At 43.8% G+C, this 259,007-nt stretch overlaps 2 protein-coding genes and 1 pseudogene across 3 annotated transcripts; all 3 read left to right on the top strand.

Annotated features, from left to right (window-relative positions):
* The first annotated feature begins 74,868 nt into the window (after positions 1 to 74,868).
* Positions 74,869 to 206,388, top strand: cux1a (cut-like homeobox 1a). Its single transcript, XM_070434296.1, has 24 exons — positions 74,869 to 75,095; positions 88,334 to 88,394; positions 91,719 to 91,817; positions 103,081 to 103,159; positions 108,850 to 108,987; positions 110,436 to 110,577; positions 112,712 to 112,788; positions 114,080 to 114,146; positions 142,348 to 142,396; positions 147,216 to 147,509; positions 148,862 to 148,920; positions 150,574 to 150,622; positions 150,721 to 150,811; positions 153,737 to 154,516; positions 160,426 to 160,506; positions 162,044 to 162,145; positions 162,603 to 162,692; positions 163,018 to 163,541; positions 168,500 to 168,895; positions 169,791 to 169,950; positions 183,687 to 183,989; positions 187,107 to 187,295; positions 196,090 to 196,393; positions 196,555 to 206,388. Exons 1-24 carry the CDS (start codon positions 74,869 to 74,871, stop codon positions 197,009 to 197,011), a joined length of 4,818 nt encoding a protein of 1,605 aa, XP_070290397.1. The 3' UTR covers positions 197,012 to 206,388.
* Positions 206,389 to 228,225: 21,837 nt separating this feature from the next.
* On the top strand, positions 228,226 to 243,960 carry LOC111950086 (exonuclease V-like). Of its 2 annotated transcripts, none has more exons than XM_023967436.2 (6): positions 228,226 to 228,322; positions 240,116 to 240,215; positions 240,322 to 240,554; positions 240,815 to 240,922; positions 241,206 to 241,378; positions 241,663 to 243,960. In XM_023967436.2, the coding sequence occupies exons 3-6, from the start codon at positions 240,395 to 240,397 to the stop codon at positions 242,254 to 242,256; spliced, it is 1,035 nt and encodes a 344-aa protein (XP_023823204.1). In that variant the 5' UTR covers positions 228,226 to 228,322; positions 240,116 to 240,215; positions 240,322 to 240,394; the 3' UTR covers positions 242,257 to 243,960. The 2 variants fall into 2 exon arrangements, with proteins under 2 accessions (XP_023823204.1, XP_023823203.1); XM_023967435.2 differs by lacking the exon at positions 228,226 to 228,322 and adding an exon at positions 228,382 to 229,149.
* Positions 243,961 to 244,227: 267 nt separating this feature from the next.
* Positions 244,228 to 257,235, top strand: LOC111950107 (syntaxin-1A-like; annotated as a pseudogene).
* Positions 257,236 to 259,007: the final 1,772 nt, after the last annotated feature.

Below are 259,007 nucleotides of genomic sequence, written 5' to 3'. Positions count from 1 at the left end.
AGTTCACACTATCCTCTACATTACCTCACTATGTCTTCCCCATCCCTCGCTCCACTGTATCTCTCTCTCTCGCTCTCTCTCGCTCTCTCTCACTCTCTCTCGCGCTCTCTCTCTCTCTCTCTCTCTGGTTTCATGGGGGCCCCCTTTGCCTCACACAGTTTTATAGAAACCCTGACGCCAAGTACATAATTTGCCTGGAATGTGCTGTCCATTTCAGCCGGGAAGGGTGGGTGGGTTAGATGGAGGGATCCAGGGAATTGGCCCCTCCTCACTCGCTTCCCTCTGCCCACTGGCTCTAACGTAAAGGCTACGCTGCAGAGCATGCCACGCACTGTGACTGCATCCTGCCTCCATTCACTATTCAGTCTAACTTTTTCATTTACTATGGACTTTTGTTTGACACGTTTTTTCCCCAGCTTCACAAACTATTGTCTGGCAGCCACAGTCTCTCTTTTACTGTTTGAGAACTCTGGCAGAAAAATAGATCAATACTGAGAGTAAGTGGAGGAACATTATCACAGGAAGTAGTGGAGCTTGAATAAAGCATTTTAAGCTGCTTGTTGACATGTGTATCCATTATGAGTCTCGCATACAGGCACATCACGGAAGAGACACTTGTGTGTAAAAGCTTGAAGACAAACTCATACAGTTTGCCCCATTTGATAATTTTTATCTAGTCTACTCAGCGGAATTTCAGATTGTGGATAGTGTTTGTTTCATTGTGTTCACCCTGAATGTGAGTGTGTACTCCAGGGGCTGAGCTATGATGTCTGTGCGATGCTACAGCTAGCAGACTTCTRTCACCAAGGCCATGTTGTCCCCATTTAACGCAGGTACATTTAGGCCTAGACTATACAAGAATGACGTGAGTCCGCAAATGCTTTGACAACCTCTTGTATTATATCACACCATGAAAGAGATGTTTCTATCGCCAGGGTTAAACATATTCCACAGTAAAACTTCTGAGGAGATGTTAATATCGACCTTTTGACAGGTCTTTTTGTTTCCAGTTTAGACGGCTTTGAAGCGACAGCACTTCAAGACCAGGATATGATATAAGTCCCTTTCTGATCTGTTCCCATATTAGCATTTTTTGCTACAATCTGATCCACTGAATTCACACGCAGAGAGAAAATAAAAAGGACGACTGAGACTTTGGCTCGCTCTCTCTCTGGTCAAGATTGTAAATGTAAGGCAACGTAAAATGGCTCGTAAGAGAGTCTGAAAAGCATCAATGCCTAAATTTGAAACAGTAAGCATACAGTGAAAACAAGGGGGGGTCGTCGCTGTGAAAGGAAGTGAAAAAAAGTAGAGCAGCAATTTATCTGCTTCTGTGCAGAAACATCTGGAAACAGTTTGGAGAAAATGAGGGAATCTGAAGTACTTGGGAATTAAGAGCTATGGGAAAGAAATCGTCCCCCCCTGTTTTCCAGAGCGAGATAGGACAGGAGGTTGCAATCTGGCTTTGCAGGTCGTTGATGATAAAACGGGTAGCCTACTTCAATGTGAGATATTCTTCCTCTTTGAAAACAAGGTCATTTTCAGACCTGTGTCATTCTGTCGGACACAATTGCATTTCTATCATATTTTTACTCTGAAATAAGCAACTTAAAGATAAGTAGACAACTGTGTAAATCACTGTAGGCTTATTTGTGCCATTTCCATTTCTGTTCTCTCTATATAACATGGTGACCTATTTATTTACTCAGGGATTTGTTGCAGTCATTCTGCAACCATTCTTATTGTACTTAGGCAAAGTGTAACTGTTGCTATAATGTAAACATTTATTTGCTCACAGGAAACTTGCTGGTTGAACAGACATGCTTTTATGGTGGTGGTGTTGGAGTTGTGCTTGGTCATGCAGTCATTGGGGAACATGGAGTACAAGAGGGGACTGAGCACCCCCGTGTTGAGGATCAGCGTGGCAGATGTTTTGTTACCTGCTAGCATATCAAGCTAGCAGGGTTTTCTTGAGGGCTTGAATGCAGCCCGCGACACAGTTAGCCATTGTGGCTGGGACCGCGGATTGTCCCGGGATTGTGGCTGTCTAGATCCCTGGTGTTTGTTATTTTCAATCTTCCCTGTGACCTGCCCTGTCTGGAACTGCAAGGAGTAACAGCGTAACCTACGATTCTAGCTACCATGACAAATACCAAAGCCGGTGGGAGTACCGTTGAGGACAGTGGTGCCTCTCTATCACATGTGAAGGATATTTTTAAATTAACAAAAAGAGTTCTACATGCAGTTGTTACAACAACAAGAAAGAAAATGTTGTCCAAATACTGGTAGATTCAACTAATAAAATAATGGACGACCTGACCAGAGAGGTCCAGGACCTGAAGAACAGTTTGCAGTTCTCCAGGGTMAGCTCKATAAGTTGAAACAGGAGAACGGCAAGATGACAGCAATCTGTAAGTCATTGAGAGAGGACATCAGTTCTGTATGTGAATCTATGATTACAATGACGGATAAATCTCGAGGGACAATCAAAGCGGAACAACATGGTTGTGGACAGATTTGCAGAATCTCCACATGAGACCTGGACGGAGTCTGAGGACAAAGTGAGGGAAATTATCAGAGAAATTGAAGATGGATCACAGGAAGATTGAGGTGGAGCGTGCCCACAGGACTGGAAAACCCACCACCGGCCCAGGTGACAGGCCCAGGCCGATAGTGGTCAAGTTCCTGAGGTTCAAGGACAAGGTAGCTGTTCTGGGAAGAGCCAAGAACTTGAGAGGAACGCATATCTTCCTCAACGAGKACTTTCCTGAAGCTATGCACCAGAAGAGGAAAGAACTAATCCCAGCCATGAAAGCTGCCAGAGAGAGGTCATTGCTTACATCCACTATGACAGGCTCATTGTCCACCCTCCCTCCCAGTAGCCTGGAAGGCATGAGAGCCAAGCCTATGGGTTCATAGCTTCAACCCTGCAGCACACACACCAATTGATTAATGGACTGCTGAAAGTATCTTTTTTTCTCTTGCTTTGTTTGCTCTTTTCAGTATTATGTCTATCTCTGATAAGCTACCCAGGAAAGGGCTGAAAATAGCCCATATTAATATTTGTAGCCTTAGAAATAAGGTTCATGAAATCAATAACTTGCTAACATCAGATAACAACATTAATATTAGCCATTTCTGAGACTCACTTAGATAATTAATTTGATACAGCAGTAGCAATACAGGGATATAACATCTATTGAATAGACAGGAATGCTTATGAGGAAGGTATTGCTGTTTATATTCAGAGCCATATCCCTGTAATGCTTAGAGAAGATTTTATGTCAAGTGTTATAAAAGTGTTGTGGTTGCAAGTTCACTTGGCACATCTAAAGCCTGTATCCGTACCCATTGGATGCAGTGATCACAATATAGTGGCTGTATCCAGGAAAACCGAAGTCCCAACAGCTTGGCCTAAAATAGTGTATAAGAGATCATACAAAATATTTTGCTGTGACTCTTATGTGGATGATGTTAAAAGTATTTGTTGGTCTGAAATTGCTTCTTACAATTATTGATAAACATACACCTGTTAAGAAACTGGCTGTTAGAACTGTTCAGGCTCCATGGATTGATTGACGAATTGAAAAACTGTATGGTTGAAAGAGATGGGGCAAAAGGAGTGGCTAATAAGTCTGGCTGCACATCTGACTGGCTGACTTACGGGAAATTGAGAAATTATGTGACTAAACTCAACAAAAAGAAGAAGAAACTGTATTATGAAGTCAAAATCAATGATATAAAGAAGGAGGTAAAAACCTTTGGAGTACTTTAAATGAAATTATGGGCAGAAAGACAGGTTCAACTCCATCTTTCATCGAATCAGATGGCTTATGCAATTTTTTAAAGATGACTTTATTGGCAAAGTGGGCAAACTTAGGCAGGAAATGTCAACAACAAACAGTGAGCCATCGTATTCATGCATAAAAAAAACAATAATGATTGAAAAGCATTGCAATTTGTACATTTTGTGTAGTTAGTGTGGGAGAGGTGGAAAAATTATTGTTATCGATCAATAATGACAAACCTGGCATTGACAACTTAGATGGAAAGCTGCTGAGGATGGTAGCTGACTATAGCCATTCCTATCTGTCACATTTTTTTAAATCTGAGCCTAGAGGAAAGTCTTTGTTCTCAGGCCTGAAGGGAAGCCAAACTAATTGCGCTACCCAAGAGTGGTAAAGCGGCCTTTACTGGTTCTAATAGTAGACCTATAAGCTTGCTGCCAGCTCTTAGCAAACTGTTGGAAAAAATTGTATGACCAAATACAATATTATTTCTCTGTAAACAAATTAGCAACATACTTTCAGCATGCTTCTAGAGAAGGGCACTCAACATGTACTGCACTTACACAAATGACTGATGATTGGTTGAAAGAAATTKATAAGAAGAAGATTGTGGGAGCTGTACTGTTAGATTTCAGTGCAGCCTTTGATATTATTGACCATAACCTGTTGTTATGGTCAATATGTTATGTGTTATGGCTTTTCAACCTCAGCTCTGAATCCACAATATGGCAATCTATTTAATAGAACTCAATGGGTTTTCTTTAATGGAAGCTTCTCTAATGTCAAACATGTAAAGTGTGGTGTACCGCAGGCCAGCTCTCTAGGCCCTCTACTCTTTGCTATTTTTACCAATGACCTGCCAATGGAATTAAACAAAGCATGTGTGTCCATGTATGCTAATGATTTAACCATATACACATCAGCAACCACAGCTAATGAATTCACTGAAACCCTTAACAAAGAGTTGCAGTCTGTTTTGGAATGGGTGGCCAGTAATAAACTGGTCCTGAACATCTCTAAAACTAAGAGCATTGTATTTGGTACAAATCATTTGCTAAGCTCTAGACCTCAGCTGAATCTGGCAATGAATGGTGTGGCTGTTGAACAAGTTGAGACTAAATTACTGTCATGGTCAAAACGTATAGATTCAATGGTTGTAAAGATGGGACGAGGTCTGTCCATAATAAAGAGATGCKCTGCTTTTTTAATACCACACTCCAAAAAGCAAATTCTGCAGGCTCTAGTTTTGTCTAATCTTGATTATTGTCCAGTCGTGTAGTCCTGGGCTGCAAGGAAAGACATAGTTAAGCTGCAGCTGGCCCAGAACAGAGCGGCACATCTTGCTCTTCATTGTAATCAGAGGACTGATATAAATACTATGCATGCCAGTCTCTCTTGGCTAAGAGTTGAGTGTGCATCACTTCTTATTTTTAAAAGAAACATGATTGTTTGCATAGTAAACTTACACACAGCTCTGACACACACACACTTACCCCACCAGACATGCCACCATGGGTCTTTTCACAGTCCACAAATCCAGAACAAATTCAAGTAAGCGTACAATATTATATAGAGACATTATTGCATGGAACTCCATTCCATGTCATATTGCTCAAATAAACAGCAATCTGGTTGGGGAAAAAACAGATAAAGCAACACAGCACACCTCTCCCCTATTTGACCAAGATAGTTTGTGTTTATGTATTGATATGTAGGCTACTTGTGCCTTTTTAAAAATGTTTTTATGTAGTTCTGTCCTTGAGCTGTTCTTGTCTATTAATGTTCTGTATTATGTCATGTTTCATGTTTTGTGTTGACCCCAGGAAGAGTAGCTGCTGCTTTTGGGGATCCTAATAAAGTACCAAATACCAAATAGCAAAGCCTCCAGTAGACGGCCTGCTCAGTAAACCTAGCTTTACCACAGAAATTTAGAGCAGATATTTTCAAGAAGCACAAACACAGATCAAAGCCAGCTACGAAGCCAGTAACTTTGCCGCTCATGAAACTAATGAGCTGCAACATTCTGAATTTCACATCGCTTTCTCATCTTGTCCAATAACCCTGTACCTCCATGGATAAGTGATCTTGTCAGTGGCCAAAATGCAGTCTTAAAGGACAATCCCACCACTTTATAACCCCCCCAAAAAATGTCAACGTTTATTTTATACGCAAGTACACCGATTTGCAGGCGTTCTCGCAGATGCAGCGAAATGCTTATGTTTCTAGCTCCAACATTGCAGTATTATCTAGAAACAATACAATAACCACAACATATCTTTTAACAAGAAAATGAGCAATCAGAACGTGCAGTGGTTAAACTGACACAAAAACACACCATAGCATACTACAGGTTGCGGAGGGACCTACCATTTTTTGGGGTGAGAATGACTGTGAGAACATCACTCTACTCCAAAATGAATGAAAATAAAATTATGCTGACATATAAAATATAATTTTGCCCTCCGGAAATTAGCCCAATAACATATTGGACCATATTATCAGGCAGGTGTGTTACTTAGCAATAATCATTAGCACCTGATGTAGCCCACCGGATGCAGCATAGTGGCTATAAATAAATAGGCTGAGGGTTGCCCATCTGCATTTACCCCATTGGAGTAATCATTGTGGCTCTCGAGTGGCGCAGCGGTCTAAGGCGCTGCATCTCAGTGCAAGAGGYGTCACTACAGTCCCTGGTTTCTATCCAAGCTGTATCACATCCGGCCGTGATTGGGAGTCCCATAGGGCAGTGTACAATTGACGCAGGGTTCGATTTGAGATGTCAGCTACCCTTGTATAACTAAATAGCTAGCTACTAGCTAGTTAAATTTCTCTCACAATTATAAAGCCAACAAAATGTTAACAAAAACAAAATATTATTAACCTAAAAGATTAGCTGTGTTAACCCAGTTGCTAGCTTATCCAGGTTTAGTGATACATAGTACTGTCTATCTATGGGAACAACTTTGCAAGCAACATTGCTAAATTGATTTTAAATCACATAAAATGTATCTCATAAAATGTAACTTGTAATGCTTATCTCCTGTAGCCTAATTGTCGTCCTTATATTCATACTGAACCTAAATTACAAGGGTCATATTTGCACTAATCTATTTTATGTCAGCAATTAAAAGGCATGTACAACATCTGGTATATGGTTTGCCTCATATACATTGTCTACTGGTATCATTTTAAATTGAGAACATATTGCTTAACATGTAAACAATGTGTGAGTTTAGCTAATCTCTGCTTCAGATGACAGATGCCCATAATGCCAGTAATGCCTTAATACTGTAGGCCTATGGGTGCATTGGCTCTGCATGCAATATGATAAGCTGCTAAATGTAGTCACATTGTTTTTTAACATTGTTAAAATGTGTTTACTTACTTGAATAGGTTCTCCCACTGCCTAAGTTTTTTTGGTTCCTTACAAAAACAAAGAAATGGGCAATCTTAAAAAGAAATTGGTGGTAGCAAAGCGCAGCCATGTGGATGAATGGAGACAAGATAAACAGTATGTTTGTCACCAGAGTGGTTTCGAATGTGTTGTGACGTTTGACTTTACCAGCGTAATCCACTTTCAATTTCAATAAATCGCAAACTGTCGGCCACACTTGATAACTTGAAAACTAGCACTTGACAGTAGCATAGGCAACAACAACCCGGACGGAAAACAGTGACACACATAACATACAGCATGTAGAGGGAGGGTTCTTAAAATGTAACATCCAATCAAAAGACTACTAGTGCTGAGCGATTTTAACCGAAACTAATTGACTGATGTCGGTCAAGTGTATTTGAATTCCATTGCGCTACAGTTTCTCTGGAGATAAATCTGATCATATGCCCGAACTGTGAGATGTAGTAGGGAGTTGTAGTTTTCAATTGGCCAATGTTCTACATAGTTTAGCGCAGAAAACGTGATAATTAACTACAATGAYCATAATCCGCGACTAAACTTGTCAGGTCTGTGTTTCTTTTACACCTCATATGAGAGAAGAATGCACGATCAAGAGGGGATACATAGAAGTTTTCTTTGTGACGTATCTACCTGAAAATACATGATCTAAGTGATAGATAGTTGGTATTCAGCTGTAATAAAAGTATGTCTTATTTACTTTTAAGAACTACTAAAATAGTGATTTTGTCAGACAGCATTGGCAGCAGCTCTATAGAGATGATGACTTGGAATGAAATTATAAAGTCATCAAATGTAATTTACACAACAACTGAAATATTTAATTAAAGTAATGTGAATAACTGATGGTTAATAAGTGATCAGCTGTCACTACCATCATGGGACTTTTATTAATAGTTGTATTCTGTGTTGCAGTATTCAACCCACATAATGCATAGTGCAAAAAATCATGATGTTTTTATGATCTAACCGAAACCGGACCGACCTCAAAAAGCACTAATTAGGGATGGGCATGAGTACTCGGACTGACGTCCAGAGATCAATTATTTTTCAAATACTGTAAAACTTTTTTGGTCTAAACGCCAATAAAACGTATCTAACTGATGGGATACACAAGCCACATTCCTTGCCAAATGACAAGTTTCATCACAAACTGGTTGACTGAAGTAGGGAAATATGTGTTCCAACAATGAGCGTCAGTTTTGGAATAATTGCGTACATTATTCCAAATGTACGCAATTACATTGCCTACTCACCAAACAGATGTCCTGGCCATAATTCATCCCCATGCATTGATTAATGTGGAATTTTTCATCCATTTAGAAAATTCCAAGGCACAGGCAGAATAAACTAAATCAAACATCTGTATATCAAAGAAGAAGATTTTTGGTTTGTCTTTCAACTTGCCAAATTGAGCCCCATTTCAAATGATCACTCTTTAACTGTTCCAGATGTGAGATGCGAATCACTTTACACTATTCTGTTATTTTATTCTGTTATATTACATCCAGTTTTTACTATAAAATAGGTGTCTTGACTGTGAGAAGGGCTCGGGAAATAAGAGCATCTTGTCTGCTAAATTAACAAAACAAGGCTATGCCACAGCCATAGGCTTCTACAAACAAGCTCCACTGCTGAGGTTACTACCTTTTTTGAAGACTGTGTTCCACGATATAATATAACCAGTTGATATTACAGGTTCAATAAATGAATCTTAAATGGCACTTGTTCTTTTTATTGACTGAATATATGGCAATTTAGCAATTAGGATCTGTAATGGTTATAACAAATGTGGCATTGTTGCTCACTGTTGGCATATAGATAAATGCGCAATATTTTTYTGTTCTAAAAATAGCTTCCTTTTTTTGTTCTAAAAATAGCTTCCTTTTTTTCATTCCAGTACTCTAAAGAAAATCATGCCAGTACTCGAAGAGTCAAAAAAGGTCAAATGCCCATCCCTATCACTAATCTCTCAGCACCTAGAGACTACTAAACAGTCAATAGACATTAAATTATAAAATTACACAAAAACTATGTAGGACATCACTAAATACCCAAATGTTAAAAGTGGCGGAGTTGCCCTTTAACACAGTAATATTATTATGCTGCTTAAAGTCGGAGTCATTGGTGTTTTCCCCCCAGCTTAGGTAATGGTCAGATTATATACACACAGCTGCTGCCTGAATTTCGATACAATTTAAAGAACCTGTTGTCTTTTATTGATCTACAAATGTCTGCACACTTGTTACACTTTTTCCTTTTATTTCTTGTACAAATCAATCACCATAAAGTGGAATTAGAATTTCAAAGAACTTCATCCACAGCTACGCTTCACTGACTAATGCTCTCCAAAAACCTCTTTGCCTCCAGGTATGTTTCTTGAGAGAATATTTCTCAATATGTGGGTTGAGTTTTTGCAGGGTTGACCATATTGATTTTTTTGGTGGTGCGTTGCAGTAACCCCAGGCCCTCCCCCACGTGGGGCTGTAAATGTTTTAGGAGCAGGCTGACTCTTTTGGGGTGAGTATTTCACTCACATGCCATGTTTAATCAGAGGGGGGCAGCTCAGGGGGCCATTAAAGCACACTCCATTTAGGCTCAGAAACTGCCCTCTCAGCTCCCACGGAGGAATGATTGAAAAGTCTGACTATCCCGTCAGAACACAGCAGATAGCAAATGTGCACGCAATTATAACACCAGAGCACGTTCTCGGCAGCCAACCGCAGAGACTGTCAGGAAACGCCAGGCGGTGGAAAGTTCAGATGGGCGACTTGTGAATAAATAGGCAAGATGTAGCCAACCTTATTCCATCCATTGTTTTATCCATGGGATGTTGTTCATGTGTTTTGTTGGTGCATGTGTCCTCTCTGTGTGTGCCGGTCTCTGGATTTTTATTTAAGAGGATAGGCAGGCAACCAGGGAGGAGGACCCATGTTCTGTTCTTGCTTCCACTCAGCTCTGGTGTCCACATTAGCCATGAATCAAGGTTGCGTTAGGTTACACAAAATGTCAACTGCCTGGGAGTACAACCGGCTCTCTTTTTCTCTGGCTGGCAGGGTTACCTCACTCTGATTGCCAAGTTAGACAGTGCCTGAGCAGCCCCTGTCTCTGTATCAGTCAGCCTTCTAAATATAATACAGCACAGAATGTTTTGTTCAGCACAGCGATTCTGTGTTTAGTTTCTCATTACGTAGGGCTGCATTGGAAATAGATAATCTGTCGAACCTGTATAATCTTCTGTCACATTATACTCCATGACCTCGATATTATGACCGTGAGACAAGGCTGTTAATCACAAGCAGTGAAAAGATAAGCCATCACAGTTACGTTTACCAATGAGTAGATATGATACCTACATATTTTCGGCCTAATTCTTTATAAAGATTTAACTATTGTACGCATACAGTGTTCCAAGTTCAGACTAATGCCCAGAGACTGATATCATTATTGCTTCTCCCAGACTTGTACCCTTGAATAATGCAGTCAGTTACCTGAAGAGGGATGAACATAGGCTACTCAATGATGAGGGGGAAAAGAGAAGTGCCTGAACAACCACATCAGTCATTTCTTAAACTTTAGAAAAGTGCTCTATTATGCCACACAATTTAATTGAATGGATGCCTCTCCCATGGCCCTGTCCACATCCATAAGTATAGTTCAGTATCTTCCTTGATCTTGATTTTTCTAGTCAGAAAATATGTTAGTAGTCTGAAATTGTAAGTGAATTTTCAGTAGTTTTCAGCATTCTGAATATGGACAAAATTCTTCAATGTTCCATTCAGCACCTGCCAGCCCGACAGTATCAATTGCCATTTGAATATGGCAGACTAGCTGTAGGCTAGCTGTCAATAAGATTCACCCATGTTAACTTCAGTTGATTTTGTCAGGCTGACAGATTGGACATTACATTTGGAAGTGCAGAGAGTGCTGTGGTGTGCTATTCAGTATAGTTGACTGCCCCAGTGCTGTGTCCCTGACTGCCGCCGCCTCCTTTCTCCCCTCCTCTCTTCCCTCCCTCTGCTGTTCCCTGCCCCCAGCCTGAACTGCCACCGATGTCCAGCTATAACATTATACATTTTTCTCCTCCCTGCTTCATGAATTATTAACCTGCCTGAATTGATGAGCGTCCTGTGATGGAGTGCTGGCATGTCTATACTGAATGTGTTACATGACAGGCTCACTGACATGCACCTTTACTGTCTATGCTACAGATACAGGGGCCTTTTGTTATATACTTTTTCTCATATAGTAGCCTACTGGCCTACACCAATGCTGATCACTACAAGGAAGCAGCACATATCTTTCTGATGGGCCGCCCCCAGGTGGTAAGGGTAGGCAACAACACGTCTCCTACGCTGTTCTTCAACACTGGGGCCCCTCAGGCATGTGTGCTTAGTCCCCTCCTGTACTCCCTGTTCACCCACGACATCGTGGCCAAACATGACTCCAACACCATCATTAAGTTTGCTGACAACAATGAGATGACGTCAGAGGAGGTCAGAGACCTGGCAGTGTGGTGCCAGGACAATAACCTCTCCCTCAATGTCAGCAAGACAACGGAGCTGATCGTGGACCACAGGAAAAGGCGGGCCGAACAGGCCCCCATTAACATTGACGGGGCTGTAGTGGAACGGGCCGAGAGTTTCAAGTTCCTTGGTGTCCACATCACCAACAAACTATCATGGTCCAAACACACCAAGACAGTCGTGAAGAGGGCACGACAACACCCTTTCCTCCTCAGGAGACTGAAAAGATTTGGCATGGGTCCTCAGATCCTCAAAAAGTTCTACAGCTGCACCAACAAGAGCATCCTGACCAGTTGCATCACCGCCTGGTATGGTAACTGCTCAGCATCTGACCGTAAGGCGCTACAGAGGGTAGTGCGTACGGCCCAGTACATCACTGGGGCCAAGCCTCCTGCCATTCAGGACCTATATAATAGACAGTGTCAGAGGAAAGCCCAATATCTTTTCAAGCGGTTCCGGAGCACCTAGGACCAAAAGGCTCCTTAACAGCTTCTACCCTCAAGCCATAAGACTGCTGAACAATTAATCAAATTGCCACCTGGACTATTTACATGGACCCCTCCATTTGTTTTTATTTGTTTACATTGCTGCTACTCTCTGTTTATTATCTATGCATAGTTACTTTACCACTACCTACATGTACAAATGACCTCGACTAACCTGTACCCCCGCACATTGACTCGGTACCGGAACCCCCTGTATATAGCCTCGTTATTGTTATTTTGTGTTAGTTTTTTCTTATTTTTTACTTTAGTTTATTTGCTAAATATTTTCTTAACTCTTCCTTGAACTGCACTGTTGGTTTAGGGCTTGTAAGTAAGTATTTCACAGTAAGGTCTACACATGTTGTATTTGGTGCAGGTGACAAATAAAGTTTGTCTTGATATCATGACTGTGATGGATGGTCATACTATCCATATGGTCTGGCTACCGGTATGTCATTTTTGCCTTTTTTACTCAATCAAATAAGTTAAGTAAAATGCACAACCTTAACTGATTGGATCATTTTATAGACTTGGTCATAAATGTGTTGGAAGTGAAGCTAGTTCCCAATGACGTAGCCTAGTTGAAAATKTCTCCTTTGGTGAAGTGAAACAGTGTTGTTTATCCCTCAGAGTTGATTTATCAGCACAACTGTACGCTCTCACACAGATGCTCACGTCTTGTCTGACGCACTTTCTGAGGTAATGCAGTTTATGTACTGTCAGCAACCCAGACTGTCAAAGTGAGAGATTGTTTAAGCTCTCACTTTAGAAGCGCATTAATGGCCCACATTAATGGCCCATTTTACAGTTGATTGGCCATTCTACAGTTAATGGAAGTGGATTTTGTGCTTGAAAGTACAGCTGATTTGAATTCTAATAGACTGTCCTGTTGTGCCACTGATGAGTTATCATCTGCTGATGTGGCTCATTGTGTTTTTTTCTGTTTCGTATCAACTCGTAGACCTTACCCATGGCTGACAGTTCAACGCATCCTTAGCGGTAACCTGAGAGCGGAGGATAAAGGGGATTTAGCCTGGTTTCTGCTTGTCACTAAGACAAACTAGGATAAAACTGATCCAAATGGGGGCTGAGAAATTAGAAGTGTGTGTGTGTGTGNGTGTGTGTGTGTGTGTGTGTGTGTGTGTGTGTGTGTGTGTGTGTGTGTGTGTGTGTGTGTGTGTGTGTGTGATTTATGCCACTACATATTCAACTAGGCTATGTCAGTTGTTTAATTGGGAACTACACTGAACAAAAATATAAATGCAACATGTAAAGTGTTGGTCCTATGTTTCATGAGCTGAAATAAAAGATCCCAGAAATGTTCACGCACAGACAACGTATTTCTCTCAAATTTTGTGCACAAATTTGTTAACATCCCTGCCAAAATAATCTATCCACTTGATAGGTGTGGCATAGCAGCTGGCTGCGACACTGCCTGGTTTCGAACCCCGGTCTGTAGTGTTGCCTCAGACCACTGTGCCGCTCGGGAGGCCCCACTACAGCATTATTCTATCACACATTCAATAGTCAGTCCTCTGGATACGATAACAGACAGATTTACATTTTGCCGATCAGAGGGGGAAGGGCTGTATAGTCCTTGGGCATTGTCCTTTGTGCTTTTCTTGTGTTCCTGGACCATTTGCCATGCAGCTCCAGGTGACATAGAGCACATAAATTAGGGCCGAGCTTACAAACATTTATCTTTTGGTGAAGTGAAACACTGTGTTGTTTATCCCTCAGAGTTGATTTATTAGTACAACTGTACGCTCTCACACAGATGCTCACTTCTTGTCCGACACATTCTGAGGTAATGCAGTTTATGTGCTGTCAGCAACCCAGACTGTCAAGGTGAGAGATTGTCTAAGCTCTCACTTTAGAAGCGCACTAATGGCCCATTTTACAGTTAATTGGCTGTTCTACACTTAATGGAAGTGGATTTTGTGCTTGAAAGTACAGCTGATTTGAATTCTAATTGACTGCCCTGTTCCACTGATGAGTTATCTGCTGATGTGGCAATTCTTAGCTGTTTCTTATCGATCCGTAGGCCATACCTATGGCTGACAGTTACGCACATCCTTAGCAGTAACCTGAGAATGGCGGATAAAGGGGTCTTAGCCTGGTTTCTGCTTGTCATTAAGACATACTAGGATAAAACTGAGGATGGGATCCAAATGGGGGTTGAGAAATTAGAAGAGCTGTGGGAGATAGCCTTGTGTCCTCTGGAAAAACCTCCTGGTTTTCTGTGTTCACGGCTCAGAATAGTCTGGCTGACGAGAGAAAACTGGCCTTGAAGAATGGAAAGTGGTCTTGTGTGTGTGAAATTCCGTTTCCATTTTTTGACATGACCAAGTACAGGCCCAGATGTTTAGTACATTAAAATGGGGCGCAATTGCAACAGTGTTAAATTTAGAGCTCTGTAATCATACACTTGTGTGAGTAATGGGGTCCTGTATCTCCGAGGCACATAACTACTTTTCCCATGCACTGGATCAAGGTGTTATAATAACAAGTGGCAGCTGCGACAATTCAGCACACCAGTTTCTTTATGGACACAGACTGAAAAAGTAGAGTCCAATTAGGTTGAAATGCTACACAGTCCCTTAGGCCCGATTCCTAACTTGAGATAAGAGCACCTAACTTGGACTCGATGCAAGCCTAAATCATGCACTGATGAGAGTATGGTGTATTCTCATATTTGGATTTGACCCCAAGTACTTCAAACTTTAACTCCCTCCATTGCCCGGTTAGGTGGCAGTCATAGGAGACATGACTTGTCTCAGTGGCCATTGACAGACATTGCCTTGAGTTGACCACCTCCTCTATTCGGGTTAGCCCAGTGACTCCCGACCCTCTAAACCTGTCACATTAGTCTGAGGGGAAGGTAGAGACTGCCACATAAGCCTCTGCTAAACCTGAAGTTTAACTGCAGCACAGAGCATTAAGACCCGGGCCATGCTCTCCCCTCATTTCCAGCCTTCTGTGTGTGTCTGAGAGAGAAAGAGGGATGGAAAGAGAGAGAGAAAGAAAGAAGTAGGTTTCATCAGCATTACTAAGTGTTGTCAGAGGGGACCTCCAGAGCCCCAGTCCTCTCCCCCAGCGCTGGAAGTAACTGTTCCCACAGGGCTGCTGGCGGACTGGGAGAGGAACCTTCGACTCCCCGCTGGCCCTCTGAGCTTTCCCTCCCCCCTCCCCCTCAGTCCCCAGACAGACATCCATCAGGCAGGCTCTGCTGTTACATACCAAAACAAAACCAGCTCCCTGAGGGGGGCCTCTGGGGGCACAGGGGAGTCGGCTCATCCCCTTCTTCATTGGCCCCGTCAATGGTGTAACTCACATCTCTCTGGCACGGAGGTAGACTCTGGCTGAACTCTTGCCTTTGCCTGAAATAGTTATTATTAGTGACCTGAAAACCTCCAGGAGTCCTGTAAATGTAAGCCAGATGCCGTTAGTGACTAGAAAATGATATTATGCCTTTTTGAATGGGGAGAAAGAAAGAGCGAGAGAGAGGGCCTGGTGTTTTCCGTCTCAGGGATGGAAGCGCAGCCCTGGCTAGAGGGGGACCGGGGTCTCTTGGCCAGGGGCACGTTTCCTCTCCCTGCGGTTTTTACATCAGCGGCCACAGCCTGGGGCCGCCTTGCGGCTACTGGAAGGCCACCTCTCCTGTGGTACTACACTGCCTTATGTACTCCACTGATGAAGACTTCTATTCTCCTTCTGAAACTTTGCGAGTTCGCTACTGTTAGAGACAGAGCGTGTGTTGAGGAATCTGTAGGTTTTGAGTTCAAGCCTTTCGACCTATTCTTCTGAGTTAGCATCTCTGTAAATATTTGCCCTTGCCTTGACCTCAGCAGGTAAACCACAGTTCTTTGTCCTTGCGTAGCCTCATTGTTCTTTGTATTAGTCACCTCTTTGGATATATTTGTGGTCACTCTGCCTGTGCTGGTATTTTCTTCAGTTATTTCTAATGCTAGTCAACCCAGGACTCCAGACAGTCACTCTGCCACTTAGTGTTCACCACAAGCGCCCCAATGGCGGAGGAGAGCAAGCCAAACCGTTGGGAAAATAGGCCGTCCCTGTCACCACTTTCTCCCAGGTTAAGTCTAATAAACCGGGCTCTCCCTCCTAACGAGGACCCCTTTGTTTTGAGTGTCTTTCGCCCTCCTCCCTTTGTTGATGTCCAAGGTCTCTTTTAACAGTGCACCTCTAAAAAGGGGCAATTATTTTGAGAAGCCTCTGCCTGTGCAGGTTGGGGGTCTGTGTGTGTGCAGGCAGGGAAGCCTGGGGGGCTGCTGGGAAGTAACCAGCCCTGTGCAATGCCTCTATACCCTTGTGTCCTCATTAGCCTACCAGGCAGGCAGGCTGGGGAACACGCAGACAGGGAGGCCTTTCTCCACACAAAGCATTGGCCGAGCCTAGCGCTGGGAGGATCATTGTGCACAACCATATACCCCTCACCCCCTTAAAATGGCCACCCCTTCATAGGATATTGTTTATGTCTACAACAGTGATGAACAACTCTTGACAAAGGCTGCATAGTTCATGATTGAAACCCTTGAACTAAAGTGCCATGTCAGCAAAGGAAGGTGGTTGTGCCACTGCAAATGTGACCCTATGGTAGTGGGTTTTTCAGGTTCTCTCGCTATCCCTGGTTTCCACCGCACTCCATCTCAAATGCTCCTGTGAATAGACCATTGTCTTTGTTACCCCTCAACAAATTACAGCTGTAAGTAACCTTCTTCATTAGTCTTTTTCAGAAGCAGAAATCTGATCACCACACAAGTATTAGTCATTGGCAGCCAGGTTGGAGTTTATGTACAGTAGAGGTCTTACCATATCCTCCCGACTGTCAATATGACTGAGATTACACTGGATCCTTGTCTCTTAGCCTTTCATTTATCAGGGGCCATGAAGGAGAAGAGACAAGGAAAGGAGGCCCTCTCAGAGTATTGGGACACATCCACTGTAACACTTTCAGTCTGTGTAAAAGTCACCTCTGACTCTGTGGTAGACTACAGTAGGACTGGTACTGTTACTGTTTGACTCCTCTTCTGACTGGATCTCTTGGCAGGCTTATATCTGGAGCTGGCGGCTAATTGGCTGGTGGCCAATGCATATTTTAAACACTGCCCTTTTTAAGAGCCTACTCCTCAGTCAGAGCCTCTACCTGCAGCATTAGAGTTGTAGATAAGAGACGTATATTGTTTCTTCAGCGGTGCCGTGTAGTCCTATTCAAAGGGCTCACTCTCCATTTGCACTGTGATAGGTTGTCCTCTGATATGGATGCATGAAAGGAGACGGTTGGAAAAGAGATCCATTGATCTAAATTTGATTTTGTTCTTTGACCTTATCCAGGGTGACTTAAATGGCTTTGTTTTGAGACCACGTTCAGAATCCACGTAAAATAGTATTAATAAAGTCCTACCAGCCAGACAAAACACTGGTCTTGTGCTAATCTTAACCTGTGCAAAACTGTAAATGCAGTTTCTCTTGTAGATGAACCCCCATTCTAAAGCGCGTAAACCCCCATTTTCTCTCACCAATGCATGTCTCTCACCCCGTTACATAAAAACCACAGAATAATGCCAACGCAAACCAAAAGTGAGTATTATGCGATTTTAAAATCAGCTCATCTAAACCATTGCAATCCCTCATTAAAGCATTTTTGGGGGATAATCAGACGTTTCAGATTAAGTTTTAATCCAGAGCGTTACTTACACAGCACAGGTCTATGTGCTCTCTCTGTGTGTTCACTTAGTTAGGCCCCCTAGTCAGACTCAGTTAGGCCCCCTAGTCAGACTCAGTTAGGCCCCCTAGTCAGACTCAGGAACCAGATTATTATGGTGTAAATGCATCCAGGAACATCCATTATGTTTAGATCCCTGATGCATTATATTGGAATGTAATGTTAAATTTCTCCCCATCGCACCCGCTTTTTCGGGGCCAGGGAGTTCAGCTCATTGATGATGCAGAAAATTTGCTACATTTTAATTATATATATTTTTAACGTATTTGAGAGAATCCCCTATGAACCTTTTTAGCGTTGGTTTAGCTCAGTTTTAAAGCCAATGTGTTAGGGTTTTTATTACAACCTCTGTTTTTATCTGATTGATTTTGCTATGTAACTTGATTAAAATAGTAAATTTCCCCTACCAGAATGGCTGAGGCCAGTGGAAACTGGCCTGGCCTCCTGGGGAGCCAGCCATGAGAGAAAGCCCTAGTGTATTCTGCCCAGGTCACTGCTACCTTGCATCCCCTTAAAGAAACCCATTTGAACCTCATTCAACTGCCTAGTAGTCCTTTATCACTGGCATCATGAAGACTCCACCCCAGCGATAAGGAGTCTGGCCAGAGGCCTGTAATTGCTCCCCCTCCCTGCCCTGGATTATTGAATAAAAAACCAGTGGTTACGAGGTAAGGGCTGTAATACACACACGGCAGTACCAAAGGCATCCTCAGGCTGTAGTCTTCTCTCCCTGGTTGTTAGGAAGGCCTGTTCTCCCCCACACTAGGATTTATCAAGCCCTCTCATAGAGACCCCAGATAAAGAGCTCAAACAGCCACGCTGTACTCTACGACCGTGGATGGGATTCACCTAGCAATGACTACTACTGTATCCAACCTGCCTCTGTAATCCTGACTGTATCTGGGTCAGTTTTAAATCAAGCTACTCTGTTATTGAGTGAGACATGGCATCGAGACAAGCTGTATATTAGGCATTCTATTTCCGTCTTGATGATTTACAGTGCTCTCACAGAAAAAACGTTAGTTTACATTCCTATTCCACTCGAAAACATGTGATGTGCTAGCTCCGCCTATTATGGGGTTCTTTGAAGGTTCAGCCAATCGCTACCACCAGCTACAGGAAATAGGTTTGATGAGAGCAAGTGTGTGTTTTTGCTGAGTAATCTGACTGCCATTGTGGCAGAGTAGGCTTTGGAAGTGCGGTTGGAGCCAGCATGTGAGAATGTGTGCGTGTATGTGTTTGTTGGATGTGTGTATTTGTGTGTGGGTTTGGCAGCGGCGCGGTGCCCTGGGGGGCATTGTAGTGAAAGGGGAGCCCTGGAACGGGCGGCGAGAGCACTGTCACGACGGAACGTGCTCGGGGGAAACCGCAAGCCAGACGTGCTCTTTCTTCTCCTCTGGTCTGACAACATGTTTCCCATGTTCCAACCAGTTTTCACTGGAGCCCTTCCAAGGCGAAGGGGAAACCCCCCTCTCCACTGCTCTCCCTCCCTTCCCATTCTACTGGCTGGGCCGCGTCTGCCTTTATTAAGACCGACGGCTGGTGAAACGGCAACCTGCATGTTAAGGGAAATACAAATTCTTGAAAATAAACCCCATGTTTCTCCCCTTGTTCCCCCCGGGAACAAGGAGTGAGTGAGTTAGAGTGAGGTCTGCTGACAGGCAGGTTCCCCAGCTGTTCTCTCTTTTTAGTCAGAACCGCTAAGAGGTTCTACCTCAGAATGTCACTACATCAGAGGTTTGACTGTACTGCCTGCTCTGCACTGTGGTGCCATATAAGTGTAGTTTAGTTTTACAGCTTTAAGTTGTTCTTAAGCGCAGATCTTAAGTCAGTTTTGCTGTGAAGCCTACCTCTTTATGGTGCAGGTTGGGTTAGCCGATCCAAGATCTGTGCTTAGGCTAAGCGTAAAGTGGAGTCTATCCAGAGAAAGACTGGATAGGTTCTTCTTCCCAACACTCAACTCTGCCAACATGGTGTCCGTCGCCATCTGGCCTCACTTTTCACCCGTTTCAAACAACGGACAGCCATTTCAGGCAGCTTATTTAGGCCTACTGTTCTAAAACCTCTTCTACAGGTTGTGTCTCACGGAGGTTGCCCAAGCCCAAGTGGGATGACCATATATCCCCTCGGCTGATGTCCCGAAAATGTCTCACGTGGAGAAAGAAGGACAGAGGGGGTGAGGTGGGAATAGTTATTTAGTCAGTCAGTTATTGCTCCAAAGATCGGCATGTCATTTGAATAATTAACTAACCCAAATGAAAAGGGCTGGGTCGAGGGGGGATAGGCTTGGTTAAAATGGCCGCACTAGCATTCTGTTCAATGATAAATAGTTAAAACACTTGCGCTGGAGCCTCCAGACTGCGCTTGCACATTTCATGCATTATTAAGCCAATGAGAGCTGTGTTTCTGGGCTCTTCTCTCTTTCTTTTCCTATCTCTATCTCCACCGCTAAAAGCACAAGACAAAAGATCTCCCTGCTTTGATATTTCAAATGAGGCTCCTGGCTCTTCTCTGACRCAAGGCCATGAATTAATATGTGCGTCTGTGAACATGTATCTCTATTTAATATTATAGAATCCATTTTTTACTGTTGTAGGCACACACCTCCACACTTAATCAAAAACTGCAAAGTGCCTATAGATTTCCTGGACCAGCTCAAGTTTCTCTCCCTCCATTTTCTCTCCCTGTTATTCTGTGTAAGACTTTGGTAAGCATCTGAGATAGAACCCGCACATCGTTTCATATTTCAATGGGGCACCTTATGTTTGCGTTTTTTCTCTCTCAAACGGGTCTGGCTGTGGGATTCTAACCGTTTGATCGTGTGAAAACTCACGTCAGCATGTTTAAAGGGACTTCACTAATCTGCTCTGGGGGAGAGAGAATTCCGAACGCAAAAAACAGCCAAATCACATGAGTGTGCAGAGTGAGTGTGGGTACGGATGGGGGTTTGTGGACCTAAAATTAGAAGCGTGCACAAGGCCTGAATCAGCATGCCGACGTTTTCCACACTGGATCGGGAATGCATTTTGCTGACATGCTTTTTCTTTTTTTCTTATTTTCTTCTGCCCCTCGTCTGTACTTTTCCCTTTTTAGTGTGAATTTGGCCTTTGGTTGAGAATGTGGTGGTGGTAAATTGGTGTCCCAGATTATTATGATTAGCGATTGAGGTAATTTCAGGGAGGGCTGGAAATTTGCTGACAAGTGGATTGGAAGATTGGGTCTGGGAAAGAAGGCCCTAACCAGGGGTTTAGAGTGAGGGGTCAGAGGAAGGCAGAGAGACAGACATGTAGCATCACACACACACACACACACACACACACACACCACACACACACACACACACACACACACACACACACACAAAGGCATGTCCACACACACACACGATTAATTTTCTTTCTCCATTAAGTCCATGACACTGTGAATGAAAGATTAAAGAAATATATGAAAATCCATTCAAGACTGTGTGAGACTCAGTTTCTGTGATGTGGGTTGTAGCGTGCCATACAGTTGCTGCTAGCATAAGTTCAGGATAGAAAACTAGTGTTAATAGCAAGTATAGGCCTAATTTAGATAAAGCCTGTGTGTGTGTACTTGCATACTATGTGCTAGGCATACAGCTACAGCCCGGTCTCTTCTGGATCCCCCAGATGAATTCCAGAGTTTGTCCCGCCGCCCCCACCCTTGCCTATGAGWGGGCTAAGAGGAGGCAGCACATTGGCTGATTGATTACTTGTTGGTTTCGATTTCCGTGGCAACTGGAGATGTGCGCCGTAGCTAACAGTTCCCCTATCCACCCTATCTGCTCCCGCCTCCAGGGCACTTCCAAATCCATTTGCTACTGCTAGACAGCTCTCCACTCCTTACACGCACCACAGTAGCCCCATAACTGAACCCAATCCCAGGCAAACAAACAGACAACCCAAACAAATCAGGAATCACACCTGCACTATTGGGTTTAGATTTGGTTGAGTGCACGCTTGGAATTGCAGGGTTGATAGTAGTTGGAACTCGATTGTATAGCCTTTTAAAATGGCTGCCTGTTCTTAGATGAACTGAAATGTGAAGATTTCACTCTGTCGAGTCTAATCCCAAATTGCGATCTGTTTGACCGTTCGTACCGTAGCAAGTATGGCCATTCATAAAACAGTCTGCATTTTGAGTGACAGTCTGAGCCTCCAGTAAAAGTTTTCTTTCATCATTGACTACTGGAGTACCGCGTTATTATTGGCTGCTGGTCTCTTAAGATGAAGGCTGCTCAGGGCTGTTGTGTAACCCTCCCAGTGCTGCCTTTCCAACACAACAAATCTACAGCCAGGATGCATGGTCCTTATGTTCTCCCCTCATTCTTTTCTTACTCTCTCTCTCTCTCCCCCTCGTCTTCCCATCTCTTGGTTATGAATCACAGCAGCAGGCAGCGCCAGGCGACTGTGGAGAGAAGGAGAGAGGAAGGAACGGCGAGGAGAGGTGTTCAGTCAAGACCTGAAAGGTGTTCAGGCAACAATGTACGGCTGGAGAGGAGCTGAGGGTGGGTGGTTGGAAGGTGGCTTGGGGGAAGCTATTGCTGTTGGTAGTGGGAGGGGGGGCATTTGTGGCTATCCTAGGGCTGAACGATTTTAATCAAAATTATATCCATATCGCAAGAGGCTGCAATATTTCTTAACACCACTTAGCCGTCTGTAACACACATTTTTAAAAAACGTTTTATTTATTGTGATAATTTAGTTTTCTCTCCGTCTGTTCTCTTCTGGCAGTTTCCCAATCCCGCACACACCAATCCCCGTCCCCTTTCTCTCTAGCAGGCAGTTCCTCGTGCTTGAGATTCACTCTGCATGCATTGACTAAACAACAACATGCAGTCAACAGATTTTTCCAAACAAGAATGAAGCAGCTTTCCACTTTTGTTTCTTAATAAAAATCCAAGTTTTCTATATTATACAATTTGTTTGTGTAACTTTCTCTCTGTGCAAAACACTAATTAGTTGGTATTAGAAAGCTGAAAATGTGCCCAAATAATTTGTTAGCCTCTGATACTAATTGCTAGTAGCTGGCTAGCTAGATAAATCCACTGAGGTATGGCAAATCTTGCTAGTAAACTTTTGCTCCAATAAAGGCCGGTACCAGTAGTGGAGTATATCAGAATTGTTTTTGCAACAGCTTGTTCTTAATCAGAGAGGAAAATGTAGTGTTGTCACGATACCAGAATTTTGACTTTGATACTGATACCAGGTTTAGTATCGCAATWATCAATACCAAAACGATACTCGATACTGAAATGATACCACGGCAAAAAAGTGGCTAATGCCTAGAATTGCTAGTCCCGGATGTTGCGTATCGCATTCAGCCAATCAGGTTGCAGCAGTCTGTTTTTTACCCCTGGCTGAACGAGGGGCGCAACATCAAAAAGTAGCATTAGCCACTCTAGCATGGTGGTGGAAAATGGTGTTTCATAAAGAAAGCACACATATTTTCCCCGTTTCTTTCCGCCTTCCCACCATTAAAGCTAGTTAAGGAGGAAAATAATCTCTTTGCAGCCTGAATGAAGAATTCTTTACATATGAGCCGTTCCATGGTGGACAAGTATATTACCTGAAATGCACCTCAAACCTAGCCTATTGTGCAGATCTAGCACCCATGCACTGTTGGCTGCATAGGCTACCTCATCATCTGCTGTGTAAGCAGAGTATTCCCATAGTTTACTTCTGGAGCTTGCTTCTCAAAAGTGGCTTGCGCTGTGTCAAGTAGCCTGGATAAATTACTATAGCCCCCTTGAGAAGATTCAGACAAATTACTAGACAGACTTGATCCTCTCAATATGTATATGATGTGAGACACATTTGACAGAAGTACCGAAAGTAACAAAAATGTCAGTATACAGTGCAACACTGGGAAAAGCAAAGAATATTCAAAAAACTTTGAATGTACCCATCTTAGATCTAATTAGGTTCCAGTTGGAAACACTAACCAACACGTTTTCATTCATTGTCATGCCAAACAAACTGCATTCAACAAAAAACAAAAGTGCCCACTGTATTCCAAGCATAAAATCAGAACGATCATTCTATTTCTATGAATCTAACAGTTTACCCAAGTGTTTTGATGTATAATCGCATGTATAATATTTGGTCAAAAAAAATGTGCAATTACATTGTTTGCCCATATCGTGCAGCCCTAGGTTATTATCAGGTGTTATCTGATGGTGCTGGTCCTGGCCCCTAATTCATCTCTTAGTGCAGCGACCCAGCTCCTCGGTCTCTCAGGGAGCTCCACACAGCGATAAGGGCTCATCTCAGCCAGTCAGCCGGAATAACACTTCAACTTCTGGTGGACAGAGCAGAGAGAGAGGTTTAAGCCCACTAATCTGGTCCAGGCCCCGAATGATAATTAGCCAGCTGAATGCTCGTCTCCAGCCCCACAAATTAATGTTTTTTTCTAAAATGGATGTCGTGAGAAGAGAAGCCCCAGTCGAAAGTTAATGCATTTTCCATTTTGTTTTGCCATTTTAATTCTCAAATTTTTTATTCTCTTAGTCTAAATCAGGGTGAGATGAACTTGACAATGACTGGTTGAGCAGTTTTGTTGACTTCGGAATTACTTGACCACTTGGCGTTTTTTTCCCCCCTAGGCGTTATCTGGATGCAATTAATCTTGACTGCTTCAGTGCTTTCTAGAATCTTATGTTTCTTTTCTCTCCCTTTGCTTTTTAATTGATCTTTTTTGACTGGAGTTTAATGACGGAACATTCAGATGAGCTTAGTGGAACCATTTATTGTTGTATTATACTCCTTAGTAGTGTCTTCATTCTGTTGTTGCTCATTTAGAAAGTTGAGCTCTTATCGTTCCTGAAACAGTTTGCTAGTCACAGATCCTATCTCCCGTTCTCAATATCCCCACCACCCCCGGTAAGTAACGTTAAATCCTCATAGGGGTCCTTTGTTGTGCAGACCTCCCTCCCTCTCATCCTCTCAATGTCTAATTAAATTAAAATCAAATGTTTGGAAGGCCAATATTGCTACTGTCATTTACTAGCCTAGTACCTCTTGTAGTAGCTGCAATCTCCACTCCACTGAATTGGTTTATTTGTCTATCCTCCTTATAGTGTCTCTCCCATGCTGGGTTCTAGGGAGATGTCTGCCTCACTCAGAGTTTCGCTTCAGAGAAGAGAGAGGCCCAAGCAAGGGTTCATTCAGGAAGGTCAGACGCTAACGTTGGATCAAGGAACCCAAATCAAAACATCCTAGGCAGATTCCAGCAGTTTACTGAAAATACCTGAGCTGTGTCGATAAATAAAACAACTCGATGAGCAACTGGCCTACCGAGCGATAMGTTTGTTCCTTATAAACTTAAACCTCAGAGGTGAAGCGTTTGTCATGATTATTTGCTTAGTGTGTAAGCCTATGTGCTAATTTACATAATGTAGGTCTATATTCTCAGTTGAGGGAAGCCAGATGATCTCTGGGAATTATCTGCATAGCCTACCTCTGAATCTATACCTCAGATGTTGTAGATAGGCTAGTTACGCTGAACATTCCTGTTCCCCTGATGTGTCCCATTACTCCCCAGTGCCAGGTGAGGAACCCTAATAAGAATACTAATAAGTCCAAGCAGGACTTATAGTGGAGTGAGTGACAGTGGTGTCTGAGAATTGTGCTTGTGAGAACCAACAAAAACCCAAACAAAGGCTGCGTTTCAYGGGCCCTGTTGTAACGCGGAAAAGGAAACCTTACTCTGACTCCGACCGCAGACCACAGCTCACGGCACGCTTGTCTCGCCTCTCAGAGCAGCCGAGCAGGAAGCGCCGTCTCCAGGAAAGAGAACGACGAGCCACCTCTACTACTTGTAGTACTTTTTACTACTTCTCCACATTTCACTACTGTAGCGGTGATAGTTTCCGGCACAATAGTTTTTTCGTATGTGTCTGTTTGCCAGAGCGCTTCCTGTTTACAGTACACAACTGTGAGAAAGCGGAGGCTGTGTCTCTGAGGGTGCTGTGCCAAGGTTAAAGGCCAAGGCCTTTACTACCCAGTGCCCCGACTGCCACTACTACGGCACACACATCACAATCAAGGTCACAGCCAACCCACTGCATCCCGTCTGCTTCTCGTCTGCGTCTCCTCCGCTCTGGCAACAATCACCCACTTGTTGTCTCCTCTGCTCCGCCGTAAACAAGCCAGCCCAGCTCTCTCCTTCTCTGTTCATTCATTGTGCGCCGTGGCTATGCTAATATTAAATTATAATTCTGCATCATAATTAATGCAGCTCGTAGCCCCAGCCATCAGAGTAAACACATTCCCCTCTACCCAGTGTTAAAATGCTAATATATGGAAGGGGCAGAGCAGCAAAGCCTGTGAATGAGATACCATCGGAATATTCCTTGATATAAAGCAGGACTTGTTCGCTTGTGTACTGTACCTCACTCTGAATCCAGGCTTTTGTGGAGACCTTGATCCCCACGAGGCAGTGGCAAAACTTGTAGCCAGAATGTAGGCTCTTAACTGCTAATAAAGTTGTTTTGTTTCAGTCACTTTTTATTTTATAATTTGACGGTCTTATAGTGGTCCTGTGTAATTTTGTCACCATGCATGATGAGAATACATGGGTCTTTCTGTTGGCCAAGTACCGTTATGGAGGGAAATAAGGCCTTATGGCCACCAGCCAACACTACCAAGGCAAAGGATTAGGGGCAAACACTGTTTACAGTYAAACACCAGTATTAAAAAAAAATCAACTGTATTTTCCCCTTCTGAATACAGTAACTACAACTAGATAAAATTACTTCAAAGTAATTTATTCTGCCGTAAAACAAAAACTATATTGGCAAGATCAGCACACAGATGAGATTGACAGATCATTGCAGGCAGAGGTTTTCAGAAGTTACAGGCTTGCATTCAAATATATTAGTATAATCTCTAATCAATGTACTTGTGTAGTGCTGAATTGAAATAAGCCTTTGGGAGTGGCATTAAACACAGCCACCTCAGTATAAGTAACTATAACACTACATCAACTCAGTGTAACCATGCTCCCTTTATTTATTTAGATTTTTTTAGGCTATGAGAGGCTGTATTTCACAGGCTCCATCTGAAGGGTTCCTCTTCCCTGCACAAGGACCCGGCTCTTCCAATGTGTTGCTATTGATTTTGTAATCGGCTTCAGTTAGCTTCCTGACAGGAATTTAAGGCTGTCTAGCCGCGATCACATGCTCCAAGAAAACACTACTGACAGGGGATGGGACTTTTAACCCTGAGCATTAGTCATAAAAATATACACTGAATAAAAATATATATGCAACATGTAAAGTGGTCCCATCTTTCATGAGCTGAAATAAAAAATCCCAGAAATGTTCCATACGCACAAAAAGCTTATTTCGCTCAAATGTCATGCTCAGATTTGTTTACATCCATATTAGTGAGCGTTTCTCTGACAATATAATCCATCCACTGACATGTGTGGCATATCAAGAAGCTGATTAAACAGCATGATCATTACACAGGTGCACATTGTGCTGGGGACAAAAGGCCACTTTAAAATGTGCAGTTTTGTCACACAAAGCCACAGATGTCTCAAGTTTTGAGGGAGTGTCGTTTTAGAGAATTTGGCAGTACGTCCAACTGCCCTCACATCCGCAGACCACATGTAACCACGCCAGCCCAGGACCTCCACACCCGGCTTCTTCACCTGCGGGATCGTCTGGGGAGGGGTTGGTGCTGAGGAGTATTTCTGTCTGTGTTAAAGCCCTTCTGTGGGGAAAAACTCATTCTGATTGGCTGGGCCTGGCTGCCAAGTGGGTGGGCCTATGCCCTCCCAGGCCCATGCATGGCTGCACCCCTGCCCAGTCATGTGAAATCCATAGATTAGGGCCTAATGAATTTATTTCAATTGACTGATTTTCCTTATATGAACTGTAACTGAGTCAAATCTTAGAAACTGTGTTTCAGCAACACTGGGTCTAGGAGAGATCCGTCACATCAGCCCTAGTCCGACTCTCATACCATGACTGCGGGTGTCATAGAACAGCAAGGCCTCTGTGATAAAGAAGCTACATTACGCAAAAGACCCGTCTCTTAATAATGGCATCACATGACGGTACAGTCGTCTTTTTTCTCTTCTCCCCCTCCCTCTCAATAGAGAAGTGTTGTCTGTCTCTCACAGTGAAGGGCTTCATTCTCTTTGCAGGGTAATAGATGGAAAGATGGCGGGAGCGTGCGGGCTCTTATCAGGCGTTGTGAGGCGTACACAGCACTGTGGGGCTTGGTGTGACAGTGAGATGTTTTGTCTTGGAGCAGAGCGATGCGGTAGCAGTCTGGCCTGGGTTGTGTATGTGGCACTCAGGTGTGAGTAAACAATGGTAGAGATGGAGGGAGGCAGAGACGGTGCACTCAATCCACTGTACACGTTTTCTATAGTTCTCCTGTAGCCCAGCTTATTCCCACTGAGAGGAAATGAAGGACAGGCAATTGTTATTCTCCTTCCTGCTTTCTTTGTTCCATTGTGCTGTCTTATGCCGTTTGAAATCTGCACTCTTTCTTTTAGGAGTTAAACATGATGTATGCAATCAAACAGTTACCTGGAGTGACTATTTGTCTTAGAACACTGTGTGCTTGTTGCTTGGCTTGGTGGTTATTTGTTTCTCCAACTTTACCCCAAGGTCAATGCTATCCTGGTAGTCACTAAACTACCTCAAGGACTTGGTCAATGCTATCCTGGTAGTCACTAAACTACCTCAAGGACTTGGTCAATGCTATCCTGGTAGTCACTAAACTACCTCAAGGACTTGGTCAATGCTATCCCTCTGTGTAGTCACTAAACTACCTCAAGGACTTGGTCAATGTTAGTCCTGGTAGTCACTAAACTACCTCAAGGACTTGGTCAATGTTAGCCTGGTAGTCACTAAAACTGAACTCCCCCCTTTCTCAAAGAGGTCCAGTTAAACTCTCCTCTTAGCAAGCTGTATAATTGATCTAATTAGTCGCTGTATAAGCTTGGAAGTATTTGAGGAATGTGGATTGATGTGGGTGGAGGCTACCACTAGCTCCCTATACCAGTGTGTGTGTGTGTGTGTGTGTGGTGTGTTGTGTGTGTGTGTGTGTGTGTGTGTGTGTGTGTGTGTGTTGTGTGTGTGTGTTTATGTGCGTGGGGGGGTGCGTGTGCGAGGCCTACGTGTGTGTGCGCACCATTACACCCAATTGTAAATATAGATGAGTTTAAAACGTCTGCCCCCCCTCCCCTCCCCTCCCCCCACCACATCCTGTCTTTTAGCAGCATTGGCTTATCTCTGCATTGTAATTGAGGGAGACGTTAAAACTTGGATGGTTTTCTTCCTCCTCAGTCTCCTCTCTCACTGTTAACCCTTTATAGTATTCAACCAACCAACCAGCCAGTCAAACACTTAATCACCCACTCCCCCCTCACAGCATGTCTGTCATTGGCCTTCTCTTCTCCTCCGTGCCACAAGTGTCAAGTCCAGGAATCTTAATTGGTTTACCATGTTCATTGTCTGGTCAGCGGATACATTGTGGGGATGGTAAAGGTCTTGAGAGAACGGCCGTGTTTCTCCAGTCGGATGACTTCATTATGCCCACTCTCACTGCGTCACCAGAGCTCTGGTATTTGCGCCATTACATGCTGTCTAGACCGGCACGCGCGTGCATCCGCATTCGCATGCAGGTTGATTTTGTACGTCCACGCCAAATGCGATCCAGACACACAGGTTGAAATAACAGAAGGAACTCTGAACCAACTATATTAATTTGGGGACAGGGCGAAACACGTGAAACATTCATGGACATTTAGCTAGCTAGCTTGCTGTTGCTGGCTAATTTGTACTGGGATATTAACATTGGGTTGTTATTTTACCTGAAATGCACAAGGTCCTTTTTTTCTGGATCTTTGTAGAATTTTGACCCATTTTAAGTCACACAAAATCGTGTGGTCTCTACTCCGACATTTAATCCACAGATTAAAGGGGAAACCTAGTTAGTTTCTAGTAATCTCTCCTCCAATTCTCTTCTTCTGTGGAGTTTTTATGTCAGTTGGCTACCAACTTTAAGGTGCATTACCACCACCAACTGGACTGGAGTGTGGAACTTCATCTTTCAATCACCCATGTGGGTATATGCTCCTATAAACCAATGAGAAAATGGGGGAGGTGGTACTTGCAACGCATCAAGTGTCAAAACCAACTTGGAGAGAAAAAAATTGCGCCTGTCTACGCAGACGATCACTGATGTGCGCGAGCAGTTTAGATGAAATGATTGAATAACATGTATTTGCACATTTATTTTGCAATGCGAGTGGTGTGATTAGCATGTTAGAAGCAGCCTAAACATCAGCTGGCAGATCTTGAACCTAGATGACTGTGCCATATCCACCACTTTTCTGTGGACCTCAGCTCTCTCTGGGCCTCCTTATGAAGCTGAATGGGGGCCTTTTGAAGCGAATCACAGCCCTCTTGTTACATAATAAATCAGAGGGTGAAGAGAGATTGGGAGAATTGTCAGAGCGAGCGAATCAGTCCCCAATCATTACAGGGCTGGAGCGCGTTTCATATCGCTGAGAACCCTCCAGGATTGATCCGCCCATAGACCCGGGCAGAGCAGAGCGCCACAATCTGCGCAGCAGCACTGTGTTTAATTCACACTAATAAAGGTTCTGTCCTAATAAAGCCCCCCCCCTCTTCTACCTCTCCCGGTTCATTCTCATAATCACCAAATCCTTCAACTGAAGAGCTCTCCATAATGCTTCTGATTATAGACTGATTTATAGTGAATACATAATGCTTGCATGTAAACAAGCCTCACGTAAGGCAGATGTTACAACATCAGTAGCACCAGCAGAAGGCAACCCCGCCCCCGGGGGGGGGGGGGGTTGGTGTTGGTCTGCTGTCAAGCATTAAATCAAATCAAATCAAATTTTATTAGTCACATGTGCCGAATACAACAGGTGTAGACCTTACAGTGAAATGCTTACTTACGAGCCCCTAAGCATGTGGTCTTTGATTGGCTATCAGTTTGAAATGGAGAGAACATCAAACCATAGATTTATCTAACCCTAACCATAGATTTATCTAACCCATCTAACCCTGATTTATAGAGCAGTTAGATTGTGAGATCAAACAATGTTTGCAAATTGGTCACGTTGAATGGGGACGACCCATTTTTCTGTTTCCACTAGCCTAAATCACAGCGGTGTAGGCTGTGTCCATTAACTAAAACCTGTTCTGATGGAAAGTGTGCTGTGTTGCCCCAACCCGAAACAAATGAAAAGAGTACTTGATAGAGTGGATTGTCAGTGGGCCGTAACATAATAATAATAATTTGTGTACTGCAAATTGACCACAACTAAGCCCAAAAAGAGATTGTATTTAATAACAAAAAAATAACAATCATTTCTAATTTCATACCTTGATTACATTGAGACACAATCCTGTCTTTTTTATTTATTTGCAGGAATACAGATTTCCTGGTGATTTGAGTTTTTTTTGTTTAATTAATTTTTTACTTTGGGGGGGAAAAACATTTCTTGCACGCCTGTTGACAACCCCTGCTATAGGCTGATATATGGGTCAGCTGATGCGTTCCCATTCTCAATGAATTGGAGTTTTATGACTGTAGCCCTCAGCACCATTGAGTTATTAAGATGCAGAATGTAGTACTATAAACCCCTGTACCTCTATCCAGAGTGAAGGAGTGTTTTTCATTGGTCAACAACCACCTTATTGTTCTTACCATGAAGCTACATGCTGGGAATTAGCATACAAATGTATGATAATAGCCAGCATTTCGCTTAATTGGATGGAGTAGTTAAGTTTTTTTTCTTCTCAGAGGTAGTCCACTCCCTGTGAGAACCAGCACCAATTCTGAGAAACTGTGTAGGAGTTGTTGTTTCCAAAGAGGCCAATGACATTTCAATGACCACTGCAGTTTTTCAAAGTACAGTCCTCTTGGTTATGAGGCATGGCTACTACTACTCTCAGATAATATATTCTCCTCCCCTTCTCTTACATGAGCACCATGCCCTCCAGAGGCCCCCTCCCAGTGAATTGGTTGGTTTTGATTGGTTGATCTGGCAGTCAATCAGGCAGGAGGAAGGTCATAGCGAAGGTGAGAACTGTACAGGCACAATGATTCCATTGTGGGTAAGCTCGGGTAGGTGAGGTCCTCATGGTGGGGGAATTCAATTAAAACACAAGCTCCTAGGTCACTGTGCTAATAAAAAAGATAAAACCCCTAGATAAGAATACATACATATGAGTTTATTATGGAGTAAATAAAGTTATGGAGTAAATAAAAATAACTTTAAAGATGCTGTTAAGGACGGTCTCCAGAAGGACTGTGAATTATGAGGACAGTGTGTTCCTTCCTTGTGGGGACGTTTGTTCCATACTACGTCCCGACCACCACAGCACACTGTCAGTCTCCTCCTGCTGATATACAGTTGAAGTCGGAAGTTTACATACACCTTAGCCAAATACATTTAAACTCAGTTTTTCACAATTCCTGACATTTAATCCTAGTAAAAATTCCCTGTCTTAGGTCCGTTAGGATCTCCACTTTATTTGAAGAATGTGAAGTGTCAGAATAATAGTAGAGAGAATGATTTATTTCAGCTTTTATTTCTTTCATCTCATTCCCAGTGGGTCAGAAGTTTACATACACTCAAATAGTATTTGATAGCGTTGCCTTTAAATGGTTTAACTTGAGTCAAACGTTTCGGGTAGCCTTCCACAACCTTCCCACAATAAGTTGGGTGAATTGTGTCCCATTCCTTTGTTGTCCTTATGCCATTTTGCCACAACTTCGGAAGTATGCTTGTTGCTTCAATATATCCACATAATTTTCCTGCCTCATGATGCCATCCATTTTGTGAAGTGCACCAGTCCCTCCTGCAGCAAAGTACCCCCACAACATGATGCTGCCACCCCCGTGCTTTACGGTTGGGATGGTGTTCTTCGGCTTGCAAGCTTCCCCCTTTTTCCTCCAAACATAACGATGATGAGTATAGCTAAACAGTTCTATTTCTGTTTCATCAGACCAGAGGGTATTTCTCCAAAAAGTATGATCTTTGTCCCCATTTGCAGTTGCAAACTGTAGTCTGGCTTTTTTTATGGCGGTTTTGGAGCAGTGGCTTCTTCCTTGCTGAGCGGCCTTTCAGGTTATGTCGATATAGGACTCGTTTTACTGTGGATATAGATACCTTTGTACCTGTTTCCTCCAGCATCTTCACAAGGTCCGTTGCTGTTCTGGGATTGATTTGCACTTTTCGCACCAAAGTACGTTCATCTCTAGGAGACAGAACGCCTCTCCTTCCTGAGCGGTATGACGGCTGCGTGGTCCCATGGTGTTTATACTTGCGTACTATTGTTTGTACAAATGAACGTGGTACCTTCAGGCGTTTGGAAATTGCTCCCAAGGATGAACCAAGACTTGTGGAGGTCTACCATTTTTTTATGAGGTCTTGGCTGATTTATTTTGGTTTTCCCATGATGTCAAGCAAAGAGGCACTGAGTTTAAAGGTAGGCCTTGATATACATCCACAGGTATCCACAGCCTATCGAAGCTTCTAAAGCCATGACATCATTTTCTGGAATTTTCCAAGCTGTTTAAAGGCACAGTCAACTTAATGTATGTAAACTTCTGACCCACTGGAATTGTGATACAGTGAATTATAAGTAGAATAATCTGTCTGTAAACAATTGTTGGAAAAATGACTGGTGTCATGCCAGACTATAGTTTGTGAACAAGAAATTTGTGGAGTGGTTGAAAAACAAGTTTTAATGACTTCCGACTAAACTGTATGTTCCATATTACGTCCCGACCACCACATCACACTGTCAGTCTCCTCCCGCAGATATATGATTCACAGCCTATTAAAACATCCGTCACAAATCTGTCACCAGGGCTCAATTTGAACACTGGGACGTTTATTAGAAACCAATGTTAATGTGATTCCCCTTCTCCATGTAGGTTAAACTGACACTCCAATTTATGGCTCCAGTTTATTCGGCTTAAGGCACACTTCACTCTGACCAGACCATTAGGAGTGCTTTAGTATGCATTACCCCTCGCTTCAAGTCAAAGGATTAGAACTGAAGGTTGAGTTATCTCTTAGACACATACATACACATACATACACACGTCAAGGTGACATTTTCACCAGCATTGCCAAATCCGTATTGTCGATGGGTTCTAATCGGACCTCCTTGTTCCAAGACCTGTTCTGAGATCTTGTGTAAACGACCGCCTAGCTTTTGAGACTGTGTCAACGAGTATGAATAGCCTAGCGTGGCCACAAAAGCCTGGTGTGTTTTAACTGGTAGTGTTAGAGAAAACAAAACATGAGGCTTTGATAAAGGTTTTAGTGTGCCGCCTCACTACAATGCAAATAGATTAGCCCTCCTCTTAATGTTAACAGCAGCTGTTGGAGCAGCCAGGACAGAGCAGACTCTTGTATTTGCTATTTGTCTAAAGCTCCTTTGAAGTGGTACCGAGAGCTAGACAGCTCCCTCTTACAGCCCTCCCTCCCTCCCTCCCTCCCTCCCATGTGTTTTGATAATAGCCCAATGCTCTAGTCAAGTTAGCATCGGCTGTCTTTCTAGTAAAGCTGTCAATGTACTGTGAAGGCCTTGTATGCTGATTTATTAACGGAAACCCTCAATACTATACAGTACACACACAATCATACAGCGTTGCAATCTCTGACTCATATCTGTGAACATGGATGGAGAAAAGAATAGAATGCCTGTCCACATATATTAAAATAAAATGGATATTATCAGGCCGACCACTTTCATAAGTGTAATTCTGGAAATGAGTTGCACCTCATTAACCTTGGTTTTGCTTAGTGCTGTTTTTCTGGCCTTTACAGTAGTACTGTACATTCCCAGACTGTAGTGTAGTGTGTGAGGCACAGAGGTGAGGTCAGATTGCAGACGGGTAGTCATTGGTGGTGTTGTCACTCAGTAAGTGCACCTGAACAGAAGAGTTGTTTCATTCGTGGCAGTGTGGCGTGTTCCAACCTTCATTATACAGATGTCCTAGTAGATAAAAGACACAGAGAGACTCTGGGAAGAAAACGGCTCCAGCAGTGTAGCGGCAATATCTGTTCGACCTTTGTTTTGTTCCACATACAGAAGGGTTAGATGATGCCTTTTTCTGCACTGTGCCTATTTAAAGGACGATAAATTGATGCCCGTTTTTAAACCCGTCGCCAGCGGTTGATGAAGTTAACTTTAAAAAAACCTGCACCTGCTTATACTCAAGAAATGGGGTCAGCTGATGCGTAGATCAACTTTGTTTTGTCTGCTGTTACCCAATTCACTTTTATGACTGTCAGCCTATCATGATAATCTATTTGGAAAGATTCAAAGCTGCATCTTGAAAAGCTTTTTGCATGAATCTGAAGTTGGTCAGCAGTTCTCCACAACAATACCATCTTTGGAAAATGCCCTCTGCCTTTTATTGGTTTCAATCAGAGTAAATTGTTCCATTGCCCCTATCCAACCCCCCTCCCTCAACTACCCTTAATGATCTTGAGATTGAATTTGTGATCTGGTCTGTTTTGAGGGGAGCTTGGTTGGAGTAGGCAGGGAGTGAGACACGGACGCAGAGAGGGAGTGAGACAGGGATGCAGAGAGGGAGTGAGACAGGGACGCAGAGAGGGAGTGAGACAGGGACGCAGAGAGGGAGTGAGACAGGGAGCAGAGAGGGAGTGAGACAGGGACGCAGAGAGGGAGTGAGACGGGACGCAGAGGGGAGTGAGAGACAGGAGGCAGAGAGGGAGTGAGACAGGGACGGCAGAGAGGTGAGATGAGAACAGGGACGCGTAGAGGCAGGAGAGTGAGACAGGGACGCAGAGACAGGATGATAGAGGGAGTGAGACAGGGACGCGAGAGGGAGTGAGACAGGGACGCGAGAGAGGGAGTGAGACAGGGACGCAGAGAGGGAGTGAGACAGTGGGACGCAGAGAGGGTGTGGAGACCGGGACGGCAGAGAGGGAGGGACAAGGACGCAGAGAGGGAGGCACGGGACGCAGAGAGGGAGGGGACGCAGGGAGGAGGGAGACAGGAGAGCAGGAACACAGAGAGGAAGCAGGGAGAACAGGAGAGGAACAGGGAGACACACAGAGAGGAACAGGGAGACACAGCAGAGGAAACAGGGAGACACACGCAGAGGAACAGGGAGACCACAGAGGAACAGTGGAGAGAGCGCACGAGCCACACATGGGAGAACGCACAAGGGAGGACGACAATCACACACAGCGACAGCATCACATCACAGACACAACACACATCACACAGAGCGACCACACACAACACACAACACACCACAGGGACACACACGCACAACACACACAACACACACACACACACACACACACACACACACACACACACAACACACCGAGAGCACACACACACACCGACACAACACACAACACACACACACATGGAAAGAGAGAGAGCACACACTACAACAGGCACACACATCACACACACACACACACAACACCACAAGAAACACATCACACAGAGAGAGGACACATCACACACAGTGCACGGACAGAGACGCACAACAGAGAGAGAGAGAGAGAGACAACACACCACACAGAGAGAGGGAGCCCAGCAGAGGGAGAGAGACACACAGAGGGAGAGAGAACACAAACAGGGAGGGAAGAGACACACAGAGGGACGGAGAACAGAGGGAGGGAGACACACAGAGGGAGGGAGACACAGAGGGAGGGAGACACACAGAGGGAGGAGCACACAGAGGGAGAGAGACACACAGAGGGAGAAGAGACACACAGAGGAGGGAGACACACAGAGGGAGGGAGACACACAGAGGGGAGAGAGAGAGAGGGAGGCCACAGAGAGAGAGACACAGAAGAGAGAAGGTTATTCCCTTCAGCTCATGCAGCTGATGGCATCTGGCACAGTCAAGCTCTCGAGGGAGCGCGGGTAATCTGTTCATCAGCGTTTACTACTGACAAATTTAACTAAGACAAGCACCACTGGCCTGAGCCAGCAAAATTCTTGCATTACAAAAATTATAACGCATTATAGAGCACAATTTGGTCCTTTATTTAAGCATGGGTTGCTGTGAGAGGCGGCAGGGCCCGATTTAGGCAGAAAGGCTGAGAGGGCCGACGGCTATGGAGCCTGGAGATAGGGTAGGGTGGGACACACTTGAGGGGGGTGGGGTAGGACGTGTGGGAGGGGTTTGGGCACATTGTCCTAGTGTTGGTGAAGTTGATCAGAGCCCCCCTATGATGGGATAGTCAGCATTTTGTGACGGTTCATTTTGTAGTAGTATAAGCAGTGACTGTGTGTTACTATCATTCTCATAGCCTATGCCATAGCTCCTACAGCTATGCCATACAGTAAATTAATCATTATAGCGCTAGGCTATTCTTACACAGATTCGAACTAAAATGCCAGTTTCTATACACCAAGGCCTCATATAGCCTGGACAACATTTCACTTTTCTGGGAGAGCCCACTGAGGGCCAGGGCAGCTTCTTCCCCCTGCGTGCTGCATAGAGTTACATTGGCAGTGCCCGTCCAACAAGGTTCAAGGTCATTGGACACGATAAGTCAACTTTGATTGGACTGATATTGTGTTTAACTTATGTGTCTAACCAGTCTTTAGCTAGCTGAAAAGTTATATAGAATCATGTTGACTCTCCTAGCAAACAATTTGGTCAGGTGACCCAAAAAGTGACATATTGCAGCTTTAATGTTTGCTGTGGTCCAGTTCCCTGGGTATAACAGTAACTAGGCAATAGATGAAGAGAGGGAGTTGCTTTATTCTTAACTGCACAATCTTGGTAACAGGCAGGCAGACGCACTCAGAGTGGTGTTTTGCCTGCGTCCCAATACTCGAACAATGTAGCAATATTGTAGACTCATGCTGAATTTGACTATGGGAAGTAAACTGATCAGAATTATAGCGTTTGTGTGTTTAGTTGTTTCATATTAGCTTTTTTAATTGAGTTTGCTCCACCAGTATTTTCATGTTCTAATCACCACTGGTGAGCTACGTGGGTGGATAAAGACAGGGGGCTGGGGTTGGGCTGACTCGTCCTGTTGATAAAAACATAATTACTCCMCCCCCACCTCCCTGGGCCCAACCCCACCCCATTCCCCCTTTCCCGCGGACGGGCTCAGAGGGGTCCCAGAGACGCGCCGGCGCATTAGGACATGGGTTAGGAAGCCTAGCGCTAATCAATTTGAGTTGATTAGCCAACTCGTTTGCATAATGGGCTTAACAGCAGCATCTGCTAATCAGTCTCAAGAGTGTTAACTTGACTGTAGCTTTTGGGGGAACGTGGCGTTCCTCCTTTCCACTTCTCCAAACCACCCCCCTTCTTCCCTTGCTCACTTATCCATTCCTCTCTAGTCTAGATACAGCAGGAGAGTGAGTGAGGGAATACAGTTGCTGAGAGCTACAGTACAGCTAGCCAGTGCTAATGCGTTAGCTCCCAGGGCTAGCTAACTCTATATCCTTTCTATTAGCTTGTCTTCCACTCTGCTCAGTGTCCCTGTGGCAAACCCTGCTTTCTGCAGCCTTTCTGTCATGGGCCCCCCGGCGCTGATGGCCAGAGACAGCGGGGTGGAGGTAATGTGCTGCGGGCCTCTCCTTGACTCTGGGTCAGTGTTGCCAGCAGGGTAGAGTGGCAGTGCCAGGCCCACCAACCCCTCTACTATGACCTTGGAACAGTTCCCCCCAGCGCCCACTCCACAGAGCTGTAATTAGCATGCCCACCACGGCAGAGGTGGCGCCACGGGGGTTGTGGGCGAAGGTTGACATCTTGAAATATGATGCACACACATGGCATTAAAAAGACACCAACATTTTTTATTGTACCCAAATCATTTTAGGGTTGGGGCCGAAGTAGGAGGTGCGTCGAGGGTGACCCATCTGCTGACGTTCCTAAAAGGAACACAGGCTTTATTTCCTAGATTGTCCTCCTCAGTGAAACATCTCTTATAGCAGACTTGAGGAGGATCTGGGAGCAGATAAAAGTGGGAGAGCGAGACTTAGAGAGTTGTACTGTGCGCTCTAGCTGGCCCCTCCAGACGTAGTGGTGGTGGTGGTGGTGGTTGGTGGTGGTGGTGGTGGTGGTGGTTGGTAGTGGTGGTTGGTGGTTGGTGTTGGAGTGGTGTTGGGTAGTAGTGGTGGTGTGGTTGGGTGGTTGGTGGGTGGTTGGTAAATGGTGGTGGTGGTTGCTAGTGGTGGTGGTTGGGTTGGTAAGTGGTTATGGGTTGGGTGGGGGGTAGTTGTGTAGTTTTGGGTGGGTGGTGGGTAGTGGGGGGTTGTGGGGTGAATGGGTTCTTTGGTCGGTTGGTGAGGTGTTTTTTGTCGTGGTGGTGGGATGGTGGGTCCGTGGTTAGTAGTGGTGGTGGGTTGGGTGGTTGGGGTTGGGTAGTGTTGGTGGTGGTGGGTGGTGGGGGTTATGTTGGTGGTGGGTGGTGGTTTTGGGGTTGTGGGTTTGTGGTGGGGGATTGTGGTGGTGGTGGTGGTGTATGGGTGGTGGTGTGTGGTTGGGGTTTTTGGTTAGTTTGGTGTGGGGTCCGGGTGGCGTGGTGGGGTGTATTAGTCGTGGTGGGGTTGGTAAGTGGGTGGGTGGGTGGGGTTTGTGGGGTGAGTGGGGTTTGTTTGGTAAGTGGTGGGTGGGTAAGTTTGGGGTGGGTAGTGGTGGTTTGGTTAAGTTTTTTGGGTTTGGTAGTTGGGTGGTGGGTGGTAGTGGTGGTGGTTGGAGTGGTGGTGGTTTTGGTAGTTAGTGGTGGTGGGTTGGGTGGTTAGTGGTTTGGTAGTGGGTGGTGGTGGGTGGTAGTGGTAGTGGTGGTGGTGGTGGTGGGTGGTAGTGGTTGGTAGTGGTTGGTGGGTGGTGGTTTGGTTAGTGGTAGTGGTTAGTTGGTTATTGGTAGTGGTGGTGGTGGTTTGGTTAGTGGTGGTGGGTTAGTGGGTAGTGGTGGTGGTGGTAAGTGGTGGTGGTGGTGGTTAGTGGTGGTGGTGGTTTGGGTAGTGGTGGTGGTGTAGTGGTGGTGGTTGGTAGTAGTGGTGGTGGTGGTGGGTAGTGGTAGTGGTTGGTAGTGGTGGTAGTAGTGGTTGGTTGTGGGTGGTGGGTGGTGGGTAGTGGTAGTGGTGTGGTGGTGGTGGGTGGTTGGTAGTGGTGGTGGGTAGTGGTAGTGGTTGGTAGTGGTGGTGGTTTGTGGGAGTTGGTGGTGGTGGTTTTGGGTATGGTGGTGGTGGTGGTTGGTTTGTGGTAGTGGTGATGGTGGGATTGGTACTGGTGGATGGTATGGTGGTGGTGGTGGCTGTGTGGATTAAAGTCAAAGGCTGCATCTGGCTTGCTCAGTTCCCACTAATTAACGTGATTTGTTCCCTGGCATTCTGGCTCCCAGATGTTCAGCTCATCCTGGACTGCCTCTCCCCTCTCTCTCTCTCTGGGTCTCTTCTCTGCTGGCCTCTCTCATCCCTCTGCTCTCCTCTCGTCTCTCTCCCTGCTCTCTCTCTCTCTGCTCTTCTCTCCTCCTGCCTCTATTTCTCTCTCTTGCTCCTCTCTCTCTCAAGAGCAGAGACGACCACACGCAAACACCATACACAGCGTCGGCACGAAGGCCCATCTGTGAACACTGCTTGTCCAGTAGTCACTTCAAACACGTCGCAAAGTCCAATGGGGAATTATGTCTTCAGACTACTATAAACTTGTGGGATTTACAATTATGACAGTGTAGACCTATATAGGTTCCAGAGTCCAGACATAACATTGCTGTAGGGGCTTCATCCTCTGGTGTGGATAATTTCCTAAAGCTTAGGCCTAGTAAGCCTGGCTGCCGGATAAGGCCTCTGAATAGTTAGTACTTATTAAGCCTACAGTATAGTCCCTCCTACCTGACTTGTCCATACTTGAGATCTTAGTCAGTTGTTTATATTTTCTCCTCTGGGTCCTCGTCATCTCCAATATTAAGATGATTGGGATCTGCCCCCTAATGACATTATTCACTGCCTAGAGACCCATATAAAGGTTGCTTGTGAATTTCTGCCTGTGAGAAAGCGCTATATTTTCCTTCTCTCTTGAAATACATTTTTTTAGAAGGTGTGGAAATGCTGCCCTGGATCCAAAGTAGTTGTTGTCCTTTTTCCTACACATTCTGTCGTGTAGTTAAAGGCGGAAGATGTGCCTGAGAGAAAGGGGGGGGGGGGGGGGGGGAAGAAGTTGTGGTGTATGTGTCATTGGGTGGATGTTGCGTTCACTGTACCAGTGGTGTGTAGCAGTTTGGTGGTGTTCCTGCAACTGTGTGCTGTGTGTTTGTTTTTCCCATAATGGGGTGTGGTTGATCCCAGCCAGTAAGGTAGTCATGGTGCGCCTTGTCCTAGTGTCCAAATATCTAGGTCTGTCCTTCTGTCCTGGAGGGGAGGAGAGAAGACCGAGGGCTGATTCGGTCCTCTCTTTCTTCCTCTCTCACAACGCTCCCCCTCCCCAGTGCAAGGGCCAAGTGGTGCCAGAATAACAGGGGGGGAAAAGAAAGAGTAAAAAGAAGAGGGTTTTTGTTTATCTGCTCTGCCTGATGTAAATGACGGTCACCCCAGCACAGAGCCCTGTGTAATCATTTTGTGTTTTCCTCCTCCCACTCTTGGTCCTCACAGAGAGAACCTGAATACCCCCACAAGCCACAGCCCCTGGCACAGAAGACAAGGATGAAGAAGCCCGAGCAGTCCAGGAAAAAGCTTCATTGACCAGAAAGGCCCGAGTTCAACGAAAACACAGGCCCGAAGGTGGGAAGGGTGTCCTGCTCCTGTTTTCCTGCCTTTCCCCACAACACACAGTCACCCATCACACACCACCACACACACACACACACACCACACACACCACACCACACACCCACCAACCCAACACACACACACACACACACACACACACACACACACACCACATTAGTAGAGGCACGACAGACAGGATGTGTGTGTCTGTGTTGGTGTAACGGACAGGCAGCATCATAGCCGAACAGACGTGTGTGTAGACCCTCGTCATCAATGCCTCTATTGTCATCCGACGGGGACGCATCACCCGTCCTCTTTGTCGGGGACAGGGTCAGGGGCGGGGTCAGGGAAATGGTGCCCAGTCAAGCGGAGGAGACAATGTCCTTTCATTGTTCACTGGCCCTCCGCCCCCCACCCTTCTTTCAGCTGCTTCCACTGGCGTTTTGTGTGTTTTTATTTACCTTTTGGACAGTGTCTCTTCCTCTCGAGCTCCTCATTTGTTCCTTCTCATTGGATTCCACTTCCCATGCGATCCAGTTAGCCCATCCTTACATTAGCCCATGCTAGCATAGTTTATTAAAGCACCATTCATTACATGTCATTACATAGGCTACTCAATGCTCCTCCCTCTTGTAAGCTCCAACTCAAACCAGGTTTGTCAGTACAATCTGAAACCCTCYKGGAATCCCATCAAAGGATGACCGTAGTAGTCAGTAGTCCCAACCCCCCAGCCCACAGCCACCCCCTCAAACTGAACTCTATTACTCCACTACGACCACCTTTTAAGGAATATTCCTTGTCACATGGTTGGTCAAGGCTGTTCTGGACRGTTTTGATCGTCCCTGCTGCTTTTCTGTGAAGTCATGTCTTGAGTTGGTAAAAACTAGCGACGCGTGTGAAGAGTTTTAAGGGGTGAGCGGTTCTTTATTTAAAGAAAACTCTGCTGTGGATCTGATTAAGCTGCCAGGGCTTAGGTATGCTGGCAATGCCTTGGAAATGACGGAACAACGTCCAACAGAGGCTTCAATTACCGATACGTCAACATATTTCGGCACAAGAAAAAGTGGCGCTTTTGATTCTGGTCTTTGATGACGACACTGTGATTCTCAAAATGGCAACCGAATTGGAGGCCCAGAATTGAAGATTGTAGAACAGATGTTAGATKTTTGAAATATTATTTTAAATGACAACAAATGACCCTAAGAAATGCAGAAGTAGACTCTTGTCCGTCCTACCCTTAGCTCCGTCGACTGTTCCCAATGAAGAGTGACCACTATCTAGCCTATTCTCCTCTGCCTTGTCAGTTATTCTACCGTTCTAGCACCACCACCATCATTTTCACAGGTTGCCATTTTCTCATGATCCTAAAATGCATCGATGCTGATGACATAAACCCTCTATTCAGACAGAAAATGGGCCCATTTTGCACCGCAGAGTTCCTCGGGGGGGTGGATTTGTTTTCCACCTAAATCTTGTAAACACCAGGAATGCGTGACACTCCAGCTGTGCGGAGTGGTGCGGCCATTGTGTCCACCCGCCCGCCTCGGCTCCACGTCATGTGACCCTTTTGTGTGGTTCCTCCGTCGCCATGGCTCTCCTCTCCACAAACAAAAGAGAGCGCAGGAGAGAGCAATGCGAAATATAAAGAGAACGAAAGAGCGAGAAGAACAAACAGACTGCAGGTGGGAGGACAGACGAGAAGCTTAATTTACTTACTGTAGTTGAAACAGAAATTCATCCGTTCAAACAATATTGAATGTAAAATGGATAACAAAAAATACTCATCAGATAATATGTACTGAATGCACTATTGCACCCACACACAGTCTTAGACGACGGCTTGGTGTTTTAGGTCTGGGCCCACCTGAGTCAGCTCATCCTCAGGGCCCATTAGTCTGTTTGGTGATGTTACAGTAAGCCCCTCTGCCGGCCAGGTCATTGTCATTGCTCAGGGCAGTGCTGCCCCCCCCCCCACACACACACACACACACAGAGCAACGCAGCACAGCAGTGCTATGTGCTGTGTCAGCAGCAGCCGTACCATGCTTCATTCTGTGCCCTGATGACCCATGGTGCTCTGGCACACAGAGGCAGACCTAATGCACAGAAGACACAGAGGTCAGGATTCGGGTGACTTTTAGAACAGGAGGACAACACCTCAACAGGATAGAGGGGAGGACTGAGATCCAGCTTCTGTTCCATTCATTCATATCCCTTCTATGCAGAGGTCTGCACACCATTATGAGATATAATAACCTATTGGTGTGTTGTGTGTTTGATTTTGTATAAGTCTGTTTGTATGACGTCTCTGGAATGGACAGGTTGTGATCCATGGTATAAGATGGTATACAGCTGAGTTGTGAGCCCATTGGCAGGTGGTTTCTCTGGTGACTAGCGGCAGTCCTTATACAGCAGACATATTGAGGGTACACTGTCCATGTTTGGCACAATCGTTGGCTCACTACCCCAGAGGCCCCTTTCTTAGTCAGAGGAGTACGCCCCCAAAGTCATAAACCGCTCAGTCTACTAAGGAAGGGAGGGGACAAAGTGGCTTAGTCACTTTCAACATAATGGTCAAGTTTATGTAACCGTGAACTCCTTAGTTTCAGTTTGTCAGAAATTCGGTAAAAAATAAAAAGAATCCATTGAACCTCAAAGGAGTGATGGATCACTATGTAGACCTGGGCCTCCACGAGGAGATCACACTGATGTGATGGATCACTATGTAGACCTGCGGCCTCCACGAGGAGATCACACTGATGTGATGGAGTCACTATGTAGACCTGGGCCTCCACGAGGAGGCACAAAGGATGTGATGGATCACTATGTAGACCTGGGCCTCCACGAGGAGATCACACTGATGTGATGGATCACTATGTAGACCTGGGCCTCCACGAGGAGATCACACTGAGTGATGGATCACTATGTAGACCTGGGCCTCCACGAGGAGGATCACAAACTGGAATGTGATGAACTATGTAGACCTGGGCCTCCACGAGGAGATCACACTGATGTGATGGATCACTATGTAGACCTGGGCCTCCACGAGGAGATCACAAAGGAGTGATGGATCACTATGTAGACCTGGGCCTCCACGAGAGATCACAAAGGAGTGATGGATCACTATGTAGACCTGGGCCTCCACGAGGAGATCACAAAGGAGTGATGGATCACTATGTAGACCTGGGCCTCCACGAGGAGATCACACTGATGTGAGTTGAAATGACTGATGACATAATGAAAATGTCTCTTTCATTAAGAGTGACATTGTGTCAGTTCTGTCAGTCTTCCCAGCCTCAGATATGGCTTGAGAACTTTATTTTTGGACTTTAGACGAACCCAGGACTTATTCCGATTGCTCAGAGGAGGCCGTTAGCCAGCCTTGATGAAATATCTACTGAAAGTCAAGAACAGATACAAGGATACAGTGCGATAGCAAACACTATTGATATATGTGTTCAGCTGATGCAGTGCTCCGCCAAACAAATAKAGTGTTGTCCAGGGAAGAGCTTGGATAAGAATGTCATGGCCATTGTGCTCCACTCCCCAGCAATTTGATCACGGCAGCCATTGTTGCTGCCCCACCCCCTCCCCACTTCCTCCCTTTTCTCCTCTCCTTTTTTTGTCTGAAAATTCCTTCCGAGTTACCACTCCCAACGAGTGTTGATGAATAAATGGAAAATAAAAACCTATTTTGTCTCTGCGTCTCTAATAAATCAGGCTTCTTTTCCATATAAACCGTCCAGGGCTGCAATTTATGTTTGAGCTTAATAACCCGTTACTAAATTAATCGTGCTGGGGTTTTGGCTGGGAGGCTGTGTTCTCGGGGATTCTGTGAACTCTGTAAGAGAGGGAAAAAAGGAAAAGGGAAAAAATAACTGCTCTAGTTGCCAGAATGGGCCCAGAACCCAAGGTACAAAACATCAAGGGGTTCCGGCAGAAGGGTGGAAATTTCATCCCTCTGTCGCTTGGAGCTGGAAAGCTACCTTAATTACTGCTCTGTTCAGAGGGGCTCAGGGTTGCTAACTCAATGTAGTGTTTCATCTCGTCTCTCTGAGAAGGGGAGTTATGGACACCCTTTCAAAGTGTTTCATCTCGTCTCTCTGAGAAGGGGAGTTATGGACACCCTTTCAGAAGGTTCATCTCGTCTCTCTCTGAGAAGGGGAGTTTATGGACACCTTTCAAAGTGTTTCATCTCGTCTCTCTGAGAAGGGGAGTTATGGACACCCTTTCAAAAGTGTTTCATCTCGTCTCTAAGAGGGGAGTTATGGACACCCTTTCAAAGTGTTTCATCTCGTCTCTCTGAGAAGGGGAGTTATGGACACACCTTTCAAAGTGTTTCATCTCGTCTCTCTGAGAAGGGGAGTTATGGACACCCTTTCAAAGTGTTTCATCTCGTCTCTAAGAAGGGGAGTTATGGACACCTTTCAAAGTGTTTCATCTCGTCTCTTGAAGGGGAGTTATGGACACCCTTCAAAGTGTTTCATCTCGTCTCTCTAGAAGGGGAGTTATGGACACCCTTTCAAAGTGTTTCATCTCGTCTCTCTGAGAAGGGAGTTATGGACACCCTTTCAAAGTGGTTTCATCTCGTCTCTCTGAGAAGGGGAGTTATGGACACCCTTTCAAAGTGTTTAATCTCGTCTCTCTGAGAAGGGGAGTTATGGACACCCTTTCAAAGTGCTGAGTGTCTCTTCCTCTCTGCACTCCTGGTGAGGATATTTTTGGGTTGTTCAGTTCACCTCCATTTTGGCTCAGAGTGCAGACCATGCTAGTGTTGCATGTGACTTCTCTCTCAAACTTATTTTTGTCTGAAGACAGTAAAAGAGGGTATTGATTACTTTAGTTTTTAGTTACAGATTCCACCCGATAACTTCTCAAGGAGTTGTCTGGTATTAAATTGAAAATAGGGGGATTTCTACACCTCTTTATATACTACTGTTCTTTGTAATGAATGAGCGTTCCCGGTCCTTTATTTTGTCAAGTGGAATGATAAGACGGAACAGGTAGTTTAATGAACAATGGGATTTCTAGCAGTGTTATCACTGCTTGACCTCACGGCTGTACGGTGTTGCAATTGACCTCTGCCTGATAGAGGCCTGATATGTCCACCTTACGCTCCYCTCTTAAAGAGACATCCTTCCTTTCTGCTGTGAGTTGTTTGTTTTCCAAGAATGAAATTATACGGCCTGTTTCTTCTCTTGTTCAATACAGCTTTGTTGCCATCGGAGAGAAAAGGACTGAATTCTGGGACACACTTTGTGAATAAGATACGAGGGCATTCAGTAGGTTAATTCATTCCAGACATGTCTGCGTGGAAGAGGTTCATCTGATTCTGACAGAATTCAGGGATTCTGTCTCGGCCCTTTCCCACTTTGTCAGATGATATTTGAGTTTGATATTTACCTTGTGACATAAGATGCCCTTTTTTTATCGGAGTAGGAGTCTAACTGTGTGGCATCACCAGAATCATGAGAAGACGTCATAAGTACTCGTCAGGTTGACCTACTGTTTTCCATATGAAAGTTGGTAAGAAGTGACCTCCAGAGAGGGTGAGGACTGAGCTGAGTGTCTGACTTGAGTCAAAAGAGGGCTTAATTTAATCACTGTCATCTCTGTTTGTTTTGTATCCTGAAATAGTCTAACCGAACGAGGGCGCATGTTTGAATCCAAATTGTATTGCATTGGAGTTGTACACTCCATATTCTAATGAATGTCACTCAGTATGTCTTTACCTCAAATGAAGTTTTTGTTATTTTCAGTCTCTCAGTCAGACCACTTGTCCAGTGCCCGTAGTACTCAGATATAAAGCTCATCAGAATGAATGCCCTGCATTTGGCAAGAGGGCTGTCGATGACTCTGCTTGCGCATACTGTACGTAATTATATCTCTACTACCAAGCTTCTCTCAGTGGTGCCCCATGAAGGCGCCCACGTATGCTAGTGATCCTTATCCCTCTCTGGCTGTGGCTGTGTTGAAACAGGCTTTAGAGTGTGATTTGCCCGTATGTGGACAGTTTGGGCCGGGAGTGTGAAAGAGGCTTTAGTGTGATAAACTGCCCTGAAATGGTTGTCTGAGCTGCTTCCACAGTCAAACTATTTAAATAAAGCCATATTCATCCCCCGCCTGTCGAGCTCACATATTTCCAGTTCAGTAATGTATTAGAAGCATTGATAGCAGGCCACGTCTAAAAAAATATATATAAAAAAAATAATGTAAATACCTCCACCAGCCTAAGTTGGCCTTTTGATAGCAACTCAATTCTGAGCATTTMATCTTAACCAAATCCCATGCATATTAAAAGGGTGTTTATAAACCGTGTTAAAAATACGACTTCTCTTCTCAACAACATCAATAAATTGAGCATGTTGGACATCACAAAATAGCACTGAAGCTGTTCATGGAGACACTGCAGGAGGCAGACATGTCTGTTTTTAAACTGGTGTTTATCTTAATCTGAAATCAGAGTTGACTAAACATGGAGCCTCAGATCAGGTTTAAGGCACAGTCTTATGCTACCTGTAAAAAGAACATATGTACAAGATCCAATCAATGTGAAAATCAGTCAGGGCGGCTGGGAGCAGCATTACTGTGTACAGGATTATTTTTGCTCAGTCTGGTGTTTGTTTGGGCCCTGAGTTTAGCGGGGGCCATTGGGTGGTGTCTTCTGCTGCAGTCGCTCAGCCCTACACCCACCCAGCCTTCCATCACCCTGCAACTGCTAGCCTGCCCGGCCCTCCTGCCTGCCAGTCGGCCCCGTCTGCCTCCCTGAGAATGTGCTGTGCAGTGCCGGGGGATTTCTGAGGCTGCCAGGGCCTATCAGAGGGAGCAGCAAAGTGAGCGTTCCTGACAAAGTGAATATAGTAATTAGGGCTGATCCGTTGGCATGGCGCCCAACCCTGACTGACTGGCGTCTCCCACAGTTAATTATAGCCCTCCTGTTTAACACGACGCAGGGATATTTACCAGCCAGACAGCCAGCGAACCAACCAACGACAGAAGAGCGAGAACTTCAGCCACCGACGCCTCCCCTTTTTTGCCCTCAAACCCGCCTATTGAGTTCAGAGGCGGGCCTGGTAATCCAGCCTGACTGAGGAATTTGGTGGGAGGATGGAAGGAGGACGGGAGGGGGAGGTCTGACTGACTGGCTCTCCCAGTCTACCACACAGCTCGGCAGGGGTGGGGGGTGATGATGTACGCCAAGGGGACTTCTCCTTGATGATTTTTAGCCGGACGTACTGTACTCTGTAGGGCAACAGTCTGCCTACATAATGTACTGTACTCTGTAGGGCAGCAGTCTGCCTACATAATGTACTGTACTCTGTAGGGCAGCAGTCTGCCTACATCATGTACTGTACTCTGTAGGGCAGCCGTCTGCCTGCATCATGGACTGTACTCTGTAGGGCAGCCGTCTGCCTGCATCATGGACTGTACTCTGTAGGGCAGCCGTCTGCCTGCATCATGGACTGTATCTGTAGGGCAGCCGTCTGCTGCATCATGGACTGTACTCCGTAGGGCAGCCGTCTGCCTGCATCATGAACTGTACTCTGTAGGGCAGCCGTCTGCCTGCATCATGGACTGTAATCTGTAGGGCAGCTGTCTGCCTGCATCATGGACTGTACTCCGTAGGGCAGCCGTCTGCCTGCATCATGTACTGTACTCTGTAGGGCAGCCATCTACCTAGATCAACCCACTCCTCCTACAAAGGTCAACCAACTCCCCCTAAATTATTTGCATTTTAGATGCATGCTAAATGAATGGGCGAGTGGGTGAGCAAACACTAACTGCGTAGTACAGAGATATATTCATTGAGGGAACATTATCCCTTGCCTGTGCGTAAATGTGTGTGAGGGTCGTTTGTTAATGTGTGAGGGGTTCATCAGAGAGCCAAGGCATCAGTGACATACACCATCACACCAGCGAATGACCCATTTCTCTGACCCTTTCTCTCACCATGAGCCCCTGTCTCTGGGAGACTCTGTGAAAAGAGGGGCCTGCTCCACCCATTCTACACCCGGCTGTAAATCTGAATTCCAGCTTTTCTCAAAGACCCCAAATGGAATGAAATGGTCCCAATAATATAACTAATCCCTATGGAACTTTCCCACGCAAAGACTCTGCTTACCCTCATTAAGCCCCATTCACTTTTAATTAATCATTAATTATTACAATTACTCTGAGCACTGTGCTCACAGAATACAGTGTACTGTTTGAAAGTCACTTAATGTAACTATATACCTAAATTCATTTCACAATATGCCGTGATGCATTGAAAAATTATGCAAGATGATCTAATCTCGGTTATTGATTCTGTGCAGGCGAGTTGTACCTTATTTCCCATAGTCCAATGATGGGAAGCGACTCTTAGCAGTGATGGGCTTAGAGCCCTTTGCCCCCAAAGGTGTGGAGCACAGGCAACTGGGGGAGTCAGTCGCAGGTGAGTCTATGGTGTTTCCCACAGCACTCCCTTCATCTGTCTATCAGGAGTGGCCATTTTGTGCCAAATGCACCAAGCGCATGCCCCAATGTGCCTCCATACCTGATGGTGCCTCACAGGTGGATCGCTGAGCCTAAAAACCCTCTGAAAAAATACAATAAAACACTGGAACTTGTGGACAGATGATGCATTTGCCATCAAATGCCCAAACTCATTTTAAGTCTCTCCCTTTTTTTTAAGCTCACTTGTTTAATGCATTGGTCCATTGCATATCTGCCTCAAGGATTTGGTCCATCTGGTCAGCTAATGCTGGGGTTGATGGAAGAGTGGAACTGACAGGAGTTGAGCACATGCCATCTCATCACCTCTGGGGATCTGTGATTAGCTAGCTGCTTTCCACAGGCTCTCTGGGACAGAAAGAGGATTGCTTGTTGGGTTTGGAGGACCTTGGGGAGACAGATGGGCATGGGGCATCCCTCACTGCATCCTCACTCTCTGACAGCATTCAGTACAATACCCTGGACGCCAGCCTAGTCATCATGCCATCCTACTGCAGGATGAGGCTAAATAAAGGTTCTCTCCATTTTGGTCCATATGAAAGCACCTATTTTGGCTCCAGTTTCCCTTGGTGGTTTTGCCCATTGTATCATGTACTCTGATGGCAGTAAATCAACAATGGTAGGAATCATTGTTCCATATGAGGGTGGTCTCCGAGTGCTTACATTACAAACTAAGGTGTGAGGCCTCTTTATGCTAGCAGCTACATGTACATATGTGGCATTACTGGCATCTCAAATGAGATCATTTAACTCCCATTCAACATATCTTGGTTTAATTGCTTTCCCTCTACATAAAACAGATAGTTAGTTATTATGGTATTCCAAAGCCAGACACATGGCATTTACCCCCACTCGTATGCTAGGAAGGTTGGTATTACATGAAAACCTTGTGGTAACCTCTCCATGCCCCTGCGCAAATGAAAAATCCACCCACTGACAGACAATAACAACGTGGCACCCACTTTAAATTAAAGCACCCCATCACCACACTAGATAGAGGGGGGCGACCGGGGAGCTTTGAGTCCAAATGAAGAGGAGGGGGCCTGAGTAGATCAGGCGATTAGAGTAGGGGGAAATTGGATATGGTCCCGCTAGGCTCCGGCTAGCCCCCCAGTGCGGGGGGGGGAATGATTGCAGAGCACAAGGCCATTAGACAGACAGCAACTGGGAATAGGCCTTTCCCTCTGGAATTAAGCCACTCTCCCCGGCCCCCTATCCCAGCATGCAGAGGGAGCCTGGCCATCCGTCTTCCTATGACAGCAGATCTGTCACTACTACTACCCCCCCCCCATTCCAGCAGGTAAGACCCTGGATATCCACTAATTCAGCAGGATGCTGTTCAGTATTAGATGAAGGAGCTCATAATATACTCAAGCACACATGCTACATGGGCATATAAGGGCTGCACAATATGGGCAAAAAATCTAATTGCAATATAGATCAAAACACTTGGGTGAACTGTTGGAATCATTGAAATAGAATGATTTATATTTAGAAGCAAAGTGGAAAGCAGCATAGTTTTTGTTTGGAACAATCTGGTGACTTCATTTGACCAAACAGAACAGCCTGCAAACTTATAGTAAAACTAACAGTGGGGAGGAGGAACTGAACTGTTTGAGTGATGAATATCGCACATGTCAATATTATGATTTCGATGTGAATTTGATTAACTGTGCAGCCCTAGCGCGTATGCACACGCAGTTTGCGCCCATACACGCACACACAATTACTTTCCTCAAGATTTGTGATCAAATTTGACCATCATTTGAGGTGAGATTTGTTTGTTTTGTCGTCTTAGGAGAGACATGATTTTGTGTGCCTTCATGTTTGTTTGTTTACCTTGAATTCTTAACACTTCACATACATAGCAACCAAGACGTTTATCCATATTTGTGGGTGTGAAAAAGAAGGCACTATTCGAAACCCCTTGGGAGTGTGTCTTAGAGTCTGTGCTTGTCTTTTCTAAATATGCCATTTCAAGTTACCAAGGCTATCATTTATCTTTTTAATGAATAGTTTGTATGTTTTGCATTTGTATGTCTTTATACGTGACTGGTAGTGTCTGTTTCTTTGTACATCTGCTTTTTGAAGTGTGTGTGTGTGTGTGTGTGTGTGTGTGTGTGTGTGTGTGTGTGTGTGTGTGTGTGTGTGTGGTTGTGTGTGTGTGTGTGTGTGTGTGTGTGTGTGTGTGGTCACATCCCACCCCCCCTTCCTCTTTGCTTCGTCGCGCGGCTTTTCCCTCTGTGGGTGGTCGACGGGCGCGAGGCGCAGGCTTGCCCGGAGATCGAGTTTCAAGGCGGGTGGGAGGAAGGCTGGCTTCTGTCGCTCAGAGGAAGCTCAGAGCTCTGTCAGGGCCGTCCCTCCCTCAACTCATACGCTACAGACACGCACACAGGCACACGCACTACACACACCCCGCGTCACCACTGCACTCCCCCGGCCCGGGTTCTATTTACATAGGCTCCTCTTACAGCCAGTCAACGGTGTGCTTGCCTTTCCTGTGCTTTTCATCACCAGTCCACCGCAGGCCCACACTGGCCCCCGTATGTCCCCACTCACTGACAGTTGTCCCCCACCTCTCTGTCTGTGTCTCTATCCTTTTTCTTTCTGTCCTTTTTCTTTAATTCTGTCTTTGTTGTTCCTTCTCCCTCTCTCTCACACACAACAGCAACCCCCTTTCTTTTTGTCTCTCCCTGTGTCTCTTCCTTATATCTACGCTGAACTAAAATAGAAACGCAACATGTAAAGTGTTGGTCCCATGTTTCATGAGCTKAARTAAAACATCMCAGAAATGTTCCATACGCATAAAAGCTTATTTCTCTCAGATTTTGTGCACAAATTTGTTTACATCCCTGTTAGTGAGCATTTCTCCTTTGCCTCTCAGGTGGATGGATTATCTTGGCAATGTCAAGTAGCTTATTAAACAGCATGATCACTACAGGTGCACGTTGTGCTGGGGAAAATAAAGGCCATTCTAAAATGTGCAGTTTTGTCACACAACACAATGCCACAGATGTCTCAAGTTTTGAGGGAGTGTGCAATTACCATGCTGACTGCAGGAATGTCCACCAGAGCTGTTGCCAGAGAATTTAATGTTCATTTGTACTACCATAAGCCGCCTCAACGTCATTTTAGAGAATTCGTCCAACCGGCCTCACGACCGCAGTCGTGTGTCGTGTGGGCTAGTGGTTTGCTGATGTCAACATTGTGAACAGCGTGCCCCATGGTGGCTGTGGGGTTATGGTATGGGAAGGCATAAGCTATGGACAATGAACACAATTGCATTTTATCTATGGCAATTTGAATGCACGCACTAACTCCATGTCTCTCATTAAACACTTTAAGATTGGCCTCAGAAAAGTAGGCTATATGAGAGGATGGTTGGTACTGCCCGTATACACCATTTGGTTCCTGTGACAGGATCCTGAGGCCCATTGTCGTGCCGTTCATCCGCCACCATCCCCTCATGTTTCAGCATGATAATGTCTGACCCCATGGCACAAGGATCTGTACACAATTCCTGGAAGCTGAAAATGTCCCAGTTCTTCAATGGCCTGCATACTCACCAGACATGTCACCCATTGAACATGTTTGGGATGCTCTGGATCGATATGTATAACAGCATCCCGCCAGTATCCAGCAACCTCGCACAGCCACTGAAGAGGACTGGGACAACATTCCACAGGCCACAATCAACAGCCTGATCAACTCTATGCGAAGGAGATGTCGGGCTGCATGAGTGGTCACACCATATACTGACTAATTTTCACATCCACGCCCCTACCTTTTCTTTTTAAAGGTATGTGAAATCCATAGATTAGGGCCTACTGAATTGATTTCAATAGACTGTTCTTTGAAATTGTTGCATGTATCTTTTTGTTCAGTATGTTTCTATCAGTTATTTGTTTCTCTTCTCGCTCCCTTCCATGATCCAGTCAGTCACTCAGTGGTCAGGATTAGGTGTCTGGCCCTAATGCTCCCTGGCCTTGTGTTACAGGGTGCTGCTGCGACTGCAGTGCACCCACTAACCCCATGTCTCTCATTAAACACTTTAAGGTTGGCCTCAGAAAAGTAGGCTATATGAGAGGATGGTTGGTACTGCCCATATACACCATTTGGTTTCCTTTCATGGTGTGATGTATGTTTTTCACAGGCTAGCTAAAGAAAAAACTCTATATTATTTCAAACCTAAAGATATATACAGAAATCAATCATATTTTCAATCAAATGTATTTCCAAAGCCCTTTTTACATCAGCCGATGTCACAAAGTGCTATACAGAAACCCAGTCTAAAACCCCAAACAGCAAGCAATGCAGATGTAGAAGCATGGTGGCTAGGAACAACTCCCTAGAAAGGCAGGAACCTAGAGAGGAACCAGGCTCTGAGGGGTGGCCAGTCCTCCTTTGGCTGTGCCGGGTGGAGATTATAAGAGTACATGGCCATTAAGGCCAGATTGTTCTTCAAGATGTTCAAACGTTCATAGATGACCAACAGGTTCAAATAATAATCACAGTGGTTGTAGAGGGTGCAACAGGTCAGTACCTCAGGAGTAAATGTCAGTTGGCTTTTCATAGCCAAGCATTCGTTGATCGAGACAGCAGGTGAGAGACAGAGAGAGACAGAGAGAGACAGAGAGAGACAGAGAGAGACAGAGAGAGACAGAGAGAGAGACAGAGACACAGCAGATCCGGGACAAGGTAGCACATCCGGTGAAATCGCCTTTGGAAGAGGTTTGATGTCCAATGCCCATTAATTATTTTTCCATTCCATTATTTATCCATTCCTTTTTCTCGGGCTGTATGGCTGAGCTCTGTTTGGTACATTTTCTATACAGTACCAGTCAAAAGTTTGGACACACCTTTTCATTCCAGGGTTTTTCTTTATTTTTACTATTTTCTACATTGTAGAATAATAGTGAAGACATCAAAGCTATGAAATAACACATATGGAATCATGTAGTAACCAAAAAAGTGTTAAACAAATCAAAATGTATTTTATATTTGAGATTCTTCGAAGTAGCCACCGTTTGCCCTGATGACCGCTTTGCACACTCTTGGTATTCTCTCAACTATTTCATAAAGAAAAACCCTTACATGAGTAGGTGTGTCCAAACTTTTGACTGGTACTCTGTGTGCGTGTGTATGTGTATATATATCATAATATATATATTATATATATATACATATATGTATATGTATGTATGTGTATGTGTATATATCTATAGTTGGGCCTTCGGGGGAGGAGTCCTTTGCTAGACGCGGAGTAGATATATATATATATATATATATATATATATATATATATATAATATATATACAGTGGGGCAAAAAAGCATTTAGTCAGCCACCAATTGTGCAAGTTCTCCCACTTAAAAAGATGAGAGAGTCCTGTAATTTTCATCATAGGTACACTTCAACTATGACAGACAAAATGAGAAAAAAAATCCAGAAAATCACATTGTAGGATTTTTTATGAATTTATTTGCAAATTATGGTGGAAAATAAGTATTTGGTCAATAACAAAAGTATCTCCAATACTTTGTATATACCCTTGTGGCAATGACAGAGGTCAAACGTTTTCTGTAAGTCTTCACAAGGTTTTCACACACTGTTGCTGGTATTTTGGTCCATTCCTCCATGCAGATCTCCCTCAGAGCAGTGATGTTTTGGAGGCTGTTGCTGGGCAACACGGACTTTCAACTCCCTCCAAAGATTTTCTATGGGGTTGAGTTCTGGAGACTGGCTAGGCCACTCCAGGACCTTGAAATGCTTCTTACGAAACCACTCCTTCGTTGCCCGGGCGGTGTGTTTGGGATCATTGTCATGCTGAAAGACCCAGCCACGTTTCATCTTCAATGCCCTTGCTGATGGAAGGAGGTTTTCACTCAATCTCATGATACATGGCCCCATTCATTCTTTCCTTTACACGGATCAGTCGTCCTGGTCCCTTTGCAGAAAAGTTTGACGTCCAAAAATGTATGACTACGACATCAAAGAATGTAAGAGTACGACATCAGCGAATCAGAGGTGCACGTGATTCAAAGATGGAGCGCTGTGTGTGTGTGTGTGTTTCACTCCGCCGCCTCCAGGAGCGAACAGAGTTTATTGATAGGTCTCTGTAAGATATTGGTCTTGTTCTTAACCATGACGTTCCAGACAAGACCATTGGCCCCTTGCAAAGCCTCCACCACACGCCCCATTAGCCAAGAATTCCTTGGGGCGGTGTTATCGACGATGACAACAAGGTCACCAGGACTGAAGTTTCTCTTAGTTTTGTTCCACTTGTTCTGCTGCTGCTTAAGTGGAAGATACTCCCTGATCCATCTCTTCCAGAAGAGGTCAGTGATATATTTTACTTGCTTCCATCTCCTTCGTGAGTATAGGTCGCTTCTCTGGAATAGTCCTGGTGGCAGAACTGGCTTTGCTTTCAGATGAAGCAGATGGTTTGGAGTCAGGGGCTCTAGATCATTAGGGTCATTTGTTACAGTTGTGATTGGTCTGTCGTTCATAATCGCCTCAACTTCACACAAGGCTGTCTACAAAGCCTCATCATCCAGTACTTGCTCTTTAAGGACTGAATAGAGGATATTTTTCCCCAGTCGGATCAACTTCTCCCATACCCCTCCCATGGTGGGATCCAGAGGGATGGTTGAATGACCATGTCACTCCTTCCTTCAGTAATTCGTTTTGAATCTTGTTGTGATCCAGCTCTTTCAGAGCTTCTCCTAGCTCTCTGTGTGTTCCAACAAAGTTGGTGCCATTGTTTGTGCTGATACTTGTTCCTGGGCCCCTTCGACAGATGAACCTGCGCAGGGCATTGATGCAGGAATCAGTATCCAGATAACAAGCAACTTCTAGATGGACAGCTCGACTCACAAGGCAAGTAAAGATCACACCATACCGCTTCACATGAACGCGGCCTCGCTTAACCTCTATGGGGCCGAAGTAATCTATGCCCACATGGGTGAAATGAGACAAATCAGTTGACACCTGATCTTGTGGAAGGTCGGCCATCTTCTGTTCTCCAGCTCTAGCTTGCATCCGCCTGCAGAAGACACAGCTCTTAAGGATCTTCCTTGCTAAGGAGTTGGCACAGGGTATCCAATATCGCTGGCGAAGTCTAGAAAGCATGTGACCTCTCCCAGAGTTGCCAACCTGCTCATGGATGTGGAGTAAGATCAGTCTGGAGATGTAGGAGGCTTTGGGCAGGATCATAGGATTCTTTAGATCCGGGAGGCATAGCAGCTTTGCTTAACCTTCCTCGCACTCTCAGAATGCCATTGTCAACAATTGGATCATGCTTACAGATTGAGCCGCTTCTCTTGGCACATTGTTTTCCCTTTCACAACTAGTGCAATTTCTTGTTGAAAGTGCTGTCGTTGCTCAATTTGAATGAGGACCTTTTCTGCTTCATCTAGGTCATCCACATACAGACTTTCTTTTCCAAACGTCAGTTTGAACTTGTCAATTTGTTCCTTCAGTGAGTTTGTTAGACTCTGATCTGATCCTGGATCAGTTTTTGTGAGAACTTTCCTTTTCTGGCTTAACTGTAGAAAAAGTCTCTTCAGTTTCAGCATCCAGGCAACTGCTTTCTTCAAGCTGTTCCATGTCGAATAGTACTCAATCAGTTTGCTGGTTGGACTCTTTTCTTACACACTTGTACTGTTTACGATGACGTCTTTTCTCACCTCTGGATCATCTGGAGGGAGGGAGCCAAGCTCCTCGGCGACTTTCGGCCATTGTGTTTCTGTTTTCTCCAGGAATTCCGGTCCTTTGCGCCATCTCTTTGAGTTCAGGAAAGTTTCAACATGTACTCCTCTTGAGGCATCATCGGCTGGGTTGTGTTTGGAGTTCAAATGCCTCCACTGTTTTGCTTTCGATAGGTCACGGATCATAGCAACCCTATTAGCCACAAAGGTATGGAATCTCTTGGTATCGTTGCGGATGTATTTTAGCACAGACTGGCTGTCTGTCCAGAAAGTTGACCCCTCAAGTTCAATCTGGAGCTCCCACCTTAACATCCTGTCCACTCGCACTGCCAATGTTGCTGTGGAAAGTTCCAGTCTGGGGATCGTCATCTGCTTGAGTGGAGTCACCCTTGATTTCCCCAGTATGAATGCGATGTAGACCTTTTCCATACCGTTTGTGAACCTAAGGTAGCTTGCCGTGCCATAACCTTGTTCACTTGCGTCACCGAAGTGATGCAGCTGTGCGGTCTTGACCTGACCAAAGTTCTCAGGCATCATACACCTGTCAATCTGGAATCTGGACAGCTGGTCCAGCTCTGAGAGCCATCTCTTCCATGAAATAGTGTTCTTCAGGGATGACTTCATCCTATCCACACTTTAGCTTGCAGAGCGCTTGAAGAATTTGCTTTGCCTTTAATAAGAATGGGGCGAGGAAACCTAATGGATCATAAATGGAGCTGAATGTTGAGAGAATACCTCTTCTTGTAAGGGGTCTGTTCTTGACAGTGACTCGGGAAGGTAAACACATCACTTTCAATGTTCCATCGGATTCCAAGTGCTCTTTCAACAGGCAGCTTTTCTCTGTCCAGGTCCAGTTCTTTTATCTGCTTGGCTTTGTGTTCATCAGGGATAGAAGCCAGCACAGCGCGGCTGTTGCTGTTGCTGATCCACTTGGTCAATTTGAACCCACCCTGAAAGCACACATCCCTGAGAATTTTTTGAGAGCTATGGCTTGTTCTTCTGTGGCCACTGACTTGAGGCAGTCATCAACATAGAAGTTGGACTGGACTGTTTGAATCACCTCTTCATCGTACCTCTCACAGTTGTCTTCTGCAGTCTTTTGCAGTGCAAAGTTTGCACAACTTGGAGAGGATATTGCACCGAAAAGATGTACCGTCATTCTGTACTCCTCCAATCTTTTGTTAGTGTCACCGTCCGGCCACCATAGGAATCTCATCTTCATGGACACGTACTTGATGGAACATTCCTTCGATGTTTGCCATCATGGCAATGTGCTCTTGCCGCAATCTTAGCAAGACGCCTATAAGCGTGTTTGCCAGGTCAGGGCCTTGAAGGAGTTCACTGTTGAGAGATGTGCCTTTATAGGATGATGAACAGTCAAACACCACTCGTATTGTTCCTTTGCGCTTATGGTGAACGCCATGGTGTGGTATGTACCATACCTTGCCTTTCTCTCTGAGGTGCTGTTCTTGTGGTACCTTCTCAGCGTAACCTTTTGTTATCATCTCTTCCATGAAGCCTTTTTACTCTGCAGCGTAACCTTTGTCCTTCTTGAACTTCCTGAGAGCCCGCTGCTTTGCCATTTAGAGCCCGCTGCTTTGCCATGTCACGATTGTTTGGCAGGACTACATCTTTGTTGCGAAAGGGCAACGGTATGTAGTAGTGACAGTCTTTGAGGGTTATGGAGCTTGATATTATCTCCATAAACTTATGATCCTCAGCTGACATCTCACTTTTCTCTTCATACTCTCTCTCAGGGAAGTCATGGTTGTACTGATTTACCAGAAGAACCCCCAGGTCGGCCATTGAGATACGATTGGCCATCACCGTAGGACGCCCAGATTCTTCTGCCATGGTACAATTGTTAAGAGGACCGTTCATCACCCATCCAAAGAGGGTTTTCACTGCATACAGTCCGTTGCCTTGGCTATTTATGATTTGCCAGGGTTCCATTGCCTTTGGAGCATTTACGCCAATCAGGAGTTCGACGTCGGCATCGATCTCCTTCAACTGAACTTCTTTCAGGTATGGCCACCTTTTGAGATCTTTCTGAGTGGGAATGTTCTCTCTTGTCACTGGGATTTTATTCTGGGTGTAGACCTTTGGTAATGAAAGAAATGTGTCGCCTTCCACGTTGCCAATCTCTAATCCAGATATCTCAAAGCTCTTGGTAGGACTCTCCTGCCCCATTGTGCATAGCAGAATTTCAGTCTCACTGCCTTTAGCTTTCAGCTGCCTCATGAGTCTCCGTACAAAATGTTGCTGGGCTACCAGAATCGAGAAACGCATAGGTTAACACAGACTTGCTTCCATTTGCCACCTTTACTTGAACTGGCACAATTGCAAGTGCACAATCTGTACCGGCCCCGGTATCTTCACCAGCTGCCAGTGAAACAAGAGCACTGCTGACAGTCTCCTCCCGCTTTACTGCTACACCACTCGTATCTCCCTTTTGAGATCTAAATCTTTCTTCCTTCAATGTGCAGGATAGTGGGGTGCTTTCTTTGACAGCTCTGACAGGTCATCCTTCTTTTACATTCTCTGCTTAAGTGTCCTCTCATCAAACAGCCAAAACAAAGGCCTTTTGATCGCAGAAACTCAACCTTGGATTCGTGTGGCTGTGCCTTCACTTGTTGGCAGTCGACCAATAAATGCTCACCAGCACAAAATACACATGAGATACTGGAAGCATCAGAAGGGTAGATGCCTGGTCTCTTTACTTTGAATGTTTGTTCTTTTAGAGGTTTTTCAGAGTCACAATCTGCCACTACAGCTACTGCAGTGGCAAAGCTGCTTCCCCTACTCTTGGACTTGAACTGCTGTTTAAAGTCGGCTTCTGTTTTTTTTTTTTTTTTTTACTTTTTGTTGGCCATACAACGGATCCTGCAGTATTTTGGACTGTTTTCCCATGATCATCACAAGGTCACTGAACTGGGCCCTCAGGTGGCTTCTCTCTAAAATATCACATGCTGTAGACCTCCATTTTTCCCTTAGTTTGTAGGGAAGTTTTGACATGATCAACTTTATGTTGGAGGGAAGATTAAACTCTTCCACTCCTCCATGACATCACGGAGTCCTTGCACTCCTCCACCTTCCGTTTGAGGATGCCCCACAGATGCTCAATAGGGTTTAGGTCTGGAGACATGCTTGGCCAGTCCATCACCTTTACCCTCAGCTTCTTTAGCAAGGCARTGGTCGKCTTGGAGGTGTGTTTGGGGTCGTTATCATGTTGGAATACTGCCCTGCGGCCCAGTCTCCGAAGGSAGGGRATCATGCTCTGCTTCAGTATGTCACAGTACATGTTGGCATTCATGGTTCCTTCAATGAACTGTAGCTCCCCAGTGCCGGCAGCACTCATGCAGCCCCAGACCATGACACTCCCACCACCATGCTTGACTGTAGGCAAGACACACTTGTCTTTGTACTCCTCACCTGGTTGCCGCCACACACGCTTGACACCATCTGAACCAAATAAGTTTATCTTGGTCTCATCAGACCACAGGACATAGTTCCAGTAATCCATGTCCTTATTCTGCTTGTCTTCAGCAAACTGTTTGCGGGCTTTCTTGTGCATCATCTTTAGAAGAGGCTTCCTTCTGGGACGACAGCCATGCAGACCAATTTGATGCAGTGTACGGCGTATGGTCTGAGCACTGACAGGCTGACCCCCCACCCCGTAAACCTCTGCAGCAATGCTGGCAGCACTCATACGTCTATTTCCCAAAGACAACCTCTGGATATGACGCTGAGCACGTGCACTCAACTTCTTTGGTCGACCATGGCGAGGCCTGTTCTGAGTGGAACCTGTCCAGTTAAACCGCTGTATGGTCTTGGCCACCGTGCTGCAGCTCAGTTTCAGGGTCTTGGCAATCTTCTTATAGCCCAGGCCATCTTTATGTAGAGCAACAATTATTTTTTTCAGATCCTCAGAGAGTTCTTTGCCATGAGGTGCCATGTTGAACTTCCAGTGACCAGTCAGTATGAGGGAGTTTGAGAGCGATGACACCAAATTTAACACACCTGCTCCCCATTCACACCTGAGACCTTGTAACGCTAACGAGTCACATGATACTGGGGAGGGAAAATGGCTAATTGGGCCCAATTTGGACATTTTCACTTAGGGTTGTACTCACTTTTGTTGCCAGCGGTTTAGACATTAACTTCTTGAGAATACAGGGGGTGCTATTTTCCCATTAGCATAATTTGCTCTACAGATTAAACTGCCTCTTATTCAATTATTGCTCTTACTATATGCATATAAATAATACCATTGGAAAGAAAACAATCTCTAGTTTCTAAAACCGTTTCAATTTTGTCTCTGAGATACAGAAGCATTTGACAGCACTTTCCATGACCAAGAAGAAAAAAGCAGATGTGTATGCCAGCTTCAACTCTCTGCCTATATATGGTCGTGCCCCCTATGACCCGAAACACACCTCATTGGCCTTCCTCTGGGTGTCAAGAGGACGTCAGAGGAAAAATATCTTGTTTATCTGGGACTGACGTGAAATGAGAGCTAATTCTTTGGCGTGACCGACAACTTCCGGTTCTGTAAATCGTGCGACTTGTAGCTGCGATTGTCTTCTGTTGTGCGGCCATTATGGATGAAAACTATCTCCGTCTCGAAGTTGTTTGATACATGTGACAGAGATCATCGTAATGTATGTTTTTTCAATATAGTTTAATCAAGATTATTGATTTTTTCGGGAGTTTGTGGTGTCCGTTGTCTGATTTTATTTACGTTTGAGAGATCCGTGCCACTCGACCAGTACCTGTGCTAAATGGAGTGGAAAGGAACAATTCTGACGGAACCAACGACTCATCTTGACAAAGGACACTTTGATCAACATTCTGATGAAAGATCAGCCATAGTAAGACCCATTTACGATGTTATATCAATATCTGTTTGTGCATGTGAACTGGCCGTGGGCGCCTAGCCGAATCTGCCTGGTATAGCTATGCTAATTTAGCGCTACATTTGTTTTCGTTATAAAACATTTAATAAATCTGAAATATTGTTTGGATTCACCAAATGTTGGGCTTTCAAATATCTGTACGCTGTGTATTTTTCTGAATGTTTTAAGATGAGTAATTCGTTATATGACGTTGGTCTCTGTAATTGTTCTGGCTGGGTCAGCACTATTTCAGATGCAGCTGCAATGTAGAACTGTGATTTATACCTGAAAATGCACATTTGTCCCAAAAAAAACTATGCTATACATAAATATGTTATCAGACTTGTCATCTTATGAAGTTGTTTCTTGGTTAGTGGCTATATATATTTTTATTTAGTCGAATTAGTGATAGCTACTGACGCAGAAAAAACTATGGGAGTAAAAAAATCGTGTCCTTTGCTAACGTGGTTAGCTAATAGATTTACATATTGTGCTTCCCTGTAAACATTTAAAAATCTGAAATGGTGGCTTATTCACAAGACCTGTATCTTCATCTGGTGTCTTGGCTTGTGATTTAATGATATTTAGATGCTACAGTTTACTTGTGACGCTATGCTAGCTATGCTACTCATGGGGGGGGGGGGGGGGGGGGGGTGCTACCGGATCAGGGTTGGTGACTCGTGAAAGTTAATGGCTGTGTGTTGAGTTATTTTGAGGGGACAGCAAATTTACACTGTTATACAAGCTGTACACTCACTACTTTACATTGTAGCAAAGTGTCATTTCTTCAGTGTTGTCACATGAAAAGATATACTCAAATATTTTAAAAGAAATGTGAGGGGTGTACTCACTTTTGTGATATACTGTATATAAGTGTGTATATATATATATATGTATATATATATATGTATGTATGTGTATATATTATTTATGTATATGTTTATTATATATATGTATGTATGTGTATATATTATTTATGTATATGTTTATTATATATATGTATGTATGTATGTATGTATATGTGTATTATATATGTATGTATGTGTATATATATGTGTATTATGTATGTATATGTGTATGTATGTATATATATATATATATGTATATGTATGTATGTGTGTGTGTATGTATATATATATATATTTATTTATATGTATTTATTTATAAATGTATTTTTATTTATTTATTTATATATATACAGAGGAGGTGCATAAATCCTTCTGGCTCCCCTGAATGAAATCTGTGCGTCACAGAGTTCAAGGTCGCAGGGATTATTACAGTGCTAAATGCAGTGTCTCTTTTGGGAAGACTCTTCAGAATCCATTAGCATGAAACACAGGCAGTTAAACGGCCCCTCGGGTGGGCCGCCCGAAAAGTCACAAGCGCTCTACCTCGGAGGAGAGAATGTGTAAAAACCTGCCGGTACTTTGTCAAAGTCACTGTGAACTTCAGACTGTTGGACTTTTCGAAGGACACATGGTTAGCAGTTCAAATTAAACGCTTCACATAGGTTTTTTAAAGGTGTAATTCTCCATTTTGTTTGGATAGAGATTGTGTTTCTAAAATAGCACTAGCTAGCTATCTAGGTCCACATTTGGAAACCACTTCAAGGCAGCTGGCTGCTTTGAGGTGGTTTAAGATCCCGACCAAACCCTTTACCTCAGCAAGAACTCCACAGTTCACAGAAGACTGGGTCAGTTTAGACTACAGGGATGTTGTGGTACGTGTGTGTGTCCGTGCATCTTGTGCGAGTAGGAGGTTTAGGTGGATGTGTGTTTCATTCTTCCCACATTGTCGATGACTGGTCATGCCTACTGGACCATCCAGCTATACACGTCTAGACCCCCCCAGCCACCAATCAAGCCCCAACCCACCACCCTCTCTATCCAAAAACCATAGTGCCATCTGCCATCCCCCATTCCTCTGAGGTGGCATGGCCACAGGCTTTTAACAAGGTACAGCGCAGTATTTTCTTGTCAGCCCGAAACGCATGACTCATCCTTGTTTGTTTGTGGATGTAATGTAATTTTGCTTTTTGCCGAATACAGTAACTCCATTATTATGAGTGATAATATTGTTTCTCGATATGGGAAAAAGTGCATTTACATTTTCCACAGAACCGCAGCTATGATTATCCACCTGCTGCGGGTTTGTTTGGGTAGGGGTGTGAGGCGTTTCACACAAACACTAATATAAAGGCAAAAATTGAGAGGTAGCACTTTTGCAAACAAAATGGCCGCTGATCATTGATGTGGCTTTAGTTCTACTGTTGTATCACCCCACGTTGTTTTTATATACGCCTAGTGTTGTTTCAGCTTTATTTTACTGACGCAGCTCAACAGAAAGAACAACGTTGTACAGTATGTGTGTGGTATTAGCCACCCAAATGTAACCCACTCTGTTATATTCTGTAAGGTTGGTCATAAAACAAACTAGGTTTCTATTCTAAACCCTCAGTGAACCAGGTTCCTAAGTAGGTTAGGGAAATTCTTTCTGCTATTATGGTGTGCGTTAATGTCTTTACATGTGTGTGCGTGTGTATGATGCACATAGTGTTGTGTGAAGACTGCATCTGCTTTAGTTTGTGTGTTTATGTGGGTGGTATTTGTGTAGGTACAGAGACATTAAAGTGTGACAATGTGTACGTCTGTGTTAACGCACATGTGTTTGTGTGCAAGGCAAACGTGTAATACTCTTGAGTACAGTATTAGTGCTCATGCATGAACACAAGGCAAACGTGATCGTATTAATGTGTGTGTGAGTGAGCACTGTACTGTGTGTGTGTGGCGGGGTTGCCAGCCCGGCTCGGCCCAGCCTCCTCCTCCTCCTCCGTTTCTCATTACTGTGCTGATGAGTCAGTGTCTGTGAATGCAGCCATCCATGGAGGCGAAGAGTGACGTTAATGTGTTTACTCTGTGTTTGTTCTGTGTCTTTACAGCATGCCGCCGTGACCCTCTAATGGAGTCCAGGGCTCCAGTCCCGGCCTTGGCCCCTTCCCTCTTATTAAGTCTCTCTCCCCCTCACAGCGATGACATTGGGGAGAGGGAAGTGTGAGAGGAACCTCTCTCCTTTTCCTCTCTCTCTCTCTCTCTCTGGCCGTGTCCGAAATCTGGTTTGCCTACTACTTACTTAAACTGCACACTGTGGTACTAATCATACTACATACTATTTAGAACGTACTGTAAAAAATGAATGCAGTAAGCAACAAATATCAACACACTAGGCTCCCCCTACTGAGAATGCACCATTTCGTTGATTCCCGCCATTTGTTCATTTTGGTACAGCACGTCCCCTAAGGTGATTATCACCTGTTGTCAGCCACACGTAGGTCTCAAAATAATATTCTATTCCTCAGTAGTGTGCAGCGAATTCTACGAGATGAAAAGCCGAAATGAGTATGCCATCCTGGTATCTYTCCTCTCTTCTCTCTCTTTGGACTTTGCCCAATTTAGAGGAATCCTCTGACATTTTTTGAGATGTCTCTTGGTTTTCAAGACACACCTCTGACCACTTACTTTGTCGACAAATAAAGAAAAGACTTTGCAGGGGGAAAGTGCAGCCGGTGCAGAAACGGCGCTTAGCGGTTCTCACTAGCTCACCTATTAGGCAGGTGTCAAGGTGCAGCAACGCTCCAGAGTTACTGGTAAACTTGGGAAGGGAGGGAGGAGTGGGGGGGTTGAAACACATACTCTTTCTCTCCAAAGATACACACAAGGTCAGACCCCTGTGCCAAGAATAAGCCCTGACTGCTGCTGGCCCCCCTCCTGACCTCAAGAGTGCATAAATTTATCCTTGGTTGAAAGAGCTTGGCAACAAATGGTTTAACTTCTGGTTGCCCAGGGACACATAGGAAGCCCTCTAAGTCAAACCCCACAAAGATGTGAGTCAGGAGCTATCTGAGGTGGAGGTGAAAGATTTACTGAAAAGTGTTCCACTAGCAATAGGCCTTTTTATGGCTTTGATGGTTTGAAAACCCCAGAAGTGAACATCTTGTTACCATGGGGGGAAAACCAATTGCTTGACTATTACTTCACTATTTACTTACCGACTGAAGCGAGAGACTTTCTTACCAAGCAGTCAATTTTCACAGCCAATTGTCTTTCCTCGATTAACATTTGACATCCATACACGCTCTCCCTTTGTAATTGCCCCCAGAGAAGCCTGTACATTTTTTTTAAATAAACATTGATTGAAACAATTATACACTGCTGACATCATCGGAGGCTTATTACAATAATTGTATAGGAATTTGGGCGGTTGTGGTTTTCGCCGCACAACAACTGCCGCTGTCAATTAAACATTAAACAGGTTGTGTGTTTATTTCCCTCCCTTCTGTCCCCCCGGTCGCTAGGACGTCTGTTGCGCTGCCTGCCGGCAATGCTCATTACTGATTTGAAGTTATGAATACCTGATAGCTCAAATTGATGTTTTATGTTGAACTCTGCCCGTAATTCGCCCTCTGAGAATGGCGGTACGAAGATGTGTATACACACACATATATATATAGTCTGCATTGGTGTGACTGGTGTTTGCGGACAGATGGAGGCTCACTGTTCAGCCTGTTGAGGAAGTCAGGATTTCCAATTCAATAAGGGGGGTGTCTCTTATCTGGTATGGGCATTTGGTGCTCCCCTCATTTGGACGCCGCTCTGGTGACAATCCCCTGATGACTCTAGAGGGGTGTCCGGGGGACAAATGAGGATATCTGTTATTGTGTCTTGGTTATGTTAGCCGTGTGTATTGTGTTTTCAGTCATCAGGTTACACCCTTCCTGCTAATTATACATTACCCCACTAGCTGTCTCCCTGCTGTACAGTAGTATATACCCTAAAAGGCCTCCTCTCCTAGAGTAAAATTTCAGCCCACAAAAAGACTCATCACACTTTTTTGTTGGTTTTCTGAATTTACGAGTTTCAAGCAACAAACAAACTTTTGGGAGAGAGCGATGGTGCTCTTAGATTAGCCCACAAAAAGCTGGCACCTCTTGTTAAGCCATGCCTCAGGGCGAATGCCCCACTCTCTTAGGTGTAACCCTCTCTTTTTTTATCCGTCTCTCTCGATCTCTCTTTCTGTGTGTGTGTGTGTGTGTGTGTGTGTGTGTGTGTGTGTGTGTGTGTGTGTGTGTGTGTGTGTGTGTGTGTGTGTGTGTGCTGCTCCTGAGTCATAGCGCTCTCTGTCCCTAAATATTTCAGAGGTGTTCCATGTTAGTTTCCTCTGTAAAATGTTTCTCCCGCATCCTCTCTTCACTGTCTGCTCGGAGCATTTACTCAGCGCATCCCAAAGAGAATAAACCCTCCTACTCCTCTCGATGTAATCAAATCAAATAAATCAAATTTTATTAGTCACATACACATGGTTAGCAGATGTTAATGCGAGTGTAGCGAAATGCTTGTGCTTCTAGTTCCGACAATGCAGTAATACCAACAGTAATCTAACCTAACAATTCCACACTACTACCTTACACACACACACACAAGTGTAAAGGGATAAAGAATATGTACATAAAGATATATGAATGAGTGGTGGTACAGAACGGCATGGCAGATGCAGTAGATGGTATAGAGTACGGTATATACGTATGAGATGAGTACTGTAGGGTATGTAAACATAAAGTGGCATAGTTAAAGTGGCTAGTGGTACATGTATTGCATAAAGATGGCAAGATGCAGTAGATGATATAGAGTACAGTATATACATATGAGATGGGTAATGTAGGGTATGTAAACATTGTATTAAGTGGCATTGCTTAAAGTGGTCTAGTGGTACATTTTTACATAATTTCCATCAATTCCCATTTTTAAAGTGGCTGGAGTTGAGTCAGTATGTTGGCAGCGGCCGCTAAATGTTAGTGGTGGCTGTTTAACAGTCTGATGGCCTTGAGATAGAAGCTGTTTTTCAGTCTCTCGGTCCCTGCTTTGATGCACCTGTACTGACCTCGCCTTCTGGATGATAGCGGGGTGAACAGGCAGTGGCTTGGGTGGTAGCCACTCTCTCTCCCGGTCTTTCTATACCAGGAGAGTAGAATGGCTATCCTCAGTGTGAGGACTATTGGCGGTTATTTTTGCTTAGGCTGAGGTAATGTTGGTTTCTGCCATCGTGTAATGGCCGCCTGAGCTGCCGCTTCCTGATGGAATTACAGGGCAGCCGATGATCATCTTGCAAAATTAAATAGTGTTTGAAGGTTTCAAGAGAACTGGGGCTTGTTTCCACTGGGTAACCTTTTTGAAGTGACTGCTAACAATTATGCATCCCCCCTTCATTGTGAAGACCCCCCTCTCTGTTATCTCAGTATGTTGTAGTAGGTACCTCACACAGATCGTTCCCACATGTTCCCCTTTCTGACACTTGGTCCTTCGAACTCTCCAGCTGTTGATAGGTATATAAATGTGTGCGTGTGCGCGTATGCGTGTGCGCGTATGCGTGTGCGCGTATGCGTGTGCGCGTATGCGTGTGCGCGTATGCGTGTGCGCGTATGCGTGTGCGCGTGTCGAAGAAAGCGACCGAACATTTCGGCCTGATCTGTTAATGACATTGGGAAGTTGAGGCACTTCAATCACCCTGCGATCTCAGCATGACCAGCTGCTGCCTAGAACAGGGGAAAGAGAGAGATGGAAGGAAAGAGGCAGACATTTACAGAGGAATAGAGTGGGAGATGTATGCGTGAGGGAGAGAGGCTAAAGGTTAGAGGTGGGACGATAAACCAAAATGTATCGACACCTACGAAACCAACCATTTATCGAGGACGTTTTACTGATAACGATAATAACGATAAGTAGCCTTTATTCGAGGAATGTGAAGTTTGCAATGAAATARGCCTGTCTGCTAATAACATTCAAAGTAGTAGGAGTAGTTTAAAGGGTCAAATAAGAAAGCAAATGTTGCTTATTCATTTCATAAACGTATCGTTTAGTTTATCGTGGTATGGATTTTTGCTCTACTGCATGGTGCATAGAGGTGGTGCCTGCCCCTTTTGTTACGTGAGCGCCCTCCATGTAGCAAGGTGCCACGCAGCAGCAGAGGGGCATGGTTTCTCCTACTCTTCCCCTCATTCTGATTTGCATGGCTGCATCACAGGTTTTTCTCCTGAAGCTATGGCTAAAAATAGGCTCTCAATAGCGGGCTGCCAAGCAGACCTGCTCATCAGAACTAATTGCAACAGAAAAGTTCCCCCCCACCCCTTTTTCCCTTTTGCCATCCTTAGCTTTTGTTTACTCTGTATAGAATATCCTCTCTTTATTCACTGCAGACCAAACACAAATGGTCAGACCTATATTTTCCCCCACTAGTGTCTGTAATTGTAATTGCCAGGCTACCCATCCACATCGCTCAAGCCAAACACCACGTCCACTGACGTTTCTTCTCCACGAGTCTGTATTTTATCTCCTCCCTAACGACTTCTCGAATGCGAACACTAGAGCAAGGCAATATTTTTATTTTTTATTTCACCTTTATTTAACCAGGTAGGCTAGTTGAGAACAAGTTCTCATTTGCAACTGCGACCTGGCCAAGATAAAGCATAGCAGTGTGAACAGACAACACAGAGTTACACATGGAGTAAACAATAAACAAGTCAATAACATGGTAGGGGAAAAAAAGGAAGAAAATCTATATACAATGTGTGCAAAAGCATGAGGTAGGCACATAAATCGAATAATTACCAATTTAGCAGAATTAACACTGGAGTGATAAATCAACAGATGATCATGTGCAGAAGAGATACTGTGTTGCAAAAGAGCAGAAAAGTAAATAAATAAAAGCAGTATGGGGGTGAGGTAGGTAAATTGGGTGGTAGTTTACAATGGACTAGTACAGCTGCACATCGGAGCTGCTCGGATAGCAGATTTTTAAAGTTTGAGGAGAATAAAAGTTCCAACTTCAAGATTTTGCAATTCGTTCCAGTCGCAGGCAGCAGAGAACTGGAAGAAAGCGTCCAAATGAGTTTTGGCTTTAGGATGATCAGTGAGATACACCGCTGGAGCGCGTTGTGCGGGTGGGGTAGCCATCTACCAGTGAACTTGAGATATAAGCGGCACTTTACTAGCATAGCCTTGTAGATGACCTGGAGCAAGTGGGTCTGACGACGAACATGTAGCGAGGGCCAGCCGACTAGGCATACAGGCGCAGTGTGGGTCGTATAAGTGCTTTAGTAACAAAACAATGCACTGTGATAAACTGCATCCAGTTTGCTGAGTAGAGTATTGAAGCTATTTTGTAGATGACATCGCGAAGTCGAGGATCGGTATAGGATAGTCAGTTTATACTAGGTAAGTTGGCGGCGTGAGTGAAGGAGGCTTTTTGCGAATAGAAAGCCGATTCTTGATTTTTTTGGATTGGAGATGTTTGATATGAGTCTGGAAGGAGAGTTTGCAGTCTAGCCAGACACCTAGGTACTTATAGATGTCCACATATTCTAGGTCGGAACCGTCCAGGTGGTGATGCTAGACGGGCGTGCGGGTGCAGGCAGCGAACGGTTGAAAAGCATGCATTTGGTTTTACTAGCGTTTAAGAGCAGTTGGAGGCCACGGAAGGATGTTGTATGGCATTGAAGCTCGTTTGGAGGTTAGATAGCACAGTGTCCAAGGAAGGGCCGGAAGTATATAGAATGGTGTCGTCTGCGTAGAGGTGATCAGGGAATGCCCGCAGCAAGAGCAACATCATTGATGATACAGAGAAAAGAGTCGGCCGAGAATTGAACCCTGTGGTACCCCCATAGAGACTGCCAGAGGACCGGACAACATGCCCTCCGATTTGACACACTGAACTCTGTCTGCAAAAGTAGTTGGTAACCAGGCAAGGCAGTCATTAGAAAAACCGAGGCTACTGAGTCTGCCGATAAGAATATGGTGATTGACAGAGTCGAAAGCCTTGCCAGGTCGATGAACGGCTGCACAGTAATGTCTTTTATCGATGGCGGTTATGATATCGTTTAGTACCTTGAGCGTGGCTAGGTGCACCCATGACCGGCTCGGAAACCGGATTGCACAGCGGAGAAGGTACGGTGGGATTCGAGATGTCAGTGATCTGTTTGTTGACTTGGCTTTCGAAGACCTTAGATAGGCAGGGCAGGATGGATATAGGTCTGTAACAGTTTGGGCCAGGGTGTCTCCCCCTTTGAAGAGGGGATGACCGCGGCAGCTTTCCAATCCTTGGATCTCAGATGATACGAAGGAGACAGGCTGGTGATAGGGGGCGACAATGGCGGCGGAACGTTCAGAAATAGGGGGTCCAGATTGTCAAGCCCAGCTGATGTATGGTCCAGGTTTTCCAGCTCTTTCAGAACATCTGCTATCTGGATTTGGGTAAAGGAGAAGCTGGGAGGCTTGGCGAGTAGCAGCGGGGGGGCGGGCTGTTGGCCAAGGTTGGAGTCGCCAGGAGGAAGGCATGGACAAAAACCCGCATCTCAATAAATTGCCTGAATTGATACGATAATGATCGAATCAAATTCTATTGTATTGGTCGCATACACATACAGTGGGCAAAAAAGTATTTAGTCAGCCACCAATTGTGCAAATTCTCCCACTTAAAAAGATGAAGGCCTGTAATTTTCATCATAGTACACTTCAACTATGACAGACAAAATGAGGGAAAAATCCAGAAAATCACATTGTAGGATTTTTAATGAATTTATTTGCAAATTATGGTGGAAAATAATTATTTGGTCAATAACAAAAGTTTCTCAATACTTGTTATATACCCTTGTTGGCAATGACAGAGGTCAAACGTTTTCTGTAAGTCTTCACAAGGTTTTCACACACTTGTGCTGGTATTTTGGCCCATTCCTCCATGCAGATCTCCTCTAGAGCAGTGATGTTTTGGGGCTGTTGCTGGGCAACACGGACTTTCAACTCCCTCCAAAGATTTTCTATGGGGTTGAGATCTGGAGGGACTGGCTAGGCCACTCCAGGACCTTGAAATGCTTCTTACGAAGCCACTCCTTCGTTGCCGCGCGTGTGTTTGGGATCATTGTCATGCTGAAAGACCCAGCCACGTTTCATTCAATGCCCTTGCTGATGGAAGGAGGTTTTCACTCAAAATCTCACATACATGGCCCCATTCATTCTTTCCTTTACACGGATCAGTCGTCCTGGTCCCTTTGCAGAAAAACAGCCCAAAGCATGATGTTTCCACCCCATGCTTCACAGTAGATATGGTGTCTTTGGATGCAACTCAGCATTCTTTGTCCTCCAAACACGACGAGTTGAGTTTTTACCATAAAGTTCTATTTTGGTTTCATCTGACCATATGACATTCTCCCAATCTTCTTCTGGATCATCCAAATGCTCTCTAGCAAACTTCAGACGGGCCTGGACATGTACTGGCTTAAGCAGGGGGACACGTCTGGCACTGCAGGATTTGAGTCCCTGGCGGCTAGTGTGTTACTGATGGTAGGCTTTGTTCTTTGGTCCCAGCTCTCGCAGGTCATTTACTAGGTCCCCCCGTGTGGTTCTGGGATTTTTGCTCACCGTTCTGTGATCATTTTGACCCCACGGGGTGAGATCTTGCGTGGGGCCCCAGATCGAGGGAGATTATCAGTGGTTCTTGATGTCTTCCATTTCCTAATAATTGCTCCCACAGTTGATTCCTTCAAACCAAGCTGCTTACCTATTGCAGATTCAGTCTTCCCAGCCTGGTGCAGGTCTACAATTTTGTTCGGTGTCCTTTGATAGCTCTTTGGTCTTGGCCATAGTGGAGTTTGAGTGTGACTGTTTGAGGTAGTGGACAGGTGCTTTTATACTGATAACAAGTTCAAACAGGTGCCATTAATACAGGTAACGAGTGGAGGACAGAGAGCCTCTTAAAGAAGACGTTACAGGTGTGTGAGAGCCAGAAATCTTGCTTGTTTGTAGGTGACCAAATACTTATTTTCCACCATAAATTTGCAAATAAATTCATTAAAAATCCTACATGTGATTTTCTGATTTTTTTTCTCATTTTGTCTGTCATAGTTGAAGTGTACCTATGATGAAAATTACAGGGCTCTCTCATATTTTTAAGTGGGAGAACTTGCACAATTGGTGGCTGCCTAAATACTTTTTTGCCCCACTGTATTTAGCAGATGTTATTGCGGGTGTAGCGAAATGCTTGTGTTCCTAGCTCCAACAGTGCACTAATATCTAACAATTCACAACAATACACACATCTAAAAGTAGAATAATGGAATTAAGAAATATATCAATATTAGCACGAGCAATGTCGGTGTGGCATTGACTAGAATATAGTAGAATAGAACACAGGATATACATATGAAATGAGTAAAGCAGTATGTAAACATTATTAATATGACTAGTGTTCCATTATTAAAGTGATCAGTGATTCCATGTCTATGTTATATAGGGCATCAGCCTCTACGGTACAGGTTTGAGTAACCGGGTGTTAGCCGGCTATTGATGGCCATTTAACAGTCTGATGGCCTTGAGATAGAAGCTGTTTTTCAGTATCTCGGTCCCAGGTTTGATGTATTTGTACTGACCTCGCTTTCTGGATGATAGTGGGGTGAACAGGCCGTGGCTCGGGTGGTTGATGTCCTTGATGATCTTTTTGGCCTTCCTGTGACATCGGGTGCTGTAGGTGTCCTGGAGGGCAGGCAGTGTGCCCCTGGTGATGTGTTGGGCAGACCGCATCAACCTGCGGTTGAGGTTGGTGCAGTTGCCATACCAGGCGGTGATACAGCCCGACAGGATGCTCGCAATTGTGCATCTGTCAAAGTTTGTGAGGGTCTTAGGGGCCGAGACAAATTTCTTCAGCCTCCTGAGGTTGAAGAGGCGCTGTTGTGCCTTCTTCACCACACTGCCTGTGTGGGTGGACCATTTCAGATCGTCAGTTATGTGTACACAGAGGAACTTAAAGCTTTCTACCTTCTCCACTGCTGTCCCGTAAATGTGGATAGGGGCGTGCTCCCTCTGCTTTTTCCTGAAGTCGACGATCAGCTCCTTTGTTTTGTTGATGTTAAAGGAGAGGTTATATTCCTGGCACTCACCTCCTCCCTGTAGGCTGTCTCATCATTATTGGTAATCAGGCCTACTATGGTTGTGTTGTCTGCAAACTTGATGATTGAGTTGGAGGCGTGYGTGGCCACGCAGTCATGGGTCAACAGGGAGTACAGGAGGGGGCTGAGCACGCACCCTTGTGGGGCCCCTATGTTAAGGATCAATGAAGTGGAGGTGTTGTTTCTTACCTTCACCACCTGGGGGGCGGGCCATCAGGAAGTCCAGGACTCAGTTGCACAGGGCGKGGTTCAGACCCAGGGCCCTGAGCTTGATGATGAGCTTGGAGGGTACTATGGTGTTGAATGCTGAGCTATAGTCAATGAACAGCATTCTTACATATGTATTCCTCTTGTCCAGATGGGATAGGGCAGTTTGCAGTGCATCGTCTGTGGATCTATTGGGGCAGTAAGCAAATTGAAGTGGGTCTAGGGTGTCAGTTAAGGTACAGGTGATATGATCCTTAAATAGCCTCTCAAAGCACTTCATGATGACAGAAGTGAGTGCTACGGTGCAATAGTCGTTTAGTTCAGTTACCTCTGCTTTCTTGGGTACAGGAACAATGGTGGACATCTTGAAGCAAGTGGGGACAGCAGACTGGATTAGGGAGCGATTGAATATGTTCGTAAACACTCCAGCCAGATGGTCTGCGCATGCTCTGAGGACACGGCTAGGGATTGGTCAGACCAGTGTCACGAACCGGCTCAAAGCCCGTAACAAAAGGGAGACAACGTGGAGATAAGGAGTAACAATATATATATTTATTAAGTAAAATAACTAGGTATAATATACAATGGTGTGTGTAATCAGTAGTGTAAGTGAGTGTTTTGCATGCATGAATGTGATAATGCAGTGTGTTGAAAGATGCTAAAGCAACAACCAAAAAACCACCAAGAAACACAAAAAAATCTATAAAGGTGTCTGCATGGAGAGATTCTCCTCCATGAATGGAGAAGTGGTGTATTTATCCTGGGAGACACCGGGCCCAGGTGCCTTGTAGGCATCCCGGAAGAGAGAATAGCAGTGGTCGAGTGTTTTCCCAGCACTAGTACTACAGTCAATGTGTTGATAGAACTTCGGTAGCGTTTTCGTCAAATTTGGTTTGTTAACCTCTCTGGGATATGTGGAACGCTWGCGTCCCATCTCGTCAACAGCCAGTGAAATTGCAGAGCGCCAAATTCAAAACAACAGAAATCCCATAAATTAAAATTCCTCAAACATACAAGTATTATACACCATTTTAAAGATAAACTTTTGTAAATCCACCCACAGTGTCCGATTTCAAATAGGCTTTACGGCGAAAGCACACCAAATGATTATGTTAGGTCAGCACCTAGCCACAGAAAAACATACAGACATTTTCCAAAGAAGGAGAGGTGTCACAAAAGTCAGAAATAGCGTTATAAATATTCACTTACCTTTGATGATCTTCATCGGAATGCACTCCCAGGAAACCCAGTTCCACAATAAATGTTTGTTTTGTTTGATAAAGTCCATAATTTATGTCCAAATACCTCCCCTTTGTTCGCGTGTTTAGCCCAGTAATCCAAATGCTCAATGCGCAATCGCTTAGTTCAGACGAAAAGTCAAAAAAGTTATATTACAGTTCGTAGAAACATGTCAAACGATGTATAGAATCAATCTTTAGGATGTTTTTATCATAAATCTTCAATAATGTTTCAACCGGASAATTCCTTTGTCTTTAGAAAGGAAAAGGAACGCAGCTGCCTCTCACGGGCGTGTGCCTGACTGAGCTCATGGCATTCTGCCAGACACCTGACTCAAACAGCTCTTATTCTCTCCCCCTTCACAGTAGAAGCTTGAAACAAGGTTCTAAAGACTGTTGACATCTAGTGGAAGCCTTGGGAAGTGCAATATGTCCCCATAGACACTGTATATTCGATAGGCAATGACTTGAAAAACTACAAACCTCAGATTTCCCACTTCCTGGTTGGATTTTTTTCATGTTTTTGCCAGCCGTATGAGTTATGTTATACTCACAGACATCATTCAAACAGTTTTAGAAACTTCAGAGTGTTTTCTATCCAAATCTACTAATTATTTAGTAGGCCCAAAAGCATATTCTAGCTTTTGGGCCTGAGTAGCAGGCAGTTTACTCTGGGCACCTTATTATCCAAGCTACTCAATACTGCCCCCCAGTCCCAAATAAGTTAAAATCCCCAGCTACAATAAATGCAGCCTCATGTGGTTTCCAGTTTTCATAAAGTCCAGTGTAGTTCCTTGAGGGCCGTCGTGTTATCGGCTCTTTTGGGAGGTAATACGGTCGGCATTTGATTGTAAGGTATTCTAGGTCGGCTGGCACCGACAGACATGATAAATTGAACGATACGTTTTTAACATTGATTTGCACCACTATTTTTTATTATCCTTTAACCTCTCTTGGGTATGTGGGACGTTAGCGTCCCACCTCTTCAACAGCCAGTGAAACTGCTGGGCGCCAAATTCAAATACAGAAATACTCATTATAAAAATTCAGAAAACAAAACATATTTTACATAGGTGAACGTCTTGTGAATCCAACCACGGTGTCAGACAAAAAAATAATAATCCTTTACGGCGAAAGCATACCGTACGATTATTTGAGAACATAGCCCACTAGACAATTCATTACAAACAGTAACCAGCCAAGTAGAACAGAGTCAGAGTGATAAAATGAATCCCTTACCTTTGATGATCTTCATATGGTTGACTCAGCAGACATTCATTTACTCAATAAATGTTTATTTTGTTCGATAGTCTCTTTATATACAAAACCTCCGTTTTGTTCGCGTGTTTTCTTCAGTAATCCACAGGCTCAAACGCAGTCAAAACAGGAAGACAAAAAAATCCAAATTGTATCCGTAAAGTTCATAGAAACATGTCAAACGATGTTTATATTCAATCCTCAGGTTGTTTTAGCCTAAATAATCGATAATATTTCAACCGGACAATAACGTCGTCAATTTAAAAGGTAAACAATAATTGATCTCTCTCTGTCGAGCACATAAAAAAAGCTCTGCGACACTTTAGCGTCCAGTCATTCCGAATGCTCTTATTCCCTCATTTTTCAGAATACAAGCCTGAAACTATTTCTAAAGACTGTTGACATCTAGTGGAAGGCATAGAAACTGCAGTTTGAGTCCTAAGTCAATGGATGCTGTTATGGCATTGAATAGAAAACTACAAAAAAAAGAAAAAACTACTTCCTGAATGGATTTTTCTCAGGTTTTCGCCTGCCAAATCAGTTCTGTTATACTCACAGACACTATTTTAACAGTTTTGGAAACTTTAGAGTGTTTTCTATCCAAATCTACCAGTTATATGCATATCATATCTTCTGGGCCCGAGAAGCAGGCAGTTTAAATTGGGCATGCATTTCATCCAGAATTCCGAATGCTGTCCCCTACCCTAGTGAAGTTAATCTACTACTTCTAGTTTGATGGTTGTAGCCATCAATTGTCCCATTGCCAATAACCCATATTAGCTAACTTATTTCAAACTTCACATTTCTCTAGTAAAGGATACTTATCGGTATGGTCGGTGTTGATAATTTTTGGTTCATCTTCCCAGCTCTAGCGAACACATTCAAACCATTCTGATTGGTCCCAGAAACTGATGGGTTGGACCAGAGCCTGAACATACGTGGGTGAAGTGGCGTTTCGGAAATAGTTATTGGCTTTGGTTAGAGACGATTCAATTGGTTAGAGACGATTCAATCGCTGATTACTTGTTTTGTACAATGCCCTCACTTTGACGTCAGCATATACTACTTTTACAATGGCAGTCTCAGATTGAATGTATTTAGCTATATATGGCAGCGGAATTCTATTCAGTATGAGTCGTCAGGTGATGTCTGTAAAATGGTGGATCCACTATAATTTGTCTTTAGAGCACTTCTGTCATTTTACTTTATTTGACTCTTTTTTTATCAAGGCAGCTGATTGTAACCAGGGTTTGCATAAGCTGCTGGTGCAGTGTCCTTCTCTAGCAATAGAACCCATGTTAAGTCAAATTATTTCAGTGGCTATCATGCTCAGTCATCCAAGAAGGGCAAGCCAAGGGCCCACAATAGAACCTGGTAAAGGTGTGAAAAGCACAGTTGTCCCTCCCTGGTCTGGTTTCAGTTGGAATTCCACTCCAATCCCAGAGGACAATGAAACCCTATACTCCTATATCATTGAAACCCAGATGGCGTAGCAGTCAGACGTCTTTGTCCTGCCGTGTCCCTTGTATATATATTTTTTACATCTTTTTCTTCGCATATCTTTTAAAATATTTTCCGTTACCTCAACTTCTAAATACTCTCCTGGAACCTGCCTCACCCAATGTGGCGTGGATCTGCATTTTTCTAAAGTATTTCTATTTACTTCAGATCTGGAATCCCTCAACTGAAGCTAGCCAGCTAACTACCTACCAGCTATCAGGCAGCAAACCATTGCTAACGGTCATCAGCTAACCTTTAGCTCGGAAAGCTCTCGCCAGTTCGAACAACGTGACTCAAACCAGAGCATAATGGACCTATTTCTCTCCATATCCCCGGATTCCTACCGCAACTCTGAACATTTTCATCTGGATCTTCGCAACTAGCTAACCGCAATCCCGGGTGACCACTCCTGGCTAGTGTTTCCATCCCGGAGCAAGTAACAATTAGCCTGAAGCTAGCCCGGGCTCCTGTTAGGGCTCCTGTGCTACCACCAAAGCCCACTCCTGGGCTACAATATCCGGACCCCTTCTACTGCCGGTACGGGGCACGGAACCCCGCCGATCCTCTACGACTGGAATACCGGCCTAATCTGCCTGAGGATTCCAACAGGCCCCTCAGGCGCGACGCCCGCTGAAGGCCCATTCTGCTAACCGGCTAGGCCTGCTAGCTACCTAGAGCTACTTGGAACCCTACTAATTCCACGACTGGTCTATCGACGTCACCGCACAAAGAGGCAAAAACAGGCTTACCCCCATCTGCTAACTGCTAGCTTGCTTGCCCCGGTCTGCTAACTGCTAACGTTAGCTTGCCTGCCCCGGTCTGCTAACTGCTAGCCCCTGCTAACTGCTTGCTTGCTAACCCGGTCTGCTAGCTTGCCAGCCCCGGTCTGCTAACTGCTAGCTTGTTTAGCCCCGGCCTACTACCTGTTAGCTTGTTAGCATCGGCCTGCTAACTGTCTGAATCGCCGTGTCCCCAGTCAGCCCAACCACTCACTGGACCCATATGTTCACTTGGCTACGCATGCCTCTCTCTAATATCAATATGCCTCGTCCATTACTGTCCTGGTTAGTGATTACTGTCTTATTTCACTGTAGAGCCTCTAGGCCTGCTCAATATGCCTTAACCAACCATGTTGTTCCGCCTCCTACATATGCGATGACATCACCTGGTTTAAACGTCTCTAGAGACTATATCTCTCTCATCATTACTCAATGCCTAGGTTTACCTCCAATGTACTCACATCCTACCTTACCTTTGTCTGTACACTATGCCTTGAATCTATGCTATCGTGCCCAGAAACCTGCTCCTTTTACTCTCTGTTCCGAACRTGTTAGACGGCCAGTTCGTATAGCATTTAGCCGTACCCTTATCCTACTTCTCCTCTGTTCCTCTGGTGATGTAGAGGGTAATCCAGGTCCTGCAGTGCCTAGCCCCACTCCTACTCTCCAGGTGCTCTCATTTGTTGACTTCTGTAACTGTAAAAGCCTTGGTTTCATGCATGTTAACATTGGAAGCCTACTCCCTAAGTTTGTTTTAATCACTGCTTTAGCACACTCTGCCAACCCGGATGTCTTAGCCGTGTCTGAATCCTGGCTTAGGAAAACCACCAAAAACCCTGAGATCTCCATCGCTAACTATAACATTTTCCGCCAAGATAGAACTGCCAAAGRGGGCGGTGTTGCAATCTACTGCAAAGATAGCCTGCAGAGTTCTGTATTATTATCCAAGTCTGTACCCAAACAATTCGAGCTTCTACTTCTAAAAATTCACCTTTCCAGAAACAAGTCTCTCACTGTTGCCGCTTGCTATAGATCTCCCTCTGCCCACAACTGTGCCCTCCATACCATATGTGAATTGATTGCCCCCCATCTATCTTCTGAGCTCGTGCTACTAGGTGACCTAAACTGGGACATGCTTAACACCCCGGCCATCCTACAATCTAAGCTTGATGCCCTCAATCTCACACAAATTATCAATGAACTTACCAGGTACAACTCCAAATCCGTAAACACGGGCACCCTCATAGATGTCATCCAAACTAACTCGCCCTCCAAATACACCTCTGCTGTTTCAATCAAGATCTCAGCGATCACTGCCTCATTGCCTGCATCCATAATGGGTCTGGGACCAAACGACCACCCCTCATCACTGTCAAACACTCCCTAAAACACTTCTGCGAGCAGGCCTTTCTAATCGACCTGGCCAGGGTATCCTGGAATGACATTGACCTCATCCCGTCAGTAGATGATGCCTGGCTATTCTTTAAAAGTGCCTTCCTCACCATCTTAAATAAGCATGCCCCATTCAAAAAATGTAGAACTAGGAATAGATATAGTCTTTGCTTCACTCCAGACCTGTCTGCCCTTGACCAGCACAAAAACATCCTGTGGCGTTCTGCATTAGCATCGAATAGCCCCCGTGATATGCAACTTTTCAGGAAAGTTAGGAACAAATATACACAGGCAGTTAGGAAAGCTAAGGCTAGCTTTTTCAAACAGAAATTTGCATCATGTAGTACTAACTCAAAAAAGTTCTGGGACATTATAAAGTCCATGGAGAATAAGAGCACCATCTACCCAGCTGCCTACTGCTCTGAGGCTAGGAAACACTGTCACCACCGATAAATCCACTATAATTGAGAATTTCAATAAGCCATTTCTCTACGGCTGCCATTCTTTCCACCTGGCTACCCCTACCCGGTCAACTGCCCGGCACCCTCCACAGCAACCCGCCAAAGCCCCCACCATTTCTCCTTCACCCAAATCCAGATAGCTGATGTTCTGAAAGAGCTGCAAAATCTGGACCCTCGCTTTCTAAAATTATCTGCAGAAATTGTTGCAACCCCTATTACTAGCCTGTTCAACCTCTCTTTCATATCGTCTGAGATTCCCAAAGATTGGAAAGCTGCCGCGGTCATACCCCTCTTCAAAGGGGTGACACTCTAGACCCAAACTGCTACAGACCTATATCTATCCTACCCTGTCTTTCTAAGGTCTTCGAAAGCCAAGTTAACAAACAGATTACCGACCATTTCGAATCCCACCGTACCTTCTCCGCTATGCAATCTGGTTTCAGAGCTGGTCATGGTGCACCTCAGCCACGCTCAAGGTCCTAAACGACATCATAACCGCCATCGATAAGATCATTACTGTGCAGCCATATTCATCGACCTGGCCAAGGCTTTCGACTCTGTCAATCACCACATTCTTATTGGCAGACTCGACAGCCTTGGTTTCTCAAATGATTGCCTCGCCTGGTTTACCAACTACTTCTCTGATAGAGTTCAGTGTGTCAAATCGAAGGGCCTGTTGTCCGGACCTCTGGCAGTCTCTATGGGGTGCACAGGGTTCAATCCTCGGGCCGACTCTCTTCTCTGTTTACATCAATGATGTTGCTCTTGCTGCTGGTGATTCTCTGATACACCTCTACGCAGACGACACCATTCTGTATACTTCTGGCCCCTCTTTGGACACTGTGTTAACAAACCTCCAGACGAGCTTCAATGCCATACAACTCTCCTTCCGTGGCCTCCAACTTCTCTTAAACGCAAGTAAAACTAAATGCATATTATTCAACCGATCACTCCCCGCACTGCTCGCCCGTCCAGCATCACTACTCGGACGGCTCTGACTTAGAATACGTGGACAACTACAAATACCTAGTGTCTTGGTTAGATTGTTAAACTCTCCTTCCAGACTCACATTAAGCATCTCCAATCCAAAATTAAATCTAGAATCGGCTTCCTATATCGCAACAAAGCATCCTTCACTCATGCTGCCAAACATACCCTCGTAAAACTGACCATCCTACCGATCCTCGACTTCGGTGATGTCATCTATAAAATAGCCTCCAACACTCTACTCAACAAACTGGATGCAGTCTATCACAGTGCCATCCGTTTTGTCACCAAAGCCCCATACACTACCCACCGTTGCGACCTGTACGCTCTCGTTGGTTGGCCCTCGCTTCATACTCGTCGCCAAACCACTGGCTACAGGTTATCTACAAGTCTCTGCTAGGTAAAGCCCGCCTTATCTCAGCTCACTGGTCACCATAGCAGCACCCACTCGTAGCACGCGCTCCAGCAGGTATATCTCACTGGTCACCCCCAAAGCCAATTCCTCCTTTGGTCGTCTTTCCTTCCAGTTCTCTGCTGCCAATGACTGGAACGAACTGCAAAAATCTCTGGAGACTCATATCTCCCTCACTAGCTTTAAGCACCAGCTGTCAGAGCAGCTCACAGATCACTGCACCTGTACATAGCCCATCTGCAAACAGCCCATCTATCTACCTACTCCTCATCCCCATACTGTATTTATTTATTTATCTTGCTCCGTTGCACCCCAGTATCTCTACTTGCACATTCATCTTCTGCACATCTACCATTCCAGTGTTTAATTGCTATATTGTAATTACTTCGCCACCATGGCCTATTTATTGCCTTAACTCCCTTATCTTACCTCATTTGCACTCACTGTATATAGACTTTTTGTTTTCTTTTGATCTACTGTATTATTGACTGTATGTTTTGTTTATTCCATGTGTAAACTCTGTGTTGTTGTATGTGTCGAATTGCTATGCTTTATCTTGGCCAGGTCGCAGTTGCAAATGAGAACTGTTCTCAACTAGCCTACCTGGTTAAATAAAGGTGAAACATTTTTTTTTTTTTAAGAACCCTGCCATTCAAAACCTATCTTGAGATGAGGATGGGCAGGGCAGGGGATGAGGATGGGTTTCTCTTTATTGGGAGCGGCGGTGATCAATGGTATTGTGTGTAGTGTTGAGGTGGATGGTGGCCCAGCCCAGTGTAACGTCTGTGTGGAAAAGAGGCTGGCCATGAGGCTGGCTGGCTCTGGGTACCGACGGAGCAACACCGACACTGCAGCCTTTTGTGGTGAGGGACTATGGGAAAGTCGTGACCTCATTCCCAGACAAGCGTCAGGGGTAGCAGGGGGACGGGGGTGGGTGTGTTATGTGTCTTGGCCGGCCTCACGTACCCCTCCCCATTCCACTTGACCCTGAGACTACCCCACACCCTCAACCCTCCTGTTCGTTACGTATTAATTTACAACCACAATAGTGAGTTGGATTCATCCTTAAACTACTAATGTTTCTCTCTTTTTGGTCTCACATGTTATCAAATACAGATATAGCCATGGTTGGTCGTTTTCTGTGACAAGTGAGAGCGGTATACTTAAAATGTTTGGAGTTTCCCACACCAGGCTCTTCCCCCCTGTCTGCCCTAATGGTTGTTGGCCTTTGGCAGGAGGGCAATGAGGGGAGGTCAAAAAGCCTGGCCCTTAATTGTGAGTGGATCTGGCCCCTCCAGATGGGGAACGGTAAACGGTGTTTGCAAGCAGTGGGGGGGGGGGGGGGGGGGGCGGCTCTGTCTAATGATAGTAAACTGATTGAGTCTGTGTCTGGGGGTCTAGCATCTAGTATCAGGGTAGTGTTTGTAAAGCCTCTAGTATCAGGGTAGTGTTTGTAAAGCCTCTAGTATCAGGATAGTGTTTGTAAAGCGTCTAGTATCAGGATAGTGTTTGTAAAGCGTCTAGTATCAGGATAGTGTTTGTAAAGCGTCTAGTATCAGGATAGTGTTTGTAAAGCGTCTAGTATCAGGATAGTGTTTGTAAAGCGTCTAGTATCAGGATAGTGTTTGTAAAGCGTCTAGTATCAGGATAGTGTCTGTAAAGCGTCTAGTAGTCAGGATAGTGTCTGTAAAGCGTCTAGTATCAGGATAGTGTGTAAAGTGTCTAGTATCAGGATAGTGTCTGTAAAGCGTCTAGTATCAGGATAGTGTTTGTAAAGCATCTAGTACCAGGATAGTGTTTGTAAAGGTCTAGTATCAGGATAGTGTTTGTAAAGCGCTAGTATCAGCATAGTGTTTGTAAAGCGTCTAGTATCAGGATAGTGTCTGTAAAGCGTTCTAGTATCAGTTTTTTGTAAAGCGCTAGTATCAGGATAGTATCTGTAAAGCGTCTAGTATCAGGATAGTGTTTGTAAAGCGTCTAGTATCAGGATAGTGTTTGTAAAGCGTCTAGTATCAGGATAGTGTTTGTAAAGCGTCTAGTATCAGGATAGTGTTTGTAAAGCGTCTAGTATCAGGATAGTGTTTGTAAAGCGTCTAGTATCAGGATAGTGTATGTAAAGCGTCTAGTATCAGGAGAAGTGTTTGTAAAGCGTCTAGTATCAGGATAGTGTCTGTAAAGCGTCTAGTATCAGGATAGTGTTTGTAAAGCGTCTAGTATCAGGATAGTATCTGTAAAGCGTCTAGTATCAGGATAGTGTTTGTAAAGCGTCTAGTATCAGGATAGTGTTTGTAAAGCATCTAGTATCAGGATAGTGTTTGTAAAGCGTCTAGTATCAGGATAGTATCTGTAAAGCGTCTAGTATCAGCATAGTGTTTGTAAGCGTATAGTATCAGGATAGTGTTTGTTAAAGCGTCTGCTGTTGGGCCAATGGTTTGTAAATAAACTCGGTTTCAGATATTCTGTAGAATGTTGTCTGCTAACCACAACTCATAAAGTGACTGTGTCAGTGTTTTGTGAACAACAACCTGGTATTGTAATGGGGTTTGTAGAATAGGCCTAGTTTACTCTGTCAAGTGCCTGCTACTTGAGACACCATTAGTAAAATAACCCGTAAAATGTTTGACATCCAAGGTTGTGTGTAAAACGTCTTTGTAAAACGACTTGTAAAGTGTCTGCTATCAGGGGGTGAATGGCTGTGGGAGGTGCGGTGGGGCGGGGGGGGGTCATTGAGAGGGGCGAGCTCCATAATTGGCGCTCTCCTAGAAGTGGCGCGCTTCTATTTCCTTTACTGGTGGAGGGCGGACAGCGTTTCTCTTATCATTGGGGTCTTCTCTCATTCATCACTGCTTCCCACTCAATGCTCCCTCTTTGTGCTGCCGAGGTGTAGGAGGGGTAGCCTAGCCGTGTGGCCCCCAGCCTGGCCTACCCGGGCCCCCTGGAATAATAAGCAGGGTAATGTCTTCTGTCTTTGTCAGATGGCCTCTGTGCAACCAATCTTCAGGGAGTGACAAGCAGGGGTCAGCCTGTCCCCATCAAACCATGGAGGTGGAGAATTGACCCACTACTTAGCCCTCTGAGAGAGAGATGGAGTGAGAGAACCAGTGGTGTTTTTAGCCTTCGATGCAATGGGAGTGGAGACGTTAGTGCAGGAACAGAAAGTTTCATAACCCTACATCTGACCTTCTCCTGTTTACACGTTCCTGTTCTCCTTGGGACTCTGTCCAATGGGAAAGAGAATATTATGCTCTCTGGTTGCATGGGTGAATATGGCTGAGATCACTGAATTCATGTCAGTCCATCAGAAGTTACCTGGGGAAGGAAATACATTTACATGTCATTTTCCTTCCTTCTTAGCCAAGAGGCTAGTTGCAATCAATTTAATTGCGCAGTTTAGACTTTGATAAGTCCTTCATACATGGATTTGCAAGTATTGAGTATATTGTAAACGTTACAATACCTTAGTGTATAACATTTATCCACTTAACTATAAAAGGTAGACATTAGCATAGGCATAACCAAACAGTGAGGCTGCAGGTTGGTGTGTGTATGTGCTTCCTGGTGATGATGTACCGCCCACACACTCACACGGTTCAGCAGACACACACTGCGGCAGGCAGCAACACGGGCAGCTCAGTTGCTCGGCATCAGGACCCCGGTTTCCTTTCTCTCCGCAACACAGCCTACATGAAGAGGTCCTTAGCCAGCGCAAGGCAATCATCGAAGAGAGAGGGAGAAAATGAAAATGAAAGACAGAGAGACAGTGAGGGTAGGGAAAAGAAAGAGACAGAACAGTAGTAGTAGGAACAGAGGCCTAGAGCGTCAGACGCAACCCTCCTCCATTCACGGCCCTGGATTAAAGATGCATTGAGCGGTTTGTGTGTGTTGGGTGGGGGGGCTGGCCGGGACTGGGGAATGTTTTCGCGGAAAGGCATGGCCCAGTTCTTCTGGATGATCTGGTAAAAAATATCTCCCGTCTGTCTCTCCAATATCTCTATAAGAGACATGTGATGTTTAGTCCAACTCCATCACTGTATACTCATTCATATTCTCCCGTATCTTTTAATCTTATTCTTCAGTCATCTCCATCTCTGTTTCTCTCTCTCTCTCTCCCTACCTCCCTCTTTGATTCGCTGGCTCATCCTCTTGTGTTTCCTCTACTTGCCCTCTGTCATGTCTGGGCCAGCGGGACCCCCTCTCGCGGCGCTGATGTACTGGGCAGTGGCTGAGTCACAAGCCCCCTTGCCCCTGACCGCCGACTCATCTCCTCCGTAGCCAGCCTGTAGCCAGCCTCAGACCAGACACAGGGGTTAGGCTCCCCTGCCTGTGCTCGGCCAGRCCAGGCCACAGCCAGTGTGAGGCTTGGCTAGCAGCCGCTTGGCTCACAGACCCAGTGGCAGAGACCGGTCAAAAGAGAGAGAACTCCTGCCATTGTGCTACAGTAACCCAGTGGCAAAGGAGGGGAGAGGTGGGTGTGGAGAGAAAGATGGAGGAAATAAGAGAGCGAGAAATCCGTCCACTGTGCTAACCCAATAGCAGGGACAGAGAAAGAAACCATAGGAACAAATGGAGGGAGAGCGGCTCTCCCTCAAGGACTAGACATGCAATTTTCTGCCCTCTAAAGACCAAGTGCCCTCGCTTGAAACCCTCAACTCAGGACAAAAAACCTTAAATGACACAAATGCTGCAATATTACCAAACCCAGGCACTTTCTCTCTCATCTTCATGACATAGACTAATTCTGTAGCCCTTTCTCTCTCCACGCATCACTGCTCTCCACTATAGAGATGAGAGCTCATAGGCCCGAGTAGTACACCCTCCGGGTCTCCACTGTACGCTGCTTATTTCATTGAACAATGACCACACAGGTCCAATGCACTCAAACACAAAGCGAGGGCCACTCAGTGGGTCGACCATTAAAAGGGGAGCGAGGGTTACTTAAAAGCTGAATATGAAAAGAAGCCATTGTCTATGTCCCTGACCGTCACTGGGGAAAAGAAAGTCTGGCCTAGAAGAAATTGTGTTAATGTAGCCATTGTGCTAAGAAGGTAATTGGTTAAATAGTGGCAGGCATCCAGTGGAGGGATCCCTGAGGAAGGCCATGTCTGAAGTAAAGCTTGTAAACTCATTGTGGTATCAGACTCTTGTCCTCTTCTCCTCCCTTCTTACACTCCTCACCCTCTTTCTCTCCCCTACYTTTCCCCCTTCTCACGTTCTCTCTCCCACTGCTCCCTCCAGCTCTCTGAGGATACCTTGTGATTGTAGTGCGTGTGTTTTTGTGTGTGTGGACCTGCAGGCTTGCCTCCCTGGAGATCTGGGCCGGTTTCCAAGACAGGCAGCTCCCGGGTGGTGGAGAGGTTAAAACGAAATGCAATCACCATAACAATCCCTTTTAGTTTGAGAGGTGATGTACACTACATGACCAAAAGTATGTGGAGACCTGCTCGTTGAACATCTCATTCCAAAATCATGGGCATTAATATGGAGGTGGTCCCCCCTTTGCTGCTGTAACAGCCTCCACCCTTCTGGGAAGGCTTTCCACTAGATGTTGGAACACTGCTGTGGGAACTTGCTCCCATTCAAGCCACAAATGCATCAGAAGCCACTGCCAGATTTCTGGATTGGGCTGCGCTCAGAGTATCCTGCCTTGGCAAATCGCGCTGTTAAGACACTGATGCCCTTCGYAACCACGTACTTATGTGAGAGTGGATTCTCGGCCCTCACTAGCATGAAAACTAAAATTAAAATGATTTAAGACTGAGGCTTTAAGACAACCCACCATTGCAACCCACCATTTAAGACAACCCACCATTGCAGAGTTATGTGCATCCTTTCAAGCACACCCTTCTCATTAACCTGTGGTGAGTTATTCACAATTTTCGATGAACAAATAAGGTTTTATATGTAAGCTGGTTAAATATAGAGCAAAATGATTGATTATTATTAGATTATTTTTTGTGCCCTGGTCCTATAAGAACTCTTTGTCACTTCCCACGAGCCAGCTTGTGACAAAAAGTAATTCTTATGTTTAATAAATGTATAGTGTGTGTGGCAGGCTTACAATGATGGCAAAAAACAACATTTGAGAGTGTGCTGACCCTGGTGCTAGAGGGGGTACGCAGCTGGATGTTGATTGTTTGAAGGGGTACGGGACTATAAACGTTTGGGAACCACTGTTTTAGAGAATTTGGCAGTACGTCTAACCGGCCTCACAACCCCAGACCACATGTAACCATGGCAGCCCAGGACCTCCACACCCGGCTTCTTCACCTGTGATATCGTCTGAGGGGGAGTGGAGGTGCTGAGGAGTATTTCTATCTGTAATATAGCCCCTTTGTGAGGGAAAATGAATTATGATTGGCCCTAATCTATGGATTTCACATGACTGGGAATACAGATATGCATCTGACTGGGCAGGGGTGCAGCCATGGGTGGGCACAGGCCCACCCATGGCTGCACCCCTGCCCAGTCAGATGCATATCTGTATTCCCAGTCATGTGAAATCCATAGATTAGGGCCTAATAAATGTATATCAATTGACTGATTTCCTTATATGAACTGTAACTCAGTAAAATCTTTGAAATTGGTGCATGTTGGGTTTATATTTTTGGTTCAGTATATGTATGTATAGGTACAAATTGCATTTCCATGTGGTTTTCATGGACCTGCTCCCTCCATCTGAACCCCTTGTGAACCATGTGATGTGTGTCCTCAATCACTCTGGCCTGAAGATCAGTGTTTACTGGGCTAGCTTTTATTGGTCACTTGGTCAAGCCTTTTTATCCGTCAGTGTAAAGATAATTTTTATGCAGTGGGGCTCTCTGTATATCAAATTTGGGGCAATTGCATTTGCAGATCTCGAGCTGTGTGTGTGTGTGTGTGTGTGTGTGTGTGTGTGCGTGCGTGCGTGCGTGCGTGCGTGCGTGTGTGTGTTTTCCCCTGTCGAGATCCAGAAAGACTTTGGAGTTCTCTTGGCCGGGGCAGGAGTGTTATGTTGAAACCAGATGTTGAGCGATGTTTCCTTTTTGTCACGTGGCCCCTTCATAAAGGTGATCTGTACGGTAGCCAGTGGCGACGGAAGATCAGTGGGCTCAGCTGCTCCCTCCAGGGGACTGGGAAAAGTCCAGCACACTAGGTACCTAGCTAGCATCGCGCTAATGTTAGCTTAGCACAGCATGGTATGGTCTGGGTCAGCCAGTCCCCAGAGTCTTCCATAGAGGCTCCCTAGTTGAAGGRAAAGGGAGGGAGGGGAAGTGAAGAGCGGGGGGAGACTGGTGTAAACATCAGTCAGTCATAGAAGGCACACTTACACACATCAATGTGGAGGGAGAGAAAGTAAAACGAGAGGAGAGATGGGGAAGAGGATACAACAGAAACCCATAGGCATTTAAGAGCTCTTCATTTCACACAATTGTAATGTCTACCCTGCAAGTTGTACATTTCACAATTGACACACGGTTTCAGTAATAGGTTACAGAGGTTATACTGTGTCACAGGACCCCCATGTGCTGTGCATGTGTTGTGCAAGTGTCAGAGTACACCTATACTGTATCCTGAGGGTGACTGAAATGTCCACTTGACTAATGTGGGCCAGTCTTTTAGGAGTGTACGTGGTGTGTGTGCGCATGTGTGTAAATGCATTGCATTCCACTAACTGGCTGCTGCTAACTCGGTTTCAGTGGTCAGTTCTGTTTTGGAGCATGCTGTGCATTCCTATAGGGAGGCCTCATGTAAGGCCTTTTTGTACCCAGCTGAGATTTATTCAGGGGCGTATTTAATTAAATGTTATGATCAAACACGCCTGCTCTGTTCAAATGAAAAGAGATATTGAAATTGGCCATAATCAGATATACTTTAATGGCGAGGTGTCGCATCGCTCCACTGTAGGTTGCCCAAGGTAAGATTCATCATTGCTTGAGTAAGGTCAGAACAACGTTTGTTTTGATTGGAGCCTTTATATATTCACTTGTTTTTGGGACTTAATTTCAAATAAGTTTTATTTTCATCCGCCGCAGATTCGAGACTCAACCCAGTTTCTCCCAAGCTAAACAGACAAATTACTCTACAGAAATAGTCAGCTGTTGAAGTTGGCCAATTTTTCAGACCTAACATTACTTTTAGAAGTGAATTAATGAACAGAGCCCACATTTGCATGTAGCGTCTCTACGTTTTTCTGTTTTTGCTTGAATGGTAATTTAACCAGAAACAACTGAGTCATGGCGAGAGAGGGTGAGAGGGAGAGTAAATGTATGCCGCTTGCACGCTTTCCCTTTAAGCACAGCGTCCTCTCTGCTCTCATTCAAGGGTAGCACAAGGTGATACTCTGTTTTGTTTTTCTTCCTCCTTTTCCCAGAGAACAAACCTTCCCTCTGGGAGGGTTTGGACAAATCAGGATCCCCATTTTCATATGTTTAATGTGTTTCTATGCTCCGTATCTGGGAACAAAAGGCAACACTCTGCCTCATCCATCAGAGTTGACAGTAGGGATTTTGCCTCACAGAGAGAATGTAGTGAAAATAGGGCCTGGCTTTTCTAAACTTAACATATGGTTAGTTTGTAAGAGGTTTCTGCTCAATTCTGTGGGGATGAAAGTCAATGACCAAGGTGTTAAAGACTATGGAAACAGAGAATGTGGCCATTTTCACCGTATGAGAATGTATTGTGTTTTGCTCTCCCACAAGGTAGCATTGTTATGCGATGCTAATCCTTTTCCTTCTTTTTTTGTCTTGCAGGATCTGCGAAAGCAGGTAGCTCCATTGCTAAAGGGCTTCCAAGCAGAGGTGAGTGCTATTTAAAACTCTAGAACATTTAATACCTAGCTTTCCTTTATCGATTTAAGGATGTGTGTTTGTGTGTAGCCTACTGTACATCGTGTATGTTGTGAGGGATGGCGGACATTTTGTTTTTGCGGGGAGACAGTGGCCCCCTGACACACCCCATAAAGGCTGACATGTGCCGTCTCTGCCTGGCTAGACTTCTGCTGGCTGGCTGCTCTGCTCTCCTGCTGGAGGAGCCTTCCCTTCCCCAGTGGAGCTCTCGCCAGGGGAGTCCATTATTTGTGTCCTTTTATGAGGCTCTCTAGCTCCCAGCCATGTTTAAATTGCATCCCCTTAAAAGATTCCAGCCAAACCACTCCTGATCAGAGCTGCAATCTGAAAGTCCAGGCAGACATGCCTTTCTCTGTTTCATAACCCCCCACCTCCCCTTTATGGCTATGTGTCACATCGTCTGATGCAAAGCTCCTTTTGATATCTGCTAAAATGAATGCAATTGGCCTCCTGAATAATGGTTTGCCAATGGGAGAAACATGTTGCCAATTGTCTCTTGCACTGAATCTCTGACTTTCTGTGTGTCTGTGTGCGAGATATTGTGGTATCATTGCCTCAAATGTGAGCACGGGGGTGTGGATGAGAGTAAATGAGCCAGTTTACACCAAGGGCTGATTCGCGGGTGGACAGGGGGGGTGAGGTTGCGGGCGGCTGATGGCAATAGCGCTTTAACCCTCTATTCTGGAGGGTGTGCAGGGTGGGGGCGCAATGCCCACTATGACCGCGGCGGGTTTAAATCCCTGACCCTGACAATGCGCCCTGACAGCCTAGGCCAGCCACAGGGAAGAGCGGCCCTGCCGATTTAACATTTTGTCCTGAGAGCGCCCCTTGCACTGCTCTGAAAGTATGGTAACTTCAGAATTGATTTAGGGGACTTTAATGATAATAATGTGAGCTGTGAGACTTGAGGCGGGGAGGAGGGGTGTGGGAGTGAGAGCTGTGTTTCTGGCGCCAGCTCTTAATTCCTCCTCAAGTGCCACTCCTGCAGTAAATAAGGGCTTAGCGATGTGAGGGCTTTATGGAGAGCATCTGAACAGGCCCAGCCTTTCTCCTCTGAGTGCCTCTGCTGCTATACTGCTACTGCTGGGGCCTGCCTCGGCTGGAGGCACTGCCTGAATTACTACAGTCAATTCACTTTTAATCTTTGTCAAATCAGGAAAGGATTTCAATTCAATCCTATGAATCAATTAGAATACATTTTTAGAATAGCCACTGATGTGGTCACACTGGTGTTTATGTTGGCTTGAGGCACTTTCATTCTTGACAGGCAGCAATGTCTCATCCAAACGAAGTGACATCCATAAATCTGTCAACTATTTTAGGGGACAGATGCATGATAAGTGTTTGTCGACTGCAAATTTGTCCTCTGTCTTGCTTAGTGCATATTTAATTTGGTAATGATGGAGGAATGTAACATTTTGCCACTGTCAGATTGCATTTTTAATTCGGAGCATGCATTTGTGAGTCTACCTCACTAATTCATGATATAAAATGTTTTGAGTTTAGTCTGAACATAATTGTAAGGCCTGCTACTCCCTTTATATGTTGTGTTTGGAGTTCTCTGCCTTGTCACAAACCAGTGTATTTTTTCATGTGCAGTACACTATTTTGTATACAGTGCATTTCAATTCCAGAAAAAGACAGTAGGTTACTTAAGACAGAAATTATACTAGAACATCACTAGTCGTCTGACCCATGAGTAATCCCTCTTCAGTGAATACGGTCCTGTTTCTGATTTCCCTGTTCCAGGAGGATTTACCAGTACTATGCAGCGTTACTTAGTGCAACAATTAAATACATTGTTAGAAAAAGAAACCATGTGGTACACCTTTATTTTGATTGGTTGTTTGCTACCTCATTTGTGTTCACAACAAATTTCTCTCATGCTCAAAGATATTCTATTACTTTTAACTCATCTGATGGTATTATTAAGTTAATTCCACTGTACTGAGATATTTGATTATTTGAGAAATCCCTTCAGAGAAACACAAACTGTACATTGTAGTCTTAGGAGTGGCCTTGAAATCAAACTGTCGTTTTGATCACTTTGATGATCACATGTCTCCCAACGCTCCCCAACGCTGTCTATGGGCACCATTGTGTTGCCATGTTACACCCAGCACCCCAGTCAGCTTCTTATCCCTGACAGTAATTAGTCACCACTTAATTATATTCCTATTCCTGTCGGCTCTTAAAGTATTATTTTGTTAAGTGCTCTGGATCTCCTAAAACAAAGCCCACTCTCTCACTGAGAGGCCCAAGAATTTGGCTGCCCTCTAAATGGCTGCTAAATAAAACTCCTAGCTGCTACTGCGTGCCATGACTCAGTAATTGGTCAGTGGCTGTTATCAGCCCAGCTCTACCTTGCTATATAGGCCTATATATAGACCCCTGGACAGGAAATCCCTAATATGAAACAGAGTGTAGATGGTGGAATTTAAGAAAAGAAGAGAGAATGGAAAGAAAGTACAGTAATGCCGGCTATTTTAAAGATTTGCCTTGCTTCAAATGTCTGTCACCCTCGAACCCTCAAAATGTCTATTGCCGGCGCCTCCCAATAAAGACGCTGCTTCAGCGACTAAAAGCACAGCAAGGAGTGCCATATAAATTTCATGAAGTTAAAGGGGCTGGAAAGACGGCTCCCTGTACACCTCTCTCAGGCAGGGCGGAACCGCACCGCAGCCTGTCTGGCCCATTAGCGTTCATTGTGGTTGGAGCGAGCGATTTGTGAGGGCCCCCAGGCCTATTATTGACGGAGTTAATCTTCCCTGTTTAAATCACCCCAGGTTTAAAAATACCCACTACTCCCCCCACATCACACGGGCCCGGCTCACAGGCACCAGCCTAAGACTCCTGCAGCCATTTTAATTTATCTCCTCTGTGGATGAATGGGGCGATTGGCAAGGACAGGAGAAGTCCCTGACCTTCGCGAAGGCCCAACTTATCATCTCAGGAATTTGGGGCTTCCACTTTGTTTTCCATGAGCATCAGCAGGGTGAGAGCTAACGGTGTTCCAGATCTCAGAAACGGCTCCTCATGTGAAAGCAGTAGTGTTGACTGCTTTAATAGGGAGCAAAACAAATGACTAAATGGAGACTCGGTGAGATTCAAAGATTGTCAGATACAGAAGACACTGTACACAAGCATTTCAGCTCTCTCCGTAGGGGGAAGGAGAGGGAAAAGGTCCGTTTTTCTGCTCCCTCTGTTCCTTATATACAAGGCAGAGCATGAAGTGCGGCGCATTAGAATATATGAGATGCTCTAAGACTTCTGGAAGGCCTCAAGGGTTAGGGAGAGGAGCCAGGCAGACAGATCTGTTTGGGTTGTTTCTCTTTCTTTCTTTCTTTCTTTCTTTCTTTCTAACTGTTTCAGTTTTTTACATTTTATTTGTGAAATGAGCGAGCGCTTCCTTTCCTGTCAGGAAATGAGAACACAATGGGGAGCAGAGCTCAGCACTCGGCACCCACAGGCCCATGTGGACACACACCACAGCAGGGGGAGGGTTGGCGGGAGGGAGGGAGGGCTGGAGAGCTCAATGGCACCCCCTCTTGGGTAGAGGGGGGGATCTTTCTACCATACCACCTCCCACTGCAACTGTAGCCTCCCCCACCTACTCACACACACTTGCACATGCATGCACGTAAACACATTCTTTCCTGGTCTCCCTTGATACTGTCCCTACTGTCGCCAAAGCCTCGGAGGGAACCGGTCCTTGCAGGAAGTGTGACGTGTGAATGTCGTGTGTGACGCCACCGGAGTGTTCTCCGTCTCTCCCCGGACCATCTCTGCTTCTCCAAGACAACGCTCAGAGTCTATCTCAGATGCATTTTACAGCCACAGCAACTGTAGCTTGATGACGAACTGTCACTGTAAATGAAGAGGGAAGAATCAGCATCGAGTCAGTCAGTGGCGTGTAAAGAAACCAGTCGCTAAGGAACAGGGTTGTGTTGGTTACTTTCTAAATGTACTCCATTATGGTTAATAGTTACTTGTCCCAAAATATTACGAGTTTTTGGATTACCCAAACTCAGTAATGTCATCTGATTACTTTCCCCTTAAGAGGTGCAGGTTAGTAGCTGGAACAGCCACAAAGTCATAAAATCTGATTTAAACATAACCCTAACCACACTGTTAACCATATGTGTAACCCTAACCTTAAATGAAGACCAAAAAGTTACCAAACAAGTTCGAAGGTTTTTACAATGTAGCCAATTCTGACTTTGCAGCTGGCCCATCTAGAGGAAATTGATCAGTTCTGCCATAAGGAGAAGGCTCATCCCAATAAACGCCAAGAGGCATTAAAAGAGGACAAAAATGAATAATACCAATTGAATGACCTCTTGCAGGATAAATCAATGTTAGAGTTTACATAGTTGGCCATAAATGGATGTTGCATTTTACTTTATGTGTTGGTTATGTAGGCTTCTTCTAACCCATTGCTTTCTACTTCAGATAATAATATGATTAATCTGTATCTTTACATTAAAAAAACTGTCAGTCAGAGTCCCAGTCATTCCAATTAATGTAATACCCCTTGATCTTCAAGAATAGGACTTGGAAATATAGATTAGCCTAATTGTTTTACCTGAGCATAACCCAAAAATGAAGAACTAATTAGCCTACTCTGTTTATGATTTTGCTGTCATGGAGGACTGATTGGGGCTCATTGCTTCAAGCTGAAAAATAAATGGTGCTATTGAAATGGCATGCTTTGAGCACTAGCGAAAAACGCTATTTGTATGTGGAAAACTAGATGCTCTCACTTGTGGTCTTCTTAAATGAGACTTGTTTTGACAGTATGGAGCACAATACCACAGGGGACTTTAGAAGGGAGGAACTCAAACTTTTATTCCATAGGCTGGGATCTGCTCTATGTGGCTGTTGCAAGAGCGCATTTTCACTGGCTGTCCACTGGGAGCGTATTCGTTAGGCTGATTCTGTTTGAAAACGCTTCTTAAACTGAAAGTTTTAAAAAGTATCTGTAATCTGATGACAATATTTTTGCTGGTAAAGTAACAGATTACAGTTAGTTTTTTTGTAATCCCTTACATGTAAACTGTTACTCCCCAACCCTGATGAGGAATGAGATTTAAATGTGAGTAAATTGTTAGTACGCAGTGTAAGCTATTATTTTATTTAAGGGCACACCAAATCAGTGTGCCACTTCCAAACCCCACAAAGCCTAGTCAGGCAACCGAATGCTACAGAGAGACCTTCAGGAGACGTGATGGCTGTGGCAGAGAGAGACACGTACAAAGTGGCATAGGAGTGGGACAAATGCAGGAAGTCACTACTGATTTTGCATAATTGCGGTGTAATTTTGGACGTCTGTCTCGTCGTAAGGGCACCGAGAGCCCAGGGAGAAGGCTGTGAAAGTTAAGTTGGCAGCTCGCACAGCGCTGTGATTAGCTCAACTCTCAGACTGTGTGTGTGTGTGTGTGTGTGTGTGTGTGTGTGTGTGTGTGTGTGTGTGTGTGTGTGTGTGTGTGTGTGTGTGTGTGTGTGTGTGTGTGTGTTAGCATAGGCATACAGTAAAAAGGGGAGACTGGGATGGGCCTCAACTTATATCAGGTTATTAAAAGTGTGTTTTCAAAAGGATTTTGTGTGAATTGGGCAGCAGGTAGCCTGGTGGTTAGAGTACTGGGACAGTAACTGAAAAGGTTGCTGGATCAAATCCCTTAGCTGATCATGTTTTGATCTGTTCAAATCAAATTTTATTTGTCACATACACATGGTTAGCAGATGTTAATGCGAGTGTAGCGAAATGCTTGTGCTTCTAGTTCCGACCCCATGCAGTAATATCTAACAAGTAATCTAACCTAACAATTTCACAACTACCTTATACACACACACAAGTGTAAAGGAATGAATAAGAATATGTACATAAAAATATATGAATGAGCGATGGCCGAACCTCATAGACAAGATGCAGTAGATGGTATATAGTACAGTATATACATATGAGATGAGTAATGTAGGGTATGTAGACATTATATAAAGTGGCATTGTTTAAAGTGGCTAGTGATACATTTATTACATACATTTTTTCATTATTAAAGTGGCTGGAGTTGAGTCAGTATGTTGGCAGCAGCCACTCAATGTTAGTGATGGCTGTTTAACAGTCTGATGGCCTTGAGATAGAAGCTGTTTTTCAGTCTCTCGGTCCCCGCTTTGATGCACCTGTACTGACCTCGCCTTCTGGATGATAGCGAGGTGAACAGGCAGTGGCTCGGGTGGTTGTTGTCCTTGATGATCTTTTTGGCCTTCCTGTGACATCGGGTGGTGTGGGTGTCCTGGAGGGCAGGCAGTTTGCCCCCGGTGATGTGTTGTGCAGACCTCACTACCCTCTGGAGAGCCTTACAGTTGTGGGCGGAGCAGTTTCCGTACCAGGCGGTGATACCAGCCCGACAGGATGCTCTCGATTGTGCATCTGTAAAAGTTTGAGTGTTTTTGGTGACAAGCCGATTTGCTTCAGCCTCCTGAGGTTGAAGAGGCGCTGCTGCGCCTTCTTCACCACGCTGTCTGTATGGGTGGACCATTTCAGTTTGTCTGTGATGTGTACGCCGAGGAACTTAAAACTTTCCACCTTCTCCACTACTGTCCTGTCGATGTGGATAGGGGGGTGCTCCCTCTGCTGTTTCCTGAAGTCCACGATCATCTCCTTTGTTTTGTTGACATTGAGTGTGAGGTTATTTTCCTGACACCACACTCCGAGGGCCCTCACCTCCTCCCTGTAGGCCGTCTCGTCATTGTTTGTAATCAAGCCTACCACTGTAGTGTCGTCTTCAAACTTGATGATTGAGTTGGAGGCATGCATGGCCACGCAGTCATGGGTGAACAGGGAGTACAGGAGAGGGCTGAGAACGCACCCTTGTGGGGCCCCAGTGTTGAGGATCAGCGGGGTGGAGATGTTGTTACCTACCCTCACCACCTGGGGGCGGCCCGTCAGGACCGTTGTTCTGCCCCTGAACAAAGCAGTTAACCCAATGTTCCTCGCTAGGCCGTCATTGCAAATATGAATTTGTTCTTAACTGACTTGCTTAGTTAAATAAAGGTAATTTTTTTTAAATAACGTTGTTTTTTTTAACATACAATATGTGTGTGATTGTGTAAAGGCATACCTGCCCCTGTCCTCGAACCCACTAATCTCTACTGTATCCTTGAGTAAGATGTCCCTCCTTCTGTATATGATTAAGCTACTCTCTCTCCAGCGCCTCCCGCCCCCATGGCACACAAAGAGAGTGGGTGACTGTGATGATGGCACAGGGTGGTGCTCGTTCTCTGATATCCCTATGGCACTGACGCTGATTCCAGGCGATGCCCGATCTGCCCCAGAGGAGCAATGTGTCAGCCATCACAGACCATCACTGTGTGACGCCGTTTCGCTCCTCCATCCTATCCCAACTCCACTCTTATGATGAGATCTCTAATGTTGTACGAGGTAAACTTTGGCTGTAATCACAGATCTAGGATCAGATTACCCAATACCCAATCCTCACCACCATTAGGGGGATTAGAAAACATCTGACCCTGGACCAGTGGTTAGAGGAACATCAACCTACTTCTAATGTAAGGTTACAGCAATGAGGAAAATTTGTAGAAATATATATCCATACTACTGTAGCTGCCTGCAAGTAGGCCTAGTGTGTTAGGCCCCCCATATGACAACCCCAGGTGACATAGAGATGAAGAGAGGGGGCTAGCTAGCTGTTTCCTGTTTCCCTAGGAAGCCCAGAGGATGCTCTAAGTCACTGTCCTCTCAGACTATAATTCCCTGCTTAAAAGAAAGCTGCAAAGCCAGTAATCCCTCCTACCCAACCCAAAAAGAAGCACACTCAAACACACACACACACATATACTCTCTCTCCCCGCAATCTCTCCCCCGCACACGCACACCACTCCGGATCAGTTATCCACAGCTTAAAACCTGCTCTGCAATTAAGGGGTTAGGCCAGGTCACAGACAGAGACAAGCAGGCCAACGGTTTCCCCTGGCCCCTAAGCCGATGCCAAAGCCTTCCTTGTGTTTCATCTAGCTCCCGCTAGTGTCATTAGGCTAGCAACCGCCATCTATTTTTAAGTTGTTCCTGCACCCCTAAAGAGTCCAGATGGTTCATTGGAGGGGCGCTATGCTATACCTGTGAGCTGGTCAGCTTTGGCGTCGGCCCAAATCTCGCCTTTTTAACACAAACGGACTAACACACACACAGAGAGGAATCATCTGTTTGTGTCTTTGTATGTGTGTGTGTGTGATCATTCAGAAGGCAGCACGGCCGGCGTTGCCAGATGCCCTCCCCTGTCAGAATGTGCATGGAGCTGCATTGGAGGGAGTAGGAGATAATCTGCACTGAGCCATGGCCGCACAGTCAGGCAGGGCTTGGCACACACACGCACACACACACACACACACACACACACACACACACACACACACACACACACACACACACACACACACACACACACACACCACACACACACTCCGGTGCCATCCATCCATTACCTTACCTCTCTCTCCCTCCTCAACCCCCCCAGTCACTATCTATCCCCCTTCACCTTCTCCCCTTTCTCTTCACTTTCAATGGAAAGCCAAGAGAGGGAAGAGGCCTTTTCCTGACAAGATGTCTGGTGGATCCCTTTGCCCAGTAAGCAGGGAACTGTAATTGCTCCATCTGCGATAGAGAGAGGAGAGAAGGAGAGAAAGCGGGAGAGGGGGAGGGAGGGAGGAGGGAGGAGGGAGGGAGGGAGGGAGGGAGGGAGGAGAGGGAGGGAGGGAGGGAGGGAGGGAGGGAGGGAGGGAGGGAGGGAGGGAGGGAGACACTGGCGCTGCCTAGTTTGGATCCAGATGTTTTTCCAGCAAAAGCCCATTTGAACATGTTTCATTTCTCTCTCCCATAGGAGCAAAAAGTGACTGGGGCTCACTGGTGTTTGTCAGTGGCAACTGCCTGCCTCGCTCCATAAATCAAAACCTCTAACAGAGTCTGGGCCGGACATGTCCAAAACATTGTTTTTATATGATTTCTCCTTTTTGGAACCCACTGTTTGGTGTCTGTAAACACTGTAGTTCTGGACACTTTTAACTTAGTGTGTAAGTTGTTGACTTGCAGTTGTACTGTGCCACATCTTTTTGTGAATTTGAGCAAACACTGCCACCCTATGGGTTGGGAAGGAAAGTGTAAATGTTGGGGGGAGGTGGTATGTATGTGTGTGGATGGGATGGTGGATCTGTTCTGTTGGTCTAAGTGTGTGTGCTTTTAGTCCATAAAACACTGGAAGTAGATCCTGGCTGACTGACACTAGCAGTGTGGTACAGTAGCTCTCCCCTGCTCCCATCCCCTCCTCTACCCAGGGATGACCCAGTTAGCTGGCTTTGGCCCAGTTCAGAGGCGATGCCAGGACTGGCTGGCTGGCTGCTCACACTCCCAGAGCAGTGGAGGAACGCACAGTCAGGCCTGGACTGGGCTCTCAGGAGACACCACAGACACACATAACACACACGGACACGCTACCTCTGAGCTGCTCGGTGCAACCTCAACAACAGCCACACACATGAAGACTCTGAACCTCACAGTGGGCGGGCCCACTGTCTATCATTAGCTCATGTAGCTAGGCCAATGAGATACCTTTCTTACTCTTATACACTGCAGGTAGAAGTCTGCAAGGGGATTAAATAGTGCTTTACTATGGTAGTTTACTATGGTAGTTTACTGATGCCAAATGGTGAGTATCTTGAAAAGGAAGAACAGTACAGTTGGTCATTTTGACGACCAATACGTCTTTATCTTGTTGAATAAAGGTTATACTGTATTATTTTTCTCTGAAGAGTGGTATTAGATCCAAATGACTTACATTGGCCATCTATACATTAGGAAATTATTTTATTGACAGTGCATGATTGCGAGGTCGTGTAATGTATAGAGCACAGCTCCGGCTTTAAGGGTTTAGCATGCTTATGTGTGTGTGTTAGATCATATAAAACGGGTGTGTGATGGTGTACATAGAGTACTCACCACTAATATAGTTGCTTCCATGTGGCTGAAAGCTGATCCAAAATGCATCAAAGCATGGGGGGTTATAATAGTGTGAGAGGGCCGATGCATTACGTCTGTCACATGACACAAAGATGGTGTTTAACCAACCATCCACCAACCATCCACCAACCAACCACGCAATTTAAAAAGGCTTGGAMAAAACCCTTTCTCCTCTCTCGCCAGCTGTTGCCCAGTGTGGTACTGAGGGTGAGAGAGGGTTCAGGGAAGAGTCATCTGTGGCCTGCATTTTTCCTCCTCTCCTTACCTCTCCAAGGGCCAAGGATGAATATGGTACAGTATTTGACTCTGTCTGTGACGTATCTCCAAAGTGTGTTTACTTTCTTTCATCTTTTAGACTGTATTTGAGAGGCAATCTGGAATGGATGTTGAGCCACACAGAATGTTGCTGTTGTCTTCTATCCTGATTCATGAAGTATAGTGTTGGTTTGGAGCTAAAAATAACCATTTTTGAAACCTCTTTAAATCATAAATGTGTGATTTTTGAGCCATGTGCAGTACAGTGTAGTTAATGTAAAAGCAAAGCTGTATCATATCACCTGCGTACTACAGAAATGCCATGACTATAGAAGAAGACCTCTCTACCACAGCTCTATACTCCTGTACTTGATTGTTGATGAACTTGAAGCAAGGTCTGTGGTGCCTCTTGGCCCAACCCCAAATCACGTCACCTCCTTCATGACTCATTGGTTAGCTGCCTTGGTGCTTTCCAGTTTTGGAGAGCTCTGTCTGCCCAGCCCACAGCAGTGAAGCACTCAGTACCCATGATTAACTGAGAGGGTTGGAAGCTCAATCTCTTTTAGCAGGTTGTTACTAAATTACATTAATGAAATTACTAATCATGTGTTTTTAAGACTGAAATTCTGTGGTCAATAGACCTGTGTGGTTATCGTAGCACTAATAGATCTGATTTTTTTATTTTTTATTAATACATTTTTATATAAACCAGATTCATGTTGAACTACATTGGATATGTGACTATTTGTCCTATAAAACTAGATTAATCTTGATGGAATGAATAGTATAGGGAAGATGATGCCAAAGTATAAAAGCCTTTATAATCCCGAAAATGTGATTATGGTTGTTCTGGTGTTCCCTGAAAAAAATGTATCATCTCATCTCGACTATCTCTCTTTTCTTAACCAATCTCTCCATCTCTCCTTTCAGATCGACGCAGTGAGTAAAAGAAGTAAGGAGTCAGAGGCTGCCTTCCTAAACGTGTACAAGAGATTCATCGATGTCCCAGGTAAGTCTCATCGCAACTGTGTATGCGAGGCACCGTAAACACATCTGTCATGTTTATGAGGCACATGTCTCTGGCGCCACATACATACGTACATACACAGACACGTTCCTGATGACTTCTCTTGGTGTGCCTGAGACAATGTGCGTCCAGGAGCCCTGTGAGTGCCGAGCGGTCGGGGAATTGGGAAGGGATGGGGAGCAGGGCATACACTGTGATTTAAACATCTACCAGCCACTCAGATTTCTTACCAGCCAAAAATATTTTGGGGGGATAAAATGTACACCAACAAAACATTTAAAAAACGGATGAGAATGCTTTGCAATGTTTCTAAAACATTGCATGTGTTACTAGTAAGAAGTAACTAATGTGGTATATTTATGCAATAAGGCCAGATAGGGTGTGGACTATGGCTTATTTACCACTGCTAAGGGCTGTTCTTATGCACAACACAACGTGGAGTGCCTGGACACAGGTATATTGGCCATATATCATAAACCCCCGATGTGCCTTATTGCTATTATAAACCGGTTACAAAAGTGATTAGAGCAGTAAAAATGTAAGTTTGTCATACCTGGGGTATACGGTCTGATATACCACGGCTGTCAGCCAATCAGCATTCAGGGCTCAAACCACCCAGTTTATAATGAATAATTACATTTTTGTAACCTGATATAACCAAAATAACACATTAGAGGGCGGGAGGTTACCGTGGTAGCGGGTCTCAGTCATGTCTGTGCCTGTTAGATTGAGTATGTCTGTGCCTGTTATATTGAGTATGTCTGTGCCTGTTATATTGACTATGTCTGTGCCTGTTAGATTGAGTATGACTGTGACTGTTAGATTGAGTATGTCTGTGCCTGTTATATTGAGTATGTCTGTGCCTGTTAGCATTGATATGACGTCTTATTGAGTATGACTGTGCCTGTTAGATTGAGTATGACTGTGCCTGTTATATTGAGTATGTCTGTGGCCTGTTATATTGAGTATGACTGTGCCTGTATATATGAGTTATGACTGTGCCTGTTAGATTGAGTATGACTGTGCCTGTTATATTGTGTATGACTTGTGCCTTTATATTGAGTATGACTGTGCCTGTTATATTGAGTATGTCTGTGCCTGTTAGATTGAGTATGACTGTGCCTGTTAGATTGAGTATGTCTGTGCCTGTTAGATTGAGTATGACTAGTAGCAGCGTTGTCTTCTCTTCCCTAGCATTTCAAACTCGAACATAGACAAACAACATAGCTTGTGAACAAAACAATGTAAATAGCCAAGAAACACAAGGACAACGTCTCACTTCAGTAGACTTTCGTTTAAAGTAAATTAGATCAACTTTTATGCCTGTGCACAGCACTTATAAAAATGAATCTTTCACTTAGCTCTTCACGTGTGCACAGCTCCCAGCCAGGCAGTGTTGCAGCGCAAGGTGGAATAGGCTATATAGGATTCATAGTTCTTTGATTTTGTTGCATTTCATTTACCACCTATGAAGCAAAATGGCGGAAATACTTTGAAAACAGCTACTGCAGCATTTATTTTACTATAAATGTGATCAAACTTGACTTTTTATTCACAAATGCGAGTGAAATGCGTGCACTATGGAGCTCTGACCAACCGCCAATGTGGCTGGTGAAATAAACATCTTACCCGCCACAACCTACCTGCAGGTGGCGGTTGTTCATTTTAGGTCCTGATGGAGAGTACATTGATGATTTCAACACACTGACAGACACACAGTCACTGTTAACACCAGTGTTGTTGTCCATGGAGATCTCCTGGTCAATGGTTTTTCCACCTAACTGAAGCACGAGAGGACTTGGATATGCTGACTAATAGTGGAATCAGACAGTCAGCAGTGGAGGTCGACTGGACTGGAGTGTGTGTTTGTCTGTGACCGACTGAGCTTTTTGAGCTGACTCGATCCTGTGTGTGTGTCTGTGTGTGTGTTCCTGTGTGTGTAGCTGTGTGTGTGCAGCTGGCAGTCTGTCTGAAACACATTTCCTCCTTGGTGAACCTTATGGACACACACATACAAACAGACACACATAGAGGCCAGTAGGAGCAAGCAGGCTGGCCTGGGGAACCACGTAGTACATGCGTAAATTACTGCTTTTGTGTTTTGGAGATCACAGCCACACACGCACACACACACACACACACACAGTTCAAAGCCTGCCAAGACAGAGGAGCAGCACCTAGAGACCTCTTTGCCTTGGCTCTCTTACGTCAGTTGGTGTTCTGTGTGTGTGTGTGTGTGTGTGTGTGTGTGTGTGTGTGTGTGTGTGTGTGTGTGTGTGTGTGTGTGTGTGTGTGTGTGTGTGTGTGTGTTGTCTGCCTGTGTGGGGAAATCTAGGAATGTCTGTATTATCATTGTAATCTGCAGCCTGTCCATTCTTGTCTCCATGTCTGAGGATGAGAGATCACTACTCCACTGATTATCTCACAGATGTGTTTGTGATCACACAGACCTAGCGTCAGTGTGTCCACCCTTTTCAGCTCTTTTGAACACACCAAGGAAAATACACGCACCTTACCTCACTCTCATCCTGATGACGCTTTGCAATAGAATGTCAATGTTGACAGGTGTCTCCACCCGTCTGCCCTCTAGCCTTCCCATGCAACCTTTGGAAATATTCACACTGTTCTCACAGACAGCCTAGTGTTCTGCAGCAGGCTGGAGTGGCTGCACTGAGCAGTTGGCACTGTCTCACTCCTTCTGCTCAGAACACACACACATGCCCATCCAGACGGGGCTGGTGCCACCGCCTGTCTAGTGAAGGGACAATCTCCTGGTTAGAAGTCCAGGGAGGACATGGAGAGAGAGATTCCATGTGACACACACTGTAGTTCGTCTGTTCTGGAGAGAGCAGCAGTAGAGTGGTAGGCACTGGGACGACAGGCTATGTTGTACAGTCCAGTACTGTGACAGCAGTCATCATCACCCTAATGTCACAGTATGACCTTCTCTCCTGTCAGTTTGTTTAATCATATGGGGTATTCAAAGCACACATAACAAGAGAGTATCATCCTAACTAATATAACAAAACATGAAATGGGACTGAAAGATGAGTTCCATTATAACCCTTCAAGTATGTTGGTCTAGTGTTATTTTTTATGACAAGAAATTAAAGTACATTTTACATTTAAAAGAAATAAGGTATTTGTCAGCAGGTTTGACTAACAGTGAAATGCTGACTTAAGAGACCTTTTCCAACAGAGTTAAAGATAAACAAGCAAATAAAAAATAGAAATAGTGATATAAGGAATAAATACACAGTGAATAACGAATAACAATGACAAGTAAAAATAACCTGGATATATACAGGGATTATCAGCAGCGAGTCAATGTGCAGGGGTACGAGGTAATTGAGGTAGATAGTGTATGTACATATAGGTAGGTGTGAAGTGACTAGGCAATAGGATAGATAATAGACAGTTGTGTGTGGCGTCAGTACGCATGTGTGCTCATGTTGTGTGTATGTGTCGGGGTGTCAGTATGTGGAGTCTGTGGGTAGAGTTCAGTGTGTGTGTGTTTAGAGTCAGTGCAGGAGAGTGTATGTGTTTCACAATCAAATAGTGATTTATGAGAAACGTAACATGGGAACAGGCTGTCCAAGGCTAGATGTTTCAGAATATTAGATTAACACTGTGTGTATGACGCAGGGTGTCAGAACTCAGGACAACAAAGTTGACATAATGGGCCTTTGATAATGCTGTTGTGTCCTCAATGGCTTGTCTGGTGTTGGAGAATGTATCGCTTCTCCCTCCAAGGACACGTGTGTGTGTGTGTGTGTGTGTGTGTGTGTGTGTGTGTGTGTGTGTGTGTGTGTGTGTGTGTGTGTGTGTGCTGTGTGTGTGTGTGTGTGTGTGTGTGTGTGTGTGTGTGTGTGTTGTGTGTGTACTCCGCACACAGAGGAGAATAGAGGCGCTGGATGTCTTTCATCTCTAACGATCAGACCTCTTCCCCCTCCCTCTCTTTCTCTCTCCCTCTCTTCTGCTGTTTCCAGACTGCCTTGAATATGCTCTCATACGCTTGTACACTGACAGTACAAAACATTAAGAACACCTTCCTAATATTGAGTTGCACCCCCTTTTGCCCTCAGAACAGCCTCAATTCGGCAGGACATGAACTCTACAAGGTGTCGAAAGTGTTCCACAGTTGTGTCAAGTTGGCTGGATGTCCTTTGCGTGGTAGACCATTCTTGATACACACGAAAACCAGCAGCGTTTCAGTTCTTGACACAACCGGTGCGCCTGGCATCTACCATCATATCCCGTTCAAAGGCACTTAAATATTTTGTCTTACCCATTCAGTTTTCACCTAGAGTCACCTGGTCAGTCTGTCATGGAAAGAGCAGGTGTTCCAAATGTTTTGTATACTTAGTCTACTCACCCTCGCCCTCTTCCTCTCTCTTTTTTTTAATCTCCCTCTTTCTTTCCCTCTCTAGTTATCACTTTTCATATCCCTCCTCTTCCTCCCCCTTCCCCCTAGCTTCCTCCTCCTATTCTCTTTCTCTCTCCCTCTCTCGGGGCCAGGGGGTCTAATGTAATCATATGATTATATAATTAACCCAGCTGTCTCATTAAAGAAAATCAACTGGAATTGGGGCATAATTAGTCATACGCCAATTAGTGACCGTGTCGATGCCGGGCACTGATGAGGCCAGGACTGGCAAGACTGGCAGCGCCCAACGTGGAGGGTGGGGAGGACTCAGTGTTAGAACACCCTGCCAGTCTCCACATCCCAACCCCTCCCTATCCATCCCTTACCCATTACCATCATCACAATCTCTGACCTTGACTCAAAAGAGGACCACAATCAGTCATAGACTTTTTCCTGGCATCCGCAATGTGTTTTACTGTTTTTGATTAATTAATTTATTCAATATGTACATCAATACATCTACAGTTTCCACCACTGTGGGTTGTGTCTATGCTGTACTACTGTTGGATAGATACTGTGCAGTCTGTTTACAGGAATGTATTGTTGTCTCATGGGTTTCTCTGTCCCTAAGATAAGATAAGTCATCATCATTGTCCAGAAACCTAGCTAGCTCCCCTCTTCCTATCTCTCTTTTCCTCTCTCATTCATTCTCCCTGCCTCTCTCTCTCTCTCATGCCCTTTTGCTTTTTCTCTCCCTCTTACTCTCTTTTCCTCTCTTCCTCTCCTTTGTCTGGGCTGTGTGTGTGTGTGGTGGCAACAGCAGCGCTGTCTCAGCTCTCCAGCTTTGCTCTGTGCGAATGGGGGCAGCTATACATAGCTCTGCTGCTCTGGCACCCAACACACACACACACACACACACACACACACACACACACAGAGAAGTCATCAGTCAGCCTCGCGTGACTCGCCCTGGCCACTCAGTCACAACCAGGCACAGAGACACAAAACCCCACTCTAAACCTTACTGTTGCAGTGCATGGAAGTATGTTTGAATGGAGTGAGGGGTAGAGGTTAGAGACTGACTGGATGGGTGTGATCTCCTCAGTGAACCGATCTTCAAAACATGTAACACTACTAGCTACATATACACCAAGCTGTTGAACTTTGAAGATCTGCTCTGATGTTAGACATGCTTGGTAATATGTTTGTGCAGAGAAAAATTCTGTGATAAGTAATTAGCCTATAGTAATTAGTGATGTCTGGTGATTAGTAACAAGTAGTGCCCTTTCCTGTCCCCTCCTCTCAGACCCTGTGTCGGCCCTGGAGACTGCCCAGCAGCTACAGCTGAAGGTCCAGAGGATGCACGACATCGAGACGGAGAACCAGAAGCTCCGCGAGACGCTGGAGGGCTACACCCAGGAGATCGCTGAGGTCAAGAACCACGGTGAGGCTGAGACACATACTCTTTCTGAACCTATCCTGGACCAGTGTGATCGACCCAGTTTGAACCCATGGGACACAAGAAATTGTTGGCTTGCTGAGCTAAAGCCCTAGGTATTAGCTCAGGGTGCTAACACAAGTGTTCAGGTCCTAGACAACCTCATCCACTGAAACGCTTCCACTACACCAGCACGGAGAGCTAGGCTAAGACTCCCATTGGGAGATTCATCAATGCTTAGCCATCTTTAAAAGGGATGAAACTCCTCAACGGTCTGGTTGAAAGTATAGTAAAAGTATATGTGCAATGTTAGCAGTTGTAAGAAGATTTCATCTGTCATGCGGATACCGTTTCAAGAGCCGATGTCCGTGGAGTTACATCAAACGCTGTCATATAGCTAACAACTAACATCAAGTTAGTGGAGCAGCGGAGTCAGCCCAAAGTCATTCCATAACCACGAAATATAGATCATGTTTTAATAAAGGCTCTCCTCCATAGCCATCTTTATGAGTATCCCCTGGGCAGTCTTTTCAGATGAAGCCCATTGTATAGGCCTCTAAAGCCTTCACTGCTTTTTCTCTTTTCAGAAAGGCAGGGAAAAGAAGGGGAGGAGAAGAGGGGATAGAGGGAGGAGGAGGGTAGGGGGGCCTGCCCTCTCTGTCTTTGGAATTCCCCTCCCACCAAGAGCTAATTGACCCAGCTCAATAGCGGCAATATTTTATTTTACCATTGATTTTTCCTCTCTTTCTCCCCTCCCCCTCCCCACCGTGCCCCGGCTAAGCTGCAGATCTCCTACCTCAGTGGCGGAGGAGAGGAGAATCCCCCTCTCTCTCATTCTCTCTCCTTCCCGCTCTTCCTTCCTCTCTCTCTCTCATCCCGGCCAGCCAAGGCCATTGATCCCCTGCAACCTAAATGTTTAAAGTTCAATTTAATAGTTAAGCGGGAAAAGGGCTCAGAGGGGACTCATCGCCATTGATTATGTGTCAGGGCTGAAATGTTGGAGTTTAAATCACCGCAGAGGAGGAGGAGAGAGCGAGGGCATCAGTGAGCGAGCGAGAGAAAAAAAAGAAGAGAAGACAAGTAAGAAGTGGGGKGAAAACTGAGAGCTCTCAGTCAGTAATACAAGTGGGCTGTGCCAATGCACACAGTGGAGTGGAGCCCTATTCCTCCTACTCCATCTTACTTGGAGAATCCCTCTGCCTCTGTCAGTGTAACTGACAATCCAGACTTAGAAGGATGATGTGCAGGAGCCTTATGTGGTACCTAATATCGTGTTGGTACTCTGGTTCATTTCTTGCCTGTTATCGTATCACTTACTGACTTTTTGTGTTTTCTCTCTCCTGCCCTCCCTCTCTGTCTCTCTCGCTGTGTATCTCTCTCTCTCTCTCTCTCTCTTTCTCTCTGTATATCTCCCTCTTTCTCTCTCTTGCTTTCTCTCTCTCTCTTTCTCACAGAGGTCACAATTAAAGCACTTAAGGAGAAGATAGAGGAGTATGAAGAGACCCTGAAGAAACAGGCCAAGGAGCTGGGCCAGGAGGAGAGGAGAGAGGGAGAGGAGGAGGGGCAGCTTCACAACGACCATGCAGAGGAGGAGAGGTAAGCTAGTAAGGACTAGCTGTGGAGGATAGGCTAGCTAGTGTTTGCCAACGGGCAGCGACTACTGGCTGCAGCTCGTGTCTGAATATGAGCGAAGGTTAGGACCAGACTGAATACCCTTATAGCTGTTGTCTGAACTATTATCTCATCTTGTACTGTAGCAGTATTTAGTTACATATTCCCATGGCAATCCAATAATTCTCTTAATAAATTGTCCGCTCAGTCTGTCTGGCCTTAACGATGGTCAGTTTCATACATGTTTGTATTGTAGATAAGTGGGTGACCAAGTTTAGTTAACCTTCCAGTGAGGATTGGCCGTAGTTTATCAGATACATCAGGGTTGTTGTGAAGGGCACTGAAACGGACTCCCTATCACGCTGTCATTTACACTTTCACTCAGCACTTGAGCTGAGCAAATATTGAATCAGGAACGGGAGATAACCGGCACTCATTCGTTTTTTACATTGTTTTAACCCACCGTATTCCTATTGAACTTGCTCCTAATCATACTGTAACTGAATGGGAGATATCTCAATTTGAACTCGAACCAGCTCTCCCTCAACCCCGTCACACACTATTATATGATCCCATCAGTTTGTCCTGATGGAGGCATATTCGGCCGTTACACAAGGCTTTTATTGGGACCAACCAATCCTAACTGTAATCCCATTGCACTGTAATACCTTTTAATTCACCGCTGTTTGTTTACTCCTAAACCCCCCAGCATGGATGGTAATACCGCACTGAGCCTCCTGATCATCACTGCTGCCAGACTGTTACTCACCGGACAGGGACACAGTTCGGCTCTGTTATCTGTTATGTCAGAGGACAACAATAAGGCCCCATTGTAACCTATTGTCACCGCTCTCACTCTTGTTACAAAGACGCTACCATAGACCCCATTCTGCTACCTTGAATTATATTAATGTTTCCTAGTCACCCAAAAATAGCACCTGGGAGGAAAGAGAGGGAGGGGAGGGAGAGAGCAGAGGTACAGTACAGTGACATGGGGATGAGTAGAGGCACAACAGTGGTGCAGTCATCCACAGAGGCAGGAACTGCCGGGCAGTCAGAACCAATGTGTCAGTGAGGTTTGTTTCCCTTGCTTTGGCTCCTCGTTTTTTAATGCATTTGAGGTTGAGAGGTTCTCTGGTGAGAATGGTGATTCTCGGTGTTGTGATAGCCTTTGTATCCCCGTAGAACAATTTTGATTGGTTGACTTTGTGCCCTGATTTTGACCAGTGCATCTCACCAACGCTCCATTTAGGCCACACACTCTGGCAAGGTCTAGGATATGTGATATCTGGTGATATCTCACACTCTATGAAACCTAAATACAGACAGAAAATAGATAGCCCAGATTGTAAAACCTTATGTCTTCATTATCATTTCCAAATCTGACGACTACCCATACATACCATAAACAGTGATATCATTGATAACTAACTACTCCCAACCTTTATAGCTTTTCCCTTTGGAAACCGACAGTTTGTCCTTATAATGAACCAACTCCCAAGGAGAAACKGCCTCTCGACCCCTCTCATCTCGTCCTCAGTAATAGCTAGCCAGTCAGGAGTTGACATTAACTCTTAAGGGTTTGGCATGTTCCCCTCCTCTTTAGCTCTGAGGTAAATTGATGAGTTGTCTGCCAGTGCAGGAGGGCTGGTGGCATGATGGTCGGCCCAGGTGTTTCAGTATTGATGATACTAACCCCCCGACAGACATGACAGAGCAGAACAGCCTAGCCGCTGTTGGCAAAAAATACAACACTTAACTGTCCTCTCCACTTGCACTGTACCACTTCAACTGGAATCAGAGCAAGTGCTTGTTCATTTGAGCGGGTGCTATGGTAACCTGTCTTATTTTTTCTAAAGTGCTAATAGGCTGAATTGGTCCCATCATGTTGAGTGATGATAAATCTCTTAGCTTACCTGTATCCACTTGATGCTATAAGCCTTTTTTATCTTTAAAGTTGATACTTTTTAACCTGTTCGCTCTTTTTTGTGGTGATGCTCGCAGGCAAACTTGACACCTGTGATGCAACATTAGCCTCTTGAAATGCTCATTAGATACAATGTTGTTTCTTACTGAGGTGATGCTAAGGTAACTTGTATCTGTCCCTCTGTCCACACAGTCAACAACAGGAGAACCAGGAGTCTGTGGTGTCAAAGCTGGAGGAGGCAAACCGTAAGGCCCAGTCCCTACAGACAGGTAATCAGTAGCTAACCTTCTACACCCAGTTATAGTCCCACAGGCCCAATCCTAACTTGAGTTTCACAGGTATACTTTAACAAACCTTTGCATAAATCCCCCAACGTCACACAGTGAGCTAAGGCTAGCTTGGTGTCAACACGCTCCTCTGCTGGCAGTATGTCTTTATGTTGACCCAGAAGACAGTGTCAGATGTTGGATTCCTCTGTCTCTCTTTCTCTCTCTTTCTGGCTGGCTGACGGCTGCCCAGTGAGTGACAAATCTAGGCCTGTGAACACTGTCCCACCCCCATGCAGCCTGCTTGCTGCTGTAGAACCGGCAGTCCCCTGTCACAGCACATCAGCTCCAGAGTCCAGACCCAGCCACTAACTCTATTATTCAGACCCAGCCACTAACTCTATTATTCAGGCCCAGCCACTCACTCTAGTATGATTCAGGCCCAGCCACTCACTCTAGTATGATTCAGGCCCAGCCACTCACTCTAGTATGATTCAGGGCCCAGCCACTCACTCTAGTATGATTCAGGCCCAGCCACTCACTCTAGTATGATTCAGGCCCAGCCACTCACTCTAGTATGATTCAGGCCCAGCCACTCACTCTAGTATGATTCAGGCCCAGCCACTCACTCTAGTATGATTCAGGCCTAGCCACTCACTCTAGTATGATTCAGGCCCAGCCACTCACTTCTAGTATGATTCAAGGCCCAGCCACACACTCTAGTATGATTCAGGCCCAGCTACTCACTTCGAGTATGATTCAGGCCCAGCCACTCACTCTAGTATGATTCAGGCCCAGCCACTCACTCTAGTACCTGCTTCATTATGAGGTTACAAGAGAAGATCTTTATGCTTAAAATATAACTTTATCACCAATTGGTGAAATTGGTGGCCAGGTTGGGCAACCAGGCAGTAGATGGTCCGTTTTTTACCCACCAGCTTAGTTAAGTTATTATTGCCTAATAATATATACCCTTTGAAACAACGTTTTTATTGTTTTATTTGGTATTTTAGAAGAAGTAGGTCTACCAGAAAAGTATCAACTGCTAGCATGTCATTTATTTGAAAATAGCAGCTGTAATAGGACTGTAAATTAAAGTTACCAAAGTTGTTTTCGGTTGTGAAACCTAAGATGGGGCTTTTCTAGAAGCCTCACCTCATGTAATTGAATGCAGAAAGACCTTAGTCAGACCTTACAGAAATCTATAGAGGCAGTATGTTAGGGCCTAGCAGTTGTACTTCTTCCATCCAACCACCGCTGGTCTCCATTCAAAATGCTTCATTTGTTTTWTCAGCACTTGAAGCAACTCAGGCAGAGCTTTTGGAACTGAAGAGCAAGTATGACGAAGAGTCGACACAAAAGTAGGTCCCAGTTTCTTTGCTTCACACTTTTGCTTGTGTGCTACAGACGCACGCACACACACACTCAAGAAATCCCCAGAGGCGTCTTGGTTGCTGTGCGCCTTTGATTAGGAGATAAAACCCCTGTGGTTGCCATCTGCCGTAATTGCACCTGAATCTATGGAAAATCTGATCCCCTGTAATAACCCACCTCATTCTATAATCATATATCACATTACCTCTTCATATTCAGTCATATTCTCTTATCTGATCCTAGATATGTGTACTGTAAGCCATCCAGCCCTGCCTGACTTGAAATGAATGGAATACAATGTCTATAATTGCTCACCATAACGATGCCGAGTACAAAGTAGTACCCAAGCATTAATCACTGTGTGGCTCCATGATTCATATCAAAGTATTTATGAGTGACATGGAGGCTTTTCAGCTCTGTTCAACCTGAATGTGTTAGAAGGATTGTTGTTGTGAGGAGGAGGATGGAATAGTCTGGGATAGGTAGAACATGGTTAGTTGCAAGGTTGTTTGTGTGTGTGTCTACTACATACACTGTGGGTATATGTACAGTACCAGTCAAAAGTTTGGACACACCTACTCTTTCAAGGGTTTTTCTTTATTTTTACTATTTTCTATATTGTAGAATAATAGTGAAGACATCTAAACTATGAAATGACACATATAGAATCATGTAGTAACCAAAAAAGTGTTAAAGTAGCCAGCCTTTGCCTTGATGACAACTTTTCACACTCTTGGCATTATCTCAACACGCTTCATGAGGTAGTCACTTGGAATGCATTTTAATTAACAGGTGTGCCTTGTTAAAGGTCATTTGTGGAATTTATTTCCTTAATGCGTTTGAGACAATCAGTTGTGTTGTGACAAGGTAGGGGTGGTATACAGAAGATAGCCCTATTTGGTAAAAGACCAAGTCCATATTATGCCAAGAACAGCTCAAATAAGCAAAGAGAAACAACAGTCCATCATTACTTTAAGACATGAGGGTCAGTCAATACAGAAAAGTTCAAGAACTTTGAATGTTTCTTCAAGTGCGGTCGCAAAAACCATCAAGCGCTATGATGAAGCTGACTGTCATGAGGACCGCCACAGGAAAGGAAGAACCAGAGTTACCTCTGCTTCAGAGGATAAGTTCATTAGAGTTACCAGCCTCAGAAATTGCAGCCCACATAAATGCTTCACATAAATGCTTCACGTATTCAAGTAACAGACACATCTTAACATAAACTGTTCAGAGGAGACTGCGGGAATCAGGCCTTCATGGTCAAATTGTTGCAAAGAAACCACTACTAAAGGACACCAATAAGAAGAAGAGACTTGCTTGGGCCAAGAAACACGAGCAATGAACGTTAGACTGGTGGAAATCTGTCCTTTGGTATGATGAGTCCAAATTAGAGATTTTTGGTTCCAAACGCAGTGTCTTTTAGAGACGCAGAGTAGGTGAACGGATGATCTCCGCATGTGTGGTTCCCACCGTGACGCATGGAGGAGGAGGTGTGGGGGTGCTTTGCTGGTGACACTGTCTGTGATTTATTTAGAGTTCAAGGCATACTTAACCAGCATGGCTACCACAGCATTCTGCAGCGATACGCCATCCCATCTGGTTTGCGCTTAGTGGGACTATCATTTGTTTTCAACAGGACAATGACCCAACACACCTCCATGCTGTGTAAGGGCTATTTGACCAAGAAGAAGAGTGATGGAGTGCTGCATCAGATGACCTGGCCTCCACAATCACCTGACCTCAACCCAATTGAGAAGGTTTGGGATGAGTTGAACCGCAGAGTGAAGGAAAAGCAGCCAACAAGTGCTCAGCATATGTGGGAACTCCTTCAAGACTGTTGGAAAAGCTGCCATCAAGGCAGAGGGGCTACTTTGAAGAATCTAAAATAAAACTTGGTTACTACATGATTCCATATGTGTTATTTCATAGTTTTGATGTCTTCACTATTATTCTACAATGTAGAAAATAGTAAAAATAAAGAAACTCTTGAATGAGTAGGTATGTCCAAACTTTTAACTGGTATTGTACGTACAAGGTGTACTCTATGTACCACGGTGTGAGTGTGTGTTCTGCAGGAACTGGAGCTACTGTATGTGTCTCCATGGCGATTAGCCAATGCCCATACAGTGTACAGTACAAACAAACATGTCAGAGGGGTAATTCTCACTCTCTGACTGTGTTATATGTGGCACGGGCCTGTGGTCTCGGGTCAGGCAGTGCGTAGGCGGTCATTTGTGTGTCGGCCTATCACAGTGAAATGCTGCCTGTTGCTGCTCCCAGCCACACACACACACATACTGTACACCACTTTAGTATGCCACCCAGCTAGGCTCCTGCGAGTTTCTTAATTAAAGCAGTGCTAAAAGAAAGAAAGCTGCTGTTGCCACTGCCAGGCCATCTACGCAGACACACATGCTCACACCCGGGTCGCGTTTGAAGTGATCCAAGTACCCATGTTATTGGCCAGGGCTGCGGTGTCAGTCACACATACACATTATCTCACACACCCATAGCCTTGTGAGGCCTCCCTGTGGTGTAGGGACTGGATGAGGCCTCATGAGTTTAGTCAGTAAAGACAGACACAGCACTCAGGGAAAGAGGTGTGTATGTATGGTTGTGCTTGCTCGAGTCCTTCGGTCACAGAATGGATTTGTCTGTGTCTTTGTTTCTGTCTGTATATCTATGTGTGTGACTGTGTGTGTATTTGGCATGCTTTGCATACCAAGAATGTGATCCTAGAGTGCAGCGCTTTCTGTCTGGCAGACTGTGCTGTCAGGGTAAGTGTGTGTCACCCTGATTGTCTCTCAGAACTAGTGAACCCTGTCTCCTCTTAAAACTAAACACCAGCGCTCCTTTGTTTCAGAGGAACAGAACAAGTTTCCCTTCTCACACTCTCCACATTTGAGTGACAGGTTATTGCTGCAGCTAGCGCTCTTGCTCTCTTTTTATCCTCTTGTCTGTTGCTCTCTCTCCCTATCTCACACGCACACACGACTGTGTCTTCTCTCTGAGCTGCTGCTCTCTCTCTCTTTCTCATTCTCTCTGTGTGTCTTTCTCTCTCTGTCTGTCTCACTCCCCACCCCCTCTTTATTTTACCATGTTGCCTAATCTGGGCCACCGTATTGTTGTCCTGAAGTGGCCATTAAATCGTATTGTTGTCCTACCTGCCATTAAATCCTCTCTGGCTACTGGTCTAGAGTCAGTGTTTAGAGTGAGGCTGTTGAGTGGCACTCTGTGACAGCTCWGCTGGTCTGGGCAGATTGTCACTGTGTAGAAATGCCTGGCAGACGTTGGCAGTTTACCTAGACGCTGACAGGGCTCAAGCTGGAGTTCCCTATTGTTTGTTACAGTGACATCTCATGTGGTCTAGAATCTAGACAGTGTTCTGGGTAGTCTCATGTTGGTCTGTAGTCTGGTAATGTAAACTATGGTCTGTACAATGAGGTCTGTAGTATATAAGATGGTCGTTTAGTCTTCAATGGTTCCTCATCCCTGACGACCCCTCAAAAACCAATGCTTCAATTTGGGGGCAACTGGGCCTTGGTGTCTAGTGTTTTTCTGTCCCTCCCTAATCCTGGTAGAGTTCCGTTGGCATCATTATTGTTGTGTACTTGAGCATTATGTGCCTTCAGAAAGTATTCCCACCCCTGAACTTTTTCCACATTTTGTGTTACAGCCTGATTGTTAAATTGATTATGTTTAAAAAAAAAATGTCATTAGCTTGCACACAATGCCCCATCATGTCAGTGGAATTATGTTATTCAACATTTTTACAAATTATACTAAACAATAATATCAACACAACATGCAACAATTTCAACATTTTTACTGATTTACAGTTCATATAAGGAAATCAGCCAATTGAAATAAATTCATTAGGCCCTAATCTATGGATTTCACATGACTGGGCAGGGGCGCAGCCATGGGTGGGCCTGGGAGGGGCCCACCCACTGGGGAGACAGGCCCAGCCAATCAGAATGAGTTTTTCCCCACAAAAGTACTTTATTACAGACAGAAATATTCCTTATTTTCATCAGCTGTCCAGGTGGCTGATCCCAGACGATCCTGCAGGTGAAGAAGCCGGATATGGGCTAGCGCGGTTACACGTGCTCTGTGGTTGTGAGGCAGGTTGGACATACTGCCAAACTCTCTAAAATTACGGAGGCGGCTTATGGTAGAGAAATTAACATTCAATACTCTGGMAACAGCTCTGGTGGACATTCCTGCAGTCAGCATGCCAATTGCACGCTCTCTCAACATCTGTGGCATTGTGTTGTGTGACAAAACTGCACATTTTAGTGTGGCTTTTTATTGTCCCCCAGCACAAGGTGCACCTGTGTAATGATCATGCTGTTTAATCAGATCTTGATATGCAACACCTGTTAGGTAGATGGATTATCTTGGCAAAGGAAACTGCTCACTAACAGGGATGTAAACAAAGTTGTGTGCAACATTTTTGAGAAATAAGTGTTTTGTGTGTAGAAACATTTCTGGGATATTTTATTTCAGCTCATGGAACATGGAACCATCACTTTACATGTTGCGTTTATATTTTTGCTCAGTAAAATTAAAAATTAAAATCTGAAATGTCTTGATTTAATAAATATTCAACCACTTTATTATGGAAAGCCTAAATAATTTCAGGAGTAAAAATGTGCTTAACAAGTCACATAATAAGTTACATGAACTCTGTGTGCAATATTAGTGTTTAACATGATTTTTGAATGAGTACCTCATCTCTGTACTCCACACATACAATGATCTGTAATAACACTTTGGATGGTGTATCAATACACCCAGTCACTACAAAGATACAGTCGTCCGTCCTACTTAGTTGCCGGACAGGAAGGAAACCACTCAAGAATTTCACCATGAGGCCAACGGTGACTTTAAAACAATTACAGCGTTTAATGGCTGTGATAGAAAACTGAGGATGGATCAACAACATTGTAGTTACTCCACAATACTAACCTAACTGACAGAGTGGAAAGAATGAAGCCTGTACATAATACAAATATGCATTCTGTTTGCAACAAGGCATTAAAGTAAAACTGCAAACAATGTGGCAAATAAATAAACTTTTGTCCTGAATACAAAGTATTATGTTTGGGGCAAATCCAACACAACACATCACTGAGACCCACTTCATATTTTCAAGCATGGGGGTGGCTGCATCATAATACGGTTATGCTCGTCATCGGCAAAGACTATGGAGTTTTTTCTGTTAAAAAGAAACGGAATAGAGCCAAGCACAGGCAAAATCCTAGATGAAAACTTGGTTCACTCTGCTATGCAACAGACACTGAGAGACAAATTCACCTTTCAGCAGGACACATAACCTAAAACACAAGGCCAAATATACACTGTTGCTTACCAAGACAACGTTGAATGTTCCTGAGTGGCCTAGTTACAGTTTTGACTTAAATCGGCTTAAAAATCTATGGCAAGACTTGAAAATGGTTGTCTAGCGATGATCAACAACCAACTTGACAGAGCTTGAAGAATTAAAAAATAAATAATGTGCGAATATTGTACAATCCAGGTGAGCAAAGCTCTTAGGGACTTACCCAGAAAGACTGATTGTAAAGGTGATTCTAACATGTATTAACTCAGGGAGTTGAATACTTATCCAATGAAGATAAATTAGTGCTTTATTTATTTATAAAAAAAATCTTCCACTTTTTTTGTGGAGATGTAGAACGATGTAGGGTCAACAAATGTACAAATATTGGCAGCATAATGTTTGTAAATGTAGGATTTAAACACAAACAAGCATTATATGCCCTACCCACCTGCCCCATATTTTTGGGGGTTAGTAGTTTTTGCTAAACAAGGGTTTAGCAATTTAGTACAAGGCTTAAGTGTCCATCTAATTATAATGTAGCACTAATCACATTGGGGGGGGAAATATTTGTGTTAATAGTCTTTCATTCATTGATGGAGGCAGAGAAGAGAGCGAGTGGGATGGAGGGCCCCGTAGAGAGAAAGAAGGAGAGGGAGGGGAAAAGGGAGGGATGGAAACGGTTTACTGAATCTCTGTGGAGATCCCCCTCATTATTATACACTCTGGGAGGCTGATACACATACACACACACACTAACTTCACATTGACAGAATTCCTACATACACACACAATCACACTTCCTACAACAGCACAGACAGATCACCCACATTGAGTGTACACACACACTCTGTCTCAGTGCTCAGACAGAAGACCTTGTACCTTATCAATGGCTCCTTGTTCAGTCTCTGAGGGCTAATTACATTGGAGCTGAGAGCGCACCCTGGAAAACATTCCCCCACTTCGAGCGCGCCCTGGAAAACAGTACCCCACTGCCACAGTCCCCGACAGCACTCTGAAAAGACCGGGTCTTTTCCCAATCTTTTGACCGGGTCTTTTCCCAACAACATGCCTCTCTTCATCCTTCCTCTCTTGCAGGGCCATCCCCCTCCCACACTTCCTGTATGGCAGGGCCATCCTCCTCTCTTCCCTCACTTCCTCTCTGGCAGGGCCATCCTCTGGGCTGCCTGTTTACTCACCAACTATCTATATATATAGATCTATATATATATTCATATATTCATTCATATATATATATATCTCACTCACTCACACACACATACATTCAGAGAAGTTTTATTGGCATGTGAAACATATGTTTACATTGCCAAACCAAGTGAAATAAGCAGAAGTGAGAAGAAACAAATTTAACATCACCAAAAAACTATTAGAAATTAACACTAAACATTGTACTCAAAAATGTTTTAAAAAGATAGACATTTCAAGTGTTATATGATCAGCTATGTACAGAATTTTAGCAATGTGCAAATAGTTGTAGTACGAATAGTGGGGGAAGATAAATAAACAGATAAATATTGGGGATATTTCAAATGTTGTTTGGGGTTGTATGGCAACTGGCCACAAATCTTGCTGCTGTTGTATTTTGCCTAACAGATATAGGTGTTTATCAATGTTTGATTTGTTTTCAAATTCTTTGTGGGTCTGTGTGATTTGTGGAAAATGTGTGTCACTAATGTGGTCATACATTTGGAAGGAGTTTAGAACGTTCAGCACTGTTTCCACCACATTTTACGGGCAGTGAGCACATCCTGTCTTTTCTTGAGGGCCAGGTTTGCCTATGGTGACCTTTCACAAAAGCAATGCTTACTGAGTCTGTACATAGTCAAGGATTTTCTTAATTTTGGGTCAGTCACAGTGGTCAGGTATTCTGCCACTGTGTACTCTCTTTTTAGGGCCAGATAGCATTCAAATGTGCTACATTTTTGGGTGATTCTTTCCAGTAGTTATTTTGCTTTCTCATCATTTGGTTGGGTCTAATTGTGTTGCTGTCCTTGGGCTCTGTGGGGTCTGTGTTTGTGAACAGAGACCCAGAACCAGCTGGCTGAGGGGACACTTCTCTAGTTTCATTTCTCTGTAGGTGAGGGCTTTGTGGTGGAATGTGTGGGCACCGTTAGGGCTGTGGCGGTCATGACATTTTGTCAGACATTTTTTTGTCATGCAAAAGACTCGTAATTGACCGTTAATTAACATAAACCCGTTTAGCATCTCCAGGCCTCCACGCATACAGTACAAGCTGCATACAAGCAGCTGATGCAGGCTCGTGCAACATCTGTAATAAATCAATGTATATACACCACAATAAATCCTTTATTTATTTTGGGCAGGTCTAAAGAAATGATGATGATGATATGAAGATTTTTTTTTTCAGAAGAACAATATAACTTGGCCTACTGTATGTTATCTGGCTATGCGCCATGCCATAGGCTGTAGCTTGTTCATTTAACAGACAAGATAAGCTTATAAGTCCCATGCCATTATTTTATATTATGATTTTATAGTAAGAAGAATATAATTGAACTAGCTGAATAACATAGAAGGATATTTTTACCATTCCAGAGAGAGTGCATGTATGAAGTGGTTATGTTGAGCGTAAAAGTGATATTTTGAAACAGGGTCTATACACTAGATTTCGAGTTATTTGGTAACTTTAGTTGTTAATGATGCAAACCGTAGAATGTTTTAGAAATTAAAACATATATGGCCTGCAAGATGCGACTATCTGCTATTGATGATTTGAGAAAGTCGCAAAGAAAGGTTACCCTCTGTTCCTTGCCTCAGGCTGCACAGATTGTTATTACATCAAGTGATCATATTTTCACCCATCAGACTATTCTCAATTTAATCTTGTCTTTACTAATATGTCAAATTTGTTTTGATTTAGAATGGTCCATTATCAAATGGTCAGGGGCAGGGGAAAATGTATGTCATCTGTATGCACTGGAATAGTGAATGGAGGCCATTTTCCCGCCGGTTCGATTTTAACTCAAGCTGGGTAGGCTACTCCGGTTATTTCACTCCACACATCAACCACTGTTTGAGGAGCATGCAGTCTCTTGCTGCGCGACTCTGTATGCCATGGGCTCTCCAACCCTGTTCCCGYAGCTACCCAGTGCTTCATTTGGGAAACCAAGTGAAATCTGTTCAGGAACATCGATAGTAGCCTAACATGTTTTCACATCAAAACATATTTAATTCAACTGTTGACAGCCCCTCTCTCTCTGCATGCTTCAAAATCAAATACAAATTTACTATAATTGAAGGGCAATTCTGAATTTGTTTAATTTTGGATTATAGGCTAGACCAATATTGAAGAAAAAAAAGACATCTCAAATCTTTTGGGGGGGTTTTCTGTCACGCTTAATAAAAATTAGGATGAGAATTGTCGGAGTGGCATTGACTAAAATACAGTAGAATAGAATACACTATATACAAATGAAATTAGTAAAGCAGTATGTAAACCTTATTAAAGTTACTAGTGTTCCGTTATTAAAGTGACCAGTGATTCCATGTCTATGTACAGTTGAAGTCGGAAGTTTACATACACCTTAGCCAAATACATTTAAACTCAGTTTTTCACAATTCCTGACATTTAATCAGAGTAAAAATTCCCCTTAGGTCAGTTAGGATCACCACTTTATTTTAGGAATGTGAAATGTCAGAATAATAGTAGAGAGAATGACTTATTTCAGCTTTTATTTCTTTCATCACATTCCCAGTGGGTCAGAAGTTTACATACACTCAATTAGTATTTGGTAGCATTGCCTTTAAATTGTTTAACTTGGGTCAAACGTTTCGGGTAGCCTTCCACAATAAGTTGGGTGAAATTTGGCCCATTCCTCCTGACAGAGCTGGTGTAACTGAGTCAGGTTTGTAGGCCTCCTTGCTCGCACACGCTTTTTCAGTTCTGCCCACAAATTTTCTATRGGATTGAGGTCAGGGCTTTGTGATGGCCACTCCAATACCTTGACTTTGTTGTCCTTAAGCCATTTTGCCACAACTTTGGAAGTATGCTTGGGGTCATTGTCCATTTGGAAGACCCATTTGCGACCAAGCTTCAACTTCCTGACTGATGTCTTAAGCTGTTGCATCAATATATCCACATAATTGTCCTTCCTCATGATGCCATCTATTTTGTGAAGTGCACCAGTCCTTCCTGCAGCAAAGCACCCCCACAACATGATGCTGCCAGHCCCGTGCTTCACGGTTGGGATGGTGTTCTTCGGCTTGCAAGCCTCCCCCTTTTTCCTCCAAACATAAATGGTCATTATGGCCAAACAGTTCTATTTATGTTTCATCAGACCAGAGCACATTTCTCAAAAAAAGTACGATCTTTGTTCCCATGTGCAGTTGCAAATCGTAGTCTGGCTTTTTTATGGCGGTTTTGGCACAGTGGCTTCTTCCTTGCTGAGCGGCCTTTCTGGTTATGTCGATATAGGACTTGTTTTACTGTGGATATAGATACTTTTGTACCTGTTTCCTCCAGCATCTTCCCAAGGTCCTTTCCTGTTGTTCTGGGATTGATTTGCGCTTTTCGCACCAAAGTACGTTCATCTCTAGGAGACAGAACGCGTCTCCTTCCTGAGCGGTATGGCGGCTGTGTAGTCCCATGGTGTTTATACTTGCGTACTATTGTTTGTACAGATGAACGTGGTACCTTCAGGCGTTTGGAAATTGCTCCCAAGGACGAACCAGACTTGTGGAGGTCTCCAATTTTTTTTTCTGAGGTCTTGGCTGATTTCTTTTGATTTTCCCATGATGTCAAGCAAAGAAGCACAGAGTTTGAAGGGTGGCCTTGAAATACATCCACAGGTACACCTCCAATTGACTCAAATTATGTCAATTAGCCTATCAGAAGCTTCTAAAGCCTTGACATCATTTTCTGGAATTTTCCAAGCTGTTTAAAGGCACAGTCAACTTAGTGTATGTAAACTTCTGACCCACTGGAATTGTGATAGAGTGAATTATAAGTGAAATATTCTGTCTGTAAACAATTGTTGGAAAAATTACTTGTGACTTGCCAAAACTATAGTTTGTTAACAAGAAGTTTTTGGAGTGGTTGAAAAACAAGTTTTAATGACTTCCAACCTAAGTGTATGTAATCTTCCAACTTCAACTGTATAGCATTTCTTAATAGCATGCAATTTGTTCGGCTTCAATGTCTCATCATGGTTGAGTATTGTTCTGTTCTAGTGGATTGTAATTTTGCTGTGGTCTGATAAGGATGTCAGTTGGCTGACTGTGAACGCTCTGAGAGACTCTGGGTTGAGGTCGGTGATAAAGTAGTCTACAGTACTACTGCCAAGAGATGAGCTACAGGTGTACCTACTGTATGAGTCCCCTCGAACGCTACCATTGACTATGTACAGACCCAGCAGGCGACAGAGCTGCAGGAGTTGTGACCTGTTGTTTTGTCGTAGTTGTGTATAGGGGGCATATTGGGGAGGGAATGCTGTCAACTCCAGGTAGGTGTTGTCCCCATGTGTGCTGAGAATGTCAGGTTCTTGTCCAGTTCTGGCATTTAGGTCGCCACAGACTTGTACATGTCCCTGGTCCTGGAAATGGTTGATCTCCCCCCACTATGATGGAGAAGCTGTCATCATTAAAGTATGGGGATTCTATTGGGAGGATATAGGTAGCACACAGAATTACATTTTTCTCTGTTGAGAGAATGTCCCTATTAATTTCTAACCAGATGTGAAATGCTCCTGTTATGATTAATTTAATAGTGGGTTATGTCTGATCTATACCAAATTAACATACCCAAAGTCATCTTCCTGTTATACTCCTGATAGTTTGGTGGATGGGACTACCAGTTCTCTGTAACCTAAAGGGCAACCAGTGGGTCCATCTCCTCTATACCATGTTTCTTGTAGGACTGGTGGTACTGTGGTCTGGGTGCAGGTCTGGGGGGGGGGGGTCTTGCAGGTCTAGGTGGGAGTCTTACAGGTCTGTGTGGGTTGCTCATTGCTCTGTTGCTCATGTGTGAGGTACTGAAGCTGCGGTTAAGTGCGATGTCTTGCAGGGTCCTGGCAAAGGTGGGGACCATGGCCTTGTAGAGATGTACCTAGCTATACAGGCTGTCCAAATCCAGGATGGGGTTTTGAGGCACAGTCACGGGAAATGCTTGCATTCATCCTCTGTATGGTGACAGGTTGAAAGTTTTTATGTGGTAGCAGAGTGGTGATGGCCACTCGTGTGTTAGGGAAAGTGGAAGAAGCTTTTTCAATCACTCCCTGGAGGTCTGTGGCCACCCTTTTCTGCTGGGCCCTCAGGTCGTTTGTATCTGTGTGTATAATTATGTGCCTGGGGGATCCGAATTGGTCCTCTGATAGCAGCTCCAGGTCTCGCCGGGTGTTTGGACACCACAGTTTAGCCACTTTGTGTTTAGGAAATAGTTTGTTTTCTTGCACAAATTTCCTGTTTGAGTCTATAAGGAGCACAATCTATCGCGTTTGTGTGTCCTCAGTGGGTGTGTAGCGGTGCTCAGGAGGGCTTTCAGGGGGTGCTAGGAGGGGTGTCTGATGGGTTGGTGGGTCCTATCTTGTCTCTCCCCCCCTCCCTCTGGGGTCAGGTGCAGTAATGGTCACAGCTGGAAGCCAAACCCATGTTCTCACTCACACACAGTTTCTATGTTTTTATGTGGATTGCTCTGCTCCTGGTGTCATTCTCACTACAGTAGATTATGTAATCCATGCAGGGCTAGTGCATCTTCTTTCTCACTCACTTACACACACACTCTCCTTCCGCCTGGCCCCTCTGTGTGTCTGCCTGTGGCCGTCTCTTCCACCTCTCTCCGGTAGAAACTGTGTGTGTGTGTGTGTTTGTTTGTGTGTGTGTGTGTTTGTTTGTGTGTGAGCGTTTGTTCGTGTGTGTGCGTTCATGTATGGACGGAACGTTGAGCTGTATATGAGAGAGCAGTGGGTTCTTGCCAACTTGTCTCAACGGGGGCTAGGCGGCACGTATGTTAGTATGTTAAATAAGCGTGCGTGTGTGTCACATGGTAATGAGCAGGAAAGAAAGGAGGAGACGGGCGCGAGTCCTCGGGGGCCCCAGCCATAGTGCTTTGATCTGAGGCCCCCCTCAATCCCACAACCCCACAGAGACGACTCCCTCTGCCACACTCTGTCTCTACCCAAAGCCTTATACTTTGTCCATCTGCAGTTATAGAGATAATCTACATAAAGGCCATATGATGTGTGTTAATAAACATATTTTTTTGCATAGGTCTATGCATTAGATTAAGTTACCCAATTTTTTTATTTATAGATTCCGATTCGCTTTGAAATCTTTGGTACATAAATAGCTTGTGGCATTGTGGCAAATGACTGCTCTGTAAATGTGTTGTCTCTATATTGTAACTCTGGAGTTCTAGAAGGATAAAGACCACTAGCTCTCAGAAACAGCTCTGTTTGATGTCCTCAGAACAGCTGTGACTTGCTGTCTTCATGTCYGTAAAACTGGACTCTGCTGGGCGAGAGCAGCCAAAGCCCTGTCTGTGCTATTGATTTTGAATTTAGACCTGAGCATGTCTGACTTCTCAATTGGGTTTCTGCCTTGATGAGGTGATATGTGTGTAATGCACTCTAGTTCTTTGGTCCTCACAAGACTGCTTTCCCCCACTTTTTTCCCTCTTCGTTCTTCACTCGCTACTCCTCTCCTTTAGCCACCTTGTTCTTTCTGTTTCCTTTTTTGCTCCTTACTCATTTCACTCTCTCATTCTTTCCCTTTCATACTCCTTCTCTCTCATACTCTTTATACTCCCTCACTATATTTATTTATTTCTCTCCCTTGTTTCTTTTATACACACACATTCTCTCTTTCTCTGTCCCTCSGTTCTGTTGTAAAGAAGTTAGTGTGTACAGTAGGAGTGTTTGCGAAGGAAAGAGAACCGCTGAAGCGCGATAATGGAATGCATCAATTCACTCTGCCGTTTGGGTACGATCCACCCTAAATCTCCTCTAACCATTCCTCCTTCTTTCCCCCCTTTTCTCTTCCCCTCCCCCTTTCCTCCTCCCTTTTTCATGCGTCTGTGGAGGAATGTCACTGTTTTGGCCCAGGCCCTCAAGGTGTCTATCGTCCCCCCGCTTCCTCCACACCCCCCCCACCCCCCACCCCACCCCCACCCCCACCCCCACCCCCACGTCATGCCTGGGGCTCTCCATTGATGCAGACAGAAGCCCGGGCCTCAGTGTTTAGCGTGCCACGATCTGAAATTTTAATGCACTGCTTTACAACACAGACCTCCCTACACACACACATTATCAGCGCGGCGTCTGCTGGCTCGGTCTCCCCTGAGCCTTCCCCATTTACTGCTCGGCTGAGCAGCGTGCCCGCCCAGGCACACACACAAACACACACAGACACAGGCCCCGGATCAGGCGTAGACTGACTGACTTATTCCTCTTCCACTCAAAGGCACGCACACTCACACCTGCTTACCTAAAGGAGTTGGCTTGCTTTTGTTTTCATGTATGCCCTGTGTGTTTGTGAGAGCGAAACACGCACTGCTGTGCCTCGAGCATTAGGTCGTTTGGTGTGTCTGTGTTTGTCTCTGTGTGTCTCTTATTTTGCATTGATAATAGTCCAGCTGGAGGTATGACCGTGTGTGTACAGTACAGTACAGTGGATGCTCCTCCTAGCGGTGGGCTAGAGGACAGTATAGATAAAAACACCTTTACCCAGCATACACAGCAGATACAAATGGCTTACCTGGTATCACTTTCTGTATAAATTAATGCTATCCTCACACAGCAAAATGCATTGTACTGGCTATTTACGGTTGACGTTGGCTTTTTGCTGACAATCATAATTTGCTGTCCTATTTCACACATGTGCAAGTGGGTATTAATATGCATGTACGAATTGTAAATGTGTTTTTTGCATGTAACAAAGAAGTTTGGCATTTATGTTTGACCTTTTTGCCTTTGTTGTCGTTTTAGCCAGCTTTCATCACTTATGTATTAAATATATGCAGCTATTAACCTCTTAAATGTAAAGTCCCCATATTTGGGGACCCTATTTTTTTATTCAATTCAGTCTGGTATGAGAAGAATAGTTCCTATCTGCAAAAGCAGGGTGTCTGCGGAAAGCTGAGTAGCTTGGCTATTGATCTGTGCCTTAAAATCTTTGGTATGACTTACTACCATATGCGGGCATACGAATGTATAAGGGCAGGCCGAGCCGATGACCTAATTTCAAGATGGCTGCTACCTACATTCCGGTTAGCGTTGTGAAGCATACACAAAGTAAACACAGAATACGTTGATTCACACCGAAAGCCGGGACACCACAGATCACGAGGATGTCTTATTTGTCTGCTTGTGACCTACCGTTATTGATCACCAGCCCCGAGAGTCAAAATGTTTATTTTACACAAGGTTTTCACCAAACAGCATTCATCTTACAAAGTAAGCTTAAATGTGGTCTATGTTTGAGCTATAGCTAAATTGGGGATAAGAAATGAATCCTTAGGTTGATAGGAACGAATCTAGCCTATTGCCAGTATTATCTGATAATGTATGACTTAATAGCAACATCAAATGTCCACTGAGTGACTATTTTTGCGCATGAAAAATATGTGTCCTGCATCCATCACACAGGGGATTGGCTACTATGGCACATTGACAGTCTTGTAGCCAATGAGATAAGCTTTCCAGGGATATGCAGTTGACAAGGCCTAGAACCTTTTAGGCTAAATGCGAACTATTGTTACCTGGCTCAGAGACGAGACACACCGAGCACAATACATTACTTTGTAAACAGACTTCACCGCTTTAATTTCATCGCTTTAGCATTAAAGATGGCTTCTCAAAAGGGGGGAAAAAGTCAAAACRAAGAATATCGAACAGGAAGCTGAAAAGAAAAGGCAGCTATGAATAAGCATACCGACACAGAAGCTTTGAATAAAATACTGGAGCCGGACTCTGATTAGGGGAGCGATTTGGATGAGGATTTCGACTCGGCCGACGAATATTGCTTTCTAGAAGGATTGGATCCACTTTTAGATCTGTAAGTACATTATTTTCATGACTATATAGCTAATTGAGTATATGTATTTTGTTTTTTGTAAGTTGTCTGCTTTTTGTGCTTTGGATTTAGTTTACATAGGCCTATGTGTCACGTTCTGACCATAGTTCTTTTGTGTTTTCTTTGTTTTAGTGTTGGTCAGGACGTGAGCTGGGTGGGCATTCTATGTTGTGTGTCTAGTTTTTCCGTTTCTATGTATGACCTGATATGGTTCTCAATCAGAGGCAGGTGTTAGTCATTGTCTCTGATTGGGAACCATATTTAGGTAGCTTGTTTTGTGTTGGGGTTTGTGGGTGGTTGTCTTCTGTCTTTGTGTTCTCTGCACCAGATAGGACTGTTTCGGTTTTGCCACGTTTGTTATTTTGTATTTGTGTAGTGTTCACGTTTTTCGTCTTTTATTAAACATGTTGAACACGAACTCTTCAGACGAAGAGGAGGAAGGCTAACAAGTAATTTCAATGTTATATAATTCCAAAGTAGTTATTGTCATATTAGGTCACTGTTTACTGTTCTAAATTTCATCCTTGTAACTTCTCTCATGGCCATTGTTTATTTGTGGTTCTCACCTCTGCCTTTGTCTCCAAAGTGTTACTGTTTGCATTGTGTGTGTGTGTGTGCTTCACACCTTCTATGCGAGTCTCTGTACAGATAAAGTTTAGGCTTGGTGTTTTTACTTCACAGTAATGTCGTAGTCAACTGTAATTCTGTGTCTTACAACAATACATCCCTTTATTTTATTCACCACAGAGTGGAGGATGCAGTCGATTTGGATGATGACATTTGGTAGCCACCCCTCCCCAGCAAGCAACCCCTTTCTGACCCCATCTGATGGTTCTACATCCACTTTTCACAGATCTCTTGAAAAAGAAAATAGAGGTTTGTGGCACCATTCGTCCTAACATAAATCGGGTTCCCCAAGACTAAGGTAAACAACATGACAAAGACAGCGGAGAGGGGGACCATATGTTGGATCAGGACTAACAAGCTGCTTTTTGTGACACGGAAGGACACTAGGGAAGTAACTATGCTTACCACACAGGATAAGGCATTCAATAAAAGGAAGAATTTCCCAGTTTCTGTGAAGGACTACAATGCCAACATGGGGGGTGTCGACCTATCTGATGCTCTGATAGGCTACTACCAGGTCCTCCACAAGACCAGGAAGTGGTATAAGACTTTTTCTACCACTTTGTGGACATTGCTACAGTAAATGCTTTATTCTCCACAAGCAGATGGCCAAAGCAAAAGGTCAAATCCCTCCCCTCTCTCCCAGTTGGCCTTCCGAGAGCAGCTGGTGTTGGAAATGGCTGAATTGGAGGCCCAAAGCAACCTCACAACCATCACAAGACGCCCCACTCAAGGTGAGCGCCACTATCAAACACACATGCCAAAAGGAAGAACTGCAAGTTTGCACAAAACACAGGTGGGGAAAAGGGTGAAATGCCAGATCTTCTGTCCGAAATGTCAGTTGGCTTTTTGTTTCCTGGCAGAGAGGGACTGCTTCAAAGACTATCACTACATGCACAAGCTATGGTGAAAGTGAAATCGAATAATCTACACCTGGATTGTAATAGTTCATCTTATTTCTATTTTAGTGAAGGACACGTGTGTAACCAAGTTTGTGTTTGATAATACATTTTATATATTTTTTTTATGTTTATCTGTTGCTTTTATATTGTTTTTGTAAACAGTTCATTTGAATGTGGGACCAATACTTTGGATATGCCTAGGCTAAATGTTTAGGCACTTTGGAGAGGTTGAAAAAACACTTGGATATCCCCTGTATGTCCCCCGACACCACCACAATGTTTGCAAGAGGTTGGTGTGGTAGATATGTAGTTCTTATAGTGAACAATAACTTTTAGGCACATCCAGAGTGCGAAAACAGTGCAATTACCACATTCGGACACTTTGGAGAGGTTGAAAGGACACTTGAATGTACCTTGGATACCCCATAACACCACCACAATGTTTGTGAGGTTGATATGGTACAAATTGTGTTTTTATACTGAACAAATAGCATTTAGGGATTGGAAATATGTAATAGCACTGGAATGTTCTCATTTACAGACATATGCCACTTTGGAGAGGTTTAGGGACACTTGGAAATGCCCCGTGACCACACCTGACACTACTTACTAAAACATCTGCCCATTTCTAGTTGTTAGCTCTATTAATCCCATTTTTTATAATATTGTTCACATTTTGTGAACATCTGATGTGTTTCCAGCTCTAGGCATCAATAATTCACTCATAGCTTGTCAATGAAAGATTACTTTCAAAAWAAAAAAAGGATTTGTTTTTATTTTGTGTGTGCTTGATCTTGTGTATTCTGAACTATGTAACTCCTATCTTCTGATCATCTCATAATCTCCCAGATGTCTTCTTTCCAAATATACCACATTTTGGCATGTCAGAATCATGTAATTACACATGACTAGCAGTTACTTTTGGGTATGTCTATTTAGGCAGAAATCTAGATTATCTAGAGGTATTGAGCAAGACTGAAGTGTTCTGTTTAGTATGTTCAAACTATAGTTGGCTTGTAGTCTTTTGGGGGACTGCTGAAAGCCCAATTTGAATTAATCTTAACCTTTGGACTGACTAAAGTGCTTTTAAGAACTCCATGGAGGCAAATACGATCTTATCCATTTAGAAAACTGCCGTCTAAATGGAGTGAGGTGTTTTGGTATGTGTGTGCATGTGTGTTTGCACGTGGGTGTTTGTTCATGTATGTAAGGTAGCTAGCATTGCCAGGGGGCTGAGGGCTCCAGTACACCTGGCTCTCAGCACACCACCATGTGTATCGCTCCAGTGGAGCCCGTTTTAGAAAATCCCCAAACACCCAACTGCACTTTGATGTACAGACCAGAGCCATCGCACGCTTCTGGGCTATGTAGACTGATGATTTTGTGTGTGTGTCTTCCCCATCTCTCCTGCCTCTGTGGTACCTCCTGGGCCCAGTTTTTCTGAAGTAATCTAGATTTTGCCGATAGGATTAAATGCATAGAAATACAAGGATTCGTCTGTAGTACTGTACACGTGCGCTTGTTGTTTGTGTGTAGATGAGTATACATTGTGTGTGCTTGCGTGACTGTATATATTTGTTATTCGTGCATCTTCAGCCCCATTGAGTGAGGTAGAGAAAAAGGGGTAGAGAGAAAGAGAGACTGCAGAGAGGGAGAAAAAGGAGCGAGAAAGTAGGACAGTGGGTAGAATAGCTAGTGACTACAGTGTCAGGCCCACTGTGAAGGGTAGAGGCTGACTGAACACCTGGGGAGGTGTGTGCACAGCTGCAAGAGGATGTTTGTCCATGGTCAGGTGCCTGGACGAGGCTTAAGGTGAGGGACACACACACACACACACTAACTTACAGTAACACACAAGCACATACACATGCTATGCACTCACATGCTCATACACACACACACACACACACCACACACACACACACACACCACACACACCACACACACACACACACACACACACACACGGTTGCCCAGGTAGTTCCAGCTGTCAGGGCACTTTACCTCTGTCTGGGTGCTACTTTTTCATTCACCTTTAGATCTCCGCATAATACATCAGGTTCCTGTAAAATACAGTGTTTGAACAGAGAATGAATCAGTCTTCCAATGCTTTTGGACGTACCTGGCCTATCTCCTCACCCTAGGGACGAACTGCACCCCATATAGCTAGTGACTAGTGTCAGGCCCACTGTGCAGGGTAAAGGCTGATTGAACACCTGGGCCCTCCACACACACACACACACTCTGCGTGACCTCATTGCAGGTGTGCATGCGGTTAAGAAAACAGCAGTCTCTTGCTTCTCCTCAGCCCAAATTGGATGGGAGAGGTCTTAGATCATGAAGAGCTGGGCTCTTTGAGCGCGCCTGCCTGTGTTTCTGTTTCCTTTAAAGATTAATGTCCTATTGATCGAGAAGGCTCCGCAAACAGCAGCTCTGGTGCTTTCCACAGAGGGCCCTACGCTCGCTATCTCATACACAAAAACATATGTGACCCACCAGCTCAATTCAGTCTTATGTAGCAAAATTTGAAATTGTTTTTTACATTGGATAAAAGTAGAGACTAGAAAATGGTATATCATACACTACAGTTGAGGAACATTGGGAAAGTAATTCTGCTTGGAATAAACTTGTAACCCCACTTTTGAGAAAATGGCMTTTGAATGTTTTGGTACACCTGCCGGAGAGCTCTTCTTTGTCTACACCCATTCAACATTGTTGACACCCTCATAAGCTTTAGCCCCACCCATTTTTTGAAGGATTCACATGTGAGGCCATGTGCTAAACAGAGTGAGTACAGTAGTGTACTAAACAACCAAAGATTTCAAGACTAAAGGCTGGTTTATACTACGTCTATCGACATGTCTGTAGACAGTTGTCACAGTTATATCATGAACATTCTATTGTTGTTTGACAACTTAGTTAGTTAGTTTCTAGCTTTCTAACATTAAGTTAGCTGGCTAGCCAGTTCAAATAATGACCAAATCAATGCTGACAAAGTCTTAACTTTAGCTAGTTTTTATTAATTATTACTTGGAAATAAACTTACATCAAGATCACAATTTACAAGTTAATGGTGAGCTAATTACAGAAAATAGCTTACGGTTGCGAGTGTGACGAAATAAAAGCAGGGCATTCTACTGGACAATTTTAGAACTTGGACACTGTCTCGTTTGGCCTAACGTTATATCCTAATTTGACTTCGGTGCAGGTCATGTTGTTCTTCACATTACCGGCTCTGATAAACATGCACTATATCAAATAAAATCTATGTTTATTTGTTGCATGCACAAGATACAGAAGGTGTAAACGGTATAGTGAAATAGTTACTTGCATAGTGGAGTCTTTTGTAGCTAGCTAGCGAAACAATAAACCATAATCGGCACGTAGCCTAGTGGTTAGAGCGTTGGACTAGTAACCGGAAGGTTGCAAGATCGAATCCCCGAGCTGACAAGGTAAAAATCTGTCGTTCTGCCACTAAACAAGGCAGTTAACCCACTGTTCCTAGGCCGTTATTGAAAATAAGAATTTGTTCTTAACTGACTTGCCTAGTTAAATAAAGGTCAAATAAGAAAAATCCAAACTCAACGTTAACATGGCATCGTGACAGAGAGGGAGAAGCGTTCATCTATGTACAGTACCAGTACCTACTCATTCAAGGGTTTTTGTTTATTTTTACCTTTTTCTACATTGTAGAATAATAGTGAAGACATCAAAACTATGAAATAACACATATGGAATCATGTAGTAACCAAAAAAGTGTTAAACAAATCAAAATATGTTTGATTCTTCAAAGTAGCCATCGTTTGCCTTGATGACAGCGTTGCACACTCTTGGCATTCTCTCAACCAGCTTCACCTGGAATGCTTTTCCAACAGTCTTGAAGGAGTTCCCACATATGCTGAGCACTTGTTGGCTGCTTTTACTTCACTCTGTGGTCCAACTCATCCCAAACCATCTCAATTCGGTTGAGGTCAGGTGATTGTGGAGGCCAGGTCATCTGATGCAGCACTCCATCACTCTACTTCTTGGTCAAATATCCCTTCCACAGCCTGGAGGTGTTTTGGGTCATTGTCCTGTTGAAAAACAAATGATAGTCCCACTAAGTGTAAAACCAGATGGGATGTCGTATCGCATGCTGTGGTAGCCGTGCTGGTTAAGTGTGCCTTGAATTCTAAATAAATCATAGACAGTGTCACCAGCAAATCACCATCACACTATCACCTCCATGCTTCACGGTGGGAACCGGTCTAATGTCCATTGCTCGTGTTTCTTGGCCCAAGCAAGTCTCTTCTTCTTATTGGTGTCCTTTAGTAGTGCTTTCTTTGCAGCAATTCGTCCATGAAGGCCTGATTCACACAGTCTCCTCTGAACAGTTGATGTTGAGATGTGTCTGTTACTTAAACTCTGAAGCATTTATTTGGGCTGCAATTTCTGAGGTGCAGTTAACTCTAATGAACGTATCCTCTGCAGCAGAGGTAACTCTGGGWCTTCCTTTCCTGTGGCGGTCCTCATGAGAGTGTCAGTGTCATCATAGCCCTTGATGTTTTTTGCGACTGCACTTGAAGAAACGTTAAAAGTTCTTGACAATTTCTGGATTGACTGACCTTCATGTCTTAAATTAATGGATTAATGTTGTTTCTCTTTGCTTATTTGAGCTGTTCTTGGCATAATATGGACTTGGTCTTTTACCAAATAGGGCTATCTTCTGTATACCACCCCTACCTTGTCACAACACAACTGATTGGCTCAAACGCATTAAGAAGGAAAGAAATTCCACAAATTACCTTTTAACAAGGCACACCTGTTAATTGAAATGCATTCCAGGTGACTCCTCATGAAGCTGGTTGAGAGAATGCCAAGAGTGTGCAAAGCTTTCATCAAGGCAAAGGGTGGCTACTTTGAAGAATCTCAAATATAAAAAGATATTTTCATTTGTTTAACACTTTTTTGCTTACTACATGATTCCATATGTGTTATTTCATAGTTTTGATGTCTTCACTATTAGTCTACAATGTAGAAAATAGTAAAAATAAAGAAAAACCCTGGAATTAGGTGTGTCCAAACTTTTGACTGGTACTGTATATGGGTAACAGAGTCTAGCTAGCTACATTTTCAGATAGTATATGTTTCTAATTTTGTCCGAAAATTTGTGTACTGTTCGCTGGATGAATGCTTCTCCCTCTCTGTCACTGATGCCATGGTTGCCCTTAGTTTGAAGATGTTATCCGGAGACAGGTGTTTTATACAACAGCCTTCTGTGTGTTCTCTTTTTGACTCCCTACACATATTTTCAATCAAACACCAGAATTTTCTCCATCTCCTTAGCTATCATACTCTGCTTCCACTGGGCATTCCACTGATTTTAAAACTCGGTCAACTTCTTCCGTGACAATAACACTGTTGAACGCTGGTTCAGAAGACTCTAACAATGTCTGGTTCAATTAATATGTTTTTACCTAAATCCGGGATTCGTTTTCAGAGTCAGAGAGAGTCAGCATGGCACAATCATCCTCCAGAAAGTGGAGAGCATTAGCAACACTTTTGCAGTTCTTTGTGATATCTCTCAAAAAAACTGAGGTAGAAAGGATTACCTACACATACTGAGCAGCTCATGTTATAGACAGAAGCATGCTACATGGCTGACCAATCCTCTCTCCTCTCTCGGCATGTCCAGCCCATCCATTATCTCAGCCAATCATGGCTAGCAGGAAAGTTCCTGTCTTTTTTTCTGTGGCTAAACCAACTACGCTCGTAATTTAACAATAAAAATGTGAATTTTCAGATAGCATAAAAGTTTGAGGCACATGAAAGTTCACGTTCCAGAAAGCATTTCTGGCCCAAAATGTATTTGAATAAAAAATAAATGTTTACGCTCAAATGCCTCTCCTGTGAAGTAGTGACGTGGGGTCCCGTGTGGCTCAGCTGGTAGAACATGGCGCTCTCTCTTTCTCACATATAGTGCACACACACGCCGACACACACACTCTCGACACACACACAATCTCTCAAGCTGTTCCATGGAGAGCCCATTCTCTACCTCTCTCTCACACCCACTCTTTGCCAGTCTCTGTCTTTAGTGGAGCAGATAGACAGGATGTGTGTGCATGTGCGTGTGTGTGCATGCGTGTGTGCGTTGGTATGTGTGCCCACAGAGCCAAGAGCCAGTTGAGCTGGTGCAGGCAGGGCCTTAGCCTCAGCAGAGCTGTGCACATTAATAACATCAGCCTAGCACATGACAGGCCCTGGGAGGGATGGGAGAGTGAGAGGCAGAGGTGAGAGAGAGAGGGAGGGAGGGAGGAGGGGAGGTGAGAGAGGGAGGGAGAGAACAAGGGGAAAGAGGATAGATGAGAGGAGAAGAGGAAGAATGGAAAGGAAATTATAGGAGGGGAGAGAGAGATGGAGGTGGGGTGTGTGTGTGTTTGTGTTAGAGCGTATATCTGTTTGGAGAAGTGTGTGTGTGTGTGTACACATCCATGTAATTTGTGCGAGTGTCTGTTTCTCCATATCTGGGCGATCTGTGTTGATTTATTTGAGTTGGCCTGAATGTACGGGACGCATGTGGACAGGCGCTCAAATGAGCAGCCTTAAACCCTGATGGCAGTCCGATTTCCTCAGCCACTCGCTCCACCAAGAGATAAATGTCAAGTTTGTTCACGCCTCTCCCCCCAACCCGTCGCGGGTTGTGTGCGTCTCCCAGACACCGGCACGGTGCTATGAGATGGTCTCGGGCACGCTGGCGGTGGGCTTTTTTGACGGTGGCGTTTCTGCTCGGTCGGAGCTCCGTTTCCCTCCCCGGTGCCCTGATGTGTTGTGATTTGGCATCGGGCTGGGTTGATGAGCCTTTTCTTTCTCTCTCTCTCTCTCTCTCTCTCTCTCTCTCTCTCTCTCTCTCTCTCTCTCTCTGTCTCTGTCTCTGTCTCTGTCTCTCTCTTTATTTCTCTGTCTCTCTCTCTATTTATCTGTCTCTATTTATGATATGCCACGGCCAATGTCCCTTCACTCATCAACATCACACCCCTTGCTGTCAGTTGAGATTTATTCTTCTGCAGAATAGGGGACTGGCTGATACACATCCCACACACACGAACACACCTCCTATTTTCATCACCAGAACCCCTTAAAACCCACTTTCTTTTTTCACAGAGGCCTCTTCCTCTAAGTTATTATATTATGACTGGCGAGCCATCCCAAAAGAGCCTATTTATAGTGTTCTCCAGTGCTATAAATGACATCACAGGCGGACCTCCACAATATTATTGCAAACCCCCACAGTGACGCTGTAAGCAGAGCTCCATGGCCCGAGCAATATAAACACAGCTCTGGATTGATAGAGAGATTCAGCAGCAGAGCATGCCAGGCCTGGTAGCATAATACAATATGTGTGTGACCGTGTGCGTTGTAGGACAGAACTGGAACATTTCAGTCCAGATGTTAGCTTTAGCTCTATTTTGGGCGAGCGCAGCAACGGGGCAACAACACTATCAGCACAATGCTATTTCTTCCCTCTGAGGACATCTTTTGTATGTTGGGAAGAATGGTATCATATGTGGAGTGTTGTATGAATGATATCCCCACCCTATTCATTTCCCCTGGACTTTGTAACCAGGCACATAAAATAATGGTTCATGGTGCTCTACTAAATGATGTGTACTTCCTGCATAGGCTGTGCTAGCTAGGTGGATGAGTGTTACGGGTCCAGCAGTATCATTGTCTCTTGGGTCTGTGTGGTTGTTGTGGGTGGAAACTCTAATAAAAGTGGGGAACAATATTGTGACGAGCAGCCCGGCCACATCAGTGTGAAGAATGGCCATGTTAACATGGCCTTCCATTCTCCTCCTCCTACTCACACACACACAGCGAGAAGAGCCAAACCCCGGGGGCCATTTTGCCTCTCCAGCCACAGAAAGGTTAAGCAACTACACCAGAAGAGAGAAAGAGGGAGCGAGTAAGTGAGTGAGGGGAAAAAAAGACAAAGGAGGAAAGCGAACAATCTCCAAGGCGACATTGGCTGTGCTGAAAGAGAGCGGGAGGAAAATGAAAATCTAATGGGCTAAATCTGTGAAATGTCGTGCTGGCCCAGGGGGATTGGGCTGGGAGTAAGGGGGCACAGGATATGAAGGGAAAAGAGAGAGAGGGATAGAGTGGTGAAGAGGAAAGGATTACCAGAGGCGTAGCGTTCCGGACTCGTCCCGGCCACAGAGCCCGACCAGAGGAGTTAACGGCTCATTTCCGACAGGCAGCGATGGAAAGGTCAGGGCGGCCGAGAGAAGAGGGCCCCGGCCCTTGGTTTTGACCAGAAAACCCCAACACATACCTTCAGCACCACTACAGGGGCCATTTGCACACCTTCGGTTCACTCTGGCTCAAGTCATCTGAGGTGGTGACGTTTTAATGTCAGGTATCGGGGTTCATAATGCATCCAGGGTGAGCTCAACAGACAACATCATATTCAGCACATTTGCAGTATTTATGATTAAGCATTCTGGATGAGTGGTAGAAGAATTGTGGAGCCCCAACACCTTAACCTACGGCACTGTTCCCAATGTCTCTGGGAGTCTTGTTTATAACTGCACTGTTCCCAAAGTCTCTGGGAGTCTTGTTTATAACTGCACTATTCCCAAAGTCTCTGGGAGTCTGGTTCTATAACTGCACTATTCCCAAAGTCTCTGGGAGTCTTGTTTATAACTGCACTATTCCAAAGTCTCTGGAGTCTTGTTTATAACTGCACTATTCCCAAAGTCTCTGGGAGTCTTGTTTATAACTGCACTATTCCCAAAGTCTCTGGGAGTCTGTTTATAACTGCACTGTTCCCAAAGCTCTGGAGTCTTGTTTATAACTGCACTATTCCCAAAGTCTTCTGAGAGTCTTGTTATAACTCACTTCCCAAAGTCTCTGGGAGTCTTGTTTATAACTGCACTATTCCCAAAGTCTCTGGGAGTCTTGTTTATAACTGCACTATTCCCAAAGTCTCTGGGAAATGTTCTTGTTACTTACAACCTCATGCTAATCGCATTAGCCTACGTTAGCTCAACCGTCCCGTGGAAGGGACACCGATCCCGAAGAGGCGCAGGGCAAACACCTCCGGTCCTCTGTAGTCTGGAGTCAGGGCCTGTACTGTGTGAATATGGTTCACTGTTCACCCGGAGGGAGATGTTTGTTCACTCTCACTGTGGTCTGAATTTGGTTTTACGCGGTAGCGACTATTGTGACTGACTGTGTGGGGGTATTGTGGGTGCCCAGACCTAGACAACCAAGACATGTWCCCCAGAAGGTGCTGCCTGCTCTGGTCTTAATCCCAGAGTCTCCGGCTTAGATTCCACATTTACCGGCATTCTGCATAAATTCTATTGCATTTTTGGGGCAGTGATTTCCATGCATTGACTATTTCTATATGTATGCTTCATAATAGATGTCTGGAGAATCACAACAAATTATTTCCCTTAGCTTGCCTTGTAACCCTCCAATAGAACAGTCTTGTTGTGATGTGACAGTCTATTGTCCTTGTCCCAGTGTAACTGGGTTGTGTTGTAGCACGGCTGGGTGAGGGGATGGGGGTGAAGTGGGGGATTGTGCATCGGTGCCATGACCACAGATCACACGCTGTTAATACATTTTTTTCCCAAACCTAATCGCTGATCCTCCTCTCAGCGTTACAGCAGTATTTCCTTTCCCTAATTCCCAAATCCAGGCAAATCCAAAGGTATTTAATAATACTTTGCATCTGTACCTTGATTGAACTATCAAATTCCAAAGCTATTTGGGTTGCATTAGTATCAAGAGCAGCACACATTGTTAATGCCTGGGTATCTTGTTAAAATCACAACACTAACTGGTTGGGAAAGCTTTTCCTCATCTCTCTCTCTCTCCAGAAGCTTTTACAATTGGATTGTGTTGTCCAAATACAGAATGCTTTTAACAGTAGAGGAGATTTAATGTCCTATGATTTGGACTGCAGCCAGAGGGTTGTATTGGCCCCATGTGTGTTGTTTCAATCCACAACAATATTTGTTTGTGGCCGTGTCTCAATCAGCAGTATCGGTATCACATTGCAATCTTTTATAGAAGCAGTTGATCTACAGTTTGTTATGAATAACAATGCATCTCAATGATAATCCCTGCTCATTACAAATATGCCATGCACTTAAAATGTGACACAAAACCCAGTTAACATAATTTAAAGCATTCAAAGTTATTATCTATAATTAGATGTTGCCATTAAATTAAGCATGGCAACATTTTGCTCCACTCAGCGTGTGAGCGTTGCCACAGCCTGAGCCTGCATAAATGGAAGGGGCCCACTGAGAAGAAACCGTTATCTGAGCCCTGCAATTCTGACTGGCTGGGGTAATTAAAAAACCAAGGGTAGAAGTACCACCGTCAACCCAAAACACACACTCACAAACACACACTCACAAACACACTCGCAATTGGTTGCATGACACAAAACCCGATAGTGTTTCTATTTGCTGGAATGGATTTAACACCTGTTTCTCTACCACGATAAGTGAATATCAAATTAAATGTAAAATATCACATTTTCAAACGCAGGTTCAGTTCCAACTAGTGTAGTAAATCCTATTGAGTCACTGAACAATTGTCCAGTAGCTGACGGAGGAGCACAAAGTGTGGGATAATACTAACCAGCGAAGCATACCTTTAACCCTGGGGTTAAGCATGGAGAGATGTGAATAAACTCCTAAGTCGAATGCCATTTGTGGGCTTGAGCCCGGCCGCTAAACAGAATGGAAAAATATGATATGAGATTAGTGTGTATTAAGGGGGAGGCCTAAAAACGATATTAGTGTAATCCCTCTGTTTTACGGCAGGGCTTGTCCTCGTGGCTCAGGAAGGGACAGAGTGGCAGGGAGACGGAAGGATTAGGGTGTAACTGAGAGGGTCTTAATGGGCATGGGYCAGGCCGGGACGAGACATGCAGCAAGCCAACTCTAGAGGACGAAGCTCTCACTATCAAACACACAAACACATACAGTAGGAACATATTGTCAGGTTTCTGTATACAGTAGGAATCCAGTCTATATATACAGTTATGGTTGTAAATATATATTGTATAGATGTATACAGAATTATGTGCAAATGCACCTACAGAACATTACAGTGCATGTTAACACTCAGTCCCACTCATGTGAACACACAGTTATCTATCACTCTACAAATTTACGCTATTTTATACTGTGTTCCATCCTGTTGCTTGTGTGCCAAGCCTTTTGTTTGCCTCCTTGTTGATTACATGCCCTGTTCTTTCTGCAGGGCCGATGAGATTGAAGTGGTGATGTCAGACCTGAAGAGAGCCAATCAGGTCAGTCCCTGGCTGTTTTTAACCCCTCATCACAACCATCCTATCAAAGTGTGTTATGAATATGCAAAGATACATACTACTCATATACACCCTTTGGCCTTAGTGTCAGTGTGTATTTTTAAGCAGCTTGATACAGGAGTTGCTCTGTTTCAAATATGTTCAAAATTGTGTTCCAGAAAGTATGAAACATGGAAAATTCCAAAAAGAAAAAGTTAAACTAGCCTCTTGAAGAACAATACAGACACACATAGGCTATCCTATTAGAGTGTGACTAATCTGGCGTTGCCTCTCCATCTTTGGYCCCCTTTAATGTATTTCTTCATGTTTTCTGCCCAGAAACATCATAGCGGTGATTAGGCATTATTTACACTGAGACGACCCTTTGATATCTGCCGAGAATATAAGCCAAGATAATGAGCAGCAGTGTAATTACTCTCTATGGGCATTGGGTCTGGAGTTGAAAACTATTTTTTGCGAGGTTCATCAACGCTGTCTTTACCATGGGATCTTGTTTATATCTAGTTTGTTAGACTGTGAATTAGGGCCGGGACGATACCAGTATCGCTATACACGTCAGTATCGTGGCAAGGAAACAAAACACGAAGCAGATTTAACTTATTTCGAAAAACAGCCCTAATGTTGAAAAAACATCATTATGGTGTCATCCAGAGTCACATGTAAACTCAGCAAAAAAAGAAACGTCCTCTCACTGTCAACTGTGTTTATTTTCAGCAAACTTAACATGTGTAAATATTTGTATGAACATAACAAGATTCAACAACTGAGACATAAACTGAACAAGTTCCACAGACATGTAACTAACGGAAATGGAATAATGTGTCCCTAAACAAAGGGGGGGTCAAAATAAAAAGTAACAGTCAGTATCTGGTGTGGCCACCAGCTGCATTAAGTACTGCAGTGCATCTCCTCCTCATGGACTGCACCAGATTTGCCAGTTCTTGCTGTGAGATGTTACCCCACTTTTCCACCAACGCACCAGATCCGGGCTCTTCGCTGGCCATGGCAGAACACTGACATTCCTGTCTTGCAGGAAATCACAGAACGAGCAGTATGGCTGGTGACATTGTCATGCTGGAGGGTCATGTTAGGATGAGCCTGCAGGAAAGGTACCACATGAGGGAGGAGGATGTCTTCCCTGTAACGCACAGCGTTGAGATTGCCTGCAATGACAACAAGCTCAGTCCGATGATGCTGTGACACACCGCCCCAGACCATGACGGACCCCTCCACCTCCAAATCGATCCCGCTCCAGAGTACAGGCCTCGGTGTAACTCTCATTCCTTCGACGATGAACGTGAATCTGACCATCACCCCTGGTGAGACAAAACCGCGACTCGTCAGTGAAGAGCACTTTTTGCCAGTCCTGTCTGGTCCAGCGACGGTGGGTTTGTGCCCATAGGCGACGTTGTTGCCGGTGATGTCTGGTGAGGACCTGCCTTACGACAGGCCTACCATCCCTCAGTCCAGCCTCTCTCAGCTCATTGCGGACAGCGACAAACCCCCCCCAAAAAGCCCTTTGGCCATGCGTCTATTACCAGAATGCTAATATAATGAGCCCAAGTAATAGCGAATTTCCATGGAGGCTGCTAGTTAAATATGCTAACCAGCGCAAACGGAAATAAGCAAATTGCAAAGACAGGTAATCCAGCTCATAAAGTTATACATATATAGATAGGAGCTACTGAATGTCATTTTTGGTGAGTTTGGACATTTACAATCAAATGTGAACGAGAGACATTGTGCAAATGAACAAAGTTTTGGCACATGCTTTTCTGATGGAAGAACAGTACTGGCTCTGAAGCAGCATCTGTACACGCTGTGTCAGTATGGAGTCTGGAGTCGCTGGGCAACGGGCCTGCCTGCTCTGTTTGGAGAAGAGTGGGGAGTAGCAGGAAATCAAGCAGTGGGAGCTGTACAGATAACTCATTCAAAGGGCTTAGACTTCTCAAACACGGTAGAAAGCGAACACTATATGATGCCCCGTGACCTTATTAATTCAGCCACTTTTTTTTTTTTTTTCACCTTTATTTAACCAGGTAGGCCAGTTCAGAACAAGTTCTCATTTACAACTTCATCCTGGCCAAGATAAAGCAAAGCAGTGTGACAAAAACAACAACAGAGTTACACATAAACAAACGTACAGTCAATAACACAAAAGAAAATAAAAATTGAAAAATCTTTGTACAGTGTGTGCAAATGTAGAAGAGTAGGGAGGTAGGCAATAAATAGGCCCAAAAGGTGAAAATATTTACAATTTAGCATTAATACTGAAGTGATCGATGTGCAAGTAGAGATACTGGGGTGCAAAAGAGCAAGAGGGTAAGTAATAGTATGGTGATGAGGTAGTCGGGTGTGCTATTTTCAGATTGGCTATATACAGGTACAGTGATCGGTAAGCTGCTCTGACAGCTGATGCTTAAAGTTAGAGAGGGAGATATAAGACTCCAGCTTCAGTAATTTTTGCATTTCGTTCCAGTCATTGGCAGCAAAGAACTGGAAGGAAAGGCGGCCAAAGGAAGTGTTGACTTTGGGGATGACCAATGCAATATACCTGCTGGAGTGCGTTCTACGGGTGGGTGTTGCTATGCTTAGATAACTTGCAATTTAAACTTAGGGGTCGTGTTAACGCAGAATTCTGTGTTTTTCACGCAGGAAAAAATTATACATTATACACAGATCTAAAATGCTTCTTGGAATTTCTACTCGGTATCAGACAAATTTTGTGCTTCTGTTTTACTTCTCCACTTAGAATGCCCGTTTGTGAATTCTCATCTATCAGCAGACAGTGCTCTTACTGATGTGTAGCTACTTAGACTAACTTTAAGCAAAACATTAGGAAATGTAGCTGGCTATATTCTTTCTATGATAGAAATTTGAAACATGCATCGTTTTTGGAGAAAAAAAACATTTTTTGTAAGCTCATTTACTGATGTGGCTACCAGCCAAATAGCGTTGCACTTTTGATGAAAATTAAGCAATTCTTTTTGCCGAATGTGTTGCACTTATGTATTTTCTGTTAAGTAAAACTACAGTTGCACGTCCCTGATCATTCTATTGAAGCAAAAGAAACATGAACTTTCCATATAAAATGCGACCCCTATCAATACAGAGCTGGACTTTCTCTTTAACAAACAAACAATTAACTGGCTAAACTGTTCTGGGGAACTACGGTAAACTTCATAATGTAAAATAATGTTACAAGTGAAATGAAGAACGCAATCTGCTTTATCTCCTAACGCCCTCAAACTCAACTCTGGACCTCGAAGCCAGTTCCACTGCATTTTTGTTATTGTTCCCCTCTAATCAGGGACTGATTTAGACCTGGTACATCAGGTGTGTGTGCAATTAGTTATCAGGTAGGACAGAAAACCAGCATGCTACAGACCTCATAGTGTAAGAGTTGAGTACCCCTGTCCTAACGTATTGCACAAGTTGACTGCAGGTAAGTACTTAAAAAGTATCTAAAATATTAAAATATATATATTCAACGGTATTGACGGTATTGAAAAACCATCCATACCAGGGTATACCGCCCAAGCCTAGAGACCAGGTTGTTGAAATTAGCCAATCACTGATGTTGATCAATAAGCTCAGTTGGTGAGGTGATTAGTTGTCAGGTGAAGTGTGTGTGTGTGTGTGTGTGTGTGTGTGTGTGTGATTGTGTGTGTGTGTGTGTGTGTGTGTGTGTGTGTGTGTGTGTGTGTGTGTGTGTGTGTGGTTGTGTGTGTTGTGTTGTGTTGTGTTGTGTGCGCCTCGCTGTCACTTAGTTCCTGTAATCACCTGTCTTATCTGACTGCGCAGGCAGACGCACACTACACACACACTCCTCAGATCTGCTAGCAAAGCGACAAAGAGGGTTTAGATAGGGGCGTTGAGTGAGAATCATTGGTGTCAGCCTTCTCCAGACGACACTTCATTTTCTCCACTCCCAATGACTGGGCAAGTTGCAGTGTCATAACATCACATTATAAATGATGGTACAATCACTTCCAATCATGGTCACATTTAGCTGTGTAATAGTAATGTGAGAGACAATGGAGTAAGATTTTCTTTTCTTCTGTAGTGCACATTGTTAATGGTACTCTTTAGAAGAATATTTATAATGTGTGGGTATCTGTTTTCATCACACTTCAATATACGTTAGCCCTTGGGAGTAAAATCTCACTAAAGGTTTTCCTGTGCATCTGCTTACCTTGTTTTTCTCTAGCTACGGCATAATTAAAGGGAGCCCACTGATTACAATTTATAATAGAATCACCCAAAACAATTATTTGGCATTATATGAAATAGCGCCCTCATTACCCAAACTTTTGGAATAACTTAACCGCCTGAAAAATTGTACATTTCCATAATTCCATAAAGATGAAGGCTTTAGCACCTGATATATCTAAAGGTTGAATGTTTAAGCACCTTCAACATGTAATGAGTCATTAGGATGCCTTGTGTTCTTCCCCCACTTGTTTTCTGATGTGGTTCAGTCATGATCTGATGCAGGAGGATATGCATGAATATACAAATCCTAAAGAGTGAAATCGCTGTGGGTCTAAATTCTGTACTCACTGTTCTATTTTGGAACTAAAGATGCATGTGTGCAATTCAAACTTTAACGCAAAATAAATGTCTATTAGACAAACATTTAGGTTATATTAGCAAATCTCAAGTTTAGATTTGGGCCTTGAAGAATGGCTGTGTATAGACTTGAGACCTACAGTGATTTATCTTATAGTTATCTGTAGACAACATGACAGCGAAGTGTGGGATAGTGGGGAAACTTGACTTGTCTCTCTCTCCTTCACAGAGAGCTAAGGTAGCGGAGAGAGAAGCAGAGGCTCTTCGGGAACAGCTGTCGTCCGCCAACAAGTCCCTCCAGCTTGCCACACAGATCCAAAAGGCCCCTGACATGGAGCAGGCCCTGGAGGTTCTGTCGCGCTCCAGTCTGGAGGTGGAGCTTAGCGCCAAGGAGCGGGAGGTGCTGCAGCTGGCCGAGGACGTGCAGAAACTGCAGGCTAGCTTGGCCAACATCCGGGAGAATTCTGCCTCGCAGATAAGCCAGCTGGAGCAGCAGCTCAGCACCAAGGAGAGCTTACTCAAGGTTAGCCCCGTCACACCACCACAGTAACACTGAGGGCCCTGGTCAGTGCCGTAACGCTATGAGGGCCCTGGTCAGTGCCGTAACGCTATGAGGGCCCTGGTCAGTGCCGTAACGCTGTGAGGGCCCTGGTCAGTGCCGTAACGCTATGAGGGCCCTGGTCAGTGCCGTAACGCTATGAGGGCCCTGGTCAGTGCCGTACATTGATTTCATATAGTACTTTTCATTACAAGTAAAAACTCAGTCTCTTTAAAAGCAAAATAAGGATCTGGCAGTTCTTGGGCGATGGTCTTCCACAGCTTTAGATGATAGGCAGTTCAGAAATGTAATATCTTGAGAGGAGGGAGCATACATGGTACAGCCAGGCAGGGAGTTATAGACAGACAGGCCACGGAGCTCTTCATTGGGCACCTCGTCATCTTCGATAGTCACAGCTTCTTCTCCGTAGGTAGGCTAGTCTGGTCATCAGCAAGGCCTCTGTTCAATTTCATAACATGAGTTTAGGGGTCAGTTAGGAAGAGTAGTTCTAACTACTGTGTATTCATCTGAACTTGTGTGCCATGTAAAAATAAGTGGAAGTTGTCAATAGTAGTTTATAGTGCGTCAGTGTGCCTCCAGGTAATGCAGTTATATATTGTACAAACAATTGGTGGTTTTAGTTCTTGACTCCTACTGTAAGCACTACCTTTCAGCTTTAAGTGAGAAAAACAGTATTTTACAACTGAAACATGTCAGGACATGTTTCAGTTGACTAATGCGTAGCCCTGAACCCTCTATCCATAAACATAACAGTGGTTTTACTGAACTCTGCGGGGCACCTCTCATACGGCTCTGCATTTAGGACTTGACTGACATGTCTTTGTATCTGCGACGACTGAACAGACATGTCATATCCAGTGAGCTTTATGCACAGAGACTGAAGTGCTTCTCTATCGGAAGTTGTCGTGATTTGGTGTAGCTACATGGTAATGTGTAAAGATTGCACAAAAGAGAAAGGAGCAGAATTATTATGAACTCTCCTCAATGCACTGAGCCATCTCAAATGTACACATGCTAATGCACTGGGACTCCTTAAGAAAACATATTCTATACTGTGACTCTCCAAATATTTCCTTCCCAATTCATTGGTCCTCATTGCAATAACTGTAAACCCACCCCTATTTATACAGAGTTGTCTCTGAACTGTATACTTTCCTTAATTTTCCCATGCCTTGAAATAGCTAAAGTGTGCTCTTTCCCCACGCACTGAGCCCACTTGATTATACACTTACTTTTACGCTCTGTCCTCCCAAGAGTACACTCCCCAAGTGTACACTTGCTTAAGCACTTCCTCTCTCCTCTCTCTTTCCACACAGCAACTGGAGGAGAAACTGCGAGAGCAGGCAGACTACGAAGCCATCAAGAAAGAGCTCAGGTAATTCACTTTCCTCCTCAGTCTGTCTTCCCTCCCCTCAGCCACAGGCGTCAGTTCAAAAAACCATACACATTAACCAGGTCAAATTAATTCCTGCCTCCAAGCCTAAACTTGTGATGCCACCGAGTGCAAGTATGTGCGATTCGGACACCCTGCCAAACCACCCTCAAGACTATCATTAACCTTTAGATTTAGCCCTTGAATGTGGACTCGCTGAGTCTGAGTATTATTGGCTAAGCACTGGTAGTTCCTATCAGAAAAGCTAGTTTGATTGGACAGTAGGACTTTGCGTTCAACCTCTGTTTGCCACTGCTTTCTTATCTGATCAGAATGTTTGGGGTCTGGAGATGGGAAGCTAAAATGGCTGTGCTGTACACTCATTAAAGGGGTATGTACTTGGATGCTTTCTCCCCAAATGTGGGTTTAGTGTCATTGTCTTCTAATCTTTTCGCTTCTTTTAAAGCTGCAAAATATAACTTTTTGGGCGACCTGACCAAGTTATAGATCTGTCATTCTCATTAAAAGCAAGTCTAAGAAGCAGTAGATCTCGTCTATGTGCGCTATTTCTATACTTCCCGTTCTTAAGTTTAGTTTTTGCCCTGGAAAGCTTTTTTGTCACAAACTGAAATTAGGAGAACTATTATAATTTTTGCAACCCGGAAATGGCGGAAAGATTTCTGCATATTGTACCTTTAATTATAGCTACTCTAAAGGACATTCTTTCGAAACCATTGATTGCAGTTGTCAAATATGTTTTGTACTGTAGCTCAATAAATTGTTTTTATAAAAAGGTTGAATAAACCAAGGAAATCTGTTATGGTAAATGTAATTTTTAATCTTTACTCATTAACAACACACATGTCATGAGCTTTATTGCGCCATATTCAGTTTTCTATGACATTGGCTTGTATAAGCTCTAGCATTTCTGGTATGGAATCCCAAGATGACGGTGAACAGTGGCTTCAGTTTTTTTGGTGTTGTGCTGCATGTTATCTCCGTCCAAGTCAGTAACAAGAAGGCTAACTAAGTTAAGATTTGCAGATAAGATAATTGGACGGCACTGCCCATGTTTAGGGTACTCGGGTGGTTTCTTCCCAGGATTTAACAATCTTCACTCGTCTGGACATCAGGGGCCGTCTGAACATTAATTTGGTAACTGGATTTTCAGGCATAATATTCCCAATTGGAAGAAGTCCTAAAGGTAGTATCAGTGAATGGCTCTGTTTGTGAGAGTTTTCAGCGCCACTATGATGGTCAGCCAAAGAGCTATTTGTGGGAATTTGTATTGATAGCCCGTCTGTGGTCCCAAAGGGAAGCATTCCTCTCCTAATAGACTAAAGTGTCTTTATTTGCCTCCCAACCTTTTCATAGACGCTTTTTCCTTTATAGATAATATCGCCTGAAATCCAATTGGCACCCAGCACATGATTGAATAACCCATTTTAATTACTGTGATTGGTTCTAAGGATTTCATTGCATTATCAGATTTTGATGGTCGCAGCAGAGTGAAGGACTGCCTGTCGCTGATGTAGATGTTCTGTGGGGGCTGATAGCAGATAAATGTCAGTCCTGTGGTGCTGTGTGTATTTGTGATCTCCTTTTTGCAGTGGGTGCAGTAATAAAGTGGTCCATTTCTCCTTGTTTACTTCACAGTATCCGAAAGTCAATGGAGTTTGGCTCTTCAAACTTCTCCTCAGCACAGGTAAGGAGGCTGAATATTGCATTTGAGTTTTATTGGAACAATATATAGACAATGTATCTTATCAAACAAGGTTTAACAATTTCCTATCTCTGTGTCAGGACTCTAAGAAGCCTCTGGAGTTGTTGTTGAAGAGTCGAGGCCTGCAGTCTGAGAGCTCCTCCCTGCGCCTAAACAACAGTGAGTTGAGTGGTGAGTCCTTCACGCGCTCTCACTCACACATACACACACACACATAACTAGACACATACGCACACACGCACACATTATTTATTAAGGTGACTTATCAATCAGACATCTGCTGTGGACTATGTAGTGTTTGTTTGCCATCTTGAACTTGCCAACTGACCAAGTTGAACATTAGTTTTCACCATTTTTATTTGTTTAAATTTCCTTAAAGCTGTAATCCGCATTAGGGGAAATGGATGGCTGCCCACAGGCGTTTTTGTTTTGTTTATTAAACGGAGAAGAGGAGTGCCAGCGTCGTGGTAAAAAGCAGTCATAGTATATACTCTGCTGTTCTATTGTGTGTGCATTGATGTCAGAGGGGGAAAAAACTGTGTTTGATTTCAACTTTAACCAGTATCAAAGCAGCCAATCTGTTATCGGCAGAATTTTTTTGTGATATGCATGTAGACACGACCACAAGGTCAACTCCTGGTGTGAACTGCCCCCGTCAAGGTCTTATTCATGGGCTGGTTCTGAACAGGCTTCGTAAGCACTGATAGGGTTGTTTCCAAAGAGGGGGCTGAAGTTTGGTTGAACTCATTGAGCCTAATTCAGTGATGCACAGAGCCCTAGCATTCCACCATTGATCTCTGAGCCCTTATCGCCTTCTCTTGTCACAACATGCCAGCTCTTTCAATCGCATACCCCACATTCAGCTGCCTTACACAGACCCATAGACGCACAGTCATACACTCTCACAAACTTAATGGCTTTTCGTCTGTCTCCATATCTAGAATCCTGAGACTCAAGGATATCTGTCATGAAGAGCTTTTTGAAAATGTTAACATTATCTGAGCGGAAGTTACCCCAGACCAGAATGTAATATGGAGTTTAAGTCCCTCACCATTAGCCTTCATCAGAGCATTGGCCTGTGCCTCTGTGTGTGTGCCAGGGTGCTTCCAACTTAAAAGGACACACAGTCCTTTTGTTTCTTTACTCTGTCAGTCGCCTAGAGGGGTTATAGACAGGAAGTAAAGTAGTCAAACAGGAAGCAGCTCCAGCTATCTCCACCAGCAGAAGAAGGAGACTGTTCGACCCAAAGGAAAGAATGTTATATCTCAAGGAGCTTTTTCTTTTCTACAAATATAGACACACTCCTAAACAATGTGTCAACTGTTTCCATTGGCATGCTACCGTGTTTGATACAAATAAAAAACATTCTGGCCCTGTAAATGTATAATGGAGTTGAATTGAAGGGTTCGAAGCTGACAGTCGGCTCACACCATTAAGACTGAAGTGCTGCTGCTTTCTCAGAGCGGCACTCGTCTTGTCTGGATCCTCGATTTATCTCATTCAGAGAATCAGCCATTTAAGCACGGCGATTTGAGAGGTAGTGTAACATTCTCTGTGCTACATTTCAAAGGATCACTGCTTGAGGTTTCTTGTTATATCTCCATTTATCTAAAGTCCTAGACTTTACATCTGCTACCTGAAGTTCTACTCAGACTCTGGGGATGAAAAGATTGGAGACTTGGTGTATAATATCAACCTTTTGGTCCTAGTCTAACACCTACTGGTGTTCAGTCTGAACAATAAGTGTCTTCTACTTCAGAGAGCTTTAGCTTTCTGTTTTAAGTTTAAAAATGCCTCCCTAAAGTAGATTCTACCCTAAACTCAACAATATGACCTCTCCAAAAAATAACCTAACCACACCACAGGCTAGGGGGCTATAACTACACAAACAGGTACTGACCACGGCTAGTGTTTGGAGGCTACATCTCATCTTTACGGGTTAAGGTCCGTTTATTAAAAACTTTCCATTTTTGGTAGCGCATCTGCGCCCACACAGTTTGCAGTTGTGTGTCGGAAGGGTGGGGGTAGTGGAGGGGCACAGTGCAGCCCACCCTAGGCGAGGAGTGTAGGGGGGCCAAGGGAGGTCAGAGGCTGGAGGACATGGAGTGATCCAGTATGCTAATGAAGCCCCGTTAGTCTCTCCTCCCAGTATGCCCTTTATCACTCAGTGCACTTGGTCGCTCCGGAAATGTCATCCCATTTGGCTTCGGGTCTCCCCCCTCCCTACCATGTCCTCGAAAATTAAGCTTTTCATTTGTATTCCTAATGGGACCCCTCGCTGTCCAACCGGATCATGTTGATGTGAAACCAAAGGCACTGTTTGGCTACAGGTTGGACGGGCGTTCTACTTAGTTACTTCCCAATGTGATTTTCGATGAATAAATGTTAATGATTGTACATTTATACAGTGTTATCAGATTTATGATAACTCAATGTTGTATGCCTGATGATCTGTATACCATGGCCTATTTTGCAATGGTGTTGAGCCTATGGCTATACCTAACATTAATCAAATCTCACAAGGAAAAGTATGTATAAAGAGCAAATATTGCTTGGCTGCCATTGTTTATCATTGCTGTATAGTACATGTGTAAGTTTTGCTACTGTTCCCGCACTCTGATGCATACACCACAGGCACACACACACACCACTGATGTTAATCCACCCTGAAATAAGGGCATCCCAAAGCTACCTTGAGTGAGTGGTGGCCTGGAGATGGTGATATGCAGAGGCAGGGGCAAGAAGGTTAGGCAGGGCATACACCACACAGCAGGTAACCTAGGCAGCTCTCTGCCTGTGTCCATATCCTGTGACATGCCTGCCAGACGCTTCCCTTCACTACTGTTCAGTGTCCCTCTCCACAGCCATAAGCCCTACTGGCAAATTCGCACAATGCATCAGTGCATCTCCCCTCTAAGGTTATGCTACTCAACTGGAGTTCACTGTACCCCCAACATCTCTCACTTAATGGGTGTGATGAAACTTGTGTACTTGTAGTTAGATGGTGTTTTGTCTAGATATTTTGTTTATTTTTGACTAATTTTGTTGATGCCACTTGATGTATTGATCTGTGTCATGTTTTGTCTGGTCTCACAGGTGTGAGGGAGCGAAAGGCCAAAGACTCATCAGAGGGTCAACAGCGTCTTCCTGCCACGCCCATGGGCACCAACTTGCAGGGCTCCCCTCCCCCTCCCTCCTCTCAACTCCTCCTGCGCACTGGCTCAGGTGGTGCCTCCGACACCACCCCTGTCACCACCGCCAATGGCACGCACCACTTCTCGCCCACGGGCAGCGGGCTGGGCGGGCAGGACTTCTTCAGCCCCTGCTCGCTGGCGTCGGCAGGCACCGCTTTCCCCCTGGCGGGCAAAGTGTCGCTCAGTTCCCTGCTGCAGCGCCAGCTCATGCAGACCTTCTACTCCAAAGCCCTGCAGGACTCAGTGTCTGGCCAGGCCCTGCTCTTCTCCCCCACCCACTACCCAACCCCTAACTCCCTCTCAGCCAGCCCTCTGCCACCCCATCAGTCTTTGCAGTCGCAATCCCAGCACCCGTCGGCGGGCAGCCCAGACATTAATGGCCTAGCCCCCTCGCCCAGCCAGTCAGAGGGTGCAGGGAGTGTCTCGGAAGGTGAAGACATGGACACGTCTGAGATAGCGCGTCAGGTCAAGGAGCAGCTGATCAAGCACAACATTGGGCAGAGGATCTTCGGCCACTACGTGCTGGGGTTGTCCCAGGGCTCGGTCAGTGAGATACTGGCTAGGCCCAAGCCCTGGAGCAAGCTGACCATCAGGGGCAAGGAGCCCTTCCACAAGATGAGGCAGTTCCTATCTGACGAGCAGAACATCTTGGCACTGCGCAGCATCCAGGGGAGGCAGAGAGGTGAGACTGACAGAAATGTATTCACACACACACACTTCACACAGGACACATTTACTGCTCTCACACAGACATACAGAAACTTATAGTACATAGACATATCTGAGCTTGTATCACTGTTTTCTCACATGCACACTTAGCTGAGCACGTCACATATACATACATATTTTATTGATGTCTCTCCCTTCAGATGCTTTGCATCACACAAAGTTCCAGGTGAAAAATATGACAGCTGTATTTCTGAAGCGTATAGTAGAAAGGCCTCAGGTTCAGGCTGGTGTTCTGTTTCTGTGTTACAGTAGCTTCAGTGCGGTCCTGCTATGCTTTCCCACAAAACTCTGTACTCAACTCAACAGGAAAAGGGGTGTTGAATGGTACATTTAATTTTGTCAGACACACGATTCAGATTAGCAAAAGACAAACTTCAGCAGGTCTATGTTCAATGTTTGACCCTCAGTCAGAGCATGGCCCTAACCTTAAACCTTTGACTTGACAAACCCTTGCATTTTTGGTAACTGGTGATAGCACTGTCTCTTTAACAACAGATGTCCAACACCACCCTTCAGCAGTGTAGCCATGGCCCGGGCCCTGATGAATGGACAGCGATCCTTATCATTGTCACCAGTCATGTCGCCCGCTAAGACGTCCAGATTAACCTTGCAGACATGTTCCCTTTCCTGTCGTTATCGCCTGTCGCCTGTCATTGTAGCAACCTTCCCACGAATTAAACCTGGTAGAGGGAGGGAGCATTTAGAAGTGGGTCTATCAAAATGTCATCTTCGCATGCGCCACTCAGGTTTCCAGCACTTATTGCTGTCGGCCCACTGCCTTTTCCTATTGATTTTGTAACCGTCTTAAATGGCACATTGCTGTGTACTGCTGGGGAACGCAGCCTGTACTGTTGAGTCAGTGAGTGGGAGGCAAGCTGATCCCATCAGATTACAGGGGGAAATTTTCCTGATCTGTCTGAATGGGCACATCAGCACTCAAACGACAGTCAATAACATGCAAGTTTGGAAGGGTGTGTGTGTGTGGTGTGTGTGTGTGTGTTTGTGTGTGTGTGTGTGTGTGTGGTGTTGTGTGTGTGTTGTATGTTGTGTGTTCGTGTGTGTGTGTGTGTGTTGGGGTCAATTTAAGACTGAAGCTGCACCCCCCTGCTGCAAAGTCCTCATTCTTCACCCCAAACTGCCGATAACTAATGCAGACACTTTTACAAGCAATTATGTCGAATTTGAGACGGATTACAAAACGCATACATTGTGTTCCTATTAAATTACTTCCTATTTCTACTCTTTGCTCTCTTTCTCTTTCTTCCCCCCTCCCCCACGATCTCGCTCCCTCTCTAAATATCTCTATCCCCCTCTTCATATCATCCCACTCTTTCGCTGTGTCTGTCTCTCTCTGCTCTTTCTCTCTTTCTGTCTCTGAGTGAGGAACTGATAAGTTTGGAGCTTGGTGCTCAGTCAGTAGCGTCACAAGGCAAGACGAGAGCTGCTGCGGTCGGCAAGAAGCCCGGGACGAGAGCGAGGCGAGACATGCAGTTTAGGATATGCGTCCACAGTCTGGTTTCTCCGCATTTCACAGCAAGGGCACACTTGGCAGTCAGGGCAGGGATGATGTAAAAGTTTGAGCTTTAGTTCTCCTCTGTGTTAAAGCAGAGTAGTGAGTGTAGATGAATGTGCACACTGTAGCTCTGCACTCTTGTCTATTGTGCTTGTTTGGACAGATTTCAAGGAATTGGTCTGGCAGCAAGCCCCAAACCTGTCTGCCCAGGGGAGAAGTTTAACAGAAGTTTAGTAGAATCATGTTGGGGAGAAATGTAATGTGGTTCTTATGTGCCGTAGCTACTAGTTCTGTTCTGTTTCAATCATTTATGTTTTCAATAACTGAACCCACAAGTCACGTTTTAGTGAGCCCAAATCCCCATCAATGTCCCTTCTTGTATATGTGAAGAGTTTGATATGTGGTTTGAATGGTAGAAAATTTGGATTGACTCAAGGGTTCTTAGAGGGTGGTTTAAGACTGTGTGGAGTGGTCTTACATCCACTTTCTTTGTTTCTGGCTGTTTGACAATAATTGACTGTTGCCTTCTACGGTGCGTATTACTCTGGCCAATGTGTTTTTACAAGCATTGTAACATACTAGAGCCATGCACGGACATTCATTTTAAGCCCAAACCCTATCCATGCCTGCAATGTTCTCGCCCTACCCTACCCATGCCCAATTGCTTCTGCCAAATTTAAAGGAAAACTCCACCCAAAAACTATAATTTCAAATCAAATTTTATTTGTCACATACACATGGTTAGCAGATGTTAACGCGAGTGTAGCGAAATGCTTGTGCTTCTAGTTCCGACCATGCAGTAATATCTAACAAGTGATCTAACCTAACAATTTCACAACAACTACCTTATACACACAAATGTAAAGGAATTAATAAGAATATGTACATAAAAATATATGATGGTATAGACTACAGTATATACATATGAGATGAGTAATGTAGGGTATGTAAACATTATATAAAGTGGCATTGTTTAAAGTGGCTAGTGATACAATTATTACATACATTTTTCATTATTAAAGTGGCTAGAGATGAGTCAGTATGTTGGCAGCAGCCACTCAATGTTAGTGATGGCTGTTTAACAGTATGATGGCCTTGAGATAGAAGCTGTTTTTCAGTCTCTCGGTCCCCCGCTTTGATGCACCTGTACTGACCTCGCCTTCTGGATGATAGTGAGGTGAACAGGCAGTGGCTCGGGTGGTTGTTGTCCTTGATGATCTTTTTGGCCTTCCTGTGACATCGGGTGGTGTAGTGTCCTGGAGGGCAGGTAGTTTGCCCCCGGTGATGCGTTGTGCAGACCTCAGTACCCTCTGGAGAGCCTTACGGTTGTGGACGAGCAGTTGCTGTACCAGGTGGTGATATAGCCCGACAGGATGCTCTCGATTGTGCATCTGTAAAAGTTTGTGAGTGTTTTGTGTGACAAGCCGAATTTCGTTGAAGACGCGCTGCTGCGCCTTCTTCACCACGCTGTCTGTGTGGGTGGACCATTTCAGTTTGTCTGTGATGTGTACGTCGAGGAACTTAAAACTTTCCACCTCTCCACTACTGTCCTGTCGATATGGATAGGGGCTGCTCCGTCTGCTGTTTCCTGAAGTCCAGGATCATCTCCTTTGTTTTGTTGACATTGAGTGTGAGGTTATTTTCCTGACACCACACTCCGAGGGCCCTCACCTCCTCCCTGTAGGCCGTCTCATCGTTGTTGGTAATCAAGCCTACCACTGTAGTGTTGTCTGCAAACTTGATGATTGAGTTGGAGGCATGCATGGCCACGCAGTCATGGGTGAACAGGGAGTACAGGAGAGGGCTGAGAACGCACCCTTGTGGGGCCCCAGTGTTGAGGATCAGCGGGGTGGAGATGTTGTTACCTACCCCCACCACCTGGGGCGGCCCGTCAGGAAGTCCAGGACCCAGTTGCACAGGGCGGGGTCGAGACCCAAGGTCTCGAGCTTAATGACGAGTTTGGAGGGTACTATGGTGTTAAATGCTGAGCTGTAGTCGATGAACAGCATTCTTACATAGGTATTCCTCTTGTCCAGATGGGTTAGGGCAGTGTGCAGTGTGATTGCGATTGCGTCGTCTGTGGACCTATTGGAGCGGTAAGCAAATTGGAGTGGGTCTAGGGTGTCAGGTAGGGTGGAGGTGATATCGTCCTTGACTAGTCTCTCAAAGCACTTCATGATGACGGAAGTGAGTGCTACGGGGCGATAGTAATTTAGCTCAGTTACCTTAGCTTTCTTGGGAACAGGAACAATGGTGGCACTCTTGAAGCATGTGGGAACAGCAGACTGGGATAAGGATTGATTGAATATGTCCGTAAACACACAAGCCAGCTGGTCTGCGCATGCTCTGAGGTCTCGTCTGGGCCGGCTGCCTTGCGAGGTTTAACACGTTTAAATGTTTTACTCACGTTGGCTGCAGTGAAGGAGAGCCCGCAGGTTTTTGTAGCGGGCCGTGTCAGTGGCACTGTGTTGTCCTCAAAGCGAGCAAAGAAGTTGTTTAGTTTGTCTGGGAGCAAGACATCGTGATCCGCGACGGTGCTGGTTTTCCTTTTGTAGTCCGTGATTGACTGTAGACCCTGCCACATACCTCTCGTGTCTGAGCCGTTGAATTGCGACTCTACTATACTGACGCTTAGCTTGTTTGATTGCCTTGCGGCGGGAATAGCTGCACTGTATTCGGTCATGTTTCCGGTTGCCTTGCCCTGATTAAAAGCAGTGGTTCGCGCTTTCAGTTTTGCGCGAATGCTGCCATCAATCCACGGTTTCTGGTTTGGGAATGTTTAATAGATGCTGTGGGTACAACATCACCGATGCACTTGCTAATAAACTCGCCCACCGAATCAGCGTATTCATCAATGTTATTGTCCGACGCTATGCGGAACATATCCCAGTCCACGTGATCGACGCAATCTTGAAGCGTGGAATCCGATTGGTCGGACCAGCGTTCAACAGCTCTGAGCACGGGCGCTTCCTGTTCTAGTTTCTGTCTATAGGCTGGGAGCAACAAAATGGAGTCGTGGTCAGATTTTCCGAAAGGAGGGCGGGGGATGGCTTTATAAGCGTCGCAGAAGTTAGAATAACATGTTAAGATATATAACTTTCAAAATAAAAAAATACAGGTGCATCAAAGCTGGGACCCAGAGACTGAAAAACAGCTTCTATCTCAAGACCATCTTAAATAGCCATCACTAGCACATTAGAAGCTTATGCCCTATATACATAGACTTGAAATCACTGGCCAATGCAACACTAGTCACTTTAATAATGTTTACATATTCTGCATTACTCATCTCATGTATATACTGTATTCTATCCTATTCTACTGTGTCTTAGTCTATGCCGCTCTGACATTGCTCGTCCAAATATTTATATATTCTTAATTCCATTCCTTTACTTTAGATTGTGTGTATTGTTAGATATTACTGCACTGTTGGAGCTAGAAACTCAAGCATTTCGCGACACCCGCAATAACATCTGTTTAACACGTGTATGTGACAAATACGATTTGATTTGAAATAAAGCCGGTATGATGCATTTTGCTGTTCCCCGCTCCCTCACATCGCTGCATGCGCTCTGTTCATGACTCTGCATGTGAGTAACCATAGCCACTGCTCCTTTGGGACTTCTCTGCTCAATGACGAGGCATGAGAGAGCAGTTAGCTACCTACTTTTCTTCACTCTAAACTACGACAACTCAAGGAACATTATTATTTTCGGTGAAATAATCTCTTCTGTCGAATCAGACAATGCTCTGGTCTTATATTTGACGAGGTTGAAGCACTTCTGACAGTACTGCGCAGCACAAGCAAGTGGCTTAGCTTCAAAATGTTAGTAATCAATTTGGTGATGTCCTGCCCGTACCCTAGTTATTGATGAAAAAACAGGCATTAGCCGGCTCTAACCCAATGTATAATGTCGGGGCCCGTCGGGCTCGGGTCGGGTAGCAGAGCTCTATGACATACTGAACCATATGGCTTCTAGTTAGATTTGTCTTCTTCAGTAAATCACTTATGGGTTTCGTCCATGTTAAATAAGTTGAATTGATTTTGCCCAAATGCTAGGGTTTTTGCTCAGATGTCTAGATGTTGTGGTGGTCTAGTAACTGTAGATCTATAGCTCTATATAGCAAATGCCCTGACTACCACCACTATATCCATTTGTGTAGAATAAAACTGCTCCTAGACACTGATCTAGTGTCCGTTTTGAGTTTTCCCGCCTAATGTTTAAGGTTCGAATTTGGGGAGTGTAAGCTGATCCTAGACCTGTGCCTAGGTCAGTGTCTCCCCTCATCCATGTGGCAGTCCAGTGGTCTGACACTTATCTTATCTGTCGCCGCTTGTTTTCCAACAGAGAACCCAGGCCAGAACCTGAACAGAGTGTTTCAGGAGGTTCCGAAGCGAAGAACCGGCTCCGAAGGCTCCTCGAGGGCAGGTCTGTTCTTTGCCTTCCCTATCGTGGTTGGTTTAGTGTTTTGGTCGGCTTTTATGTTGTCCAATTTGTTGTGTCCGTTAGCCATTGTCAAACTCACTCTACCACTTCTGGCCTGGAGTCTGGTTCAAAATGCAGGGATGAGGCTGATACAGGGTCAGATATGTTTCTTCCTCGTTAAGGGATGTTTTTTATCTGGTCCTAGATCGGTGGTTAAGAGCAACTTCTACCTCAGGTGAAAAACCAGGGGCAGGATAAGGCAAGGAGGGGTTTATAAAGGCACCCTTTCAACCCATAGGGTGCATCGTAAAACGTAGTCTAAACATCCAGTCCCAACCAGCCCACGCAATCTCTCTCCCAGTCTGACATCAGKGCGAAACCTCATACATATAATTTAGCCTTTAAAAAGCTCCTTTTTATATGCTGTACTATGTACTTTCCCCAAAACCATGCATTGTTTCATGCCTTATGAAAATGGCCAAGGGTGTGGTGCTTACATGCTGTTTGGCACTTCGGTAGGCCGCAAACACAAACATTTTCAAACCTTTTTATTTTTACAAGCAGTGATGGCCTCAACAAAACTGTAAAACAGAGGTTACATCACGTCCCCATGACCCGGCAGCTGTGCCCAAACACCACCATGACTGTGCGTGTGTGTGTCTGTGTATGAGTGAGAGTGCTGGGTCTTACTGGTGTCACTGGTAGGCCACCATGTCTCCACTCTGGGGGGAGCGCTTACAGAGTCACCTGCCCTTGCCCGGGTCAGACCCCTTTTTGGTCATAAATTACTTGCAGTTCACCCCCCATGTAGCCAGCTGCTCCCCGCCTCACTCACACACATGAGCGAGCACGACCTTGCCCAATTACTCCGACCACTCACTCAGGACAAATGAGAGAGAGAGAAGAGGAAGCCGAAAGTTGGGAGCCGCGTTAGTCTGGCCCCTCCATGTTTAACTCCAAACAGCAATTAGCCTTCCCTTCTGAAGCCCGTCCAAAACACCAGGTCTTATGTTTCTTATGGAGCTTGTCCAAAGTCTGGTTCCCATTGTTGCAGAGAGAGAGTAGCTGGCTGGCTGCTGGAAGTGTTCTGTTCTGTTCAGCGCTCATGAGGAACATGTGTAGCCTTGACCACTTGTGTTAACAGGATTGAGCTGTGTTGTAAAGGGAGACCCATGGGGAGTACTGCAGTCCAGGGGGGCCGTGGCGGTTAGTCAGAACGCAATGAAGGAGAAGGCTAGGAACAACGTCTCCTTGGGTTCCTTTGAGACAGGAGACAGTGGGTAGACTCAAACTTCACCGTCTCACAGCTTGTCTGAATTTACTGTTTTACTGGATATTTATAGGAAAAGTAGCACTTTTCTCAAACTCAAAACATTCAGCTATATTTTGGATATGTTATGACTGTGCACCTGTGACATATTGTAGTCAAATACTAGCAACATTTATTAATTACCCCAACTTTCTATCACCCCCATTGCTTCCCACCGTCCCTCCCTTTGGTACAGTCCATTGACCCCTGACCTTTGTTGCCCATACCTAGGTAACATCACCACGCGGATCCGTACTCCGGAGAGTGGGTCAGACGAGGCCATCAAGTCCATCCTGGAGCAGGCCAAGAGAGAGCTGCAGGTCCAGAAGGCTGGTGAGTGACTCCTCTCTTTGCTCTGTGTCTGATGGAAACTACTCTACACCAGGGTCTGGTTTGAATTTCCAATTGATTCCCTGTATTGACAGAGCTAAAATAAATTGACCTCAACCCTGCTGTTGAAGCTTCTCGTCTGACCCCCAACCCTCATACCACACTGCATGCCCCTTATAAGTAAATTATAGGGATAGTGGGTATTGAAGGGATGAAGGGACTTCCTAGTGTGTTGACCTCATACAAAAGTGAAGTAAAGTGAATGAACATACAGTAGGATGTGATGTGGTTGGATCAAGCTTTCCCAATTGTATCTTATGGGTCCGACATTTATCCCTAAATTGCCAATGCCATAACTAATGTCAAACAGTGCTAGTGACTACCCCATACACCGCCATTAGAATGTCTAAGAGATGTCCCTCGTGCTAACCCCCTTTTGATGCCATGCCACCCACTACAGATGGTGTGGACAACAGACAGCGACGACAGACAGGTTACCCCCGAGGCATGGGCAACTATTTCGCAAAATATGCACAAAGTCTCAGACTCGGTGAGGAATGGATTTAACCTTAAACAATGTGTGGCCCCACACCGAGAATATACAAACCAAATACAGACTACAAGACTGTTGTGCCTTCTGTTTCTGTAAGGGATGTAGAAAACATTTCCTTGACCATGTCTTAAATCTAAGGGATATGGTTCTACTATGGAGCATATATTTTCCTTTTGTGTAGAACTTCAGGTATCAAACAGAAAATCCAGAATTATCCTCCACTTATCCTAGCACTGTATATGTGGGCCATGAAGCATCATCTGAAGTTGAGTGTGGATGATATTTGTAGCGTTGTCTGATGACTGTGTATCCTCTCTGTCAGTCTCTCTCCCTGCAATGGACTCGTCTCAGACCCCTCCCTCGTCCAGCATTGGTGGTGGTGGTGGTACTATCGGCTCAGGTGGATCCTCCAGCTCAGACGAGACCATCCGCTCCATCCTAGAGCAGGCAAGGAGGGAGATGGAGGCCCAGCAGGCCGCCCTGGAGCCCATCCTCAAGCCCTCCTCCATGGGCCCCTCTGACCTGGCCCTGCTCTCTCCCAAACACCTGGGCGCTTCCACTCTCCCGGCCTCCTACTCACCCCTGGCCCTGTCCCTCAAGAAGCCCTCCATCCCCCCATCCTCCTCGCCCTCCTCCCTCCTGGACTTCCACTCTGCCATGGTGAAGGAGGCAGGAGAGGTGGTGGTGGGAGAAGGCGGGGTAGGAGGAGGGTCTCTAATGGACGGAGGGACCAAGCAGGGGCGGGGCTCCTGGAGGGACCAATGGTGGAATAGTATGCACCCCGGGGGGCGGGGAGTCATGTCTAGCATGAACGACGACGCGCGGAGTCAGGAGGACAGCAAGGAGGTACAGTACCGTTAATACCTCACACACTCTGCCTTCATGACCTCTCACCTCTGAACCATGGTGGTCAGGCCACAGTTAGGGCTGTTACGGTCACCTCATTACCGCCACACCGGCAGTCATGACCACAGTCAAATTCCACATGACCGTAATTAGGCTTCTCCAAAACTGCACTCTGGTGCTGCTGATGGTCATTAGTAGCCTACCAAACTTGCTAACAGCCAGTCACTAATGGGCCTGGTACTCAGCACTCTATTGTCCCTCTAATCACTATGACATCAATCCAAATGCAATCTAAAATATAATCAAACACTTAATGAGAGCCCTGGCATTCAGAGTTTGAGTGGAATAGGATCACCTGTTGCACAGTGAGAGCCAGCTCCTCATTGCTGGTTAATGCATGAAATGAAATGTGTTCCTATAAGCCCATGTTGCACAAAATTTCTACAGGCTATGCTATGCAAACATGTAGACTTTTTCAAATCATAGTTGCATGCACATGTAGCCTAGCCTATAGACCTGTATGTTTTGATAAGGTTTGTATCGCAACTAAAGTGGGCAAATAAATCTTAAGCGTAGCCTATAGGCCTAGGACCCCTGGAACAGGGTTGGAGAGCCCATAGCGCTAAGTGAAACACATGTTCTTATAAGCCCAGTCATTGCACAATGGCTTGTGAAAACAGGGTTTTGACCTGCCAATATTTAAAAGATGATCCCAGCTTTCTGGTGCTGCTATATTTATTGCATTTTTTTAAATTATTAAGGACATTAATCCGCTTTACAACCGGTGTAGCTTACCTGGCATATTAAAAACATAACCGCAGTAAGCGCTTCCCCCATTCGCTATTCGGTTGCAGGCTACGGATGACAGATTTTTTTGTGGGCCATTCTATAGTAAATCCTCAAATATTTCCACACATATATTAGTAGGCTATATGTAAAGAGCACATTACATTGAGAATAGTCTGATGGGTGAGAGTATTATCAAGTGCTTGTCAAATTGTGAGTGAGAGACTGATGAAATGTGTGCAGCCTGTGCAAGAAACAGTGACATTAAAAAAACATACATTTGTCGCAAAATGCAGCCTTAGAATGTATTAGAAATCAAAACATTTAGCCTAACAACAAAAGTTGAATAAATAACTAAATTAAGCATATAGGAGGACCTGTTTCAAATTATCACTTTGTTAACCACTCAACACAGAATAGCCGCATGTGCGCACTCCCTCAATCATATCCTTTCTATTTTATTCAGCTACTGTATGTTCAATTATATTCTTCTTAGCATAAAATAATGCCACAGAGTTCTAAGCAAATATTGTCTGCAAAATGAACAAGTGTAGCCCACAGCCATATGGCATAGCCAGATCAGGGCCTAACATAAGGATGACTCAGAATATGCTATTCTGTTCTCCTGAAATAGGCTTAATTTTCTTCATATCATAATGTTTCTTTAGACCTGTCTAAAATAAATAATGGATTTATTGTGACGGTGTAGGCTATATTAAATTGATTTATTATACTTTTTTCAATGTAGACGTTCCAAAGGTCCGCATAGGCAAGATGCCGAACGGCCATCGCTCATCCATATATTTATATGTACATATTGTTATTCATTCCTTTGTTGTTGTGAAATTGTTAGATTACTTGTTAGATATTACTGCATGGTCGGAACTAAAAGCACAAGCATTTCGCTACACTCACATTAACAACTGCTAACCATGTGTATGTGACCAATAACATTTGATTTGATTTGATTTCAGTGGCTTGTAGGCTATGCGTGGTAGGCCGGAGATGCTAAATGTGTTTTTGTTCATTAACGGACCGGCAGTTATTTGCATGATAGTTACTGGCTGACAAAATGTCATGACCGCCACAGCCACAATGTTCAAAATGTTCTGAGAATGTGTCATATCCAATGTTCCCTCTAATTCTGTGCAACTTCCAGCACGCATTTACTGTGAACACTGAGGCTGTACCCGCTTTAACTTAGTTTTAACAGTGGCCATGTAGGCTACTGTGGCTATTTGATCATAATGTACTATATACTATATACTATACTATATATACTATATATAGTACTATGTACTATATGTACTATATATAATGCCTACCATCAAAAACAATGGAGAAAATTCAGCCCATAATATTTTAACATGGAAATAGCTGTTCGATCATTCAGCCTACAGTTGCTGCCAATGTGTGGTGTTCAATGTAGGCCTACAGTCCATGATACTTTTGAAAAAACATGCAGGGCTTGACATTAACCTGTTTATCCACTTGTCATTCAGACAAGGTGACTGAAAATGTTGTGGTGTTGTTTGATGCMAGAAACCACATAATAAAACAAAATGCACTATTATTGCCGTACCATTATTACAGAGAATCAGACCGCTTATGCTACCCTCAGTTTACTCAAACCTAAGTAGCCAATAGACAATCTCAAAATACAACACTTCCCCTTTAAGACAAAAAAAAGCTCTTTACCTGACTCGCTTTTCAAAGATGTCTAGAAATGTATAAATCTTGTACTCTTGTAGGAAGCAATCACTCCCCTATTGCTGACCACAAATGATCTATAACTGGGCTAATAATCCACTAACTAGCAAAGGACTTGAACAAAATGTGCACMMGTGGCTACATGTAGCTCTTGCTTTGATCTCCTAACAAGCGCATCTACTCACAACCGCTCATGCTGTAAACACAGTCCAGTCAATGTAAATGGCAAAGGTCTATTTGCATATAGGCCTACTGCAGCTCTGATTGTTCTGATTGAGTACGGGCTGAGTAGTGCGTGTCAATGCAATAGAATCCTACGCCGATGTGTTCTGCCTACAACAAAATATCTTGCATAGTTAATTTTGTTTTGGCATGTTGCATTGAAAGTGGCTAATATTGCATTGATTCGATCACAATTTCAACAGTAAAGGGAAACGTTGATAGTGTTAACAGGGATAATTCTAGAACAGTGGTCACCAACCTTCTGAGTCAAGATCAGATTGATTCAAAATGCAAGTCGAGATCTACCGCTCAGATTTTTTTTTACATGACTTGAAAAACATAAGCCTATGCAACATTAACCAATTAAAAACAGTACTGTAGCAATTATGTTTGTGCAGTAAGCTATAGGCTCAATATATTATCAATGCATATTGGCTTTGCTTGAATTGGCCAATGCATTGTTGTTCGGCCATTTTTTWAAATTATATTTAAAAGAATTGAGGTAGGCTATATGATCACACTGGTAATAGATCCATTATTGTATTACTTGTGAAGCACAGCTGAGTGAGCATACATTTAAATAATTCGCTTTTTATTTAATTTAATTGGACTGATGGTGCCTACATCTGATGGTCAGTCTCAGCAGAGGGAGAGAGCAGCAGACTGAGGGTCCGCCTCTCAACATCCCTCCGCTCTCCCTTTCATCCACTGACACTGACCATAAAGGGACACCGTCTTCCAGATGATGGCGAAACTCGTGTCGCAMCGCATTATTTCTGCCTTATGCACAAATTCATGTTGTTACTTCTATGAACAGAGAAAGTTAAATATTCCTCGATATTAAAAAAGACCTAAGCTGCTAATAATAATAACAACGCAAGCCTATAGATACACTTTGCTAGTCATTCATTACTGCTGCAGTGTTTGTTGTAGCGCTGATTGGAAATAGGAAAAACTTGCATTTTATGGCTTATAAAAGTGTTGAACACAAAGTGTTGAGTAAGAATTTAAACATGAACTCACTCATAAAAACAGCAGCTCTTTGCTGTATTCATTGACATTCTCTCTAGTCATGGTTTTGAAATCTCACAGTATCAACTTTGCTGTAGCTTTCTTTTATGCCTGCTATGTTACTGCAGAGACGGTCGTCTGAGCCATTCGATTGGCCAGCGGTAAGCCTATAGTGCACTTGATTTGCTCTCTGGGCCAGCCTGGAAGGCAGAGTTTGTACCTTCAGACACACGAAATGGTTCAAAATGGCAACAGTTCGCCTACCCAGCGCGCAGGGCAGCTGAACCGTGTGCACCTACCGCCAACAGCCCGAGACAAATTTATAAAAAAATAGGAACGCAATGCTTTATACATTTTTTAAAATAAATGTTTGGTGATCRACTAGGAATGCCTTGGAGATCGACCTGTCGATCGCAATTGACCGGTTGGTGAACACTACTCTAGAAAGTTGAGTGAAGTTCAATCTCATGCTTCTCTCTGTGGGCTGATATTTCTGCAYGCGCACGCAGCTTAGAGCGAACATTGGTCATATCACTATTTCACACATTTCTAAACTCATGGCTAATACCCTCTGATGGAACATCTACAGTATGTGCTGTTTGTCTGTTGTTAGCTACTTCTCAAACTGCTGAGATTTGTTACTCACTATTGTAGTTTTTGTTGGTGGCCATCACTCAAATCAGCTTCTGTACACAGCCCTTGTGCAACTGTAATTTTAATGTATTTGGAAGGTGATATTGGAAGACCGTGTTGTAATAGACCACACCAAACAGAGGGCTATTGTCTTTGCTCATCTGTAACATGCAGCTGCTCCACTCAGGACGAAATGCTCCGTGTCCATGTGTGTGAGGTTTGTGTCGACACCGCAAACCGGTTTAGCAACGCGGCGGAGACAATCTGCTGGGTGTCTCCATCAGATATGGCAAACTATCAACTTTCAAAGGCAGAACACGGCCTAACCCAGCAACTTATGGGAGCTAAGTTTCTTTGCTCCACATACCCACTATGGATCCATCCAATGACAGTGGCTGTGTCCTAATCCTTTATAGGGGAAGAGGAACCACCTATGTATTCATAGCTGGCCAATAGCTTGACGTTAGCGTTAGTGGTTAGCGCCCTCCCTCCACAGTGACTGTGCCGTTTGCAATTTGCCATTAGCCTTTAGTGGCAGGCCCCATCCCCACTCCCCCACCACTCCCACTGACTGTGCCTTTCTGTGTCTCCGCCAGAAGCCTCCCCGGCTGGCCAGCTCGTCCTCGGCGCTGGCCCCYTTCTCCTCCTCCGTCTCCATCTCCTCCCCGGACTGCTGGAAGGACTGGCCCCGGGCCGAGTCCCCATACTCCCAGGCCGGCTCCGAGCCCGGCGGAGGCACCAACACCCAGGGGCCCAGCCGCGCCGACACCCCCCAGAGCAGCCCCTCTCCCCTGCCCCTGTCCTTGAGCCTGGGTCCCCTGGGTTCCCTGTTGACCTCCGCAGCCAAACCAGTCAAGCCGGTGGTGGCGCCGCTCACGCCTGAGCAGTACGAGGTCTACATGTACCAGGAGGTGGACACGGCCGAGCTCACGCAGCAGGTCAAGGACAAGCTGGCCAAGAACGGCATCTGCCAGCGCATCTTTGGAGAGAAGGTGTGCAAGACACCCTACGCCCTACCATCCCATACCACCCTACGCCCTATCGTCCCATACCACCCTACGCCGTACCGTCCCATACCCGTGTCCTTATACTGCCTGATATACCCATCCTGCGCCAGTGTAGTGTCAACTCACATCCCCCCTGTAATACTGCTCCCCTTCCCTCTCTCCCTTCCAGTAATCTACGCTGAGTCACCCAACTGCCCTCCACCCTCGGTCAGCACAGTTCAAAACTGTGTGTACTATGCTAACTCAGCCCCTCCGTTGGAGTGTGTTTMCTAAATGAATCCATTCATACACATGTAAAAAGATTTGTGTGAAGCGGTCACTATTGACATCACACAATATATGTGGTCCTCTAAGCTTCAGTACAGTACAGAGGGCCCMCATCCTACACTGGCCAGCAGTTGTCACATCCATTTAGACACATCTAAGCCTTTCTCTMTTAGCAGTCAGCTAGTTAATGGCATAACACAGTGATGTAGCATTGGGCCACCAACCAGGATTCCACCAACAAAAACTGTTACACACCCTCTTTGGTAGAAACTAAAGCAGACGGTGTAATGATGTACTGTACAGATCTCAGGGGTTTGAAGGGAAAACTGCATGATCTCTGTGTATTTGCATGTGTGTTTGTACTTGTCTATGTCTTGTACTTGTCCATACTGTACAGTATGGACTATTGTTTTTGTTTGCTTACAGTAGCTAATATCAGGCTTCATGCTGGCATGCATTCTGTGCAGTGTAATTATACATTGGAATGTTATTTTACTGTGATTGTGAGCTCAGGTATATTTAATTATTTATTGGCTGACGTGTCTGTGTTCTGTGCGTGTGTGTGCATGTCTGTCTGTCTGTCTGTTTGTCAATGCGTGTGTACATGTTACAGGTACTGGGCCTGTCTCAGGGTAGTGTTAGCGACATGCTGTCCAGGCCCAAGCCCTGGAGTAAGCTGACCCAGAAGGGCCGGGAGCCCTTTATCCGTATGCAGCTGTGGCTCAATGGAGAGCTGGGCCAGAACGTCCTGCCCTTACAGGGCCAGCCACAAGGTAAACACACACACCAGACGCACACACACACATACACATACACACACACACACACACTGATAGAAAGTACTGCACCTTCATTACCAGCCACAATGTACAGGTACACACACACAGAAACAAATACACACTATTGCTGAGCGAATAACCAAAATGTTTTTTAAACAACTAATTGACTGATGTTGGTTCAATTGTTTTAATTTCATTTCGTTAATTTTTTTTCTGTGACCTCAATGCGCAGTTTCTATTGAGATAAATCAGATCAAGCCCTAACTGTGTGATGTAGTAGGGATTTGTAGTTTAACAGGCCAATATTCTACATAGTTTAGCGTGTACCTACTTTTTCGGTCTGTGTGGGGCAGACAGGGAGAGAAGAGACAGAAGAATGCATGATCGAGAGGGAAAGAGAGCAGTTGCTTCGAGATGGCTCTACCTAAAAATACATGATCTAAGTGATTGATAGTTGGTATTCAGCAGTCATAAAAGAATGCCTTATTTACATTGAAGAACTATTAAAATAGTGATTTTGTCAGACAGCATTGGCAGCAGCTCTATAGAGATGAGATGATGACTTGGAATGAAATAAAAGTAATAAAATAAAACAAATGTAATATACACAACAACTGAAATATTTGATTAAAGCAGTTCTTCTCAATTATTTTCTGTTACGCCCCCCCCCTAGGAAGAAGTAAACATTTCGCGCCCCCCAACTCTCCGCCGCGACTGTAAATAGTATCATTTGTCTATAAAATTGTTATAAGTACACCTCTGCATAACATTGTATCCTTATTAACATTAAAGAAAACAAAAAAAGAAAGAAATATAGATCAACTTACAACAAAGAATAACTTTATTAACATTGTTTTTTAGTCTGTAACAGAAAAGACTTAAAGTGCATCGATTTGCCTGAAATGTTTWAAAAAATTCAACCCTTATTTAAACTGTAAACATTTTTTGACCATTTGATACTGAAAAATAAAATTAAATATAATCAATAAATAATAATAAATTMAAATTGATCAGCAACATTAACTCAGGAGCACAATATATGAAACACTTTGACCTATAAAACAAAAATGAATAAAACAATTTGTGCTGATTTTTTAAAAATTAAAATGAGGAAGTCAGGATTAATGGCTACAATGAGCACGTTTTGCAGAGCACAGCTTTTCGAAGCGGGGTTTGAAGCATGATACTGCAACTCTCAGCTCCTGCTCAATGTTTAGCTGGGACCTGTACTTGGTCTTCAGTGCAGCAACAGCAGAGAAGCCAGTCTCACAAAGATAAGATGTTGCAAAAGGAAGAAGAATGTCCATGGCCCTCTGCCCTAAGAGTGGATACTGCCTCTACACTCAGCCAGAATTCACTCAGTGTCTGTGATGTGAACCTCAGTCTCAATGTGGAGTCAGAYGTCATATCAATGAACTGGTCCTCCTCTGCAGAGCTGAAACCAGTTGGAGCTGGTGCATTGAAAGGATCTCTCACCCAGTCATATTGGGAACTGTTTTCAGGGAAGAACTTTTTAAAGAATCCCATCAGTGATAAAATATGCTCCTTAATATATGGAATCACTGAGGTGGCATCATAGTCAGTAGTGTCAACAAATTCATGCAGGTTCTCGAATGAATGAGTATTTCCTTCATCAAGTCGCCTGCCCCACATTGCTAGCTTTCGAGTGAAAGAGCTGATCTTGTCTGTGACCTGAGGGAGGTGTTTATCTTTCCCTTGAAGCTGTAGATTTAGTTCATTTAGCTTTCCAAATATGTCACTCAGGTAGGMCAGTTTTGCCAGGAAGTTCTCATCACAAAATTTTTCTGTGAGGTCATACTTGTGCTCCTTCTCCGAAAACATTCTTATCTGCTCTCTGAGCTCAAAAACTCTGGACAAGACTTTTCCTCGTGACAGCCACCTTGCTTCACTGTGAAACAGCACAGCTTGATGTTCAGCTCCCATCTCCTCACAGATAGCAGAGAAGACTCTTGTTTTTAGTGGTCTGGTCTTTATAAAATTGACTACACCTACAATGTCAGTCATAACCTCACTTAATTCAGAGGAAAGGTGCCTTGATGCCAGTGCTTCTCTGTGTATAACACAGTGTGTCCACTCAGCATTAGGTGAGGCCTTCTTGATGAGTGCCCAAAGTCCTTTTYTCATCCCTGCCATGGTCTGTGCACCATCACTGCAAACACCAATGCAGTTCTCCCACTTTAGCCCATTCTCAGTCAGGAAGCAGTCCAGCATTTTGAATAGCTCTTCAGCTGTGGCTCTGTCTCTGACATATTTACAAAAAAGTAGATCCTCTCACAGGGAGTTTGTCATGTCAAAACGTACATAAGCGATAAACAAACAGTCTTTGTTGCTGTCAGTTGCTTCATCGAACTGTAAGGCAAAACGTTTGTCTTTGAGTTTATCTACCAGCTGTTCTTCAAGATCGTTAGCAATGTCATTTATACGTCTGGCGACAGTGTCATTGGACAGAGGGATAGTTTTTATTTTTGCAGCACTTGCGTCATCCAGCATGACAGAGACCATGTCTAATGCTGCAGGCAGTATCAGCTCCTCTGCTATGGAGTGTTTTTTGTTGTTGCACTGAGCAATTTGGTGGCCACCTTATATGATGCTAACAGTGCTCGCTGGTTTACTGAAGTAGCATTCACAAAGCGGGACGATTGTTGGCAATATTCGGCACGTTTTCGCTGAAAAAACTCAAGCGGCTTATCAGCATGATTGATGTGTAATGTCTTTAAGTGAYGCCTTAATTTATTTGGCTTCATGCTGTCCGCTGCCAACATTTTTAGACACAGTAAACATACCGGTCGTACCTCGTCTCCCACCGTAGTCACAGTGAAGTCAAGCGCTACATACGCTTCGTCATATTTCCTTGTCTTAGCTTTCGGGAGACTTACGTTTGTCTCATTATCTCCATCTCTCTCCGCCTTTTTGTCATCCCTGTTAAATATTTTTCCATGGTGTCTCTTAAGGGTTTGTTATCTGCACTTCATATCTCCTGCTCTGTGCTGTGTGCTCTTGTTCGGTGCAAAACAAACCTACTCCCTGCGGCAAAAAAAGCATGTTCCCCGGGGTCACACTATTTGAGAAGGACTGGATTAAAGTAATGTGAATAAATGATAGTTGATAAGCAGTAACGGGCAGTCACTACCATCATGGGACTTTTATTAATTGTTTTCTTCTGTGTTACAGCATTCAACCCGCATAGTGTATTAATGTATTCATTTTTATATCAAAATCGAGAACCATGTTTATTTTTTAATGATCTAACTGAAACGACCTCAAAAATCACTAAACGCTCAGCACTTACACACACACACCCACAAACACAAACAGAACATGCTGCTTACAGGGCCAACCAGGTATCTAGTAACGGAGGACTGGATACTATAGCCTCACACACACAATATCGCTGATCAAATCCTTCTCAGAAAGGAATAGATGTTTTGACCACAAAGGAACATAGACTGTGCATTGTCGTTTTCATTGACAGTGAGCATATGCTTCCATGCATGTGTGTGTCTGCGTTCATGCGCTCGTACATACATCCACCTACAAGTGTGTGTGTGTGTGTCCATGTCCCAGTGTGTGATCTGGTTGATGGCCACTAAGAACAGGTAGAGCCTCTGTCCTTGCCCAGAGATTAAATTCTCCCCGGCTGCAGTATTGAAATGAAAATCTTTCCAGGTTTTTATTCAGTTTCTCGAGAGTTGGGCATAAGCACTGAGAGAGAGCCATCTATCAGCCAGTGGTGTGTGTGAACCTGTCCGTCAGGTCTCTCCCACAGTCCTCCGTCTGCGTCTGCCTCCTGACCCCACCATCACACACACATACTGTACACACACACACACACACACACACACACACACACACACACACACACACAGCTTTATTTTCGTGGAATTTCAGAACTTTTTGGGGAGTAAGAATGTTTGACCATTAAAAATCCTATTTTCTCTAACCCTTACCCCTAATGTTAACCTTAACCCAAAACCCTAAACCTAACCCTTAAGCTTAAAATAGCATTTGAACAAATTCAGGACATGAAAAAAGTCCTGACTTTTCAAAAAAGTTATTGATTTCCTACCTTATCAGGACATTCGGGTGAATTCAAATCAAAATCTAATTTTATTTGTCACATGCGCCGAATACTTACTTATAAGCCCTTAACAACAAATTTTAAGAAAATATTTACTAAATAAACTAAAGTTTAAAAAAAWAATAATAATGTTAGAACATTGGGGTCCTGATAAGGTAGGACAACAAGTACACACAAGCACACACATATACTGTGACCACACACATAGTATACCAGATCTTCTCTGAACACTGTTGCCTTTCTAACTCTTAATCTGCCGTTGCTCCCAGTCTCAATTGTTTACGCAAACAACTGTCAGCAAACAACTGAGCAGTTATCTGATTTATTCCACAATGGTTAAAGGTGCTACACATATGATTTTTTTCAATTTCCATAATATATCTGCAGTAATAGTGGAATGATAGTGTTTCACAATATAGCTTACCCGCCAGTGTTGTGATTGGCTGTGATATTCGACTATTGATTTCTACCACCGGGGCGGCATCTGTAGTCAAAATGGGAAAGCTTTGACTTTGTGGCTGTGTTATCTAGTGGAAATCAGAAATTCTAGGTGTAGCACCTTTTAAGGTTTGGACTGGGTCAGTAATAGCTGATCCCAAGGCTATTTTTCAGGAAAGATGCCTCTTACTCACTCTCTCAAACAAGCCTAAAACACAACATATTTTTAAAACGCAATAAATCATTTCAGGTAGATTCAATCTCATTTGATACAATATTGAAAGGGCTAGTTTATTTATTTTTTATTTCACCTTTATTTAACTAGGCAAGTCAGTTATGAACAACTTCTTATTTTCAATGACGGCCTAGGAACAGTGGGTTAACTGCCTTGTTCAGGGGCAGAACAACAGATTTGTGCTTAGCACAAGTGCTTAGCAACACCATTGAAATCAAAGGCCCGTGGCCTCCACTCATTTCTCATTAGCCAAAGCATGATAAGGTACACGCCAGGGTAAGGGGGTTTATGGTTAACACCTCCACGTCGTCCCGCCATCTACTCTATCTGAGCGTGTGCATCCCGACTGGTCGGAGCCGAAGCTACTGCAGGGATGCTAATTATGGATAGCTAATTAAAGACCAGGTGCTAGGGAGGTGATGACTGCAGAAAGACATCCAGGAAGACCCAAGGACATTGTTGATGCCTGCCACCGTGTTGATGTTGTCGTGAATTAAGATACAGGCTAATCAAATTTGGGGCCTCATTTGTGCCTGGCCCGAGGTAGATCAATTAAAATAGCAGGGTTTTTGAAGAAGATAATGATTTTTTTTTCATGCAAATACATTTTGGTTCTAAGTGGCCTTAGAACTGGGTTAGGAGACAATTAAGCAAATGTGTTGTAATTGTTGGTTAAGATGGGAAACTTTGATATTTTTGCTGATGAAACATTCAGGATTCAGTGTAGTGGGCGAAGTTCCCCTCATGAAGGATGTTGTATTTGAAGATTTCACTATAATTTGTGTCAAACCCTTTCCTTCATTCAAAATGTCTGCATTTGAAAACCCTTCCTATTCAATATCCAAGCCTCTGTTGAACATTTTCTCGACTGTTGCTGTTTTGTCTGGCCGGTTACCTCAGGCAATCTTCCAGACAACTAGTAGAGACAGTGAGACTACTATCCCAGAATGCTGCAGTGCCCATTGTGTCAGGGTGGATCTGGAGTCGTCATGGCAGCTTTCTGCTGAGCCACACAGCGACCCACTCCACATGACGGAGAGCAGACGCAACACGGACATGTCACGAGCTTAGCAAGCCTTGTGTTTGTATTGTGTGTGTGTGTCTGGTCACGTTCTGTGGAAACACACATCATAGTCACATTGACAATCGACGGCAAGTGGTCTTTACGCTCGTCGGACTAAACCTGACTTAATTTGCACCCATCTTAAAAAAAGATGCAATACTCAGCACCACCAATATACAGAAACCATACCTCACACTGATACATCTATAGATGCACAACATGGATGGATGTTACTCATAAATCTACTATGCACCACTAGCATGTACGCACTTTATACATGCTGAATCTGGTAAAGGTTGATCTTTTATAGAGCTGGTCCTCGGCAGTGCTAGCTAACCTGGTGCCAGCTCATTTGCTGTGATGATGAAGTGGCACCAGAGGATAGTCAGCCTCGCCTCTTAATGAGCATCTAATGTGAGGGAGCGCCATGCCCTGTTTCCAGAGCTGTCACACCTTCTAGATGAGAGGAGGGGAAGCGGCTCGATGACAAACACACACAGGCCAGGGATGAGGGGGAGGCAAAGGGGGATGGGGGGGATCAGGATGAGGAGGGAGGGCATTGTGGGGGGTTGGCGCTCTCTCTCCCGAGGGCCTCCCGCAGCTGTTGTAATCAATTACAGCATCAGAACACTGATGTATGATAATTACTATGAGAAAGCCCCCCTCCCCTCCACTCTCCTCCTCCCAGACAGCCTCCTCCCTCTCGCAGACACACTCATACACATTCATACACTCGTGCACACACACCTACACATACACAGCCCCTCCACTTTGCTGGGCTACATCACCCCCCACCTCTTACACATATACACACACACACACACACACACTCCTTTGGATAATTAATATGCAAATAATCAGCCGATGGTATGCTAAATAGGAGCAGGGCCTGGTTGGGGAGCAGAGCCATGATGAATTACATTTACTGTCTGTCTTACATTAAGTACCCTTTCTCCATCATTTTCACTGTAAATTAGCCACGGCAATATATAGATTACAGAGATGACTTTCGAACCGAAGAGGGAGATCGGGAACACAGGGAGAGTGAGAGAGAAAGAGGATCGAAAATGAATGGCTTTTAAAATGGGCCGTAGCTTAGAAAAGCTTGGGCTGGCCAGAGAATTTAAAAGTACATTATGTTCTTGGGATGGGGTTTAATGGGACACTTGTTAGATATGGAGCAGGGCAGGCAGACTTTCCTGAAACATGTGCACACACACACATATACACTGATGTGATTCTGTCATACACACACTCTCACCAATAGATACACACACAATCAAAAACACTTACATCATTCACATTCTTACTCACACTTGCACATGAACACGCATATTTGTCTATATTGTCACATATATAAACACACTTTGTCTATATCTTTCTATCTCACACACAAATACACACGCACACTTTTAGGCAGTCACGGCAGCAGGGGCCAAAGTGWGTTTAAAAAGGTCCATTTGGTGGATTATATGAATAGCCGGTGTAATGGACCAGGCTTTAGAAGCTCACATGACATTGTCCCAATCTGTGTTTCTGTGCCCTGGCTGAGGGGAGACCACACGGCCCTGTGAAATAGGACAGCCCAGATGGACGGAAGAAAAAGAGATGGAAAGAGAGACCGCTTCAGCCATTGTTTGTTTACGTCGTCCAAAAGTCTTCTCAGGAATGCAAATGGAATGGACTGAAAATAATGTAAAAGCCCCCTCTAAAAGCTGTGAAAAGTGATCAAAAGCTTTCAAAACCAACACAAGGCCACATTGTGTTAATTTGTACCTCATTGTAGGAGACATGTTAATGTGTGTCACTGTATGCTCTTCACCCAGCACAGTATAACATCCTCACTGCCCCTCATTAGAACACACCACAGTTAGCCCAGCTATAAGTAACGCTCCCCAGGGATGTCTGTGGAAGCTACATACAGAGTACACACCCTCCATGTGCCTCTCAGAATGTGCGTGTGCATGTGTGTGTGAGGTAAAGAGTGTTCCCTGTCTCAGCTCATCCTTTCCCCTCAGTGCTAACATGCCCTCTCCGTCAGGAACACGGATACAATGGGATGGGAAACATGGAGTATACCGATGCCAGCTTTAACATACACATTAACCAAGGGCCATATGACTAAAATGCTGCATGTTCAGCATCAAGGCTTTCTTCCCAAATGCTTCGTCTGTATATCAGCATGTTGAGTGTTGACTTTTAGTTTTGGGTGAAATTGAGTGCCACATTTGCATAGGCAAATGTATATATATATCTAGTGTAGACATACATTGGTATTTAAATTGGTGCCGCTGTATTTTTGGAACAAAAAGCCTTTGGTTGCAGTTGAACTGGGCCAGTTTTGGAGTAGTATTTATCTAAAAGCCAGTGAAAGCTGTTTTAGGCCCTTTTAGCGTCACCACTGTCRGAGTTAAAAGCAGCAAGCAGCTGTACATCCAGATGCAGCGCACTCTCTGTCTCTCTCTGTCCTCTGGCGTCAAGCAAAACAGAGTGCCCTGCAAGGAAAACAGAGAACTTTGCCTCCTCCCTCTTTCATCTCCTCTCTCCCTCCCTCATTTTCTCCTTCCTTTCCTCAGTGCAATGTCCCTCTGGGCCGGTGACATGGCTGGGCTGTGGGTTGCTGGAACCATGTCACAGGACAACCTCTCATGTGGAGAACCCCACCCTTCCTTCGTCTCCAACTCCCCCCTCCCTCCCCTGCCCCCCTCGCGCCATGCCGCCAGTTAAAATGTCACCAGTCGGGTGAGCGAGCCGGGCAGGAGATGCAAGCTGACTGCCTCCCCCCTGCACACACACACACACTCCCCCTCAGCTGTTTCCCCCAGCATGGCAGGGAGGTGATCACTAGTGACGGCTCCCCTCGGCTGCTCACTTTAGGGCCGCAGCCAGCCACACACACACACACACACACACACAGAAAAAGACAGCTCATGCACAAAGCCTCAAACACACACACACACACATGCACATGCACACCCTACCACACAGGGTTGGCAGAGAGAGGGAAAGAGGGATAGTGGAGGGAGAGAGCGGGAGCTTCATCTGGAGCCTCTGACTCTTTCATGTCATAGGGACTCATCAAAACAAGTTACTAGTTTTTCCAGACTTCAGAAATCATTTTATCAAAAAACTGAAGACACTGTCTGTAGTTATACAGTGTTGAGAATGGACAGGGTAGTTTTGTGTTGGGTATTTACTCTTTTGGTCATATTAGATTTGTTTTTTAAGAGCTGCATGTCAGTTGCAATTTGGCCATTACTTCCTGTCAAGGTTGTAGGTATGAGTATTCCAACACTGATCAACACACAAACACCAATCACTCTCCCCTGTCCCACACCTGTCCTTCACACAGACCTACAAACATACACACACCATTCCACCTCCAATATCCCATCTGTCCTTTACATACACACACACCATGTCATGTCCCGCAACTGTCCCTCACACATAACCTCCTCTGTTCCATCCTTGTACACCACACACACTCTCTCCCCTTCCTGATTCAGAGGGGTTGGGTTAAATACGGAAGACTCATTTCAGTTGAATGCGTTCAGTTGTACAACTGACTAGGTATCCCCCTTTCCTTTTCCCTTCCCTCAAACACATACACCCTCCCATGGCCAGATCCGTAGTGATGGGGAGACCTTGGACTCCATCAGCCCCCCTTCTTTCCATGCTGGCCTTCCTCCTGGCCTCGGCTGGGGAAGACTGATGAGTTGGCCCTCCTCTGCTGGCAGCCAGGCACCATGGAACCCCCTCTCAGTGTAGGACTACATCTCTACTTCTACTCCACCCACTCCACAGAGCAGGACAGGAGAAAGTCCAACCACCACATACACAGATACACATGGAACAAAAATATAAAATATAAATTTATATAAATATAAATGTAAAGTGTTGATCGAATGTTGCATGAGCTGTAATAAAATATCCCAGAAATGTTCCATATGCACAAAAGCTTATGTCTCTTACATTTTGTGCACAAATGTATTTACATCCCTGTTAGTGAGCATTTCTCCTTTGCCAAGATAATCCATCCACCTGACAGGTGCGGCATATCAAGAAGCTGATTAAACATTATGATCATTACACAGGTGCACCTTATGCTGGGGACAATCAAAGGTCACTCTAAAATGTGTAGTTTTGTCATGTATAAGTGTATATTTGGCCTTGGATTTTAGGTTATTGTCTTGCTGAAAGGTGAATTTATCACCCGTATCTGTTGGAAAGCAGACTGAACCAGGTTTTCCCCTAGGACTTTGCCTGTGCTTATCGCTTTCGTTTCTTTTTATTCTAAAAAAAAACGTTTTGTCCTTGCTGATGACAATTATACCCATAACATCATGCAGCCACCACCATGTTTGAAAATATGAAGAGTGGTACTTAGTGTTGTGTTGGATTTGCCCCAAACTTAACACTTTGTATTCAGGACATAAGTTAATTTCTTTGCCAGATTTTTTGCAGTTTTACTTTAGTGCCTTATTCCTTCTTTTCACTCTGTCATTTTGTTTTTTTTATGTGAAAAACTCTCCAATCCTTAATGATTACAAGCATACCCATAACATGATGCTGCTTGAAAATATGGAGAATGGTACTCAGTAATGTGTTGCATTGGATTTGCCCCAAACAAAACACATTTTTTGCAGTATTACTTTACAACAAGGATGCATGTTTTGGAATATTTTTTATTATGTACAGGATTCCTTGGTTTCACTCTGTCAATTAGGTTAGTATTGTGGAGTAACTGCAATGTTGTTGATCCATCCTCAGTTTTCTCCTGTCACAGCCATTAAACTCTATAACTGTATTTAAGTCACCATTGGCCTCATGGTGAAATCCCTGAGCGGTTTCCGTCAACTGAGTTAGAAAGGACAACTGTATCTTTGTAGTGACTGGGTGTATTCATACACCATCCAAAGTGTAATTAATACAAAARTCCGTTTTTATTTTTTACCCATTTACCAATAGTTGCCCTTCTTTGCAAGGCATTGTTAAACCTCCCTGGTCTTTGTGGTTGAATCTGTGTTTGAAATTCACTGCTCGACTGAGGTAGTCATTCAAAAATAATGTTAAGCACTATTATTGCACACAGAGTGAGTCCTTGCAACTTATGTGACTTTTTAAGCAACATTTTACTACTGAACATATTTAGGCTTGCCGTAATTTTCAGCCCATGGAAAACACTCAGTATAAATAACAAGCAACATTCACTTCATTTTTCCCTTTCAGCAAAATCCTAGAAACCAATACTTATTGACTCAAGACATTTCAGATTTTTATTTTCTATTAATTTGTAAARATTTCTAAAAACATAATTACATTTTGACATTATTGGGTATTGTGTGCAGGCCAGTGACACAAAATCTAATTTTAAATTCTGATCTTAACACAACAAAATATGGAAAAGGGGTGTGAATACTTTCTGAAGGCACTGTAGCTATGCACACACACAGTGCATTCGTAAAATATTCAGACCCCTTGACTTTTTCCACATTTTGTTAYGTTACAGCCTTATTCTAAATTTGATTAAATTGTTTTTTTCCCCTTCTCATCAATCTACACACAATAACCCATAACGACAAAGCAAAAATTGTTCATTTGCAAATGTATTAAAAATAAAAAACTGAAATATGAAATTAACATAAATATTCAGACCCTTGACTCAGTACTTTGTTGAAGCACCTTTGGCAGGGATTACAGCCTTGTCTTCTTGGGTATGACGCTACAAGCTTGGCACACCTGTATTTGGGGAGTTTCTCCCATTCTTCTCTGAAGATCCTCTCAAGCTATGTCAGGTTGTACGGGGAGTGTCGCTGCACAGCTATTTTCAGGTCTCCCCAGAGATATTCGATCAGGTTCAAGTCCGGGCTCTGGCTTGGGCATTCAGAGACTTGCACCGAAGCCACTCCTGCATTGTCTTGGCTGTGTGCTTAGTGTCGTTGTCCTGTTGGAAGTTGAACCTTCGCCCCAGTCTGAGGTCCTGAGCACTCTGGAGAATGTTTTCATCAAGGATCTCTCTGTACTTTGCTCCGTTGATCATTTAATCAATCCTGACTAGTCTCCCAGTCCCTGCCGCTGAAAAACATCCCCACAGTATGACATGCTTCAGCATAAGGATGGTGCCAGGTTTCCTCCAGACGTGACGCTTGGCATTCAGGCCAAAGATTTCAATCTTGCTTTCATCAGACCAGAGAATCTTGTTTCTCATGGTCTGAGAGTCCTTTAGGTGCATTTTGGCAAGCTCCAAGCGGGCTGTCATGTGCCTTTTACTGAGGAGTGGCTTCCTTCTGGCCACTCTACCATAATATCCTGATTGGTGGAACGCTGCAGAGATGGTTATCCTTCTGGAAGGTTCTCCCATCTCCACAGATGAACTCTGGAGCTCTGTCAGAGGGCCCATCGGGTTCTTGGTCACCTCCCTGACCAAGGCCCTTCTCCCACGATTTCTCAGTATGGCCGGGTGGGAAGCTCTAGGAAGAGTCTTGGTGGGTCCAAATTTCTTCCATTTAAGAATGATGGAGGCCACTGTGTTCTTGGGACTTTTCAATGCTACCGACATTTTTGGTACCCATCCCCAGATCGGTACCTCAAACCAATCCTGTCTYGGGGCTCTACGGACAATTCCTTCAACTTCATGGCTTGGTTTTTGCTCTCACATGCGCTTTCAACTGTGGGGCCTTATATAGACAGGTGTGTGCCTTTCCAAATCATGTCCAATCAATTGAATTTACCACAGGTGGACTCCAAGTTGTAGAAACATCTCAAGGATGATCAATGGAAACAGGGTGCACCTGAGCTCAATTTCGAGTCTCATAGCAAAGGGTCTGAATACTTATGTAAATAATGTTTTTTTCAAAAAACCTTTTCACTTTGTCATTATGGGCTATTGTGTGTAGATTGAGGAATGTATTTTATTTAATCAATTTTAGAATAAGGCTGTAACGTAACAAAATGTGGAAAAAGTCAAGGGGTTTGAATACTTTCGGAATGCACTGTAGATATAGTTACACGCAGGGGTACACAACATCCTTCCTTTTGGTAGTCACTGGCCTAGAAGTGCCAAGACCAGCGTGTTGGACATCATCAACTTGGCAGTGCTCTGAAATGTGACAAACAAGTCAATTTTAACGTGCAAGTCAGAAGTTTTGTGTTCAAGTTAATTTACTCTTAAAGCGTACTGCTTGAACAGAATCATAAAACACATACAGCCAGCATACTCGCACTCTCTCACACACACACACACACACTTATCTGATCTACTGACAGGCGCTTTCCCGTCAATGCAACTCAACGTGCACCTTTCTTACAGATGCGCAGAGAGGAAGAAAATACACGTGTAGTGATTTTCTACTCCTCCGCTCTGCATTCTCTCCCTCTCTGCTCATCTCTGACAGACTGCTGTCTCAGGAGGATACTTTTTGGGCCGTGCAATGGGCCATCACACAGCCATTGGGTAGAGGGTGGGAGGGGGTGCTGGTGGAGATGACAGAATCACAGTGACACTTTAGCGCCAATCATTCTCTCTGTGTGTGCATGCTGGAATGACTGCCTGTTTGATGGAGCATTGGAGCGGAGTACCTGTAGCCCATATAGTTAGCTAGAGACTAGCTGATATAGACAGACAGTGTGGGGGCTAACGCAGTATGGGGGCTAGAGTTGGTGGAAACGCAGTAACAGGGCTCTTGTGAAAGGGTTACTTGTAATCAGAGAATAAACTTAGGTCCAAATTCAATCAATTAAAAGGAAATCTGCACAGCTTGACATGTTTTGATCATGTGGCTTTCCTACAGTGGTTGTGTTGCCATCTCACTTTTAACCATGTCTGTGCAGTGGCTGGTCCATCACATGTCTTTGTCTCTGACCCTTGGTTCTCTCTCTCTCCCCTGTTTCCACAGAGAACACCCCAAAGACCTCAGCCAGCTGCAGCCCAGCACCGGAGTCACCCCTCAGCTCAGCCGAGGAGTCAGTGAAGAGCTTGGGGGAGCAGGTGGGAGGAGAGGGATGTGGGGGTGGAGGAGGGTTGTCCCAGTTCCCCCCCAGAGAGCCCAGCGAGCCCTCTGAGTCCCAGCCCGGCACACCGCTGCCCGTCCCCGGTCACTCAGGTCTCAGCATCCAGGAGATGGTGGCCATGTCCCCGGAGCTGGACACCTACGTCATCACCAAGAAGGTCAAGGAGGTGCTGACTGATAACAACCTCGGTGAGTTGGAGTGGTGGAATATGCCACTCTTTCTTTCAGCAGTCACTTCTACAACTCAGTCTTTTTGCTTTGACCAGCACAATGAAGACACAAACCCAAATCAATGTATCCCTTATTCTCCCTGAAGTGTACAACAACAGCTACAACAAACCTCATCCACTACTAATGAGTACTGTAGCACCTGGGTGATGCCATGAGCCATTTTGTCACCAGTGACCACACACTGGCAGTAGAGGGGTGAGGAGGAATTGCACATTGGTCCAAAGCTACAATCAGTGTCCACCAAGCAGCACAATCTCGCAACAAGCATTCTTTCCTCACTGATAATAATTTGTTCCAATTATTTCTAAAAAGCCCTGGCTGAGAGTTGCAACACTTCAAACGATTAATGTTGCGCCGGGTTCGGAGCGTGTCATCATTGTACACATTAGCTCCGCTCCAGAACGGGGATATGCTCTTTACCCCACCAGCGTCACACAGTGCTGCCAAGGCAGAAAGATTTAGCCAGTTTCCATGTTCCACAAGCTGGCAAGCTTGCTCATTAGCCATCCCCTCAGCTAAAATTAACCATCCCAGCTATCAACTCACACAACAAAGGAACAGAGAGCATAGTTTACACACTGTCCTGGGAAGACCCAAAGCTGGAGCTAGCTACTATCACAGCCAGTGTAGCGGCACAATTGGGATGTGGCCCAGCTTTAAGCCTAAGTGTTTCCTGGTTAGCCTCTGAGCCAGTTGGATTTAATGAGTCACTTATCTGTTGATTATGGTTAAAGGTAAAATCTTTAGTGGCTACATACACATTTTTTTACTCCAATGTTTGTAAACAATGTATACAAACCCTGTATAGCCTTGAAACATGGTTCAAACTATACTTTTGATATATGGGATGGCCAGTCCTTGCTTCCATACCTCTGTCTAGGAATTTGAGAATGGTTACATTTCTCCAGGCCTTTTTACCAAAACAGAGGCAGGCTTTGTTATTGTTTCAACTAAGGAGTCTAGCTTTAATAGTTACAGTTTGGTTGATACATTACCAGAGAAACAGGCTCAAGCAGCATAGTGGAGACTTATCCAGTCCTTTCACCTATGGCTGGCCTTAATTCCTTAGGAAAGGAGATGAATAACACAAGCAATTTTAGAGTATTGGGACAAAGCCTGGTTGTCATAGGACTGCTCTCTGCATCACGCTCTGACTGCTCAATTAGCCCCACAGAGAAGTGTCTCCCTCCCTCCCATCCTTCCATCACTGTGACCTAGACCTGGCCGCAGCTCACTCCCCCCCTCTACTGTGAGGTGGCCAGGACCAGTGATGGATGGTGTCGTTTAGCAGCTCCCTTCAGCCAAACTCAGAGATCGGGCCAAATCACTTCCATGTCTGTCAGCTACAGTAGCCTTACTGTAGCACTGCACCCTCTTGGCTAGGTTGTTATAAAATACAATGTGTTTTCACTAGCTCTCCTGGATAACTAAAGGTAATACAAATAGTAATATGTTTTGCCTACTAGCCTAGTCTCTCTTCTACCTGATATAGTCCAGGCATATTGGGACAATATTAGGCAAACTGCACTGAGATTGGATGCTCACCAAAACAACTAGCCACTATCCTTAATATCGGTAAGGCAACGAAAAATGAAGTTAGATTCACACTGACACAGATGACGCACACAGCCAAATCAGATTTCTTACAGGACTCAATCAATGTTATTTTGTTTCACACAGTTTAGGAAATATGGGCACAAAGGATGCCTCTCAATGAACATGTTTACCCCTGCTGATTGCACCTACATCTAATCATTTTCAATGGGACATTCTATTATGTGGTGGTCCACAATATGTATTTTCTAAGGTGCTGTGATTTATGCCAATGGAATTGTGTGATATGATTTAGACCCTCATGGTTTATTTAGAATAGATTAACAAGTTCACCCTTGTACTTTACTTTAATACATAGACTGAGATCCACAGGGCTGCTGTGTGCGTCACAGAATCCAATTGAATGCGATAAGAATGCAGTTGGAGCTGTGTGCGTATCTGTAACATTTCCATGTGTAATATAAGTGAGAGAGAATGTGTGTGTTCAGCGCACAAACAAAGCCCTGTCGGAGTCAGTGAGAGGAGGAAACTGTAAAGCAGCCCTTCCATCTCACACCCAAGAGATACTCTCAGCGGGACTGGCGTCACCTGTTCTGTCTCCCAGCCTCCCAGGCCCATGCTGTCTACTCATCCACTTCTCTTTAGAGGAACTGCTCCCCAAATCCCAGCGCCTTTCAGTAGCGCTTCACATCTCAGCCTCTCTCTCTGCTACGCTGTCTGCGTTTGTTCAGCCGCCCGACGTTCAGCTCACCTGCATAAAAAACAGTGTGAGAAGCACAGGGTAGAGCAACACAACCCCCCTCCTTGCTGCCAGAGGCATGTTTGAGGGGTCCCCTGGGACATAGTGGTGGGAAATGGAGCTCCGCAGCGCTCTGCGTGAGAGTTCGCCAGCTTTGAAGCCTTTCAAGAACCTGGGATTCTGCTGTGGTGAATGTTTATGCTGCGAACAGAGAGGGAGACCTTGGTGCTTGTTTTTTATTTATTTATGTGAATCCAGACCTTTTTTTATRCCTTTAGAACAACTCAGGCGCTCAAACGCCAGTCAAAGACTATTTAAACTGTTTCTTCTCTGAGTGAAGTCAGCCACAGTTGCAGCAGACAAAATGCTGCCAACTTCTGATGGCAAGTTTTCAATGCCGCCCTCCCCCATACCTCGGAAACTTAAAGAATGTGTAACGTTGATGCGTGTTCATGCAAGGAATTCAAGTTTATTCCAACAGCAAGCAAAGTGAAAAAAAGGCTTTTAAATGTTGACAGTAGCTCATGCCCTAATTCTAATCCTTTTGAAATAGATTTTCAGGTACTGTTTAAGTTTAACACTTTTTTTCCTTCTGAATATTGCTCTATCCATGCTTCAGCTGACGTGGTTTACAGTTTTAGTTTTCGTAAAAAATGTGTAACCTTGATTCATATTAACCTACAACATGTCAATCGTACAATGTATTCCTGATTCTACTGGCCTTCTAGTGACTACCTTCTCTATCCCTCTCTGTGTGGATATAACCCCTCCTCTCTCCCCAGGTCAGCGTCTGTTTGGGGAGACCATCTTGGGTCTGACCCAGGGCTCGGTGTCTGACCTGCTGGCGAGGCCCAAGCCCTGGCACAAGCTCAGTCTGAAGGGACGTGAGCCCTTCGTCCGCATGCAGCTCTGGCTTCAGGATCCACGCAACGTGGAGAAACTCATGGACATGAAACGCATGGAGAAGAAAGGTAATCCTTCTTTCCTCTCCATCCCTCTTTCCTCCCCTCTCTATTTTTAGTGTTTTTCTTTACCTCCCTCCCTACCTTAACTCTGTAACCAGTTCTAAATCGCCSCCTAGCCTAGCCCTTACGAATCTCAAATGGTTAAAGCCAAAGGACAGTATGGCATTTGCCCCGCCTGCCTTGTGCCCTGACAGGTTAGGCAGAATTTGTGCCTCGTTGTACTTGGATAGGATTTGGAGTTGGGCATTAGTGTGTCCTATGTCCTGTCCTTGTAACTTAGACAGAGACTAGGATAGAAAGAACAGTCTTTGTACACTGATCTAGCTACTGGATAGCTACCTCCATAGGCCATATTTTTACCCACCAACATCAGTCGTCGTCGTCGTCCCCCCAGGATCGTGCCATGTCCTCAAGGCCACCATGCAACCCTCGTAAACGGAAGTAAAGAATACTGTAAAAGGAGATGGAGCAAGAGAGCAAGCTAGCCAACAAGAGAGAGGAAGAGGAATAATGATTGCTCTTTTTCCTCCTCTAATAGCCCAGATGTGTCCCTGGGCTGCCGAGTCAAACAGCCCATGCCCAGAGCTCCTGGTTAAAAAGAAAAGGGGGAGGAGACGTGTGTGTGTGTTTGTGTGTCGGAAGGGCGGGGGGTGGGGGGGGGTATGTGTTTCTCAATGCTGTCGAGATCGATCTGGGTGTGAGACGTCAACGCTCTCATCAGACATGACAGGCCCCAATCTCTCCGGGGTACACTTATTCAAAGTCCAATGCACTCATCAGAGCCCTCTTTTCTGCCCTTCCACCCACTTCCCACACTCTGTAAGCTAAGTGAACATTCTTGGAGTGATTAGGCCTATTTAACACTTCTCCCGGGGTATCATCATTACTGGTCCTTCTTTGGGGCTGGGGCTGGGGCTGACGCTAGGCTACTTATGAGTCAATGCCCAGCCTGCAGGGGTATGTGTGGGTTAGCATAGCATGGAGGCTAACCTCTGGGAGCCTCATCATCAGCCAGCTAACGCTAGGGCCTGGAAGTTATTTTCCCTGCCTCAAGACTAAATCAAATGAAAAGTGTGGTTGTTTTTACGCACGTGTACACGCTTGAAGTAGAAGGCACAGGAGTGAACAGGAGAAAGCTGACGGGCTGTGAGCGTCAACGGCGTCATAGCGCGTCAATTTCTCAAGTTTACGCGGATCAATGTTGGTAAAATAAGCAGATAAATTGAATGGGTCATTTGTAGAAAAGAGGAATTGTTTTGATCTTCCATATGCTAAGTAGACTAAATATGTAGTTTAAAATGTGTTGGGCTGTAAGCTAAGGTTTATCAGTCAGATAGGCTGCATATTTTAAAACAATTGCAGCCTACCTGTGTTGATTTCGACCATTGGCATATAACCTAGGCAGGCTACGGCTGGGAAACTCGAGGAACTCCGATTTCAAGAGAGAATACTGTTATGTAGACAAACGGGACTAGCTAMATTCTTTATAAACTGCTCGGGTGTACTAGCTACAACTCTCACGTTTGTAAGCTGACATAACTGTTTAGCACAGGTAGGTAGGGTGGCTCCCGTAGGACATATCAGGTGAGTCAAAAGAAAAGCACAACAGTAATTCACAAGGGCTACATAACAAATACAGCTGTTTATTATGGATTCTCATGACCATTCAATTGGCATACGCTAAGCAGTGTATGCGAATTGACACTCTTACGCGAAAATTTTGATGCCGTTGATGGCGTCTCTCCGTGTGATTTTGGCGGTCCATATATCATTAAAATATCCAATGTTATTATCTATCAAATAAAAAAGGGGGACAATTCCGGTTTCATGTATTTAGTCTAACACTGTGATAGACAGAGAAAACAACTATATTACAGACAAGCCAGAACTGTCCGATCTGAACAGCCATTCAGTGGTCCTGGTAGAATAAGAGCAGARGAGAACATGAGCAAAATTGAAAAAACAGAGACAATAGTATATGTGAAATACTTAACATAATATAGAAATAAGACGATGATGAGATTGGTAACTACATAATATACTTATATCAACCTAATCTGTATATTTCTTCAGAAGAATKTATTTTCTTCAGGATTGCTCTGTCTTTGACCATGAACTCCTGGCAGGGGAGGTTGAAGTTTGTCTTTACAATAAGCATGGCCTTAATGGTAGGAACAGTGAACCTATTTCTTGCTGCTGTCCATATATCATTCATTTGGGAGAACACTCTCGACTGGTGCATTACTTCCAGTTAAGCACATGACAACAGACGCTAATCTAGCCAGGTTAGTGTGTGGGATGTCATTCTCTTTGAAGTGGGTAACCACCGTGCTCCATCTCTGACWAAGCGGTGTCTCAGATGTTTTCCATTCTTCAAGYGATCCCCCCTTTAGGAACTCTTGCAGGCCAGTAACCTTGTCAAACAATGCATCCTCATTGATGGTCACATTGGGGAATTTTTCCTGCAGTGTGGCTGCTGCCTTTTGGATCTCACGCTGAGCTTGTCTCATTTTAAAAATGCAATGTAAATCCTTTAGATTATCTGTGTGCTTTCCCCATGCTTGCAAGTAGTTCACAGCCGTAGTAAAGAATGATTGGGATGTTTTGAGAAAGCTCTCTTTAGACATTGCTCCATTTTCCTCTAGCTCTCTCAGAAGTCCTCTAACCAAAACTGGAATGAAGTTGTCATCACTTCTTGCAGTCAATTTTGCCTCAACGTTTCTCAGAATTGCAGCTGACTCCACAGCACAGCGGTCCTGGCCTTCAAGCATCTTGAACGTGTCACTGAATACGGTCAGGTTTCCATGGACAAACGCCAGCCAAAGTTCAGTCAGTGGATCTTCGAACATTGTTCGCAGGACAACAGAGCATTTGAAGGTGAAAGAAAAAAGGATTTCAATGGCACATACATTTTCATCACTCTTTCTAGAGCAGGGAGCATGGACAGCCAGCGAACATTGCTGTGTCCTGAAATCTTATGATACTCCTGGCCAACAAACTCACAAAAGCTCTTCAGTCTTTCTACTCTGACGGTGAAAATGTCCAAATATCTTTGTAAGCAGGTACTCAACATCAAGGGGAATCATATCCAAGGCTGTTCTGGCCGTGTTATTAATGATGTGGGCAGAACAACTTRAGCCAATCACCTCCCGCTGCAGAGCATTTTTAACTTTGGTATGGACGTTGACCCTCCCCAGCCTATTCAGTCCTCCAAAGTTGGTATTTGTGTTGTCGGCAGAGAATGCCATGACTTTGTTTTCCAGGTAAAATTTTTGGATGACCACCAGGACCTCAGCTGCAATTTCCTCTGCTGTTTCTCCTTTCAATTCAACAAAATCAAGCAGTTTTGTTGCCACAGATGCTGCCATCATATCTTACAATATCTGACTACTATTGGGAGAAGCTTTACATGTCCATGATTGGACGCATCAATGGACAGGGACACATATTCAACCTGGTCTAGGTCCTGTGTTACCAAAGTAGTTACCCATGGTGCTAACACGTTACTCGCTATGGTGTCACATTTTGTCCTAGCACATGTAAAATTTGGCTCATAAAGCTTCCGTGTCAGTTGTGCTGTGCAGTCCATAGATCTGTAACTATGATTGTGTTGCATAGTGTGGTATGCAAAGACACCCTCCTGCACAGCTAAATCATATTCTTCTTGGGAAGGCGCTACCTTCTTGAAGAATGTGGTGACAGAGGTCATACCAACACGGGCAATCAGAGAGGCTTTATGCTTTTTTGTCTGTTGATGTTCTACCACTGCCGTTCTTCCCCCGCTGCCAATTGAAAAAAAGGAATTACAAAGGGTGCAGTGAACCATTCTATCGTCTTGACCTGAGCGTATAAATGGAAATTCTCTCATGTTGTCATTAAAATGCCATTTCCGTTTCTTGGAAAGAGCCATTGTACCTCCTGTCTGCTCTTCGTCACTCTTCTTAGTCTCTTAACTTTTTCTTCTCCAATCTTTCTCCTCTTTTCTTCACTCGTCTTCCTCACTCATCTACACTTTCCTCGCTTCACTATTTTTACTCTTATCATTTTTCCTTCTCACTCTTCTCCTTCCTCTCCAATCTTTAATAATAAATAGTACACTATTAGATAAAATACTTTGGTTAACAGATTCCTATTGCTTGCCTCATTTTTGTATTTTATCTCAACATTGTTTGGAATAATAAATTGGCAGGCTCGGTAATCATATCTTTTTACCTTTCCTCCCATCTCCTTCCCTCTTCTTCCTATCCAGTCTTCCTCCTTTCCTTCCTCTCCACTCTCTAACAGAAAACATTATTCTAATGTTATCCATGAAAATTTCTAAATATATTTTCACACTACTTATTATAATGCCAAACCATTAGAATTGTAATCTACAAATTAATATTCTCATAATTAATTTTGCATTCATTTAATATAATCATATTTTCCAAAGAGCCCATCCACTGCATGTTTACATGTGAACGTTTTTTAACCTAGCTACCATGACAGTAACTAGCTAACCTAGCTAGCTAACTTAGTCTACATAGCTAACGTTAGCTAGCATAACCTTATAGAGCAGATCATCTATCTATATAATAAATTGTGACATAACATCACTAGCTAGTATCTCAAACGATTGTAACTTACCTGGCTTGAAAATAAGTTTGTGGTGATGTTGTGGATTCACTTGACACTTGCTAACTTCTGGACGAGTTTTCCACTGCAGTTTTCTCTAAAACTARCGTGAGCAAGTAGTTAGTAGAAGAAGAAGAGTGAATGAAGCTACTATAGCGAGCAGCCCCCTCTGTTGGCCAAAACAAGCACAACGCGATTGAGATGTCAACTGCTAGGCTCTGCTGCCCGGTCTTTCTTGCCATGTAAAATATTATTTCACTTTGCGATCTGTTTTGAACGCACAGTTAAAAATGGGGATATTTCCGTGGACAGATCCAGCCGGGGACAGGCCACCAAAAACGGGGACTGTTCCCGGAGAATGGGGACGTCTGGTCACCCTATCTGTATATATGAAGACATATGGGTCTTTCTTGAATTGTGGTGGCATTTGCATTCCTTGCCTTTGCAACCATGAAAAACACATGAAAATTACAAATAGTTACACAATTTTGTTTATATTGAACTGTTTTTTAATGATAAAACATAATGCAAGTCCTTTATACTGCAAAACGTTGTTTATGCGTTGTTTAAAGAACTTAGGATAAGCACGTTACACATCACTATTGGTACAATTGGCCTAGGGTCGTCCGGGTTAGGGAGGGTTTGGCCGGTAGGGATATCCTTGTCTCATCGCGCTCCAGCGACTCCTGTGGCGGGCCGGGCGCAGTGCGCGCTAGCCAAGGGGGCCAGGTACACAGTGTTTCCTCCGACACATTCGTGCGACTGGCTTCCGGGTTGGAGGCGGGCTGTGTTAAGAAGCAGTGCGGCTTGGTTGGGTTGTGCTTCGGAGGACGCATGGCTTTCGACCTTCGTCTCTCCCGAGCCCGTACGGGAGTTGTAGCGATGAGACAAGATAGCAATTACTAGCGATTGGATACCACGAAAAATTGGGGAAAAAATTAAAAAGTAATGATGATTTGAGCGTTTGTGGCCTCCACCTCAGAAAATCGTGTACATTTTTTCTAAAATGTATGGAGGACSAAACCTTCCATAATTAAATGAATGAATGAATAAATGAATTAAAAAATAAATGCACACATAAATRAATATGCATACAAAAATATAAATAAATGCACACATATAGATTAATACATGAATTAATGAATGCACACATAAATAGATAAATCATTATTTAAGTTATTAATCCCACTTTCATTTATTTTATACATTTATTTTATTTCTTCAGAGGCAACCAGGGTTTTGGTWATAATGTCCTGGTACTTGGTAAAGTTCATGATGCCAATGCCGTTTATCAAACTCCAGGTGGTGCTATGTCAGATGACATGAAAATATAACTCTTTGACCACGCACACCAGTGGTGGGTYTGGCGTTGGAAAAACAGAAGCATATGTGGTAGGGGTGGGCGGTATGGCYTAAAAATATTTTTTATCAAATTTTGTGTATGATGTATTGATAAATATTGATAAAAAATAAAAAAGTTTTCCCTAAGTAAGCTTTGTTTTACAATTAAAGGCCATATACACTGCATTTCAAATGGTCAGCAATAATTTWATGAATTCAGGTCTTGTGAAATTATACCTRGGCCAAATATAAGCCTTCCACCAGACCCACTAATAATTTAAGTATATTATCAAAATAGTTTAACCTGCTTTTTTTGCAATCACTGATCTGTCTTTCAAGTATGTCTATGAAAATTCTGTTTTTTGTTAGAAATTGACCCCAAACCATGAACCCRAACCTAATAATGACTAACTACTTCTGTCAGTCTCCAACTGTTTAAACTGTCCACTTTGTTCAGATGTTGAAATCAAGTGGCCTACCTTATTTTTCAGAATGAGAGCGAGTTGCCAATTCCTTATGTAATTGTGTTTTATGATGATTGCRCATTTATAAAACACAGACTAAACAGCTAGTATAACAGTCTTTGGCTAAAATGCTGCTAGCAGTACTTGGTACCGTAATGCTGCGCTCAACAAACTSAGCATTCATTTTCCAGAATCAGTGGTCAATGATACTCCTGTTTTTAGTAGTGTCTGCTCTGTGCCCAATTTGAGTAGTTGAGACATTAAAAGGGTATCATTAGAAAGGTTAACTTCTCCTCTATTACAGTAAAATAACGTCTCAATGTGTTTCGGTGTCCATATGACCCATTCTGTTGGACAAACCCTCAAATGCAAATAGTGAGTGGAAACCGCTTGTCAGAGAGGAAGCAGTGATCTCTCACCTTTGTTGTTGTGGGGGGGAGGGCTTTGTGTGTGTGTGTGTAGTGTGTGTGTGTGTGTGTGTGTGTGTGTGTGTGTGTGTGTGTGTGTGTGTGTGTGTGTGTGTGTGTGTGTGGTGTGTGTGTGTGTGTGTGTGTGTGTGTGTGTGTGTGTGTGTGTGTGTGTGTGTGTGTGTGTGTGTGTGTGTGTTGTGTGTGTGTGTGTGTGTGTGTGTGTGTGTGTGTTGTGTGTGTGTGTGTGTGTGTGTGTGTGTGTGTGTGAACCATAGAGGAAGAGGCGAAGCACTAAAAACTGTCCAAAATAAGCCCAATGCGTTTCTATGGGCTTATTTTGGACCTAAGCTTGTCGCCTGCCTGCCCGCCTTTGGAACAACGTCTCCCATTGTTAGGGCGGAGACGTGCATTATGTCATTATATACATTATAACGTGTCATTATATGCAGTTCTCTGGTGTAAACAGGAAGGTGCATATAGCACAGAAGGAGCGAAGGACACGAAACCAAAAAGACAACGTGAGATCAAGCGGACATAAACGGTCATAAAAAAATGTAAAAAGACATTTGGAATATTGCACAGAAACATACCTTCAAATTAATTTTATATATCTCCCAGCCCTAACCTACAGTAAAATATGGTGGTGGATCTTTGATGTTATGGGGCTAATTTGCTTCCACTGGTCCTGGGGCCCTTGTTAAGGTCAACGGCATCATGAACTTGAGCAAGTACCAGGACATTTTAGCCAAAAACCTGCTTGCCTCYGCAAGRAGGCTAACACTTGGCTACAAGTGGATCTTCCAGCAAGACAATAACCCCAAGCACTAATCAAAATCCACAAATAAATAGTTAATTTACCACAAAATCAACATTTTGCAATGGCCATCTCAGTTTCCAGACATGAACCCCATTGAAAACCTGTGGTTTGAATTGAAGAGGGCAGTCCATAAGCACAGACAAAGTATATCAAGGATCTGGAAAGATTCTGTATAGAGAAATGGTCTAATATCCTTCCCAACGTGTTCTCCAATCTCATAAAACAGTTTAGGAAAAAAGTATTGAAAACAGGGATGCCAATCATTTTTACCCCTATATTTATTTCGTTGTTAAACAAAATCTCTTTCTCTGAGAAATTGTATTCATATAAAATAATTTAATTTCAACAAAAAAATTGAAGCATACAATATAGATCAGTATTTGTATTATTTATTTTATACTTTTTTTCCTCATCATTTTTCAAGGGTGCCAATAATTATGKACCTGGCTGTATGTAGAGAAACATTTATGAATTCTGGTCAGCATTTTTGTATTTCCTTGCTCATTTATTTATGTGTATTTATTTATTAATGTATTAATTTAATTGTAAATATAGCAGGGTTGGTCCTCCATACAAATGCCACATAATTCAAGAATGACCCATATAATAAAACGTGTTTCTATTTTTGGTCCATAATGTGWCTTGTGTGACTTCCGTGTCACACATGCCATGTAAACGTGTTTAAACATATCAAGTACAGAAAAAAAGGTGGGTTGTTAGAGGTGCAGGTTCTATGGTAACCTTGCCACCCATGTTGTCTTGTGAGTGAATTAGCGTCTCCTGAGTATTTATGTGGTAATACTGCCCCCTGGTGGTAATATATGCATTTGATTTTTGTGTTTCTTGTATTAGTGTATTTAGCTATGGCATCTGCCTGTGAGCCTTATAAAAGATCACATCCACATGTGTTGTATGTTGAAATGSAATGCTGTTATATTTCAATTGCTGTGGACAGATAAAGTTTCAGTGTCATGTTGCTTGTATGAATTTAAAGCAGAATTAAAGGTGACATCTTTTCATTTGTCAGGCCTGTGTGCAGCCCTGTCAGGCAAGTCTACATGGCATCCTCATGATTTAGTTAACCCTTCCTTCTTTTTATAGAGGGATCACACACTTTTAACCCTTTCCCCTCCCGTCTCTCCTCTCCCTGCCAGCCTACATGAAGCGGCGCCACAGCTCGGTGAGCGAGAGCCAGACTGCGGACAGTGGGGGCTTGTCGGGGGGAGACTTCAGCCAGGGGGGCAGCCCCCAGCACGGCCTCGGCCACCACCTGCACCAGCAACAGCCCCCCCAGCAGCACCTGAAGAAGGCTCGTGTGGTGCTGGCCCCCGAGGAGAAGGAGGCCCTGAAGAGGGCCTATCAGCAGAAGCCCTACCCCTCGCCCAAGACCATCGAGGAGCTGGCGTCACAGCTTAACCTCAAGACCAGCACCGTCATCAACTGGTTCCACAACTATAGGTGGGTGGAGAGGAACTGGGAGAAGGCTGGAAATGGATGCAGACCTGGGTCCAAATATTTTTTTGTCACTCTTGCTTTTTTCTGTGTTGACGTGAGAGACTCCCAGCTGTGTGTCTGTGTCTGACTGAGGGTTGTTGGGGTTCTTTCTCTCAAACCTCCAGGTCTCGTATCCGACGGGAGCTGTTCATTGAGGAAATCCAGCGAGGTGAGGGCGGTGAGGGTGTCTCCCCGTCCACCAGAGCGGGCAAGGCCAGCGAGGGTGACAGCTGCGACGGCACCGAGTCGGACGGCACGGTGGAGGGCACACGCCCCGGCCACGAGCACCACCCAGCCTCGGAGGGGGAGTGGGGGTCCGACCACARGGACGAGGGAACCACCTTGGCCACTGGCAGCACCGCCACCGGTACCAGCGGCCACCACAAGGGCGGTGACCTGAACAGCCTGTTCAGCTTCCCCGAGATCAGCCATGTTTCCTCTGTGTCCGTGGCTGCTACCGCCGCTGCCCGCAACCCCCGCGACAACAGCCTGCGCAAGAAGAAAGCCGCCAACCTCAATAATATCATCCACCGTCTGGAGAAGGCCGCAAGTAAAGACGAGCCCCATGAGTGGGAGTTCTAATACGGTCCCCCCTGCTCACGCTACCGGCGAAAGTTCCTATTTTTCTAGAGCCCTAACTGCACAGTCCCAAGGCCAAGCCTGGAGCAGTACTGCCAGAGAAGAACTGGTGTCTTTTACGAGTTTTCATATCAAAGAGGGTTTAGAGATTTTTTGGAGACGCGAAACGACAGCAACAACCTGGTTTTGTTTGTAGATAAAGCACTTAACAGCCCTGCTGGCCACAGGGCCCTAACACCACCGGCCAAAGGTGCGAAAGAGACGAAAAACTTGTGCTACTCACAAAGGAGCTTCACTCCACAGGACACGAGAAGCAATTCTGTGTTTTATTTGTGTGTGTGTGTGTTTCCCTTTGAGAAATTTATTCGCCACCTCAGTTTTTCTAACCTTTTTCGCGCAGTGAATTCTCACAACATCTAGCAGACTAAATGTTACAATGTTTTCTCTTTTCTCTGTTTTCTAAGAGGTTCCTCCTAGTAACTCCATTGCAGCTGTTTGGTATCTGTAAGKATCGTTAAACGGAAAGCCAAGCATTTAAAACATTTGTGTCTGCAGGAGAGAAGGACCATGAAGTGATCCTTTCCCAAGCAACCTTCTTCTCTGTGCCCCAAAAGTTGCCATGTAATGGCTTTGGAACTCTTAATATGCTATGGACTCAATTGAGAAAGGAATCAACATTTTTATATAATTATTTTTCTCCTCTGAGAAAGAAAAAAAAGTATTTAGCAATTTGGTTGCCACTAAGAGATTGCACAGTCGGTCGACTCTAAACAATGCTAGTTTCGATTCCTAAATACTTGGGAAGGATAAAATGATAAGTGAACATACGATTTATCAGTTGTTGAAGGGAATGATGAAAAAATATTCACTTTAATTCACAATTTTTCAACGTACAACATAAAATGCAACAGTCATGTAAGGAAAAAGGAAAAATCTGAAAACATCTTGTGGTAGCTGACTTTTAGTGTTCTTTCTCGTGAGTGATCTAGAAACTCTTTGATAAGTAGTGCACATTTCTTTCATAGCTTTAACTGACTTTCGGGGACGCCATTTTGGTGGCACCGGGAGCGTTTKTTTAATACACTCAATTTTAGGCCAAAATCAGGTTTGAGAATTAAGAAAACAAACAAAAAAAAGAATTACATGTATACAAGTTAATGGAGAAAAAAAATATTTCAGTCTAGATATTTTTTAAAACAAAAAGTTACGAACCTGCTTTTTAACCACAAAATCCACACTATTGCGACCTCAGAACCAGGGCGGGCAGTGGAGCCGATGGCCGCTGTACTTCACAGGCTGGCCCTAGGACGGGGAGGCTTGCGTTTCATTGGGTGAAAAAGCCAGGAGATGCACAGCTCACTTTACTGTATATTCCAAGCTTCAGGCTCTTTTGCTCTCAACTCTTTACCTATGGTTGTATGTATATATGTACATTGTCAAAACAAAAGACAGAAAAAGAAAGACAAGAAACCCCYGTTCCTGTTGCATATGGTGCGCTGAGTCGGTGGAAGAGATTGACTCTCCTCTGCTAGTGTGTTCCCATACCGACGAGCTACAGGAGTGATCTAGTCATGGTCGACCTGTCATACGTCCCTCCTTTAAACCCCTGAGAAATATACTCCACAGGCTGTCATATTGGTTTGCTCAGAGGTCAAGAGGTCAAATGTACCAGTACTTAGTAGAGATATTTTGAGGTACATTTTTACTTATAACCAATACCAAAAGTTCTATCCAAAGTACTGTTGATGTRACATCCCCCATCCAATTTGGTCGTCTCTGTTTCAAAGTCGAGCTGATTCTTCCACCAGTCTTAATGCGCTCTCTTCCTTATATGAACAGTTTTATGATCAATTCAGGACTGTTATGTAGCATCTCCATTCTCCACTGGTCTCAACAAGTCCTCTTACCTTCAGCTGAAACTCTTGGCTTGCCTCGTGAATATATCTCAGAGGTTAAGATCACTTGACACGGGTCAATGGAAGAAACAAAGACATTCATTTTATACTCAACCCTCAACCCATCCTCCCTCTCCCAGACATGGTAGAACAGTAGAAACCCCCTCGCACACATCGATCACAACCTTCTCCCTCCTCTCCCGTTCCTCCTATGCCACATGCTCACAGTGCCTGCCCGCCCACTGCCTCTCCCTCTGTGTTTGAGTGTGTGAGAGCACACGTACGTGTACACAAGTAGACGTGCGCTTGTGTGATGTTGTATGCACGTACTGTAGGAAAGGGGTGTAAGGGTGTGAGGGAGGACTAGCTGCCCTGCTCTGCCATACACACCCCTAAGTGTGTATGGCTCTGTGCGTGTTTTATACGTCTTTGATTTGTACATGCCTGCACACATAGAGTGCACAACTGCCACCCTTTCTTTCTTCTAAGCTGTTTTCCAAGTTATCGCTTACGGCATAGCAGACTCACAAATACAGTAGGTCTCCTTTATTGCCATATATTAACGACTCACAGTAGATCACTTCAACAAAGTTTTTTTTGTTAAAACATTTTTGTTCTACTTATTTATAGGGGCTCTATTTTACATTTTAATGTCTTATTTGATTTTTGTTTTACATTATTATTATTGTTATTATCGTGTGGGACTATAAGGGGTCATGTAAAAAAAAAAAAAAAAAACGTTTTTAGACTGATAGACTGCCGGCAGTATTGGGTTATACGTACGAGATGTAGTTGTCATACATGTATATTAGTGAAATTTGAATATGTTTTGACAGTGTCATTTATATGGTTTGAACTCAATTGAGAGATCAACCCGATGATGTCATCGATAGCATTATGGTGCATTCACCTTTCGTGATGTGTCTATGCAGTTTTCTTTTCTTCTTTTTAACTTGTATGTATTTTCCATGAAGATAGATCACCTCARCAAGCATAATTGAAATCAGGTTGACTCATTCTATTTTGTACATTTTCCGTGAATCACTGAACCCAGCACAGGACAGAAGTTGTGGTGGGGCTCGAGAACCAATAGCATCTGAATGTCTGGAACTGCTGTCATTTGGCATCACCTCTGAATCTGGCATTTTATTTTTGAAATGTTCCAGCTTTATTTGGGATTAATAAACTGAGGTACTGATAGGATCGCTATATATGGGCTTAGATCTAGCAAGAGAGTGTGACTGGCATTTCCTGTTTATTGGACCGGGAGGTTTCCTGTCTCTACAAACTAACCAACATGTGGCTCTGCACAAGGCTAGGGATCAGAAAACTGGAGTGAACTATAAACTGTGATGCACTTGCTGAAATCTAAAAYGTTTGTGAAGCTCTTAGTACTACGTACACAGACTATTCAGAAGATGTTTATTTCCGCAGTKATTATTTGCTAAATATAGGTTTAGTTCCTTAAAACAAAAACTTATCAAATGACATTTTTATACGTAACAATAACACAAACAGGTGTGTAAAGCACAAGCACTACTGACCAACAACCTCTTAAAAAGGGCGGAAGGCAATTAAACTGTCACAATTTACCTTAAAAGTTGAATAGCATGCTGTTAAAAATGTTCTATCCTATTCTGACTTTACAGTAAGCTTACTCTTTAAAGACATCACATTATCAACAAAGAAAGAGATTATTGTCAACTTTTCAAATTGTGCACATTTGGAGCACAATACATTGGACTTAATATATGGCTGTCTGATCCTTGCGTCATAACCTGGCTCTATAGAGTGGGTCCTGAATGCCTACTGCTCAGCTGCCCCTCCTACAGCAAAGCTGGTGGTGATTAGATCACCTCTGGAGGGCAGTGAAGTTAGCACACTGTTCAGAAGCCCTGCGTCCTGGCTGGTTCCAAACTACGCTCCCTCAAGTGCCACACTGCCAGTCTGGCCAATCACAGCAGTCCCTATCAGTTGGTCGCACTTTTCAACTGAACTTCGAATTAAAGCACAAGTACTGCGACAAGTTTAAAATAATTGTCTTTCCATTTAATGGCTGCAAGTAAAGCTTAAATTGATCATACCCAAAAACATTACCTTTCAAAAAGGAGTTGATGTTTTAGCACTATTAAAGAGACATCTTAGCTTAGCACTTACCGTCTGCGAGTCTTTTCCTCCGGACTATTTTAAGTTCATAGGAGTGTCTTTGCCTTAAAGTGACCAAAGTGTTGATATTGTTTTAAGGATTGCTCATAAGTTAATGCAGTAAGCTGGCCCAGTCTCTTAGTCTGAAGTCTTGCGCCCATCCCATCGTCATTCTCATGAGACTTTTCATCACTGATCTCCAAGTCTTGTGCAGGCACCACATGGAAACAAGCAATCATTTTGATTTGTCTCCCACATGCTGTGTCCTCAACACAGCTGTTGATGTCTGTAGCAAAGTTGTTTTGTCTGGAAATGCTCCACTGCTGTTGAATAAAAGGGGTCCAGTGCTGTGACTGTCTTCAGTCCTGGGCTGGCTCCTCCAGAGGTGATGCCAATACAGACTTTTAGGCCACAGATCTGTAGGAGGTACACATTCAAAAGTCCATATGCAGATAGTCGGTATGGCCCTCATTAACAATGATGCAGGCTTGAGTGTCTGGTAGAGGCACTAGTGAAAGGGATTTCATCAACAGTATGTGAGTCTCCCAGAGGGATTTCAGTTTGATATTATTACTAACATGTCAAGTTGTGCTATCATGATGTCAACTGTTCCCAGCTAATACCCTGTCAGTACAGGCGACAATAGCGATAGCTGACAGGCAGTGCTTTTTGACTTGGAGTTACATTTCTGTGGATTTGTTTTTATTTTTCTATTTCTCATTTGATGCTAATGCAAGATTTGAACAAGAGTTCTCTCACTTTTTCTCCCCAAATCATGTTCTGCTGTCAGCCATTTTGGAACATTGCATGTAGTTTTGCCCTTTGGCACAGAGGGAAAGGTTTTTGATCATTAACTTGTATTTGATTTTATCCCTATTAATTCATAGATCAATGTGTTTTGGATTATTTTTTTATCGTAATCATTTAAAGGGGGGTTGTGCACTCTGAGCTAATGGAAGTCATTCTGGTTGTAGTAGAAACCAAAGTGGTGGAATTAGTTTTTAACTTTTCCCGATTTTCAAACCGTCTGAACGTCATTGCTTCTTGTTAACGTGTACCACACCTCTTTTTCCTCATGCTATAGGTTAGGTTCACATGACATTGCTTTGTCAGACTCTCCTTCTTCAACAAGGGATTGCACCCTTAGTATTCAAGGACACGATTCTCCTTGAGGCCACAGTCATGGAAATAATGCTGACTAGAACGGCACAGAACATAGACAAGGACAGATATCACACACCAATACATGAGCAATACAATTGAAAGAGGACCAAATCAGGCTTGACTACCTTTCTGAGTTATTGTCTAGCACATGTTCATATAGACGTCATAAAGAACAGGCTATGTTTATCAGTCGCAGTTAATACAGTGTTTATGTTGTAGTGTCCAAGAACTAGAGGTCGGTCCTCTTTTCTCTGCTCCTATTCATGTGTATACTTCTGCAATTGACAGGGAAAGGTTTTCTTAAAGTGTTGGTTAGATTTGTAGACACAGAGTTGTCTGTAGCTTTCTGAATGAACGGGTAAGATTCTGAGTATCATGAAGAATTAGGGGACTGGATTTCACAGTGGAACCCTGGAGGAAGCACCCAAAGCTACACTGGTTTATACAAAGGGCATTTTGCATGTGTTTGTTCAGTTTCTTTGTGCTACAGTTCCCTTCTGTGTTATCATGTTCTTTTTCTGTTGTTAAGAAAAACATAGGTTGTTACTATGTTGCAGAAACCATATGATTATTTTGGATGAATTTCAGGAATTTGCCCTTTGCAAATATTTTTCTATAGAACTAAAGTAGATTGCTATCAATATTATATACACTGTCATATAAAGTTGTACAGATATATATCCTTATAGCAAGTTGTTAAGAATTACTATGGGTTTGTTTTTTGTTATTACTGTCAAAGTATTGGTAGTTCTCTCTGTAGGGTTGATGTGTCCATAGCTTAGTTTTTTCCCCCATGTCAGGACTCCGAAAACCTCACACTGTATGATCGACTTCAAGGATCGTTGCATACGTATTAGCGTTAGCCAGCGCTAATCTCATGGTGTTTGTGTATCATGGATTCACATTTCTCTTATGACCCTCCAATTATTTCATAACCTCATGTTATTTGTGAGACAAACGTTAACCCAGTAAACATGAAGACCAATGCCTTGATTCTCAGTGAAGCATACATTGCAGAACCATATGTCATTGCACATCACTAGCCCCAATCTATACTTGCTTTTATTTATAGTATATACACTCCTTAGGCTTTGTTAGATTCTCCTTATTCAATGTCAACAGACACTGGTAGTGACAAAAGGTTTTTGACGATGTTTGCTAAAAGTGTGATGAAATCTGGAATTATTTGCTTTTGATTTGCCTTCCGTTTTAAGATGAGATTTGATTTGAACATTAATGCATTTATTTTTTGCTCTCATCTTTTTGCTTGTGTTAAGTCTCAGAAGTCAGCCAGGGACAGTAGTCTTGTGATTGTGAGAAGAGTCAGAAGTCGCCATGTTAATAGAGTTGTGATGCCAGTGACATTGGAAATGGAGACTAAAATAGTGGTCAACAATGGCGGCATTAATAATGTCATATTCAATCTGAATTTGGATTATCTAAGTGTGGTCACACATTACTTTATGCATTACTGATTAACTGCTGATTGACATTTTGCATCCATCACTCAGTGGTGGTTGGCATATAAGTTACGATGAAAAACTAAATAATAAATGTTGACATCGATTAACGGTTGGTTGTGTTACAGTAGTTTTGGGCCTTTGTCGGCCAACTCCAAATGGACAACTAATTTTTTAGAGTGACATCCAATATTGTGTTTTTTGAAAGCTGTGTTTTTAGAGCTTTAGTGAAGGAAGCATGATAGAACTACATCACCCACAGTCCTTTGCTGCTACCTTGTTTGCTTTCTATTCATATGAGAGGATGTTGTGGTGGCGGAGTCACATACTCGTATAAGCTGAGTGTCTATGGAGTCCCCTCCCTCAGTTCAGCTCAATGTCTCCATACTCACATTGACATGCTCCCAAGGCCTCAACTGACTGTATGAATTTGTAACTGGACAAATACCTGCTAAACTGCTGAAGTCATCAAATTTGTTTGTGTCCAGTTCACCTTTGTTTGGCCATGTGCTATATCTAAGTCTAAGATCGTTGTTTTCATGTTGTCGTATAATCCGATTCTCATTGACTAAAGCCTTGTTCACATTGGAAGTTGACTCAAATCACATTTTTTTGCATATCCGATTCGAATGTGGTCTTTTTCCTGCAGTCACAACAGCCAAAAAGTACATGGAATCAAATATTTCAATCCACATTTCAAACCACCTTTGAAGTCTGATACAAATATGATTCCTGGCCATGCAACTTGTGTCTGAACAGTCAAATCTGATTTATTCGCTCTCAAATGGTTTTTAAGACTGTTATTTGGCATTTCTTGTTGCTTGCTAGCTACTCTGTTTCCAGTTTGACAAGAACATGTGGTAGCAAAATAGCTTGTTCATTGTTAGTGAATGTGCTAGAAAGCTAAACASCTACCTAGCTAAGTGACTAAAAGTTGGATCATCTTATCCTTTAAGGCTTTATAAGTGTTCTTACACAATGATTTTGAACATTCAAAGCAACTTGAAGGTTGTCACCTTAGCTTGCTACATTACTTCTGAGTGATAGGCAGCAGGAGCACCGCCACCAATCAGCCTACACCACGTTGCACGCCCGTCATTACTAGCGTAGCCATGTCAGCAAATGACTGCTGTCTGAATACACATTTCCAATTTGGTCACTTGTAACTTGCTGTTTGGACAGTCAGTATTCCAAAATGGATTTGAAAAACAAAACTGATTTGAGCTTTAAGGCCTGCAGTCTGAACAAGGCTTAATTGTGTTAAGAACAAAGCTAGCTATACTCGCCAATGGTTTTGGCTCCTCCCCTTTACTATTACCCTACCAGGTTTATAAGCAACCTTCCTTAGAGGTCTATTTTTCAGCTGATGATTTTGAAACTAGGACACTACTTTTATCAAGCATGGAAAGAAGTCTGAGTGTATGTGTTGGGTGTTGGATGGTGTCAATTTGGCCGACTCTCAACCTTCAAAGTGCCAGAGGTCTCCAACTTTCTGCTGTTTGGTCAGGCAGCCATCTCACTATCAGTTTATCTACTGTAATGTCAAGTTGCTGTCTCAGTAGACTTTCAATTCCGTGTATATACTATCTGATTACACATAGGTCACGTTGTTGTTCAAATGTCATTCAATTACAGAACTTGAGAATGCCTGTTTCAATAGACACTGTAGATTTTCTGAAATAATTGAGACTAACATGTTTTAGTCTGTTTGTTTGCTTTTGCTTTGTAAATGGGTGAAAGAAGATCAAGATTTTATACCAAATATTGTTTGATTCTTTTTCCACTGCTAAGGAGACCTTTCAGTACCTTGAATGAAAGGTTTAATTGCTTAGCTCTTGTTTTGGCAAATGCGAGTGTTATTGGAGATGTACAGATATCGCTTCCATAGAAATTGATTTGTGCAATTTAATTTCTTATGAAGGTTATGTGATTTGTTTTTTAAACCAAACTTCACATTGAAGTTAGTTACCATAATGTTACAAAATAAAAAAAAATCCCTTCAACCAAAAAAAGTGTAATTCTCAACGAAGAGTTGGTACTTCCAACTGAAGAGTTTCAGCGCAATTCACTTTTCCTCCAACACTTCACTTATGAATTATAGCTTGACGTGGGGCAAAACATTTTGGCATTCATATGACATGGCGTGTGTGTGTGTGGAGTGTTGAGCGGCTCCTATGCAGTTAAGGGAGGCAGTTTCCTTATTCCTTTTAGTTTGTGTCCTCTCTTTTTTTACTGACTGCTTTTGAAGTGAGGAACCCTCGCACCATCTCTGCTGGTCTAATTGTGTCTCTCAAAGCTCAGGTGGAAACTACTTTTAGCAGAGTCCTTGTGTCACTGTCACCGGCAAAAACAGTGCTCCCCCCTTCATCTTCAGTCCAGAGAGAGGTGTAGTTAGTTTCTGTCGGCTGATTTATGTTTCTATGAAGCGATTCTAGGCCTCATGATCGGCAATGAAAGGTTGACTCCACCTTCACAGGAAAAATTTTTACTTCTTCCAGTTTCAGTTTGTTCTCTCGTTTGGTTCCTTTTTATTTGGTCATTTAAGTCATGTAGTCTGTTCCCAGCACTGTAAGACAGTCCCTATACAATATGGAGAAGCAATATCACTGTATGAAACTCACAATGTATTATTGTTATTATTATTGTTATTATTATTATTATTCACTAGCACCCTAGGTGTGATAATTGAAGTAAATATCTTTTATACAAACACAAAGTTGGGTGGTGTCTTTTTTTGCATGTTATTAAAAGGTATAAACATTTGCAATGTATGTAATGTCATGTGAGGGGTTTGACTGAAGTGGCCTAAGGTGTTTCCTAATAGTCTACTTGGCATCTTCGCAGTCCTAAAAACACCACAGATTTACACCCTAGAAACTACACTCTCAATACAACTGACCGTTACCTCAGCCTATTACACAGCACATGTTACAGAGTACTGTATGTTGCCCATAGGTCACTAATGGTGCATATTCCTTCAATTGTAACTAAAACACCTGATTTCCAATAACATACGGTTTCCTAGGAAGTAGTATCTGTGATGTGCTTAATGAGCCTTGGTGACCCTTGACCTACCTCTTCCTCCTCTCCTGGTCCTGTGGGTCTCTAGACGACAGGAGATGGTCATGACGGGCTCCATAGACAGGAAGTGGACTAAAGACTGCTGGATTATTTATAGAGCCTCTTTTGAAGACCCTTCAACTATAGCTAGCACTTCCCATCAATCTATAAAATTATAGCATAGGGAGCCGGCACAGGAGGCCTGGAGCCGGCACAGGACGTACCGGGCTGTGGAGGCGCACTGGAGACACGGTGCGTAGAATCGGCACAACGTGTCCTGGACAGATGACACGCTCCTCAAAGCGAGTGCGGAGAGCTGGCACAGGACATGCAGGGCTGGGGAGGCATACTGGAGACCTGGTGCGTGGGGCCGGCACAGTCTTCACCAGACGGCTAGCACGCTCCTCAGGACGAGTACGGAGAGCTGACTCAGGTGGCATTAAACTGAGGACACGCTCCTAAGGGCGAATGTCGTGCCTCAAGCACCAACACAACAGCTCTCTAATAACTCTCTCCTCCAATTTCCCCATCAACTCCTTAACTGTCTCTGATTCACTCCCTTCACTCCTCTCCAAGTTCACTTTCCTCTCCCAGACTGGCTCTGGTTCAACCCTCGGCTCCGCCGACCACCCCATGTGGACTGGCTCTGGTCCACACCTCGGCTCCGCCGACCACCCCGTGTCCCCCCCCTCCACATTTCTTTTGAGGCTGCCTCTTGGGCTTCCGTCGTGGCCGCGAACCCCGGTGTCGTTGTTGTTGCTCCCTCGCTGCCTTCGCCTGCTTCCATGTCTCYTGCCATGATTTCGTCCCACGTCCAGGATGTCCTCCACTCCTGGCTTTCCTCCCAGGCCCAGGATCCCTGCTCCTCCTGAGCACGCTGCTTGGTCCGTGGTTGGTGGGATCTTCTGTAACGATCGTTGTTGGAAGGATGATCGGACCAAGATGCAGCGTGGGGTAGGTTAATCATTTTTATTATTGATAACCGGCACAAAAACAAGAAAGAGTAACAAACAAACCGTTCAGCTTTATAGGGCCAAAAGCAACAATACAAAAACAAGATCCCACACAAAACAGGTGGGCCTCCCGGGTGGCGCAGTGGTCTAGAGCACTGCATCGCAGTGCTATGCTGCGCCACCAGAGTCTGGGTTCGCSCCCAGGCTCTGTCGCAGCCGGCCGCGACCGGGAGGTCCGTGGGGCGACGCACAATTGGCTTAGCGTTGTCCGGGTTAGGGAGGGTTTGGCCGGTAGGGATATCCTTGTCTCATCGCGCTCCAGCGACTCCTGTGGCGTGCCGGGCGCAGTGCGCGCTAACCGAGGGGGGCGGGTGCACGGTGTTTCCGTGCGGCTGGCTTCCGGGTTGGAGGCGCGCTGTGTTAAGAAGCAGTGCGGCTTGGTTGGGTTGTGCTTCGGAGGACGCATGACTTTCGACCTTCGTCTCTCCCGAGCCCGTACGGGAGTTGTAGCGATGAGACAAGATAGTAATTACTAGCGATTGGATACCACGAAAATTGGGGAGTAAAGGGGATAAAATAAAAAAATATATAAAAAAAAATAAACAGGTGGAAAAAGCTGCCTAAATATGATCCCCAATCAGAGACAACGATAGACAGCTGCCTCTGATTGGGAACCATACCAGGCCAACATAGAAATTTAAAAACTAGAGTACCCACCCTAGTCACACCCTGACCTAACCAAAAGAGAATAAAAAGGATCTCTAAGGTCAGGGCGTGACAACTACATACACTTAGTATTACTTTCTTAGCTACAATATACATATCTCCCTGGCATATTACATAATTTATGCAGCAGCATACAAGACATTTTTGGACTCACCTTGTTGTGCTGTGCTCACTTGAACAGGAAGGTGGCGCGGCTGTCCTTGGGCACATTTTGTCGAACTTTGTCATCAAATTCTGTCATTTTCTGGATTTATGGTACTTTCAAGACAACTGGGAACACGGAAAAAAACAAGGTTGAATCATGATGACGTCRGTGAACTTCAGGTCGTAGCTCTGGAAAGAGGCCTGAGTTCCCAACTTGCAATTCCGAGTTGGATGACCGCTCAAAACGTATTTTCCCAGTTGGAGCTATTTTTTTTCCTGAGTTCCCAGTTGTTTTGAACTCACTGAAGTCAGATTTCCCAGTTCCGAGTTAACAGTTGTTTTGAGTGGGGCAGAAATCATGCTGGATTGACAGCATGGCCAATGTTGAATGTTTATAATTTTAAGCTTGGAAAAGAGACCCTTAAACCAAGAWTTGGGACCACACACCCACTCCACTGAATAGCAGGCTAGTGATTGCTTGGGAATGCTTGCAGTTAGCCACTGATTCCTTCCAAACCACTCATTGTTGAGTTTGTGATTTCCAATTTGTTGTGTAATGTCCAATGGTCCAATGGTCGGTGAGCACCGATACGTTTTATCTATAATGTCTCTTCATTATTTCTGTTCATATGACAAGGATTAAACAAGATTTGCCAGTAGATTGTAAACTTGATTCATGATGATGAAAGCTAYTGTAGATATAACGTGATTTGATGTCATTTTATCTGTGGCCATTGACCTTGAGCCTTCTTGGATGGGCACTTCTAATGTAACTCTATGGCAGCACCCAAGGGGCTTGAATTTTCAAGCTCTACCCTTAGAGTTGGCAGTGATGTTGTGTCCCCATGAGTGACAGAACACTGAGCCAATCACGGCGCAACTCGATAACTTTACCAACCCCTACGCTCTGTATTTTCCGCTGGCGGCCCCACCACCATAGAAAGCACTAAGCTAGGCATTTTGGAGCTGCCTTACTCAAGAAAGCAAAAAAGAGACCATGTTTGTATGAAGGCTTTATTAATGTAAATAATTTTGTTATTTTTATTACATTGTTTCCAAACTGATATGTGACAAGTATTAATGCCAAAATAACATGCCAAACAGGCAACCTGCCCTGAATGACGTGTCGCCACTGCCACAGACAGATCTGGTTTCCTCCTCATGGATGGAGGAGACCTCTGATTTCCGTGCTGTGAATGGTCCTCTGCGTGGGACTAGGCTGTGCAACATTAGGACTCTAGGGTTACACCGCTATCAGAGAGAGCCTTCAGCAATTCTAGTACACCCCATCCGTCATTACAGACATACAACTTCCCTGGCTGCACCCACCGTCTCCCTCGGTACTGTACACAGATCTGGGATCAACTACTTCAAATCTGTCTCGAAGGACSATGCCGWGTGCCACCTTGTAAGGGTGCTCTCCAATCAGCTGGCAAAGGTTTATGTCCTACCACACACGTTCAGAACTGTATGGTGGTGTCTATTTTTTCCTCTACAAAGAAACAATTGTGTTTCATTGTACTGAATTTAACTGTATAAAGTAGGCTATAGAAGCTATCATAATAACATGGATTTGGTCACTGGGAATCATTGGGTTAATTCAAAGGCAACAGGAAGTAAAAGCATTAATGTCACCCACCACTATTAAAAACAATATATAAGGGAAGGCTGAGGTGGAGCTGGCTTGATCTTTCAATATGTATCTAGCAGTGAGCACTGTAGTCCCATTTCATGATTACATAGTTTTAAGATGCATACACTTAATCTTCTAGAGCAGAGGTATTCAACTCTTACCCTATGAGATTCGGAGCCTGCTGGTTTCCTGTTCTACCTGATAATTAATTGCACACACTGTCCCAGTTTTAAATCAGTCCCTGATTTTTTTTTTWAACTGTGGGACTGGCTTTGAGGTCCCGAGTTGAGTTTTAGGGTTCTAGAGCCAAAATAGTACAATGGAACTCTTCAAAGGTGCTCCTATTTAATACTAATCTTTTGAGGCTGTATATATTGTAATATCTTCCCATGGTTATTTGTCCAAATTGGACTCTGTTTTGTTTTAATGAATCCTGAACATATTTAGATTAGCGTTAACAAACAAATTGAATCTCCCCCAGTTTTCCCATAAGAGGTAAAAATAGCAGCTTCCCTCATATTGGCCACGTTAGGTCCCCAGGCAAATACAGACAAAAAATCCAGGGTCAACTTTCTGTTGAGCCTCTGCACGACATTGATTCAATTATTACATCGATATTAATCTCTCTTGAATACATTTGAGGATATCACTCAGATGTGATTGCTTGTGCTGTGTGTAACATCTCATCTCTGCATTACAGTCACACGTTTGAAACTTAATGGGAGTTTCTCTTTCATTCAGTGGCCTGTCATGTCTTTCTCTCCAATGCTCGCCATGTCTGTTTGTTGCACTATTTATCTGAGGTGCAGATTTTGGTTTCTTATGTTCAAAGAGTTCCAATTCAATTCCAACATGACAATCATTTTCTATTCTGTTTGTTGCACCAGGGTTTTTCTGAGGTGTATATACGGTATATTGTATTGATGTTCAAATTCTTCAAATTGAATTATAACATGACAATCCTCTTATTTTCTGTTGCCAAGATTCATAGCGTCACCTCTGCTTCCCAGAATACACACACTTGGTCACAGCACGCCCTGTTGACGCATACTTTGTAGTGTCCATGGGAACAGTACAATGTGAAAATGAGAACTCGCCAATGACGTCTATAGAACACACTACCCTGATTCCTCATCAAGGCAGGTTGGCTACGGCCACATCGTGTGACAAAGGCCACACAATCAACTTCATTCCCTTGACGGTGTTGTAGCCATGTCTGAACAAGCAATGATGGGTGGTGTGTGAAGATGGGGCGGCACAATGTCAGGCCTCAGTGTAGCCTATGTTGTTGACTTGTTTGGGACTTCACCAACAGCAGCCCTCTCCCCTCAAATACACACAGAAACAGAGATGGGTAAAACATAATGTATATTGTTACAATTACAAGATACTCTRAAGACCAATGTATCAAACTAAAACACAAAATACTTTGCAAGTTGACGCATTAACTACAACAACATTGTAATGGTTACAGAAATGTTTTACTTGCTAAGACTGATGTTTATTTTTATCTACCTCAGTTGAATGCACTGACTGTAAGCCACTTCAGATAAGTGTCTGCTAAATGACCAAAATGTACATGTAAATGTAAAAATGAACAATTGTAAAGCACTGGGTATTATTATTGGCCTTGTTTCAGGGACTGCATTAGAATAATACCCAGCAGGCTTTGCAAGTGTTCATTTTTACATTAACATTTTCATTGTGGTCATTTATCAGCTGTCTTATCACACCATAGAGCTATCATACTTCTGATACCAATGCAGAAAAGTACTTTGAAAATACAAATTACAGCTGTCAAAAGTATATTGTTACAAAATACATTGGACTGTAGTTCAGGCCAGTGAAATACAAATTACAAAATACTCCAAAGTAATTGAAATACGTATTTCAAATACATGTAACAGTAATACTGCACATCTCTCCACAGAAACAAGCTGTGCCCGCTTTGAGGATAATACAGTGCCACCGACGCAGCTCTCCTTCTCCGTGGCCGACTACGTCAGGTAGACATTTAAATATGTTAACCCTTGCAAGGCTGCAAGGCCAAGACGGCATCCCTAACCACGTCCTCAGAGCATGGTCAGACCAGCTGGCTGGAGTGTTTACGGACATATTCAATCTCTCCCTATCCCAGTCTGCTGTCCCCACATTCTTCTAGATGACCACCATTGTTCCTGTACCCAAGAATGCAAAGGCAACTGAACTAAATGACTATCGGCCCGTAGCACTAACTTATGTCATCATGAAGTGCTTTGAGAGACTAGTCAAGGATCATATCACCTCCACCATACCTGTCACCCTAGACCCACTTCAATTTGCTTACTGCCCCAATAGGTCCACAGACGATGCAATCGCCATCACACTGTTATRCTCAGACATAATTCAAACAGTTTTAGAAACTTCAGAGTGTTTTCTATCCAATACGAATAATATGCATATATTAGCAACTGGGACTGAGGAACAGGCAGTTTACTATGGGCACCTCTGTGCACCTTTCATCCAAGCTACTCAATACTGCCCCTGCAGCCATAATAAGTTAAGCTCTTTTTTCTGCCTTTCACCATGCATCCTCTAATTGGATCATGATTGGTTTTTACAGAGCCTTTTAGCTGGTCTCTTTGCAACATGCCAGATGTCTGACTGACCTCCATCTTGGTGTGTGCACACATGGGCAAAGCAGCACAAAGGGTTAATGGTACATAGCCCTAGTGTGCCATATTGATCTGAGGCAGGCCACATAATGACAGCCACACAACTAACAGAGGTACGCACATGCACGTGTGTGTGCGCTGTTGCTGTGCGTGCACGTGTGTGATCTCTGAGATCAATATATTACTCTGTGGAGAGTTCAGAGCACACAAGCCYGTGCTCAACTGTGTCCAAAGCTCACAGAAGTCACTGTGACATTAGAACAGGAAGCGGTGCTGACCCTTTGGGAGAGACAGAGGAGCATCCTTCTCTACCCTACACATTACTCACGGGATGAGATGCTGTTTATCCAATGGTGAGATGGCATGCTTCCCTAGCCAGCTGATCCCCTGTGTGTGTGTGTGTGATATTACTTATTCATGCCAATACTGTTTTTATCCTACATTGATTGAATGGCCCCATTTGCTTCCTGGTATTATAACTTAGCCTGCTGGGGGATAGGTTAGCATGTTAGCTAATTTAACAGATGTATAATGTACTCTCCATGCGTTGTGTTCTCAAAATAAATCACTTCGGCCAGTGGTCCCAGTTGAGCATCATTTATTTATGTTGTTAAATGGGAAACAGCACGTTAGTTGTGCAGGGCTTATCAGTATTGATGGCTGTCGATGGAAAAATCCCTTGCATCACATTTTCCTACTGGGCGAACAAAATACAAAATATAACATGTTTAAATACCTGTTGTTAAATGGGAAACAGCACGTTAGTTGTGCAGGGCTTCACAGTATTGATGGCTGTCGATGGCAAAATCTGGAGCATGAAGACAACTGTGTTAGCAGTGTGTTACGCACGCCTCTGTGAAGAGGGAACGCAACACCCTGCTGCAACTCAACTCCCCGTGAAGCAAAAGAGGTATGAACTGTAGGTGCGAGAAAGGACGACAAAAGGCAGAATTGACCGCTTACTAGGATTTATTTCCTTTACACGGTATTATGGGGAAAAGGGGCTGGACGGAACCAAAGCATAGAAAGTAAATGTCAAAGCCTCCCCCTCTCCTATCTAACCTGCCTACCCACTATTTACCTATCTTAGCACCACCTGGTGCCCTAACCAAAATACAGGGGGTGGTCCGCCCAGGTCTTACCTAGTGTGCCTAGACAGTGAATATACTAGGGGTATATGTATGCCCGCAGGCCTCTTGCCTAAGCACTCCCTAGGTGCCTTCCCCTTCCCCTGGGAACAAATGAAACAGAATATTAAACAATCCACTTCACAACAAAACTGAGAAAACTAACTCAGACCACTAAAGAAGCTCTGACAAAGCAAAAACACAGAACATACCAAAGCTGCTACCAACAACTAACATAATACATATTTACAATCAACATGCTATACCACTCAGCCATCAAGCTTCTCTCAGCAATGATCTAAGCCTGCCTATCATCTCTCTCTATGATCTCTCTCTTTCTGAACAGAACACTGGCTTTTATAGCTTCAGGTGGCAATGGTAATTAGAGACAGCTGTATCTTGACGAGGGGGCGGGGTCAGTTCTCCAATCATCCATTGGGGCCGACCAATCAGCTGCTTGGGGAAAAATTCCAGAAGCCATCTCCTGAAACACACACACTCAAATACAAACTACAACACAGAAACTGGGGAACGTAACACAGTGGCTTATGTGACCATGACATCGGTGTATGCTAGCTAACACACTTATTTACAGCAATCATATGCCAAAGCACATCCCAGAAAGCCCCTCAATCCCTAAAAGGTACCATATACCCACACATGTATAAATCAGTAACGTACAGCAAACTTGTACACATTGTAAAATAGAAAATAGTATTCAGAACGTGACCTACCCCTTGCATCACATTTTCMTACTGGGRAGACCTGACGTTCSCRATCTCCCCYTATCTGCAAGCGGGRCCAATCACAACACACCTTATTGTCATCAGAGTTGAACTAACCAATAAGAATGCTTGAACATTAAATACACATTTCTTTAGAGGCAAGTGGAAACATAACCAACCCTGTTACACTAACCTATCCCCCAACCCTAATATTAACCCTTTTTTATTTTACCTTGGCAAGTCAGTTTAGAACAAATTCTTATTTTCAATGACGGCCTAGTGGGTTAACTGCCTTGTTCAGGGGCAGAACGACATATTTTTACCTTGTCAGCTCGGGGATTTGATCTTGCAACCTTTCGGTCACTAGTCTAACGCTCTAAACACTAGGCTACCTGCCGCTCCTAACCTTAATCCTAATCCTAACCTTAACCTCTAGCCTAGCTGATGTTAGCCACCGCACTACCGTTAGCATTAGCCACCTAGCCAACGTTACGTTTATTGTACGAATTGCAATTCGTAACATATCATATGTATTGTAATTTGTAACATATCATATGAAATAGATGACGGACATCCACAAATTACCATACGAAAGGTAACATATCATACTAATTGGAGTGTCACGAATTTACATTTACTATGTTACATCTACCTCTGAGTCCAGGTTGCAAACTCTGTAGACTAGAGTCACAACCATATCGCGTCTCCTTTAAACTAAACGGAATAGATCAGACTACCCACGCTGCGCAGTGCGTGTTGGGTGGGAGCTGTTCACTTTCTGTGCAGTGTGGGGACACGCTATTTCCGCTAAAAAGCAATTTCCCAACATATCTTAATGGGTTAAGTTAGAGGAACCAGACAAACAACATAATAACGTAAGGATTCATTGATATCGATTTATAATTTACCATCTGAGTTAATTAACCATGGGATCATAGCCTACAGTAGTTAGCCAGTGATTAAAGCGTGAGTGAGTTCATTTTGATTATGTGTCGGTTTTGTCCCAGAGCTCGCGATGGAAATGCAATGGATTTGTATGTAGGCCTACGGGTTTTGAAGTCCCGATCATATTGCGAGTTTGTCCCGGAATTGAACTCGCTCTGAAGCGTCTATTGATGCATTAATATTAATCGCTCGAGTGTTCAACTGTGGGACATATGACAGAAAAATCATATAGCCTAGGTTTTTTTTTTTTAAGGTGAAAGTCACCTAAATGTGAAATAGTGCATCCATCCATGACGCTACATAGCTTACATATGTTGTTGGGCTATTGACAAGTTGACAAGCTCAGCTGTCCTGAGTCTGCACAACTCTGCCAGGACCTAGGATCAAGAGAGACACTTAAGTGTTTTAGTACTATATCTCTTGACACAATGATGAAAATAATCATGGCCTCTAAACCTTCAAGCTGCATACTGGACCCTATTCCAACTAAACTACTTAAAGAGCTGCTTCATGTGCTTGGCCCTCCTATGTTTAACATAATAAACGGCTCTCTATCCACCGGATGTGTACCAAACTCACTAAAAGAGGCAGTAATAAAGCCTCTCTTGAAAAAGCCAAACTTTGACCCAGAAAATATAAAAAACTATGGGCCTATATCGAATCTTCCATTCCTCTCAAAAAWTTTAGAAAAAGCTGTTGCGCAGCAACTCACTGCCTTCCTGAAGACAAAACAATGTATACGAAATGCTTCAGTCTGGTTTTAGACCCCATCATAGGACTGAGACTGCACTTGTGAAGGTGGTAAATGACCTTTTAATGGCGTCAGACCGAGGCTCTGCATCTGTCCTCGTGCTACTAGACCTTAGTGCTGCCTTTGATACCATCGATCACCACATTCTTTTGGAGAGATTGGAAACCCAAATTGGTCTACACGGACAAGTTCTGGCCTGGTTTAGATCTTATCTGTCGGAAAGATATCAGTTTGTCTCTGTGAATGGTATGTCTTCTGACAAATCAACTATACATTTCGGTGTTCCTCAAGGTTCCGTTTTGGGACCACTATTGTTTTCACTATATATTTTACCTCTTGGGGATGTCATTCGAAAACATAATGTTAACTTTCACTGCTATGCGGATGACACACAGCTGTACATTTCAATGAAACATGGTGAAGCCCCAAAATTGCCCTCGCTAGAAGCCTGTGTTTCAGACATAAGGAAGTGGATGGCTGAAAACGTTCTACTTTTAAACTCGAACAAAACAGAGATGCTTGTTCTAGGTCCCAAGAAACAAAGAGATCTTCTGTTGAATCTGACAATTAATCTTGATGGTTGTAAAGTCGTCTCAAATAAAACTGTGAAGGACCTCGGCGTTACTCTGGACCCTGATCTCTCTTTTGACGAACATATCAAGACTGTTTCAAGGACAGCTTTTTTTCCATCTACGTAACATTGCAAAAATCAGAAATTTTCTGTCCAAAAACGATGCAGAGAAATTGGTCCATGCTTTTGTTACTTCTAGGTTGGACTACTGCAATGCTCTACTTTCCGGCTACCCGGATAAAGCACTAAATAAACTTCAGTTAGTGCTAAATACGGCTGCTAGAATCCTGACTAGAACCCAAATATTTGATCATATTACTCCAGTGCTAGCCTCCCTACACTGGCTTCCTGTTAAGGCAAGGGCTGATTTCAAGGTTTTACTGTTAACCTACAAAGCGTTACATGGGCTTGCTCCTACCTATCTTTCCGAGTTGGTCCTGCCGTACATACCTACACGTACGCTACGGTCACAAGACGCAGGCCTCCTAATTGTCCCTAGAATTTCTAAGCAAACAGCTGGAGGCAGGGCTTTCTCCTGTAGATCTCCATTTTTATGGAATGGTCTGCCTACCCATGTGAGAGACGCAGATTCGGTCTCAACTTTTAAGTCTTTACTGAAGACTCATCTCTTCAGTGGGTCATATGATTGAGTGTAGTCTAGCCCAGGAGTGTGAAGGTGAATGGAAAGGCTCTGGAGCAACGAACTGCCCTTGCTGTCTCTGTCACATGGTTTCCATGTGTTTGATGCCATTCCATTTACTCCGTTCGAACCATTTAATATGAGCCGTTCTCCCCTCAGCAGCCTCCTGTGATCAGATAACGAGTGCCAGTCCTGGTTACCTTGATCCACTTGTGTGGTTCCGCCCCCTGCTCCAGCACCCGCGGCCCTGCTCCAGCACCCGCGGACCCGCCCGCCAGGACCTTCCCCAGCACCCGCGGTCCCACCCCCTGCTCCCGCAGCCCCGCACCCTGCTCCAGCTCCTGCGGATAGCCCTAGACAACCTGATGAGCAGTCACAGACACCTCAACGAGCAGTGTAAGTATCAAGTGCACCTGGCCCACCTGAAACTACTGAGTGCAGTCCAGCTTTTTTTTTTTTTTACCTTTATTTTACTAGGCAAGTCAGTTAAGAACAAATTCTTATTTTCAATGACGGCCTAGGAACAGTGGGTTAACTGCCTGTTCAGGGGCAGAACGACAGATTTGTACCTTGTCAGCTCGGGGATTCGATCTCGCAACCTTTCGGTTACTAGTCCAACGCTCTAACCACTAGGCTACGCTGCCGCCCCAGCTTGCTAAGGCCTATATGCATGACCCGAGGCCTTACAAGCCCCGTAAAACAAGTACGGTCAGCCCCGCCAACTCGTCCAGTGTGAGCTAGCCACCATCCTGAACTCCCCCCGCCGTCAGGTTCAGAGATGCAGAAGCCTTCGACACCTTTGCCATGTCTATCCATTCACTGGTAGGCATGCTTAGGACCATTTGATGGGCAGAACGGCTACAAGCGCAGATGTGGATCCCACGTCAACCAGCTCTTGAGCAAGATGCCACAGAGCTACCAGGATGAATTCATTGGGTACTGTTTGGACCGCGGCATCCTCAGGACTGGCACGCACCAGACATACACCCTACATGACTTGGCAGCCTGTTTGCAGAAGAAGACCCAGGCTAAGCTCATATCAAGCAGAGCCACAGCCCTCTATCAATGTGATATGCCTAAGCCATTCAAGAAAGACCACCATACCTCCACGATCCGCTCCAATCTGCTTCAATCCTCTTCAGTGAATGCCAAGGAGCCTGCTCAATCCAAAGAAAAATCCCAAACCCAAGCCATACTGACCCCGCTGTGACAATAAAGAACACTTTCAACTCTTGTGAAGTTCAATAAGCTGAACACAGGATAGATCGTCAACTGGAGAAAGGGTGAACAACAGTGTTGAAAGTGCGAACGATCCCACAAAGCTGATGCTTTGCACCCTCAGACATGTAAAGAGCAGCACCTAATGATCCTTCACAACGCCATACAGGAAAACCAGAAGAGCGTTCTCATGTCGCTACGACCAAGGTGTACCTGTATAGACCCAAAYGATCGCCGAAAGCAGTGTTGAAGGTTGTGAAAGTTCACAATGGAGACCAGGCCCTGGAGACATACACTGTTCTCGACAATGGCTCAGAACATAGCATTGTCCTGCCACAGGCTGTTTAACAACTAAACCTCACTTCCGAGCTTGAGTCCCTCACTCTCAGGACAGTTCGACAAGACATTGTAAAACTGCAAGGTGCCTCCGGTGAACCACGCTCAACCTCTGCTGCTGATTGGTTCGGACATGCCTCACCTCCTGATACCCATACAGCCAGTGTGTACAGGCCCGCCTGATTGACCCATCGCTGTCCACACCGAAGTCGGCTGGTCCCTGCAAGGCCCTATTAGCTTTGTCCACACAGCACCAGCTGAACAATGGTGCCTGCTCACCACTCTTGCTTCGTCTTGCCCCCGAGCGCTTCAAAAACGTGGAGCAACTTTGGCAGATCGATACCCTTCCCTACGTGAGTGTAAAGCCCACTTGAAACAAGACCAGCAAGCCATGCGCTACGCTACACCCCTGCTTGGTCAAGTCAACGATGCAACTCTCCATGCTCCAAAGGAAGCTGTACTGCCAAGCTTCCTTTGCACGKAGCAAAGACTCGCCAAAGACTCAAAACGTGCCGAGATGTACTGCCAGGAGATCAAGAAGCTGGAGATGGCAGGCTACGTGTCACCGGTGCCACCCGAGGGAGCTGAACAATCCACTGAGTCCCGATACCCCACCATATTTCCATCACAATGGAAAGGACAGAATCCTGTTTAACTGTTCATTTCAGCATAAAGGACAGTTGCTCAATGACCTTCCCCTCCCGAGACCCACCTTGGGACCATCCCTGCTCGGTGTCCTCCTCAGATTCCATTAACATGCCGTAGCTATGAATGGTGACATCAAAAGGCATGTTTCACCAGATCCGCCTCTTACCAGCTGACAAACCTGTGCTACGCTTCACCTGGCGGAACATGCAGAGAACTGAAGAACCAAGCATCTAGGAGTGGCAGGTCTTGCCATTTGGCACAACTTGTAGTCCCTGTTGCACCATCTACACTCTGCAGCAACACGTTAAGTTGACCAAGGACCAACACATTCTGTAATGCGCCAGAGATAGGATATGGCTCTGCCTACATGCGGCAGAGCCAGAAGCAGGATGACCTGAAGCAGGTACAGATCTCCTTCGTTCTGGCCAGGTCTCGTGTCGCGTCAAAGAAGCAACTGTCGATGCCACGCCTGGAGCTGAGTGCTGCACTCACTGGAGCACAGCTAGCCAGCGTCCTCCAAGCAGAACTCACCCTGCCCATCGGACAATTCATCCTCTGGTCCGATTCCACCACAGTCCACATTGGTTCAAGTCAGAATCTTGTAGATACAAGGTCTTTGTAGGAACTTATGTTGCAGAGATTCAGAACGTTACGGATGTAGCCAACTGGAGGTATGTGGATACATCTAACAACTAGGCGGATGGCATCACTGGGGGGAAGACCTTGAAAGAGCTGGCACAACCGCATCAATGGCACCAAGGCCCTGAGTTCCTCCAACACTCAGACGATCAGTGGCCTTCAATGCCTTCTGCTGACCCAAAGCCTGACGACATCGAACTGAACATGTGTCTGTCAGTTCCAGTCCCAGATGTCAACAAGTTCGACACATAGAAAGACCTCATGAGGCAACTACTAGATCCCTACACAGGGCGCCCGATCCACTCTCCAGTTCACCCAGCGAAGCAGCAGACTACATAGCTTCAGAGAACCTCCTCCTGAAGCAAGCTCAGATGGAATTGTTTCCCGAAGAGATCAGGGCCCTCATAAAACCGCGCTATACCCTCTAACAGTTGTCTGGGTCCCTCGTCTCCTGAGTGTGATAAGTATTCAGGACTCCTTAGTGTTGGCGGTAGACTGCACAGAGCAGAGCACCTGGAGATGGATGCTATGCTCCGCATCGTCAACTGATCAAGATTTCAACGAGACTCTCCTCCATTCCGGCCCAGAGAGGGTTCTGGCAGAACTACGTCACAGATACTGGACTCTGCGGGGAAGGGAGGCCATCCGGAAGTCCCAGCACACGTTTACAATGCCAAACCTGTAGTCCCTAAGATGGCAGACCTACCTCCTGCTCATGTATGACTGTACAAGCCACCCTTCTACTCTACTGAAGTGGTTTGTTTCAACATAAAAAGTGGACATTGCAATGAAAAGAGATGGAAAATTGCATGACCTGGCCCTCCTGGAGAGACTGGATGCCAAAGCCTTCCTGATGTCTCAAAGATGCTTAATTTCACGTTGAGGCAAGCCTTCCGAGTTCCTTTCAGACAATAGTACAAACTTCGTTGGAGGAGACCGAAAAATACGAGAGGCCTTCGAAGCGATGGCCCCCCACCTGAAAGAATAGTTGGCCGAATAGAGGATAACATTCCAGTTCAACCCACCAAGTGCTCCTCACTTTGGTGAGACGTGGGAAAGAGAGATGAAATCAGTGAAGACTGCTCTCAAGGTCATACTCAAGGAACAGACCGTTATTGAAACCCTTCTCCTCACTGTACTTACCAAAGTGGAGTGAATCTTGAACGCAAAACACCTTGGATACATCTCGTCTGATGTAGCAGACCCAGATCCCGCCACACCGAGCCTCCTACTCATGGGACACATCGCTTCCTCAGGCCTTGTATGACTCAAGTAACATAATAGGGAAATGCAGATGGAGGCGTAGCCAAGTCCTTGCCAATCACTTTTGATCCCAGTTCATTCACCACTGCCTTCCTAGTCTACAGGAAAGACAGAAGTGGAAGAAGGATGGAAAGGAACTTACTGTGGATCAAGTGGTTCTCATTGTGGTCCCGTGTGGCTCAGTTGGTAGAGCATGGCGCTTGCAACGCCAGGGTTGTGGGTTCATTCCCCACGGGGGGACCAGGATGAATATGTATGAACTTTCCAATTTGTAAGTCGCTCTGGATAAGAGCGTCTGCTAAATGACTTAAATGTAAAATGTAAATGTGGACCTTGGAGCTGATGGACGCATCAGGACTGCTTCCATCCAGGTCAAGGGTCGGACTTACCTACAACCAGTTTGGAACCACCAAGACTCTTCCTAGAGCTGGCCACCCGGCCAAACTGAGCAATTGGGGGAGAAGGGCCTTGGTTAGGGAGGTGACTAAGAACCCGATGGTCACTGACAGAGCTCCAGATTTTCTCTGTGGAATTGGGAGAACCTTCCAGAAGGACAACCATCTCTGCAACACACCACCAATCAGGCCTTTATGGTAGAATTTCCAGACGGAAGACACTCCTCAGTAACATGCACATGACAGCCCGCTTGGAGTTTGCCAAAAGCCACCTAAAGGACTGTCAGACTATGAGAAAAAAGTTTCTCTGGTCTGAAGAAACCGAGATTTGGCCTGAATGCCAAGCATTACACCTTGAGAAAGCCTGGCACCATTGCTACGGTGAAGCATGATGGTGGCAACATYGTGCTGTGAGGATTTTTTTCAGTGGCAGGGACTGGGAGACTAGTCAGGATCGAGGGAAAGATGAACAGAGCAAAGTACAGAGATCCTCGATGAAAACCTGCTCCAGAGCGCTCAGGACCTCAAACTGGGTTCATGGTTCACCTTCCAACATGACAATAAGTACACAGCCAAGACAACGAGTGGCCCAGCCAGAGAATGGACTTGAACCCAATCGAACATCTCTGGAGAGACCTGAAAATAGCTGTGCAGCGACGCTCCCCATCCAACCTGACAGAGCTTGAGAGGATCTGCAGAGAAAAATGGGAGAAACTCCCCAAATGCAGGTGTGCCAAGCTTGTAGCGTTATACCCMAAAAGATTTGAGGCTGTAATCGMTGCCATAGGTGTTTCAACAAAGTACTGAGTAAAGGGTCTGAATACTTATGTAAATGTGATATTTCAGTTTTTGTAATAAACTTGCCCCCCAAAAAGTTTTTGCTCTGTCATTGTGGGTTATTGTGTGTAGATTTGAGGGGGRAAAAACGATTTAATCCATTTTAGAATAAGGCTGTAATGTGGAAAAGTGAAGGGGTCTGAATACTTTCCAAATGCACTGTAGGAACCAGCATAGAAGCAGTGGTGTAAAATACTTAAGTAAAAATACTTTATAGTGCTTCTTAAGTAGTTTTTTTTAAGTATCTGTACTTTACTATTTATTTTAAAACTTTTACTTCACTACATTCCTAAAGAAAATAATGCTATTTTTACTCYATGCATTTTCCCTGACATCCAAAAGTACTCGTTACACTTTGAATGTTAAGCAGGACAAGAAAATGGTCCCATTCACCTACTTCTCAAGAGAACATCCCGGTCATCCTTAATTCATTTGATCTTACTCTATGACAATTGGGTACTWTTCCCACCACTGCATAGAAGCAGATAAAACCCAACTCATACCTCAGGCTCATGATGACAGATGTTTGCTGTGACAATATGGCACACACAAACATCCAGCTGTCTCTACAGATGTTTTCAAGTTTCAGTTAATGAAGAGATGTAGCTACTGAAGCAGTGTCCAATCAGCCACTGGGCTATGTGTTGGGGGAATGAACCCAATCAAAAACGGTCAATTTGATTTGAAATCATAAATTTAAATTACATAAAATATGTCAGACTGCAGCTCTACCTCCTATTCAAAAGCATCATTTGTCCTTGAAAAACAGGGAAATCTCCAGACTCATCATACTGCAGTGACACCACACATATCCTGTGAATTACTGTATCTCTGCCAGGATCACAATAAAACTGCTAACACAGACATCCAGTGGTAGCTGTCGTTTTGTGCAAGGATGGAAGTAACAGTGGGAAATTATAGGGCCCTTCACTTGCATTTGTCACTATTTTCACAAAAAGAATGACTAACTTGTCATGACAGGCACAGTCATTATAAGATAATTAGGTTGAAATCTCCCTATGCTGGGCATAAAAGTGCAATCATTAGTGACGTTGATTCACTGTGAGGCGGGCAGCTACCCAGGCTGATCGTCTAACCCCGGCACTGATAACATCAATTGGACCTCTTCTTTAATATTTATGTATCGTTTTAAGATAAGGTGTTATCTGTCTTTCTCTCCTTCTAAGCCCCTATTTCAAAGGAGGGCTACTCAGTGCTAGGTGATAACCGTCTGCCATTGTGCCTGAGAGAAACCTCAGGAATAATCTTCTGAGCCCTGTCACATTTTGGAACCTTATCTGCTAGGCTGCAGACAAGAGAACACAGAATGCGTACAATTTCAGACTTGGACCTCCATCGAATACAATGCGAAATAGCAAAGAGGTCATTTTCTTTCTGGAGAAAGTCAGTTCTCAAATGTTAGTATAACAGCAGGGTTAAGCAGTAGTCCTGCTTTGGCCTCCCTCCTACTTGGACCTCCTATCGCCTTTCCTATCATTTTGTTTTTTCTCTGTTCAAAGCTAAATGGTCATTGGAGGAACCAGATAAGGTGTACTTGCAATTTGCTTCTCCCAAAAAGGCAGCCTTTTAAATTGAACAAAAACCTATTAATTGAAAGTGATATCGGACCTGTACAACGTCTTGTATTAATTGCAGTCAGTCTCTTGTAGGGTATTAATGAGTATCATGTTAGTCTCCCACATGAGACAGGGAGGTCATGTCACATGTTTTTAGGATAGGCCATCAAATCAGGTAGGAAGGGATGTAAACTGGAGTTGTTTCCATAACGGCACACCAGAGTATCCACTATGAAATAATGAGGGTAGCCTCAAATACAACTCAGCTCCCTCATCTCTTCTGACCTTCTCTATCCACAGATTTCACCAGCCAAATGCATTAATGAGGACTTGTAGCAGGATTATGTGAGGAGGAACTCTCTCTGTCTCTCAGTTCTGTACTCAGGATTATTGGGAGTGCTTTTGGAATGTGCCGAGCTAAACCAGAAGAAGACTGCTGTCCTGGTGGGAGGGGGCCGTTAGATCTGCCTGCTACCTACATATTAATCTAATCAACTAGGCCCTCCAACCTTTCCCTGGTCTCTGATGGAGGGCAGCCCATTGAAGCAGAATTCCAGGCCCCAACACCAGCCCAAACCCAGGGGCCCCTCCAATCTGACTCTGGGCCAGTCCTGCAGAGTATATAAATATAAACGCTACATACAGTTCATATAATGAWTTCATTAGGCCCTAATCTATGGATTTCACATGACTGGGAGAGTTGATTGGTCACATATACAGTTGAAGTCGTCAGTTTGCATACACATAGGTTGGAGTTATTAAAACTCGATTTTCAACCACTCCACAAATTTCTTGTTAACAAACTATAGTTTTGGCAAGTCGGTTAGGACATCTACTTTGTGCATGACAAAAGTCATTTTTTCAACAATGGTTTACAGACAGATTATTTCACTGATAATTCACTGTATCACAATTCCAGTGGGTCAGAAGTTTACATGCACTAAGTTGACAGTGCCTTTAAACAGCTTGGAAAATTCCAGAAAATTATGTCATGGCTTTAGAAGCTTCTGATAGGCTAATTGACTTCCTTTGAGCAAATTAGATAGAACTGTTTGGCCATTAGAACTGTTTAGCCAATAGAACTGTTTGGCCATTTTGACCAKTGTCATGTTTGGAGGAAAAAGGGGGAGACTTGCAAGCTAATGAACACCATCCCAACCGTGAAGCACAGGGGTGGCAGCATCATGTTGTGGGGGTGCTTTGCTGCAGGAGGGACTGGTGCACTTCACAAAATAGATGGCATCATGAGGAGGAAAATTATGTGGATATATTGAAGCAACATCAAGACATCAGTCAGGAAGTTAAAGCTTGGTCGCAAATGGGTCTTCCAAATGGACAATGACCCCAAGCATACTTCCAAAGTTGTGGCAAAATGGCTTAAGGACAACAAAGTCAAGGTATTGGAGTGGCCATCACAAAGCCCTGACCCCAATCCTATAGAAAATGTGTGGGCAGAACTGAGAAAGCGTGTGCGAGCAAGGATCCCACAAACCTGACACCAGCTCTGTCAGGAGGAATGGGCCAAAATTCACCCAACTTATTGTGGGAAGCTTGTGGAAGGCTACCCAAAACATTGGACCAAAGTTAAACAATTTAAAGGCAATGCTACCAAATACAAATTGAGTGTATGTAAACTTCTGACCCACTGGGAATGTGATAAAAGAAATAAAAGCTGAAAGAAATCATTCTCTCAACTATTATTCTGACATTTCACATTCTTAAAATAAAGTGGTGATCCTAACTGACCTAAGACAGGGAATTTTTACTAGGGTTAAATGTCAGGAATTGTGAAAAACTGAGTTAAATGTATTTGGCTAAGATGTATGTAAACTTCCAACTTCAACTGTAAATGTTGCCGTGTTTCAAAATAAATAAAAATATTTCTCCATTATTTAACCAGGTAGGCCAGTTGAGAACAAGTTCTCATTTACAACTGCGACCTGGCCAAGATAATGCAAAGCAGTGCGACAAAAACAAGTTAGTTAAAAAAATTAAACGTGATTGAATAAAACTTTTTTTTTACTGCAATATAGGCCAACACGTATGCTTCTGTTCTTCACTGCACCAATTCCTACATTAGACAATTTCCATTTGAACAAAGTAAATATTTTCTAGTGAACAATAAGAAACACACATGGTACACTGCGGTCTTGTGATGGTGGAACATCTCAACCTAATGCACCAGTAATCCCTATCAGCACCTATTACAGTATCATTAACCTTTCACCTCTATATTCTTAGGTTAAGCAGCTTTCATTAGCACACCTGGATCCAGCAAGAAAGGAAGTGGAAACCAATCAACAGGTGTATTAAGTAAGGTCCCAATCATCCAATATCATTGCATTCAGTCTTCCCATGGGAATCCTATATGTTGGGTGAATAGAATTACCTCCTATGCTTCTTTAGTGTCATTTTGCTAAATCCATTTCCTCCCTGTTTCAAGTTGATCAGAATAGACACTGCCATGATGACCAACAGCCATCTCCTTCATCTTGCTCAAATCAAATTGTATTTGTCACATGCGCCGATCACAACAGGTGTAGTAGACCTTACAGTGAAATGCTTACTTACAAGCTCTAAGAAGTTAAGAAAAAAAGTTCAGTAAAAATAGAAAATAAAAGTAACAAATAATTAAACAGTAGCAGTAAAATAACAATAGTGAGGCTATATACAGGGGGTACCGAGAAGCAGCTCGTAGCCACCTCACTGCCTGCAGTTCTTGTCTGGGTGGTAGATGAAAGACTGCTTGTAGTAAGTAGTCTTGAACTAAGCTTACGTGGCGGTCGGAGACACCAAGGATTTTATGATATGTCGTTCTGCTTTTATACATAGGCTCATACATGTTGCTGTTGCCATGAGCCCTCACAAATAACTGCTCATGAGACCGTCGCTAAATAAAGCTTGACTGTCTTTTGGAAAATCTCACTGCACAGCGATCTTTTCTGCTTGCTCTGGGTTGTGGTGGCAGCCACGAGACTGTTTCTTCTCCAGCTTGAGGCAATAACATGGACCTGTGGGTCAGTGAGGTGAACTTAGATAAAACCACCTGGAAGCCGTGTTCATCGAGTGGTTTTATATCCTCACTGTCAGACTGTCCACACAGACCCAAACTGTAATTCCCCCAAACTGTAATTAGCAAAATACAATATCAAATCCACTGTCGGTGAGTCTGCTGAGGGACCTTGAGTTCTCAGTTTCTAAACTCTCATTACGCTTAGATCACACCGACAGCATCATTGCATTTTGRTACACCAGAATTACATTCATTTCCAATGAAGCGCCTTGCAGCATGTTAGGTGTGGTGCATAGGTTGGATTTATCGAACGTATGCCTCAAACTATGCATAGACGACTTGACAGAAATGGTAGCAGAAGGTGAATGTTAAACTTTTGTTGCATACATATCCAGATGATGCATGCTGTAATGAAACAGCAGGGAGCAGGTCTCGAACCCTCGACCTTCGAGCCCGAGGTCCGGCGCGCTATCGACTGTGCCGCAAAATAATTMTCGTGCGGCAGAGTCGATTTCCGCGCTTACAAACCCAGGGTCGTTATAATACTGTTGTGCACAATGACACTTCTAACACACCAACAGTGTATTGCGCAAAATAATATGCAGCACTGTCAAGCCGTTTACGCATACAGTTTGACGTATTCTCGCGCTAGCTTACGACTCTTACAGGAACGCGCTCACTGGCCAAGCACACGCACCGTCGAGGATGAAAGGTCCGATCACTTCTGACACCAATGTAATGAAACAGCAGGGAGCAGGTCTCGAACCCTCGACCTTCGAGCCCGAGCATGCTCGTGTAAGTATATACGTACTCAAAATAGACTAGATTAATCTAAGATAACGTCACAAATTGACGTTTTTGCAGAGGAGATCTTAGTCGCGCAATTTTACATCTAATTAATGTTTGGTGCAGTATTTGTCAATGAAAACAATTGCATGAAAACGACTCGATTCCCGTTGAATGACAACAGACTTTATTGAAGAGTCCCTACTGTTGACCAATCACCGACGAAGTCCGAAACGAACAAAAACGTCACAAAATGTCGTCATAGGCAAAAAGCCTGATATGGACAGTGATGGTGCAGAGATGGCAGGAACAGTGGAATAGAGATTCTAAAGGGAGGCATTTATTTGAAGTACTGAGGAAAGTCAGGGAGGACGGCAGGAAGGGACAGAAGAGAGGAGGCTAATAAGACCTTAAATGTGATTATCACACTTTCCTATTACCAGGAAACTGAAACCGTTGCGCATGTATTGCTACAGTGCGAGAGGCACAGAGCAAGACTGCGTTCTAGTATGAGGGAGAGGGGGATACAGGAAATTCGTTTAAATAGTATATTGAGTAGAATTTTATATATATTTCATTGGAGCAACGGTGCAGGCAGGTAGGGTTTAGTTTATCCCTGTCTCTGGCCCACACTCCAGTACAGTAAGTGGAGGTAATGCACCATTACGTTGGATGCTAACCGCCGATAAACCCCACCGAAGACGAAGAGGACGCACGCGGTCGCCTTTACAGGAATAATTTTGCAATGAATTCCAACATAACGTCAACGGATCCATCGGACGACTGGGGTGACATAAGCGATGCAGAATTACTCGATGTACAGTCAGAGCATCTCGGTGAGTAAACCCTTGATCATGGTTCTCAGTTCCATTACTCATAAGTCATTGGACCAAGGCGTTTTCAGTATGGGGAAGTTTTGTTAAGGAGCCCGACYATGGAGCCAGATAGCTGCCAGAAGGTTGAATGTACATATCGTTAGGATCTAAGAAAATCTATATGTAAATTGTTAGGATCATAAGACAAGCCATGCGTGAAACACAACCATTAAATTAGATCTGTAAACATATGTTACGACTATGAATTATTTAAAAAATGAAACAATTACCTTCCTTTATTAACTAGGCAAGTCAGTTAGGAACAAATTCTTATTTTCAATGACGTCTAGGAACAGTGGGTTAACTGCCTTGTTCAGGGACAGAACAACAGATTTTTACCTTGTCAGCTTGGGGATTCGATCTTGCAACCTTTTGGTTACTAGTCCAACGCTCTAACCACTACCTGAACATTTACACGTTAAATTCTTACTTTACATCTCCCTTTACTCTGTTACAATTTTTWAAATATTTGTACAAACTTTTGTCAGGAATGTGGCATCTGCAAAGGACATGAACCGAACGTAGCAAGTCGAAGTTAGCTAGTCAATCAAACAACTCTAGGCCAGATGTTATTTGCTTTGCAGCTTCCGGTTTCATTTCCAAAATAAAAGTCTATAGCTTCTTTTAGAACGGCACTTGATAACGACATTTTACCAGTAGACAGCGTAGTGTAGGCTTGGGCATTAAGCAAATTACTCGTGTGAGAATAATACTATAAAGACACAGAAGAGCCTTGTCTTGAATAACCGCCTGAGCTGCAAAATGGAAAGTCAATTATTTAGGCTTATTCAAATATCTAAATATGCCATGCTGTTATTTAATGTCCATATAATTTTAGAATATATTTTTAAAGCCGCGTGGGGCTACTTTGGTGATCATGTAGCCTAATGAATCATACATTTTCCAGTATTTGGGAACACAGACTGTAGGCCTTATATTAGGCATTTTGACTGTTGTATTTAAGAATTCCATTCTGTATGTAGGCTTGTTATTGCCATTTGCGTTGCACAACCCCACAACACAGAGGCTATATCCATATCAATAAATGAGACAAACATTTATTTTAATTTAGTCTTGGCTATAACCTGTCCTGAGCTAAATAGCCAAGGGGTCCCAAATGGTCAAAACTATCTATAGCCTATTCTTATTGCCAGATTTGTTTTCCCTATCAGCCACTGCATGTGCTTTTTCAACTATTTTGTTTAAAATGTATTTAGAGGCTATATTTAAGGGGAGGCCTATAAACACAAATAGAGTTATAAAATTATTCCACAAGACACCAGGACCCAAAATGATAGCCTAAATTGTAATGCCTGCCTACAAGTTGAAGGCCTTTTTTTATTTGGATAGGCCTGAATTAAACATTGAATTATTAAAGTTATAGGCTAAAGAACTTGAATTTAGATCATTTTGAATACACACATGGATTTCTATTCTCTTTGATTTAGTTCCTATTGCAACCCAGATGAATTACAGAATGGATGGCATACTGAACTGAATGGATTAATTAAATGTTCATATGTTGGAATGATGAGTTGCATCAATGTTCTGCACTTCATTTGGCTAGTAGGCAAATAGGCCTACATTAGGGTACGGTATAATGACTATGGCGGGAATAGCCTATACGCAGACTACCTAAGACCACTGCAACAGAGTTATTGTGGAGTGTGGGGAATAAGCTTATGCCAGGCTTGGCCTACGTTTAACCTCTCCCTTGTTCATTTCAAAGTCCATATGTTCATGACCCGATTCATATAAATCATGTCCAATTATTTTAAATTCATATTAACCCCACCTACAGAATATGCTTTGGCAAGATTGATTGATGAAATAAATTTCAAAAATATATATTGAGTGTCAAAGACTCCAGCCAGTGGTCATACATACAGTGGGGCAAAAAAGTATTTAGTCAGCCACCAATTGTACAAGTTCTCCCACTTAAAAAAATGAGAGAGGCCTGTAATTTTCATCATAGGTACACTTCAACTATGACAGACGAAATGAGGGGGAAAAATCCAGAAAATCACATTTTTTAATGAATTTATTTGCAAATTATGGTGGAAAATAAGTATTTGGTCACCTACAAACAAGCAAGATTTCTGGCTCTCAAGACTGACTTCTTTTTAAGAGGCTCCTCTGTCCTCCACCTGTTACCTGTATTAATGGCACCTGTTTGAACTTGTTATCAGTATAAAAGACACCTGTCCACAACCTCAAACAGTCACACTCCAAACTCCACTATGGCCAAGACCAAAGAGCTGTCAAAGGACACAGAAACAAAATTGTAGACCTGCACCAGGCTGGGAAGACTGAATCTGCAATAGGTTAGCAGCTTGGTTTGAAGAAATCAACTGTGGGAGCAATTATTAGGAATGGAAGACATACAAGACCACTGATAATCTCCCTCGATCTGGGGCTCCCACGCAAGATCTCACCCGTGGGGTCAAAATGATCACAAGAAGGTGAGCAAAATCCCAGAACACACGGGGGGGACCTAGTGAATGACCTGCAGAGAGCTGGGACCAAAGTAACAAAGCCTACCATCAGTAACACCTACGCCGCCAGGGACTCAAATCCTGCAGTGCCAGACGTGTCCCCTGCTTAAGCCAGTACATGTCCAGGCGTCTGATTTGCTAGAGAGCATTTGGATGATCCAGAAGAAGATTGGGAGATGTCAGATGAAACCAAAATATAACTTTTTGGTAAAAACTCAACTCGTCGTGTTTGGAGGACAAGAATGCTGAGTTGCATCCAAAGAACACATACCTACTGTGAAGCATGGGGGTGGAAACATCATGCTTTGGGGCTGTTTTTTTCTGCAATGGGACCAGGACGACTGATCCGTGTAAAGGAAAGAATGAACGGGGCCATGTATCGTGAGATTGAGTGAAAACCTCCTTCCATCAGCAAGGGATTGAAAGATAACGTGGCGTGGTCTTTCAGCATGACAATGATCCCAAACACACCGCCGGGCGAACAAAGGATGGCTTCGTAAGAAGCATTCAAGGTCCTGGAGTGGCCTAGCCAGTCTCCAGATCTCAACCCCATAGAAAATCTTTGGAGGGAGTTGAAAGTCCGTGTTGCCCAGCAACAGCCAAAACATCATGCTCTAGAGGAGATCTGCATGGAGGAATGTGCCAAAATACCAACAACAGTGTGTGAAAACCTTGTGAAGACTTACAGAAAACGTTTGACTCTGTCATTGCAACAAAGGGTATATAACAAAGTATTGAGAAACTTTTGTTATTGACCAAATACTTATTTTCCACCATAATTTGCTAATAAATTCATTTAAAATCCTACAATGTGATTTTCTGGATTTTTTTTTCTCATTTTGTCTGTCATAGTTGAAGTGTACCTATGATGAAAATTACAGGCCTCTCTCATCTTTTTAAGTGGGAGAACTTGCACAATTGGTGGCTGACTAAATACTTTTTTGCCCCACTGTAATTCATAGATTCACCAAACATCTATTATTCTTCTGTTTCATTATGCCTAGTTTATACTACTGGTATTGATTGCAGACAGAGCCCAGAGCATGAGATGGTGCAATATTGAATTAGTCATATTTTGATAAGGTGCGTACATGGGGATGTCCACGTCACCCAGAGATATGCCCATGCTGTGGAGTTACACCTAGCGGACAGAAACTTCACTGTTGTAGGCATAATACAGCTAGTGCTATCTAGACTTACACTTGCAAACAAATCCATTACATTAGCGACCTAAATGGGAAGTAATCTCAACTGAGAAGTGATAGGAGACTTAACTTGAAAACGTGCAGGATACGTCTTTCCTGTTTTCCTGACTTCCGGGTTTTTATACTGTGTTATGCTTATTCGCGTAGCACTCCTCACAGGCCGTTTGGTGTACGTTTTTTTGTTTGTTGGTGAGATGAAACTGCCAAAACTCTGAAAGGAATTATTGTAAATCAGAATTGCAACACAAGATTTGTTCAAGCCTAAAATGTTAGTCTGTAATCTTAACACGGTGTGTGTATGTTCACAGATTAAGTTTCACGTTTCATGCATGGCTTTTCATACGATACGTACGTTCAATCTTTTGAAAGCTGTCTGGCTCCATAGTGATGCTCAAGCTAAATATTAAGACACGTCACTTTGTGCATAAGGACCTCATCTTTCATATCAGCGAGAAATAATTTTCGAAAAACAAAAAGGTTAAATTGATACACACCTTGATAGGGTTCCTGTTCCTGTAATATTTTTGTAAGGACATTTCAAACTTATTTTTTTTCTTTAGTCTAGTTTGATACTGACATTTTAACGGTTGACTGGACACCAATCGCATTGTATATTGATATTGAGAGACAAGGCATTACTAACCACTGATACCTGCCCAGGTGATGGGCAGAACACTGCCAAATAGTTTTTTTTTCCATTGAGGGACAGGAACTGCAACCCTCTTCTTAGACACTGCTATTGAAATGCAAACTGGCTCTCAGAAAGGGCTATTGTTCTTAGCGGGATGGTGGCATGTAACCATAGCCCTGTTTCGTTGCTGGGTAAACACTGTGTACTGGGAAATACTGTTTTTGCTATAACAATGTATTGCTTTCCTTAAAACCTCTTAAGGATCAGACCCTTTTTCCCATTTTTGCCTGAAGACATACCCAAATCTAACTTCCTATAGCTCAGGACCTGAAGCAAGGACATGCATATTCTTGATAYCATTTGAAAGGAAACACTTAAGTTTGTGGAAATGGGRAATTAATGTAGGAGAATAACACATTAGATTTGGTAAAAACATGTTTTTTTTGTTCCATCTTTGAAATCCAAGAGGAAGGCCAAAATGTAATATTCCAGGTTAGGTGCAATTTAGATTTGACACTAGATGGCAGCAGTGTATGTGCAAAGTTTTAGACTGATTCAATGAACCATTGCATTTCTGTTCGAAATGTTGTGTCAAGACAGCCCAAATGGTTTATTAATACATTTCAGTTCATAATTGTGCACTCTCCTATAACAATAGCATGTTTTCTTTCACTGTAAAAGCTACTGTAAATTGGACAGTGCAGTTAGATTAACAAGAATTTAAGCTTTCTGCCCATATTATTGTTAGGAATTTTGTTAATAAATAGTTAAAACAAATTCTAGCTTTAGATAAAAATATAACAAATTGAACTCTGCATGCCTGGTGAAAAGATATTTGTGTTGTGGGTTATAAAGTAAGCAGAAAKGGTCATTAAACTYTGGTTGAACTGACCCAACTTAGCCTGAGATGTTTAGATAAGGCTGTGGGTCACTTTTTAGGTCTTTCATTATCTTGAGTTGTCTGCTAAAGTGGTAATCAATTATAGTGAGCCTTCRGGATAAATGATTATATGGTGTGTCATGTGAGTGCCCTGTGAGGTTAGAATGAACTTTTGAACCTGTTTTCTATTTGATTAGGACAATGAGACGCATTCTGTAACCTATGACGTCATATATTGTATATAAGTCTGTGTTTATGATCAAATGGGAGCTTGCTCCGAGAATAAACACTATTATCTACTTTTAATATGACTGTATCCTGTCTATTTTATGTTAATAAGTATCTTACAAATTCTTATAAATAGACAGATTGAATTTAATTAATTAGTATATTGTAGGAATCATTTAATTCCACTAACAATTATGTATATGTCTTGGGAAATGTTCTTGTTACTTACAACCTCATGTTAATCACATTAGCCTACATTAGCTCAACTGTCCCGTGGGGGGGGCACTGATCCTGTAATTAAAGGCCCAATGTAGCCGTTTTATATCAATCAATCTCAAATCATTTCTGGGTAACAATAAAGTACCTTACTGTAATATTTTAATTAAAATTGACATTTACTTTTTAGCAAAAAAATATATATTTCTCAAGATTTTTGCTGGGACTATCTGGCAGTGGTCTGAGTGGGGAGGGGGAAAACCTAAAACTAGCCGTTATTGGCAGAGGTTTGGAACTGTAAAACAGTGTTTCCCAAACCTGGTCCTCGACTACACCCAACAGTACACAGTTGCGTTGTAGCCCTTGACAAACAACTCATTGAGGGCTAGATGATTAGTTGACAAGTTGAATCAGGAGTGCTTGTCCAGGGTTAAAATAAAAATGTGGCCTCCCGGGTGGCGCAGTGGTCTAGGACACTGCATCGCAGCGCTAGCTGCGCCACCAGAGACTCTGGGTTCGCGCCCAGGCTCTGTCGCAGCCGGCCGCGACCGGGAGGTCCGTGGGGCGACGCACAATTGGCCTAGCGTTGTCCGGGTTAGGGAGGGTTTCCCGGTAGGGATATCMTTGTCTCATCGCGCACCAGCGACTCCTGTGGCGGGCCGGGCGCAGTGCGCGCTAACCAAGGTAGCCAGGTGCACGGTGTTTCCTCCGACACATTGGTGCGCCTGGCTTTCGGGTTGGAGCAAGAAGCAGTGCGGCTTGGTTGGGTTGTGTTTCGGAGGACGCATGGCTTTCGACCTTCGTCTCTCCCGAGCCCGTACGGGAGTTGTAGCGATGAGACAAGATAGTAATTACTAACAACAGATTGGTTGCCACTCTTGGCATTCTCTCAACCAGCTTCATGAGGTTGTCACCTGGAATGCATTCTCCAAAGTGACCACAAATGCGATTATGCATGTAATGCTTTTATTATAAAGGTGCATTTTTATGGTGAAATGTATCTTCCCCAAACTACCCGTTGCAAAGTGGATTAATGTGCTTCATTTTAAGAAGTTATTTGTCCACTTTAGTTGTGATCCAAATCTTAATAAAACATATGGGCCTATGAGCTAGGATACATGAGGTGTGTGACTTTGATTTAAAATAGTCGCCAAAAAAAAGCATGCACTGTTTCTTGCATTAAGCTGGGCATCATTCACAAGGGACATGCTAATATATCATTCACAAGTGATAGGCTAATATTGTCAACCATCACACTGTTCTCGACAAGATTTTAATCTTGTCTTTACATATACTAAATAATATACAGTACCAGTCAAAAGTTTGAACACACCTACTCATTCAAAGGTTTTTCTTTATTTTTACTGTTTTCTACACTGTAGAATAATAGTGAAGAACTCAACTTTGAAATAACACATGGACTCATGTAGTAACCAAAACAACTTAAGCAAATCAATGTTTTATATTTGAGATTCTTCAAAGTAGCCACCCTTTGCCTTGATGACAGCTTTGCACACTATTGGCATTCTCTCAACCAGCTTCATGAGGTAGTCACCTGGAATGCATTTCAATTAACAGGTGTGTCTTGTTAAAAGTTAATTTGTGTAATTTCTTTCCTCCTTAATGCGTTTGAGCCAATCAGTTTTGTTGTGACAAAGTTGTGGTGGTATTCAGATGATAGCCCTATTTGGTTTCTCACGAGTCACCAACCCTGATCCGGTAGCACCCCCCCCCCCACTGAGTAGCGCATAGCTAGCATAGGGTCGAGTGCCAAGTAAACTCTGTACATCTAAATTCCATTAAATCAACAAGTCCAAGGATCCCAGAGCTGAAAGATACAGGTCTTGTGAATAAAAGCCACCAGTTTCAGATTTTTACAAATGTTTTACAGGGAAGACACAATAGTAAATCTATTAGCTCAACCACCGTTTAGCAAGGCCAGTGACATATTTTTTTACTTCCCAACAGTTTTTTTCCTGCTATCAGTAGCGATACCTAATTGCGACTAAATAAAAAAATATATAGCCACTAAACAAGAACAACTTCATTAAGATGACAGTCTGATAACATCAATTTATGGTATAGTCATAGTTTTTCTTTTTGGAAAAATGTGCAGTTTTTCAGTTATCAATCACGTTCTTACATTGCAGCTGCAATTGCCTGAAATAAGTGCTCGCACCAGCCAGAACATTACAGAGACAACGTTCATTATACGAATTACTCATCTTAAAACATTTTCAGAAAAATACACAGCGTACAGAATATTGAAAGCCCAACCATCTGGTGAATCCAAACAATATTTCAGATTTATTAAATGTTTTTTATACGAAAACAAATGTAGCGCTAAATTAGCAATAGCTATACCAGGCAGATTCGGCTAAGGCGGCTGCTCACGGCCAGTTCACATGCACAACCGATATGATATAACATCGTAAATTGGGTCTACTAATGGCTGATCTTTCATCAGAATGTTGATCAAAAGTTTCCCTTTTTGTCAGATGAGTCGTTGGTTCCGTTCAGAATTGTTCCTTTCCATCGCGGAACCGACTCTATTAGCACAGGAACTTGGTCGAGTGGCACGGAATCGTCTCAAACGTAATATAATCAGACACGAAACAACCACAAAACTCCGCGAAAAATCAAAAATATCTGAATTAACTATATTAGTAGAAAAACATACCTTACGCATGATATGAGTCCACCATGTTCAACAAATCGCACACGGAGATAGTTATTCATCCATAACGCCAGAGCAAAACCGTAACAAAATTCGCGGCTTTCCAACTCGTGCGAATCACGAAGAACCGGATAAGTTGTCGGTCACAAGTTGCCAAAGAAATTAGGTCTTATTTCTAACGTGCAGTACAGAATACCAAGAATTTCTCCTCTGACGTCCTCTTGACACCCAGAGGAAGGCGAATGAAGTGTGTTTCTGGTCATAGGGGTCATGACCATATATAGGCAGAGCGTTGAAGCGAGCATAGACTTCTTGCATTCTACTTCTTGGTCAGGGAAAGTGCTGTCAAATGACTTGTGTATCACTCAGAGACRAAATTGAAACGGTTTTAGAAACTAGAGATTGTTTTCTTTCCAATGGTATTATTTATATGCATATAGTAAGAGCAATAATTGAATAAGAGGCAGTTTAATCTGTAGAGCAAATTATGCTAATGGGAAAATAGCACCCCCTGTATTCTCAAGAAGTTAAAGACCAAGTCCATATTATGGCTAGAACAGCTCAAATAAGCAAAGAGAAATGACAGTCCATCATTACCTTAATACATGAAGGTCAGTCAAACCGGAAAATTTCAACAACTTTAAAAGTTTCTTCAAGTGCAGTCGCAAAAACCATCAAGCGCTTTCATGAAACTGGCTCTCATACGGACCGCCACATGAAAGGAAGACCCAGAGTTACCTCTGCTGCAGTGGATAAGTTCATTAGAGTTACCAGCCTCAGAAATCTGCAATTAACTGCACCTCAGATCGCACCTCAAAGAGTTCAAGTAACAGACACATCTCAACATCCAACTGTTTATTGGAGATTGCGTGAATCAGGCCTTCATGGTCGAATTGCTGCAAAGAAAGCACTACTAAAGGACACCAATAAGAAGAAGAGACTTGCTTGAGCCTAGAACCACAAGCAATGTACATTATTAGACTGGTGGAAATCTGTCCTTTGGTCTGATTTGTCCAAATTTGAGATTTTGGATCCAACTGCTGTGTCTTTGTGAGATGCAGAGTAGGTGAATGGATGATCTCTGCATGTGTGGTTTCCACCGTGAAGCATGGAGGAGGTGGTGTGGGGGTGCTTTGCTGGTGACACTGTCTGTGATTTATTTAGAATTCAAGGCACACTTAACCAGCATGGCTACCACAGCATTCTGCAGCGATACGCCATCTCATCTGGTTTGCGCTTAGTCCCACTATCATTTGTTTTTCAACAGGACAATGACCCAACACACCTCCAGGTTGTGTAAGGGCTATTTGACCAAGAAGAAGAATGATGGAGTGCTGCATCGGATGACCTGGCTAACACAATCACCCGACCTCAACCCAATTGAGATGGTTTGGGATGAGTTTGACTGCAGAGTGAAGAAAAAGCAGTGCTCAGCCTATGTGGGAACCCCTTCAAGCCTGTTGGAAAAGCATTCCAGGTGAAGTCCTCATGGAGCTGGTTGAGAGAATGCCAAGAGTGTGCAAAGCTGTCATCAAGGGTGGCTACTTTGAAGAATCTCAAATATAGAAATATATTTTTTGTTTACTACATGATTTCATGTGTGTTATTTCATAATGTTGATGTCTTCACTATTATTCTGCAACGTAGAAAATAGTTGTTTTTTTAAATACCCTGGAATGAGTAGGCGTGTCCAAACGTTTGACTGGTAATGTATGTGTGACATTTGTTTTGATTTAGAATGGACCATTATCATGCACCTGTCTCGATACAGGGGCAGTGGGAAAAAATACATGTCTCCTTTGCACTTAAATAGCGAATGGAGGACGTTTTTCCCGTGGTTCATTTTCATGCTAGCCAGGTACACTATACTCCTGTTGTAAATATAAGCAATGTGCTTAATATTAGGAAAGTTGAGAAATAAATATAGTAGGCCTAGCCTATAGAAAGCTGATGGGATCCTCTTTTTAATAGAGGCTATCATTCTGTTTTCTCACGCAGTTGCATTGCCTATAGAAATGTTGTGTAATGTGAACTCATGCTCTCATGAAGTGTTAGATTCGATTTTAGATTACATTTGCGCTGATGTAAGAGTAATTCGAGAGACAAGGGAGTATTGAGTACCAGGCAGTTTATAAGTTTGGTAGGCTACTAATGACCATCAGCAGCATCAGAGCTTGGAGAAGCCTAATTACCATGACTAAACGGTCACGTGACAGCTGGTGTGGTGGTAATGCGGTCACATTAACAGCCCTACCCACAGCAACAACTGCTCCCTCATAATATACATAATACATACATATTGCCTGTCACATGGAACTCTATTGGTCTATTAACCAATTTACCGCCTGGTGATGTCACCAGCCAAGCCGAAACACCCGTTTACGCAAACAGGCTGATTAGAAGCTCCTGTGAAGATTGTATTTTCAACCAGCAACTATCAGGAAATAACACATTTAATCAAACTTTCACAGTGTTAGTTTCATCATCTGTTGTACAATATGATACAAAACAGAATTTTGACTGCACTGGGCCTTTTAGCACTTCTTACTTCACAAGGGTGCAGTTTTTACATCTCTTTCATGTGACCACCTCTAGGCCCTCCTGACCGGTCCAGTCTGACTCTCGGTGGGAATGTTGGTGATGGTCAGTCCCTTGAAACAACAGAGAAGAGGATCGATTACCTTATTAAAAAATGGTAAACCCATTCAAGCATACACAATTCATCCCAGTAAACAGTCAACATTCTCCCTGTCGGCCTATGCTTTTGATAAACAACAAAGCATTGTGTCTGTGTGTGTCAGGCCTAACCTCGCTCCCCTGTTAGAGAGGGTGAAGAACCGGAACGCTGCCTTGTCTGTCCCCAACCAGAGCCCAATGGAGAGATTCCTTAAACGTCACCTCAGCGTTACACAGCTATGTGAGCAGTCTTGGTGTGAGATCAAAATGGCCTATGGGTTCATTAAGCCTAAAGTAAGGATGCTAGAGATGCAAAAGACAGAAGTGACAACTGGGGCCAGTATTCATCTCGTCAGAGGTAAGCAGCACTTTGCGCTTGTGATTCCATATCTCTTCCCATACGACTGTTGTGCCTGCCCTGCATTAGAAAATAAGGTTATATTACCATAACCATTCTAAACTAGGCCCACCTCATGAGCCAATGCTGATGTTAGTAATTTTGTAACCTACACATGTATCTGCAGGGATTTATGCTATCCTTGATCTTTGCTTTCCATATAAATGTTATGGGGGAAACTAGTTATAACCCATGTCCTGACCTTGTATCTCTGTGTCCAGAACTGGAGGTGAAACCAAATGTTGTGACTGTGGTTGCTGTCACCAGGGAGGACAGGGAGGCTCTGAAGCTAATCAGTATGCTACAGATGGTCCCAGCTTTAGAGGCAGGTATGGTGGTACATTACTTGTATTTATTGAACCCTTATTTTACCAGGTAAGTTGATGGAACACATTCTCATTTACAGCAACAACCTGGGGAATAGTTACAGGGGAGAGGAGGGGGGGATGAATGAAGCTTGGGATGATTAGGTTACATTGCATATCCATGTTTTTTCAGAATGCCTGAATCCTGACAATCGGCCCAATCTTGAGCCCTCTGAAGAGGGAAATGTAAAATAACATTACCACAGGAGACCGCTGTCACAGAGTTGCATGCATGTGTGTGTCCCAGGCCAGCTTGTGCGGGAGTTCCCAGTGTTTGGTGTGTTGGAAGGGATGTTCTTCATGGGTGTGGTTGATGAGCTGTATCGTAGTGACTCTGGGGAACTGGTCCTGAGTGAACTGAAGACCCGCAGTCACAACTCTCTGCCCCGCCCAGCCCAGACCAAGGGACACTCTCTACAGGTACACTACAGACAGTCAGACACTCTTATATTTCTCTCTGACCTCTTTGATCTTTCTCTCAGGCCTCCCCTCACTTTCTGGTCTCTGACATTTCTCTGTAACCTCTCTCTCTCTGGTCTCTCTATCTGTGTTCTCTGACCTCTATCTGGCTTTGACCTCTCTCTGAGCCCTCTCTCTCTGGTCTCCTTTATTTTGGCTTGTGGAGTCTGACCCCTATATGATCTATTTCTTTGATCCATCTCTCTCTCTCTCTCTATCTGTACCTCTGCCTCTCTCTCTCTCAGGTGGGTATGTACAAGCTCTTGTTTGATTCCATGGTAAAGGGTTCTGCGACGAGGGACCATCTCCTCCACAACCTTCAGCTGGATCCTAATCAGGTCCTTGGATCAGACCTCCAGACCCACACCCAGTCACTGGGCCTCCAGGCAGTCACGTTCAGGGAGCTCCTGGACCACTTACTGGTCGTCCTTACCTGTTCTAACCTCCATGCTATCGACAAGCTACGCCTGGAGTATAGCCACCAGAGCTCCGGAAAGCTCATTGGGACCAGGGAGGTAGCGTTTGAGGAAGCCCAGCTTAGGACTAAGATCAGGGGCTACCTGGCTTACTGGAGGGGCGAGAGGGTGCCCCAGGGAGTGGAAGTGGAGGAGGCCTGGAAGTGCAGGATGTGTCCCTATGAGGAGACCTGTGACTGGAGGAGGGATAGATCACAAATGCTGATGATGGTGAATAAGAGAGCCAAGTTGGAGTGTCCTAAGTCAGATGATCCCAAGCAAGATGGTTCGAATTTGAATGGGTCGAAATTGAAGTCAAATACCGGTAGTTCTCCTGAATTAAATAGCCCTAAACATACAGAACCCCAGGCATGTCTCCTGTAATGATTTTCTSGGTGTAGTGTGAATTTCAGGAAGGTTCTATCTATGTATCATTGAAAGTGTAAGCAATATTGAAGTCAGGTTTGTTTAGAGCTAAAGTGCCTTCAGAAAGTACACACCTCGACTTTTTCCACATTCTGTTACAGCCTGAATTTCAAATGGATTAAATTGAGATATTGTGTCACTGATCTATGCACAATAACCCATAATGCCAAAAATTAAAAGCTGAAATGTCTTGAGTCAATAAGTATTCAACCCTTTTGTTATGGCAAGCCTAAATAAATTCAGGAGTAAACATGTGCTTAATATGTTACATAAGTTGCATGGACTCACTCTGTACAATAGTGTATAACACGAAATATCTGTAAGGTCCCTCAGTCGAGCAGTGAATTTCAAGCACAGATTCAACCACAAAGACCAGGGAGGTTTTCTAATAGTTCGCAAAGAAGGGCACCTATTGTTAATGGGTAAAAAAGAAAGASCAGGCATTGAATATCCATTTGAGCATGGTGCAGTTATTAATTACACTTTGGATGGTGAATCAATACACCCAATTACTGCAAAGCTACAGGCGCCCTTCCCAATGCAGTTGCCGTAGAGGAAGGAAACCGCTCAGGGATTTCACCATGAGGCCAATGGTGACTTTAAAAGAGTTAGAGTTTAATGACTGTGATAGGAAATAACTGAGGATGGATCAACAACATTGTAGTTACACCACAATACGAACCTAAATGACAGAGTGAAAAGAAGGAAGCCTGTACAGATTTAAAATATTCCAAAACATGCACCCTGTTTGTAATAAGGCACTAAAGTAATACTGCAAGAAATGTGGCAAAGAAATTTACTTTTTGTCCAGAATACAAAAAGTGCTATGTTTGGGGTAAATCCAACACATCACTGAGTACCACTCTTCATATGTTCAAGCATGTTGGTGGCTGCATCATGTTATTGGTATGCTTGTCATTAGCAAGGACTAAGGAGTTTTTTWAAATAAAAATAAATGGAATAGAGCTAAGCACAGGCAAAATACTAGAGGAAAATTTGGTTGTCTGCTTTCCAACAGACACCTTTCAGCAGGACAATTACCTAAAACACAAGGATAAATATACACTGGAGTTGCTTACCAAGACAACATTAAATGTTCCTGAGTGGCCTAGTTACAGTTTTGACTTAAATTGGCTTGAAAAGCTATTGAAAGACTTGAAAATGGCTGTTTAGSAATGATCAACAACCAATTTATCAGAGCTTGAAGAATAATTGTAAAAAAGAATGTGCAAATATTGTACAATCCAGGTGTGCAAAGCTCTTAGAGACTTACCCAGAAAGTCTCACCGCTGTAATTGCTGCCAAAGGCGATTCTAGCATGTATTGACTCTGGGTTTCCATTAAATAAAAAAGTTTAATGTCAAAGTGGAGAGAGCGAAAAATCAAGAGTATGTTGTGTAGATCGTTTACAAAAAAAATACTATTAAATCTGTTTTAATCTCACTTTGTTACTTTAAAATGTGGAAAAAGTCAAGGGGTGTGAATGCTTTCTGAAGGCAATGTAAGTGGGCTACCTCAGCAGTTGCAATAACTACTTATAAGTGTATATTCCTTTTTATAACTATCGAAATATATATGTTCACTTTTTGTAAACTTTTTTTATACTGGGCAAAAATATTTTGAATACCAAATGCAATAAATTTAAAGGATGAATGAGTGTCATTTAGTATGAGATATTTTCAAGGAAGCACAGAATAAAACCAAGCATGAACTGCTGTGTCCTCCACCATTTCCTCCAACAGGTAGAGCTAGTGTGTAAAACATAACTTTAAAAAATCTATCATAATTCTTATAATATATGAACTGTTCCCAAAACAGTAATTTTGAATGCCAGTTTTTATTTTTCCTAATCTGGAAAGTAGACATATTTAAGATTTGTCTGCCATATTATAGCCTGTTGCATGCAATTTGTGTATCTTTTAATCCTGAAAGCGAGTAAACTGAAATGATTCTTTGCAAATTAGTTAAAAAAGAAAAGTAAAGTAGTTACACATTTCTAAATGACAAGGAAATGCATTCGATCTTGTTCCTCGAGATTATCGCGCGCTCTCGATTGATATACACCCATTGCGCGCGCCCGCCCCTCAACACTTCGGACAATAAAATTAAAATCATTCAGTCAAGAGTAAGATATGGGTAATGTTAAAGGTTGTGTCAATCGAATCTGGTATCAGGATAAAATGTGATTCAAAGTCACCGAATATACTTTAAGTATTTTTATTTAACATAAGCTCAGAATGGTAAATGCAATTTTCGTATATACGGGTTCACTGTATCACCACGCAGGGTAAAGCAGGGAACTGACTAGAATAGTACAGACATTTTCTTTTATACTGGGACAGAGGTAGTTCCATAGTTGGCCTATCACAGTAGAGGCTTAGCGTGGTTTAAACTTGCTAGCCTATCGGTGGTGCCTGAGCTGGTCCCAGCCGCACAGCACACAGGATCCAGATATCCGGAAGTGTTTGTTGTGTAGCTGACAATTTTCCATCTTGTCTCAACCTCGTGGTTAGCACATTCGACACCCTAGATTATCAACAACTTTTCTGCAATCACACTATGTTTTGTGATTTAACATGTCCTATTTCTATAAGGCATATATTTTTGTTAAAAAGAGAACAAAACCATCCTTCACAATCCCCTTTTTTACACCCCTAGCGGGTGTAAATACTAAGAAAAAGATMCCATCATGTTCAATGATCAAGACACACATACCAGGTTGTAGTTAAACCCGGGAACTTTAAACCCTTAAAAACATTCAAAACACAGCTCTAGTTTATTGGTGTTTTTATGATTCCCCCTTTTGACACCCGCTAGGGTGTCACTCACCAAAAACAAAATTCTTAATTTTAGAAAACATTGATATTAGAAAACACATAGTAAAACATTATAAACTATCTGGTCCTCCCTGCTACACCTATCCTATACCAGGTGGGCTCCTTGCCACCCAGGAACTTTAAACCTTCATATGGGAGGACAACATGTATGTTAGTTTCATCATGCTGTTGTTTGTTAACTTCTGTCATTCCACAACCTCACCCACAGCAAACCAGGGGTCATCCTCAGTCAGCCCCATTTTTCTCTGGAAGTTGGACTCAATATCAGCATCTCATATGTTTAAAAATGCCACAGATGTCTAAAGTTTTGAGGGAACATGCAATTAGCATGCTGATTGCAGGAATGTCCACCAGAGCTGTTGCCAGATAATTTCATGTTAATTTCTCTACCATAAGCTGCCTCCAACGTCATTTTAGAAAATTTGGCAGTACGTCCAACTGGCCTCACAACCGCAGACCACGTGTGACCACGCCAGCCCAGGACCTCCACATCCAGCCAAGAATCTGTACACAATTCCTGGAAGCTGAAAATGTCCCAGTTCTTCCATGGCCTGCATACGCACCAGATATGTCACCCATTGAGCACGTTTGGGATGCTCTGGATCAATGTGTATAACTGTGTTCCGGTTCCCGCTAATATCCAGCAACTTCTCACAGCCATTGAAGAGGAGTGGACAACATTCCACAGGCCACAATCAACAGCCTGATCAACTCTATACAAAAGGAGGTGTCATGCTGCATGAGGCAAATGGAGGTCACACCAGATACTGACTGGTTTTAGGATCCACGCCCCTTCCTTTTTTTTAAGGTATATTTTGTGGCTCCCAAGTGGCGGAGCGGTCTAAGCCGCTGCATCTCAGTGCTTGAGGCGTCACTACAGACACCCTGGTTCGATTCCAGGCTGTATTACAACCGGCCGAGATTGGAAGTCCCATAGGGTGGCGCACAATTGGCCCACCGTCGTCCGGTTTTGGACGGTGTAGGCCGTCATTGTAAATAAGAATTTGTTCCTAACTGACTTTAGTTAAATTAAGGTTCCATTTAAAATCTGTGACCAACAGATGCATATCTGTATTTCCAGTCATGTGAAATCCATAGATTAGGGCATAACGAATAAGTTTTAATTGACTGATTTCCTTATGAACTGTAACTCAGTAAAATTGTTGCATTTTATATTTTTGTTCAGTGTAGTCAAGAGACCAATAAAAATGAGAGTTCCAAACCTCTCTGCCAATAGCAGCTTGTTTTCAGTTTTAGCCTCCCCACTCAGACTACTCCCACAGTCCTAGCAAAAGTATTGCTTGAGAAATTGCTCTTTGCTAAGAGGCTATTTTTGTTTCTTTGTTGTAAATGGTTACAATCATGCAGTTTTCCTCGCAGAAGTGATTTCTGTCCTCTTTATGAAATTATCTACTTTACCCTGTATATAAAAAAATGACCATATACACTGATTGTTTAAAGCAAAAGTATTGCTGACTGTGAACCTGAACAATAAAATGTTTTATATATTGTTAGCCCAATATAGCCAGATGAGCAGGTTGGTTAGTGGCCGAATCTAGGCAGAGTGCTCACTGAGTAGTGATATTGCCTGGGGTTGTCAACAGTTACATGCAGTTCGACACTGAAGAAGAGGACGTATCAGTTGTCACAAAAGATGAGAYGTATTTTCGGAAAGTATGAAGAATGTAATATGAGCAAAATATTTTAGAGAACTTTTGAATCCATGTTCTGATGAATGCTACATTTGGATTGGTTTAGGGTCCAGGGACCGATACACTTGTAACTTAAACATTTGAATCGGTGCCAATGCATATCTGTGAATTGTTACATCACTTTTAAAAATGACTTGATAATGAGATTTTAAAAAACGGCTGCATTGGACCTTTTAAGAGGACGTCATGGCTTTGTTGGGAGAAACAGAAAGAAACTCGTATGTTGCAATCGTGTTGACCTGAATAGGACAAATGTGAAACAGGATTTTCGTGAWTAAATCAATTATTCAGATGTTTTTACTGTTTCAACAGAAACGAAGGCAGAGTTGGAACAGATGATGACAGACATAATGTAACGGTCGTCTTTAGGTGAGAGATTGGACCAAGGCGCAGCGGGTGATGAATACATAATGATTTATTTAAACAAAGACGAAACACGAAGAACACTTTAGAAATTACAAAATAATAAACGAAGTCAACAGACCTGAACAAACTAACTTACAATATACGAAGAACGCACGAACAGGAACAGACTACATACACGAATGAAAACGAAACAGTCCCGTGTGGTGCAACAGACACGGAAGACAACCACCCACAACAAACAATGTGAAACAACCTACCTATATATGGTTCTCAATCAGAGGAAACGTCAAACACCTGCCTCTGATTGAGAACCATACAAGGTCAATTAACAATGACACTTAACATAGAACAAACAACACAGACTTCCCACCCAGCTCACGTCCTGACCCACTAAACACAACTATACAAAAGGAAAACAAGGTCAGGAACGTGACACATAAAGAAGTTTGCGAACAAAGTGCGCTCCAAGATAAAAAAGTATTTTGCAAGCACAACCATTGTTTATAGAATCTGGCTGAAGTTTATGTCACATTTAAAGGTAGAATATTCAGGCAAATGCATTATTTAGCATAGAGAGGGGAGAGAAAAACAGAGAAACCAAACTAAACCTGGTTCTTCATTAATTAGACCATCTAAATAAATGGTAGTGGTACTGGTAGATATATTTTTCTTCTCTCTCTCTGTTCCCTACAGGCAGTGAACAGTCCATAGAGCATGAGGAGGCTTTAAACAGGTCGTCTGCAGATCTGAGGATACGTAAGACACATGGGTTATGGTGTGTATATTGCAGGGGATTTYAAAACTGAGTCTGGAGTTTTCAAGATCGGAGTTGCCATCCCTGTTGTACTGTATGTATAAGTCTAGATATTATTGGAAAGCATTAACTCTTGATGGACAATGTAACATCCTGCATTATTCTCTGTCAGCATTCCACGTTGTCTCGGAAGTTTTTGGAGGTGATGTCGGCATACAACGCCACGCAGTCGGACTACCGGGAACGCTGCAAGGGCCGCATCCTGAGACAACTGGAGATCTGTGAGTGTRCTCTGTGAGTGTGCTCTGTGAGTGTGTGTGTGTTCCTGATATTCTCTTATCAGGAATTGTGATACGGTATTGTGCATGATGACATTACAGACTACATAGTTACACACCGCATGAATGGGTTGATTTGTTTTGGTTTTATTTGCCCAGTTTTGTTTGTCTATTTGTTTGTCTACTGTTTCCCCAACACATGTAAACTCTGCAAAAAAAGAAACTTTTTCAGGACCCTGTCTTTCAAAGATAATTCGTGAAAATCCAAATAACTTCACAGATCTTCATTGTAAAGGGTTTAAACACTGTTCCCCATGCTTGTTCAATGAACCATAAACAATTAATGAACATGCACCTGTGGAACAGTCGTTAAGACACTAACAGCTTACAGATGGGAGGCAATTAAGGTCACAGTTATGAAAACTTAGGACACTAAAGAGGCCTTTCTACTGACTCTGAAAACCCCCAAAAGAAAGATGCCCAGGGTCCCTGCTCATCTGCGTGAACGTGCCTTAGGCATGCTGCAAGGAGGCATGAGGACTGCAGATGTGACCAGGGCAATAAATTGCAGTGTCCGTACTGTGAGACACCTAAGACAGCGCTACAGGGAGACCGGACGGACAGCTGATCTTGCTCACAGTGGCAGACCACGTGTAACAACACCTGCACAGGATCGGTACATCCAAACACCACACCTGCAGGACAGGTACAGGATGGCAACAACAACTGCCCGAGTTACACCAGGAAAGCACAATCCCTCCATCAGTGCTCAGAGACTGTCCGCAATAGGCTGAGAGAGGCTGGACTGAGGGCCTGTAGGCCTGTTGTAAGGCAGGTCCTCACCAGACGTCACCGGCAACAACGTTGCCTATGGGCACAAACCCACTGTCGCTGGACCAGACAGGACTGGCAAAAAGTGCTCTTCACTGACGAGTCGCGGTTTTGTCTCACCAGGGGTGATGGTCGGATTCGCGTTTATCGTCAAAGGAATGAGAGTGACACCGAGGTCTGTACTCTGTAGCGGGATTGATTTGGAGGTGGAGGGTCAGTCATGGTCTGGGGCGGTGTGTCACAGCATCATTGGACTGAGCTTGTTGTCATTGCAAGCAATCTCATCGCTGTGCGTTACAGGGAAGACATTCTCCTCCCTCATGTGGTACCCTTCCTGCAGGCTCACCCTGACATAACCTTCCAGCAAGACAATACCACCAGCCATACTGCTCGTTCTGTGCGTGATTTCCTGCAAGAAAGGAATGTCAGTGTTCTTTTGATTTTGACCCCCCCTTTGTTCAGAGACTAATTATTCCATCTCTGTTAGTCACAGGTCTGTGGAACTTGTTCAGTTTATGTCTGTTGAATCTTATGTTCATACAAATATTTACACATGTTAAGTTTGCTGAAAATAAACGCAGTTGACAGTGAGAGGACGTTTCTTTTTTTGCTGAGTTTATTTATTGTTAGAAATCTAGCAACTGTGTTTTGAGTTTCCACTTCTTCAGGTGGTGAATTAGCACTAGTTGAATTAGGCCTATATATAATATTAGCAAACAGAAAGAAGATGCATTTTTTCACTCTATTAAACAAAAAAATAGAAAATTGACTGTAAAATAACTAAAATATCATAATTGTCAACCCAAAATTCATGACAGTCACTGGATTAGGTTGCATAATATCACAATACTCTCAGTAGTCTATTACACTTCTTAATAAAGCATTGTGATTGACTTTAGAATTACTTCATAAGACTCAAATGTATTCTATTGTGTGACGCTGCAGAATGTTTTTATGGGGGCTGGGATTCCTAATGTTTGGTGTATCTGTATGCTAATTTATTAGCATATATTTATGTAGAATTGATCTGTCCACATGCATAATTCGAGGAAATGTATAATGCGTAATAGAAGGCAGGTGGATCATGTCAACTTTAGGGCTGTGTAGTCAACTTTGAACAGGACAACTGATTTGGTGACGTATAAAATTGACAAATCAAGCCAACTCTCCAGACATTGATCCGGTTAGTTTAGAAAGCCATCATGGGAATAGCAATAAACAAGGTGAGGAGGCCGACGACATCATTTCAGTCTTTTATTTTAATATCCTTGTTGAAATGAATTTTTCCACTCACTCATGCAGTTTAGACTGCGTTTAATAAACCTTGGAGCGATCATAGAAAAATGTTTTCGGTATTCTCTGGACGTGTGTGTGTCGCACTGTAATTTCAGCTCCAGATGACACCCATAGCAAATGACGTGAAGCAGAATGGGGAGAAATTGAATGAAATTATTAGAGATGTTCTCCAACTCTTGCGGTTAAATAATGATCCTCTCTTTTTCTTGGGCCTTCACCTTAAACTCTTAGTCACATCATGGTGTTACAGATTATTTATTTTTATGTAACCTGTATTTAACTACGCATGCTGGGCCAATTGTGCGCCGCCCTATGCGACTCCCAATCACGGCCAGATGTGATACAGCCTGGATTTGAACCAGGGAGTGACGCCTCTTTTACTAAGATGCAGTGCCTTAGACCGCTGCGCCACTCGGGAGCCCATGCTGTTGCTTATGCTGTTGGTCGCCTAACATGAACGTGTATTGATATTTACAACTTCATATGAATCAAATGTGTTTGTTTGTTTCTCTCAAGAAGATATGCAATTGCTAGCCTGTGTTTCAAGTGTGTGTGTGCGTGTGTGTGAGATCATGGCTCCCAGGTGAGCCGCAGGTGTTCTGCAGCCAGGAAGTGCTTGGGGCGCTGAGTCAATATTGAACTAGGCGGAGCAGTAAACAGAAACCCTACAACGGAACCTCCACACACACTGCAYAGTCATACACAGCCATGACATAGCTATAGAGTGATATACAAAGTCATAAAGCATTGTACACATCTCACAGGTCTCTTTCCAAAATTTGAGAGAGGCATCCTGGTAAAATAAGTTACATTTTTATACAGCCATAGTGTTTTATGCATAAGCTATATATTGTTATACACAAGAGCTAGCCTTGGGGGTCACCTGGGAATAGAGGAGTAAACAGATCCATAGTGGAAGTGTGTGTGTACACACTCATAAACATATGGACACATATGTGCATGCATGCATGCACACACACACACACACACACATATATATATACACACACTCAGACCTCAATCACAACATGATGCAAAGAAAAACATTCTAACTGTAGGTAAACACTGGCTGTGTTCTGATTGCCAAGTCTAGGACCAAAAGGCTCCTCAACAGCTTCTACCCCCTTGCCATTAGACTGCTGAACAATTCATAAAAATTGCCTACGGACAATTTACATTGACCACAGGGTCGATCACTAAGGTTACAGACTTGAAATATACATTTTCCCCTGGATGGAAGAGTGAATTAGGCCCCCCTATTGCCAACAGATGCACAATATATCCCGAACACATGTCTGCTTCTTGCTAGCAGGCATAGGAAATCTGTGGAACGACAGGGAAGCAATGCGTGATGCGTGTATACTTTATTTCAAATAGTGATGCTGTTAACTTAATCTGTCTGTAATACAACCATTATAGAACTCTACAACAGGTTCCCATGGATTCCTGTTTGGATGAATTCAATCACTAAGACACATTTACTGAGTGAAACAAAAACGCCCATACCGTATTCATCAAAAGGTATGTGTAATGCATTTGGGTGGCAGTAACCTAGAGGTTAGAGAGGCGGACCTTGAGCAAAGCACTTTGTAGAAAAGGCCCATGGAGTTGGTGGAATAATCCTTTAATTCATGGCCACTTACTCAGCTGGGCCAGGGGCGCTTTAATTAGGTCAGGTGGCAATGACCGACAGATCTCATCCACATAAAAGGAGGAAAACGCCATCGCCTGATCTCGCTGCTTTCTCTTCCTTAACTCCGTCTGCTCCAGAAGTTCTGTGCGTCCATGAATCCACGTAAATCCACCGACTCTGTTACCTTTCATCTGAACTATCTGTTGCGATCGGGAGAGTGGGCCATCAGTTATTGTTTATAGTTATTATCGCGGAGCGCGTGTAATGTGAATTGTCAATTATCGCGGCCCTACGGATCCTCATAGGCCAATTATGCAATCGATATGGTTAATATGTAATTAAATTAATTACATGTACACATGAAGACAATTGAAAGGGTGAAATGAGAAACGTCATTGTTTGCTAACTGATCGACTTTGATATCAGACTAAAGGGGATTATAGATTGAATGACCATTCACTGTTTGTATTCTTTCATGATTTATGATAAATAGTTAAGAGCCTAAATGACTCACGGGTGATTMCWATTGACTTCTAAATGAACTGGATTGTTGAAWTYCCTAATTATGTTAATAATGAATGATTGTTATGATTTGATCTTTGTGATTATGAATTTGATTGGATACATGTTATTTTGTTTCCTTTGTTATGCAGCACAGACTACTCAGTAAATATACCACTTTATGGTTAAAGGAATTCCTGCCTCAGTCTCATCCATTCCTGTCACCTGACACGTGACCACCTGTTCACCTTCACTGTCAGTCATCCTACCTGTCCAGCTACCCACACAGATTCCACTAATCTTTCAACTTAATTGCACACAAGACCCAGGCAACACAAAAATAGGAATGGAACTGAATTGGCAGCTGGAAGGCTGCTCGTCTCTAATTCCATGTATCATTTCCTGCCGTTGTGCCCTTGAGTAAGGCACTTTTTGCATACAATTGCTCTCCATCTAGGGATGCTGCACTGCTGCTGACCGCCTCTCAACGTATGTGTGTTTTGGGAAAGGCAGAAGGCAAAATTCCGATCTAACCAATAGACAGTCCTATTCTATTAGGAATATATAATATAACATTTTTTATGAATGCTTATAGCAAATGTTATTAATAGGTAATAGGAGGCACCATAAACTCATTACGCCAAGGTAGTTCATAAACTATTATATGTTTTTTCAGTCCCATCTTAGCTTTTTCAAACAGGAAATCTGACATACTGCCGTTGAAACAGGCTGCGTGGGTCTCCCATCAGGGGCTGGGTTCGGCAGAGGCAGAGATGGAAAAAGGCAGAGATGGAAACAGGCAGATGAGAGACTAGCCTGTGATTAATCCTACACTGACGCCTCTTTCTCTCTCTTGCTCTCTTTCTATCTGATTGTCACCTCCCCAGCCCATTTGCCTTGATGGGGTTGTGGACGCCCACTCTCTGCCATCGTGATTAGTGGCGAGAGAGCGTGCGCGCACACACACAGCAGCCCTGAGAAGGCTCCTTTAGCCTGTCACAATGACAGGCCCACGCCACCTTGTAGGCAGCCCATCAACATGTCTTGGGAGAAGGAAAATGAGATATAACACTGTGTTGATAGATGTGTGTGTTCGTTAAATTGTGTGTCTGTATGTGTGTGTGGTGGTTGGGTGGCCAACATGTTTAACTTTTTACTTAGTTAGCTAAAATATATTCGGTGTGTCTTTCTCAATTATCGTTGGCCATTCCCAGTTGGATCACTTTGAGATGTGTTGCTGTTTAAAAATGTTTAGTCTTCTATTATGCTACATATACCCAATTGCTGTTGTTGAAGACCAACTCCATGGATTGTGTTTGTTATTGTAGCTGGTAGGAACACAACAAATGAGGAACTAGAGAGCATGCTGGGGAGTGACAATCCTGCCATCTTCACATCAAGGGTGAGTGACCACACACACACGCAACGAGCCAATACACAGGCAATTACATACAATTGTCTGAGAATCATACACAATAGAAGACAAGATATCTCTCTGTTGGCGAGGTGTGGCATTCCAACTGAGTATGCCACACCTACAAGGGGGAGAACTTGTGAGTGGGTATGAGTGTGTGATGACACGTGAACTGTGTCTCTGTCTCTTCTAGATCATCATGGACTCCAACATCACCCAGCAGGCCATGAATGAGATTGAGACGAGACACACTGAGATCTTCAAGCTGGAGAACAGCATCAGAGAACTTCATGACATGTTCATGGATATGGTCATGCTGGTGGAGAGCCAGGTAGGACTCTATACACAACGACTGGCTAACACACAAAAATTAAGACTACACACATACCAATTAGAAAACCCTGTTAGGATCTAATTCTCAGAGTAGAAAACTCAACGGACATTATGAAACCAAGTTTAGTTTTTCCCAGAGGGTCAAAACAGCTGCGTTCAGACAAAACGTTTCCACCACCACAAGTATGTATATATACTCCAATTTAGGCACTCCTCCTTCTCTCCAATCCTTAAATCTTTTATGGTTCGCCAGGAAGACGAAGTGATAGGGTAATAAACCATTGTTTCTCCCTTAAGGGGATATGACCTGACCTCAACCCCCTTGATGTCTAATCCAAAGATCTCCACCCGTATCACCTATAGCAATCCTGTCACTGCCTCCTGTCTACCCAGCACATTCCAAAGCCATCTGGCTCCTACAGATAACCATTAACTTCTGATGTAAAAACCAGTCTATCACCCCTCAGATACTATAGTCTTACTTCTGATGTATAATGTCTCTAGGATAGCAATGTTCCAAGTTTAACCTAGAATCCTACAACAATGAAATCCCTCACTCTCCATGCTCCTCAATTTAACTTATCTTTCCCCCCCCCCCCCTACCAGGGGGAGATGATAGATCGTATAGAGTACAATGTGGAGCACTCAGTGGACTATGTAGAGAGTGCCGTGTCTGACACCAAGAAGGCAGTAAAGTACCAGAGTAAAGCAAGGAGGGTAAGTCAAATACTAACTCTCAATGTGACCTGATGTGAGTATTGTGTTAGATGTAATGTTGCATGACGTGGCTTCATGTTGCATGACGTGGCTTCATGTTGCATGACGTGGCTTCATGTTGCATGACGTGGCTTCATGTTGCATGACGTAGCTTCATGTTGCATGACGTGGCTTCATGTTGCATGACGTGGCTTCATGTTGCATGACGTGGCTTCATGTTGCATGACGTGGCTTCATGTTGATGTGAGGTAAGTTGACGGGAGGTGTCATGGTCTAATGTGCATGTCATTCCTAATATAAAGATTGCGTGATAGGTATGTGACTCAGGCCCATAGGAGTGCCTCTTTCTCCCTCCAGTGGTTCAATGAGAAGATTGTGTCATACATTAACAAGATATCATAGTTTCCCTTCGAAATTCGACATATTATGGATTAACGTCAACAACAAAAAATAAGCGTTAATTCCGCGTGGTTACAGGGTTCGTTCCGCGTGGTTACAGGTTTAAAACAGAAACAACTCAAAGGGTTAAGTTTAGGTGTTCATTCCGTGTGGTTAAGGCTGTGGTTTGGGGAACGCTTAAAACAAAATAATTCAAAACGACACTATTACCATGAGGTATCATCAATATTCTCACGGCTTGCTAGAGCACTTTCGTAGCCCAGTGGTCTAAGCAGCGTGTTCCGGAACCGAACATCACGAGTTCACTCCCTGTACTGGGCAATCCTTTTAATTTTTTGTGGGTGAGCGAAGAGGAAGGCATAAATCGTTTTTCTCAGGACCTTTTCAAACATCTGAAATTGCTGTCTTTTCTAGTGATCAGTCTGTATGCAAAGCATACATAACATTTTAGATGTATAATACACCCCCTTGTGTCTGAACAGCCACAGTGCAGGATGGGATGGAAGACCCTGCTCACACAGGAGTAATGCTTTTACAGTTGTCTGTGCAATGGGGAGCCGTGCCTGTCTCTACATATTGGTCAGCTCTCTTCCAGCTCCAAACCAGACTAAACATTGGACTCACAAACGCACGGTCAAAGCGAATATGTCATGTATTGACATCAATTAATCTCTGGAGACCTCTGTGGAAAAAGTGACTAATTGGGCAATTTGCTCTCCAGTAGCAAAAAAAATACATATGTAGTGTTATAGGTGGGTAAATTAAACTGTCACAAAAAAAGATGCACAAACTGTGTTTACTTGCATTTTCAAACCATTCATGACCTTATGTGACCTGCTCTCATTGAGGTCCTCTGTATGTATCTATCTACCTTCATCATTGCTGCTGTGACAGAACAGCATGCATCAAGCCTACTGCTCTCTGCTGGGCTACATCTACATAGGTGCAGATCTAGGATCAACTTACACTCTCTAATTCCTGACCATTATTATCAGAAGTTAAAGGCGTAACTGACCCAAGGCCAGCCTATAGGCCCCTTCCTGAATGACAGCCTGTACATTGTACAATATTGCCACCACTTGGTCAGATGAAGTACAGCAGGTCAAGGTTGAGAGGAGTCGCAATTTAAACAGGCAATTAAAGAATGACTCCAATACAGAGCTCACATATAGGGAATAAAACCCTATTCCAATACTTTCAAATACTTTCAAAATGCATCTGTGTGCCTAAAGCTGTGAAATGTTGGTGCATGTGTGTATTTCCTAGCTTTGTCAGTATAAGCATGCCCATGTGTGTGGTTTACCTGTTGCACATAACTGTGTTTGTAATATGGTTAGTAGTAGTTCTGACAACATTTTCTCAATGTTTGGTAACGCCATTTCCCCTCTACTCTTTAATGCTGCCTGAAATCCTTGTTTTATTTCTATTGACGTAATACAATAATGGTCGTGCAGAAGAAAATAATAATTATGTTGTGTGGTGCTTGGTATTGTTATTGCCTCCAGTGTAGGTGGTAGTTTAGCATAGAAGACGCATTACACACATATAGACATATACCCTCAGACACACACCCTCCGACACAGACAACACACACACACACCCACAGACAACACACACACACACACACCCTCAGACACAAAAGATACTCAATGTACAGGCCAGTTGTGTTCGTTATGAGTGTTTATTGTAAATAATATGTGGTTTTATAAAAATTGTATTCTTTGATGGATGTTGAATGGGGTCTGATTGTAACCAGGAGGGGGACATTAGGGATTTTGACAACTGTACTGTAACTCTCACGGTCACATTCCAATTGAAAATAACTTTCTTTGTTTTTTGTATGTCCAAATAAATGACTTTTGATGAGTGAAGTCAGCACTTTCTGATTGTTCAGAATAATTGGTCAGAGAAATCAATCTACTGTGCCTTGCAAAAGTATTCATCCCCATTGCGTTTTTCCTATTTTGTTGCATTACAACCTGTATTTTAAATGGATTTCCATTTCATATAATGGACATACACAAAATAGTCAAATGTTTTAAAAAATCTACAAACTAAAAAAGAGACAAGTAGTGCATGCATATGTATTCACCCCTTTTGCTATGAAGCCCCTAAATAAGATCTGGTGCAACCAATTACCTTCAGAAGTCACATAATTATTTAAAGTCCACCTGTGTGCAATCTAATTGTCACATGATCTCAGTATATATTCAGTACAGGTGTAAGGCCCCAGAGTCTGCAACGCCACTATGCAAGGGGCACCACCAAGCAAGCGGCACCATGAAGACCAAGGAGCTTCTCCACAACTTTGTCCCTGACCTGTTTGGAGAGTACAGATCAGGGTTGGGTTATAAAAAAATATCAGAAACTTTGAACATCCCACGGAGCACCATTTCAATCCATTATTAAAACATGGAAAGAATATGGCACCACAACAAACCTGCCAAGAGAGGGCTGCCCACCAAACACACAGACCAGGCAGGAGGGCATTAATCAGAGGCAACAGAGACTAAAGATAACCTCGAAGGAGCTGCAAAGCTCCACAGCGGAGATTGGAGTATCTGTCCATAGGACCACTTTAAGCCGTACACTCCACAGAGCTGGGCTTTACGGAAGAGTGGCCAGAAAAAAAGCCATTGCTTAAAGAAAAAATAAGCAAAGACGTTTGGTGTTCGCCAAAAGGCATGTGGGAGACTCCCCAAACATATGGAAGAAGGTACTCTGGTCAGATGAGACTCAAGGAAAACACTGTCTGGCGCAAACCCAACACCTCCCATTACCCCGAAAACACCATCCCCACAGTGAAACATGGTGGTGGCAGCATCTTGCTGTGGGGATGTTTTTCTTTGGCAGGGACTGGGAAACTGGTCAGAATTGAAGGAATGATGGATGGCACTAAATACAGGGAAATTATTGAGGGGAAACCTGTTTCAGTCTTCCAGAGATTTGAGACTAGGACGGAGGTTCACCTTCCAGAAAGACAATGACCCTAAGCATACTGCTAAAGCAAAACTTGAGTGGTTTAAGGGGAAACATTTGAATGGCCTAGTCAAAGCCCAGACCTCAATCCAATTGAGAATATGTGGTATGACTTAAAGATTTCTGTACACCAGCAGGAACCCATCCAACTTGAAGGAGCTGGAGCAGTTTTGCCTTGAAGAATGGCAAAAATCCCAGTGGCTAGATGTGCCAAGCTTATAGAGACATAGCCCAAGAGACTTGCAACTGTAATTTCTACAAAAGGTGGCTCTACAAAGTATTGATTTTGAGAGGGTGAATAGTTATGCAAGCTCAAGTTCAGTTTGAAGAGTCACAATAAAAAATATTTTTCAACAAACAAGAAATTAGACAAAGTGGTAGGCATGTTGTGTAAATCAAATGATACAAAACCCCCCAAAAAATCTATTTTAATTCCAGGTTGTAAGGCAACAAAATAGGAAAAATGTCAAGGGGGGTGTATACTTTCGCAAGACACTGTATATAACTAGAAAATGACATTTTCTAAAGAAAGTGTTAAAGGTATTTTGATTCCTGTTTTTATTAACCAATTCAATTAAAACACTCTGCCCATAAATAAGAATTTGTAAGATAATTATCAGCATAAAATGGACAGATACCAGTCTTAAAATCAATCAATC

This window comes from Salvelinus sp. IW2-2015, linkage group LG23 (assembly GCF_002910315.2).
Source record: "Salvelinus sp. IW2-2015 linkage group LG23, ASM291031v2, whole genome shotgun sequence".
NCBI classification, from domain to species: Eukaryota; Metazoa; Chordata; class Actinopteri; order Salmoniformes; family Salmonidae; genus Salvelinus; species Salvelinus sp. IW2-2015.
The sequence above is the reverse complement of the archived record's forward strand: the minus strand, read 5'-3'. Positions and strand labels throughout refer to the sequence as shown.

What these genes read in the sequence shown, in the direction of transcription:
- LOC111950086 (XM_023967435.2), top strand. Translation starts at nt 229,059, where the DNA reads ATGAATTCCAACATAACGTCAACGGATCCATCGGACGACTGGGGTGAC. An exon ending in GATTACCTTATTAAAAAATG is followed by an intron (nt 240,216 to 240,321) that starts GTAAACCCATTC and finishes TGTGTGTGTCAG; the next exon opens with GCCTAACCTCGCTCCCCTGT. An exon ending in CCAAGGGACACTCTCTACAG is followed by an intron (nt 241,379 to 241,662) that starts GTACACTACAGA and finishes TCTCTCTCTCAG; the next exon opens with GTGGGTATGTACAAGCTCTT.